The 288,358-nt window shown below is 41.2% G+C and overlaps 8 protein-coding genes and 1 non-coding gene across 19 annotated transcripts; 5 read left to right on the top strand and 4 right to left on the bottom strand.

Moving 5' to 3' along the window:
* Nucleotides 1–5,913: 5,913 nt before the first annotated feature.
* On the bottom strand, nucleotides 5,914–26,070 carry NTAQ1 (N-terminal glutamine amidase 1). The gene is made up of 6 exons (XM_089517913.1): nucleotides 25,828–26,070; nucleotides 23,213–23,312; nucleotides 22,329–22,379; nucleotides 11,728–11,876; nucleotides 8,155–8,279; nucleotides 5,914–6,173 (listed from the first exon to the last, which is right to left on the bottom strand). Exons 1-6 carry the CDS (start codon nucleotides 25,944–25,946, stop codon nucleotides 6,040–6,042), a joined length of 678 nt encoding a protein of 225 aa, XP_089374039.1. The 5' UTR covers nucleotides 25,947–26,070; the 3' UTR covers nucleotides 5,914–6,039.
* Nucleotides 26,071–30,872: 4,802 nt separating this feature from the next.
* Nucleotides 30,873–62,905, top strand: ATAD2 (ATPase family AAA domain containing 2). The gene is made up of 28 exons (XM_089517911.1): nucleotides 30,873–31,260; nucleotides 32,317–32,465; nucleotides 35,294–35,343; nucleotides 35,522–35,681; nucleotides 36,567–36,669; nucleotides 36,903–36,993; nucleotides 40,478–40,588; nucleotides 41,108–41,225; nucleotides 43,726–43,833; nucleotides 44,062–44,170; nucleotides 44,389–44,504; nucleotides 45,126–45,300; nucleotides 45,383–45,471; nucleotides 46,285–46,444; nucleotides 47,503–47,593; nucleotides 48,835–49,149; nucleotides 52,120–52,246; nucleotides 53,181–53,367; nucleotides 54,349–54,534; nucleotides 55,022–55,157; nucleotides 55,270–55,466; nucleotides 57,928–58,087; nucleotides 58,280–58,402; nucleotides 58,762–58,914; nucleotides 59,882–60,277; nucleotides 60,717–60,850; nucleotides 61,137–61,265; nucleotides 62,322–62,905. Exons 1-28 carry the CDS (start codon nucleotides 30,961–30,963, stop codon nucleotides 62,352–62,354), a joined length of 4,206 nt encoding a protein of 1,401 aa, XP_089374037.1. The 5' UTR covers nucleotides 30,873–30,960; the 3' UTR covers nucleotides 62,355–62,905.
* Nucleotides 62,906–77,893: 14,988 nt separating this feature from the next.
* On the top strand, nucleotides 77,894–112,850 carry ZHX1 (zinc fingers and homeoboxes 1). 3 transcript variants are annotated; one of them, XM_089517909.1, is made up of 4 exons: nucleotides 77,894–77,993; nucleotides 80,498–80,656; nucleotides 101,053–103,862; nucleotides 111,798–112,850. In XM_089517909.1, exon 3 carries the CDS (start codon nucleotides 101,268–101,270, stop codon nucleotides 103,857–103,859), a length of 2,592 nt encoding a protein of 863 aa, XP_089374035.1. In that variant the 5' UTR covers nucleotides 77,894–77,993; nucleotides 80,498–80,656; nucleotides 101,053–101,267; the 3' UTR covers nucleotides 103,860–103,862; nucleotides 111,798–112,850. The 3 variants fall into 3 exon arrangements, with proteins under 3 accessions (XP_089374035.1, XP_089374034.1, XP_089374036.1); XM_089517908.1 differs by having other exon boundaries at nucleotides 101,053–112,850; XM_089517910.1 differs by lacking the exons at nucleotides 77,894–77,993; nucleotides 80,498–80,656 and adding an exon at nucleotides 93,010–93,039 and having other exon boundaries at nucleotides 101,053–112,850.
* Nucleotides 112,851–116,734: 3,884 nt separating this feature from the next.
* CUNH8orf76 (chromosome unknown C8orf76 homolog) lies at nucleotides 116,735–127,254 on the top strand. Of its 3 annotated transcripts, none has more exons than XM_089517905.1 (6): nucleotides 116,735–116,871; nucleotides 118,281–118,376; nucleotides 119,998–120,138; nucleotides 121,705–122,216; nucleotides 124,233–124,365; nucleotides 124,943–127,254. In XM_089517905.1, the coding sequence occupies exons 1-6, from the start codon at nucleotides 116,740–116,742 to the stop codon at nucleotides 125,114–125,116; spliced, it is 1,188 nt and encodes a 395-aa protein (XP_089374031.1). In that variant the 5' UTR covers nucleotides 116,735–116,739; the 3' UTR covers nucleotides 125,117–127,254. The 3 variants fall into 3 exon arrangements, with proteins under 3 accessions (XP_089374031.1, XP_089374030.1, XP_089374033.1); XM_089517904.1 differs by having other exon boundaries at nucleotides 119,995–120,138; XM_089517907.1 differs by lacking the exon at nucleotides 119,998–120,138.
* Nucleotides 127,255–128,467: 1,213 nt separating this feature from the next.
* On the bottom strand, nucleotides 128,468–136,166 carry LOC149317615 (scaffolding CK1 anchoring protein A-like). Its single transcript, XM_089518945.1, has 4 exons — nucleotides 135,684–136,166; nucleotides 133,353–133,520; nucleotides 132,199–132,323; nucleotides 128,468–129,179 (listed from the first exon to the last, which is right to left on the bottom strand). Exons 1-4 carry the CDS (start codon nucleotides 136,164–136,166, stop codon nucleotides 128,627–128,629), a joined length of 1,329 nt encoding a protein of 442 aa, XP_089375071.1. The 3' UTR covers nucleotides 128,468–128,626.
* Nucleotides 136,167–137,494: 1,328 nt separating this feature from the next.
* On the top strand, nucleotides 137,495–137,567 carry TRNAM-CAU (transfer RNA methionine (anticodon CAU)). Its single transcript has one exon. It is a non-coding gene; the product is annotated as a tRNA-Met (tRNA).
* A 2,019-nt stretch (nucleotides 137,568–139,586) lies between these two features.
* TBC1D31 (TBC1 domain family member 31) lies at nucleotides 139,587–175,613 on the bottom strand. Of its 3 annotated transcripts, none has more exons than XM_089517901.1 (22): nucleotides 175,502–175,613; nucleotides 173,319–173,465; nucleotides 171,852–171,967; nucleotides 171,384–171,562; nucleotides 168,427–168,578; nucleotides 165,999–166,158; nucleotides 162,608–162,805; nucleotides 161,523–161,696; nucleotides 159,836–159,915; nucleotides 159,597–159,743; nucleotides 158,284–158,417; nucleotides 157,409–157,542; nucleotides 155,511–155,690; nucleotides 153,439–153,671; nucleotides 152,127–152,279; nucleotides 151,653–151,788; nucleotides 149,586–149,678; nucleotides 147,938–148,078; nucleotides 146,506–146,700; nucleotides 144,604–144,754; nucleotides 143,043–143,216; nucleotides 139,587–141,176 (listed from the first exon to the last, which is right to left on the bottom strand). In XM_089517901.1, exons 1-22 carry the CDS (start codon nucleotides 175,579–175,581, stop codon nucleotides 141,037–141,039), a joined length of 3,297 nt encoding a protein of 1,098 aa, XP_089374027.1. In that variant the 5' UTR covers nucleotides 175,582–175,613; the 3' UTR covers nucleotides 139,587–141,036. The 3 variants fall into 3 exon arrangements, with proteins under 3 accessions (XP_089374027.1, XP_089374028.1, XP_089374029.1); XM_089517902.1 differs by having other exon boundaries at nucleotides 143,043–143,174; XM_089517903.1 differs by lacking the exon at nucleotides 171,384–171,562 and having other exon boundaries at nucleotides 175,502–175,582.
* A 2,135-nt stretch (nucleotides 175,614–177,748) lies between these two features.
* DERL1 (derlin 1) lies at nucleotides 177,749–197,702 on the top strand. Its single transcript, XM_089517900.1, has 8 exons — nucleotides 177,749–178,029; nucleotides 184,176–184,287; nucleotides 185,520–185,584; nucleotides 186,594–186,620; nucleotides 190,045–190,140; nucleotides 190,387–190,439; nucleotides 191,396–191,506; nucleotides 193,626–197,702. The coding sequence occupies exons 1-8, from the start codon at nucleotides 177,877–177,879 to the stop codon at nucleotides 193,762–193,764; spliced, it is 756 nt and encodes a 251-aa protein (XP_089374026.1). The 5' UTR covers nucleotides 177,749–177,876; the 3' UTR covers nucleotides 193,765–197,702.
* A 4,192-nt stretch (nucleotides 197,703–201,894) lies between these two features.
* LOC149317611 (zinc fingers and homeoboxes protein 2-like) lies at nucleotides 201,895–239,999 on the bottom strand. 5 transcript variants are annotated; one of them, XR_016280651.1, is made up of 4 exons: nucleotides 239,773–239,999; nucleotides 210,003–212,546; nucleotides 208,577–208,723; nucleotides 201,895–202,955 (listed from the first exon to the last, which is right to left on the bottom strand). XR_016280651.1 is itself a non-coding variant. In XM_089517895.1 (3 exons), exon 2 carries the CDS (start codon nucleotides 212,376–212,378, stop codon nucleotides 210,006–210,008), a length of 2,373 nt encoding a protein of 790 aa, XP_089374021.1. In that variant the 5' UTR covers nucleotides 212,379–212,546; nucleotides 239,773–239,999; the 3' UTR covers nucleotides 201,895–202,955; nucleotides 210,003–210,005. The 5 variants fall into 5 exon arrangements, 4 of the variants coding, with proteins under 4 accessions (XP_089374021.1, XP_089374024.1, XP_089374022.1 ...); XM_089517895.1 differs by lacking the exon at nucleotides 208,577–208,723; XM_089517898.1 differs by lacking the exons at nucleotides 208,577–208,723; nucleotides 239,773–239,999 and adding an exon at nucleotides 223,144–223,203.
* Between the last annotated feature and the right edge of the window lie 48,359 nt (nucleotides 240,000–288,358).

The raw sequence follows: 288,358 nt of genomic DNA, 5'->3' as shown, positions 1-288,358 counted from the left end.
GAGGATGCCACAGTAACGCATGTTGACTTCAGTGGCATTCCTTGGAGCATCAGGTACCTGCAGCCCCTGTAAAGCAAAGGCTGGCAATAGCTTTCAGTCACTGGTTTACAGGAATAAAAACCACTGTGAGTTGTGCAGTTGTTCAGGAACTGTGTTGGAAAGGAGAGCTATTTATTTGGCTCAACAGCCAGTGCTGCCCTTTCTCCATCACATACAAGTCTTTTCCTATATGTAATGCCAGCCAGCCAGCCTCAAAAGGATTATTTCTTTTCAAAGTCACAAATGCTTTTCAGAATTAGTTAGTATTCACATTATGTATAACTGCCTGTATATATGTGTGTATAAAGAAGAAGTGTATTTGTTTTAAGAGGTTTTTACTTCAAGTTTCTATAGCTCAGTGGGGTGGCTCCGAGGTGGAAAGCTGTATTGTTCTGTATTGAAAATATACTTGTGCTTAATGTTATTGTGTGATTGAAAATCCTTCCATATAATTTTTGCACATTTTTCTTGCATGTTCAGCCCTTTGAATTTGACAACTGTTTACTACAAGCAGTGATGTAATTATTATTATTTTTTTGTAAACTGTTTTTGACACTGAATTATAAATAAAATGGTTTGGAAATTTATGAACACCGGTACTCGCGTTGCTTCAGTTGTCTCAAACTTCTCATTGACTTAATAGAGTCCCAAGGTTGGTTTCTATTACCTTGTCTCCCTAGAAGAGGAAGATAATTTATTCTCTTCTCTTCTTCATACAGTAGGGTTATGGATGGCCAATTTGTTCCTCACAGCATCTTCCCTGGAAAATGAGCTACCAAGGTCTTTGGCCTAAGAGCCAGACTCTATACCAAACCCTCAAGGGCTATTTTTGACCCTACAGCTACACAGCCAATATTACAGTAATGATCTACTACAATGACGTGTACATCTACACATCCTCACAAGTCAACAGCATTCTTTTATGTTTTACATGGACAAAGGGGCCAGTCTCTGTAAGAATAAGGATGCTCAAATAACACCCAATGTGACCATGTTTGCCCACAATATCCATACGGCCTGCTCAGCAATGACCACTCATTCAGCATGAATTCTGAAAGAGGAGTCTGTCTATGGATCGAGGTATGTAGACACCCCAGCAACTGAATGCTTATCCCTCAACTGCCCCAGTTTGGCAAGGATGATCCTGATTAATCTCATCTTTCCATTTTTTGAGCTGCTTTTAAACTGTCCCAGTTTCTCGCTCCTCGTCCCATTTTCCTTCTTTGCCCTCAACTTAATTCAACTACTGCAAACTTGAATTCAAAATGCAAAAATAGTTTGCATTCAGTTAACTCAGCAGGAGGGAGAGGAGGAGACAGAATATTGCCTTTCCCAGTAGGTTCAGGCAAAAGGAAACTGCTACAGCCTCTCCTAGCTTGTGTGTTCTTCCTCGTTTATAGTTTTTGCCATCTTGACTATTCTATGATGCTTGGTCACACACATCCCAGTTCTCATCTGTGAAACGTTGGCAAGTATGTAAATGGAGTAGTTGTGAGTACACAGCTGTATGTACATGGTCATCATTTTTTGGATGTTTGCTGAATATCAGTGTGTATATCTGGAGGGAAGAACATAGCCATTTTTGATGTTCTATAGCACTCCTTAAAAAGATAATCGTATATCTGGAGGGAGCAGGGGTTCATGTCTTATATAAAATAAGACATCCCCACAGAAACAATTAATTGGACAGCCCTGGTGCTGCAGTGGATAAATGCCAGTACTCCAGCCACAACGTTGTGAGTTCGATCCCAGGACTCCAACATTAACTCAACCTTCCATCCTTTCATAGGTTGGTAAAATGAATACCCACATGTTGGGGGCAATTGGCTTACAGATTGTAAACTGCTTACAGAGTCGTGAGTTCCCTATTAAGCGGTATAGACATGTAAATGCTATTGCTATTGGTCATTTCCTATTTTGCCAGAAGGGGCTGGTGCAGCCAACAGTGAGTCCAAGGGAAGATAGGAAATGGCCCCTGTGCCTTCCATGGTTGCCCATTCCTCTCTATGTTCCTGAATGGAGGTTGATGCTATCTTGTTCTTTGCCTCCAGCAGCAAAATATCTTCAACTGTCACTTGTTTATGCATTAATCTCTCTGCTTACCAAGGAAGATGTATTTCTGTGAGGGAATGAATCCTTAACATAGCTTTGACTAATTTAATAGATTGCCAGACTATCATTCATACTATCTTGAGGGTAAGCCAGCACAGTTTAATTTGTGTGTAAATTATGGAAGTTCGTAGCACTGTATAGTTACATTTGAACAAAAATTGGTGGACATATGACTCTCCAGGTGCTGTTGGGACTCCACTTTCCATCAACCCAGCCAGCATGGCCAGGGATAAAATTGTAGTCCATCGATTTCTGGAAGGCCACACGTTTCTCACCCCTGATTTAAGCATCTTCTGCTTAAAAACCTCCCTTTACAACTTTAACATATCAAAGAGGCACATTTTGTTACAGTGCTACAGTATACAGAAACAACTCTTTTCTTTGCAAATTAAATGTTTCTTCCCCCCCCCCCCCAAAAAAAAATAGCTGGCTTGCGTAAAGCGCTGAATTACAACCTACAATCTTTCTTCCAGCACAAGTCTTGTGTTTATAAGCTCTCTATTTTTAACTCCATGAATTCAGGGTTAATACTAGTTTGGAGAGGTGTCTAGACAACTGAGGAAAGGAAGGGAGTTGAATGTAGGGAAGAACAGGAAATATCCTAGATTGCAGAAGCAGTTGATGACCTTCTCTTGTGCCTGGGAAAAAGAATTTACTTCTGAGTTTTATTTGGAGATGGTCAAAAATACCAAAGGAGAAAAAAAGAAAGGAAAACCAAAGGAATGCAAGCTAGAACCTTTTTCCTAAAGAGAGAAATGGCTTAAAACAGATAGAGCTACTCCTGACTAAGTTGCTTGTTGTGGCAAAATTATCAAATTTCCACAGTGCAGAGGTGTTTTATATACATACGCATACGCACGCTCTTGTTTTTGTTTTACACCCACCAGCTAATTCCCTTACGTTCATCTCAAGGGAAATGTTCTATTTTTAATCTTGTTCTGGTAACTGAAAATCATCCAACCATATTAAATGGTATTTTCACATGGCCGCAGCAAGCCCTAGACAATGCCTCCCAGTGTTGGCTTGTCTCATGAAGATTCCAGTAAAGAAGTGAAGTATGATGATGATAAAGAGATTTTAGTTGATCATAAGCTCAACATGAGTCAGCAGGGTGTTGCAGCTACAAAAAATCTTGCTGCAATTTCAGTCTTTATTAATAGAAAAATCATTTCCACGTTGTGAGAGAGACAGGATAGCTCTGAGTTATTCTGCCCTTGTCAAAAGTCATGTGGGATAAATAGTGTGCCCTGTTCTGGCTAGCTCCAGGATGAAAATGCTGAACATGGTGCACACAGATGCTGGCGAAACGTCAGAAAGAAACTCTTCTAGAACATGGCCACATAGCCCGAAAAACCCACAAAAAACTATGGTGCACACAACTGAGCATCTGCAAGGAAAAACAAGGGCAGAGTAACATTATGAGAACATTTTCAGCAAAAAGACCACTCAAAGCTGTAAAAGACAGTTTGACTAATGGGTTTTTTAAAAAAATTAGTTTCCACAGAGAAAAAAAACAGGAATCATGTGCCTTAGATTGTACAAAATGAACATAAAAATCTAGTAATGTCAACCTGTAAGAAACATGCCTGCTCAGAGCAGGAATCTACCTTAATCAGGGTGAGCCAGCTATAGCTACAACTGAAATCTGAAGCTGTCTATATATTATCGGTTCAGATTTCCTATCAGAGGAATTTGTTCCTATTCAGGCAACCTGTCAGGAAGAGAAGGCCAATGGGAGGAAGAAAGGAGGTACAGAAAAAGAAGCAGGCTACCCTGGTTCATTTTGGGCTCTGGTCCACCAACTTTTCTGTTATGTGGCCCCTGAGAGATTACTTTTGGAAAGATTACCTTGAACACGAGTAAGTTTCCATCATTGATTTAGGACACTGACATCTTTCTAGCAGGTGGACATTCAGATGTTTCTAGGAAGCCCTAGCTACATATGAACTTGGAACCTTCCTAATATTTAATGTTCAGGGGTGATTTACCTCTAAACATAAAGGTTCCACCCCAGACAGCCAATATCAGTCATTGCAGACCTGTGTTAAATTGACCAACAGCATAACTTGATATAAGACAGCAGCAGCTTCCTATGCTCCTAAAAATGCTAATAGTGCTGTCTACTGGTTAACGTTAAAACTACATCAGACAAAATTCTTGAGTCGTGTGTAAAAAACATTAACTGCGTATTTCATGAAAATATGTTCTTATCTGTTAGCCATCTAGTTCACAGTCCAAGCTGAACATATTGCCTCTGTCCTATCCCACAGGAATGGAAATACTACAAATACATCTCCAGGAACTTGCTATCAGTCCATCTGAGAACACTGAGCTTTAAATAAATTCATTTTAAAAATATTCAGTCTTCCTCTGCCTGTGCTGGCTGTGATCGGTTAGGATGTGCTAAGATGCCAGGTTGTCCATTTGATGACGGCAAAGGTGGGCAGCTGTGGCTTTCCAGTTGTTTCTGGACTGTAGATTTCATTATGATTTGTCTTTGGCTTATGCTAGTGAGAACTAATGGGAACTGAAGTCAAAAACATCTGAGCTACATGATCATCTCAGATATCCAACAAAGCTGAGCATCTGCTCAGAACTTGCTGCAACTAGAAATAACATTGTGGTTTTATAAAGGATATTTGTAGTATTAAGACATCTCTCAAAGGATGCCAGTCTACAACAGGTGAGGGTATAGAAAAAGAAGATAAATCAAGGTGAGAATTTGTGAGGATGACAGAATTGATATTGTTTGAACTTCTCTACTACATAAGTAGCCTTATGGTAACAATCCTGATGGAGGCTGCAATCTAATAACTTAATGCTCAGCCCTGGGTTAGGCAAGTAGATTTTGGAAATTGATTCTAAGTGTAGCCACTTGTGTGTGCACCTAAAAAAAGAAATACCCCCCAAGACCAAAAATGAGGCAAATTTATTCAAATAAATGTGTATGCATAGATTAAGATTTAGAAGGAAACTTCTATAACTTAAATAGAAACATAATACACCTGCTCTGTCTTATCCTTAAACCAGACTTGAACTTGATAGTTCTTCAAATGAAAGACACACTTGGCAGACATGTTCCCTGCTCACAGTTAGATGTATTTCTAGTTAGACTACAAGCATCTATATGTATAAATTAACACATTCAAATTTATGCAAATACTTGTTCCCTTTTTTCTCTCTCTTATGGTAATGTCTAAGTAGCCAGCCTGCAAAACCACCTAGAAGCTTGAGTTAGGTAATCTCCCTTTACAAGTTTTGCAAGTATAAATCCTTCAATAAAACCCATGAAACATGAAGAGCTTTTTATTTCATCTGATGCCTGTAGAAACTCCTGACAGCTCTTCTTGCAGACCTGTTTTCTGAAGCATCAAGGATTTAACAAGAAAGCTTTGGTCTAATTCTTGTTATATATTACTCCTTGAAATTTGTTGTTATTGTTGTTTCCCAACAGGTTGGTTTCAGCTTATGCTGAACTTTTGAATGAAAGACCTCCAAGAGCTCTGGCCACTAACAGGCCTGCTAAGATATTGCAGACTGGGGACTATGGCTTCCTTTATTGAGTTAATCCACCTGTAATGGAGTCTTCTTCTTGACCTATCATCTCCCAATTTGCCAAGCATTATTGACTTTTCCAGTGAGTCACGTTTCTCATGATGTGTCCAAAGTATCATAGGCTCAGCTTAATCATTTTGATTTATAGTTAAGTTCAGACTACATTTGTAATTTTTTTAAAAAAAAAGATTTTATTTCATTATTTATTTCTTTTCATTACATACATTATTTTATTTCCCCAAATGCAACCAAGAATATTATTCCAACTTTAAAACATATTACTAAACAAAAGAATGGCAGATCTCAGCATCAAAATGAATGCTTCAGCTTCAATTATTCCCTACCTGGGATACTAAAATTAGTTCTTTGACTGCCAAATGCCTGCACAAAGTCAGGAAGTGAAAAGACAGATCCCCATCCAACATCTGGATTCATACTGATGAAGTTGTCCAGGTTCATCTTGAAGTCTTTAAAAAATGAAAAGCAAAAGAAAGACATTCAGGTTAATAATCCAGGACCCTTTCAGCAATCTAGTTGCTATCTTGTCCGATCATATGATTTTACTGATAAAATTGCTTCTGTCTGCTGAACTGGGGGGGGGGGGAGATGATTCCTCTCCCCCTTACTGCCACCCCCTCCTCCCTGATGCACCTTAAAAATCCACTCTGGAGGGCAGGGAAACTCCAACCAGATTTCTGGACAGCACAGAGAGCTACAGCGGGGAGAGTGAGGAGAGAAAAAAGCTGATCATGCTAGGGCCATCTGCTGGTACTGTGTAATGTTGGATCTGTGATGGTTTCTTTTTCGGAGGCTCATATAGAATCACAGAGTTGGAAGAGACCACAAGGGCCATCCAAATCCAACACCATTCTGACATGCAGGAAAACACAATCAAAGTACTCCTGAGATATAGCCATCCAGCTTCTGTTTAAAAACTTCCAAAGAAGGAGACTCCAGCACAGACCAAGGAAGTATATTCCATTGTCAAACAGCACTTATTGTTAAGAAATTCTTCCTAATGTTTAGGTGAAACCTCTTTTCCTGCAGTTTGAACCCACTGCTCTGTGTCCTAGTCTCTGGAGCAGGAAAAAAAAACATACTCCATCCTCAATATGACATCCCTTCAAATATTTGAACATGGCTATCATGTCAAATCTTAAGCTTCTCATCTCCAGACTAAAGATACCCAGCAACCTAAGCCACATTTCTTTGGGCATGATCTCCAGACGAGAGATAATGGCAAGAGATTCACACAGAACATAGTCAAATCAGCCTAACACATCTGAGGGCAAGAAAAGATGTGGAGACAACCAGCTGGGCTGATGAAAGGAAAAACAAATCAAAGAGGAGAATTGGGCTGAGAAAGCTGCAGGCATGCTCCCCACAGGCCCAGTGGTGGCAGCATGTAAACAGCTGGGGACCTAGATATTTGAGGGAAAACCTTGCCTGATACATAACTGACTGATCATTAAGATCTGATAGGTTACATCACTGAAGTTCACTCACCATGAGAAACATCAGGAGAAGACTGTCTTGATGGTAGTCTGCCAGTACTGGACTGTCCTCCCTTTGGAGGCCCAGCTGGCACCAACACTGCCCTCATTTTGGCATTAAATTATAACCCAGCTGTTCTATCAAACTGTCTGTTGGCTACTGAGACCATAGCTTTATTTCTAATCCCTCCACTTACGAGTTTGGTTTTCTTAAACTGATTTCAAATGTTTTAAATGTCTTGAACTACTTCAAGGTGCCTTTTATTGGTCCAACTACTAGTCCCAGCTGGAGCAGGCCTACTGAATAAGTGGGATTTAAGTTAAATGTTAATTTACTGTTCAGCAGATTGATTCAGTGGGCCTACTTCAGTTTGAATTTGCAATTGTGTTTAGGTAAGGGGTAGGAACTGTGTAGCATTCCAGCATTTTTTTTTCATTGGCTATGCTGCAGCAAGTTGAAGTTCAGTAACACTTGGAAAGCCACATAGTACTTACCCCTGTTTTAGGCCATTTATTGTACCTCACCTTGTGATCTGCTGATACAGGTCTGCCTACAAATAACTAAATAAGTATGATAAACACAAGTAATTTGGGTGCACACAAAGCAAAGTTAGGGCTAAATCCAACATTAGGAAAATGTAGAGTAGATACATTAAAACCAATACTTAACTTAGGTGTGCCCCATTCATTTCAGTGGGCCTACTCTAGGGAGAGCTAACAATGGGTTTAACCTTTAATAATTACAAATGGCAGCTAGATATGCCCCGATGTATAAAAAAACCCACAAAAACAAATGAAAAACAAACTATTCTACTCAATTCTAGCTGGGATTAATAATGGATTAAACTCATTCTTCAAAAAACATAATGTGAAATCTTTGAATCTGTCAAATAAATGTTGAACAGAAAGTGTGATGAGATCTCATTTGGGTGGGATGCTAAATACAACCACTTACCTGCGGTTTCAATGCACGGGTATATAGGTGGAGGCTTCAGCCAGTTACCACTGGCATCTTTCATATGGGATCGGTCAGAAGCGAACGTCCTCAGATACACATCAGCTCGAACCAATCTGACTTTTCTAAATAAGTCAAACACTTAAGTGATGGGAGTTGTATAGTCCATGGCAGAAACATCAGGAAGCAGTGGGATGACTCTGCTCCTAGTATTTTCAACTACATCTGAACCAAATATTAAATTGTTGTTTAGCATCGAACTCCTCATACGTAATTCACAATGAATCCACATTTTACAAATGCCATGGCTGCAAATGCCTAAAAGTTGCATTGAAACTAATAGTGCAACCCTGTGGATATCTGCTCAGAAAGAAGTCCTACTAGGTTTGCTGGGATTTATTCCCAGATGCTTGGGCAAAAGTCTGTATCCAATGGGAATTATGTTCAAATGAACATGAGTGGATTTACTTCTGATATTCATAGGATGGCACCAAAATTTAGTATTTCTGAAGCCAAAGCCACTTGAAGGTGTCTTTGTGGCACCTTCAAGTTTAATGCAGCATCATTTTTTGTGGGAAAGAACCCTCTTTGCCAGATGCATCTATGGCCTGCTACAGATAGGCACCCAAGTACATACTCCGTATGTACTAGGATTGCCTGGGGTTATCTCTTTTAGACGCCCGCAACCCTAGTACATACAGAGTACGTACAAAATGGCAGTGCCCTGTTCACACGAGTGCCACCATTTTGATGTAACGGACATCTAGCATTCGCACGTCATGGTGCCCAGGTGACATTGCGAGTGCGCCAATGGCACACTGCAGCGTCACTGGTGTGCTACAAAAAGAAGCCGCTTTTTGCGGCATCTTTTTCTTGCTGCCACCAAGCTGCGCGGTATATCGGCTGCAGCTTGCTGGCGGCACAAACGGCACCGCCAACAGACCGTCCCTTAAGGATGGTCTGTAGCGCGCCTATATTTCTTAAAATGCACATTCAATTTATCACAGCTCTTAAACCCCTTTATTATTTGCACTGCAGTAGACTAACAGAGCTATTATTTAGGATTTATACCTATAGAGCATTTCACATTGTTTCACTGTGCCTCTTTTGCATCCAGACATTGTAAAATCAATGATGAAGACATTAAATGTAAAGATGATAATGAATCTGCTTATCTGTATTTTATTGGAACCACTATGAATATTCCCTTGTGGACCTACCAATTTTTCAAGGTCCTTTTTGAAAGACTGAGACTAAGTCATTGGAGCTCTGCAACTCCTTCTAAGAGGAAGCGTATTTTGCTCATTTGCCTATTACATTCTGACAGCAAGCGAAGACTGTATTATTAAAGAAGGAAACTAGGGCCCTCTAAACTATAGTTTGCTGCTCTTGGCTTTGCTGCAGTTTTTGCTCATGCTCACTGAATCCTATTAGTCAGGAAAAAATACTTTTTGGACTATAACTCCCAGAATCCCCTATGCAACATGGTCACTGGCTATGCTAGCTGGATAGTTCTGAGTTTTTCCTAGCTCTGCAAAACAGCTAAATATTTTGAGCTCTGCTGCATTCAGATCAGCATGCCTTTGCTTAATAAATCAAGATACAAACAAAACTTTTTGTCTGAGCATGTAGTCCCCTCTTTTCTTTGCAACATGAATAAATGAGAAAGTCTCCAGCTAATCACAATTTTCCATCTCACCTGAACCCAGAAAGTAGGTTACTTTTTGAACAAGACAGGATATTAAACCATGGTTTGAAGTTAGTTTAATATCCTGCTAACTGTGACACTACTAACCATTTTCCAGGTTCAAATGAACCAGGAATAATTAATTAGAGGCTTTATAGTTTAACTCTGGCTTTTACAGATGGACTGTGAGCATAGAGAAAAGGCTTGTTCATATTTGCCTTTATTAAGTAGAATATTGAGACATGAGCCTGTGAACAGGGCCATTGTACTGACTTTGTATTTTAAAACTTTTTAAAATGATATAATCCTCCTTCAGCACACAAGGTATACTAGTAAATTAACTAATGTGTATTAATTTGCTCTGGAAGAATTGGGGGTTGTTTCAGATGCATAAATTGTTGTCCCATTAATATAAAGGTGAGGAATATTTGGTCTGCCAGATACTTTGGACTGCAATTTTTATTGGCTTCACCCAGGATCACTATTAGTAAGCAATTATATGAGTGGTACTTCAGCTCCTCAGAAGGGCAAAAACTGGATCTACCTTGGTTCTGTTCTTAACACTAACTGGATATGCTGCAGTGAATCCTGAGTTTAGCTTCCCAGGAAAGCTGTCTTCATAGTGGGGAAAATAAACTCATATCTGAACATGGGAATTTAATTTTTGGAGTTGCCATGCCCTCCAGCCACTAAGCAAGTTTACCATTTGCTACCTGTTATTTCTTCATTTATTGTACCAGTTGAAGTACATTTTCAGCTTTATTAGTATGTCTCTTTTCTGTTCTTTGCCTTTCAAGAGGCAAAGTTTCACTTACCCAACCATGTAAGTACTTGTGAGGGGAGGAACTGGACAAGCCTGGTTCAAGCCGGCCAATTACAGCTCAGAGAATACAGTGACTGGGAAGGGGGGAATATGTGGGGGGAAAGGATAAAAACCTGAAGCTTGTCTCCAAGAGAAGACAAATAGGAGAAAGATGACCTAGAGATAGGGAAAGGACTGCAGAGAGAAATGGGGGAAAGGTGGTACAGAGATAGGGAAAGGATGGCAGAAAGAGACAGGGAAAAGCTGTAGTAAAGATAGGACAATAACATCCAAAATCCACAAAGCAGTGATACCTTTATTGGCCAACCAAAATGCACAAAACACATGATGCATTTTGGTTGGGCAATAAAGGTATCACTTTTTTGTGAATTTTAAATGTTATTGTATTTCGCTGTATGCCCAACACGGCCACTCTGATATATTTTAAAGAAAGGACAGTCAGCCAGTTCGGGAAACTGAATAGGGTTTTGTGGAGCTGTGAATGATTAAATAGTTCCAGGGTTATCTAAATGTCTATTATCTAAATGTGTCTTAATAAACTATTTGTTGATTCTATTTTTTCAGCTGTGCCTGGCTGTTCCTATTAACTCCGATAGTCTGCCCATGCTTACCCCAGTGAACCCACAGAACAAAAAAATCAGCAGGTCCATATGGGGATTGCCTTGAGGCCCAAGAACCCATTCTAGAGATGGATCTTCAAGGAGCAAGAGGCAAGGTGAGTGACAGGAACATAACGGTTGGAACTGCACTGCCAGCCTAGAGGGGGAATCTGTCACATTACTGTTGTACACCGCTTTGATCTAATTTGGAAAAGCGGTATATAAATAAACATTATTATTATTATTATTATTATTATTATTATTTTATACAGCACTATCAGTATACATGGATTAGATTTTATATCTTTGATAAACTGGTGGGAGGGTTTCCTTGTTGCCAGAGCCCTTGATGCAATCTGATTATTTTTTTAACTGAGTTGACAGTGTGTGATTCACAACTCTTGTGCCAGACCCAATACAAGGATAGAATTATGCTACAGCAGAAGCTTTGCAGTCATCCTTACCTTCGATAACTAGGACTAATAATGCTGTCTGATTTAAAAGCCTCTTCAGTATAGGTGTCAAAGGGGCAGGGGAAAGGAAGCACAGTGTCTAGATCATAAATGAAGTTCTGGTCTCCACTTGCCACGTGAAGCAAAATAACATGGTAATCCTGGAAGTGAGAGACATTATGAAGTTTTTAGGTATTTGCATTTGTAACATTGCTATAATAATCAATGACCTAGCCATAGAATCATAGAATAACAGAGTTGGAAGAGACCACAAGGTCCATCCAATCCAACCCCCTGCCATGCAAGAAATCTAAATCAAAGCATCCCTGAAAGATGGCCATACAGTCTCTGTTTAAAGACCTCTAAGGAAGGAGACTCCACTACACTCCAAGGGAGTGTGTTCCACTGTTGAACATTCCTTACTGTCAGGAAGTTCCTCCTAATGTTGAGGTGGAATCTCTTTTCCTGTAGCTTGCATCCATTACTCCAAGTCCTACTCTCTGGAGCATCAGAAAACAAGCTTGCTCCCTCCTCAATGTGACATCCCTACAAGTATTTAAACAGGGCTATCATATCACCCCTTAACCTTCTCTTCTCCAAGCTAAACATCCCCAGCTCCCTAAATCGTTCCTCATAGGGCATGGTTTCCAGACCCTTCACCATTTTGGTCGCTCTCCTTTGGACACGGTCCAATTTCTCAATGTCCTTTTTAAATTGTGGCACCCAGAACTGGACACAATATTCCAGGTGGGGCCTGACCAGAGCAGAATAGAGTGGCACTATTACTTTCCTTGATCTAGACACTATACTTTTAAAGATGCAGCCTAAAATCGCATTGGCCTTGTTAACTGCTGCATCGCACTGTTGACTTATGTTCAATTTGTGGTCTACTTGGACTCCCAGATCCCTTTCACAAGTAGTCTTGTTGAGCCAGGTGTCACCCATCCTATATCTGTTCAGTTCATAGCCATATGTGTTTTATTTTATTTGTATTCTAATTTTGGTATTTTAAAACGGGTTGGACCTGATTTTTTAAATGTAGTAACAAATTTACCGTTAACAAATTACTCCCATACAAATTATGTCAACATGATTTAGGTGCAACTTTCTTTAAGACTGACTCCACCAGTGGGGTCCCACAGGGTTCTGTCCTGGGGCCAGTGTTAGTCAACATCTTTATCAATGGCTTGGATGACAGAATTGGGGGTATACTCATCAAATTTGCAGATGACTCCAAATTAGGAGGAATAGCTAATACTCCAGAGGACAGGATCAAAATTCAAAATGACCTGAATAGACTAGAAAGCTGGGCCACAGCTAACAAAATGAACTTCTACAGGGAGAAATGTAAGGTACTGCACTTAGTGCAAAAAAATGAAATGCACAGATATAGGATGGGCAACACCTGGCTGAATGAAGCTACATGTGAAAGGGATCTGGGAGTCCAAGTCGACCACAAGTTGAACATGAGTCAACAGTGTGATGCAGCAGCTGAAAAGGCCAATGCGATTTTAGGCTGCATCAATAAAAGTATAGTGTCTAGATCAAGAGAAGTAATAGTGCCAATATATTCTGTTTTGTTCAGGCCTCACCTGGAATATTGTGACCAGTTCTGGGCACCACAATTCAAAAAGGACATAGAGAATCTGGAGCGTGTCCAAAGGAGGGTAACTAAAATGGTGAAGGGTCTAGAAACTATGTCCTATGAGGAACAACTTAGGGAGCTGGGGATGTTTAGCTTGGAGAAAAGAAAGTTAAGAGGTGATATGATAGCCCTGTTTAAATATGTGAAGGGATGTCATATTGAGGAGGGAGCAAGCTTGTTTTCTGCTGCTCCAGAGACTAGGACCCAGAACAATGGATGTAACCTACAGCAAAAGAGATCCCACCTCAACATTAGGAGGAACTTCTTCACAGTAAGGGCTGTTCAATAGTGGAATAAACTTCCTCGGAGTGTAGTGGAGTCTCCTTCCTTGGAGGTCTTGAAATAGAGGCTGGATGTCCATCTGTCAGGGATTCTTTGATTTAGATTTCTTGCATGGCAGGGGGTTGGATTGGATGGCCCTTGTGGTCTCTTCCAACTCTACGATTCTATGATTCTATATAAGTAATTGGTATTTCTAGAACAATTTTTATACATATGAGGAAGAAAGCTAAATATATATAGCTCAGGCTGAGCTGGCTGGGTTTGTTCTTTACAGCACAGATGAGGAATCTCTGACCCTTCAGATGTTTAGGATTATAGACCCAGTATTCACTTTACTATTGCTTATGCTGAATAGAGTTTCTGAAGGTGAGGTCCAAGCATCCAGACTGCCAAAAGTTCTCCTCCCCTAGTATATAGGTTCATAATAGGAATTTGTACATGGGTCACAGATATCAGTGATTCCCCTCCTGCTTCCGCCTGAGGTGAATGAGATCTCTCAGAAATCATCTATTTTAGCTGCCACTACTAGTGGATTGAATCCCATTGGCACAGAAACACAATGGGGCATTGCCGGGGTTCCACTTGCACCATCTGTCTCTGACTCTGCAGAGACTTACTCCCTTCTCACCCCATGGGAAAACTGTGAAACAAGCAAAAGGTTTGTGAAAAGAGTGTAGAAGAGGAGAAGTACTTTTAAAGGAAGACTTTACACTAAGCAAAAAATCTACATTAGCAGAAGGTATCTCTCTTCATTATGGGAGCACTTTTCCCCTCTCAGCCACACTTTGAAAAGTTACAAATTCAGACTTCCGGTCCAAGATGGCGAGGTGAATAGCTGCAAGCCATAGCTGCGCGTGGCAAGCAGTGCCTTCCGAGGTGGTTTTGGCAAAATTAAAGCCAGAGAATTCTCCCTGAGAAGGGGGCTTCGGATGGGCTCACGGGGTTTTTCTCCAGAGCTCTGATCAGCACCCTGGAAGGGCAGCTTTTACTGCCCTTTGAGAGGCAACGATCAGAGGAACGGATAAGGACGCGAGCAACCCGCAGTCTCGGAAAGGGAGCCCAAGACCGGCTCTAATCTCGCCGTACCGGTAGTTTTTTTATGATTAGAAGACAAACCTCCAAAAGGAGAAAAGAAGAGCTGATATTTTGTTACAACCTCGGCAAAAATAGCAACACCGAATGCAAGGGAAAACGGAGGTGAAACAAACTAAATTTGAGGAAGCCCTATATGTTTAAAACCTAACGGAGGGAGAAAAGAGCTGGAGAGAGAAAGGCGGAGAGGTGAAGGAGGGAGAAGGAAGAAGGTGTTGGAGAAAGCCGGGGCAAAGAGGAGAAAAAATAATAATAACAAAGTCCTGAGAGGTGGTTAAGCAGACGGAGAGCGGCGGACTTGGTGGTGAAGCGGACGGGGAAGCGGAGGACTGGGAGGAGAAGCGGACGGAGAGGTGGTAGACCCGGAGGAGAGGTGGAGGGGAAAGTGGAGGATCGGGAGGAGAAGCGGACAGAGAGGCGGCGGACCTGGAGGAGAAACAGACGGGGAAGCGGAGGATCGGGAGGAGCAGCGGATAGAGAGGCGGCGGACCTGGAGGAGAAGCAGACGGGAAAGCGGAGGACTTGGAGGAGAAGCGGACAGAGAGACCGCGGACCTGGAGGAGAAGTAGACGCGGAAGCGGATGACCGAGAGGAGAGGCGGTTAGAGAGGCGGCGGGCCTGGAGGAGAAGCGGCAAAATCGGAGGAGAGGAGTCTTGGAGGAGAAGCAGACGGGAAAGAGGGAACCGCGATAAGGACTGATTTGTTAAAAGAAGGGAAACCAAAGTGAGGAGAAGTTTATCTTCTTCTTGTGGGTTATAGATTAGTAGTGAAGAGTGGAAGGTGGAAAGTTAAAGGATTGATAAAGGAAAATACAGGCCGAAAGGGAGTTTTTCTTTGTTTCCCTCTCTAGCTCCCCCTTCTTATTAATAATAAGCTGAAGGCTACTGGACTATCGGATTTAAAGTAAAGGAGATAAAAGACTATAAAGAGAAATACCTGTTGGGGGGGAGAGAGGCTTTGGCGTTTTCAAGGTCGCGCTCCACGTGGAATTCCGGAAAAGGAGAGGGGGAGAAGTGAACAAACAGAAGGAAGTGAGTTCCCTGCTTAACAAAGAGAATTGGCCAGTAAAGAGGGAAGTGCAGTAGATAATAAGTTACCCTTTTGCGCCACCTGCTGGAAATAGTGTAAATTGCATAACCTAGTGAAGTGTATGGTTAAGCCTGTGTTAAAAGCAATTTTGAGGGGGTCTTTTGTAGAAGGTTGGCTTGAAGCGAAATTAGAACAATTTAATAATAGTATAATGGAAAAAATAGGGGTTAGAACAAGAGAAATGGAAAGAAAGTATCACCAACAGGAACTTAAACAGATACAAATACAGGGGCGGAGAACTTCATTGGAGCCGAAAAGTGTAGAAAGTAAAATTTTGGAGGCAATGCAACAAATGGAAAAAAATATAAGACAAGAAATAAAAGATTCGAGGGAAGAATTAAGGAGGGACCTTAAAGCCGACATTGATGATTTGAAAGACACCTTAAAAGGAGTGACAAGAGATATGAAGCTTCTGGAAAATAAAGTAAAACAGCTAGAAACCAAAACGGGAAAGATTGACAATGTAACCAGAACCCTTACACAAACAGTAGAGCAGGAAAGGAACTTTGTTAGAATGAAAGAAATTAAAGATAGACGGAAATGCATCAAGATAAGAGGGGTGAAGGAGAGACAAAATGAAAATTTATATGAAGAGATTGTACCAGCTTTAGCCAAATTAATAGATTGTTCTAAAGAATATCTGGATATGGACGTGGACAAGATGTTCCGCGTCAGCTCAGTAGCCGCCAGAACCAGAAATGTACCGCGTGACATAGTGGCTTACTTCACTAGGGAGAGGATTAGAGACCAAATAATTCAAGCCAGTTACGAAAAGAAATTAATAATTGATGGGGCAGAAATCATGTTGTTTAAAGATGTCCCAGGAGAGGTGCTGCGTAGAAGAAAGGAATATACTGCACTTGCAAGGATGCTACAAAAGAAAAATATCCGCTACCGCTGGGAACCAATAGAAGGACTTTCCTTTACTTGGAAACAAAAACAAGTAAAAATCGATACGATTGAAAAAGCAAGATCTTTTTTCCATAGATGGTTCAGAGAAGAAGAAAGAGGAAAAGATGATGAGGGAGAAAGCTCTCAGAATAAAGACACAAAAAAGCAAGAAGAAGAAGAAAGAAGAGGCAAGCGAAGAGAGGAAGCTGAAGCAAGACAGAATCCAGAAGATGAGAAGGAGAAACAGAATGAAAGGGAAGGAGATACAAGGGAGGAAGCTCTGTTTGGAGCAGTGGGAGGTCTTCTTCTAGAAGAGGAAAACATTGAAGATCTGATAGGGGAAGTAGAAGGAAGATTACGGGAAGAAAAGGAAACTGAAGAGACGAGTCAAAGAGAAGGGGAGGAAGTAGAGGAAGAGAGAAGAAGCGGAGCCACACTTTTATAAAGAGAAATAAAGTTTGGGGAGAAAATATAACGTATAATGAAACTACTTTCCTGGAACGTAAAAGGAATGAACTCCCCTTATAAAAGAAAGAAGGTCTTCCACACACTAGAAAAAGGGAAATACGATATCTCTTGTATCCAAGAGACAAGAATTAGGAAAAAGGAAGAAAAATATTTGAGAAACCCCAAATTAGGACAATCTTTCATTGCAGCAGGAAGTAGGAAAAATAATGGAGTAGCCATTTTTGTTAAAAAAGAAATTAAAGCTAAAGAAATCTGGAGTGATGAAGAAGGGCGATTTATAATAATTGAGATACAGTGGGAGGGGAAGCAAATCTTAATTGTGGGGATTTACGGACCAATTGGAAACAAATCTAAGTTTTTTAAAAGTGTGACAAAGAAGCTAAATAATCTAAAATATGATCAACATATACTCATGGGAGACTGGAATGGGGTGGTGGATCCCTTATTGGACAGAATATCTCATAAGAAAATCGATGTCAAACAAGGGAAACTCCCTCAGAGTGTATTTGACTTGCTGGAAACCCTGACGCTAATTGATCCCTGGAGGAAATTACACGGTACAAGTAAAGAATTTACTTTTTACTCCCACCCTCATAACTCTGCCTCCAGAATTGACTACTTTTTTATTTCCAAAGAATTATGGACGAATGTCAAAAAAGCTGAAATCAAAATAAATAAAATCTCTGACCACAACCCAATTTATTTAGAACTGGATCTTGTAAGAAGGGAATTCTCTTGGAGGATGAATGAATATCTAATCAAAGACGAAAAAATTATGCAACAAATGAAAGAACAGCTTAAGTTTTTCTTTAAGGAAAACATAACAGAAGATGTGAGTTTAAACGTTGTATGGGATGCCTCAAAAGCAGTGGTTAGGGGTTTCTTACTGAAAAAAAGTAGTGAAAGAAAGAAAAAACAAACCAACTTAATTAAGGAGATATCTGAGAAAATTCAAAAGAAAGAGTTGGCCAGGATTAAAGAACCGCAAAAGGGGAAAATTCAAAAAGAAATACTTCTCTTAAAGAAACAATTAGATCAGATAACTACAGATGAAGTAGTTAAAAAATTAAAATACACGAAACAGAAATATTTTGAGTTTGGGAATAAAGCTGGGAAACTTCTAGCATATAAAGTTAAGAAGATGAGAGAGGGGGAAACAATTATGGAATTACATGATGAGTCTGGTGCGCACACAGAACAAGCTAAACTTAAGCAAATTGTTCAAAATTTCTATAAGGGTTTATATCAAGGGAAGAAGGGGAGTGAGGAACAGAGGGAAAAAATGGGAAAATTTTGGAATAAAACCAACTGGATTAAAATAGGAAACGAGGACAAGGATATACTCAATAGAGAAATTACCAAACAAGAAATAAGAGAGGCAATTAAAAGAGGAAAAAATGGAAAATCACCCGGTCCAGATGGATTCATAATGTTATATTATAAATTATTTGTGGAAGAAATTATCGACCCCCTACACAAATTGTTAAACGAAATTAAAGATAAAGGGATACCGAACTCTTGGAAAGAAGCAGACATTGTATTGATACCCAAAGAAAACAAAAATTTGGCCGATCCCCAAAACTATCGACCTATCTCACTTTTAAATGTAGACTATAAGATATTTGCTAGCATTTTAGCGGAAAGACTAAAAACAGTTCTAAAAAACTGGATTAATGAAGATCAGAACGGTTTCCTCCCAGGTAGGCATGCCAAACACAATATTAGGAAAGTAATTGACATTATTGAGCGTTATGATAAAAATCCGGGCGTAGACTTGGCACTGTTGTTCCTGGATGCAGAAAAAGCTTTTGATAACGTAAATTGGCAATATATGATTGAATTGATGTACAAATTAGATTTAGGCAACAATTGGATCAATTGGATAGAGAAAATTTATACAGAACAGAAGGCAAAAGTCATAGTTAATGGAGGTAAAACGGAATATTTCAAAATAGAAAAAGGAACCAGGCAGGGTTGTCCCCTATCACCACTATTGTTTGTAATGTGCATTGAAATTTTGTGTAATCTTATAAGAGAAGAAAAAGAAATACATGGAGTTCGAGTTAAAGGTAAAGAATTTAAGATAATGGCGTATGCAGACGATTTGGTGATAGTAGTGGAAGACCCTTTGCACAGTGCGGAAAAAATATTACAAATTATAGAGGAATTTGGAGAATGTGCCGGCTTCAGGATCAACAGGGCCAAGTCTGCGCTAATTACCTGCAATATGAGGAAGGGAAATCAAATACAACTACAAGAAAAATTGGGAATACAAATACAAAAAAAAGTTAAATATTTAGGAATTTACATTACTAAGAAAAACAGCGACTTATTTGACAATAATTATAAAAAAATTTGGCAAGAAATCAAAAAGGAATTGGAAAAATGGTCCTTATTGCAAATATCTTTATTAGGTAAGATCGCTGTTATTAAAATGAGTGTACTCCCGAAAATTTTATTTCTTTTTCAGAATTTGCCAATTGTAACTAACGATAAAATTTTTAGTAATTGGAAAAAGGATATAACTAAATTTATTTGGGCGGGTAAAAAGCCAAGAATCAATTGGAAGTCATTAACAGATGTTAAAGAGAGAGGAGGATTTGGCCTCCCAGACTTTAAATTATATTATCACGCTTCTAATTTGGACTGGCTTATCGATTGGATAACTTTGGAAAAAGAAAGCTTACTAAATCTAGAAGGTTTCAATAAGGTCTTTGGTTGGCATGCTTACCTGTGGTACAATAAATTAGAATGTAATAAATTATTTGAAGATCATATCGTGAGAAGGTCACTTTTTAGAATCTGGAAAATCTATAAAGGAAAAATGTATAGAATGATCCCAGATTGGGTGTCACCTCAGGAGGCCTTTTTGAGAAATACAAGATCAGAGGGTAAAGGATGGATTAGATATAAGGAAATTTTAAAGTCAGAGGAAAATGAAAAGACTATGAAATCTAAAGAAGAATTAGAAAGAGAAGGGATTAAATTGCAGTGGTTCCCCTATCGCCAACTTTGGGCTAGATTCAAGACAGACAGCAGACAATCTCAGATAGGACCAGATGAAACGGAATTAGGAGAGATCATTAAAAATAAAGATAAGAAAGGGAGAATATCCAAACTCTACAAAATGTGCCTGAAACTGGAACTTGAAACTAATCAAATTAAGCATTGTATGATAAAATGGGCAGGAGATATAGGGCACCCGATCAATTTAGAACAATGGGAAAAAGCTTGGAGTAAAGATATTAAATTCTCAGCCTGTGCAGACATAAGAGAGAACTTGATGAAAATGATACATCGTTGGTATCTAACCCCCTCGAGAATGAGCAAAATATATAAAAATAAAAAAGCAGATTGTTGGAAATGTAGGGCGGGAAGGTCGGGTAATTTCTTCCACATGTGGTGGCTTTGCCCCAAAATAAAAAAATTCTGGAATTTGGTAAGGAAGACTATCCAAAACATCTACAAAATTAAAATCAATCTGGAACCCGAGCTTTTCCTGCTAAATATGGCTGCTAACCAAGATCTCAGGAAACACCTCAAACAAATTTTATATCTGATTACTACTGCCAGGATGTCGATAGCGCAATGTTGGCGGTCAGAAGAAGTTCCGACAATTGATAGCTGGTTACAAAAATCCCTCAACATCATAGAAATGGATAAAATAACAATGGAATTAAAGGAAGAAGTCCAAGAAGCAAAACAAACCTGGGACTCCTTTTTGGATTATTGTAAAAGTAGATGGCACCTCTCAAAGGAATAAAGAATCCCCTATAGAGTTGGTAAGGAGGATGGTCGTAAAGACTCTTTTTCTGCCTTTATCTATTATAGTTTAGTTCATTTCTTTTATTTATACATATATTTATAAAAAATCATGAGATGTTCTAGTTACAAAACAGGGGCTTTCAAAACACGACATAAAAATTTGTGGATACGCGGGTTGGCTGCAATGTGAATACACTTATTAATAGAGGTTCGTAAAGAAGTAGAGCTATAAAAATGGATATATATCAGTCAATAAGTGAAATCTGAGGAACTTGGGTGGGGGTGGGGGGTATTTCGAAAGGTGTTATAAGTGGGGTCAAGAAGAATGATGTAAAGATGTGTTGTGGTTTTCATTGTTTGTATGTTTATATGTGCTTTACTTGTTTTTGTTTTCTTTTTTTGTCTTTTCTCATATTTGTTGTGTGGTTTTTCAATAAAAAATTTAAAAAATTTAAAAAAAAAAAAAAAAAGAAAAGTTACAAATTCAGCTAAGGTCAAATAAAAATAAGCCCTGATGTAATTAGCTAAATATTCCCTATCTACTCAGTTCATTGGAGATTCTGGGATAGGATGTTCCTGCAGCAACCAGCTGCAGGTATAGGCCATATGCTCTAGGGGCTGCCCATCTAGGTGCAGGAAGCACCTTCGTTCTCCCCACATTTCATGTTCCCCCTTGAAGTTTTATAACTTTCCATGGGAAGTCTGGAAACCTCTACCAGGATGGCCACCTAAATGGTCTGATTACTCTCATGACCTGTGAATCCTTGTGATGTTGACCCCCAATAAACACAACTGTAACACTATCTCCTTATTAACCTTTTATTACATGGAGGGTGTCTATTCCCCCAGCTGTGTTGCATAGATAATGGGAAGAGCCTGTCATCCCAACAAATTTATCTCTCTTTTGTAACAGCCACTTCTTGTACATTTCAAGTGGACTTTTTAAGCCAGAATGAGCCTACTGTGGAACTTATAGGGCTGCACCAATCCTTTGTAGCCATTATTTTGCATGATTAGAAGGGATGGTACATCTCTCACAGTCTTTTTTTGGATATTACTTTTGCTGCCTAGGCAGGAGAGGACCCTGAAACAGGATTATTTAGTGATTTCCAGACAATATAAGTAAGCTTGGTGTTGAAAAACAGGGTCATTTTACTGAAAAATGGAGGGAGGGAGGTTTGCAGAATTGCTGGGATTTTCAAGACCTAACTGGAAACCACCACCACCATCTCCTGAAGGGTCTGTAGCCTGCAGGCTGCACAATTACCAACCAGATTTAGGCAATAGATATATTAGTAATGGATACGTACAAATAAAAACTACAGGAACAGTGAAAGGAGTAATATTAAATATAAGAAAAGAAAATGGGGATTTCCTCACCCAAATCACAGGTTGTTCTCCACATCCAGCTTGTTGCTTCCAAAGTGGCACCTGTGAGTTATAAGGAATGAGTGACTACATTTAAAGATAAATCAGTATGCAAGCATTTGGATGACTATAGACTAGGTTACCCACTCACTCCTACAATTATGTGACAAAACTAAGCCTTTTCAAAGGAACTGATGCTGAGACTCAAAGGAGAATTTGAAAGTCCGACATACATTTGGTCTTGTATGGCTCTTTAGAACCTGAGCACAGCATTTCCCATGGGACCTAATTAAACTACCCAAGCAAGCAAAATTAATTATGGATCTAGATTGTGACTTTTGTTTGTTCATTATTACTTTCTTCCAATGATCTCAAGGCAACATATATGACTTTATCTATGCTTACAACAACCTACTGAGGGAGGACAGACTGAGAATGAGTGGTTGAACCAAGGCAAAGCACTCAGTTTCATGGCTCATTAAGGACTTGAATTTGGTCTCCCAAGTCCCAGTCCACCACTCCAATCACTACACTATACTGGTTTTCCATATATTAACCGTTTTTGTATATTTAAGTACCCTGCTTCTTCAACAGGAACATGTTACACAGATATTTAACCCATAGAACTTCCCTTGGCACAGTGATAAAGTGATGGAAAAAGTTTCGCTAGCTTAAGGCTTGTGATCTTACACCCAGTTATCTGGGAGTAAGCCACAGATAGTCAAGGAATAGTGGCCATGATGGTTTGAAAATTCTAGGAACCATAGTACAAAAAAGCAAAATTTCCAAGTAACATTTCCAGGCTCAGTATCGCTTATATACCAAGACCCAGATGTTGATTTTGAGACTGCAAATTTCACATTGCATTTTAGATTCAGTTTTGTATTACAACTCACCATCCTTCTATCATTGGAGATGAAAACAGCATAAAATTCTTCTAAAGGGTACTGATTCTGCCTCTGGATATATTCGCAAAGTTTCCAAACATTTTCCTCACTGTAAAACAAAACAATTCAAAAAATCACATACACATTTTTTTTCCTGGTAATAACAGTATGTTCACTGATATTAATTTGGAGGACTTAAAAGCCACGCAAGGGTTATTTCAGGGGTAGGCAACCTGCGGCCCGCGGGCCGAATGCGGCCCGGTGAGGCCTTGGGACCGGCCCCAGCCTGGTCCTGCCGCCAATTGCCGCCGGGGCCTTTGGCGTCTCGCGCAAGGGGCCTGGTGAGGCAATTGTCTATAGAAGCCTCAGAAACATGCATTTATCTTAACATTTTTTAAAAAATCAGCAAATTTTTTTGCGTGTCCTCCATTTTTTATTTAAAAAGTGCCCTCCATTTGAAAATTTTGTCCTACATTTGTCCCGGTTTATTTATTTATTTAATTTTTTAAAAATTATTTAATTATTTATTTTTTGGCTTCGGCCACCCAGTTGTCTGAGGGACAGCAACCCGGCCCCCGGCTCAAAAGAGTTGCCTACCCCTGGGTTATTTCTTAATTCCATTTCCATCTTTAACAGTTTGGTCCAATCTCATTTTAAAAGATCTGTGGGTATGTATGTGCACATGCACATACTTGTATGTGCTAAAACAAAGGTTTAATTTTAAGATTTATACCTGCCATGTACACTGCTGATAACAAGTACAATGGGGGGGGGGGAACAGTGCGATGGATCCAAATTTAATCATGCTTTGAGGAAACCCACTGAAATCAATGGGACAAATTCAATTATGCCTAATTTTAAATTCCACTGATTTCAGCCCATCTACTCTGAGCATGACTAAACCCATACCCAATCCATTATCCCCATAACAATCTCCTCATGAGTTAAAATGATCAAGTTCTTTTCAAGAGATTAAAATATGCCTGAGCATAAGGGGAAAATGAAAGTAAATGGAGACTTCTGAAGGAGTTGCAGTGTTCAAAACCATTCTCAGGAATGCTTCTTACTTTTAAGAGTGTACAGAAGTACCACCTTGCCAAGTTTGGTGTCCCACCTGCGTTGTCTGCATGGGAATTGGAATTTGTTCCCAGTAGGCATACTTCAGATCACACTCCTTAAGAGACTGTCTAGCTCTAAGGCTACTCCACACAGATTTTAACTCCTTAGGCCTAGATTGTCCTGGAAGGCAATGGCAAACCTCCTCTAATGACAAATCAGAGTCACCATAAGTCAGGAATGACCTGAAGGCACACATCAACAACAACAATAGCTTGTGAATCACTCTTTAATCTGTGAGTTATGCAAAAATGGTTCTGTAAAACTCTCTCGAGCATTGAAATGCATCTCCAATGCTCTCCCACTGTGCAAATGTATACACAAATAGTCTATGAGAGAATTATGTATTGATGCAAAATTAGATAAAGGTGATAGGTGGGCCTATTTAGTTAATTCTTCCGAATGCATCTGAGGAAGTAGACTGAGGTCTATGAAAGTTCATGCTGCCAACTTTTCTTTCAGCCAGTCTCAAAGGTGCTACAAGATGTAATAATGATAAGTGAATTTATTCTATGTCTTTTTTGAAAGTAGATTGATTTGTCAACAGTAGACCTGACAAAGTAAAGATCTCCCGGCTCTCCCCTTCAGTAAAGTAACTCAGTATTTTTGTTTACAAGATAATGTAATAATCTAAAATAATAACTCCTTACCATCTGAACTATGACCAGAAACAGCAACATGCAGGCCTATGACTAACATCTTCATTTTCTTCTCCTGTTTAACACCTTGCCTGATGAAGAAGCCAGTGTGACTTTGAAAGCTTGCAACATGTAACTGTGCATTTTGATTGGCCCAATAAAGGTATCAGTTTGGATCTTATTGGATTTGCTATATGACCCACACAGCTATCCCTGGATGTTGTTGGGATTTCAAGATACCACATTTTAGTCATCACAGGGGAATCCTATGGAATGAGCCAGTGCACTGGGATCTTGCCATCTGAAGTGTGTGCCTCCAACAAAGGTAAAGCAATTTCCCCCTAATATTGGGAGTGATTGGCATGCTTTACCTCTAGACTACCTAAAGTTTTCCTGATGCAAAACATGAAGACCTGTTGGGAAATCCAGTGTCCTCTATCTACATAGGAGCTTGTGGCTTCACAAAGGAAGGAGACGTGCTGAATTCAAAGGAAACATCTTCTTTGAATTGCAAATGGACACTACATTTCCTTGACTTCCTTGAAAATCTACCAGTGACCACATTGCCCAAAAAAAGGGGGGCGGGGTGCCAGCCTGCAAGAGATAGCGCTCCCTACCACTTGAACTAAGACCAGGAGCAGCAAAATGCAGGCCTATGACTAACACCTTCAATATTTTCCTTCTGTTTGCCTGATGAAGAAGCCAGTTGCTTGCAACATGTAATTGTGTATTTTGCTTGGCCCAATAAAAGTATCATGGTTTGGATGTTATAGGATTTGCTATATGGCCAACAGGGCTACCCTATCCCTAAATATAATCATCATCATCCTCAGCAGCAGCAGGAGTCACAGTGCCAGAAGGCTTTCTTACCAGTAGCAGCTGGTATAGCTGCAGCCAGAGGGAAGAGGCAGAGCTGGCTGGTAGGCAGCCAAGGGAGATGCTGAGGCCCCAGCCAAGGCCCTCCCCAGCCCTAGAGCCTGCTGCTCCATTGGGGACCCCACACTCCTGGCAATGGGGAAGCCTTCTGGGGCTCATTTCCCAGGGAAAGAAAGCAGCCCTGAAGGAGCAGGAGACTCAGCAGCTGCAGGAACAGAGGAGCGGACCAGAGAGAGGACAGGGGTGCGCAGAGAACACCTTCCCCGGGAAACATGGCTGCAGACAGGAAGGTTCCGGGGGGACTCCAGCTCCCAGAATCCCAGGCTATTGGCCAACATGGCTGAGGCTTCTGGGAGCTGAAGTCCAAAACCTCTTAAAGGGCACCGTTTGGGGAACCGCTGTAATAGCAAGGAATGGCAAATAGCATGAAAGCATTTCTTAAGACAATAGGATTCATTAAGTCCAAAACACCTAGAGGGCCAAAGTTGGGAACCTGCAGGAGTGGTTCCCCGAACTGTGCCCTTTAAGAGGTTTTGGACTTCAGCTCCCAGAAGCCTCAGCCATGTTGGCCAACAGTCTGGGATTCTGGGAGCTGAAGTCCAAAATCCCCTTTAAAAGAGCCATCCAGTCCAACCTCCATCACCATTTCAGTCGCCCTCTCCTGGACATGCTCCAGCTTGTCCACATCCTTTTGGTTTTCCAGAAGCCTCGGCCATCTCAGTCAATACTCTGGTGTCCAAAACACACTGCAGAAAGAATCCAATTTAAGACCGCTTTAACTGCCCTGGCTCAATGCTAGGGAATTCTGGGAACTGTAGTTCTGTGAGACACTTAGCCTTCACTGTCAGAAAGCTCTGGTGCCACAATAAACTACAATTCCTGGGATTCACTGAGCCAGGGCAGTTAAACTGGATTATTTCTGCAGTGTGTTTTGGACCTGGGATCTCAAGTCCAAATTGCCTGGCTGGAAGGCCAGAGTCTGGGAATCACTGAAGTCCCAGAGGCTGCCAAGTTTGGTCTGCCACGCTTTTTTGGACTTCATTTGCCAGAAGCCCTAGCAGTCTTGGCCAACAGGCAGAAATTCTGGGAGATAAAGTCCAAAACATCTGGAGTACTAAGGTTTGGGAACCACTGAGAGAGAGGTTGAAGAAGGGCTTTCAGTGTTGTTGTTGCTTTGGTGCCTTCAAGTTGTTTCAGAGTTATGGAGAACCTAAGGCGAACCTATCGGGGTGTTTTCCTGCCAAGAGTTGTTCAGAGGAGGTTTGCCCTTGCCTTCCCCTGAGGCTGAGAGTGTGTAATTTGCCCAACGAAACTCAGTGAGTTTCATGGCTGAGATGGGAATTCAAACCCTGGTCTCCACACTGTGACACTGATGCCACACTGTCTCTCAGTCTGCATCTGAGATGTCACTGCCATCTCTGAGCATACTTGCTCAGAGAAACAGACCTGCCCAGGAAAGATACTTTTTTTCTTCTTTTACTGAAATTCCCCAAATCCCCCCCCCCCCCATCAGTGTGGTCACTTCTTTGACTCAGATTTCTAAGTAGAAGAATTTTAAGTTCAAAGATGTAGACCGCATAGTCGCCCTATCCTCAACCGCCCTGCTCAGCTCTTGCAAATTCATGGGCCTGGCTTCTCTGATTGAATCAATCCATCTGGAATGCTTTCTTCCTCTTTTCCTATTGCCTTCCACTTTACCAAGCATTGTCTCCTTTTCTAGTGAGTGATCCCATGTCATGATATGGCCAAAATACAATAACCTCAGTTTAGTCATCTTTGCTTCTAGGGTCAATTCAGGCCTGATTTGCTCTAGGACTCATCCATTGGTCTTTTAGGAGTCCAAGGTATTCTGCAAGTCTTGGAATTCCATAGGTTGGAGCCATGAAAGTTAAAGTAGTGTCAAATTACTTTAACTCTACTGTGTGGCAGTCCCTTGCAGCATAAAAAGGAGGAAGGGAAAGGGAGATGGGAATAAAGAATTTAAAAAAGGAATGTAGTGGCATAGAGACATAAGAGTTAGAAGAGACCTCAAAAGCCATCCAGTCCACCCTCCCCCTGCCATGCAGGAATTCACAAGAGATGACCATCCAGCCTCTGTTTAAGGCTAACTAGTTTTTTTATTTTAACATGTGCTTTAGTGAGATATATAGATTCATATCTTCAGGTGCAGTATAGAGTGATATTAAAGACGCAGGTTATAACACCTCATCCAACCCTTGGAAAATTTAGGGCATAGGGCATGATTTCCATCTTTCTGGATTCTATTACATCCTTTTCCACTCCCACAATTGTATAGATATGTATTATTTCAAGGATTCACCAAGATGTAAATGCAAATGTTCCCTTTATGAATTGCAGCATTTTCTTCTATGGTTCCTGTTTCTACATCTTTAAAAGTTTAACAGCAACCTGAAAGAAGGAAGTTGACACTAAACAAGGAAAAGGTGGCAAGACACAACCTTCCAGTCTTGTGTCTGCTCCCTGTTGCACTTTGGGGTTTGTAGTTCAGTGAGGCCTAAGAGCTCTCTGGCTGAATGGCCTAAATGTCCATTTCTAAACTGCAAATCCCAGAACACAACAGGAGCCAGCCAGAGCTGTTAAAGTGGAATAGCAACGCTTTAAGAATGTAGTGCGATAATAATCTCCTTGGACACGACTCATTAGAAAACACTGTCATGCTAGCAAAGAGAGGAGGATCACACACTAGATCAGCGGTCCCCGAACTGTGCTCTTTAAGAGATTTTGGACTCAGCCTTGTTGGCCAATAGTTTGGGATTCTGGGAGCTGAAGTCCAAGGGCATAGTTTGGGTATGAATCTGCAAGAACTAAGGAAAGTAGTATAGGACAGGGAGTCTTGGAAATGTCTCATCCACAGGGCAGCCATGAGTCAAGATCAACTCAAGGGTGGTTAACAACAACAACAACAAAGCAATAGTGCTAGGAAAGGTGGAGGGAAGTAGAAAGAGAGGAAGGCCGCATGTTGGATGGATGGACTCAGTGAAGGAGGTCATGGTATGAGTTTACAGGCACTGAGCAGGGCAGTGGAGGATAGGGAGTCTTGAAGATGTCTCATCTACAGGGTTGCTATGGGTCAAAATTAATCCAAGGGCGGTTAACAACAAAACCAAAGCAGAGCAGTGGAGGATAGGGTTTCTTGGAGGGTCGCCATGAGTCAGGGGTCGACTTGAGGGCAGTTAACAACAAATGAAGACCTATCATGGAGTTTTCTTGGCATGAAGAGGAGGTTTTCCATTGCCTTCCCCTGAGGCTGGGAGAGTGTGACTTGCCCTAGGTCACCCAGAGGGTTTCATGGCCAAGCAGGGAACTGAACCCTGGTCACCAGAGTCCTAGATCCAAAACACACTGCAGAAATAATTAATCAGTGATACCTTTGAAACTGAGTTAAAGACAACACTATACAGGGAAGCATTCCCAGACGTTACCCAATGTTATTTTAATTTGTTGTCTGCGATATTTTATTGTTTGAATGGTAAGGTGTATTCATATGTATTATGTTTAATTATTTTTGTAGAATGTACGCCATAGGCAGGTTTATTTTATCTGTTTTAATTGATCATGTGAACAGCAATGTGTAAATTTATAGTGCTTTATAAACAAAGCTTAATAATAATAATAATAAGTGTATTGTGCATTTCATTTGGCCAATAAAGGTATCACTGGTGGATTTTCGTTTGGGTTTGTTAAATGGTCAAAATAGCTACCTCTGAATGTTTGCAGAAATTTGAGATTGCTTTAACTGCCCTGGCTCAGTGCTGGGGAATTCTGGGAGCTGTAGTTTTGTCAGACATTTATTTTGTTGTGGTTTTAATGTTTGTAATTTTATATTGTTTTTAGCTGATTTTTTTTAAAAATTGCAATATGTTTTTAAAATTGTTATCGTGAGCCGCCTTGGGTCCCTCCAGGGAGATTGTAAGCCTGAGGGCAGGGAACTGGCTGATTAAAAATGATAATAATTGTAAGCTGCTCTGAAGAGCGGGGTATAAATACCATAAATAAATAAATAAAGGCGGGATAGTAAGTAAATAAATCAATAAATTTAGCCTTCTCTGTGGGAAAGCTCTGGTGCCACAATAAAAAACTACAATTCCCAGGATTCCCTAGCACTGAGCCAGGGCATTTAAAGCGGTCTCAAACTGGATTATTTCTAGTTTTAGACCCTATGGCTTTTTTGTTTCCTACTGAAGTAATAATAAGAATAATAATAACATTTGGGTATTGATAGTTTAAATTTAAATGGGTTTAAAAATTCTACTAAAATTGTTCTCATGAGGGGTTATGTTGTATATGTATTTAGAATATAATCGCTCATTAAATATATGTTGTATTTTATATTGTATTATTGTTATTGTGAGCCGCCTCGATCCTGCGGGAGAGGCAACATATAAATAAAAATTATTATTATTTGTTGGATATTATGTTATTATAATATGTTGGATATAATAATATTTTATGAATAATAATGTTTTATTTTTAATATATTCGAAAAAATAATTAAAAATTAAAACAAAATTATTCGTGTTAGTTTTTGAAAACAGTTGCTGAGTGACTTTTGAGATTAACTACTTCGATCGGTTCACTGATCGATTTTGGGCTTATTTCCCCCTCAGAGAAAGCAACGGAGGAGGGGCGCATCCTGTGTTTTTGGGGAAACGTTTTTTTTGGCGCGCCTCCTCGTCGCTTTTCAGGCGCTTCTTATTCCAAAGGGGCGGGGCCTCGGCCGAAGCTGCGCGCGCCGGAGCCAATCAGAGCTCAGCAAAACAAACTCTTTGGGCGCCAAAAAAAGTTCGTTTTCGAGCGGTGACGGAGAAATGTGGTGTCCTTCCGCGAACGAGGGAAAAATAGTCCCCAGGCCAAACCAACAAGGCAGGAGGAGAAGATTTGGGGAACAGGAAGGAAACAGGGGAGGGGTTTAAGCCGTTTAATTTAATGGTTGGACGCCGCGTCTCGTTTCTGTGTATGAGGAAAAATTGAGCTGAGGCGCGGAGGGATCCGAGAGGCGGTTGGTGAGGCGGCGGGGCCAGCTGAGTGGCGCCAGAATTCGGAGGCGACTCTGCGGAGAAGGAGCCTCGCGGCGGTTCTTCGCTGCTTCCGCCGCCGTTTCCCGCCATGGTGATGCTCCGCAGTGGCTCCGCAGGCGCCAGCCGAGCTGAGACTCACGATGCCGCCGCCGCCGCCGCGGCTCCGGTCCCCGCCGCCTCCGGGCGCCGGCGCCGGCGCAGCGCCTCGTCCAGGTCCCTCTACGACGACGAGATGGAGTCCAGCTCGGAGTTCCTCTCCCTGGAGGTCTCCCCGCCCTCCGCCCCCGGCGCCAGGCGAAGGGCAGCAGCAGCAGCAGCAGCCGGCGGAGCCGAGGAGGAGGAGGAGGAGGAAGGCCAGGGCCCCGGGGCCGGAGGAGGGGGAGCGGCGGTGAGTCCGCGTCCAGGTCCCGAAGACGGGTCACTAGGAGGCAGCAGTCATGGGAGAGTGATCGGGGAATCAGTCCTTGGCCAGAGAGGAGCGTTTTCTTAGGCAAGGGACCCTGGGAGGTGGCTTTGCAGCTCCTTCCTCAGAGAGACAGCCACAGCGCCTGGCTTTCCTGATGCAGAGGGATCTTGTAGCCCCTCTGAGACTCACTGGCACGAAGAGGCTGGCGGCAGGAGCTACTTCCTCAGATGCATTTAGTGGAGTGGAAGCCAGGGACAGACGCCTCGGCCGTTGCTGTCTGAGGATGTCCATTCAAGGTCAAAATCCTTTCTGTGTCTCAAATGCTACAAGGTCTCTCTGCAGACTAACAGGGCTGTGTCTGGTATTCATTGGCAGCCTCTTCCCAAGCGCTGACCAGAACTGACCTCGCTTAGCTCCCAAGATTGATGCCTTGAGGGCATTGAGGCCCCTCTCTGTCTGTTCAAAACGAATGTCTCTCAGGCGCTACTCTCTTTGGCTTCAACTTGTTCCCTCCAGGGATAATCCTCAGCCCTTAAGGAAGATCAGCAGCCTTTGTCAAGGCACTCCGGACACTCAGAGCGACCAAGGCATCTCCAGGAGGCAGCTGCTTTCTTTCTGGGAAACCCAGTTTGCTAATTGACTGGGAAACCTCTTTATTTGTGTGCTGTAGATAGGACAGCAACACACGCTTCCCTTGCATTGTACAGCATAACTCCAAAGAGACCTGAAGCAGCTCCGTTTTGGCCTGTCTGCATGGGCCCTATGTTAGTGTACTCTCATTGCAAGGGGGGCATTTTGCTCCATTTTGATGAGAGGGAGTGAAGGAAGGTTTATTCCTGTCACCTGCTCTTAATGGTAAGCTCTCTGTCCCCACAAAAAACTACCCAGATTCACACTCATCCCCAAAATAGAGGCCTGCTCTTATTTGGCCTCTTTGCCTTCTCTTTTTGGCCTCCCTTCCCTCCAGAGAACTAGAAGGAATCATGAACAGCATAGCTCCTAAATTGTTCCTAATGGTCTTTACTTGTATTTTCTCAGGCGTTTTCTTCTGACAAAGAATGTGAACATTTCCCAAGACACTTAAGATCTGTGAGGAAGACAGTACTCAAACAGTACTCAAACTCTGATTTCGACAAAGGTGTAACAATGCTCAGTGAGAATGGCATTAACAGGAAGCATTTTACAAGGTAATCGGTGTGATTTCCCTCCTCTTCCTGCAAAACATTTAAAACATTCCTACCTGAATCTTTTAGGCCACTTGAAGACACCCAACAGCAATAAATGTAATAGGACTTTCTATTAATCCCCCCCATTCATGTGGTATGGTAAATGCATGTTAAAACCTGGGTGAAGTAACACTAGATGTAGAGGAACATCTCTAAATATTTGAAGGGCTGTTATGTAGAAGATGGAGCAAGCTTGTTTTCTGCTGCTCCAGAGAGTAGTACATGAAGCAATGGATTCAAATTACAAGGAAATAAATTCCATCTAAACATTCGAAAGAACTTCCTGACAGTAATGAGCTGTTTAACAGTAGAATGGACTGCCTTGGGAGATGGAAGACCTTCTTCTATTGCAGGCCTTTAAATAGAGGTTGGTTGGGATTCTCACAGAATTGCTTTAGTTGTATGTTCCCGCATGATGAGTAAGACTCTTGACAACATTTTTGTATTCCCACACAGAAGTAACAGATGCACTTTGGTCACCATGGTCTCAAGGGCTCCTTCTTCTGTTTCAGCCTCTCCCTCTTCAACCTGTACTCCCTCACAGTACAGGTGCCATATGTATCACACAAGGGATCCATTCTGGGACCCTTCATGTAATATGATTTTTGCACAAAATCTGGAACCCGGTTTCTTTTATCTGAAGTTAATGACCAAGTGTTCTCTCTGGGCATTTTCTAGGTCCTCCAGCACAATTTTGTGGTATGCTTCTGCCAGAGTTTGACCATAGAGTTATGACCTTAAAATGCCCAAAGAAATGTTCTCTCTAGGCCCTCCACCACAAATCTATGGTTACCTTCTGATGGAAGCACACCATAAAATTGCACTGGAGGACCTAGAAATGGTTTAGAAAAAAACATACTTTTTTCTGAAGCATGAAATTGAGCCCATGTTGTACAAACCTGTGTAATTTTATTTATTTATTTATTTATGGTATTTATTTATTTATGGTATTTATACCCCGCACTAGATCAGGGGCTAGGGAAGCTCAAGTGGCACTGATGGGCTCTCTCTCACTAGCCTTGAAAGCTGTCCAAATAAGCACTTTAAAAGTCCCACTTTTAACAATACCAGATCTTGTGTTGCAAGACCTGGTCTGCCATCTAGACCAAGTCTGGCTCTATATAATCCCCTTAAAATTGAGTGTCAAAATTTAGTGGATTTACACTACTCAGATAAAATCACTGAAGTTTGTCTGTCATATAGGTGTTGTTCACACATGATCAGTAAGGGCTTCTGCTGTTTACCTTGCCTGTTACAAGGAAATCAAACACAGCTACAGTAGGATCTCCTAGAGCAGATTTTTTTCTTAGCTAAAGCTTTATTGCATTGTCTACTGAAGACATCTGTGGCAAACTGACACCATAAATCTATGTTTGTCCAGCCCTCCTTTACTGTCCTCCCAATGTTAATGCTACTAAGAAAAGCTCTCTAGTTACATAAGAGGACAAGAAGAAAAGGAAATAATATGGTCTTAAAAAGACTAAAAAGGAACTTTGTCAGATACTTTGTTGACTGGTCCAATAACATCCAAAATCCACCAAACAGTGATACCTTTATGGGGCCAACTAAAATGTACATTATACATATTGCATGCTTTTGAAACTCCACTGGCTTCTTCATCAGGCAGGGTTTTAAAACAATGCAGAAAATAAAAATTGAATATGTTAGTCATAGGCTTGCATTTTGCTGTTTTTGTTCTCAGTTCAGATGGTATGGAGGGGTATTTCTTGCAGGCTGGCACCTCTTCTTCCTGGCCATGTGGCTATTGAGAGTCTCAAAGTCCAGGAAATTTAACATCCATTTGCAACACAAAAAGATACTTCTTTTGCAATCCAGTATGTCTCCATCTTTTGTGAGGCCACAGGCCCCTTTGTTAGGCAGAGGACACAGGTATATTCTACATTGGTGGAGAGGAGGGATCTGTGCCCTCCCCTTGTGGTTGCTGGTCTGGGGGAGTAGATGGGTTGGCCTCTGTTTCTATTCTGTATGTTCTCTGTGAGCTGTTTCACCTTGGCAAGGAGGTGAAGTGACTGAAAGAATACTGTTCTGGAGGACTAATTAATTTAAATAGCTACTGTTTTCCTGCTTCTCTTGGGGGGTATGCTGGGTGTAATCCATATTCTGTGAATTCCTTCCCTGTTCCCCAAAAATGGACCTTCACAGTAAGTACCCAGTTTCTCAATCTCCTTTTCTCTCTTGAAGTCTGTATATGGGGTAAGCTTGTTGTCCTTCAGACAGTGGATATTTAACAAGAGATACCTGTAGGCACAGGAAATGCCAAGCAAATGGTATGTGAGTAATAGGAATTGCACCTTGTGATAGTTTTAAACAAAAGAGTAAAATATGTGTGTTAAAGAACATGTAAAATGGCACAAGATAGGATAAAGCAGCTGAATAAAAACAGCTGCTTAAAAGTACCAAAAACATCAGACATGATACTTAAAAGTCTAAAAAAAATAACAGCAGCGTAGGCTCCAGGAAGTTTTCCTTGGTGGAAGAGTTCCATAGGCAGGAAACTACCATGAAAAGGCTTGCTTCTTGGCTATCATCCGCCTTACTTCCAAATGTAGAGGCACCTGGAGCTCCTCAGATCTAAAGTTGAATGCAAAAACAGATGGGTACGAGTTGCAGTGGTCCAACAGATACTGAACTGGGAACTAAGTTGGATTTTAAAAATAAACGCTAGCACTTTGAATTGAACCTGGGAGTGAACAGAGAGCTAATAAAGTTTTAAAACAGATGTGATTATAAATCATATTAGATCTTACAATGTATTTGCTTCTGTGCAGGCAACTGGCTAGGCTGCAGGCTGATGCAAAGAATGAAGATCATGAAGAAGGTAAATTTAGTAAAACAGATGCTCTGAACTGCCAAAATAATAAGGTTGTAGAAGGACAACCTTTAGTGTAGAGGGATAACAATTAGTGGTTCACTAATTTTGTTCAGCATTCTGGTGTGGGGGGTGGGTATCTTAACATTCAGCACCCTGACTTGATTTTTTTTATAAAAAACCCTAGGGAATGTAGTTCCTGTCACCAGATCTGTGAAAAGTGTGAAGCTTCCTGAGCGTGTTGCAGAAGAAAATGGTGATGTTGAAGTCCGACGCAGTTGCAGAATTAGGCGAAGTCGCTATAGTACTATGAACCAATCAGTTCTGTTTGACAAGCTTATTACAAAGTAAGATTTTTTCTATGTAGTATAAAAAATCCCTGAAAATCATAAGAGCATTTAGATAAACCAGCTGAAACCTCAAAAGTCACCATTGCATGCCTGAAACCATAGGATCATTGATGACCTATTGTTTCTGATTTCAGCCCTCTTGGGAATATTAAAAATTGTCTTATTCAGACCAGTTTAGACACCTTAGTCCAGTTACATCAGTAGCTGGGTGTCAGCAGCTGGCTATCAACTGTCAACTCTGGCTGTCGCCTTTTAGGAAGATTCTTTCTTACTTTACTTGGAGATCCCTGGTATATTTTCTGGTTATCCTAATAATAATAACAATAATAATAAAATTTTATTTCTATACCGCTATTCCAGCGATATAATCCATATAGTATCCAGGCCTGACCCTAGTGAGCTTTTGAAATTGACAAGATAGGATGTGTTCAGGGTGGAATGGTGGCTCATGTGCTGTGTAGAAAAGATACACATCAAGAGGAGTAGTTTTTCATATGGTAAAGGGGTTTGCAATGGGGGGAAAGACTATAATGTGGTCTTCTGCTTTTCCTACTACCTTCAACTTTATATGTATACAACAGTAAGTTCCAGTTGTATTGTTCCAGGTTCCTGCTACATGTGCACAAGGCAAAATAGATTTGTATTTATAGCACATGGTAAGCCACATACAAATGAGGATCTGGATAAACACGGCTGATTAAAAATGTCTAATATTTCACCATTAGACACGACTTCTGTAAACATTTATGTTAATATGTGGCATTCTAAACCCTACTGCATTTTCATACTTTTACACACTTTTAACACACTACTATAGCAGGCTAGATTTAACTTCTTTGTTTGTAAAAATATATATATTGTATTTTATCTTCTACACTACAGCACTGCTGAAGCTGTGCTACAAAAAATGGATGACATGAAGAAGATGCGCCGGCGACGAATGATGGATTTGGATGACCTTGGAGTATTCAATGATAGAGAAGAGGTATATATTTCTTCATCTTCTTCTTGCTTTCTTAAATGTGTAGTTTGCATATTAATTTTTCCAAAACCCTTTGAGCTATATGGTTATTCGAAGCTTAAATCTTCATTACATTGTTTGCTTTTAGTACTGGGGCTGGCCTTGAAGCTTCATTTATCAAGAACTTATGTTAATAGTTTTTTATATGTGAGCCTATGATATGTGGTCAGCTGAATGATGTTTTCTTTCATTTCTAGGAAAGTCTTGATGTATACTCAAGAGGAAAAGCGAAAAGAGCAATCCAAAGGACTGATGAAGAAACCACTGATAACCAGGATGGAAGTGCAGGTTGTTATGCTTTTCCCTTTTTAAAACAACAACAACAATTTCCTGTTATTTTAATACAATTTATTACAATTTTATTTCATCTTGTCCCTGTGCTCCATTTAACTTTTGACCAGATGAACTTATTCATATTTTTCTGTCAGACATATAAGGGCAGGATGTAGTTTTTGGTCACTGTTATTGTACCCGGAAGGCCACATCTATTCTTTCCAGCAGCTCACCTGTTCAGGCATCATCTGGGCTGAGGAAAGCTGTGTTATTGAGGATCAGTGTGGAATGGGAAATAGTTTCACCTTGGTGAGGACAGCTGGATAAGGTTTAGTAGAGGGGAAAGCTTTCCCATCACCCTGCTGATCCCATTCAGTGACAAGGAAGGAAAGTTTACACCTCCCCATTGCTTCATCTAAGACCTAGGACAAGAGCGTGCAAGTGTGTGGAATCCCTGACATGATATTACATGTTGCACTCAGGGCCAAAGAGGCACTCCAACTCCATTGTATGATTACTTCTCTCTCTGAATCTTTTTGTTTATATAGGTAAACATGATTAGAAATCCAGCTCAACCCAATACACAGACACCAGTCTGAGTTCCCCTTTTAAAAAAAGAGGTTGAAACCTGTGTTTGACTGAAAATGCATCTGGGAGCACTTTTGATTCTAAATACAGTGGTCCCTCCACATTAGCTAGGGTTAGGGGTGAAGAACCCCTGTGAATGTGGAAAAACTGCAAATTAAAAAAAAAATACTGTTCTCTTTACCTAAGAGAACACCTATGTAGGAATCTCCAAGTCCTCCAGTGCAACTCTGTGGTCAGCATCTGCCAGAGGTTGATCATAGAATCATGTTGGAGGACCTACAAATGCCTAGAGAAGTATTTTCTCTAGGAACTTGTAGGTTCTCCAGCATAACTCTATGATCAACTTCCAGCAGAGTTGTGCTGAAGCACCTAGAGATTTCTAGAGAGGACATATTAATCAAAACTGCAAATAATCAAAGCCACAAATGTGAAGGACCGTCTGTACTGTTGTAGGGGATCTTCATTCCTAAATAGCTAAAGATCTATCTAATATGTAATCAAAAATTCCTTCCTGGAACTAGGATTGCAAATGATTCAAGAGAAGACAATTCCATACATATGCTAGACACCAGATAGATTATACCACTTTAGCATACTGGGCCATAATAATGCTGGAAATGTTCTGAATATGGAGGAAGCTTAAATATACATGTTTTGATCCTGCCCAGTCATCATCCCCTCCAAACAGGATGTAGACTGGAGTACTGAGAACACACTTCATGGATTTTTGCAAGTGGCTATAATGGCCAAGCACAATATCTTGCAGAAGTGGGAATCCAAGATAACAACACACATAGAAGATTGGAGAGAGCAACTGATAGAATTTGCCATGACAGAGAAATTGCATTCTGTAGAAAAGGCAAATTAAAAAAAAAACATAATTACTAGGAGCCCTGGTGGCGCAGTGGCTAAATGCTGTTCCTGCAGCCTCTCACAGGCTCAAGGTTATGAGCTCAATCCTGCAGGACTCTAGGGTTGAATCAGCCTTGCATCCTTCCATAGGTTGCTAAAATGAGTACCTAGCTTGTTGGGGGCAATTACCTTACACATTGTAAACTGCTTAGGGAGTGCTTTAGTGCACTGATAAGCGTATAAAGTGCCCAGCTTACTAGCGTTAATTTCTGATTTGATCCTTTAATTTCTGAGGTGCCTACTGGGATCTCCCTAAAGTGTATTTTTATATATGCCACATATTCTCAAGTCAGAGCTTCCCAAATACACTCTCCAAACTTGGTTAAGATCCATCTAAGGAAATTAGTGAGTGTCCCACTGGGGTCCCCTAGAAATGTTTCTGGTTTATGGCCTATAGAACCTAGGTTTTAGTCTAGACCTTTGCAAACACTGTGGATTGATTGATCATGACTTTAATATTCTGTGTGTGCTTTATTCACTAACATCATCCTTATGCCTTGTATCCCCGCCCCATTGTTCCGTTGTGCGATCCCTCTGTGTGTACCTGTTTTGTCACTGTGTTTGCCTTACATTGTGTGGGGGGGAGTGAATAATTTGCATCATTATCCACAGTTAGGTATTTGTATGTGGGATCATCAGGAAGGGAAGGGCAATATCTGAGACGAACAGGCCGGTTGGGATGCAATCAACTTGTTTTTGCGGTATAAAAAAAACTTAAGAATTTTTTTTATAAAAAAAAGGAAAGGAAATGAGACATTGTTATTTTTTGTCTAGTTTGACCCTGACAATGAAATAATGAAATTTTTTACTATATTCAATTCAGTTTTATTAATGCTTAAGCCAAAGGCTATTCGCATGATTAATATGTAAAACGGATAACAGAAATTCGATATTATAAAATGCTCCATCAAGTGACTAACATCCGAATGTTATACATTGAACATAATAAAATTGCAGACAATTAACTAAAACAACATTAAAAACAACTTCAAAAATTAGATAAGATCATCCCCATAGCAATCAACTGCAATATCCGCTATAACTCTTGCCCGAATTTTGACTGCTGCTGAGGCAAACAATGAAACCTTATAAGTTACCTTAGAATCGATATCAGACAACTTTTCACAGGTAGTATTAGACTGTAAATTGGACAGAATAGATCCCATAAATTTAGTTCTTTGCTCAGTATATAGTGAGCAAAAAAGCAGATAATGAGGCAAATCCTCGATTTCTGGTGCTTCACAAATACATAAACGGGAATCCTTAGGTATGTGTGAATATCTGCCATCAATCATAGCTGAGGGCATTATTTGAAAACGGAGAGCTGTAAAAGCCTGCCTAAGCTTTGGGAATGTAAGCTTCCCTAGGTAAGCAGCCATCTGGTGGTCCAGTTTATATAATCTAAACCATTTGGAAAATTTCGAATTATTAATAGCCTGTCGATCCAATCTAATTTTTTTACTGAGTAATAGAATGAATGAATTGGGAAGAGGACGCATTCGTAATTGCTGCCTATCAGTGGTGGCAGTTCCCCCTTTTCTCTGCTTCCCAAGCACTTCCCTATATTCCCCCAAGTTCTCCCAGTGTGCCTCCTTGCTCTTGTAAAGCAGAATTTGTTGTAGCTTACATTTTGGCAGAATGCTGCTGTAATTTAGCAGTGAATCCTGCCACTAGTTTTCTGATTTTAAATATTTTTTTCCATGGAAGTCTGGGTAGCTGCAAAAAAGGAACATGGGAGCTGAGTGCAGCCTGCACTTCGCCCACCACTCTCTAGGGGGATAATTCCCATTTAATGTAGTGGGATTTACTTCAGAGCATGCAGATACAGGATTGTATTATGAAGCAACAGGGAAAATGTATTGTAATTTTCACTTTCATGAGTTCTTTTTTGCTTGTCTCAAAGACTGGCAATATCTAACCATAGAATTAAAACTTGCAGCCCAGGAATATGTGATAAGTAAGGTTCTTTTTTAAACTAAAAGTATATATTCTATGATAGAGTCTTCAGAAGAGGGGGAAGACCAAGAAGATGAAGATGCAGAAGATAATCAAAAACGCTATGACCTTAGACAACGAAAAACTATTGTGCGCTATCAAGCCTCACCAGAAAGTAGGTTTGCTCTGCCTTTTTTTTCCCTTCTTGAAAGCTCTTTATCTGTGAATGTTATACTTGGAAAACGTAAATCCTGTCATAGGTCCAAAACACTGCAGGAATAATCCAATGTGAGACAGCCTTAACTGCTCTAGCTCAGTGCAAGGGAATCCTGAGAATTGTAGTTTATTGTGGCAGCAGAGTTCTCTGACAGAAAAGATTAAGTATCTCACAAAACTACAATTCCCAGAATTCCATAGCATTGAGCCAGGGCAATTAAAGTGTTCTCAAACTGGGTTGTTTCTGCAGTGTGTTTTAAACCATAAATAACCTCCATGATTATTTTCTGTCTTAAACTTCCAAGAGATTATGCAAATAATAAATCAACAAATAAATAAACTTGTTCAAATTAGCACTAATTGGATCTGGTTGATATTCTTAAATTTTGACTCGCATTAACAATGTGGATGTATTGTCACATGTATTCTTGTTCATTGCTGTGCACCTGAAAAAGTTTAATCCTGTTTCTGTTAACAGAGCCCAGACACCAAAGGAAGCCCAAACTATTTTACCCTGAAGCAACATCTCCAGTAAGGCGAAGATTTTCATTTAGCCCTTCGGGACCAAGGAGCCCTTACTGTAAAAAGATCACCAGGTTTGTGCTGGTATTCTAGTATGACCTGTGTTTGTGCTGTCATCTCTACTCCTGAGTTTTTCAACCAATAGGCTTTGCTGTAGCAAATCACATACATTAAGGCTGGGGACCTTTAGTCCTTGTTTCGGGTAGATAGTGGACTATCTGGTTTTCAGTACAGAATCTTCTTGAAAGCCTTGACAATAGCCATCATTTAGAGCATGTTTATGTGGAATACACTTGCATCCTTACACCAGTGACTTCTGACCATCAATTCCCCCAATGCTCTCCCATCCTTTAGGGGCTGTTGGGGAAGGATCAGTATACCCACCTGGATATTGTGAGAGTCCATCCACCATTTGAGGGACTGCTGTACACTTTAATGCATAGTCATCTTCCTGAGCTAAGACTGGGAGAGGGGATCAAAACAACAGAAACCATTCTTGTGTAGAAGTTTTGTCTATAGTCTTGCAGCTTGAGAGTACAATGTATATCGAGTTGGTAGCAAGTATGAGTGACAAGAAGCGAGCCATTGATTTTATAGGGGAATAGGACAATGGTAGTCTAGCAGTACGCTTCTTACTGTGGTAGTGTAAGCATGGTCTGTGGTCATTGTAAGAAAATTGGGAATACATGCTGTGCTATCAACTGCTCTGCTGACTTGTTTCAGCCATCCATAGTGTTGGTTTTGACTTAGAGTGTTAAATAGCTCAATCGCTTAGGGTTAAACCCATCCTATAGAGAAAAGATGAGTGAGTTGATCTCTCTTGTGAAAATCAAAAATCCTCTGAGGGGCTTTAGTGTCATTTGCTCTAATTGTGGGATTTCATATACTTCATTATACTTTTTTGCTCTTAACCAATATAGAAATAACTAGGTCATGGAGTATTTCTGAAAAAGAATGGTATTTCTGGGAGGAATATTCATTCAGTTTCCTGGATGGGGTTTTAGGATTATAGACCTTAGCAAAGGAGAGTAATGAGACAGTGAGACAGTCAAACAAGCGATTTCAGTTCAAGCATGATAGTAGAAGTAGCATTTTCCCTCTTAAATAGCTTGGGCAGATGTTCAGAAATAATGTTCCTAAAATAATCTTTAGCCTATTACTGTTGTAATTCCATTTGGTATTCCACATACTATTCATGATTAGAGTGAATTATGCTATGAACTATTCATTTTCTTAAAATAGTTGAGTAAGAGACTCAGTTCCAAATGTGATTCTACCCTCAATCTTTTGTACTGACAAAAGTACAATCCTTTATACTGGCTTTAGGTTTTGAAAACCTTTTAATAAATAAAGCTGTTGTGTATAGACTTAGGCAGCTGGTTCTTCTAGTTTGGTACAAGCTAACCAGACAATGATCCATCAAGATAACAGGTAGCATTGACTTCTAGAGTGTTGCCTTAGGTAGCTACTTTTACTTTTTTGATGGGAGATTCTTGTTGTATGCAATGCCTATGCTCTCTAGGAAAGCTATACCCCCTCTGTATCTAGATTACTCAGCTAACTATGTAGATTATATTGTCTGCAGGCAGCATCAAGTTTCTCATCATGAGGGTTCTTCTTCCAGAGAACAGAGTCTATTTCTTGCATGTTTATATTTGCCTTTATGTTATTTGTTTCTTTGGCCCGGTACATATGGGCCCTTTGCGACGCCCTCGACACCTGCTAGGGTTGCCTGGGGGCAGAGCGCCCACATGCCCCACAATCTTAGCACGGGACACGGGCGTAATGATGGCAGCGCCCTGTATACATGGGCACCGCCATTGTTAACGTAAGTGCTGCACGGCGCTTACATAACCAGTGCACCAGTGGTGCACTGGTTACTCCACCGGCAGGAAGCCACACAGTTTGGCGATTGCGGCTTCCTACTGGCGGAAAAACAGGCGCCAGGAGTCCGCCCTTTTGGGGTGGTCTGTCCCATACCTTTGACAGATAATGTTTCCATTGTTTCCCCTCCCTATGTTACTGTTGGTTTCCTCAGATAGTTTCCCCATCTAGGAAACAGAATGAATCTTCCTCCCAGAAATACCATTCTTTTTCTGAAATGCTCCATGATTTGTATAGAGAATTATCTAAGCTTTGCCTAAATTTTCCTGACATCATCATTTCTGCATCCTTCTTAATATTTCCCTCTTTAGAAATGTAGTTAGTGACCCTACCATGTCATTCCTTTCATTGTCCTTCGGGATTCTGGAATAACAAATGCAAAGCCCATCCTTTTTTCTCTACAAAACATTGGGTCTGGGTTTATTAATGCGTAGAATATGCCCATTGAACTCAGTCAAACAACTTGTCATATGAGTTCTAGATCCATTTCAAAGGCAAAATATGCACAAGAAAACTATTTTTTGCTCAGGCTATCTTCCTGTCTTTGATCTTTTTCAACCCAGCACATCCACCTGCAGCATACTTTCTTTGCTGATACATGGAATGAGTTATGAATACATTAACTAGCTGAGTATTCATTGTATGTTATTTCCCAGTACAGATGCATGTCTGTGTTTATTTTTAAAACAGACGAAAGCATGCAATGCATAATAGTGATTCCACATCGTCGTCGTCATCTGATGATGAGCAGCGTTTTGAGAGGCGTAGGAAACGAAGTCGGAACAAAGCATTAAGCAGGTATTTTGTCACTATTGCACTGAAGTGTCATATTCATTATTTGGCAACTAGCTTTCATTTATTTAATGGGGAATCTGTAGTACTTTAAAGTTAATATGGAAAAGATTTCTGACCTGATGTTGTGTCCTCTGGTACTTTCTATATTTAACTATTTGCCAAATTGAAACAAATTTTATTGCCCAGTTATTAATCATCTTCACTTCCAACAATTCTTAATTTTTGGCTTAGGTGTCTTCCACTCAACTTTAGAAAAGATGAGTTGAAAGGAATCCACAAGGATCGAATGAAAATTGGAGCAAGCCTAGCTGATGTTGACCCAATGCAAATAGACTCTTCTGTAAGTGTTTTAATATTTGAGAAGCGTGAGATTTTTTAAAAAATCATTACTGTCCTCACTTCTTAAGTTAAACCCAGCTTTCCCCTAGAGTTCTGAAAATTAGTTTGTGTAGATGCAATGGGCCTGCTTGGTTCTTGGGTACTGGAGTGAACAATTTTGAGGCTGCTGCCATTTTGGTTGATTTTTCTTAAAATTTCCAAACTCTCTTCCTTTTCTAGGTACGATTTGATTGTGTGGGTGGACTCTCTAGCCATATTTCATCTCTAAAGGAGATGGTGGTTTTTCCACTGCTTTATCCAGAAGTGTTTGAAAGATTCAAAATCCAGCCTCCAAGGTAGTATTTAAATATATGCTTTGTTTCCAGGATACCAGTGAACCCTTAAGCAAATCTGAAACTTGTATCTTTTCAGGATTTCTAGTTGCTTTCGGACCTTTTGCACAATAGTGCTTTCATATAGTTAAATACCTGTGTGTAGATGTACCATGTCTTACAAATACCTGTGTGTAGATGTACCATGTCTTACATTGAACTGTGCAGCAAATGAGCATGTGACTGTTCTTTGTGAAAGTAGCAGGAAATCACAGTTGTCTACAAAATGGACATTTGTCTACTCAGTACATACATGTCTAAATACGTGAAAGTGATACTGGAATGGGGGAGAAAGCAAAGCATAGTTGAACCCAATGAAACAAAATAGTGGGTTAGATAGATATTTGGTTTGATCCATCGGGAATCTTTCGTTACTATAGTATGATCCCATGGAATTAACTGAATAAGATAGAGAAGTGGAGATAGAGTTTTCTGCCTGGCTAACAGATTTTGAGAGTTTTTTTGCAATTACAAAAATTACAAGTTCACTTAAAAATGTGAAATGGTTAGTTGCAACGTGTTGTGTTTTAGAGATGCTGATGCAATTCTGTTAACTAAAGCATTTTAATTTCCCAATTCTTTCAGGGGGTGCCTGTTCTATGGCCCACCAGGTACTGGAAAAACTCTTGTTGCCAGGGCACTTGCTAATGAGTGCAGTCACGGTGACAGAAGAATAGCATTTTTCATGAGAAAAGGTGCTGATTGCCTTAGTAAATGGGTGGGAGAATCAGAGCGGCAACTTCGTTTGTTATTTGATCAGGTAAATCTGCTTTTTTAATGTCTGGGTTGTGTTCTGGGGGGGAGGTTTCCCCAGTATTTACACATTTGAGCTTTTCTTGTAGGCTTTTCAGATGCGCCCTTCAATTATATTCTTTGATGAGATTGATGGTCTTGCTCCTGTACGATCCAGTAGGCAAGATCAAATTCACAGGTATGAGCTTCATGTTTAAAAGCACTCTCTCACTCTCACTCTCTCTCGTTTGTAGGTTGAAAGCAACTGAATTGGTTCAAGGCTGCCTTGTGTTTAGCCATTTGATGAATTACAATATCAGAAAAGTAATATATGAATAAAAATATATAAATGTATAACTCCCCAAACCTAGGATGTCCTGAAATATTCAGATATTGGCAGGAGTGCTTGGCAGCCTTTTCAACTGCAGCATTTGTGTAATACCACCCAATGAGTTTAAATTAGAGCATGCATTTGTGGATCATTCCAAATACCCTTTGGTTATTCCAGTTTTATAGGAATGCCTTCTTTGTTACCTTTGTGGTACAGTGCCTGAATTCCTCATGATAGCAAGTCATTCATTGACAGTTTTAAAACAATTTCAAACTACTAGCCTTTGGGGAAGTGTTTTTCTGATATAAAATTCTAATACGATTCTTTGGTTTAGGGATTAGTCTTGCACTACAGACATGAGCCAGTTTCTACACTGCTTCCCTTATCTATTACTACAAATCTTTTTTTCTTGTGTAGCTATGATATACACTTGGCTTGGAAATTCTGTTGAATGAGCTGAAATGCCTTCCACCTGTGCCCCTTTGGATTTGGGGAAGTGATTTCTCTCTACCCCTTTTTACTGGCCCATGAAAAAAATAGCCCTCAGCCCTGTAGAGTCAATTGTTTGTGATACCTGAGCAACACATGATAGTAGGAGTAAAGATGCACTGGAATATGCATCAGGCCGAGTGGGATCTAAACCATAAAAAGATTAAAGTCTGCCTTTGTTTGTTCTTTAAGTTCAATTGTATCCACATTGCTTGCACTGATGGATGGTTTAGACAGCAGAGGTGAAATTGTGGTGATTGGAGCTACCAATAGATTGGATTCCATAGATCCTGCTTTGAGAAGGCCTGGACGTTTTGACAGAGAATTCCTTTTCACCTTGCCAGATAAAGACGTAAGAAACACAGTTTTGCTTATGAATAAATGTATCTAGAATCAATGAGGTGTAGTAACTTTACTGGTAGAGCAATAAGCACCTTAGAAAAGTTGAATTGCAGTTTAACATGGCGTGGCTTGAAATTCAGTGGCTTAGAAAACTAGCATGGTGTGGTGGTTTGAATGCTGGAGTACAACTCTGGAGACCAGAGTTCAAATCCCCACTTGGCCATGGAAACCCACTGGGTGACGTGGGGCAGGTCACACTCTCAGCCTCATAGGAGGGGAAAGGTAAACCCTCTCCACACAAATCTTGGGAAGAAAACTGACATAAGTCAGAAATGACTTTAAGGCACACAACAGCAACATTCAGTGGTTTGCCAGGTGTGTCATTTGCTTGAACAAGAATATAGATTTGAGGTTATTATTTGACAAATGGAATGTAATTTATATTTTAGAGAGGGGAGAAGAAATTGTTCTTTCCAGTTGAAGTATGTTTTGATATTTTAATGCAATGGAAGAAAACTCTGGGTCATACTAAGAAGATGGTGCTACAGCGTTTGCTTTCTAATATTTCCTGATCCCAAATGTATCCAGTTGAATGAAGTTCCACTGGTAGTCAGTGGGATAGTTTTTTTAACTTGCTAATTTTAAGAGTGAACAAGTGCAGTCTCTTTCCTGGATAGTCTCAAAGTTCAACAGCATGTATATGAAGTTAGGATTGTTTTGCTCAGCAAGTATTGCTTTGCACTTTGAATGTCATTACCTGTTTGTGGCCCAACTGCAGTTTCATGTTCTGCACAAACTACTAGGATTATAATCTTCTAGCTCTTTCTAAAATGTTGTCATTTATTGAGTTTATTTATGAAGTGTACCGTGGGTTTCATGTATTTAGAAGGTAGAACTAGTAATTGTTTGTAAATATTATTAATATTAAGAATGATCTGTTGGCCTAACTAGAAGTGCATTGAATAACTTGACGTTAAATACATTGAAACGAAGATATATAGGTACTGTTTTAAAGCCTCTTGGATTTTATTTGTTGTTGTTATAAAGCATTGATTCATTTACTTCTAGGCAAGAAAAGAGATCCTTAAGATTCACACACGAGAATGGTCCCCTAAGCCATCGGAGAGGTTCCTTGAGGAGTTAGCTGAAAAATGTGTTGGTAAGGGACAAAATAAACTTAGGAGCAAAACAGACCACCCCAAAAATTGTAGCTGCCCTGGAGCTGTGGCAAGCACATGTCGCGGCCCCAATCCACCCCACCACCAGCCTAGATAGGAGCAGAAAGGAACTGCTCCTTTTTAAGCTGTTTTTTTTTTAATTGCTTTAGGTGGCCCTAGGGCAGCTTCTGGGTGCTCTGGGAGCATGTGTCATTAAAACATCATGCTCCTGGAGTGGCTGGAAGCCGCCTCCATGTGATCATCTACACAACTTCCGGGCATCTTGGGGATGTGCGCTATCAAAACACCATTCCCCCAAGCCGCCCAGAAGCTGGCTTTCCCTGGCCGTCTGTTTGGTTCCTGAGTCTGAAAATAGACTTCTGTTACAATATTTTTTATCCATTTGTTTGTAAACTTGGCTTGATATACTTTGGAACAAAATTTTGCTGTTTCTGTTTTTTAAAGAAAAGCTGAATTTTGTAGCCTGCATCATACGTAGAGCAATAGCAAGCTGGCACCATCCATGGACAAGAAAGAAATAATAGTTGGCTTTGGAGAACTGCATGGTTTCTATCAGTGCAGGAAAAAAGGTATAGAGAAAAAACAAAAGAGAATATTCGTGAACCAGAAAGCAGTCCAAGTGGGACTAGGCATGCTCAGTGACCAAGGGATAAAGGTGGAATTTTGCATTTTAATTGAACTGCATTGTAGAGTACTGCATGCTTAGAAAATACAAATCAAGTTTAGTCTTGATCTTGAAGAAGTATTTGGAATGGATTTCCTGAATTATTTGAGGGGAGAAAGAACTATCAGAAAGTTTTCAGTGACATTTTTCACAGTTGAAACATGGATGGTATTTTTAAGAGGTGAAAAGCATGCTCTGCCAATAGAAACTATATGCATGTTCAGTTATGGATCTTTGGTAGCTGCTGTTTTAGATGGAGAGAAATCCTGGGTGGATATGCAGAAATAAAGCAGTTTGACACCACTTTAAGTGCTGTAGCTCCATTGTATGGAATCCTGGGGTTTGTAGTTTTACAAAGTCTTTAGCCTTTTCTGCCAAAGAGCGCTGGTAGTGCCTCACAAAACTACAGATCCCAGGATTTTCTAGGATGGAGCCATATCAGTTAAAGTGATGTCAACCTGCATTATTTCTATGGTGTTGATGTACTCTTTTTAATTTTTTACATATTACAATTGTATGGATTTCTTATTTCCAGGCCCTTTGCTTTATTTCTTTTAGGGTACTGTGGTGCTGACGTTAAGTCTATATGTGCTGAAGCAGCCTTGTGTGCCTTGCGTCGGCGTTATCCTCAGATATACACTAGCAGCGCCAAGTTGCAACTGGATATATCTTCTATTAACATAACAGCTAAGGATTTTGTGGTGGCTATGCAGAAGACCATACCTGCTTCTCAGAGAGCAGTGACCTCACCTGGCCAAGCACTCTCCACCATTTCAAAACCATTGCTTGAAAACATACTTCAGAGAATCTTGGAAGTTGTACAGAATGTGTTTCCACATGCAGAACTGGCACAGAAAGGAGGGGGCAAGTCAGGTATTTGCATATGTATTTCTGTTGATTTGGGGAAGAAATTATTTTAAGATTAGCACTGATATATATATGAGTTTAATTATAATAAAATATGTGATAGGCAACACTGAAACTGCATAGCCTCTCTCTCCCATTAGATATTCACCTATTTTGCTTCTCTAATTCTACAAGTAGATAAACCTACAAATTGTAGAACTTCTTGTGCTCCATATTGATTTTTCTAGTCCTATAAATAAGAACACACATCTGATTAGACTGCTCACCCACACATACATTGTTTATCTGAGGCCTAACTCTGAGGAACTTACATATCTGTTTGTCTGGAGGTGTTTGTTTTTTCCCTTGTTACTGTGAAATGAGAGTAGCTATCTATAAGTCTGTTACTTGGAAATGGTTTTTGTAGTGACTACAGAAGATAGAGAGCCCTCCCTCCATAACTGTCATCTTTCAGCCTGTGAGGGAGAGACTAGGCTGGCCCAGCTCCATCAGGGCTAGCCTAAAGATAGAGCGCCCTCCCTCCGGTCCATCTGCATTGGTCCAGGCCTCAGAGGGAGAGAAGAATGCTGGACCTGATTCCCGGCCTCACCATTCCCTTCTCCTTTTGTGTCGTGTCTTTTAGATTGTAAGCCTGAGGGCAGGGAACCGTCTATTATCCCTTCTGTTGTAAGCCGCCCGGATTCCCAGTGATTGGGCAGTATATAAATAAATCCTATTATTTATTTTTATTATTATTATTATTATTATTATTATTATTATTACAGTGCCCCAGAGCCTTTGTGCTAGTAATTGATATAACAATACTGATGATTTGCAGAATCCAGCTGCCAGGTGTGCCTGCTAACAAATACAACTAAATCATAGGAGCCCTGGTGGCGCAGTGGTTAAATGCCTGTACTGCAGCCATTCACTCAAAACCACAAGGTTGCGAGTTCAAGACCAGCAAAAGGGCCCAAGCTCAACTCAGGCTTGCATCCTTCCGAGGTCGCTAAAATGAGTACCCAGACTGTTGGGGGCAAATTAGCTTACTTGCTAATTAGCTTACCTGCTGTTCACCGCTATGATCTTTGGAATAGTGGTATATAAATAAAACAATTATTATTATTATTATTATTATTATTATTCTCTACTTGGTTTTAGGAGGGAACACAACTCAGATATGCTCCAGAAACTGTTGACTGTATGGGTCCTATGATGGCTATTACAGAGCAGTAGAATACAGGATCAGACATCTTGATCTCTTTTGAATGCCCCTAGGAACTTAAAAATCATGCAGCGTATTATCAGTTTTAGCTAGCTGAACTCAACTGAATATTTTGATTATTTTTTTTCTGGTACATGTGATTTCATTTAATTGCACCAAATGTTCAGTTTCCTTAAGAAACTTCATCTTATTGGAAAGAGATGGGGTAGTAGATATTTTCTGGCCCTCACAAATACTTTGCCTAATCTTGGCTTCCTGTGCCAAATCTTTTGCCCCTTTCATAGGTCCTACGGTATATTTTTTTCATGCTCAGATGGAGGAGTAGAACTAGATATTGGCACAAGATTGAGGATTAGAACCTGGATTGTCATCAAACAGCTGCAAAAGAATAGTGTAGGTGTGTGCTATAATGAAGAAACAAGATGTGTTAGCTGTTGTCATTCAGTCTACTTCCCCTGAAAACTTCAGCTTCTCTTACCCTAACAAATAAATACTCTCAACCATGGAGACGATGAAGTAATGGTGAAGAAAACAGTTTCTGTTTTTTCAACTGTCAATTTTGCTCTCTAATTCTTATGGAAGTGGAAGGCAATAGGAAAAGAGGAAGACTGCATTATAGATGGAATGATATAATTAAGGAAGCCAGAGTTTGCAAGAACTAGGCAGGGCTGTTGATGACAGGGTATCTTGGAGGTCTCTCATTCATAAGGTTGCCACAAGTTAAGGTTGACTTGACAGCACATTAATAAGAACAACAAGAATGATCTAGACCAGTGATGGCGAAACTTTTAAGGGTCGATTGCCTAAACTAAAAGGCTTTCCAGCACTGGGTGTTACCTGGAGCTGAGGGCAGGATTTCCAGGGAGGGAACAGGAATTCCCCCCCCCCCCCGGCCTTCAGCTGCGCATACCTGTTCCTCCTCCTTCTCCTCCCCCTGCACCCTCTTGGAGGCAGCTGAAGGCTGAGGACAGCCAGGAACAGGAGGAGCACCTTTTCCCCACCCTCTGTGTGCCCTGAAACATGGTTTTGCATTCAATCTCTGGCACACATGCCATACGTTCACCACTACGGATCTAAACTTTGGGATGCTATTGCTGATCATGTGTAAGATGGCTTTTGCAGAAAGGGAGGTCCTGGGTTGATCCTAGGATTACTGTATACCTCTCAGGGGCATTTTTTCCCCTTTGCTCATGGGAATGGAAGAAGCAAAGCATGATCAAAACTTGCATGTAATTAGGCCTTCCACACAGTCATTAATAAGAAGGATTTGGATCCAGCTGAGCTGATCAAATGTTTCTGGACCATACTGACTGTTACCCCGTGACTTACAGCTATATATTCTCTACAGAATTCTTGTAAACTAAAGAAAGGGTGTTTTTAAAATATTTAGCTGCTAGGTTAGTTTACTGTTTAAAATTAACCAGAATTAGTTTACAAATCATTGGGGTAAAGATTTTGGTTTGGAATGGCACATACGCTTTATGTTCTTTCATCAGACCTTCCTATGTTTATATTACACCTAGCCAATATTACCAGGCTACTTGACAGTTAATTAGTTCATGTAGCTCCATATAATATATACATGCTTCATTTAAATTATTTCATTTATACCAGCTCAGAATAGTGAACTGTATCACTGGACCAAACTGCAGATAAAGTGTTACCAGTTTCCTAGTGATGGTGAGGAAAACAGACATTAGGGTTTTCCCCCCCATGCTTTAGAAGTAAATCAGTATTGAAATGATAATGGTGTTTTGTTTTGTTTTTTAAAGATTTTCCTCATCACGTGCTAGACACTGATTTGCTATACAGTGATGAAGAGGGACCATCAGTATTTGAAACAGGACATTCACAGAAAAGTTTTGATAAACATAAACATACTTTCCTCAATTTTAACAGGTACGTGATATATTAAAGTGGCAACAAATACAAAAAAAAACCTTAGTTTTCATGCATGGGGTAATCAGTTCACTTGGCACTTTTCTACTGAAAACAGTCTTTCCTCTTGTGACATTTCCTTGGCAATTTCAGAAGATACAAGTACTACCTTCTGGTATTGCATCTTAACTATAATGAACAACAGTCAAAACATTGAGGATTATTCCTTAACTTGGATATATTTGGCTTATAAAACATGCAAATCAGAAAGAGTACAAGTTGGTTAGACTGTCAATTGCATTTGTGAATTCTTAAGAAAGCAAGAGTTGTGGATGTTTTGCTCAATATTTTTTGTTCAAAGATTGGAAGAATCTCTTGTCCCAAATTACTTGATCTGTATTTCTATGGCTATGTTCTTCCATAGCCATAGCAAACTATGTTAAAAATCATGCATTTGCTTACTAGACAGAGCAATGTATATATCACATGAAACAATGTACTTGTTAGTACAGATTGAGTATCTCTTATCCAAAATGGTTGGGACCAGGAGTACTTCAGAGCTGGGATTTATTTATTTATTTGAATTTCAGAATGGAAGTAGTGTACTACATACCTGTACATTTTTGAGGCTGGAGAGAGACTCTCAGATCCTCATCTGTCCCAAGCTTCACAAATACAGTACTGATAGGTACTATGCTACTTGTACAGTGTGTTATAAAATCAAAAATACTTTAAAATCAAAGTGTCATCAATACTCAGATTTTCAGATTTTGGAGCTTTTTTATTTTGAGATAAGGGATACTTAACCTATATTATGTTTGGGATGAGACAGTATACTAAAAATTTGCTGAGCATGATGTGAAGGAGGCTGAAAGTCTGGGGGGTAACCTTTGATCAGACGTGATTGAAAAGCTAGTTGAGGGTTGTGCGTAACAGGGATACTAATTTCTTGCAGACGTGCATATAATCAACCAACATCCTACCGACCAAGACTCTTAATAGCAGGAGAACCAGGATTTGGACAAGCCTCTCATTTGGCTCCAGCAGTTATACATGCTTTGGAAAAGTTCACTGTGTACACACTGGACCTTTCCATCCTCTTTGGAATGAGTGCCAAAACACCCGAAGAAACATGTGCACAGGTGTTGTAATTTGTTCTTTTATTTTATTTTTTCTAAACTATACTTATTTTAATTCTATAACACACTGCAGCCTAGGGGTTGTAGTGGTCTTCCATCCAGAAAGTCCTGTAACCGCTTAGTTTAGCAAGGGTTTTGCATTATATGCCTTCAGAAATGTTCTAGTATCATTATTTGTACCTGTGATTATAAGCTAAATAACTGCTTGTCTCAGATGACAAACATATTTCAATGGAATTGGCTGTCAGGAGATAATAAAATGTTGTCAGGGTTTTCCTGACAAGATTTTTTCAGAAGTGATTTGCCTTTGCCTTCCTCTGAGGGTGAGAGTGTGACCTGCTTGTGGTCACCCAAAGGGTTTCCTTGGCTGATCCCTGATCTCCAGAATTGTAGTCCAACACACTCAAGCCACCATACCATCTCTCAGTGAAGTATTAGATGTTCAGTAATTTGGATTCAGTTCAGTTTTATGCTTAAAATGAGGAAAGCAAGAAAGGTATAGAGAGATGACTTGTGTAGTCCTTTTTAAAAGTACTGAGGAAATTGTTATTTGGCATCTGTTAAAATATTGCCATGAGCTAATTTTGTCTTTTTGCTTTGATTGAGAGGTTGACAGTTTTAGTTCAGTACCTTTTGTTGTTTTATTTATTTCCATCTGGCCATTTTTATATTGTATTTTATTATGTTGTATGTTTTATTAGTTGTTTTAGGGACCTTGTGTACAAAACAAAGAATATATCAAAACTGGGACAGTAATTTGGGACACATGACTAGTGACCAGTGTCCCATGGTTACAGGCACATAAAACATCTATATTTTGTATATACAGCATGTTCCTTGGTAAATTCCAACCTGAAACCAGAGCTGTTGTCTACTTCACAAAATGGCTAGCAAGCCTGAAATGCATATGAATAAAAGAAAAAAACAACTAAAATGATTGACAGATATTCCTTTCATTGTAGCTAAATTCTCTTCTTTTTCTAGTTGATCTGTGAAGCCAAGAGAACAGCACCAAGTATAATATACATTCCAAATGTTCATATATGGTGGGAGACAATTGGACACACGTTGCAAGCAACATTTACTACATTGTTACAGAACATTCCATCTTTTGCACCAGTTTTGCTCCTTGCAACATCAGATGTACATCATGCAACATTGCCAGATGAGGTACTTGCTGTCAGTGATTTCACAGAGTATCTTTTTAATCCATGATGTCTCATCCTAAATTGCTGAATTGTTTAGCCTGATAATCAAGACTAGTGAGGAAGAGATGCATTTTTGAAAAACAGTCATAGTTTACTCTTCCCAGTATACACTTCTGTGTATATTGAGTTGGATTTTTGCATCCATATATTTCTGTTTGTTGAACCTGTAGTATTTCCTGCTTATTAAAAGAATGACATTGTTCCATTGTCACTTAAAGCACTGAGGCATACCTGTACAAGTCCATAATGTGATGAAACTGCCAAGCTGAAAATAGAATGATTCATATCATAACTTCTATACTGTATACTGTTTTCCCTTTGTCAGATCCATCATAGTGAGCATAATCTTGGAATTTTGATCTTATTTGTCATGTGATAATCACTCTTCTTTTGTTAAACATTTCATTATTTTGCTGATTTTTACTTCTCAATGACTTTTCCTTTTTTAGGTACAAGATCTATTTGCCAAAGATTATGGAGAGGTTTTTGATGTCTATTCGCCGAATGTTGAAGAGAGAAGAAAATTCTTTAAGGATTTACTTCTTCACCAGGCTGTTAAACCACCTGCATCAAAAAAGAAAGCAGGTTAGGATAAGCAGTAAATTGCCTGTAGAGGAGCAGGGGGTTGTAAATATTGTAGCATTACAGGGGAGCTACAAATGGGAGACCACCCTAAACTTCTAATTTTTATTTTAAGTTTTGCAGAGTTTAGAAATTTTACCAGTAGCACTGCCTCCTGAACCAAGGCAGTTAACAGAAGAGGAGATCAAACAACTTGAGGAACAAGAAGAAGATACATTACGTGAACTCAGGATTTTCTTAAGAAGTGTTACTCACAGGCTTGCCATTGACAAGCGTTTCAGGGCTTTTACAAAACCAGTTGACTTGCATGAGGTAACAGTTAAAATTTTATTTCACAAAAACAAAGTAATAAATTTTGCACTTCACTTGTCTTCTGATAAAATAGTTGACTGATTTAATTACCTTTGATATGAATTTAAGTATAATTTTCCCTGACATGGATGCAGTAGGCAGGAAAAGTAATGAAATGCAACCCAAAGTGAATGCTTCATTTCACAGGAATTAAATATCTATAGAAAGGAAAACGTGATTTAAAACTTTCAAAGTTGGAAATCAACATTGCCACTTCAGCATCTTGCCATTAGTTTAGTGATATGCACATAATGATCTAACCTGTGAAATGTACCCCTCTCCCAAAATTAGACCCTTGTAGTAGGTATAGGTAAATTGAATATTAGATGTTTACCCAGTTCCTGGTTACCTGCTTTACAAGAATGCTTGCTCTATTGCTTCAACTTTCTTCCTCTGTCATTTTCATGCCCATGCTTCATTCCCGCCACCTATGTGAAGCGGAAAGACATAGTACTTTGTCTAGTATGCATGTCTGCCTTTTCTCTTACTGACCTTCCCTTAAAGGATTTCTGGCTTACTGTTCACTTCTTTAAGACTGGGAGGGAGGAGAAAATAGTGTCATCTGCACAGATTATCTTGTATGTGACTCCATTCGAATCTTGCTCTTCATACATGTAATAAGAGACATAATAAAGTTGAGTGCTTGCATTGTGCCCTAATGGTAAACTTCTTGAGGGTTCATGAACACTTGAAGGTGTCTTGTATGAGTCAGACCATTGGTCTATCTTTGTCCAGTGTTGGTTGCCATGACTAGCAGCAGCTCTACAGTCTCTAGCAGAGGTTTTCCCCCTGAAATCTGCTAATTTAGTTCTTCTAACTTGGAGACAGCGGAAACTGAACTTGGGACTTTCTTACATGCAAAATAAAAATTTACCACTAGTGAGAGAAGGAATCCACACATCCTGGTTTTCTCCTCTCATTGCCTAGAGACAGACAGGAAGTAACATAAAATCTTGTGATATCTGAATGAAAAGTTGAACTGATTTTCCAGCTCAACCTTCAGTTCTTTTTACTACCTAGGTACATTCTGGGTGATTGAGAGGAATGATGTTGGGGAACTGGAGCATGTCCAAAGGAGGGCAGCTAAAATGTTGAAAGGTCTGGAAACCATGCCCTATGAGGAACGACTTAGGAAACTGGGGATGTTTAGCCTGGAGAAGAGAAGGTTAAGAGGTGATATCACAGCCTTATTTAAATACTTGAAGGGGTGTCATATTGAGGAGGGAGCTAGCTTGTTTTCTGCTGCTCCAGAGACTAGGACCCAGAGCAATGGATACAAGCTACAGGAAAAGAGATTCCACCTCAACATTAGGAGGAACTTCCTGACAGGGCTGTTCGACAGTGGAACACACTCCCTCAGAGTGTAGTGGAGTCTCCTTCCTTAGAGGTCTTTAAACAGAGGCTTGATGGCCACCTGTCGAGGATGCTTTGATTGAGATTTCCTGCATGGCAGGGGATTGGACTGGATGGTCCTTGCAGTCTCTTCCAACTCTGATTCTGTGAATCCACCTTCTCCCATTTCTTCAGCCTGTGATGGTCTGTGTAACTACTTCATGGTCTCTAAATCTGACAAGTGGGTGTTCCTGCACCTGCATAGAGCCATTCGGGAACCTTTTGGCTAAGATGGCAAAACTGAGAGGAGTCGATTCAACTTTTCATTTGGATAACATGAGACTTTGTGTTGCCAGCTGTCGGGGCAGTGGTATGAGAAATCCAGGGTGTGTATTCTTCTCAACAATCTAGAATGCACCTTCATAGTAAATAGTGAATATGGTAATCTGGCTCATCATTCAAAAATTAGAAGGACTCTAATCACAATGGGGCTTTGTTGATTGACGAAAGACATTACGGCCTGTAAAGACTGCCAAAATAAAGCTGTTTCGGGTCTCTTTGGAGGTATGCTGTTTAAATGATGCATGCATCCTAAGAATCCGGAAGCTGCACCAAAGCTGCACTCCAGTGCTTAGGAATGGAGTGTGGCTTTGGCGCGACCTCCGGACTCTAAGGACACATGCATCATTTAAATAGCATACCTCCAATGAGACCCGAAGCAGATTTATTTTGGCAGTCTGTAACAGGCCAACCTTTTGCTTTTCCTGCCTTTATCTTGATTTTTCACAAAATGCCTGCCCAAAACTTAACAAGTAATTTTTCAGGTTGAGATGAATTTTTCTTAAATTTTCTTCATTCTTAAAACACCTCCTAAAACAATGTACATCCGTAACCTTGAATATCAGCAAAGGGGCAACCTCTCTTATTTTTAATGACGTGCGTACCCTGGCCGCACGCATGGGGGGTGCCCCATTCAAGCCTATGGGGCTTGAATATGTGGGGTGGCGTATCCTGCAAAAACGGAGGGCCAACTGGTTTACTTTAGTTAAGTGTGACACTTTTAAGCTTGCTTCTTTCATTATATTCTTAGGTACCAGACTATGTCTCAGTTATCAAGCAACCAATGGATCTTTCAACTGTTATTTCAAAAATAGATCTTCACCAATATCTATCTGCCAAAGAATATCTGAAAGATATTGATCTTATCTGTAGCAATGCATTAGAATACAATCCAGACAGAGACCCTGGTGGTAAGTGCCTAATACACAGTTCTAACACAAATGCTTCGGTAGAAGATAAGCTATTTTGTACAAAAGTCTTCATTTTTAAATAAATGACCACTGCAGCAAGGAGGTTGAAATACTGTCTGAAAGTCAGTGTACATTTCTTTTTTGAGCTGTTGATGTAACTTATGAAATCTGTCTTCTGTATATCAATTTTAGATCGCCTCATTAGACACAGAGCATGTTCACTCAGAGATACAGCTTATGCAATAATTAAAGAGGAGATGGATGAAGACTTTGAACAACTTTGTGAAGAAATTAAGGAGTCTCGTAAAAAAAGAGGTGTGTGCACTTTCTCATAATTTAATACATTTTTAAAAAGTGCAATATTCTTTTTGCAGAGATAATATGTTGAACATCTAAAGAATATGCCTAACAGACTCTCACATAAAGTATAGCCCAATTTCAAGCTACAGCCTCTTGACTGCAAAGGAGAATTGGGAAGTGGGGCTAGAAAGACATAATTCACATGCAGCCCTTTGGATCCTAGACACATAAACATGCATTCATATTTGTTGTTGTGTACCTGCATGTCATTTCTGAATTATGGGGACCCTAAGACCCTGTCATAGGGCTTTCTTGTCAAGAATACCAGTATAAGATCAGTAAAAGATGCCAACAGCTGTTTATTTCTTTCAAAGGTTGCAGCTCTTCAAAGTATGCTCCATCTTACTATTATGTAATGCCGAAGCAAAACACCACCTTGGAACGCAAGAAACTGGATCCTGAAAGTAGCGAGAAACTGAAAAACCCTCCAATACCTCTAGATTCTAGTTCTCCCTCCATTTCTAATGGTAAGTGCTACTTTATCAGTATTTCTTGATAGGTTTTTACAGATTTATAACCTTCCAATCTCTTGGAAATCGCAATCTCAACCACTCCCCTCCCCAACAGCACAATATTTTGCCCTAAAGCAGTGCCAAACTGCCCACAAATACAGTAGTTTGCCTTTCCCCACTAGCTAGAACCCTTAAGACCTAACCCTTCTAGCCCGGACATGCCAACATGTGACCTTCAAGGAAGAATTGCAAGAGCCAAATGGATTGCTTCCCTCCATGCCCCACATCTGGTTTTTAGTTTTTGAGGAAAATAACAAATCAGGATGTCAAGAGTAAGAATTCTTCATGGTCGTTTTGTAGTATTCCTGAGTTCTGCAGCTGTACTGAGCTTAATTTGGGATGCTAATTAGTTCAGAAAGCTAGACAAGCATTTTGACAGATGCCTCCACCCACCCACCCTGATTGCATGCTCAACAAGGTGGGGTCATATTATTTCAACGGATCATTAGGAAGTGCTCTTGTCTACAGCAAGAAAGCCCAGTTAACTTTCTTGTTTCTTTGTCTTTCTGTTTTCTACTTGATTCTTTCTAATTTGTAATTTGGCTTTCTGAATCATTTCTGTTTGTCTAAGACCGTTGATAGTTGTACCTGGAAAGCATCTTCCCAGGTCTTTAGAGCCCAGAATATCACATTTTTCCACAACTGCTCCTCTTAAAATAGCTAATTACCTCCATCTCTCACACATTTGCCTTTTCTGTTCATTGAGATTTATTAGTACTGCTATTATGCCTCAAAGAGACTGGCCTTTGGACTTTAAGGTCTCATTTGGAAAAGGCTTTTGGGATGGTGGGTTCCAGGTCCTTTAAACAGGTACACAAATTATGGACTGAATGTGACCACAAGCATGTTGCGCTCACCACTTGTTCTGATCTTTCTTGTTTTGGGGAAAGATGAAACTAAAATGAGTTTGATCTGTATTTAGCCTTATCCAAGAGAAAACTGCGAAGAAAGAGCCGATGGTGCCTGGGTAACCTAACAAAAAAAAGGAAGACTTCTCACTTCAATAAAGAGAATAAAGCTCCAGGAGAAGAACAAGATGAAGCAGAAACTGATGGAGAAGAATGTATGGAAAATCATGACTCCAGCATCGAGCAAGCTGAAGCTGAAATAACAGAAACTTCAGTAGTAGAATCTCAAACTGTGTTTCCAGTACAGTACAACAATGTGAAACCTAATACAGAGAATGATAAAGAGCAAACTGTTGATGGTAATGCTAAGTGTAGATCTGAGAAGGGCAACAAAGATACTGACTGCTCAGAACAAAGCAAAGGATGTAATGGAGATGCACTGGATCATCCATCAGATAAGAATGCTCAAGGTATGTGGAAAGTCATTTGCTAGCTTGTCTGGATACATAGTTCTCCTTGGTTCCTCTTCCCCTTGGCATTCTGGTACTCATTTCTTGGTAAGTGGGTTTAGGATGGATTGCAGCCTGGAAGACAAAATAATTGTGAAATGGGACCTTAAAACAAATGTCATTATCTACCTATCTTGCTTTCCAATTTTCCTACACATACTATTCTTCCCCTACCAATGCAGACAAATGCAGTTAAAAACACTGTAAGCTACCATTGTTCTGGTTCCACAACAAACTACAGTTCCCAGAATTCCATAACATTGAGTTAGATTGGTGTCAAACTGAATTATTTTTGCAGCATGGATGCAGCCTATAACACACATACTTACTACTGTAGATCATTATGTTCCCCATATATCATGTATTTATAGTCATTCCAGCATTGTTGTTGTTATTTTAGATGTATGTATACTTCGCATGACCCGTGCTAGGCGCTCCCAGATGGAACAGCAGCATCTCATCAGTGTTGAAAGAGCTATGGCAATTCTCTCAGAGCAAACACCTCCCCTGATTGTGGATTATGAAAAGCTTAACGTATGTACATACTCTCTTCTTTCTCAATGCTGAAGTAATAATAAACAAAGAAATAAAATATTTTTTAAAAGCATCTTTAGACTGGAATAACTGGAACTGATACCTGAGTATTTAATCTTTTTTAAACAATATAATGAATTGAGTCAATCTCAGGTTTCATCATAGCCAGAACGGATAAATTCTAGTGCATATGTACACGCATTCTTCCTGTGGGCCTAAACATTGTAATTTCATTGTGTTCTGTCTATATTCTAAAAAGAGTTGTTTTTTATTTCTCTTTTTCCAGGAATTATTGGAAATTGTTACTGAGAAAAGCAGAAATTACAATATACTTCAGTTGGAAAAACTTTACGCCTTGCTCAGTCAATGTATTTATCGACATCGAAAAGACTATGACAAAACCAAATTGATCCAGGTATGGCATTTTGCATCCCACTGTATTATTAGAGTTCCTGTAGTCTATTTTAACTGAAATGTCATTTTGAATGTAATGCTGAGGTTAAGCTGTACAGATCACATGGAACATTTGAAGTCCTAATGTATTCTAAAGAAGAAATAGTACAGATATGGAACTAAGCTACTAAAATCCTGTATTTGCTAATGAAAGATTTCCAGAGCATTGTTTTTCCTGTTTACCAGATAGGGAGGTTGCTAAATCTGTGACAGTGAGTGTTGGGTGTGATTTTTCCCCCCCTTGTCATTCCAAAACAAAATTGAAGGAACCATGACTGAATCCCTTCATGAATGTCTTTTGGCTTCCTGACATCATTAAAATTGGGGAAAGTATAGGAATTTGTAGTTCCTCAGCACAATTCTATGGTCCATATCTTCCAGAAGTTGACCATAGAGTTGTGCTGGAGGGTCTACAGATGCCTAGAGAAGTGTTCTCTAGGAATCTCTAGCTCCTCCAGTGTGACTCTGGGCCTGAACAGAAGGCCAAAATAAAGCTGCTTCGGGTCACTTTGGAGGTATGCTGTTTGAATGATGCATGCGTCCTAAGAGGCCAGAAGCTGCTCCAAAGCTGTGCTCCAGTCCTTAGGACTGGAGCGTGGTTTTGGCGTGGTTTCTGGCCTCTTAGGACGCCTGCATCATTCAAACAGCATACCTCCAAAGTGACCCGAAGCAGCTTTATTTTGGCTTGTCTGTTCAGGCCCTCTATGATCAACCTCCAGCAGAGTTACATATTAATCAAATCTGAATAAGGAAATCCACAAAAGTCAAAGCCGCAAATGTGGAAGGTTGATTGTGCATAACAGTGGTGAGCAGTGAATGGAAGTGTAAAAGAGAGATCAGATTATTCTTCCCACTGGATCTGAAAACTGTCTGTGGGATGACTTTGTCCAACCTCTTTGAAAATCTGTGAATGTCAAAACATGAGAAGATAATTTAGTAATAAGGTATTTAGCAGAAAAACCTGATTATCGCTGTGTCACTATTTTTGTCAGTGATGTTTTTTTCCCCCTTTTTTCAGGACATTTCAAGAGAAATTGCAGCTTTCAATTAGTTCTGTTTATAAAATCTGATTGTTAACATTGCTGATAATTAATTTGAAGCCACATGTCTGTATATAATAGATTGAAATGATTTAATGTTCTCAGTTGTACCCAGTGTGGGTGAAGAAGCCATAGCTTTGGAAGCTAGAACTAAAGAGAGCAAATGGCCTCACCATTGTGTCTGACTGTCTTCATAATGTGTGTTTGGATTTTCCTTTTTAAAAAAATTATCTCTATCTAGTGCTAATATGTTTTTAAAATAGAATATCCCCCAAATACTTTTGTTTGGGGTATTGAGGTTCTGAAAATATGTGTACATAGCACCATTTCTTTCCTGTAAATTTAATTAAAAATAATAATTTATCCAAAACAAATCATGTACATATGTTGAGCCTGTATTAAAAAAAATAAATTTGATATCTTAACAATCCATATGGTTTTGGACAAATCACTACACTAATTCTTGTAGTGTTGGTGTAAGATCTCTTTGCTTCTCCAAATGTTATGTAATATAAAATTGTGTTACATTTTAAGGGATAAAATAAATTTATGTACTCTTTAAGACTGGCTGAGTGACAATTCATTTCGTTATTACTGTTGAGAACAATAGCTATCTGATGAATAAGGAATTTAAGAAGTGCCACAAATGCCCATGATTGCAGTTGTCTTTTAAAGGAGAAATTTCAAAGGGGGCTTGATAAAAAGAAGCTGAAAGGGAAAGTCAAGAGGGCCAGATCTCCAAAACACTTAAGAGATAATTCAAAACCACAATAGTAGATGTTCAGCTAAGCTGTACTACTCCCTTAATGGTACTCAGTGGACTGGTGGGCTATTGGATGCCAGATTACTTCATTTCTCCAAGGAGGAAAGGCTGATCTTCTTTGTCCTTGTGCTTGGTGAGATCTAAACTTTTAAACTTGGGCTGCTGCTGTGGGAGGAGCTAGAAGCCTAATTGCAAAGCAGGTTGGGAGGGGTGCTTTTTTCCTTAAGGGGCTTGTGGGAACTTTGCTCAGAGGAAGTGCATCAGAGACTTGCCTCTGAACTAGCTAGCAGCCAGGAGTGCTGTACCTAACTAGAGTCCCAGTTGACAGCTCTTTAACGGGGGCCCACAGGGGTTCTTTACACCGGTGTTTAGCAGGGGAAGCCCACAGTCTTGTTCAGTGCCTCCTTAAGACTTTTCAGTATGGACACTGAAGGCCCTGCTGCAGTCACCTGCAACACTTGTGGGATGTTTGTATTCTTGCCTGGAGATATGGGGAACTTCACCTGCTCTAAGTGCAAGTTGGTGTCCCTCTTAGAAGTGAAAGTACAGCAGCTGGAGGCCCAGGTAGCTACACTTCAGCATCATAGGGAGCAAGAGGTTTTCCTGACCAGAACGGACGAGATGGTCGTGAACAGGAAACACAGAGGAGGTTGATGGGGAGGAGGAGGTCACTTCACATACTACAGAAGTAGATAGTTGGAGGAAAGTCGCACACAGAACTAGGAAAACCAGGGAACGTTCTGGGAGATTGCAGCTACAGAATCAATTTGAATCCGTTATCAGAGATGATGAAGAAGAGCAGCAGGGACAGACCTCAGGGACAGAGCAGGAGACCCTGGGAGTACCACCAAAGGGAATAGCTGCTGCTAAGCCTCAGAGGAGGTGTGTGGTGGTCGTGGGGGACTCCTTGCTGAGAGGCACTGAACCAGTGGTTTGCAGGCCTGACAAGATGTCTCGGGAGGTGTGCTGTCTCCCTGGGGCAAAGATCCATGATGTGACAGAGAGGCTGACAAGACTTGTCAAGCCCACTGACCATTATCCCTTTCTTTTGGTTCATGTGGGAACCAATGAAACTGCAAGGCACAGCTTTCAGAATATAAGAGATTATGAGGCTTTGGGTAGGAAGTTGAAAGAGGTGGATGCACAGGTTGTCATCTCATCTCTTCTCCCAGTCGAAGGGCATGGTCCAGGAAGGGAGAAGAAAATAGCGGATGTAAACAACTGCCTCTGTAGATGGTGCTGCCAAGAACAGTTTGGATTCTTGTATCATGGACTGAGGTTCCATGAGGAAGGACTTCTGGCAAGAGATGGGTTGCATCTCACACCAGTTAATAATAATAATAATAATAATAATATTTATATACCGCTTTTCCAAATTAGATCAAAGCGGTGTACAACAGGAAGTACAATACAAAGTCAAAATAAAACATAACAGGCCTCTCTCCCCCTCAAGATGGTGGTCGGAAGGAGGGCTTTTTCTTCTTTCAGGCAGGCAGTTGGAGCTAGCCTGCCTCTCTCCCCCCAAGATGGTGGCTGAAGGGAGGGCTTTACTTCTTCAGGCAGGCAGTTGGAGCTAGCCTGCCTCTCCCCCCAAGATGGTGGCTGAAGGGAGGGCTTTACTTCTTTACTACTTGCCAATAGTCAAGAATTTGATCAGGAGGGCTTTAAACTGAATTATGTGGGGGAGGGAGACAGCAGGGATGGAGAAAATAGCCAAACTGTCATAGAGGGAACAAGACAAACAGTGCAAGGACCCAACAGTGGGAGAAAAAAATGTTTGCACAGGCAGCAAATAAAGGGAACACGGTCTTAAATGTATCTACACTAATGCACAGAGTATGGGAAATAAGCAAGCTGAACTTGAACTCCTAGTACAACAAAGCAAATATGATATAATAGGTATCACTGAAACCTGGTGGGATGAGTCTCATGATTGGAAGGTGGAAATAGAGGGGTATAACCTTTTCAAGAGAAATAGGCCAAACAGGAAAGGAGGAGGAATAGCCTTATACATCAGGGACATTTACACCGGTGAAGAGATCCAGGACATCGATCCTGGAAGCCTGAAGGAGAGTGTCTGGATAAAAATTAAAGTGGAGGGAAACAACAAGGATGTTATTGTGGGAGTCTACTACAGACCCCCAAGTCAAACGGAGGAATTGGATGATGCCTTTCTAGAACAAATGACCACACATTCAGAAAGGAGAGATGTAGTAGTAATGGGTGACTTCAGCTATCCTGATATTTGCTGGAATTCAAACTCGGCCAAATCCTCAAGGTCTAGCAAATTCCTCACTTGCCTTGGAGACAGTTTCATTGTCCAAAAGGTGGAAGAGGCAACAAGGGGGCCAGCTATTTTGGATCTGATCCTAACCAACAGGGATGACCTATTTAATGGAGTGCAAGAGGTGGGATCCTTAGGTGGAAGTGACCATGTTCTCTTGGAGTTTGTTATACAATGGAAAGGAGAAGCCAGGCAGAGTCAGACACGCCTTCTATATTTTAGGAGAGCAGATTTTAGTAAACTTAGAGAAATACTGGGAGTGAACCCATGGTCAGGAATACTAAAAGATAAGGGAGTTCAGGACGGATGGGACTTTCTCAAAAGGGAGATACTGAAGGCACAATTCCAAACCGTTCTAATGAGGAAGAAAAATGGGAGGTATCTCAAGAAACCAGGATGGAAGACTAAGGAACTTTCAACTGAGCTAAGTTTTAAACAGAACATGTATAAGAAATGGAAAAATGGAGAAATCACCAAAGAGTTCAAACAAATAGCAAGCACATGTAGGGGTGAAGTCAGAAAAGCTAAGGCGCAGAATGAACTCAGGCTTGCTAGAGAGGTGAAAAACAATAAAAAGGGCTTTTATGGATATGTCTGCAGCAAAAGGAAGAAGAAGGAAACGGTAGGGCCACTGTGTGAAAAAGATGGCAAAATGCTAACAGAAGACAGAAAAGGCAGAATTACTCAACACCTTCTTTGGCTCAGTGTTTTCAGAAAAGAAAAAGAGTGCTCACCCTGAGGATAATGGAGCAGAGGACAGAACAGGGGAATTTCAGGACAGAATAAGTAAAGAGATAGTAGAGGAATACCTTGTTAATCTAAATGAATATAAGTCTCCGAGACCAGATGAACTACATCCAAGGGTATTAAAAGAGATGGCTAATGTAATATCGGAGCCATTGGCAATAATCTTTGAGAACTCCTGGAGAACAGGAGAAATCCCAGAAGACTGGAGGAGGGCAAACGTTGTCCCCATTTTCAAAAAGGGGAAGAAAGAGGATCCCAACAATTATCGTCCAGTTAGTCTGACATCAATGCCAGTTCTTTTAATACCCTTGGATGTAGCTCATCTGGTCCTGGAGACTTAAATTCATTTAGGTTAAACAGGTATCCCTCTACTATCTCTTTACTTATTCTGTACTGAAATTCCCCTATTCTGTCCTCTGCTCCATTATCCTCAGGTTGAGCACCCTTTGCCTTTTCTGAGAAGACTGAGGCAAAGAAAGTGTTGAGTAATTCTGCCTTTTCTCTGTCTTCTGTTAGCATTTTGCCATCTTCTCCACGCAGTGGCCCTACCGTTTCCTTCTTGGAAGGAAGGTTGGAGAAGAGAAGGTTAAGGGGTGATATGATAGCCCTGTTTAAATATTTGAAGGGATGTCATATTGAGGAGGGAGCAAGCTTGTTTTCTGCTGCTCCAGAGACTAGGACCCGGAACAATGGATGCAAGCTGCAGCAAAAGAGATTCCACCTCAGGTCCACCTCAATATAAGGAGGAACTTCCTGACAGTAAGGGCTGTTCGACAGTGGAACAAACTCCCTCGAAGTGTAGTGGAGTCTCCTTCCTTAGAGGTCTTCAAACAGAGGCTGGATGGCCATCTGTCGGGGATGCTTTGATTTGGATTTCCTGCATGGCAGGGGGTTGGACTGGATGGCCCTTGCAGTCTCTTCCAACTCTATTATTCTATGATTCTATGAGATATCAGTACATTTCCAGAAAAACAGATTGGGAAATAAACCTTGCCAGTTCCTGACATGACATCACATAGTGATGTGCACTGAAGCACTGAGGTATATAGTACGCATGGGGAAAGGTTCAGTAAAAGAGGATGCAAGTTCATTTAGCTAGCTAGTAGGGTTAAAGCAATAATGGTGAGAAGGCATTCTAAAAATTATTTAGACCAATGCAGAGAAATATTTAGATAGGCTGGACGCAAGAGATAGTTTAGAAGTGTGGTTGGATATAGTACAAAGGAGATAAAAGGTGTTTTAAACAAGAAAGGGCAGATTACAAAGAATTAATTGCCTATCTTTGTCTTCACCAAGTAGGTGAAGAGATCATTCAAAATAACCTGAACATAGGGCCTGAACATTTTTAGGAGAGGAATCTGAAGAAGTGAGACACAGAGCCTATATAGACCGGCACTTTGTGCCAGCCTGTGGGCAGATCCAGGGCACAGCATCTGCACACTGGATGCCCTAGCCCTGCCTCCAGGGTGCCATTTTGGCATGTGCTGGTCTACACTGTGTGCGCCATGATAACTGGCGCTGCATCTACACAATGGAGCGCCAAAGGGGGTGTCATAAAGCCATGCTGTCGCGGCTATGACACTCCTTGGAGAGCACAAAAAGGAGCTGATTTTTGTGCTCTGGAGGCCGGATTGGGACTGCAGTGTGTGGTTGCTGCAGCCCCATTACAGCCAGTAAAGGGGCGGTTGCATGCCACCCATCTGTATAGCCCCATAGTGCTGATGTTATAAAGTCAAATGTCAGATTTCTCATCAATAAAAATGTCCCTAAGATGAGCCTTTATTCAAACCTCAGGACTGGAAAGGGGCCAATTTAACTCCAGTGTTGCAAATAAGTAGTAAACGAGATTACAGGCTGGCTTATAATTGGTGGAAAGTTGTTAAAGATCATAATCAAGTATAAAATTACATTAATAAAGGTCCAAAACACACTGCAGAAACAATCCAATTTGAGACTACTTTAACTGCCCTGGTTCAGTGCTACAAAATTCTGGGAACTGAGTCATTGCAGTTAAAACAGTCTCAAACCGGAGTATTTCTGCAGTGTGTTTTGGACCAAAATTAATTCTTGAAAAAAGATAAGTATTAAGTTTTGCTGAAGAAAAATCAACATTTCTGCATAGGTAAGTCATGTCTAGAGTATTCTGGGGATGTCAGTAAACATGTAGATAAGACATTTTGACAGAGTGAAGTCGAAGGCTTTCATGGCCAGCATCCATATTTTTTGTGGGTTTTTGGGGCTATGTGGCCATGTTCTAGAAGAGTTTCTTCCTGACGTTTCGCCACAGATGCTGGCAAAATGTCTAATAAACAAACTGTAAGCTGCTCTAATAGCCTTTTGGCTGAAGAGTGGGGTATACATTATTATTATTATTATTATTATTATTATTATTATTATTAAAACGTCAGGAAGAAACTCTTCTAGAACATGGCCACATAGCCCGAAAAACCCACAAAACCTTTTGACAGAGTCCTTCAGTAATACGTGAGCAACATATTTCTGGGATAAGGGGTCAAATCTTGGTTAAAAGACCAAGGAGCAGGAATAAATAGTTGGTTCTCATAATGGAATGATCCTCTGAGCTGAGCATCTCTGGGAGATCAATGATGTTTAAATAAATTGTTCATAATTGAGTTAAGCGAGTCGGGAGTTGATCTGTAAATGGTATCAGATATTTCAGGATAGTAAAAACAAGCAAAACCATTTCTCCAAACTGAATGGGAATTGCAATGGAAAATGCTGTTCAATGTAGAATGATGTTTGTTGCAGTCAATTCCAAACTTACAGAGTCATTAAGAAAGCGATCTGGACAGCATGGTAGCTATTGCCCTCATTTCCGACTTTTGGGTTTTCTTGGGGCTTGGGTTGCTTTGAGAGAAGAAATATTGACTTAGACTGGCCTCTGGCTTGTTTCATTATTGGATTCAGAAACAGAACAAGTTGAAAAATGCCATGCTAGGTTCAGGACAAAGGAACAATTTCAAGATAACATTGGATCAGTCTCTGTAAATCCTGTGACACATCATTACAGTCATGGGGTATCAGTCTTAACAATGGATCAGGTTTGGCTTATGCTGTCAGGATCAGCTTTAATTGCTCCTAAAAATGGTCCCAGGTTTCAAAACCTGTATCTTTTACTGGGCATCACAGGGCAATAGACTTTCTCAGACCTTGTAAAGAGACTTACCATTTGTTTGTATTCCAATTTTGCCTTCAAAAGAAGCAAAAGTGGTCCATGACAAGTTCCCTGTTACGTTCTATATGGTCAAAATAACAGAGACCGACAGAGGCCTCCAGTCAGTAAGTAACTAAGACCTTCTGTGGCTGCACTTGCATTGCAGAAATAGTGCAGTTTGACACCACCTTAACTGCCATGGCTCAATGCTATGGAGTCCTGGGATTTTTAGTTAGTTGTAGCATGAGAGATCCGACGAAGAAGGCTAAATATCTCATAAAACTCTAAATCAGAATTCCATAGCACTGAAGCCATGACAGTTAAAGCAGTGTCAAACTGCATTACTGTTGGCCCTCCATATCAACAGATTCAACCATCCATGGCTTTAAAGTATTTTTTTAAAATATATACATTCAAAAAGGCAAACTTTTGTTTTCACCATTTTATATAAGGGACACTATGCCATTGTATTTAATGGGACTTGGGCATCCACAGATTTTGGTATAAATGGAACCAAGCCCCAGCAGATAGCAAGGGTCCACTGTATTTCTGCAGTGCAGATGCAGCCTGTGTGACATTTCTAACTATGTAAGATGAGTATACTGTGGATATGTCACAGGCTCTCAGCCTCAGGGGAAGGTAATGGGAAGCCTGAACAAATCTCACCAAGAAAACACTGTGAGAGCTTCGCCATAAGTCAGAAATAACTTGAAGACACAACAACAACAACAACAACAACAACAACAACAACAACAACAACAAAGATGAGGTATGTTAGACTTCAGACCTTGCCAGCATATCCAGTGTTAATGCTGGGACTTGCTATCCAATATATGGAGAGCCTCCTTTTTGACGGCCCACGTTCAATGCCTGGTACTTTAAAGTAAAGCTAGGAAAGAGTAAGGGTCAGTGTGTTGTAGTGGTTTGAGCAATGGACTATGGCTCCAGAGACCAGGGTTTGATTCCTTGCCTGGCCGTGGAAGCCCACTGTTTGATCTTGAGCAAGTCACTCTCAGCTTCGAAGAAAGGCAAATGCAAACTCCTGAACAAATCTTGCTGAGAAAATAGGTCTGCCTTTTGTTGTTGTGTGCCTTCCAAGTTGTTTCCGACTTATGGCAACCCTATTGCAGGGTTTTCTTGGCAAGATTTCTTCAGAGGTGGTTTGTCATTGCCATCCCTCTGAGGCTGAAAGTGTAACTTAGCCAAGGTCACCCAGTGGGTTTTATGGCTTAGGGCCGCCATAAGTCAGAAATGGCTTGAAAAGCACACAACAACAACAACAACAACAACAACAACAACAACAACAAAGGGAAGAGTGGGCTAGGTGGACCAATGGTCGGACTGAATAAGGCACTTTGCTGTCTAGTGAGGTGAAGCCACATTTCCCCGGATGCCTTGGTTGATGTGAGTACAGTATATGCAACTATTCCTCTTTACTTAATATGACTGCAGAATTAAGTGCTCATTTGCTTGTGTGAATGAACCGTTACATATTTTAGAACATTTATATTGCCTGAGGGAACATGCTTTCAGTTAATGTACTAAAATGTGAAAGCTTAATCTAACAAGGAATGAAGGGTTATACATGTAATGTGAAAGTGTAGGAGGGGAGGAGATCTTTAAAGGAAAACTTTATTCTAAACAAGCGATTTACATAGAGACTGCTTAGGCGCTATGAAGCGGTATATACATGAAGCTGCTATTGCTATTGCCACCTCACAAGTTGATTGAACGATTATTAATATGTATCTGTGTTTGTCGTCTTTTATGATGTTTTAATGTTGTTATTTTTGTTTTCTTAGATTGTACGCCTTGGGCAGGTTTGTAATTTGTGTTTTATTTTTGTATACTCAGTATGTAGATCACTGTGCAAATTTACAGCGCTTTATAAATAAAGTTTAATAATAATAATAATAATAATAATAAGGATATCTCATCATGAAGGCACCTTACTTTAGGAGTTACTTTAGGTTACGAAGTTACAGGAGATTAAGTCATAGCCAGCAGAGGTTAAAAAATAAACCTTATTTCCCTAACGCCTCTACCTTTTGTTGTTTGTTAACTGCCTTTGAGTCAACCTCATCTCATAAGTGAGACTGTTCCAAGACCTGTCCTCAGCTCCTCCGCTCACATCTTGTAAATTAATACCTTCCGGCATGCAGTCTTCCTCTCTTTCTACTGCCTTTTACATTTCCTGGCATTGTTGTCTTTTCTAATGAATTGTGCTTTCTCATAATGTGTTCAAAGTATGATAGCCTCAGTTTGATCATCTTGGCTTCCAGGGAGAATTCAAGCTTGATCTAGTGAAGGACCCATTTGTTTGTCTTTTTGGCTGTCCATGGTATCCTCAGCACTCTTCTCCAGAACCACATCTCAAATAAACTGATTTTCTATCTATCCACTTTCTTCACTGTCCAACCCTCATATGACAAGGCAATAGGGAATACAATGTGAAGTCGAAGGCTTTCATGGCCAGTATTCCTAGTTTTTTGTGGGTTTTTTGGGCTATGAGTCCATGTTCTGGTGCCCCTCCAGGAATAAGTTCTTCCAGATCATGGCCACAAAGCCTGAAAAACCCACCCAAAAAAACCCCTTATAGAATACAATGGCTTGGACAATTTGAACTTTAGTGTTCAGGTGTATATCCTTACATTTTAGGATCTTGTCTAGTTCTTTGATGGTTCCTTGTCTACCTACACATTTCCTATTTCACTCACGATTTCCTGTTTTATGCACTTGTTAAAAAATAAATCAATATATAAATTTAAGAGAGACTGGGAGCCATTAATCAATTATTTAAAAAGGGAGGGGTGCACATATGACTTGGTTTGGAGTAAGCGAAAGGACAGATATAAGCAGACAAATTGAATTTTGATTGAATTAAGAAATAAAGAGGAAAAGTATATATAACATGGAGACAAACTGATAAGAAACTGAAGTTCGATAAACTAGAACAAGTATCAAGAATTCAAAGAGAATCAAGAAGGAAACTGAGTGTTATGTTTTTATGTTATGTTATACCATGTAATCAGTTATATTATGTTGTATATTATGTTATATTGTGTAAGTGTGTTATGTTTTGTATAATGCTTTGAGTTTTTTTTATACAAATGAAAAATTTAATTAAAATGGTTTAAAAATAAAATAAACTTCCACCTAGATAGGGGGCAAAGAGGGAAGGAGGGGGAGCTGGGGTGTAAAATGACTGTGTAAAAAGAAGATTCTTAGACAGAGGCTTTGCTAACTGAGCTATGCCTGTATTTTTAGTTTAATTACAGTTTTTTGTATGATATGAACTTTTAGTTTCATCCAAATGTTTTAAATAAATAATCATGTGAGACCTCAGCCACAAGGCATGTTTTGTGATGTTTGGAACTCCTTGACTGCCCAAGTGAAATCAGTATATCCATGCCCATCCTCCTTCACATCCACATGGTGACCATAACATTTTGTGGATTCAGAAGCTATGGCACTGCACAGAGTCTTTTCTTGTGCTGAGTGGTGATTCTCTCTTCTTTACATAAATGCAAAGGACTGTTCCCACTGTTCTTAGCCTTTTTTATCATTTCCCCCCACTACATAAGCATTTTGTGGCTTTCTCAACCTAACAGATAATGTACAGTAATACATTTACTATTTTTTACTAAAGCAGAATAAAATTATTTGAAAACCTAGGAGAGGGGGAACCTCAAGGGTGTAGTTATAAGGGGTGGGTGGGGGTTAAATGAGGGCATTGTCCCTTCGATAAGAATCTCCCTCCATCCGCAAATAAATTTTTCTTCAGACTCCAAATTTCTAACACTCCAGAAAGAGACACTGAAAACTGTTCACACTCAGAACTTTTCTGTTTGTTGTGTTCACTTTTCCCTCTGACTTTGCCTTCAGGTTGCCTGTCTACTTATGGCGACCCCATGAATTTCATATGGTTTTCTTAGGCCAGGAATATTCAAGAGGTGGCTTAGTCACTGTCGTCTTCTATAATATAGCCTAGAAACATCTGATGTTCATGATAGTCTCTCCCATGTGCTAGCCAGGGCTGACCCTGCTTAGCTTCCATGATCAGACAGGATCTGGTACCTTCAAAGCATTTGGATTCCTGGGCCCTATTTCCAAAGGATGAACTGTAATTCAAGAAATCTGCCTGATGAAGAGGCCAGTGGACCTTTGAAAGCTTGCAACAGGTACAGAGGGCCTTTGGTATGTGCTGGGATTAGATTCAAGGACCCCCATGGATACCAAAATCCTTGGATGCTCAAGTCCTATTAAATACAATGACATAGAAAATGGTGTCCCTTATATAAAATGGCAAAATCAAGATTTGCTTTTGGAAATTTATATATAAAAATAGTATTTATATTTTTATTTCACTTCATATTGAACAAAGTAGTCTCTAAGCGATTTACAAAGTCTAAGTCAATTGACTCAACAAGCTGAGTCCATTCAACTCGTAACCATGTGGCTGCAATACTAGCATTTAATCACTAAGCCATCAGGTCCCTCTCTCTCTGTCTCTCTCTGTCTCTCCATACACACACATAATGTTTTGAAGCTGTGGATGGTTGAATCCATGGGTAAATAACCCATGGATATGGAGAGACAATTGTATTTTGTGCATTTTGGTTGGCCTAATAAAGGTCTTGCTGTTTTGTGGATTTTTCAGGTGTTATTGCACTTTGCTGTATGGCCAGCACAGCTCCCCCTGGACATGTTTTCCGAAATTTCAAGTTACTGCAAGGCTAGAAATTTGGGGAGTGAAGGAAAATCATGTGCTGTTTCTCCATATTTTGGCCTAACAATAGCCTCTTGTCCTGAGTACAGATTATGCATCAGGAGATGTATCTGTAGGGAGAGGCGGGAAATATAAATACATCATCACTCATCAGGGGTGAGTGCGAATTGAGTGATCCGAATTGACGTTATAACGTGGCTGTTTTATCACACCTGGTTGCTGTTCCATTGCCCTTCCGAACTGAAGGGGAATCGAATCCAAGGCAAGTCATGTGATGTGGATTCAGGCAAAGCGGAGTGAGTGCAAATTGTATTTCCACACCTTTGCATACCATGGGGATTCAACGATTCAAATTAGGACCCTTGCACATGCTCAGTGGGGCCCTGAAGGCATCCTGTGTCAAGGATGATGGGAGTTGTAGCTCTTCACCTCTGGCTCGAACTCACCACCTTGTTACGCACCAGCGCTGACCAGTTTTGGCCAGTGGTTAAAGCTTTGCTCTAAAGCAGCAGAGTTACAGAGAATAGGCTGAAGACCCTGACAAACTCTCCAAGCCTTCTCACTCTTGCTTCCACAGAAGTCTTCCCACTTCTTCAGGATCCAGCTGGTTCTTGTATCTTCACTCAAGACACCAGACAACTCAGTAGTCTTATATAAAAGATCTACTTTATTCTACTATCCAACAATACTCCTCACTACTACCCACACAATACATTGGGATTCACAGCAATTATTATAGCCCTTGGAAAACACCACCCACTCTTGTCAGTATCCACCCAGTGGGCGTGTACATCCATTTTCATTGGTCCTCTTGGTTCATCCCATAATTAATGATTTCATCATCTCACCTTGTCCACTTAACAATTTTCAGGTGTGTTCAATTATCCACTTTGCATTTCTGTCCTTGGCATTTAGGACTTGTTAATTACATTACCTTTTACACCTGTGTGGCTTCTAATTGCTTCTGCTGAGTCAACCTGACTCTCACATACATGTTTTATTTCTTACACTGTATATCCCATGTTGCTTTTTCCTTAACATCCTGAACCTTTGCACTTCCGGGGTGAAGAAGGGAACCAGGCTCCACTTTCACGGGACTGACAGCTTCCCTTTTCTTCCTCCCTTCTATTTTCCCATCCCTGGCAGCCAAATTCAAAGGGTCCTCCGTGTCAGAGCCCCCTTCCATTTAATCCACATCTATATCTATCCTCTTGTCATTCCCCTCATCTATTTCAGCAACATATATCTACAGTGGAACCTCGCCATAGGCGGGCGTGCCATACGTGGCCTTGAGCCGCGGCGCGCGTGCGGGGCGGCACCTCCCATTCAGTTGAATGGGCGTGCCCGTTGCGCCGCGCGCACCTCCGCGCCGCCATGCATGAACCCCATTGTTTACAATGGGGCTCGAGCATAGGCGGAAATCGCCATACGCGGTGGGATCCGGAACAGATCCCCCGCATATGGCGAGGTTCCACTGTATATCCATCCTCTTGTCACATCATCCCCTGCATCCTCCTAGACCCCAATCTGCTCCCTTCCTTCACCCAGACACCTAACCCATCATCCCCTGACTGCTCCGGCATCCCCATCTCACCCCCTCTGCCACCTAACCCATCACCCCCTGGCCCCAGCAACCTATGCCATCACCCCCTGACTGCTCTGCCTCCCGATCCTGGCCCCAGCAACCTATGCCATCACCCCCTGACTGCTCTGCCTCCCGATCCTGGCCCCAGCAACCTATGCCATCACCCCCTGACTGCTCTGCCTCCCGATCCTGGCCCCAGCAACCTATGCCATCACCCCCTGACTGCTCTGCCTCCTGATCCTGGCCCCAGCGACCTATCCCATCATCCCCTGACTGCTCTGCCTCCCGATCTTGGCCCCAGCGACCTATCCCATCACCCCCTGACTGCCTCTGCCTCCCGATCCTGGCCCCAGCGACCTATCCCATCATCCCCTGACTGCTCTGCCTCCCGATCCTGGCCCCAGCGACCTATCCCATCATCCCCTGACTGCTCTGCCTCCCGATCCTGGCCCCAGCGACCTATCCCATCATCCCCTGACTGCCTCTGCCTCCCGATCCTGGCCCCAGCGACCTATCCCATCATCCCCTGACTGCCTCTGCCTCCCGATCCTGGCTCCAGTGACCTATCCCATCATCCCCTGACTGCCTCTGCCTCCCAATCCTGGCCCCAGCCACCTATCCCATCACCCCCTGACTGCCTCTGCCTCCTGATCCTGGGTCTAGTGACCTATCCCATCACCCCCTGACTGCCTCTGCCTCCAGATCCTGGCCCCAACGACCTATCCCATCATCCCCTGACTGCCTCTGCCTCCCGATCCTGGCCCCAGCGACCTATCCCATCATCCCCTGACTGATGTGTATGTATATATATGTGTGTGTGTGAGAGAGAGAGAGAGAGAGAGGCAGGGAGAGAGCGCTGGCTGGCCAGGCTGCTCTGCAGAAGGTGCAGTGAGGAAGGAGAGGGAGAGCTCTAATGGAGCCCCGGTTGCCCTGAAAGCAGAAAGGGCCACCAGAAGCAAATGGGGCAAAATGCCAGCAGGGCATCATGGGAGATTTGCAACCCAGGGGTCTTGCGATGGTGTTCAAGAGCATCAGCAGATTGGAATTCCACACCAGACCAATCCGCAGTGAGCTCGAACCCAGCCTCGATGCGAATCCCGTCAATACGCTTATTTAGCACACTCTCAAAATGAGGAGCCAGGAAGGATTCAGTTCGGAAGCCCCATGGAAGCCCCACGGAAGGGGCTCCCATTGAAAGCAACCAGGTGTGAAAATACATGAACATTCTAACGTGAATCCGCATCACTCAATTTGCACTCACCCTGGTTCTGAGCTCAAACAACCCAGTGTGATAAGGTCCTATGAGTGCAGATGGATTTGAGAGCAGCTAACAACCCCAAGGACAGGCGGATCTTCCTTTGAAACTCCTTTGCTCATTCCTCCCGGCCAGTGTTAAGGATGGCCAGATGTCACCACAAAGTGTAGGACATTTTGGAATACGCGGCCTTGGAGAGCGGAGGAGTCTCCTTCTTTGGAGGCTTTTCAACAGGGGCTGGATGGCAGTCTGTCCCAGGGAGTGCTTTGACTGGTGTTCCTGCATGGCAGAGGGTTGGAATGGATGACCCTTGGAGTCTCTTATCATTCGATGATTCCATGACATTCAAGAAAAATGTTGGTCATGACCAAATAAAAGCTGAAAACACTCCAAAGAGATGTGGGACACTACAGAATACAGAGATGCAGGGAACTGCTAGATGACCCTTGTGGTCTCTTCCAAATCTGTGATTCTGTGATTGTGGAACTCCTCCTGGGCAGAGGGCTGAAATGGAGGAGCTGAGTCCTGAAAAAGGAGGACCCCTGGTCTGACCCTGAGCTAGATCCCCTTGCTTTTTTCCTGGCAGACACTGGAGCTGTGTCTCAGCCTCTGCCTAGGAGTTCCTGCTGCCACTCTGGGAAAGGGAAGGGAAGGGAAAGGGAGAGGGAGGCAGCCTTTCTCTTTTGGAGAGCCTGCCTTGGCTCCTCCTCTCCCTTGTTGTGCCTAGTTCCTGCTTCTTTCTCTGCTGGCTGCTGCCTCTGGGAGCCATGCAATTGCACACATTGGCAATTTGTTGCTGAGCTCTCTTCCTCCTCCTCCTCTTCTTCCTCCCCACCCTCATCTCTTTTCCAAAAGCCTCTGGAGTCAGGAGAGAGAGGGGGCCTTGAAATCTCCCCTTTCCAAACTGTTTAGAGAGAAAGGAGGATCAGACCTCTTCCTCCTCCAGACCTCTTTGCAAAAGAAAGAAAGAAAGTGCTGGCTTCTGGTTCAAAGTTCACAAAGCATCCCTCCTCCTCCTTCCCACCCCAAAAGTGCAGTAGATTTTTTTAATGCAAGATGGCGGATTTGTACTGAACAAGGAGAAGCAGAGAGAGCTTGCTCCTCATTGCAAGGTAGGGGAACTTTTAAATCTATCTATATATGTTTGCAATAACCTTTTTGGTTAGGTTGCAATGCATGCAAAGGATGGGGGAGCCCTTGCAGGTCTGAAATGCCTTGAAACAAGGGGCGGGGGGGACTGGCAGAGGAAAATGCACAAGATTTCTTTTTTTGCTTTGTACACAACATTCACGTTTCAAGCTATTTCTTTCTGGGAAGCTGAATACATGGGAGGTCTTGGTTATCCATGGCTCCAATGTTAAAGGGCTTTTATTTCTTTTGCAACAGCAGGGAAAGAAACAGATTTCCAAAGTAGAGGAGAAAACACCCCAATTTGGTACTCTGGGTGTCCCCATCCCTTATTTTTGTTGCTCTTTTGGAGCAAGAAAAATGAAAGGGTTTCCTTGTTTTAAAAGACACACTCAAGCAATTTGTCATTGCAAGGAAACACTGGTCATGATGGGGAAGAAAAGCAATTTTCGCTATTATTGTTGTGCTTTCTGATCAGTGCTTTTTAGCCTCTATTGTTTGCTCTCCTTAATGATGATTCAGAGCGAATTAGGGAATTGTGTAGCTGTGGGATGAGGTTTAGCCAAAATGTAGGCCATGTGATGGAATATTATGATCAAGTTTCAAGTTTATTTATTGACATTAGCCAACCAGGCTTTTGCAAACAACCATCAAACAATCCAATACCATGTTAAACCTAAAATAGGACAATTACATTGGTAGTACAATATACAAATTACATTATTATTGTTGTTGTTGTTAATATTATTATGTAATGCTCCTTATTGTCCCATTTTTGTCTGAGCATGTCCTATGCAAAATTTTGCATGTTTACTGCAAAATTATTTCGTCCTCCACTAACTGTTTAAATGCACTGCTTGGAAAATAACTTACTTGTTGGGAAGAATGAATCTTTTTCCCCCCTCCTTATTTTGGTATGCATCCAAAAAAATGTATGCGAGGGAGTGGCCCATGGGGGATGGGGGTTTGTGTGTGTTTTGTGGCTGGAGGGAAACTAAGTGACCTGGATTAAATCTGGCACATTTGTGTCTAAGGGTGACGCACATGGGGCTAGCTTAGTTTTGCTGATAACAACCTTCTGGGGGTAGGTAAACCAGAAGGAGAGTAATGTGCCCAAGCCTATGTAGTGTTATGGCTAAGCAAAGATTTAAAGCCATGTTCTGCAATAATTACAGAATACCACTTTAGCTGATATACAAAAGTTAATTGAAATCATGAATGTACAGTGGGACCTTGTTATCCGCTGGGGTTTGGTTCCAGGATCCCCCATGGATAATAAAATACGTGGATGCTCAAGTCCCATTAAATATGATGGCATAGCAAAATGGTGTCCCTTATATCACATGGAAAAATCAAGGTTTGTTTTTTGGAATTTATATTTTTTTGGAATATTTCCAAGCCGTGGATGGCTGAATCCATGGATAAATAAGGAGGGCCTACAGTATTACAGATTCCAGGGACTCAGTATACTTGAACTGTGCCAATGTGTTCTCTTTGGGTCACTATATGGTGGTTGCAGAATTGTGTATTGATCTGTAATTATGTGGTGGTTGCAGAATTGTGTGCAAACCTGCAACTAGGCTGCAGAACCTGTGGTCCTCAGTTTAATGTGCTGAGAGAACGAGTGTGTGCTGTGCAAAGTGACTAAAATGGTGAAAGATCTGGAAACCATGCCCTATGAGGAGTGGCTTAGGGAGCTGGATGTGTTTTGCCCTGGAGAAAAGAAGGTTAAGGGGTGACATGATAGCTCTGTTTAAATGTTTGAAGGGTTGTCATGTTGAGGATGAAGCAAGCTTGTTTTCTGCTGCTCCAAAGACTAGGTTGCAAACCAGAGTAATGGCTGCAAACCACAGGAAAAGAGATTCCATCTCAACATTAGGAGGAACTTCCTGACATTAAGAGCTGTTAGACAGTGGAAGATACTGCCTCAGAGTATAGTGGAGTCCCCTTCTTTGGAGGTCTTTAAACAGAGGCTGGATGGCCATATGTTGGAGGTGGTTTGATTGTGAGTTTCTGGATGGCAGGAGTTGGACTGGATGGCCCTTGGGGTCTCTTCCAACTCTATGATTCTCTGATTCTAACTCTGCCATGACCACTGTCATGCTTGGCTGTGACCACTACTGACTTTGTTTTCTCTCCTATCAAATTTCCCCATGAGAGAAGCAGCCCTTTGTTGGAGAAAGGATTCCCAACTCTGACCTACAGAGATGGCTGTCTTTAACCTGATGGAATCTTTAACAAAGAGCCACATGATTTGAACGTTGGACTAGGAATCTGGAAGTCCAGGATTTGATTCCCTGCTCAGCCCTGGAAACCCGCTGGGTGAATCTGGGGAAGTCAATAGCAAACCCCTTCTGAGTAAATTTTGCCAAGAAAACCTTGTGCTAAGTTCACTTTAAGGACACTGTAAGTTGAAATGAATTGAAGGCACATAACAACAATGTCTACAACATTTCTAACCACATGCATTTGTAATTTTATTTTTCAGAGTAATACTCTCCTGGTGGAAATGCAGTAGAAGATGAGCCTCCTTCTGCCCCCAGAAAGAGATGGAAATAAAGAACTGGAGTCTTTAAGGAGACTTAAAACGAGTGTATAATTGCGTGAGGTTGCATGCCTCTGAAGAAACATCTGGACACAGTGATAGGTACTTTTTGTGCTACACCTGGTTTACTTTCTGGGGCTGGTTTTGTTTTTTCAGGTAGCTAAAACTATTGCCATGTCTCAAACTGAGTGCAGCATTTTCTCACACCAACCTGTACTCATCTCTTCCTTTCAGAATTACGCTGGCCAGATATCTTTCCTCTCCCATTGTGAGTTTTTCTTCCTCCAGTTATTACACAGCTTTCCTTTCCTACTCCTTTCTCCAATCAATACATCCCCCTTCTCTTTAAATAATTGATATTGTAACGCCCTGAACATATCAACTGTCATCTGGCTTCTGAAGCTGGGCAGGTTGGGCTTGGCTAATATTTTGATGGGAAACCCCCAGGCTCTCCAGATAGGGTAGGGAAGAAATATTGGGAAGTCACTCAGATACAGTATTCCTGGGCTAGATGCTCTAATGGTCTGATTCAGTATAAGACAGCTACCTATGTTTCTGTGACAAGCACAAGAAGGATATAAGAGAAGAGACAGAATGGGATATGGAGATACTGAGCTTTAAAGCTTTCTAGGTCAGACTCAGCTTCTTGCCTTATTTTTCTCTTCTTGTGATTTCTCCTGTACTTTGCAATTCACTCTTCTGTATTTTAAGTTTTCTGCTTTCTCAAGTAGTTCTGCTCTTTCTTGTTAGTTTTCCTTTGTGTTTCTCCTCCTCCTCCTCCTCCTCCTCCTCCTCCTTCATAGAACACATAGATATTGGGCTCTCTTTTTCATCATATCCTTCCCATGTTTTCCATAAAACCTGTGCTGATTTTCTAACTGCTGAAATACTAATGATTTGTATAATATGCCCATTTCTTAGGACTTGCATCTTTCCCTTCTCTCAGTTATCTCCAGTCTACCAAGCCTGAGACTAGAAGTGTCTTGGAACAGGATTTTTACTATTTTGTTTATGCTGTAAAGGACTATATACTTACTTGGCACTACAGGTTGAGTCTCGCTTACCTAAATTCCAAAATATTCCAAAAACCAAAGCTTTTTTCATGGGTGGCTGAGATTGTGACACCTTTGCTTTCTAACTGTTAAGTGTTCAGTTAAGGGACACTCAACCTATGTATATATTTCAACAAGTATTGGGCAATGGAGGTTTTGGATCAGTGCATTTTATGCATGCAAGAGATTGGACTGTTAAATTACCTCTCTGAACATAAACCTTAAACTATAGAGTGATACGATGTAGAGCTCATTTGGAGAATTTTCTTCACATGGCATAAGTCTATAATATTGGATATGCTTTTGAAAGCATCTATAAGGAAAGTGATGAAGATCAGATATTATCAGTCTTTGGTCCTCCAGCTGTTATAGACATCAGCTCCTAGAAATCTCTGCCAGCATACCCAGTGGTGAAGGGATTCTGGAAACCTAACTCCAAAACATATGAAAGAAAAAAGACTGAGAACTACTGGTATAAATATAAGTGGTATCCTTTCATCATATCCAGATCACAGCAGAAAGAACCTGTGGCCCTCTATGATGGACTGATATTCACATTGACCAGAGTTGGCCTAGTTATTGGTGAAAGTACTAGTTCAGCAGCATCTGAGGTCCCACATATTCAAAGCTGTGATCAGCAGTAGGGATGACTTGGAGTGAGATGTGGTGGGCTACTACCTGCTTTAAAAATGACTCTGGTGAGGTTCTGTTGCTACAAATACAATTTCATCCTCCTCCTTCTGGTTAGGAAGCAGGGTCCAGGTTCACTGGTTTTAACTCTAGGAATTCTGGTCATCAACTTTTATGCTAAAGTCCAAAAAACACTTTTTTGATAAAGAGATAATTGAACGTCTGGTAGATCAAACTGATGCTTGGGGTGCTTAGTATCCTGAACCCACGAATTCCTCTTTCCACCATTTGGACTAGTGGAACATAGGTCTCCATGAAGGTTATGGGTATTGAGTGTAGTTATTTGAATCACCTAACACCTGAAGTTCTTTGTATAGAAATATCCGTAATCTTGTATTTATGTTTCTGTTTTTCATTGATATAAACAGGTATCTCTCTAGAGACTAGTACACAGCTAGAATGCTAGGCTTCAGCTGACATATGGGCAGAGTTTGGGAAAAGTTACTTTTCTGAACTACAACTCTCTGAATCTCCTAGCCAGCAATGATTGTTAGTATTTGGAAGAGCTTGTCATGTATATTTTAGCTGTTTGATTATCCCTCTTGGCTGTCACCAGTGAAATAGGCAGTTTGGAAAGTTAATTTTTAGAAAGTAACTAATTGCAGTCACAGTTCCAAGTAGTTTACATTACACTTGCAGTTAGTAACATCTTACTTTCTTTCCCATGACTCAAAATAGATACTAAAATAGATTTTTAAGTTACTATTTAAAAATCAAACGCTACCTCCCATGGGCCTGTAGTACAAAGGAAAATAGTTTTCTCTTGCCCAGCTCATCATTGTTTTCAGTGCCCACATAAAAGCAAAGGACAGCAATATGAACTGCCACTGGAGTCATGTTTTAGTCGGTCTCCAGTAATCCCACTTGTAAATGTGAGCAAAACGTTAGTTTCATTTACAGAGGGATGAGCTTAACCTATCACTGAGTTATTGTTTTTGTTCTTGTGTGTTTTCAAGTCCTTTCTGACTTAGGGTAACCTATCACTAGGTTTTCTCAGCAAGATTTGTTCAGAGGGCATTTACCGTGGCTTTTCTCTGAGGCTGAAAGATTGCAGCTTGTCCAAGATCACCAAGTGAGGATTCAGACCCTGGTTTTTCAGAGTTCACATCCAGTTCTCAAACCACAATACCACACTGGCACTCCTTCATCATTACATTACAGTCTTATAATAACATTTGATTATAAATTTCATTATTGGGGAAAGGAATTAATTAGGGTAACTCGTTATTGGAAATGAAGCAGGGATAAGGGGGTGGAGACTGATCCCATGTCCAGCTGTAAAATGGAATTACTAATGATTTACCTGGTAGGACCTGAGAAGACAGCTTCATGATCTCTGTAACTTATCACATATATCTATACAAATAATCTTTGGACACTTCTAGAGCTAGATCTCTCTGGCTGAAGGCCTGCTCTCTTCCATACAACACATGCTCAGTATGGTTCCCACTCAAATGCCCTTTCGTCCACCGTTGTGGCCGCATCATAGGGAACTTTGCTGCACCAGCTACTTCCTTGGAATTTTTCTCAATTTTTCTCCTCGTTTATGGCATCTACATCATTCCTCAAGAGTTGTGTCTCCTGCAGTAAGAAGACCTTCTATGTGCCTTCTTTGCTTGAGAGAGGCCCTCGTTGTGGATAAGTACTCCCATAGTAGAGTTTTTCCCCACCAGTCCCAATGGAACAGGACTTCACTTCTCAAAGTCCTTCTTTGGGAATTGGTTGTCAATACTGCTGGTATCACTGCCCAAAACAGGCCTCTTTTTATGTCCTCACATGGTTTGGTATCATCAGTTCTGTCTTCCAACAGATCAATGGATCATGCTGATACTAATAAGAGTTCATTCTCTCATCAAGGAGCTTCTACAAACTTTGGATTCCATCAGACCCTGTATGAGGCCTTTCATACTACACAAATCCAAATAGGCACCACCTGAAATCCTAGGAGAAGAAGAATTCTTCAGATGATTCTTTGTCCTGTAAGAAAAAGTCTAAATCTACTGATGTTTCTTCTGAGGATCCTTCATCTTGTCAGAAGAAATTCAAGCTAGTTGAAGCTAGTTGAAGTACTTTCTACTCATCCAAAGAATTTGGATGCCCTAATGGTGCTGTCAGATGCACTAATTGTGCAAGCAAATTGACAGTACCATGTGTTCCAGTCCTTCAGGTTACAGTCAGGTTACAATGTGTGCTTGGCCTCACTGATGCCTGGATTACCTGCTCCCATTCTGGAATGTTTGGAAGAGGAGGTCCTTCTAACAGAATCGAACCTGATGGATGTCTAGTGTCATACTCTGAGGGCAAGGTGTTCAGTCGATCTTCCATCTGCACCTTAGCAAGATGCTAATCCACCACTCCAAGCCAATTTTCCATTGCTTCTCACAGATTCAGATCTCCAGTTCATTAGGCCTCTCCTTGCAGACTGCATGAGCATTATTGTCTCCAAGAGCCACCTTGATATCATGCACCCCACCAGTGGACACTACTATGACAGTTATTGGGCGCAACTTCCACTGAGCTGGGAAAAATATCACCTATATGATAACAGTGACTGGTACAGACCCTACTATCCATATCCTCTTTTACCAAGGTCTTACCATAGTTACAAATCTGAAATAAGAAGTTCACCAATCCTGAGGACCCCACATCAGCATCTCTCTTGCTCCCACCTCCATCTCCTTCATCGACTGGTTCTTCCAGGTCAACCAGGATCAGCCATGTCTAAGGATACAACCCCTCTGTCTCCTTCTCTTAACCTCTCACACTCAGAAACAAGTTCAGCAGTGTGAACTTTGCAGAAGTCTTTCCCTTCTGGAACTCTTCCTCCCTCTGATACCTTGTCTGGCAGACATTCCTCCTCCACTCAGTCTCTGACCTCTGTTTCCAGCTCTGATTCTGCCTCATCCTCCACCAAACCAGTCTCTGGAGATGAACATAGTCGACCAGGATCTGGCATCTCCACCAGATAATGTATATTTGTATACTGTTCAAGCACTGAAGATGGCCAAAGTGTTGGAACTGAATATCTAATAGCTGCCTACCACAACTCCTGACTCTGTCTTTCACCCTATTGACTTTAAAGCTCATTCTCTGGTGGCTATTCAGTTCCTACCCACAAAAGGTTCCTAGAGGTCACCATCTTTGATTCAGCCACTGTTTCTCTGCATCAGTTACCAGTATTGGGTGCAGGATTTCACCTTTGCTATACTTTTCAAACATCCATTGTCTAACTTGGTCATTGTGGAAGCAGCTACTGCAAAACCATCAGGGAAGCCACATTCTACACCTGGGGATAAAGAGGGGCCCAAGCTTGACTGTATGGATCATAAGGCCCATTCCAGCATGGCACTTTCTCTTCAAACTTCCATTTGTTAGGCCTGTACGGTAGTGTACAAACCTGCTTTTTTGACAGACTTCCAGAGTGGGATAGGAAGGCTGCCTCTGCTTTTCGTCTTGAGACTTACACCTTAGCTGCTCAGCAAATTATTTCTCAGCATTCTGCTGATTGTAAAGCAAAGTTGCTTGCTGCAGCTGTTGCCTTGAGATGTCACTCCTGGCTTTGTTAGTCCAGTCTCTCCACCAAGGCCATCGTTGACGACCTTCCTTTCAATGAAATGGGCTTCTTTCATGCGAACCTCTGATGAGCAGACTCACACGATGTAAAATGCTGTCAAGAAGTATGGCCTCCAGCAGTCTTATCAGCAGAACAAACAGAAGGCTTTGTGGGCTCGTTGTTTCATCCCATCTTCTTCTCAGTGTAGGGTTGCCATAAGTGAGGACCTCCAAACCGGGACAAATGTAGGACAAATGCAGGACAACATTTTCAAATGTAGGACACATTTTTTAAAAATGGAGGACACGCAAAAAAATTGAGGCTTTTTTAGAAATGTTAATATAAATAATGGCCACCCCCCTCTCCCCATTCCAAACAGCACATCTGAGCATTGAACATGGCTTTATTTTAACATTGCCTCTTGCATATTTCAGAGGCTTATTCCACAACCAAACCCTTTGGTCAAGGGACTTTGGTTTTTCTTCATTTTTACTTGTTTTGTCTGTATTCCTCCCCACTAAATAAAGAAGACATGAAATGGAGTTAATGGGTACAAGTTGTTAAACAAAAAAGTCTTGTGAGACTCTGAAGGCAAGAGGTGCACCATGTTAAGATCTGCATTAAGCACACTTAGGCTGCTGCCACACTGCTTTCACTCTCATCACTCCATCCTATGGAATCCTGGGATTTGTAGTGTGTTGTGGTGCCAGGGCTGGGCTTTGAAATCTCAGGCATAAGAGAGGCAAAAGGCTTGGGCTGCATCTACACTGGAGAAATAATCTGGTTTGAGACCACATTAACTGTCTTGGCTGAATGCTATGGAATTCTGGGAATGGTGGTCTGTTCCAGCACCACAGCAGAATGGCAGTTAACCCCTGGAAAGCTCTCTGACCAAGGTGACCAATGCCCTCACCCCAAAATGTAGGGCACCCAAGCAAAAAAATGTAGGACATGGCCAAAAATAAAAGCTAAAAACACCCATGTACTTATAAATCCATGCTTCTTAGCCATGATCCAAATGGAGGACATTTTGAAATTTGACAGAAGAGGACATGTCCTGGAAAAGGAGGAGGACATCTGGTCACCTTGTCTCTGGTCCAAAATACACTGCTGAAATAAAACAATGCTGGACTGAAATGCCCAGAGTTCCTCACCAAAGCTGCATCCACACTGAGGAAATAATCCAGTTTGAGAGTGACTTAACTGTCCTGGGTTAGTGCTGGGGAATGCTGGGAACTGTAGTACATTGTGGCCCCAGAGCTATCTCTGACAGGGAGTCCCATAACCCTCCAAACGTAGTTGAACTGCAGTGCCCAGAATTCCTCCCCGGGTGCATCCACAGTTTGAGACTGCTCAGTGCTGTGGAATCCTGGGAATTGTAGTCTATTGTGGCCTCAGAGCCATCACTGACAGAGAAGTCTCAATGTCTCCCAAACACTAGCATTCCCAGGATTCCCCAGCATTGAGTTAAAGCAGTCTCAAAGTGGGTTATTATTCCTGCAGTGTGTGTGAGAGATATAAAAGCTAGGGACTGGATTCATTTGGAGGATCTCTGTGTCCAAAACACACTGCTTGGACTGCCAGGGCTCAGTGCTATGGAATCCTGGGAATTGTAGTTTATTGTGGCACCAGAGCTCTCTGACAGAGAAGGCCAAATGCCTCACAGACCCCAGAATTCCAGAGCATTGAGCTTTGGCAGTTAAAGGGGTCTCAAAGTGTGTGTGTGGGGGGGGGGGGAGAGAAAAGCCAGGGAGTGTGAATGAGCTCTGAGAGGAGGAGGAGGAGGAGGAGGAGGAGGGAGGGAGCCAAGGGAAGTGGCCAGGACCACCAGAGGAGCCCCTGCTTTTCCTCATCATCGCAGCCTTCTCACTGCTGGCAAGAGGCTCTGCCCCCAGCCAGGCAACGCCTCCATTCAGTCTCCTTTTGTCAAAAGAGCTCTGGTGCCACAAGAAACTACAATTCCCAGAATCCCATAGCACTGAGCCATGGATGTTTAAGGGGGGGGTCAAACTATTTCTGCAGCCTTTGCTACCCCAAAGCCTTCTATTATTTACCAGCAACTTGCAAGGCAAAATCTCTTCCTTCCAAGCCCTTGAAAACCAACCCAAGGGGAGGGGGGCTGATTGCTTCTTTCCCATTGGTCAGCTTTGGGAGAAATTTGCATATTCCAAGTCAAGGTGTTTAGGGCCTCAAAAACGACCCTGTGATAAAGAATTACAACAATACTGAGTGCTAGACATTTAAAAGATGAGGAGGCATTTAGACTCCCAGGGAAACAGGAACGATTGATGGCCTTTTTTTCTTTGCTCACTGTAACCTGAAAGTAATGCCTCTTGCAGGGTATATATACCAAGTGGGCTGGCAATAGCTCTGAGTGGCAGCTGTCTTGAAGACCTGCTCTCTAGGCTTAAGTCAGGCAGGGAGGTGGGGAGGGTGGCACACAGCCATGGGGAGGGCTGGAGCTGCCTCCAGGGCCTTGCTGGGGGGGGGAGGTCCCGGGGGAGGGGCCAAACTGGGACGGGACCATGTGGCCCCGCCCCAAACTGAGAAAGTCCCGCCCCCAGGCGGGATATGGCAAGCCTATCTCAGTGCTCCTTTCTGCCTTTGAAGCAGCCATCTCAAGATCTTCTAGACATGTCCAATTCTCAAGCAAGTACCGTTCTTCTTACAAAAAATGAAAGCAGTCAGACTTGTTGTCTGACTTACACCTCACTCCTTCTTTCGCTGTGCATTTGTCTTGGTCCCTTCCAGCTTGGCATTTGATAACCTCAGATTCATGGGTCCTAGACATTGTTGTCCATGGCTATGCCATTAAGTTCCATATTCTCCTACCTTCTGGTGTTTATCACACTGCAGCCCTATCCCAAGCTTCATCCCAAAAGATCCACACCCTTTCCCACAAGGATCTTATCAGGCCTTGGAGGTAGAGAGGAACTGCTGGACCTCATCCCCTTCCCCACCACTCCTCCCTTTTCCTTTAGTGTGGTGTCTTTTTAGATTGTAAGCATGAGGGCAGGGAACCGTCTAATTAAAAAGACTGTATGTACAGCGCTGTGTAAATTTACAGCGCTTTATAAATAAAGGTTAATAATAATAATAAGAAGAATGTACATCCATCCCACCATCTATGTTTCCTCTTAAGGTACTTTATGGTCCTGAAGAGTCCTCTGTCCCATCCTAGACCTCAGGGATGTCAACTCCTGTATCATTACCAAGAGGTTCAAGATAATACTACAGTGGTACCCCGGGATACGAATTCACCGCGTTACGAAATGTCCGGGGTACGAAAAAGTTAGATTTAAAAAAACTGTTCCGGGTTACGAAGGATTTTTCGGGTTACGAAAATCTTTTCGGCGCGAAATTCAAAGCGCGGCTAGCGGCTAGCGGCTTTCCAGCGGCTTTTCGGGTTGCGAAATGTATCGGGTTACGAACGGCGCCGCGGAACGAATTAAATTCGTAACCCGAGGTAGCACTGTACTGTCTCTCATTCTCCTTCGGTTGCCTGCTTATTCTGGGCAATACTGGGTACAAAAGGTTGAGGTAGCAGATGATGTGATACACCTCTCACCTTGAGGTATGGAAGAGTTTCTTCTTCTAGTTTATCCATTTCTCAACAAGACTGGGCTAGCTGTATAAAAAGGTTGACCTTTCGTAAGGCTATTTCTCCATTTCGTATAAATGAGCCCAAAGCTGCTTCGCTTGTCATGGCAAAAAAGAAAACGGAGCATAGAAAAGTTCCTGTTTTAGACAATGGTGTCCAGAACATCCCAGCTAGCACAACTGATGTCATGCTGTCTGAGGAATTCTGCAAGCTATAGTCCAAAAAAGGAACTTTTCCAGCCTCTAGTCAAAACAGGTATGTGAATGCTGTTCCTTACCAAGCTTGGTAGTATGGCAAGATTTTTTAAAAAATTATTTCACTCATCTGTAGGTTCACACCGTCACAATCAAATACAATACACTACTGAAATAAAAATTGTATCAAGACATTGTAAAATAACATATCAAACTAAAAAGCAAGTTGGGTTTTATCTACACCTGTAAAAATATCTGTTGTTTATAGTTTCTGGGGGTAACTTAATCATGCAGCATGCTTCATAATTAGAGCTTGCAAAAGTTCAGAATCACCCAGGCATCATGACCACTGGCTGTGAGTTTTTATCCAAAAAAGGGAACTTTTCCAAGCTGTTTATAATACCTTATATTAAGAAAGAATATTTTATTAATGAGATTAGGAAAGCTGCATCATTTGTACAAGTTAGTTTCATTTAAGGAAAATCTGTTGCCTGTGGAATTGATGACAACCTATTTGCCATGCATTTTGGCCCAAAGATGAAAAATTGCACCAGTTCACACAAGAAGCAGAGAACGGTTGACTTCACAGGAAAGAAGTTGCAAAAGTGACATGCAAGAGGTTCAAATCACATTGGATAACTTTTTAAAAGGTTTTGTACAACACACATGGATATGGTGCACTGGAGACTTTATAGATCTGCTTTTGCTGTTTGTCTGGGACTGAAACAAGTGTGTTTGTCAGTCTGCTGACACCAATCACAACCTCCTCATTCAGCTTCTTCTAAAATGCTTTAGGTTGTCCTCTTCCGGGAATGCTGGCTGGGGATGATGTAAGTTGTAGTCCAATGCTTTTTTGGATCCAGGACAGCCACTTTGAGGAAACACAAATACAGACAGAAAAGTAGCTTTAAGAGAGATGCCAGATGACACATCTCATTTCTCACTTGGCATCCCACTGCTGACTGCAGTGTCTGGTTTTATGGCTCATGGGTCTTACATTAAAAAATTGGAGGAGAGGACTGATAAAAATGACTAATTTGTCAGAATTCATAGTGTGTCATCGAGTATTCAAACTGCATTAGAGAATATATTTTCAAGTAAGGTAGAAGGAAGGGTCCATGACTCAATATATTTTTAAACATCTTCCAAACAAATTTGGCAAATCTGTCAAATTCAGGAAATGTTTTTTTAACAGATTTATTTCAGATTTTAGATATTAGTAATAAAGGGATGAGGCGAGCATAAAGTAAGGTTTCCTAAAAGATTAGCACTTCTAGGTTAACCAAGTGGTATACAGATTTGTTGGTTTATAATACCTGCATTTTATCTTAATGTGATAAAATTTCATGAGTGGAACAAGAGGTTGAAGCAAAGCAGGTGCTGGCCCATCATTACGATCAGCACTAAATCATGGGCTGCTTGATATTGACTTGGTGTTCTTGTTTTTACATATATTTCTTTTGAACAAATTAATAAGCTTGTTTCTCATACTAAATAAACGCTCTTCATTAACTTGTGACAGAAATAGCTCTCTGCTTTTGACTTGTTACCATATCTTTATACAATATCTTAATAATGATCTCATGGTTCAGTATGATTTTGTTGTTGTTACATTGGGCCTTGCACATTTGCTGGGATTAAGGGTGCAGGACCCTTGTGAAAGTGGAAAAGCACGAATAAAAACATTATTTTTTTCATCTGAGAGAACACCTCTCTAGGAATCTCTAGGTCCTCTAGCACATCTCTATGGTCAACATCTGCCAGAAGTTGGCCATAGGATTGTGCTGGAGGACCTACAGATGCCTAGAGAAATGTTCTCTCAGATAAAAAAATAGTGTTTTTTATTTGTGGTTTTTCTACTTTCACAGGGGTCCTGCACCCTTAAGGAGGAATCAGTAGGTCATCCAGTGCAACATCTGGTAGATGTTGACCACAGAGGTGTGCTGGAAGACCTAGAGATTCCTAGAGAGGTGTTCATGCTGTAGGGCCTAGAGATTCCTAGAAAGAACATATTAATCAAATTGGTGAATAATCAAATCCGCAAAAGTCAAATGTGGAGGGCCGACTATATTTTCTATCAAGTCGACTTTGGCTTATGGTGACTATGAATGAAGAACTTCTGAGAGCCCCAGTCATTGACTGCCCTGCTCAGGTCTTGCAAATTCAGAGCCATGGCTTCCTTGATTGAATCTTTCCACTTGTAGAGCAGTCTCCCTCTTTCCCTATTGCCTTCCACTTTACCAAGCATTATTGTCTTTTCAGTGAGTCATCATATATCCAAAGGATGACAGCCTCCGTTTAATCACCTTCACTACTGAGAGTTCAGACTTGATTTGCTCTAAGACACATTCATCTTTTCAGCAGTCCATGGTATCCATAGAACTCTCCTCCAGCATCACGTTTCAAATAAGTTGATTTTCTTCCTATCACCTTTCTTCACGGTCCAGCTTTCACATCCATACATATAGAGTCCCTATATTGGGAGAAAGGCAGGATAAAATAAAATAAAAAGAATAAGAATAGAAATCAGAAATACTGTGACCTGGATGATTCTCACGTTAGTATTTAAATATCTATCTTTACATCTGAAGATCTTATCTGGTTTTTTCATAGCTGCTCTTCCAAGTCCCAGGCTTCTTCTGATTTCTTGACTATTGTCTCTGTATTGATTAATGGCTGATCCAAGGTACAGAAACTTTTAACTACAGCCAGCCCTCCATATCCACGGATTTTTTTTGGTCTGTGGATTCAAGCACCCATGGCTTGTAAATATTTTAAAAATATATAAATTCCAACAAGCAAACCTTGATTTTGCCATTTTTATATAAGGGGCACTCTTTTACTGTGCCACTGTGTATAAGGAGGCTGGAGCATCCATGGATTTTGTTTTCTACAGGGAGTCCTGGAACCCCAACAGATACCAAGGACCCACTATATTTCATGGTGTTCTTTGCCCACTTTAAAGTTATGTAAATCATAATAATTACTCAGTCTTCTACCTTGTCACCATTGGGTTGACATATTCATGTCCATCACATTCAAGACCTATAGATTTTGGTTGTAGAGGTGGCAGATAGTTCTTCTGTGGCAATTGCAGAGCTAGTAAGCTATCAGATTTATTGAAGTTTGCTGTCATATATGAGATTTTTTATATCCAGTTTTTCATACTAACTGCTCTTTTTCTGACTCTCTCATGGCTTAAAACTGTTTATTAATAATGCAGGCACACCTCAGTTAACAAAGCCTCTGTCAAAGAAGCTCCATTTTACAGTCTTTTTATGCCTGCCTACCTCCCACCTTTCCTCCTTGTCCTCTGTCTACCTGGAAATTTATTTTGCAGAATCAGCATTGGGAGGATGGAGAAAAAGACTTTCAATATCAGATTGCAGCAGCAGGTCTGTAATAAACAAAGCAATAGAGCTTGAGCTGGGAAATAGTGGGATACTGTTCTAGTTGATCCTACTGCAACTGTGTGTGCCTTGCTACAACAGACAAGGGCTGTGTCCACACTGCAGAAATAATCCAGGTTGACACCACTTTAACTGACATGGCTCAATGCTATAGAATTCTGGAAACCGTAATTTGTTTTTGCACCAGAGCTCTCCGAAAGAGAAAACTAAACATCTCACAAAACTGTCTAAGAATTCCATAGCACTGAGCCGTAACAGTTAAAGTGGTGTTAAACTGGATTATTTCTGAAGTGCAGATGCATCCATGGTAAATAGCCGTTGTCTCTAAAATCCCTTACTGAGCGTTCATCAACATAAAACAGGGAGAAAAGGGGGAAAGCAGATATGCTTGCTTTGCTAGCAAGTCCACAAATGTGAAAAAACATACTGTATTTTCCGGTGTATTAGATGACTTTTTAACCCCTAAAATCTTTTTGAAAGTTGGGGGGTCGTCTAATACGCCAGGAAGGCTCTGCTGCCGGCGCGAGGGCCGCCGGCCTTCTCCTGCTCCCAGGCCCCGCGGAGCCCGGGAAGGAGCGCCGCGGCCTGGCGCGAGGGCCGCTGGCCTTCTCCTCCTCCCAGGCCCCGCGGAGCCCGGGAAGGAGCGCCGCGGCCTGGCGCGAGGGCCGCTGGCCTTCTCCTCCTCCCAGGCCCCGCGGAGCCCGGGAAGGAGCGCCTCGGCCTGGCGCGAGGGCCACCGGCCTTCTCCTCCTCCCAGGCCCCGCGGAGCCCGGGAAGGAGCGCCTCGGCCTGGCGCGAGGGCCACTGGCCTTCTCCTCCTCCCAGGCCCCGCGGAGCCCGGGAAGGAGCGCCTCGGCCTGGCGCGAGGGCCACCGGCCTTCTCCTCCTCCCAGGCCCCGCGGAGCCCAGGAAGGAGTGCTGCGGCCTGGCGCGAGGGCCGCCAGCCTTCTCCCTCCTTGGATTTTAAGGAGGGGGTCTTACACGGCGAGTATATCCCAAACTCTATATTTTTACTGGAAAAGTTGGGGGTCGTCTTATACGCCGGAAAATACGGTAGATCTTTTAAGTTTGGCCACCAAAATGGAAATCATAAGAAAAGTGGAGGGTGCTGAAAGAAAATTTTTTTCCCCTGGAAGAATCTTTTCAGTAGATTATAAAAGGATCAATATGTTTCTTTTTCTTTTTTTTACTTATTTTAGGCTTATCTGACCTTGTTGTTTCATTTTACATGTGCAAATTGTTAGTTTTGGATAAAGCGTTTGCTGAAAATTGTTGAAGCATTCTTTTGTTTTGTAGTGTAGGAATGCACTCCTATTCTTTCCTTGTGATTTCTACCTCTGGTACCAGATTCCCTATTAAAGAAGTAATGCTCAGGAACACATCTACTTTGGCTGTATGAATTAATGCAGTTTGACCCCACTTTAACTGCCATGACTCAATGACATTGAATTCTGGGGTTTGTAGTTTTGTGAGATAGCCCTTTCTGTTCATGAATTCTGGTGCCAGAACAAACTACAAATTCCCAGAATTCCATAGCACTGAGCCATTGGCAGTGTCAAACTGCATCAGTTCTGCAGTATGTCAGCAATCTTTGTTAAGAGATGTATTGTAGTAGTTATGTGCTTTCAAGTCATTCCCAATTTATGGCAACCCTAAGGCGATCCAATCATGGGATTTTCTTGGCAGGATTTGTTTAAAGGAGGTTTGCCATTACTTTCCCCTGAGGCTGAGAGCATGTGACTTGCCCATGGTCACCCAGTTGGCTTCATGGCCAAGCTGGGAATCGAACCTTGGTCTCCAGAGTCATAGTTCAATACTCAAACCGCTATGCCACATGAAAATAAAAAGAATCACAGTAATATAATAAGAGCATAAGGTTAAATATCCTGACACTGGCTTTTATGTGTCTTTTGACAAATTTTTGGTGATGTCATGGGATGTTCACAGGCATCTCAGTGCTAAGGTGGAAAGAGCGAGTCATTAAGGTGACAGCAGGAGACGAGACTACAAAGTAAGTAAATGTCAGTTTAGTTGCATGGGGAAACTTCATACGGTGTCTAGGGTTTGCACTGCTTTTTGGCAGAAAGCAAGTGCAGAGGGAACTGCAGAATCAAAGGTGGGATGCCAAGAAGAAAGAAGGTCTAGGACAGGGGTAGGCAACCTGCGGCCCGCGGGCCGGATGCGGCCCGGCGAGGCCTTGGGACCGGCCCCAGCCCAATCCTGCTGCCGATTGCCGCCAGGGCCTTTGGCCTGTCACGCGTAGGGGCAAGGGGGGCAATTGTCTATAGATGCCTCAGAAACATGTATTTATATTAACATTTTTTTAAAAATCAGCAATTTTTTTTGCATGTCCTCCACTTTTTTTAAAAAAAAAGTGTCCACCATTTGAAAATGTTGTCCTACATTTGTCCCGGTTTGTTTATTTATTTAAATTTTTAAAAAATTGTTTAATTATTTATTTTTTGGCTTCGGCCCCCCAGTTGTCTGAGGGACAGCAACCCGGCCCCCGGCTCAAAATGGTTGCCTACCCCTGGTCTAGGAGGAGAGGGACTGGAAGCGGAATTACTGAGAACCAGGAACTGATAATATATTCATGTACAAGTCTAGAAATTTTAGTGAAAAAATTGAACCAAAAAAACCCAACCCTGAGTTGACTTATCCACAATGTAAGTATTATACTTTAACTCTTATTTAAAAAGGAACTCTCCCCTGATAAATGGCAAGAGTTTAATCTGTCATGGATGCCCTGATCCTCCTCAAACACTCATCCATCCAACCTTTAGTTTGAGCACAGGTTGTTTTGTCTGCTAGAATTTTGTACGTTCTTTGGCATTGATTTCCTTTGCTTCATCCTTTAGATCCTTTACAACATACCCCTAGGTTTTACTCTCGACTTATCCGTGGGTCATATCAAAATCCATAATTTTGGGCCCCCAAACTTGCCCTTGACTTATCCTTGAAGTTGGCCTATGGTCAAGTATATATAGTAGATAGATAGAGCATGCCCAGAATGGACAGAAGGAGACATCAGGACACACTGCAACATTTCCAATGCTATTTTTGCAATTTTCAGTGCTTCCAGACTCCTACCTCCATTATTATTCCTCTCTGTTTTTTTGTCTGTGTGTCTATGCCATATTTATTTAATTTATATCTCATTTTTCTTGTATAAAGGATTGAAAGCAGCTCATTTGTTCTTGTTAACTGCCCTTGAATAATTTTGATCCATGGCAACCCTGTGGATAAGACATGCCTAGGGTTGCCATAACCCGCCCCCCCCCCCCCGTGACCAGCACGCTTTTGGGGGCCCCTCCCGGTCACGGTCCGGTTTGGGCCCCCACCCGTGCCTGGTCCCCTGTTTGGGGGCCCGCTCCGGCCATTGCCGCTGCCGCTAATGCGACTGCTGCGGCGCCAACCCACCTCCTCCTCCAGCCCCGCCTTCCTCCTCTTCCTCGCCTCCAGGGCGAGGGCTTGAATGCCGCCCAGGCCTCAGTAGGGGCCAGCAGCAGCGCACGCGCCTGCCCCACTTCTCTCGGCACGCGCGCGCGGGGAAGGAAGTGGGGCAGGCGCACGCGCTGCCGCTGGCCCCTACTGAGGCCTGGGCGGCATTCAAGCCCTCGCCCTGGAGGCGCGCCTGCAGGTTTCAGAGCAGGGAGAGAAGGGTCTCTCCTCCAAGGGACACCCTTCTCTCCCTGCCTTGGAGCTTCCCCCGCCGGCCAGGCAGGCTCCAAGGCAGGGAGGAAGGGTCTCTCCTCGAAGGGAGACCCTTCTCTCCCTGCCTTGGAGCTTCCCCCGCCAGCCAGGCAGGCTTCAGGGCAGGGAGAGAAGGGTCTCTCCTCCAAGGGAGACCCTTCTCTCCCTGCCTTGGAGATTCCCCCGCCGGCCAGGCAGGCTTCAGGGCAGGGAGAGAAGGGTCTCTCCTCCAAGGGAGACCCTTCTCTCCCTGCCTTGGAGATTCCCCCGCCGGCCAGGCAGGCTCCAAGGCAGGGAGGAAGGGTCTCTCCTCGAAGGGAGACCCTTTTTTCCCCGCCTTGCAGCTTGCTCCTCTTCTTTCTCCTCCTCCTCTTCTTCTGTCTCCTCTCCTCCTCCTCTTCTTCCTCCTCTGCTCCTCCTCCTCTTCCCCTTCTTCTTCTTCCTCCTCCTCTTCTTTTCCACCTCATCCTTCCCCTCTTCCTCCCCTTTTTCTTCCTCTCTACTTCCTTTTCTTCCTCCTCCTCCTTTTCCCCTCTTCCTCCTCCTCTTCTTCCTCCTTTTCTTCTTCTCCTCTTCCTCCTCCTCTGCTTCTTCCACTCTTCCTCCTCTTCTGGTTTTGACCAGAAAGGGAAGCACATTTCTGCCATCTGTCTAGGAATAATGCCAAATGTCCTCCATTTTTATCATGCCTAAGAATCATGCATTTATATCAATTTTTTTTAAAAAAACCATCATTTTTTGCGTGTCCTCCATTTTTTTAAAAAAAATGTGTCCTCCATTTTAAAATTTTGTCCTACGTTTGTCCTACATTTGTCCCAGTTCGGAGGTCCTGACTTATGGCAACCCTAGACATGCCCAAGACTCCCTGTCCTCCACTACTCTGCCTAGCTCCAAATGAGCTGCTTTGGGTCCTTTATACAAGAAAAGTAAGATATAAATTAAATAAATAAGGCATAGACGCACAAACAAAAACACAGAGAGGGAAAATAATGGAATTAGGAGTCCAGAAGCACTGAAAATTGGAAAAAAACTGCATTGGAAATGTTGCCCAGCCCAATGTTAAGTAGAGATGCCAAAGAATGAACCTGGGACCATCTGCATGAAAAGTATGGGCTTTATCAATAAACCACAGCCTCTTAAAGGAACAGAAAGGTCTTCCCTCATCCAAGTACTAACCAGGTATGACCATGCTTGGCTTCCAATTTCAGATATGACTTGGTGCCTACAGATATTTAGGTTGTGTGTGTGTGTGTGTTGTGTGCCTTTCTGAATTATAGTGACCCTAAGGCGACCCTACCATGGGGTTTTCTTGGCAAGATTGGTTCAGAGGAGGTTTGTCCTTGCCTTCCCCTGAGGCTGAGAGAGTGTAACTTGCCCAAGGTCACCCAGTTGGTTTCATGACCGAGCCAGGAATTGAACCCTGATCTCCAGAGTCATAGTCCAATGTTCAAAGCACTACATCACCCTGGCTCTCTGATATTTAGGCTGCTTCTCCCCAAAAGAGTCAGTTGCCTCTCCTGGAAGGTGCCAGGAACAGCAGTTTACTTTTTTAAATAAGAGGCACCCCCATGCTATTTAACATTTTTAAAATTGCCAGTCTTCTGGCCACTTCTGGGATTTGTTTTGTTTTTCAAAGTTTGGCCATCCATGTGGGTTTCAGAGGGTCCAATGGCAGAAAATTGGACACTTGCCCCTGGACTTGCCACATTCATTCACTTCATCACTTAAAATTTCCCCAGGTAACTGAATGTGGAGAAAGACATCTGCATGGGACTCTGGAGTCAGCTAGTTAGAGTAGGTGGTACTGCACTAGATGGAAAAATAGGCAATGTAGTGTAGGGCAGTTTCAGACTGTATCTTGGAAAAGTTCCTTTATTGGACTACAACTCCCAGAATCCAGGAACCACACTGGCTAGGAAATCAGTTTAGTCTGAAAAAGTTATGTTTCTGAGCCTTGCTTTTGTTCTTCCCCAAAAGATGTTGCCTTGTAGAGGCATGAGACTTTTAAATTAATTTATAATCTATTAAAGTAGTCATGTGTGGCTCTCAATTTGGCCCAAGCTCCAGAGCCGCAGCCAAAATTTTTGTAAGGCTGGAGTACTTTACATGGGCCACTTCAGTTGGAGAGATTGAGTAATAACCACAAATTCAAGCAAGCAAGCTGAAAGGCGTCTTCCTCCTTTGGACCCAAATCTTAAAAATGAAAAGCTTGAGTTCAGGCAAGCTGCCTTTCAAAAAGCATCTGCTGGTGAAACTGATACCAGTAAATGGTGTCATGTTGACACAGACTCCTGCAGAATAAAAATATTTGGCATCACCTGCAAACTAAGTAGAAATGATGACAACCTGGAGTTTGACTATGCTGTCTGTTTGTTATCCATTTTGTGATGTACATTTGTTTTTTTTAAATGGGGATGAGCACTGGCTTATTAAGTTAGCAATTCAGGTTCGCTAACAAGTCTGCCAAAAATTTTAAGCTAACAATTTTAATTTTATTGCCCTCTTCTTTTCGTATATACTTGCCATGGTCTATACCAATGGTTCCAAAACTTCAGTCCCCCAGTACTGTTGGACTGCAGCCCCCAGGTGCCCTGGCTATCAGCAATGCAGGGTAGAATTTCTGGAAATTATACCTTTGCAGCACCTTGGAACTCAGGTTTGGGAACTGCTGGTATAGACCCAGCTGGTCTATTAAAAAAGAAAAGGCGGAGTAACAGAATGGACTGTACCAAAGGCATTTTCTCAGTGCCATCATACTTCAGATATCAATTGTCAACCCAAAACCAATGCAATTGGTAAAAATATCAGGGCTAGAACCTTTGTGATTGCTCTGCTAGTTATATGCCGTCCAGTTTTCAATTTTGTTTTATAGAGGTAAGCATTCTAGAGTGGCATAGTACTCAGAGCTTGATGAAGTTCCCTTTTGGAATGATCTGTAATTTTCAGAATTCCTTAACCAGTATGGCCTCTGACTGGAGAAACTGTTTTAATTCAATATTAATTTTTCCAAGCGTTGTTGTGGTGTACTGTCATGTCGTTTCTGACTTAGGTTAACTCTAGGGTCGCCATCTCACGAGGCTTTCTTGGCAAGATATGTTCAGAGGAGGTTGCCTTTGCCTTCCTCTGAGGTTGAGAGAGTGTTAATTGCCCAGGGTCACCCAGTGGGTTTCTTTGACTTAGTAAGAAATTGAACCCTGGTCTCTAGAGTCCTAGTCCAACACTCAACTGCTGCAACACACTGGTTCCAAGCTCCGTTGTACCTTTACTCTCCTGTAGACAAGCCTACCTAAAGCTAATATTCTCCAGCTTTGTTGAACTAATACTCAGAGAACATGTCCTAAGACCTTCTAGATAGACAGGATGGGGTTGGGACTTTTGTGGGTAGCCAATTGGCCTTTCCGATTTAACCTTACAGCTAACTTCTTAAATAGGGTTGATGATATGAGCAAGCATAAAGCTTTACTCTTTTATAATAAACCACATTTGAAATGTGGTGCTGGAGGAGAATTCTACAGACACTGTGGACTGCCAAAAAGACAAATATGTTCAAGAACAAATCAAGCCTGAACTCTTTCTAGAAGCCAAAATGACTAGACTGAGACTATTGTATTTTGGGCATGCCATGAGAAGACATGATTCACTAGAAATGTTTGGAAGGGGAAGAGGTAGTGAGAAAAGAGGACGACTGCATTATAAACGGATAGACTCTGTCAAGTAATCCATAGCCCTAAAACCCATAAAAAACCACAGCCCTAAGTTTTCAAGACCTTAGAAGGGCTGTTGGTAACTGGATTACTTGGGGATCTCATTCTTAAAGCTTCCATAAGTTGGAGGGACCTTTTCAAAGACTCATTTTATAATTATTAGCTATACAGTTAATGAATAATTAAAGTGGGTTATATCCCCTGAGGAGGGAGGCAGAATATTTACAAGCTGAAGTGCACTGGCTATTTTAATAATAAAACATCACTGCATAGCATTGTGAGATGCCTCGTTCAGATACATGAGTTTTATTGGATGTACAATGGTTTTTGCATTTTCTAGCTGCCCTGTCATTTTTGGCAGAAAACAAGGATATAAATTTAGTAAATAATTTCATAATTGGTGGTGCCACAGCACATGACCGATACGCTGAATTTTAAATTTGTGGCACTTGCCAGTATATACAAGGCTGAAATGCATCTTTCAGTTGAAATGACTGGGAGTAAAATATACCACATTTCCCATACTGAAGCATTTTACTTTATACAACAGAAACAATTCCTTGAAACATCTTTTTTTTTCTCTTTCTTTTTTAAAATACAGGTGTCGGGTGTACATGTTAAGAAGTTGCTGCTCATTCTTTAATCCCTTGGACTGCAAGTTACTGTTTTACTTAGTTGCACTATAAAAATGCTGCTAAGGGACTAATTGCTGAGAAGCTGCCATGCACTGACATTGTACCAAACGTCAAGCCCCAGGAAAGCCTGAAAGGACCAGAAAGACATCCATTTTGTTAGTTGTGTTTTCACTGGAGTAGAATGGCAAGTAAGCGAAAATCCACTACACCCTGCATGGTCCTGGCAAGTGAGCCAGATCCAGAGATAGAAGCAGCATCTGATGTTGAAGAAGGGCTGTCTGTGATGACACCAGCAGGTAGCATGTCAAGTGATGAGGACGCCCATGAATATGTGGACTCAGACAATCAGCAAAATAAAAAAGTTGAAGGCGGCTATGAATGCAAATACTGCACATTTCAGACTGCAGATCTCAATATGTTTACTTTTCATGTGGATTCTGAGCACCCCAATGTGGTATTGAGTTCCTCTTATGTGTGTCTTGAATGCAGGTTTGTTACTAAAAGGTATGATGCTCTTTCAGAACATAATGTAAAGTATCACCCTGGAGAGGACAATTTTAAACTGACTATGGTGAAACGCAACAACCAGACAATCTTTGAGCAAACGGTAAATGACCTTACTTTTGATGGGAGTTTTGTGCAAGAGGAGAACAGCGAAGAATTGGAGGGTTCTGAGGGTCAATTGTCCAGCATCTCAATTAGCAAAACCCCAATTATGAAAATGATAAAAAATAAGAATGAAACAAAACGAATTGCTGTTTTTCATAACACAGAGGATGGTATGGTGGAGGAAAAAGATGCTGAAACTGACCCAGAGTGTGAGGAGGTCATAGAAAAACCAGCCACTGAAGTTTCAGAAACCAATGCCAATAGTACATTGGCTGCAGAAACAATTAGCACAGTTGTGAACCCTACAGCTGTGATCCAGCCTGCACAAGTGATAACTACTATAGCATCTCCACAGAACTCTGGCTTAATATCTAAAGTATTGATCCCGATAAATAGCATTCCAGCCTACAACACTGCATTGGATAACAACCCTCTCTTGCTTAACACCTACAACAAATTTCCTTACCCAACGCTGTCAGAAATTGCACTTCTAGCAACTCAAGCTAAATATACTGAAGAACAAATTAAAATCTGGTTCTCTGCCCAGCGCTTGAAACATGGGGTCAGCTGGACCCCAGAGGAAGTGGAAGAGGCAAGAAGAAAACAGTTCAACGGCACTGTGCATACTGTCCCTCAGACTATTACAGTTATTCCAGCACATATTTCAGCTAGTAGTAATGGTCTGCCTTCCATTCTACAGACATGCCAAATTGTTGGCCAACCAGGCCTTGTTCTTACCCAAGTTGCAGGTGCCGGGACCCTTCCAGTGACAGCCCCAATAGCATTGACGGTGGCAGGAATCCCAAACCAATCCCAGTTGCAAAAAGCACAAGTCCAAGCCACCCAGCCTGTTACTGAAACCAAGCAAGTCGCTGCTGTTCCAGCCCCTCACCTTACCAAATCAGAAGTGGTGGCAGCTGCAGCTGGTATTGACACAGTTGGGGGCCGTGCTAAGAAGACCAAGGAACAGCTGACAGAGTTGAAGATCAGCTACCTAAAAAGTCATTTTCCTCTTGATTCAGAGATAATTAGGCTCATGAAAATCACAGGGCTGACAAAAGGAGAGATCAAAAAGTGGTTCAGTGATACTAGGTACAACCAGCGGAACTCAAAGCACAACCATTATAATCATCTCAACAATGATTCTTGCACTATCGTCATTGACTCAAGTGATGAAACAAATGAGTCTCCAGGAGCAGGCCAAGCCCAGCAGAAACAGTCATGGAATGCCTCTGATTTTAACTGTCAGAGGTTCAAAGAGAAGACAGCTGAACAACTTAAAACCCTCCGGGAGAGTTTCGAAAACAATCCCTTTCTGACTGACGATGAACTGAACAGGATACGGTCCGAAACAAAGTTGACTCGACGAGAGATCAATGCTTGGTTTGCTGAACAGAAGAAATCCAATGCTCAAGGTGACGAAAGTGAGGAACTAAATGAAAGCAATACAGGGAACTTGAAAGAAGCATCCATTGCAGAGGCATCTGGAGGGGAAGGTGCTGGAGTACAGAAGTCGGGAAAGGTAACGAAAAAGTCTCCAGAACAGTTACACATGCTCAAAATGTCATTTATCCGGACTCAGTGGCCATCTGCGGTGGAATATGACAAGTTGGCAGAAGAAACGGGGCTTCCTCGGCCAGAGATTGTTAGTTGGTTTGGAGATACCCGATATGCCTGGAAAAATGGTGGCTTGAAATGGTATTACTACTATCAAGGGGCCAATGCAAAAAGTATGAACGGTCAAGGCTATTCTAGGAGGAGAGGGAGAGGAAGACCAAAAGGAAGAGGACGGGGAAGACCTCGCGGGCGACCGAGGTCCAACAAGAGGATCAAACACTGGGACAGGACGCCACTCATTAAATTTAAAACTGGAAAAGCAATCCTGAAGGATTATTACCTGAAACACAAATTTCTTAACGAACAGGACCTCGATGAGTTGGTTGCCAAATCACACATGGGATATGAGCAGGTAAGGGAGTGGTTTGGGGACAGACAGAGAAGAGCTGAACTAGGCCTTGAGTTGTTTGATGAGGAGGAGGAAGAGGAGGAACTTCTGGATGAGCAGGAAGATGAAGATGAGGATGAGGATGATGAAGATACAGATGAAAGTGACAATTGGGAACCTCCGCGGCATGTTAGGCGTAAGCTCTCAAAATCAGACTGACGTGTAAGTTTCTGGGTTGTGGGAATGTCCTGTTGCTCTGTGATGCCAAATGATTGGTACTGACTATCCAGTCCTAGCAACCACTTCTTTAGAATTCACTTCACCTAGAAGGAGGGAAAGGATTGCTGGCTTGTGTAGCAAATACACACCTGCTCCTTGGTTAGCAGAGGTGGAAAAGCAAGGTTGGAATTTGGAATTACAAAAGCCACCATCAGTTTGGCTCTCCCCCACGTCTCTGCTGAAAGAGATATGTTGCTTAAGGGACTGTGTGTTTAATAATTGCCTTATGTTTTGATTCCAAAAAACTCTCTTAAGGATGGAGAAGCATATTTTTTAAAAAAATGTTTTTTCCCAAATGCAAAAGGAAAATAACTGCAAAATGAAAAGAAAAAAGTGCTGACATGGTTCCTCTTACAAAACTGTGTGTCAGTTTTCCTCCCTCCAAGCATTAGAAAAAGTTTCAGAGGAAAGCAAGATAGGTTGGGATAAAGAATACCAAAGGAGAGAATCCATAGAGGGTGACAATTGCTTGAGGTGTGTGTGTGTGTATGAGGGTGTGTGCTTTAGAGCAATAGAGGAAAGAAAAGTCTCTGTTACATATAGAGCCTGTGTGCTAAGTTTACAGAAGTCCTATTGAATGTGTCTCTCTAGCTGTGTTCAGGGAGTTTGAGTTTAAAGTATGCTTTTATATTAAACTTAATGAGTGTGTATCACATTTAAACACTAGACACCATTAATGAAGCCAATACCAAAATTTGTCTTTGATTGTGCAGTTATTTTTGAAACAGCTAAGATAAAATGGTTGGTTCCATACAAGAGGGCTTCCCAAATTCCACAGAGCCTGTTTCTTTCATTAATACAGAAGAACTGAAAAACACACCAACACAAATGCACACACACACACACAGCTGTTTTGAAATAGTGATGGCCAAATTCTTTTCTCTAGAGGATCCAGATAATTCCTTGACTTTGGCATTATATGCTGTGCCCTTTCTAGCCAGGGAAAGACCAACTTTACAGGCTACAGGACCTGACTGGTGCTTCTCCAGTTCTAGGGTTGGGATGATATGAAAGGACCAGAGCTAGTATTTATATCTCATTGATCGCAGTAGTGCTGTCCCAAGCCAAAAGCAGCTTGTGGATAACAGCTTCTTCTAGAGGATTTCCTGTTTCAAACAAGCTTCATTTATATACCTTATGGAGAAGTGTCTGGGTTCTAGGAAGTAGTGCCTTTTGCTTTCTGCCTGGCATGAGAAAGAATGGAAGGGGATAATGGGATCAAGGGAGGAACTGAAGGCTATGATTTGGCCATCCCTGGCGTAGAAGAACAGGGGTTCTCAAATATCATCAGGGCTCTTTACCAAGGAACTCATGGTGTAGCGCTTCCCCCAAAATTATTTTCCAACAGGGTGGCTCTCCTCATCATTCCCTGTTGGTTAGAACTGATGGGAGTTGCAGTCAACAATATCTGACAGGCAGACCATACTTTTCCTGCCCTGGATTAAGGCCAGATGAGCAGATCCTCTGGCTGTATGTGCACCTGACTGTGTAACCTTGCAAACAGTGAAAGAGAGCAGGGGCCCTTTCACACTACACCTGACACTGGACAGCCCATCCTGTGAAATTCTGGGGTTTGTAATTTGGTGAGGCACTAGAGCTCTCCGGTTGAGAATTTAAATTCTTTCTCTGTAAACAGCAAATCCCAGGACTTCAATAGGATGGGACAACAGCATTAAAGTGGAAGCATAGTAATTGTATCTTGTGAAAGGGTTCCATGTGAGGGTGAGTGGAAACGAGTATTTTGCCCTTCGGATTTTAAGTAGCCAAGGTGAAAAAAGACCATGGTAGAGTAAGTGATGATTTGTGTCACTGAGCATGGCTGTGGTTGTACACTGCATTGCAGATTTTTTCTGGTCCTCCCATCCCATCCTGGCCATTAGCAGAGTCCATATGCAGAGAGCAATGCTGGTGGACCAATCCAGGATCTTTAAGACTGAAATATGGAAGAATTAGCAGGGAGATCACAATGCCCTAACAAATATTGATCTCACAGTTTAGGAATTCTAGACTTGAAATAGATTTATGAACCAGACATGGAGTGAAACTACACGTTCATATAAGTATATTTCCCTTTGGGGATGGGGAGGGGAAGCATTTTTGCCAGTGAACCAGAGCTTGAATTTATAAAAGATCTGAAAGGGTAACATTTCCTGCTTTTCCAGCTTTGAGTGTTGCTAAATAATTCTGTGCAGTTCACAACTGCCTATTTTGCCTTCCTTTGCAGTAGGTAGCACAAAGCAAGTAAATTTAAGCAGCTAGTTTACCTGTTCTTTGGGGTAATATTCAGGTTATTGATTACTTCTGCAACACAGCCAAGCGTTCTTCTCTTCATTTCAACTCTTGACCTTGTCTGAACTTAAATTCCCCAAGTGCTGGAATATGTTAAAGAGAAGTTCCTTTTTTGTTTGTTTTTTAAAAAATTATTATGCCTGCCCAGAAAGCCACATTTCTGTTTAATGCATTAAAAATTAAAATAGCCAGATTGGCTTTTGTACATCATGCTCCATGGTCTGTTACCAATATAATGTTAGTTCCCTGAAAATTATGACCTAAAACTATTTGCTACTGGTCCATTTCTGGGCAGAATTCATAGTATTGGTTTTAAAGCCCTACACAGCTTGTATCCAGATTATTTGAAAGACCATATCTCCTTATACAATCCAGCATGTGCCCAAAGATCTGTAGAGGAAGGCTTTTTGTCCATCACACAACATTTGCAGGTTTGGTTGGAGAAGACTTGGGACAGAGACTTCTCTATGACTGTTCCTAGGCTATAGAACTCCCTTCCCCAAGAGATCCACTTGGCCCACTCCCTGCTCTCTTTCTGTTGGCATATGAAGTCATTTTTATTCAAGTAGGCATTTGGTGACGACAGATAAAGCTTTTTAAAGTTATTATTTCATCATGTTTCAAATGCCTTTTAATGCTCTTTTAACTTGTATTTCTAACATGTGTTTTTGAATCAGTTGGTTTAGTTGTGTTTTGACTTTTGCATTGGGAGTTTTTTGGTTGTGTTGTGTTTTGGGGTGTTGTGCGCTGCTTTGGGTCCTGCATGGGAGAAAGGTGAAGTATACATTAAATAAATAGATAGATAGATAGATAGATAGAAAGAAAGAAAGAAAGAAAGAAAGAAGTTGCTGGTAGGGTTGACAGAGTGAAAACTGGAGAGGCTTTCAGTACCTTTCACGGTTACTTGGTTGTGTGACAAGCATCACCTGCTGAAATTTCATCTTCTACACAACTATTAAAGGTGGTCCTTTGTTTTATGGGGAAATTTTATCTTTTCTTTTTTAAAAAATAGTTGTAGTGCTATAGGCTGATTCACTGATAAATTACAGCTCTTAAAACAGTTTTAAAAAAGAAAGCAGAGAACAAGTGGATACTGTTTTGTTAGAAAGAAACCCACTAGAAAGTGGGAATAAAACATTGCAGCTGGTGCTGGAAATTGCCAGAAAATATTCCGGGACAACAGAAACAGTGTTTGGATCTTTTAAAACCTTAGAACTACGTACAGCAACAAATATCCAAACATGATTTGCAACACTGTGTAGATATTTGTTGCTGTATGTAGTTCTAAGGGGTTTTAAAAATACATCCAAACATTGTTTGGATGTTTTAAAACCTCTTAGAACTGCAGCAACAGATATCACAACCTCCAAATGCAAATGCTTCATTTGGAGACACCCAAAAGTGAAGCAAGGGATTTTACATGAGTGTTGACTTTACCATTCATTGGTTGATTTCATGAATGTGTTCTAGCTGAGATTAGCAAATGGTTTTAGATCCAAGAAACCTCTGCATAGTAAATTCCTTCTTCCCTCCCTTTGTTATGTTAACCATGGGTCAAACATTGCACGCACAGCAACCAAAGCTTGGAAAAGTTACTGTTTTGGACTGCATCTCCTAGGAAGCCCCATCCATGCTGGCTGAGAGTTTCTAGGATTGTGGTGCAAAAAAAAGTACCTTATTCATGCTTTGGCAGCAACCATGTAAAACACTAACCAGGTAATGTTTTATCACTGCACCCTGCAGACCACACTCCATGCTGTGTTTTCAAGTTATAGTTTCTGGAAGATCCATCTTACTTGAAATGCCAGTTAAACTATGGCTGATGTCGGTAAAGGATGGGAGAATGTATTAACCAGGTTGGCTCCTGATTTCTAAGCCATAGTCCCTTATCACATGAGCAAAATTTGAAGTTATCCCAGGGTCAAAGTGAAGGCAGTGCAGGGGCAATCATGAGGTTTCAAGTTTGTTTATCACACAACGCCAAATGCAATCAGGAGCCATCTTAAACACAATCGGGGGTCATTCCAGGGTTAGGTAAAGTTTCATGTTTGTTTATCACATGATGCCAGACACTATCGGGAGCCATCCTAAACACAACCGGGGGTCATTCCAGGGTTAGGAAAATTTGGGGGGAAAGAGGATTTACCTAACCCTGGAATGACCCCCGATTGTGTTTAAGATGGCTCCTGATTGAAACCCCATGATTACCCTTGCATTGCCTTCACATTGACCCTGGGATAACTTCAAATTTCGCTCATGTGATAAAGGGCCATAGTCTCAAGGGATCCAGCATTGTACAGGTTGAATCTCTCTTATCCAAAATGCTTGGGACCAGCATTTCTCATTTCTCATTTTTTCAGATTTTGGAACATTTGCATATACTGTACATAATTAGATATCTTAGAGATGGGGCCCATTGTCTTGGAAATGGGGCCCATGTTCATGTCTAAACATGAAATTCATTTATGTTTCATATACACATAGGCTGAAGGTAATTTTATATGTAATATTTTTAATAACTGAGTGCATGAAACAAAGTTGTTGTACACTGAACCCTCAGAAAGCAAAGGTGTCACTGCCTCAGGCACCCACATAGAGAATTTTGGGAGTATTTTGGATTTCAGCATTCTGGATCTGTACCTGCATTTCTGTCAATACTCAGAACATATTGGCCAGTGATAATGAAGTGGTGCAAGTTGCAGTTCCACTCAAAAACGCTCCCCTTTAGCCCATCAGGCATTGTAGGTTGTTGTCTCAAGCATTGTTTGTGGGTTGGAAAAACCTAGTCCTGACTGCTTTGTTTTGCATCTAATGTGAGAAAGTCAAAGCCATTTCCCCCTCATCTTTCATGGAATATTTCATAGAAACAGGCTCCTCCTCATCGGTGGAAACAACTGATTTTATCTTGGGCTTTTCATCCAGCGTGGTAAATCTTTGTTATCTCTGGCTCATAGCACATCCATAGTGAGCATTGGGTCATGGAAATGACATTGTAAAATGCAGAGCTTGGAACTGTGTTTAAACAAACTGATGCATTAGCCTCAGTGGATACTTAGAAAAATATGTACCATGCTAAAATTACTTGTTGCTAGTCTTGCATTACTAACTTTTTACAAATTACTTATTTTTAAAGACGGAAAATTAGAAAAATGTCCTCTACAAAGGCACCCCAAAACAACATTTTAAAAATGTTGAGTCAGCATTACGCATTATACTCAGAAAGCAGGGAGCCATGGTTAGTGTTAAAACTTGAAGAAACAAAAACATGTTGTTTAGGGGAGTAATGTTATTTTTAATGTATTATTTCCAAGCTCTGGTAAAATCATGTTGCCATGATGCTTTTACCATATCAAAAGTCAACATAGTCACTAGAATGGAAGACAATATGTTTCTTGGGGAATGCAAGTATGATAGTTTGAGCTCTTTTTAGAAATCTGGGGATGCTTATTATTTTGTATATATTTTCTTTGTGAGTTTTGTTTTAAGGAATGCCTTTTTCCATCCTTGTGGTTTTAAAGGAAAACCTGCAAGTATGTAGAAATTTTTATGTAGACTGCTCAAAAACTGAAGTTGGTTAAAAAGAATCTTTAAAATTCATATTGAAAACTGGTTCTATGCCTGTTTAATTGTTACGAGGGCTTTCTCTATGTGATTTCACCCTCTGATTTAATCTGCTCTTTGGGTCATTTTGCGGCCAATTTTCATGTCATGGATATGAGAGCTAGAGTGATATATAGTAGGCCCTAGGAAGCCACTCAGGTTTGGTTCCAGGACCCCCTGTGGATATCAAAATCCATGGATGCTCATGTCCCATTATATATAGTGGGATAGTAAAAGTGGTGTCCCTTATATAAAATTGCAAAATCAAAGTTTGCCTTTTGCAATGTACACACACACACACACACACAGAGCAAAAGGGAAACCTATATATATATAGAGAGAATATTTTAAATCTGAGGATTGTTCAAGCTGTGGATGGTTAAATTCCTGGATATAGAGGGGTAACAGTAGCAGTTATTTTGGACTGGGATTTGGTAAATTGAGGTTCAGGTCCACCCTCAACCATGAATCTCACAGGATTGGACTAGTCACTCACTCAGTTTGACATACTTTACAGGGTTTCACGAGAGGAAATTGAGGAGATGAGCTATTTACACAACCTTTTGGTTGCTAGAGGAAAGACAGAATATAAATGTAACTTATAATAATACAATAAATAAATATAATTACAGTAATAAGGTCCTGTAACACAGACACTACTCCAGATCTCTCCATAAAGCCTCCATCTTTGTTTGAGATGGGAATATGGGAATATTCTGTAGGTTTTAAAATTGCATTTGGTAGTTACTGTGCCTGTATGGCCAGCCATGCTAAGGACACCCCAATATATTTTGAATAGTTCTTTGCCAGAGATATAAACTATATATCAGATTCTTAAAAGTAATCAAAATTATTTGGATGGTGGAGGAATTTTTGGTAACAAAAGCTTTGTTTATTGCATTTTTACTGCAAACGCACTGCTGTCCATGCCACCAGAGGTATGTTTTTCTCCAGCCATCCTTCATCATCCTTTCAGTGCTGATGCAGCTTTTAAAAATCCAGCTAGACAGATAATGAGAAGGAAGAGGTCTGGGTAGGTGTGAAAAAGCTTTTGTAAAGAAGTTTCACCATCAGAGGCTTTATTAACTTTACTGCTCTTTATTGAAATGTTGGCAATATGACAATGTACTCTATGTGAAATGTGGTTGATCAGTTAAAAGGGTCAAATTGTTGATTCAAAATGTCTTAATTGAAAGATGGTTTGGAGCAACGATAGGCAAAATGCAGCCATTGGACAACCTTGCCCTCTGCCTCCCCTCTGCCTCCTTTTTGCTGACAAACTGTCTCCCAGGCAGTATCCACACTGTTGAAATAATCCAGTTTGACATCACTTTAACTGCCTTGGCTCAATGTTACGGAATTCTGGGAATTAGAGTTTGTTGTGGCACCAGAGCTCTCTGACTAGAGAAGGCTAAATGTCTTGCAAAACTACAGTTCCCAGAATTCCATAGCATTGAGTCACGGCAGTTAATGTGGTGTCAAACTGTATTATTTCTACAGTGCAGATAAAACCCGGGAAGTCTTTAAGAGTAGCCCTTTGCTTTGAAAAGAGATTGTAGTGGCTCCATGCACTGTTTAACCTTTTAAAAAAATCCTGTTTTTCAAAATGAAAAATTTGAACTATTTTTTTCCAGGTTGTGTTTGTTTGGTGTTTTTGTTTTGTTTTGTTTTGTTTTGTCATTTTTAGCAATCTGTGTGGCCCCAGGATGAAAATGGTTGGCAGAAAACCGGTTCTTGGGTCCACTCACACAGAGACTTTCGAGTCGACCATATTTGAATGCAGCGGCTGGAGAGTCCCTTTTAGGTTTCTTTGATTCTTTTTCAGATGTCTTGTGGATCCCAAACTGTTTCCCTTTCCAGAGGTGAAAGCTGTTAGCTCTGATTAAATAAACCCTCCCTCATAATAATACTCTTTCTGTTCATTGCAAAGCCTTACTTTGTCAGACCATGACTACAGGAAATAGTTTCAACTTGTATTTGTGTTTACAGCCCACATTTCCTAACTCTGTGAAAACAGATAGCGTTGCAAGCCCAACGTTTCGGAGGCTACAACCAAGCACTGTGACAAGTCAAGCCACAAGATATCCTGTTGAATGATGCCTTTCAAAGTGGCTTCCTTCCCAAATTCTGGAGAAAACACAAACCTCTTAATAGCTGGGAAAGATTTGGAAGTAGTAATACAGGGTAAAATAATTGCACTGAGTATCACAAGGGAGACAGACACACACAGAAGAGAAACAAGATGTGCTTCAATTTAAAGCTCTCGCAGCTTTTTCAACCCATACCAATAAATACCTTATTTGTCCAAATCTGCATTTGCAATGACTGCATTGTGATGTCTTTCAATCATGAGAATGGTAATTATGTTAATTGCTAATAATGATTTGAGATGAGCATGTAGCAAAGTTCCTAAACCTGTTTACCTGGTGTGTTATAATTTCAGGTGACAAATGCCATGGTGAGACAAATGTGTAAATTTGTGTGGCTTCACTGGTGCGCCGTGACTTAACCGTGGTCTTCCTTTATAGCTGTTCAAAGTGAAACCAAGTTTGGGGGAAACTGGCGGTGGGAGAGGCATGAATCCAGAAGCTCTTGTTTACTGTGAATGGGGAAAAGGGGGACGTGGTCTTTTGTGAAAACAAGAAAAGTATTGGACATGTATAACCCCTGGATTTGGGACATGCCACAAGGATTGGATGGTCCATGTTGTGCCAAAAAACAACCCAGCCACTGTGCTTGGCAGATAAAGACTGATAAAATAAATGACAAGTTGTAAAAAAAAAAAAAGATTGGAGGGTATAGGTTTTATTACAGAACATTTCTATTCTGCTACACAATGGGAGCGTCATGTTTTTAAGAACATTTATTCAAAAGGAGGATTGACGACCACTAGATTTCCCCCCCCCCCCCCCCCAATCTGGCTTGTATCAATACTGTATGTTCTTAGTCTAAAGATGGGCTTCACTGCCTATGTTCTTTGATATGTGATTTAAGCTTATAGCTTTGAGTGACCAAACATTTTACAGAGTAAAAGTTCTTAGAAAATGAGTAAACATCATGGCTAGTTCTGTGTCTTTATTTATCAGGATGTGTACAAAGATCGGACGTACCTGTATTTGTACAGCTGTTCAAAATGCACATGGAAGGTGGGCTGTACTTTCTAAGCATCATGCAGAATTCTGTTGCACTAAGGATTCTGTGGGTACAGATTATTTTGAGAGCGGCTGTGACTCCTTTAGAACTTATTCCTTATTTCAGACTGAATTTCCTTGGTGATTATACAGCTGGGAAAAATGGTACTGAAAGGAGTTTTGGAGCCAGTTGCGAGCATAAATACTACAAAAACATTAGGAATTAATATACAAAAACCAGTTGCAGAACATTTCGGTCTTCCTTGGTATTCCATCTCAGATTTCAGAACAGCAATCCTTCAACAACAAACTATAAAAGGAAGATTGGGCAGAGAAACAAGAGGACTGGAATATAGTTGGCCCTCCATATCCACAGATTGAAGCATCTGCAGATTGAAAATATTCAAAGAAATATAAATTCCAAAAAGTGAACCTTGATTTTGCCATTTTTGTATAAGGGGCATCAATTTACTACCCCGTTGTAAATAATGGGGCTTGAGCATCCATGGATTTGGTATCCACAGGGGGTCCTGGAACCAAACCCTAGTGGATACCAAGGGCCTTACTGTATATCCACAAACTCCATTCCATGAACAGAAATAATGGTTTCCTGGGAAGCTATATTATAACACTAAATCCAATAACATGCAAACAGTGATACCTTTATTGGGTCAACCAAAATGCACAGTTGCATATTGCAAGCTTTCGAAGTCACACTGGATTATTCATCAGGCAAGATGTTAAACAGGAGGGAAAAAATGAAGATGTCAGTCATAGGCCTGCATTTTGCTGTTCCTGGCCTTAGTTCAGAGGGTAGGGAGGACTGTTTGCAGGCTGGCACCTTCTCCTTTGGCCATGCTGTCACTGGGAGATTCTCCAAGTCCAGGAAATTTAATGTCCATTTGCAATTCAAAGAAGATGCTTCCTTTGGAATCCATCGTGTCTCCTTTCTTTGTGAAGCCTCAGGCTCCTTTGTAGGTAGGGACACTGAATTTCTCCAGAAGCTTTCATGTTTTGCATCAGGAAAACGTGAGGTGCTGTTGAGGTAAAGCATGTGAATCCAGTCCCAATATTAGAAAAAAACACTTTACCTTTGTTGGAGACAGAAGCCTCAAGTAGCAAGGTCCTAGTGCACTGGCTCTCTCTAGGATTCTCTTGCAGTGGCTAAAATGTATCTTGAAATAAACATCCATGGGTAGCTGTGTTGGCCATATAGCACATCCAATAACATCCAAGAAATGATACCTTTCTTGGACTAGTTAACACCCCAAGGTCATAGGGGCTCTGTTGACTATCACATCTCACAGGGAATTACGGTCTGTCAAAGTAATTTTTCCAGACTGCATACTGGAGCTGGAGTTGGTGGTCCTTTCAAAGATTGATGGACTGTAAGGCAGCTGTTCCATGTTGCCTGCATGCCAACATTGGCCAGGAGGTCACAGCAGCTGATGAATCCTTGTTGTGGCTTGAAATAACAGTTGTAGCTGCTCATAAGTTCACAAGTGGGTCTTAGTGAGTGAGTGACAACCACCACGCTTGGAAGTCAGCAAGAGGAGATCCACAGCCTTCTTCCACAAAATAACCCATAACAATCAGTATGATTAAATTTCCCTTTTCATTATTTCATTCAAGCTCACATTTGTCTTACTCTGAAAAGTTGAGAGCGTGTGACAAAGCTTATTCATTAAAATATACCTTGTTATTGTTCAGATGGCACCTGGGCTTGGGAGAAGCATGGCATTTATAACATTTAACCCTACTTGGAAACAGTAGGAATTTGCTGTGACAGACAAATATTCTGTCTGTGTTAAAAAGTATTAGTGCATCAAATTGGTGGGAAGGGGGAAGAGTAAAAGGGGAAAAATGGATCACAATGACTGAATCCATGGAGATATGTTATGAAAGAATCAGGTTTCTCTCTGTACGTTTCAGTATGTGTATTATGTATGTATGTATTCATGCTGCATCCTGCTATGGTTGTACACAAAATATTTTTCCAGTTAACAGCAGGGACTCTTGATGGTTCCCCCCCCAAAAAAAAAAAACCTTCCCAAATTAATTACTTGATACAGACTGATTCATGAATGAATTTGGGTTTCTGTTCTTCTGACCCACATGTTCAAGTTAGACCATAATATTAATTTGGACAGGATTTGATTTCTGAAACCAAGCAGCTTTAGGAATCGCAGCCTCAGCCTGCTTTCCTCTGGGGCCATAGCACTGAGCAGGAGAAGGCATTAAATCTGGCATCTGACAAAGGCACATGCCCATGCCAGTTTCATGGTGTTTTTCCATGGGCCGCTTGCCAGGAGTACGGCTTAATAGGATGCAACCTGATTTTCAGTGACATTGGTACCTAAAGCATTTGGAGACAAAACAAGGATCCAATCCTAGACATGTTTGTTAGCAATAAGCTCCATTGAATAGAGTGGAACTTGTAAGGAAACGTGTTTGGATGAAAGCGACCTTTGAACAGATGTGGGTAAAAAGAGCCTACTAGATAGGAACCCCATTATGCTGTCGCCATAAGCTGGGAACGATTAGAAGGCACACGACAATAACAAAGATTCGCCTCTGTCGATATTCTAATAGTATTCTATAATAACATGCTAATAATATCCTGGACAACCAAGTGCCTGTCAGCAAGCTTTCTAAGCAACCCTTGATGGCAGTACTCCTGATCCTGTAGTTCCCTGCATCTTGGCAGGGATGTAGTTATAATGGAGGAATCATAGAGTTGGAAGAGGCCGCAAGGGCCATCCAGTCCAACCCCATTCTGCCATGCAGGAACTCTCAGTCAAAGCATCCCCATTGACAGATGGCCATCCAGCCTCTGCTTAAAGGCCTCTAAAGCAGAAGACTCCACCACTCTCCGAGGAAGGAGCGTGTTTCACTATCATACATCCCTTACTGTCAGGAAGTCCCTCCTAATGTTGAAGTGAAATCTCTTTTCCTGGAGCTTGCATCCATTGTTCGGGTCCTGTTCTCTGGAGCAGCAGAAAACAAGTTTGCTGCATCCTCAATATGAAATACTATTAATGTTCATTTCTATCCTGCCTCTCCCTGCAGATCAAGGTGGGTTACAATGACAGACAAATGTCAGTAAAATACATAGTACATATAAAAGCCAAAAATTAAATAATCCTCAAACCCTCCCCCTCCCTCCCTCCCTAAACAAAACAAAACAAATCAACAACAATGTAACAAACGTATTAAAATTAATTATTGGGGTGAGACAGGGCTAATGATTTCAATGGAGTGAGAGGTCAGTCTGGAAAGGGTTGCAGCTGGCGTATTGTAATAATAATAATAATAATAATAATAATAACAACAACTAGATCTTTTGTGGTGTCGATCTGCCTTTCTCGTGTTAATTTCTGGTTTGTTTGTTTTTTAAAAATCTAATAAAATTATTATTTAATCTAATATATTAATATTGTATAATAATAATAATAATATATTACATTATTAACTAATTTTTTAAAAACCCAGAAGTTAAAATGAGAAAGGTAGATCAACAGCACAAAAGATCTTCTTGCAGCACCTTTGAGACTGACTGAAAGAAAGAAGTTGGCAGCAAGAAGAAGAAGAGGAGGAGGAGGAGGAGACCAGAGAGCGCTTTCAAACTCGGAAGTTTGGAGCCACGTGTGAGTCTTCACTATCCAAGCCCTGTAAGTCTCTGGGCAACCGTCTTTTGCTTTGGACGCTCTAGCCCTGTGACGGCGCTGTCCTCTATGACCCGGAAGGGTCCGCTCTAGGCGCAGGTCCTCCGCGCACTCTATGCCCCGAGGCTGAGGAGGATGGAGGAGCTCCCTTTGGGCGCCCATTTTGAGGACTCCGTCTTCGAGGGAGGCGGCGGCGGCGGCGGACGGGAGCCGAGGGGCCTCTCCTCTCTGCCTACCGACTACTCCGCTCGGTGCTGCGAGCCTGAGGTGAGCGGGGCTGGGGAGGGGGCTCCTTCCCATACTTTCATCCGCACTGCAGGGTAAAAGCGGGTTGATAACGGGTTAATACCGGGTTGATAACGAGTTGATACCACTTTCTTTCAGACCCCGTTTCTGTCCCAAATGTCCTCCACTGAGACTAAGAAGCGTGGATTTAATATTTATAGGCGTGTTGTCGGTTTTTTCAGAGCGTTTATAGGTGGCCATGCCCTCCGTTTTGTCCTCCGCCGTCCTCCGTTTTGTCCTCCTTTGTGTTCTTGAGATCTGGTCACCCAGAATGCCAGGGAGGCATCTGACAGGATCCTGGGGTTTGTAGTTCTGTGAGGCACCAGCAGCAGGTGCTCTTTGGCAGGGAATGATGTGCCTTGCAAAAACTACAAATCCCGGGGGTCGCGTCGAAGGGAGCAGCAGCGCTTACAAAGCGGCGTGTCGGACTCCATGATGCAGTTGCTTTAACTGCCCTGGCTCCATCTGACAGGATCCTGGGATTTGTAGTTTGAGGAGGCAGCAAAGGCTTTCTCAGAGAAGGGCTAAAGGCTTTGTAAAACTACAAATCCCAGGACTCCATAGGATGGGACCGCCAGCACTTTAAAAGGGTGTCAGACTGCATTGTTTCTGCAGTGGCAGGCTTGACACCGCTTTCCACTGCCCTGGCTCCCATCTGACAGGATCCTGGGATTCAAACACGGCATAGAAGGCCATGTAAAACTGCAGGTCCTGGGATTATGTCAAATGGGGCTGAAGGAGACATATTCTAAGGTCTGTTGCACTCTACACAGTTGTTATTAGTATGTTGATTTATATCCCACCTTCCTCCCAGTACAGGGACTCAAGGCGGCTTACAAAACGTTAGCAGCACTTGCATCCCAATTTGCCATTGCTGCGTCCAACGGAACCCTGGGATTTGCCGTCTTGTGGACCCTTCAGTCCTCATTTGGCTCCCCATCGTCTGAGAAGAGGCAGAAGGGCACTAACAACAAAGGCTGGGACTCAGGGTGGCTCACAACATTAGAAAACCACAATACAGTTTAAAACATACTAAAACAATACCTTAAAATAGGATTAAACTACTACAATCATGACAGTTAAAGTGGTGTCAAACTGGATTATTTCTGCCTTGCGGATGCAGCCACTATGTCGTTTTACTCCGTTTTCATTTCCCAGTGGCTTGTCTGTGATTCCAGATGCAGCTTTTATTGTACAGGGAAAAAAGTTTATTATAGTGATAATCTTCCAGAAGACATTGTGCAGCTATTCCATGAGGATGGAGAGAAAACCTCTGCTGGCCAAGTTAGGCCTGGAAGGCAAAGGTTTGACTTGTGTACTTGTTTCATTAAAAACAACAAAAGCAAAAGCAAACTAACAAAAACACCTTTTCTTCTCCCTTTTCTCTGCAGTGGTTTTGTGAAGAAACAAACAGTGAGGATGATGCAGAAAGTGTCAATATAAAAAAATTCAGAGGAGATTTGGCATACAAGCGACAGGAATTTCAGGTATGGTACTAGCTCCCCTGAATGGCAATAGTTTCCTCTAAGCACAATTGTTACTATTGGAAGGTGTAGTTACTTTTGATTTTCGTGCACCTTTTGAAAACAGTCCTAAATCAAAGGACAGTTATCTCAGTTTTTCCATTTAAAGTTGCAATGGCTTTCCCCCCTTTTCTTTCTTTTTCTTCTTCTTGCTCTTTCTCAAAGCCTTAGGATAAATTTTTATAGAATTCAGTGTATAAAATTTAAAATGTTGATAATGTCAGTTGCTGAGCAGGTGATTTGTGGCACAGTCTGGTTTGAGCGTTGGACTATGACTCTGGAGACCAGGGTTCGAATCTCTGCTTGGCCATGGAAACCCACTGGGTGACCTTGGGCAAGTCACACTCTCTCAGCCTCAGAGGATGGCAATGGCAAACTGATGAAACTTACCAAGGAACCTCCATGACAGCTTCGCCTTAGGGTCACCATAAGTCAAAAACAATTTCAAGGCACACAGCAACAACAACAACATGTTCAATGAGAGCTACACCTAGAATAGATCAAGGGTGGGCAAAGTGCAGCCCATGAGCTACAAGCCTAGATCTCCTGAAGGTAAAAAAAATGGCAAAAGAAAAAAATGCCCCCCAAATCTCCTCTAGGGAGCATGGGAAGCCTTTCTGCCACATATTTCCAGCAGGCTTATCCAGATGATTTTTAAATGATGGATTTTAAATGGGGATTGTTTTAAGATGTGCACATCTTATTTGTCCTTTTAAACTGATGTGTGTTTAATTGTTTTCATGCCCCACCTCAATCCATGGGGAGAGTCAGGTAAGAAATAATAATAATAGGGGCAGCCTTCCAAAGCTGCTTAGCAAAACATACCAGCTTCTCCTGCACTTTCCTGAAGTCTGCCTCCATAACACCCTCCACTCCACATACCTCTAAAGAGAGATACAGAGTAAGAGAGCAAGTGAGCAGCTCATTCACTTCTCTTATAGGGGGCATTCTGAAAGAGGAGCACTGAGCCAATACTTTGAGAGCAGTCAGAGCCCTACCTTAGGACTTAACCCAACTCACAAAATGTTGGCAGAGTGCACTTTCTTTCCCTTCCTTGTGCAAGCAGAATGAGGGAGCATTCAAGCTGTGTCGATGACCAAAGGTGAACTGGAAAAGGATATGCTGGTGCTTGCTTAGCACCCTGTTTTTTGATGTTGTCTGTCCCTTCTTATCCTCATAATATTCTGCCTCCTGGTCCACTGCAGCCTTGAACTTGTCCTTTACCTTTGCACAGTGTACTTGTTGCCCATCATAGAGTTTGAGTTTGATCCTGCTTTACACTTAATGACCTAACCAGACCATAGTTTGGTAAAGCTTTTCACAGGTAGAGTGACCTTGGTGTCATGGTTTGAGCATTGGACTGGAGACCAAGGTTTGAATCGCAGCTTAGCCATGTAAACCCACTTGGTGACCTTGGCAAATCACATTCTCTTAGCCTCAGAGGATAGCATTGGCAAACCCCCTCTGAAGAAAGTAAACCCCATGATAGGTTAGCCTTAGGGTTGCCATAAGTCAGAAACAACTTGAAGGCACACAGCAACAAACAACAAACCCTAAAGTACATTATGCAAATTGATTTCAGAAGGCGCTGTGTGAGTATTCTGGCTGCCTCAAGCTGTTGCCTCCCAGCAATCTTGCCATGAGAAGAGACATATTGGAGAGCCAGGCTCGCTGCTTAGCTTATCTGGGAAGACACAAGGAAGCCTTGGAGATTACAGAAACTCTGGTTGGTAGCTTTTTTTAATAAGATTGCTGGAAAGTCCATTTTGCTAATTAATTTATTTAAAAATGTCATCATTTCTCCCCATCACCACTAATCTTTTACCTTTACATTATTTTCAGGAAAAAAATATTTTCATTCACTATGTCAGTCAGTCAACCTTTATTAGGCATACAACAACAACATACATTTACAATAAATCTTCAGGATCGTTATTAAAATTTAAGCCATAATCTTGTTGCCTCCACCAGAAAATTGTCCATTAGCCTGGTGATATGTGGGTTCTGATCTTCCAATAAGTATTCCCCTGATAACCCATCCAAACAGATATTCATTTCCAATAACCTTCTTAACAATCTATGTCAGGGGTAGGCAACCTGTGGCCCGCGGGCCGGATGCGGCCCAGCAAGGCCTTGGGACCGGCCCCTGCCCGGTCCTGCAGCCGATTGCCGTCAGAGCCTTTGGCCTCTCGTGTGAGGGTGTGGGGCCTTTGGCCTATCAGGAGGAGGCAGGCAAGGGGGGCAAGCGGCAGGCAAGGGGGGCAAGCGGCGGGCAAGAGGGGCAATTGTCTATAGAAGCCTCCGAAACTTGCATTTATATTAACATTTTTTTAAAAAATCAGCCAATTTTTTGTGTGCCCTCCATTTTTATAAAAAGTGTCCTCCATTTGACATTTGTGTCCTACATTTGTCCCGGTTTATTTATTTAATTTTTTAAAAAATTATTATTTGTTTTTTGGCTTCGGCCCCCCCAGTTGTCTGAGGGACAGCAACCCGGCCCCCGGCTCAAAAAGGTTGCCTACCCCTGATCTATGTCCAATATAACAAGGGAGAAGAGAATTTATAGGAAAGTGGGGAACAATCAGATGAATTGGGAATAACTCACCATATGGCTACATGTGTCATCTTCAGTATTTGAAACTGACTTCATTGTGTTAGATGTGTTGTTTGCTCTTGTCCTGTTAATTTTCATAATTTATTAAGATGCTTGTGAGTGGAGTTAAGAAGAGACTTTGCCCTTGGCTTTCTGGAGGATTTTTTTAATGTTAGTGTGTTGCAGCAAAAACAGCCAAGTGCCTTGTGGCATCTTATAGTCTAAAATTTATTATGGAATACATTTTTGTGGACACAATCCAGTTCATTGGATGGCTTATGGCAGAATAGATTTGTTTGTGCAGAGGTGTCCCCAAGGCTGTTTTTGTGGCCATCAAAGTGCTCCTTTATATTGACAATCCTTCACACACACACACTCAAGGGAGAATTGTAACTCCAGAAGCCTCCAAGAAGCAGGATTCCTTTCCAAAATAAATTGTGGACCCCATGCTTTACTTTGCTTTTGAACCAAGAATTGTTTTTGAGAATGGTGAGAATGGAGCCCTGGAAATGATTTTTTTAGGTTTTGATAGAAGAGGCTGGTGCAGCCCAGAAGATGGTGATAGAAATTGGTTCTTGATGACCATCCCTGTATCGGTCTATAAATGCTGTAAGGCTTTCTGTTCTTGCTGTTTTTGCCAGACTATAAGACTTCTATACAGCATTATTTTTATTCTTTCTTGATTTTTCTTCTTTCTAGAGAAATGGAGCAACAAATACTGACCACATAGCAGCCATCCTTTGCCTGCAGCTTGCCATTTACTGCACTCTAAAGCAGACTGAGAGAATAATTGTGTGCCTACAGCAACTCATTACATTACACCCCTTTCACCCAAGGCACTGGAAGTCACTTGCCGAAGCTTACATGAGCCTTTTGCAATTTCCAGCATCATCATCCATGACAGAAGCCGATGTCTTGCAACATGGCAGCTCAGCTGTAGATAAGCACTGTCTCCAGGTTTTACCAAATGAAGCCAACTTCCTACTTTGCAAAAATTACAGCAAGAGAAAGGATGCATCTTTGCATTTTTCTCCCGAAACAGATGGCAGCTGTGGATCTTGTGAAAAATGTCAAACAGTACAAGGACCTACAAGGACCCTTGGAAAATCAGAGGCACAGCAAGCATTGAAGAGAGCAGTGTGTTATTCTGTGGGACAGGAAGGCTCACAAGACATTTGGATATATGCATGTGCTGCTTTCATTAGAGCAAGGTAGTAAACAACAGTATCAGTTTTCTGTACAAATAGTCTATGTTTATCATCTTAAGACAAACAGATGTAAAACTGATTCATGACCACCTCTCCCCACACTTTGTTTTATTAAATTAAAACAAACAGTGGGAGAAAAACTCCTTTCTTTTATTTATTAGCCACACTTATACCTTTCCTCTAATGATTTCAAAGTAGCAAACTTGGTTCCACTCTTCCCCACTTTATCTTCACAACATTCCTGTATAATGTGCTCCATCTTAGAGGGAGTGGCTGGCTCAAACTCTATCGAGCTACATCTGCACTGCAAAATTAATGCAGCTAGAACCCACTTTAACTGCCATGGCTCCATCCTGTGGAACCCTGAGATTTGTAGTTAATTGTGGCACCAGAGCTCTCTGACAGAGAAGACCAAATGTACCCTCACAAAACTAGAAATTCCAGAATTCCATAGCTTTGAGCCATGGCAGCTAAAGTGGTGTCAAACTGCACTATTGCGGCAGTGCATATACAGCCACAATGAATTTCATGATTCAGTGGGAACTTGAACCTTCAGCTCCCAGGTCATAGGCCAGTGGACACTATACAGTCCTCCAGAAGTTGTTGAACTATAGTTCTCAGTATGATTTGCTGGCGAGGATTGCTGAGAGCTCCACTGAAACAACAATTGGAGAGCTGTATAATTTCCATACTAGTCCTGGTCTAGTACTCTAATCACCAAAGCTCATCAGCTTCCATTTTGATCAACCTTTTTGGTTGGTTGATTGTTTTGGCACCTCTGCTCTGATCAAATCCAGGGAGCCCTTTCCCTGATTATTATGGAGTTTTAAAAAAGGAAATTCAGTATACCTGCTTGTGGTCCTGTTGTGTCATGTAAAAGTCAGTGCCATTGATGTTTAGTTGCACAGCTTTGTCAGAGGTTGGCAGTAACATTAAAGCCAATGTCACTCCTCAGTGCTCCTTTAAATTCCATAAAATTAATAATTCTTAAAAGCAATAACAAGGACAACATTATTACTTTAAAAAAAATTAACCTGAGCAAAATGTATGATTTGGATTTAAATTGTAGTCCCAAATAAAGTAGACCATTCAACAATTGATTCAGTGGGTCTGCTCTAGTTTGGCCTGGTAGTCCTGTTCCCACATGAGTAATATTTATTTGTTACTCTGAAATGTTACATTTTGGTTGTGTGTTAGTTTGGTGAATTGGGAGAGTATGTTAACTTATCACACTATTCAGTACTTTTGTGTTAGCCAGCAAACCCCTTTTTAGAAAAAAGTAATATTAACACCACTATGTTAGATTTTCCAGTACATTTTTCAAAGAACTGAGCTTTATCTGCATTGTCATGTAAATTGAAAAGAAGAGCTTTCTCTTGAGAGACTAATGGAGACACCTTGTAGAAAAGTTACCAATGACCAAAAGGTTTAACTAGCCCATCTATTCCTAAATAACTATGTTAATAATCTGAAATTTGTGAGCCAGTTTCAAACCACAGTTTTAAGAAGTGGCTGTGTTTGCATGTCAGTTTTAACTATAGTTTAATGCAACACTTTGAGTTGGAACAAGCTTCAGTAAACCCATGGTTTTAGGTTGCTTTGTTTCAAATCCAACCAGTTAGTGATACACCATGATCCTGACTTCAGATGCAGTGACAAGCTGAGTTTAAGGGAAATTAAAAGTAAGTGCTTCAAAGGTCATCTTCCCAATTATGTGGGGGAAAGAGAGGGGAACTTATTCCAGACCATTTATGTCAGTGTATATCTCATTGTTCATCTCTGTAATATAAAATTAGGCACTGGCTTGGCTGCCTCTTGCAAACCGTATGTATGTATGTATGTCTGAGTATCAAAACCATTTATAGCCTGGGAAGTGATTCTGCAAAAACTGCTTTGAAATTCCCTGCCCTGATCAAAGCCAAACTGACTTTTTAAAAAGTTATGTTGGCTTTGACAGATGGAGCTCTCCTGACTGTGCTATGTATATTCAGTTTTTCCTTTGTTTTATTGTATCCTTAGGCTCTTGTTTCAGCTCATACAGTTGAACCAATCTTCCTTTGCTCTGGAGAGAAACTTAAAGGCACAGCAGGAAATTGAAGACCAAGTGGCATCATTTGAGTTAAAGGAAGATGTCTTGTTCTTGATAACCGAGGTGAGTGAAGCGATGATGTTTGTTTTCTAGAAAAAGTAGAACTTGACATCTCTCTAGTGCATCCAGCTACAGGAAATTAGCTGGATGCATCTTTGCTGATCCTCTGCTCTGCAACAATATGCATGTGGCCATTTTGTGAAGACTGCATTACTTAAAAGGTGCATTTTGGGGGATAGCATAATTTCCCAAGTGCAGGATTCCAGCCTATATGTTTAACAAAATCTGCTTCCCTGTGATTTCCACCCACTGGTTTCAGTCCTGTAGAGCCACATGGAATTAGTTTGTGCTATTCTTTGTGCACCACGGATAGTATTTCCATAATCTCTAGGAAGAAGATAGGAAACTGCCTTTTACCAGGTCAGAGTATTTGCTCTTCTGACACGGTTTTCCCTGCTGTGACTGGTGGCAGCTCTTCAAGATCTCAGGCAAAGAGAAGTTTTTCCCACCACCTACTGTCTGATTCTTAGTACTGAAGTTGTCAGAGATGAACTTTCAGTTATTCCTGTTTTTAAAACAAGAAATGTGAAATCTAAAATTTGGCTTAGTGGTTAACTTCTTTCACCTCTGTTCCTTATAGATGATGGGAGAGGATCTTATTCCAGAAAAGCTGAAGGAGGATGCCCAGGGAGAGGTGAAATGCTTGGGTGCTTCAGCCTTGATGGCCATGTTGAATACCTCTACTGTGGAATTTGAAAAAAAGTGGTTCCAAAAACTCAGAGAACACTTCTCTCACTTGGAGTGCCAGATGTGACATAATGTGGCTGTATTAAGACATGTTCTGTTTTTCTTTTCACCCTGGCTTTCCAAACAGCTCCTGTGGAAGTGGTTAACAGGGCAAATGTAGCCAGGCTGTGAGTGTTTCAAGCCTGAAGCAACTTCCATCAGATCTAAGCCTGAGCTTGTGTTTTCCAATGTTGCCTGTTCTATTCACCTCGGAGTGCCTTGAGGAGGATGGAGGAACTTTTTTTGACTAGAAGCCTTGGCAAAAGACCAACATTTCTCTCATTAGGACTTGTGCCCATTTCTTTTTGTTGTGTTTGGCACAATGGGTCTTTTATAAATGGCAAGATGCCCAGGGTTAAGGGGTGATGAACTTCCATTCTTGCATTCTTTTGGCTGGGCTTTTGATCTCCCAGCCAAACCCATTGTCCCTTGAGAAAGATGATGAAATGATTTCTGTTTCTAGTAAAGTAAATGCGTCTTTTCATTTAAATTACAGTAACCCTCACCCAGGAAGTGTTTATTACAGAAAACTGATTATCATGGTCATATGATTATGCTAAAATAATTCAGTCAGTCACTTTGGTACATGTGTGGTTGTGATCTTTTATTAAAATAAATTTATTTATTTAAATTATTTTTAAGAATCCTTTCAAGCAAGAATGACAGTCTACCTTCCATTTTTTATTGTGTCTCTTGAATAGTATAGTTTGCTGAAAGTATACCTTATTGTACTTAGCTTGAAGTTTGTTCCATATTAGGGGAAAACATATTGATATATTTCTTCTGTTTCCATGTCAGAACAGTCCAGATACCAGAAAATTAGGGAGAATAAGTGGATGTTTTTATTGGTTCTGTTTCTTCTAGCAGTTCTCATGGATGGACTGGTTTGCTTGTTTGTTCAAAGTCATTTTTAATTATTTAAATTTTAAAACAACAACAGTTTTTCTATTATTACTATTCAAGAGGCAGGGGAAAACTAGATTTTGGCTTCCCTTCCATCCTAATATACCAAATATTGCTGTGTTTTCTAAAGAACATTTCACTGAATCCTAATTCCCACATCCACATTTATATCTGTAAAATCTTTTAATTAAAAAGGTATTTCGATGCAATGAGAGACTGAAACACAGTCGCTTTTATTTACCTTGGTCAACATCCAAGGTAAGTAATGCCAGCAGAATCATGATTTTCTTCCCTTCCTCCCCACCCCAGCAGCCCTCCAAGATGCCAAAAAACTGCTCCACAGTGTTTCATAGCCTTGTAGAGTGTGTCTTTAGGGTGCACGAGAGAGAGCTGATTTGAGGAAAAAGGAACAGAATCCAGGGGACATCATTGTATCCTCTAATTTTTACCAGAATTTTATAATTACAGCTCTTCCCCACCTATAGTTCTCTTAATATCCCTTTGCCCCAACAGAGTTTTGAGTGATTAAGATTTTCATTCATGTATATTTGCCTAAGTGCATCCAGTTAGTGAGGGCATGTCTGCCTATGAAATCTCATTGCCCTGGAAGGATTCCCCTTCAAAACATAGGGCAACTTTGGGGGTACATCCCTTTTTATATGACTGCCCATGACCTCCAGGCCAGGCCTTCTGCATAGTCATGGGGTGATAAGTAATCCACATTAGCCAAAAAAGGTTTTTGCAAAGTTTTATTTTTCCAAATTCTGAAATAATGGGAATATATGAACAGCAATTTTATATATATATGTAAGTAATACTTGCAAAAGATCCTTCCCTCCCCCACACTCTTCATTTTAGTCCACATTCTAGACAAAAAGATAAAGCAAAAGTCTTCAGGTTAAGTAACATGTGAATCGTTTTAGAGTGTAATCTCCTTCTTGATAGCTGGTCTGTATATTAGGGATTTATTTATTTTTCATATTGATGAACATTCATTTGATTCCTCATCAAAGTGGTAAAATCTTGGTATATTTTGAGGTAGAGATGCGAAGGATTGGGGGGGGGGCAGGAAAAAATAGAAAAAGATGCATTTTCCCCTGAAGCCTTCTTTCTGGAAAAAATGGGGGAAATTGAGAAAAAATGAATCTGAGAAGATTTTCTTTTAGAATAATGAATAAAATGTTTAAGACAAGCTATTCATTACATTTACTCCTCCAAAATAATTTCTAAAACCTATGTAACGGGCGGTGTACAGACCACCCCTTTCCCCAACAGATCGGGGCCTAAGCTGCCACAGTGGCAGCCCCAGAAGCCCCAATCCACTGCTTTTCCTGGCGTCGGGGAAGCGGCAAAAGGCCACTTCCCCGCAGCCTGGAAAGGGGTGTCCTTGGGGCTTCATGCCCCAAGGACACCCCAACAGCGGCGGAGAGAGAGAGAGGTTGCTCGGGCCCTTTCTCTCTGGATCACTAGCGCGGCTGTTTAAAGGCCGCACCAGCGATACGCACGGCAGAAAGAGCTGCAAAACGGAGATCCTTCTGGCGCCGCTGAAAGGGTGGCACAAGTGCCCTTCAGTGATGTCAAGACGTAACAGCCGCGCCGTGCCGTTTGGATGTAACGCGGCCGTTACGTCAAAATGGCGGCGCCCATGTGAACAGGGCGCCACCATTTTATATGTACTCCGTACGTATAAGGGTTCCAGGTGTCTAAAAGAGACGCCCCCAGGCAACCCTAGTAAGTACGGAGTATGTACAAAATGGCCCATCTGGACAGGGACAGGGAGACTTTTGTGTAAACCAGTGTACAATTATTATTATTATTCCTGGTCTTGCTACCCTTTTCTTTAGCTTTTTTAAAAATGGGAATGAATGCTTTATGCCTGCTTGACACTATGGAAAAGCAGGAGACAAAATAAATTTCTGTTTTTTTATTAATGTTTATAGTTTCTTGTTTTTTTTTTTTTTTTTTTTTTTTTTTTTTGCCTGCTTCTAAAAAAGTGTCAAAACCAAAGATGTTCCTTACAGTTAGGGACTTTGTCACTCCATTTGCAACAAAAAATTATTAAAATTTTAAAAAAGAAATTCAAGCTAAATTTTCTGAATTTTTATATCTATAATTAGAGGATTTCATTTGTCCTGTTACATGCCTGTGTCAATTAGATCTTTAAAATGATTTTGATGCAGTTTTAAGGCCTAGTTCATTGCCTTTTTTCTAGTTTATGAAACAGAATAGTCTGTTTTGCATCAAACCAGATGGAAAACCCCATGATACGTTTTCCTTATGGTAGCCATAAGTCAGAAATTACTTGAAGGTTTGAAAACAACAGCAAAAAAGATGGACAAAACTTTGATATCATGAATTCCTCAATATCATGAATCACATGTTCTTCCTTATTGATTATATAACATAACCTGCTTAACATTGTTTCTTTTTTTTTAGTTTTCCTGTTCTAGACTGTAAAATACTCACTTGTGTGATGTTTCTCAAGCTTTTTAGTGGCCATGAGGTCTAAAAACATTTCTTTAATGTTTTTAAGACTCACTAGCTCTCTGTTTTGTATTGTTATGTTGTCTAGTTCTCTCATACCAAACTATTCATGTTCGGGCAACAAAAGATAAAACTAGCTGACCAGCTGTAGTCATCTTAACAAATTGGCTTTGTGAAGACACCTCCAGACAGGGTTCATCTGTGCTCTGTTGATATCCTCTTGTCTCATTCTTATCGGCCTGTAAATGTTAATGTTGTTGTAAAGGACTGCTGGTGAATCGGCAACATACTGGCGTTGGTAGTAGTTGACCTGAATGCCGTGGGGTGGTGGGGTGGTCATAAATGTGGTGTAGCCATGGAAAGAGTGGACCCTGTTGAGAGGTGATGGTGACATAGGATGGATGTTGTAAACCGGAGTCCTCACAGGTTGTCTACTTGCAGAACCACTGTTGTTTGAAAGACAACTGAACGGGTCAGAGGGCGTATGGATGCTTCCTAGGTTGCTGCTGTTAGTGAGGCTGCCTTGGGTGGCAGCAGTGCTCTTGTTGAGCAAGAAAAGAGAGGTATGTGAAGGAGGTCTCAGCTCCGCCACGGGTTTGGACAAAGCGTAGAGATGCCGGAACTCTTCATCAAAGAGCTCCACCACTTGCCCCGTAAACTTGGAGAGGAAGTTTCGGTGGACCTGGCCGCACAACCACGTGAAGCTGGGTAGGTGTGAATGAAAAACAACAAAAGGTGGGTCAGTCTTTATCTTCACAACTTCACAGGGGAAAACATTTCCAGGCACAATTTGAAGTACCGATGTTGACCTTGAGAGCCAGCACAGTGTAGTGGTTTGAGCATTGGGTTGGACCATGACTGGATATCGGGGTTCAGTTCCCCACTTGGCCATGGAAACCCACTGGGTGACCTTGGATGAGTCACACATTTTCAACCCCCAAAAACCCCATGATAGCTTCACCTCTGGGTTGCCAAAAGTGGGAAATGACTTGAAGGCACACAACAACCAAGTATTGACCTTTTTAAAGCCTTTGAAGTGCTGGGCTTTGCTGTTGTTGTTGTGTGTCTTCATGTCATTTCAAGTCATATGGTGACCCTAAGGCAAAATCTGTCATGGGATTTTCTTGGCAAGATTTATTCAAAGGGAGTTTTCCTTGGCCTTCCTCTAAGGCTGAGAGAGTGTGATTTGCCCAGTGCCAGCCACTGGGTTTTCATAGCTGAGCAGAGATTCGAACCCTGGTCTCCAAGGTTGTAGTCCAACACTCAAGTTAAATGGACCTACCTTCATATCACCCTACCCATACAACAGAGGGTGGACAAGCTACAGCCATCTGGATGGTGTTGAACTTCAAGTCCCATCAGGCCTAGGCAACATAGTCAATGGTGAATGCTGAGAGTTGCAGTCCAACAGTATCTGCAGGGCTGCATTTGGCCTGCTCATGTGATACAATAACATTATCATTTGAGATTGGTGCCTAGCTTATACAATGTTCCCCTGTGATAAGATCACTTGACATCTGTACTGCTTTTTCTCATTAGATAAGTACTTAAAACATGTACAGGGGCTCCTCCACATTCCCTGGGATTAGGGACACAGGACCCCAATGAAAGTGGAAAAATGGCAAATAATAGGAAACTATTTTTTAGTTTTATAGTTTCACCTGAAAGAACACCGCTCTCGGTATCTCTCGATCCTCCAGTGCAACCTTATGGTCACCATTCACCAGAAACTGACCACAGAATTGTGCTGGAGGACTTATAAATGCATAGAAAAGTGTTCTCTCGCCCTCCAATGCAACTTCTGGCAGAACTTGGCCATAGAGTTGCACTGGAAGACCTAGAGATTCCTAGGGAGAACATATTAATCAAATCCATGAATAATCAAATCCACAAAAGTCAAAGCCACAAATGTAGAGGGTCAACTGCACATACAACCTGGGCTTTAAAATAATATTTTAGCTCTGAATTAGAACTGGTATTCTGCAGGAAGCACCTACTGTCTTAGTCTGACCTTTTGTAATATTTTCATTGCATTTGCTCCTCTGCTACATTTTTATTGAACAAACAGTATATAAATATACTAAAAATAATATTAAAATCCTATCACAATAAATTCATGTTCTCTGCACAGGGAAATCCAGACACCAGGATCATTGACACAACTGTCTTTACAGAGAGAAGCTCTGTTAGAAGATGCTTTCTCAATATTAATGTAGTCAAGTGGTCTTGTGGATGACCCACAAATGATAAAAAATGATGATGGAAATGGGAAACAGCAAAATAACCCCACAAAAATCCTAAATACAGACAGTCTTATCATGTTTAAAAATATGTTTAACATAATTCATAAACACAATTTTAATAAGCATTAGGAAATGCCAAGTTTCCATCAACTTGAAGCAGGATTTATTGAGCAACTGAATAGAAAACTGCAACCATTTTCCCTCTCTTTATATCGCTGCAAGTAAAAGAAGCTTGACAGCTGGACTCTCCCAAGGGGCCTTGACATTTTTTCTGTGTCCCTTTCCCACAGAAAGCTTTTTTGTTCTTGTTTAACCAGAAGAGGAAAATTTCTGATCATCATATTTTCTCACTGTCATTTCCCCTTTTCAACATTCCTAGGCTTGAGGGAAGATTTCAGCTCAAGTTTCTGCAAAACGTAACCTTGAATAGCTAAAACACAGGAAGCTGCTGCCAAATATTGCTGAATTCCATCAACATTTTCAAGATGAAACGTGTATTCAGTATATTTTAAAAATAGGTGTGGTGATCTCTCCAGCCCAAAGCTAACCCAGTTTCATTAAAGCCACTTTCTTGGGGGAAACCTATTTGGACTATGGCCAAGATTTTGTTTCAGAGAATACACCCCATTTTCAGTCACGTTCCCCTGCAAGCTTGCCAATGTTCAGTTCATGCAAGAAATTTGCAAAACAACTTCCATCAAATCTAAGTCTGAGATTATTCAAACCATAGCACTGGCTGAATCCACACTGCAGAAATAAAGCAGTTTAACACTACTTTATCTGTCCTGGCTCAATGCTCGAGGATTTTGAGAATTGTAGTTTGGTGAGACATTTAGCCTTTTCTATCAGAGAGCTCTGGTGCCACAACACACTACAATTCCCAGGATTCCTAAGCACTGAGCCATGGCAGTTGAAGAGACATCAAACTGGATTATTTCTGCAGTGTGGATGCAGCCTTAATGTTGTTGTATGCCTTCAATTCAGTTTTGACTTATCCTAACGCTAAATCCATGAGGTTTCCTTGGTAAGATTTGTTCAGAGGGGTTTTTACCTTTGCTATCCTCTGAGTTTGAGAAAGTGTGACTTGCCTGTGGCCTGTTGGTGAGCTTCCCAGAGGGAACAAAATGTTGGACTAGACTGGCTTTGGGTCTGATGTAGCAGGGCTCTTGTCATGTTTCCCATAGTACTCTAATTCTCAGCCTGAATATGTCGTAAGAATTGCATTGGCAGATATCACGCACACTCCACCCTGAGTGGGATGGTGAATCACCTCTGGTTTTTCTGCTAAATGAAATATCCTGGATTTTGAACTTATTTCAGAAATAAGGGGATCAGTCCCTTGGCTGGCTCCTTTCAAATCTGGATTCAAACCCAGAGTAGATTCACTGCTCCAATGACATGGAAGCCAGTGGAGTTAGAAGAATTAAACCAAAGAGCAGGTGTGAACACAACCGCTTTAGAAAGCAAAACATTACATTACCTGTAGGATCCAGACAGAACATATCTCCAGTCTGAGATGATGAATTTCTCTTGAATTTGTCCTGAGAATTTTCGACCTGATTTGGCACAGTAAACCTCACCTGTAACGCTTCTCACGGAAATGTTCTGGTGAGTTATGAAAGAATTGCGACATGTCAGTCACTGTCTTTAATCCTAGCTTACCTCAAATAGGTGTTATCAAGGTAAACATATATGTTGTTAGGAGCCCATTGGAGGACTGACAGTGGGATATAAATCATCATCATCATCATCATTATTGGCAACATGCTATGCCTTTTCTCTTGTACAGTTTCTCTTGTGCAATTTGCATCCTGATAATTATCATCCTGACTTTCATTAGACATCCTCTGTCTCCTGGTCTGGGAATTCTGGAAATCCCACAGATATGCAACCTTTCCTGGCTCCCACTCCTGGCTGCCATTGCAACCTCTGCTCATCATCACCAAGTGAAGTTGTTTCAAATATATGGAGGAGAAGTCTCAACAGCCCCATTATTCGCCCCATTTCCGATGTTCAGAAGTGAGTGGTGTTGCATGCATGGCCAAACTGGCACCCATCTCACACACAAATTGGACTACCCACAGGCTTATAAGAAATCCAAGTTTTTCAAAAGTACAACAAATCTTTTTCTTTAATCCTTCTCCCAACTCACCTCTTTGTTGAATCCTAAAACACCCCCAGTTCAAGTCTTTTAGTCAAGTCTCAAGTCTCAAGTCTCTACCTTTAAGTCTCAAGTGGACTCTCAACTAGCCACATAGCCCAAAAAAACCACAAAAACATGACTTTCAAGTCCTTGCAAGATACTTTCAAGTCAAGTCTTAAGTCTGGGAGCCAATTTTAAGAGGAAAAAAGGAGGCAGTGCATGTTTCTGAGAGGAGAACAGGAAATGTGTTAGGCAATGGGCTTGAAGTGAAGGTTGAGGTCTGCTTGATAGCCTGCACCCGCTGCACAATTGAAGAGCCTCTAAAGCTTTAGAAGGATCCTTCTGCCTCAAGCTGCTTGTTTAACACATTTGCCCCAATCACATTGCCAATTTGAAGGTTCAACATTTTTTGTTCTTAAAAAGGCAAACTTAATACTGCCCATTACATTGCAATCAAAAAGCTGTAAGATGTTAACAGGGGTTCCCCATACCTTAAAATGTCCCTCTGCAACATGCAGCTTGTCACACATCTCAGTGAAAAGCTTTAGGTTGCTGTGGTCAAGCAGGAGATAAACAAACACCTGTCGCTTGTTGGCGGCTTCTAAGATATCACAGAATATCTCAGCATCAGTGAACACATCCATCAGTATGGCTAGTACCTGGAAAGGTAGAGATGAAGGGGAAGAGAACAAGCAGCAATAAATTGCCAGGATGTGAAAACATCATCCCTCCTGAATAGTTGGCCAGTGGGACTGGCTATTCAGAGTCATTTGAAGAACCTCACATTTCTTAACCCAGTCATCTTTGCCTGCAAAGGTTTTGTTGTTGCTGTTATGTGCTTTCAGATAATTTCCATCTAACAGTGACTCTAAGATGGACCTGTCACAGGGTTTTCTGGGGCTGAAAGGCTGTGACTCACCCAAGGTCACCCAGTGGGTTTCCATGGCTGAGCTGGATTTGAATCCTGGTCCTCCAGAGTCCTAGCTCAATGCCCAAACCACAACACCATGCTGCTTGAAAGGTAGTTTAATATTATAGTTCTGAGTGCTTCCACAGGGATGGCAGCACTTGGCTTAACCACAGAGATGGAGGCAGGAATGGCCCAAGACATTTTGCTGCCTGAGGCAAAGGACCATACTGTGTCAGTCCTCTAGTTCCAGGTACAAAAGCAAACTGGACTGGGAGCTGAACAGGGTTTCCAGGTGTCCCTTATTATAAGGGATGTTCCCTGTTTGATGGTTGGAAATCTTTTCCTTTTATGTGGACTGAAGAAGATTTTTTTTAAAAATCCTGTATTTTGGGGTGTGGACCCTTCATAAAAAAAATAAATATGTGCAATTGTGTAATCTATGAATGTGGACAATATGTTAATTTAGTTTAATTGTGAATGTGTACACATTTACCTGACAGTCAGCATAGTGTAGTGGCTTGAATGTTGGATTCTGGAGGCCAGGGTTTGAATGCCCACTCAGCTATGGAAACCCACTAGGTGACCCTGGCCTGAGCACATCACACTCTCTCAGACCCAGAGAAAGGCAAAGGCCCTCTGAACAAATCTTGCCAAGAAAACCCTTAATAGGGTCATCATAAGTCAGAAATGACTTGGAGGCACACAACAACAGCACTTTTACCAAAAATGAAATTTTGCGTCTACCCATTTTAACCTGAGGAGGAGGAATAAACCATACATCAGGAGTCACCAACTTTGACAGATCTGGGAGCAATTTTTTTTTGTACCCAGAACACTTTGGGTACTACACAGACTGCCAAAAATGCCAAGAGGACATCCCACAACAAAAGCAAACCAGAACTAGTAGGAAGTCCACTTCTAGTTTTAAAAAATTAAACATTACAGTGGGGAAGAGTGGCTGAAACCTATTTAAAAAGTGAACTCCAGTTCCTTAAGGTTCTCAGAGAAAGGCTGTTTCCTGAAAGACAATTTCCCCAGTTTTTTAATGGCCAAATAAAGCACCAGATCCCATCTGATCTTGGAAGATAAGTAGGGTCAGTCCTTCAAGAAAGCCATCAAGACAGATCTCTTCCGACAGGCCTTTCCAGAATAGTTCAGCCACCCATTGAGTAGACTATTATGTAGCCTATTGATTTTCTCGCACACCATCCTCCGGTTTATTTGTTTTTATTTGTTTTAATTAATATTTTTAGTATGAATTTTTAATATAATTGTGATTTAATTGTTCTTTTAAAGGGGGGAGGGTAGGACTTGCGACTATCGTATATTGTTATTTTATTATGTTTTGACTGTTTTACTGTAAGCTGTCTCAGTCCTAATCGGAGTAGGCGGGATATAAATAAAAGTGTATTATTATTATTATTATTATTATTAGTAGTAGTAGTAGTAGTAGTAGTATTTTGATAGATGACTGCTAATGAACACCAGGCACTGTAGGTTGTATTTCAGAGGAATCACCTCTGAGTATTCCTTGCCTAAGAAAACCCTATGACATTCATGGGTAACCATAAATCAACAGGTGACTTGAAGGTACACATATACACACAGAATGGACCACGAAATTTGGAGGCTGCAAAACCAGCCTTCTGGGAGTGCATGCATCCTCAGGATTGTACTTTGCCCATAGCTGCTATACATCTACAAGCAAAATAATCTGAAGCAAATTTCCACAGAAAACTACCTTTAGTGCCCTCGGCAACATGGGATAAAGATATCCTTTATCCCTACCCTCCGTCCTATTGGACTAGGTAACTGTGGAGGCTGTTATTCTCCACCTGCATGTTGAATATCCATGTCCAAAACCCAATGTCAGCTCTGCTACCTGTTGCTCACCAAATGCCCATCCTTATACCTGGTAGGTCTTGTTGATGCAGCGCCGTATCAGGTCCCTAATGTTGCTGTTCTTATCTGTTTGGAAATACACAGTGGCGCTTGACTTCTCTTTCAGGTAGGGCTTTTCAGACGTGCTCCAGGTGTGAAGAAGGGCTGGTTCGCTATTCTCCGAGACGAGAGGAAAATACGTTCCCGACTGGAGGGACCTGGCGTCATTATTTGGTCTGGGCCCAGCTTCTCCATCCGCATGCATCTCACTCGAATAGTAGGGTTCCCTTGTGTTCTTCTTGATGTACTGAGCTTCCACTGTGGAGAGGAAGTCCACTTCTCCCTCATCCTCCAAGGCCTTGAGGTAGGCTGGGATGCCACCGTCTAAGAGGGCATCGGTGGCTAGCCGGACACTTTCATTGTGATTGAAATCCAGTTTGGCCAGTCGGAATGACAAGTTCTTGACCTCTTCCAGTCGCTTTCGGATCTTGCCCACGTGTCTCGATCTGCTCATGGTTCTTCAACAGGGAGTAGAAGGAGCAGCAGAAGGAAGGATCTGCTGTACCTCTTGTTTAGCAGGGAAAGATCCCAGTTTCAAGCTGAATGGAGGTTGGGCATCACATCAAGGACCTGGTTGAACAATGTTGAGAAGTCTCGATGGTCAAGAACACAATTAGTTAATGAAGACACAGTTAATCCAATTTGAGACGTCCTCCATGCAAAATGCTAACTGCCCGCTCTAGATTTTGCTACGAGGGTGTATTGTGGTAGGAAAAAATAGGAGAAAAAAGAATAAACAAGCTTAGCAGACACACTTCATTCACAATTAGGCTCCAGGTGGTAGTCAGGATTGAAGCTGATTTGTTTGCTTGACTGAAAAAGTTACACCTTCTCCCCAGGGCCCAAGAAAGGGGAGGAAACGATATTCAGAGGCTTTCGGCATCATCCAATTTGGATTTCATCATACAATTTCCTTTTCACTCTCTGACAGGTGAAAACTTAAGAGGGTACTCTTCCCTGCCGTTTTGTTCAATGCACCCGATTTGACGACCCATTTGGTTATTTGACATTAAGAGACAGCCGTTTTGTGCTCAACATCTGCTTGCGGCTGGTTCAGGATCAGATAAGCAAGCAATTAATCTGTTCAATTACCCAGGGAAGGCTCATGTGGAAATATTAACTAGACAGGTAAATAACTACCTGACAGCTTGAATCAGATCAGCTCCCATCTGACAGGTTTTTAGATGAATCTCCCTGCTTTACTTTATTCGACAAAAACAAAGGAAGACACTCCGTATTGTCGCAGCTCCCATCATCCCCTACCATTGGCTGAGTTGGCCCAGGCTGATGGGAGTTGGAGTCAGAAGCCATGGTTGATGTCTTGAAATTCCAAATTGAAGCCCTTTTTGTTTTCTAAAACTTTTGGAACTTTGGGTTCATACTTTATTCATGTTTAGTATATTTGATGATCTGTAGTGCCTATTTTATTTTGCGTTGTGTCGCCTGCAAATTTGATAAGCATGCCCTATACGCCTTCCTCCAAGTCATTGATAAAGGTGTTGAATAGCACTGGGCCCAGGACAGTGTTGATAATAATAATAATAATAATAGATAAAGATGTAGTGTCTCTGTAGTGAAGTCCATCTTGTTCCCTTGATCTGTCCTTTGCTTTGCATTTAGAGCCAAGCTGTAATTGGGTCCCACTAAATGCAATGCAATGCAATGCAATGCAGAGCAGATGAATGGAATGAGCCTTCTCTAGACTGTGCAAAGAAATGAACTCACTTCCTTGCAAAGCCTTGCAAGTTCGCTAGGAAGCCCAGTGAGCCTTTTTTTCCAGGGGCCTCGTTAGCGCAGTAGGCAGCGCGTCAGTCTCATAATCTGAAGGTCGTGAGTTCGAGCCTCACACGGGGCAGCAGCCATTTTTCCTGCAATTAAAAAATTAAATTAAATTAATAACAAAAATGCAACACCTTTCCGTTTCCAAAGCTGTAAGGTTTTATTATTGCAACCAACCCAAGCACCCACTTCACCTCTGTTTTTAGGAAAGCTCTTGCAACTGTGAAAGTTGCAATGCATGCAAAGGGAAATGCAAATGGAGAATTTCTTTTTTGGAGAGATCAGACAATCTGGGCACACCTGGATGCAGGGCTAAAACGCAGTTAATCCAGTTTGAGACGTGCTTTAATTGATAGGGGGATCCTTCCTAGGGATTGTAGTTTATTTTGGCACCAGAGCTTTCCAAGAGAGAAGGCTGAATGTCTCACTAAACTACAGTTCCCAGAATTCCGTAGTATTGATAATTTGCAAAAAGTAAAAATAAAATAAATATTTGATTAGAAAGAATTAATGCAGTCTGATGATCTGAGCAATTTATACTGAGGATGTAAGGTTTGGGAAGTTAAGTGTCTTTAAGGCTGGCTATCTAAAGGCTGTTTTTTTAAAATGCAGATTTACCTGGGAGCAAGTCATTCTCCTTCACAAAGAAGAATTAATAGGATTAATAGCTATAAAATTGCATAACATTATATAACATTATATATGCATTGGTAAGGTGATTTAGTTTGAAATGCATGCTCCCTGCAAGGGATATGATTAACAAATACAAATATATATCATATCCATATATATATATACACACACACACACACACACATATATATATAATTTTTGAATACATAACAAATGTTTTTATTTGTGAGCCGTCTTGGGTCCCTTTCTATGAGAAAGGCTGCATAAAAATGAAATAAATGAATTTTATTTCCTTTCAACCCATCAAATGCAGGCTGACCAGAGGTCCTCCTTTTCCAGGACATGTCCTACACTTCAACCTTCTGTCCAGGAGGAATGCCAAAATATCCTCCATCTTGAGGACGACTAAGAAGCATAAATTGAGAGTTATATTAGTGTTTTAGCTTTTATTTGGTATTGTCCTACATGTTCTGGAATGTCCTACATGTTGCAGTGCTGTCCTCCTTTGTAGTTATGACATATGGTTACCCTGATCCGACGTATTCCAAATGACACAAAGCTGTCCTTGTATTCTTTCATTTAGGAGACCTCCATCTTTTCACAACCTGGATTCACCTTGAAGTATCCACTGGAGTTTGGTTCCGGGACCTCTGTGAAAACCTGCAGCTGGATCACATATGGATTCCCTACCTCACTCTGCCAGCCACTTTTTGGCCATCAGATGGGATTACAGAAATACACAGGCTGTGATAGCATCAGGATGGAAAGGAAGTAAAAACTGGAACTTATCTACCAAGGTAGATAAGTATTTGGCAGATAACCTGTTGTTTGATATTGTTAGAGACAGAAGATTAAAATATACTGGAGAAAGGAAAGGAGAAGCTTGGAATTTGGGTTGGGAAATCCTGCTTGAAAAGGTTAAAGGGAGTACAATGAAGTCAATAATGTAATTAAATCCCACATATTGAAAGTTAGGTATTAATTGTAAACAGTGTATTGATCCTAAACTCTTTCAAGCCGTGCGGGAAGGGGAGAGTAGGGAATGGGGCATATGCAACGTTGTATATATGTTAAAATAATTTAATAAAGACTTATTTTTTTAAAAAAAATTACAGAAATAAGTATTGTACAAGAAGGTGCAAGATATCTCCTTGTGTAACAACCTTAAAAGTACAGTAGGCCCTTGATATCTGCTGGGGTTTGGTTCCAGGACCCCCTGTGGATACCAAAATCCATGGATGCTCAAGTCCCATTAAATAAAGTGGCATAGTCAAATGGTGTCCCTTATATAAAATGGCAAAATCAAGCTTTGCTTTTTAGAATTTATATATTTTTAAAATAAGGTATTACACAATCTACATGGAAATAATGCATCGGAGTAATGAGGGATGTATATATAGCATGTAAATACTTGTGTTTTGCACTCAATAATGCAAAAACCAAAGGAAAAAATGTACAAGGACAAAATCAAAGTTTGCTTTTTTGATTATTTTCAAGTCATGGATGGTTGAACTCGTAGAATCTGGATACAGAATAATTTTAAGAGGTTCTAAGTCTTGCTTTATGCAGGAATCTGCAACTAGAGCATCCTGACATTTCTAAGTGAAAAGAAATAAATGGGGTGTTGGTTTTCCAGGTGTTTTGAATATCTAGAAGCCTCAGACCTCTCAAAGACTGAGAACTATTTATTTAGACTGTCCAGAAGTAGGCACAGGAGATAAGAAAGTGGCATCATCAAATTTTCAGGTAGCTATCCACAATTGTTGTTGTGTGTTTTTGAGGCATTTCTGACTTATGGCAAATCTAAGGCAAACCTATGACAGATTTTCTTGGCAGATTTTTTCAGAGGAGGGTTTGCCATTGTCATCCTCTGAGGTTGAGAAAATGTGACTTGCCGAATGTTACCCAGTGGGTTTCCATGACCAAGCCGGGATTTGGCCCCTGGTCTCTAGAGTCGTAGTCCAATGCCCAAACCATTACACCATGCTGGCTCTCCTACTAATACCTGGAGCAATGGATGCAAGCTACAGGAAAAGAGATTACACCTCAACATTAGGAGGAACTTCTTGACAGTAAGGGCTGTTCGACAGTAGAACACACTCCTTCCTCGGAGGGTAGTCGAGTCTCCTTCCTTGGAGGTCTTTAAACAGAGGCTGGATGGCCACCTGTTGGGGATGCTTTGATTGAGATTTCCTGCATGGTAGTGGGTTGGACTGGATGGCCCTTGCGGTCTCTTCCAACTCTATGATTCTATGACAATATGCTTACACATTGGAAGAGAGACGCCAATAGCTTGCATTAAAGGCTGCAATGTGGAGTTATATTGCTAACATGATAATGGAACTATGTTAGAAGCTGCAACAATGCACAAAGGGCCACCGCACAAGATGCCCCCCCGTGCAACAGTGGGGTGTCACTGTACAATGCCCCACGGAAGATGAAGACATTTTTCCAGCTGGGTGCAGGGTATTCATGACTTTCCACTGCTGTTTTGGATTATTATTACTGTTTCTCTGTTGGAGGCCATCGTGCTGCTTTTCCTTGTGTTGTCCTACAAAGTGCCATACCCTTGCACATTGTGACTTTTGCAACAGCCACATTACTTGCTCTGTTTGTGCAATGGTCCCAGTGACACAGCTTTGACAATACTCCTCTCCTGGGAGTAGTCCAATGCTCACCCACTATGCCATGCTGGTTCACTATACTACATACACCAGTGTTTTATTTAAAAACGTATCATTTACTTAATATATTTCTTTTAAAAAGTCAATTGAAGCATATGTTTTTATATATAAAAATATGTGTAAAGACACTACAAACGGTGTAAAATCACTTCCTATGATCCTTTTTGTGTAGCTACTTGGAATCCCAGCATAAATGTCCATTTGCATCTGATTCATGAGCACCCTCCTTTAGCTGCTCCACTGTGCATCCACGGTTGGTGTTTGCTTCGCTCGAGCTTGTGACATGAGCTTTTGCCTAAGCTGTCGAACTTCTGCCATCATCTCCCGCTCTCGAGTTTCCAGTTCTTGCCGTCCTCGATCTAAAGAAACTTTTTTAAAAAATGGAATTAAAATTTAAGTATTAGGAAGACAAAACATGAAAATGCATATTTCAGGATCCAAGAAGCATCATATCATATTTCCATGGTAAATACAATCAGAGATATTTACTGTACTAACTCTTGGAACTTCTGAAAGATGTTAGGGCATATATTGTCAAGTGGCTACTCTCTCTCACTAATCCCCTGCCCCTTCAGGCCTGGCTAATGGGTTTTAAGTCATCACCACCACTGTCATCTTTATTTATACCTTGACTCCCGAAGATTGGAACTCTACAATGTAGTTAAAAATGAACAAAAAGTTGACATTAAAATAAAATTAAACTATTACTAATATTAAAACAATTTAAAACATAACACTTAAAAAGGATAAACAAGTTAAAACAGTACAACTTAAAACAGCATAGAATGATAGAGTTGGAAGACATCTCAAGGGCCAGCCAGCTCAAACCTGAGCCATGGAGGAAGACACATTCAAAGCACTCCCAACAGATGGCCATCCAGCCTCTGTTTAAAAACCTCCAAAGAAAGAGACTTCATCACACTCCGAGGAAGCATATTCAACCGTCAAACAGCTCTTACTGTCAGGAAGTTCTTCCTAATGTTGAGGTGGAATCTCTTTTTCTGTAATTTGAATCCATTGCTCTGGATCCTATTCTCTGGAGCAGCAGAAAAGCTTGCTCCATCCTCAATATGACATCCTCACAAATATTTAAACACTGCTATCATATCATCTCTTAACCTTCACTTCTCCAGGCTAAACATATCGTCGTCATCATCATCATCATCATCATCATCATCATCATCATCATCATCTATTCCCCTTTCTCCCAATATAGGGGCTCAAACACACATGCATTTCTTCCCCACTTTTGACTTGGTAGCTGAAGGGTGAGATGACCACCAGACAATGGATGAGCTCAAGGCATGGTGCCCACTGTAGAACTGTGCAATCCAGTGCAACTATTCTACCATATATGTACTCTCTACTAAAAGTATGTAGGGTCTTAGGCAATATAGCTTTATAGTGCCACAAACCCATATTATATTATATCCCTTCCTAGGCCACATCGTGGATGCCAATAAGCAAGCAGAGGGGGAAAACATCCTACGAAGACTTCCCAGGTTTTTAAGGTGTCTTTTCTTGAAGACTGCTAAGGAAAGCTAGCATTCTTCCAATGGGAAAGACTGCTGCTTAAGATGTTTATTGAGAGGGCTTATGTGAAATAGTTAAACTGGACTTGAATGTCAGATCAGCCTTTAAACCATTTCATTCTGCTGCAGACAAAGGAGCAAGAGTTTGCATAAGGAGTACTGGATACTTCCTTATATATGTAAGTTGTACAACCATTGGCACAACCTGGAGTTATGCTGGTGTTAATATCCCAGAGATGTCTCCCATCTCTGGTCACTCTGCATAAAGACAAGAAAGGAGTAATGCAATATTCATGTTATGAATTTGGCTAGCTCAAGCAAACCACACTGGAACAACACATTTGATAGATAAGAAAAAAAAATGGTTAACAGAGAATCACATCTCTAGGCAGGAGAAGAGATGTGAACCTGAGCAAAGGAAATTTCAAGTGCCAAACTAGATACTTTGTATATGCATAGCTAATTTCTATCAACACTTTCCATTATTTTCCCCCTTCAAATTGCTGGTTTGGAGGTACAAACAAGATTGCGACGGTACTGGAACTTGAAAAATATACCACATGCTCTTGATGGAAGGAAAGCTCTTTCTTCCATGATGGCTATTTGTTAATAAAATAAAATAAAATAAAAATAATCTTGGTAAATTGTGACAAACATGTTGCCTGGTTTGGTTCTGAGACTCTCTCTATATTACCTACTTACAATGTGCTGAAGAATCTACTCCTGATGAATCATTCAAGCAGGTGTTGCCAGGCTGTGGCTGAGCCTTGCTGGATGCTTGCTGCAATTCCAAACCCTGCCTAGGCTGGGAGGCTCTCAGATCACGCAGTCTCTCTGTAGAAAGTAGACAGGGTTCTTGCTGGGTTACAGATACCACTAGGCATGATTCATGAAAGAAGATATTTAGCATGCTTTCATGCAAGAAAATAAACTATATACTGTACTCTGTGATTCAGAGTATACTACTGAAGTGGACTTGTTTTAAAATAGATCAAGCATTTTCATTTCAAGTCTGAATGTGAGGAGGACAAGTAGAGATGTCTGAACAGATTTCAGGATCAGTTTCTAGTAGGATAGATTGTATCGGTCTAGCAGCTCTTCCACACTGCAGAAATAAAGCAGTTTAACACCACTTTAACTGTCATGGCTCCATCTTGGTATTTGGAATTTGGTGAGGCGTTTCTCCTGGTCTGTCAGGGAGGTCTGGTGCTTCACCAAACTATAAATCCCAGGATTCTGTAGGATAGAGTCATAGCAGTTAGTGGCATCCAGCTGCTTTATTTCTACAATGTGGATACACCCAAAATTGCCTATTGGTACTGTTTTATTTCTTTGACATGAGGCAAGATGTGAGATATAGATTTATTTAGCCCACAAGCCCTATAGAAGAAGGGCAGATAAATGAGTTGGGCTATAGGTCCCATCACTGGGGTTGATTGGAGCTGGCATGCAACAAATGGAAGGCCACTGTTTCCCCACCTCTGCTGTGGACCAAAATAAGGAATTATGGAAAAATAGATAAACTTAGCACATGAAGTATTATGCATGATTATCCTGATCCTTTTATACTATTATCTTTACATCTTGATATATCTATATCCTTCCTTTCCTATGACGAAATTACTGCAATGGGAAGGGTGCGATCCTATTTTATTATCACAACAATCCTGTGGCAGGGAGGATCTCATATTGGAATAAAGGCAGGACACAAATTAAAAAGTAAAATATAAATAGGTTAGATTCCATCTGGCTGAAGGCTGCCCAGTGGTTTCATAACTGAATGGTCATTGAACCTGTGACCAAGATCAGTGGCAGAATTACTATATCATACTGGCTCTAACTATGTCACAGATGTTACATGTGCTTTAATGTGATGCCATGTATTTGGCCTAATCTTTTCAGTGTATTTAGGCTTTTAGGCTATTTTTATTTATAAACACATTCACACATACCGGCAGTTGTATAAATTTGTATTTTGGTTTGGCAGAACATTTTCCACATGTTCTTGGCTCTTCCAATTTTTAATGAAAAGTTGTGGACATTCTGGAGCAGATTTTTTTGCGGTAGGACAAGCAGAGGCAGTGACTTCATGGAAACATGGTAAAAATGCCAGTCTGATTATTATTATTTTGTTTATTTTAATTCCTGGGGACCAAGAAACAGCCGGGGAGGGGAGCACATACAGCTCACAAGGTGCAGTTTGCTGATCCCTGCCTTAAATAACCAAAGAGGTCAATTATCTACAAAAGGCCCAGAGGCTTACCAAAATAGCCATCTTTGTCCTGGAGCTTCACAGCCAGCTCTAGCGCATCATTCATCTCACGTTCTAGAAACCGCTTCCTGTTGGCATCCAAAGCTGCAGTAACTGCTTCTTCTGCTGCCAACTGCTCTCTCTTCTCTAGAACTTCTTCCCACTAAAACAAGACAAACATGAAGAAGGACACTTCCATTTAAAAAAGCCATTAAAAGGAGGGAAGGGGGAGAAAAACTCCATGGTTGAAGCCATTCAAAAACAATGCAACAACATAGCATCATCCAAAATTTAAAAAAAAAATGAAGGCACCTACAGCTTTTTCTTTTTCATAAATCTCTTAGGCATTTTAAGATCATCTTAAGCAAACTTCTAGATGCTTACAAATAGCTGCAGTTCTGGAATCTCACAGATAAATCGAGTAGCCTTATCTGAGAAGTGTCCACAACCCAGCTTATTTGAAGGGAGAGCTGTGAGACTTCTGGACTTCCAGATGTTGGGGAACTACTACTCCCATTATCCTTTACCATTGGCTAGGCTGACTTGGGCTGATGGGAAATGGAGACTAGCATCTGGAAGGCCACAAGCGTCCTGCTTCCTTTCAGGTGACCAACAGAGTCTTTCTGACATTGGCTACTCTGGCTACAGAGTAATTGTGTGTAATACTGTAAGCAAAATTGGGCAAAGGTAGAAGCCACTAAAGCGTGGATACTAACTGAATACCAATTTCTTATCTACTTTTTCCAGCTGATATGTATCCCAAGAGGCCTCTGTTATAGTTTGGAAAGACCTCTAATGAACCTGAAGAGAGAGGAGAGAGAGTGTCATAGCAGAAAGAGAAGGTGGGTGTATTTGTGAAGAAAGAAAGAAACAATTTATTTTATAATGTGTGATAAATAATGTAGAATTTACACCCACAGTTGGGAGGGAGGGAAGACTATGTGAGGAAGCATTAAGTGAGAATATACTGTTAAACAAACAAACAAACAAAATCCTACAGAATAATCCTCTTTTGAACTTTATAGAGAACTCTTTCTTTTAAGCAGTAGACTAGTAAAGATGAAAAGAACAAATATGAAAATCATGGCTTCTCTACCTATAGCCAAACCAAAGGCCAAACAGAGATGCCACCTTCACAGAAATTTGTCAGAGAAGCTTTTTTTCACTGTGTTCTGCTTACTAACATAAACATAAGAATAGAATTTAGCCATAATCTTACTCTTAGTACTAAATGTATATAATATAAATAATAAATAATAATAAATATAAATACCTAAATAAATAAATAAATAAATGTCTCTACTTGTGCTTTCCCAATATGTTATCAAGAATGTTTTGAGAACATGAGGCAGCAATTCTGACATGTGCAGTTTGGTTTTCTGTGTCTAAATGTTTGCACCAAACCTATATAAAGTCTGGTATCTCTAAAAATCTTTTAGTCTTTCATTTTCTGAATTTGGCTCAGGCGAAGGAGAGAGGATGATGAAGGCCCACAGTGAGAATTGTTCATGGTATGACAGTTCCCAGGATCTTTGGGAAGGAAAGGCTGGACAGCCAATATTGCACACTCATTGTATATTTTTGTAGGACAAATTTTGGGTTTGCCTTTGCCATTTCAGGCAGAAGCATTTCATATTTTATAAAAATCTTTGTAAAAACTTAAACTGCATGCATGATTGACAGCTGTCACTATTTTCTGGCTGTCACTAATAGCTGTCACTATTATTCTAAATCAGCACATCATCACAGCCTACATATAGGATTATTCTATAGGCTTATTTACAGGCTTCATATAAGATTTACAGGTTCTTTAAATGCTTCTGAAGCCCATACCCCTTTATTCAATCATAACAGCAATTCAGTTCACATAACAGCACTATGATGCCTAATTTTAGGTGGTCTTTAAGCAGTCACCTTTTTGGCTTCCTCTGCTTTCACTGCATCCAGCAACTCTGCTTCTGTTGCTCTGTTGTTACGGAGGAGTTTTGCTACTTCCTGATAACGCCTGTCTCGATCCATGTCGTCATTCCTTTGCTTTTGCAGCACCTGAGCTCGCCAGTCTGTGTCAAGGTGCTCTTGGTTGACTTTGGCCAAGCATTCTTCAACCAGCTACAACAATACAACTTTCATCAGGGAAACAATGATTTTGAGGACTTGGTACATATTTCTTTGCTTGGAGCCACAGGATTGTAAACAGTCTGTTGCACCGTTGCTTGTGATAAAGAAAATCCAGAGTTCACAAATGTTACTTAATGGGGCCAACCTCCAAGAGATGGAATGAACAGTGTAAATCTACACTAGTTTAGCTATATTGTGAGTGTGAATGCCATCCATATACTAGATTGCACTGTTGCACAGCTCACTGTGTAACTCACACTATGTCCATGTGCATTCCTGTTGTGCAAGCCTATATATGATGCTCTCAGGGCAGATCACTTCAGAAACCTTCTACAGAGAAAGAACATGATCTACCATCAAGCTGCTCTCCTCCCCTTACAGAAAAACTGGTGAGCCTACAGTACAGCTTACCCACCTTTTATAAACTTCAGAGAGTCATCTTGAACAAAAGGTACCTTACTACTCAAGGGCCTGGATACTTAAACATTCCTTGAAAAGCAGAATTGCTAACACATCAAAACCAACAATGATGTGCAATGTTTGAGTCTAAGGCTGAAATATTGTGCTCATCTGGGATGACACCATAAAGACCCCAATATGTCTTACTTATACATAGACTCTGAATTTGGCTGTGCAAATCATTGGGGAGTTGGGGTCTGACAAATTATCTTTCGCAGGTTGTGATAGACATAGATTATGATTTTGCTGGAAGTAACTGTACAGAGCCTGTTTCAGAGTAAAAAGCAGAACAGGTTGAATCTCCGTTCTTCAGGATTCTGAAATCCAAAATACTCCACAATCCAAAATTGTCCACATGGTGGCTGAAATAGTGACACCTTTGCTTTCTGATGGTTGTATACAAACTTTGTTTGATGCACAAAATTATTAAAATATTATGTATAAAATTACCTTCAGGCAACGTGTATAAGGTATATATGAAATAGAAATGAATGTCATGTTTAGACCTGGGTCCCAACTCTAAGATATCTCATTATGTATTTGCAAATATTCCAAAATCTGAAAACATCTGCAATCCAAACCATTTCTGGTCCCAAGTATTTTGGATAAAGGAGATTCAACCAACACTTCCTCTCAAAAAACTTCTCTTTAAACTTCTCTTTCCAAAATAACAGCTATAGAAGGAACTCAATGCACAAGATTAAAAATAAGTAGCTCAGAAGATAGATGCTAGACTTTTGCAAGGGGCCAAGCCTTTGTAGGTCCTTACTTGCCGTGATGTCTGTTCCCCGTCCTGCTCAGTTTCAATCAAACGCTGAAGCAAGTGTTCTTCGAGGTCAGCTTTCCTTCGACTGGTGTCCAGCTCCCCTCTGACTTCCTGTGTCACGGTTTCCTTCTCTTTGAGAAGTTTCTGTCAAGACAAGATGAAAATAACTGTGGTGGTGTTCTGGAAAGAGACAGCCATGAGGTACCTATAGGTTTCCCATCCCAAATAAAAGTCACAGAGAAGGGATTCCCTCCTGTCTAAAATGCCACAACCAATTAGGAGTGCCTGGCTTCCATTTCATGTAATACTGGGTTATTATAAGCTTTGTGACTCCATTTCTGAGTTATCTGGTTGTCTGCTCCTCAGTGTGATCCTGCTGAAATATTATATGCATCAAGTTGTAAGGTTATTGTGGGCTTTCCACAGCTTCATGTACCGATATCTCCTTCTCATGCTTTTTATTCTATCTGTCTTTTAGTAAATTTGTTAGTCAACAACAGCATTGGGCATCTCTTGGGGGTCAGAGGACTATACCTCTAATCCCATGCAGCTGAAATCCCCCCTCCCACAACCATCCTGCATTAAACAACCTTTAAAACAACGCACAGGGGAAGCACATATCTTGCGAATGACACCCAATTCTATTGCTCCTTTCCACTCCAATCCAAGGAGGCTGTCCTGTTCCCAAACCAATGTCTGTCATCAGTAATGGACTAGATGAGAGAAAACAAACTGAAGCTTAATCCAGACAAGACAGAGGTGGTTTTGGACAGTTGGAAGGCATAAAGGAAATGTGGATTCAGACTAGGTTAGATGTGGTTACAGGTTTGCAGTTTGGCTGTACTCCTGGATTCAGCTTTGATCCTGGAGGCACAGGTTGTTGTGGTGGCTAGGAGCACTTTTGCACACTTAATGCTTGTGCGCCAACTGCGTCCATTCCTTGAGATGTCGAATATGGCCATGGTGGTAAATAAAGTTACATACCATTTGGACTATTGTAGCACACTCTACTTGGGGGCTGTTCAGAGTGTTCAGAAACAAATCTCACCTTCTGACTAGTAGTAATCAATCCCAGCTCTCATAGTATTTTGTTCTTACTGATGATATTGATAGGGTCACATGAATAAAATGTACAGTCAGCCCTCGATATCCACAGATTCTGCATTTATGGATTCAATCATCCATAGCTTGAAAAGGTTCAAAATGCCCAAACAAACACAACAACAAAACCCCAAACCAAAACCAAAACAACCAAAAAAGCATTTGGAAGAAGAAATGGAGGGCTGAGTGTACTTTATATAAGGGATACTATTTTATTACACCATTATATTAATGAGACTTGAGCATCCACAGATTTTGGTACCCATGGGGGGGTGTCCTAGAATCAAAACCCAGTGGATACTAAGGGACCATTGTACAATGCAGAATAACAACCAAACACAAACCTCCTTTGCTGAATGAGTTGGCTAGTATTCTACAGGTTATAACTGGATTTTCAGCTCTTTGATACTTTGCTGACTGAGGTATATCTGATCTCGACAGCCCACTTTTCAATACAGTCAACACTCCACTTCCACTCCACGCATTCTTCTTTGGCAGTGGAGAGAATGACCAACTACTGTACATCCTACACATTGTGTTGAGTGAATACCTGTTGAAAAAGCCGCCTCTGTGATTCAAGCTCCATCTGCCGTACTTCTACATCTTGAACAGTAGCAGCTGTTTCTTGATCTCTCATTGATGCCTAGAATAGACATATGCCATCATGCCAAAAGAGCAAGAGTTCTTTGTTTTCAGTGTTTTTATTAGCATGCAACATTGGGGGAGGGGGAGGAATGCTGTGTAGAGGCATCCAGTCCAGCCTTTTATAGGATGACAGGATTGTCAGTATATAAACTTCTGCTTGGCTTGCTGGTACAATCTAGACCTGGAGTGGGCTGTTTACCCCATACAGCAATCATACACTAGATCAAAATTTTCATTGAACTACTAAAACCACAACCTCTTTTCCAGTCTAGTTCAACCTCCATCAGTGTACATGTTGTTTCATATTTTTGCCCTAGGGGGTCTTTGGATTTTCAAGGTTTAATAATGAGGTGAATAACTTCTAAAGACTTTTAATAAATTGCATTATTATTAAACAAATAGAGAGCTCTTGTAGCACCTTTGAGACTAACTGAAAGAAAGAAGTTGGCAGCATGAGCTTTCGTACACTACAGTCTACTTCCTCGGATAAGTTCATGCTGTCAACTTCTTTCTTTCAGTTAGTCTCAAAGGTGCTAGAAGATCTTTCTACATTCTATTCTACATAGCAACACAGCTATATCTTTGAATTTTATTATTAAACAAGTTTTTCATTATTAAACATTTTCATTATTAAAACTGTCAGCCTTATTATAATGCAGGCTCTATAAATCATTCATTCTGCAGAGGCAATCTGCAGCCATGGCAATAATAACAATAACAACAACAACAATAATAATTTATTTATAGCCTGCCCAATCACAAGGAATCCAGGCGGGTTACAACAGTAAAAATAAAGATAATAAAATAAAATACAATAAATAAATAAAATACAATAAAATTAAAGAGAGCGAAGTGAGTACATTCACAGTTAGGCCTGATGGAAGTTGGGCCTCTCTTTTTAATTTCCTCCCAGGTCTGATGGTGATGTCATGGAGGGAGGGCTCTTCTTCTTGAGGCAAGGATTTTATTTTAATTAATTTTAATTTAATTCTTCTCATTAAATTTAAGAGAAGAATTGGTGGACAGAGTGACATAAGTCACAGTAAATGGGGAGTAGAACTAGGTAGGGAAGGCCTGCCGGAAGAGATCCGTTTTAAGAGCCTTCTTAAAGGCTGTAAGAGTAGAAATGTCACGGATCTCCTTCGGCAGGTCATTCCATAGCTTCGGAGCTGCAATGGAAAAGGCCCTCTGGGTGACTGAAGTTAGCCTAGATTTTATTGGCTGAAGTAGATTCTTCCCCGAGGACCTTAGAGTGCGGGACGGACAGTATGGAAGTAGGCGATCTCTTAAGTATTCTGGACCCAAGCCATGTAGGGCTTTGAAGGTAATCACCAACACCTTGTACCTTGCCCAGAAACTAATTGGCAGCCAGTGAAGGGATTTCAAAACTGGTGTTATGTGATCGGTACAACGAGTACCTGTAATTAACCTGGCTGCCATATTTTGTACAAGTTGAAGTTTCTGAACTTGGCACAAGGGTAGCCCCATGTACAGCGCATTACAGAAGTCCAATCGAGAGGTGACCAGTGCATGTACAACTGTTTCAACGTCTCCCTGCTCCAGGAAGGGGCGCAGCTGGCGTATCAGCTGAAGCTGATAACAAGTGCTCCTGACTGTCGCATCTACCTGAGCTGTCAGGTGAAGCGACGAGTCAAGGAGCACCCCTAAGCTGCGGACAGAGTCTTTCAGGGGAAGTGTGACCCCATCTAGAACTGGCTGACATAATTCCATACCTGGGCTTGGGTTTCCTATAACAAGTACCTCCATCTTACCTGGATTCAGCTTGAGTCGGTTTTCCCTCATCCAGTCCAACACTACAACACTATGGCAACACTACAGTCACACTAATGCCAAAACTACTCTGATGGAAAATACTTTTTGCTTATTTCAGGAAATTCATAAAAGCACAGCACTGGTTCATGTCAACACAGAGAGAAATGCTGAGCTTGTTTTTCAAATGCTAACATGTTACCTTTCTTGCAATTTCATCATCAAGCCGTCTGAGCTCCATTTCCCGTTGATCTTGCTGATATTTCAGGAAACGCCTTCTTGCAGCTTCCAATAACTGTAACTCCTTCACCTTTAACTCTCGCTTCACAGCAGCTAGCCTTCAAAGCCCCCAAAAAGAAACAAATTTTTCAAATTTTGTTGCATTGTAAGCCGAAACTGAAATAGATTTAATTTACCTTGTTACTGCTTGTTGTACACAGGATACTCAATATTGTGAAGGTGCATGATATACTTATTGTGGAACAAAAATTAAGTAAACAAAAGCATACTGGCAGGGGATGAATACTTCAGCAAGTCACTATAGACAGTATTTGAATAAGTGAAGTCCATGTTGCTAAAGTATACTCAATTTATATCCAGTTTGAAACAGGGCTCTTTCTAGTGAATGTTTTAAAGATGGCTGCAGTCTGGACTAAAGATGCTAAAATGAAAATACCTCCGCCTTTGTTCTGCCAGTTTCTCTTCTTCCTTAAGCAGAATCTTCCTCCTTTGCTCCTCAGCCTCACGAAGCAGCTCCTGCTTCCGATACCAAGTTTCATCCTCCACTCTGCGCTCAATTGCTTTCGCTTCTACCTCATGAACCAACTGTCTGCAAAAAACAATTTTGCAGTTCACTGTTTAAAGGAAAAAACTGAACAAGTCTACTATGTTCATGGTTCAAAGCAGAAAATAGTGTATCTAAACTTGATTTTGTCAAACATTAGGCCTTGGCTCCCAAGACAAATCTGAATGAATAAACTAACCAAATTGATCAAAGTAGCCTTCCTAAACTCAGTGGCTGAAGCCGATGGGAGCTGTAGATGTGGAGGATATCTGGCTGGGGGGACATGGCTGACAATGCTGAGTACCCTTAGGCATAAATAGAAAAGAGTATGGTCTCTGGTTTAACATACTACAAAGGCATTAATAGTAAAGAAATGTGAGCTGATCAGTAAATGGATCACTGTAGCATTTTCAATCATTTTACTGTATTAATTATTCCATCTACTTGTAAGGCTTTTCCTTCATACTCTGGCCTGGTTTGCACTTACAGCATAAACTGGGCTGGAAGTATGAAGCAAGACAGCTTTCTTGTTTCTTTCTGGTCTAATCCATATATTTTATTTATTTACAGTGTTTATGTACAATCAAACTTCGAGTGCTGCATCTGTACTGCAGACATAATACCATTCTGGGATTTGTAGTTTTGTGAGATATTTGACCTTCTGTCAGGGAGCTTTAGTACAACTCCTAGGATTCAGTCACAATGAGCTATGGCAGTTACAGTGGTGTCAAACTGCATTAATTCTGCACTGCAGATGCAGCCTGACACAACAATGTCAAACAGTGCAATACACATCTAACATTAAAAAGAACTGTATAAAAATAACATTAAAAGACAAATACTTAAGACAAATACATGACATGATCTGTGAAGTGCATAGGCAAGATACTCCTTTACAAGATGAAATCATTGTTGGATCCAATCTACCCTGGAATTTTGATTTCTTAAGCCCCATCCTAGCATCTAACGTGAGGTATACTCTTTTTTCAAGAAGACCCAAGACCACAGATTGTCCTCCCAGGGACGTAGACAAGGGGAAGTCTCGTGGGGTTCAGACCCCCCCTTCCGTTAGATACAATGAATGGTGCACGCCACCGCACCCAAGCCCCATTATAATGGTGGCACTTAGTCTGGACCCCCTCTTCCCAAAATCCTGGCTATATCCCTGGTCCTTCCTGCCCATAGCGCTTGTTGCCTTCAGTACCTCTCTCTCAGATACTCAATTTCATCTTGTCGGATTCGCTCTCGCTCCTGAGACTGGTAATCCACAATGAACTTGGGATACTTATTGAATATTGGGTATTGCCCTTTGGTCAGTGGCACAAAGTCATCCAACATCCGCTGTGGATGGATGTCTGTTGGGGTGCACTCCATGAGGTGGTAGGCCTCTTTAATCACGACATTTATGTCCAGGTTATTCCGATGATGGAAGAAATACTGCAACAAAAGATGAACTCTGATAAAGAAAGAAGGGTGGGGGGAAAGAAAGGAAGAAACGACAAGGAGAACTTGCTTCTGAGTTGTTAAAAGTATTTTGTGTTTCATGCTGCCAATTAACCCAGCATGAAATGAGCTCAGGATACTATTGTGGGATCAGTACCAACTGCTTCAAAAGATTTCTAAATCACCCAAGGCAAGAGTGAGCAAAATGCAGCTCATGAATTGCATGTGATCACCCTAGTTGTTCCCCCTTGCTTGCCAACATTACTGCTGTTGCTGAACTGGTCCAGCGGATAACTTTGCATGGCAGTAAAAAAAGTACCACTTTCCCTTTAAACTTGCTGCTGGACAGTTTTTCACTCCTCCAGGAGACTCTGAGGAAACCACAAAAATAACCCTGGGGGAGCCCCACTTTAAAGCTTAAAAAAAAAAAAAGCTATCCAACTATCAAACCCCAGCAGTATTGCACTCAATGGAAGTTGCAGCCCCCAGTGAGTTGGGGCCCAGGGGCCCAGACTCCTGGAAACTGCCTAAAAGATTGCACAGCTTTCCTCACAAGGACTTAATCCCAATTTAAGTGCTGAATGAAGGAGAAATTTAACAGCTGAAACCATGATGAGGCATATTTTCCTTCCAGGCACCACATTACGCCTGTTCCTTGTCCTCCAAAAAAACAATTATTTCCAAATTCTGATATACAGCAGCAGCTGTACTGAGTACTGAGAGTCTAACAAGCTGCTTACACACTGGCAACAACCCTGTGTGGACTGTGAGTCTGCGCTAGCTACACACTTACTTAAAACACTATTTCATTCCAGTGAAAAGAAGGCACTTCAGAAAAAGGTATACCTGCCATTCACTCCTAAAGAAGATTAGAAGTCTGTAGTGTATTTGCAAGCTATGCTCCCTGTTTCCTCTACATGTTCCATTCCTTACACAGTAAAGCTTTCATTCAAATAAGGGATTAGCTAGAAACATATGGGACAGATCCAACTTAAAAAACATCAAGTGATAAATTTTATTCAGTACCCAAAAAGCACTGCCAAATGTTCTGTAGGGCATGAAAATCATGTTCTCAATGCTTCACTCACAAGTTATGAGAGTAAGAGGAAGAGAAAGACACACAGAGAGAAATGCAAACATTCAAGGTTACAGGTCTGTCTATTTCTTGTTTGCAAGCTCCTGATTTCACAGAAGCATTTATGCTTCACTGTCAAGATATCATATATGCATTAAAATGAGGAACTTTGGGAACTGCTCTGGCCAATTTATTACCCAGATCTGCCATGAACCCCAAACCCTCAAAAACAGCAGCCTGCATTTCATTTCCATTTTTTGAAGGGAAAAAGTGAAAGCCTTGCTCCCCTATAAAAACAAAGCCTTGCCCCTTGTTCTACTGGAAAATGGCTGTTTAGGAGGTTTTATACAATTCCCAAGGTCTTCCAAAGCAACAAACCAGTTTTTTAAACCAAAACAATATTGATGGTGTGCATGTTTGGGGCATCGGTTGATGCTGGTTCTAACATATTGGTTAGAAACTGTTAGTTTTAATATACCAGAAAGTTTTGTTGTTGTTGTGGGCCTTCAAGTCGTTTACAGTTTATGGTGACAGTAAGGCAAACCTATCACAGGGTTTTCTGGGACTGAGAGTGTGCGACTCACTCAAGGTCACCCAGTGGATTTTCGTGGCTGAGCGGGGAACTGAACCCTGATCTCCATTCGTAGTCCAATGCTCAAACTACTACACCACACTGGCTCTATGAGAATAATGGGTTTTCTTAGAGCACCTGCACATTAATTGGAGTAGGCCATGCAAATATGAAGCAAGGGATGTACCTCAAAGTCTTCTTTCTGGTTACAGTGAAGCAATGGAGCCCTGGAACAGATAATGTAAGCAGCAACCACCATCAAAAAGTAGGAAGGGTGGTTGGAGAAGATATTATCAAACATCTTCAGCCATTCCTCCCTTGTCAGAACCTCAGAGAACATTGTTTCCAGGAGAGGCCAGGCATAGACCTAGAGTAAGAAGAGAAAATTTACAGCGCTTTATAAATAAAGGTTAATAATAATAATAATAATAATAATAATAATAATATCAATCAGAAGTTGTTGTAACCTGACCACAGCAACATTAGATGAGCTTGAGCACAAGAAGATGGTTTTCAAATGCTTTAGTTTGTCTCACAAAAATGATGGCCTCCCTGGGAATCCCAGTCCTCCCTACTTTAACTGATGGCAGCAATTTCTCAGTCTTTGAAAGAACAAGGAAAAACTCTGCAGCAGAGGGTGATGATGAGGATGCCCATTCCATTAGGTTAGACCAGCATCATTGGGCTTTTCATTTAATTGACACAAGTGAATTGTCATTCCATCAGGCTATGGTAAAGGCATGTCCGAAGGACAACTGCATCAGCTCTGCAGAAATACCAGCCTCTGTCCCTGAAGTGTTTCCAGTTGTTCATTATGGACTGCTATTTAACCCTGGTGGATGAATGTGCTTCTTTCTGCTTCCTTCTCCCTTTCAAGTCCTTTTTGTGTTTATTTTAGTTTGTGAGCCTGTATGGCAAGGACTGTCTTGTTTCAAACTGGTAGGGCATTTTTGGCTGAAGAGCAAGATAAAACTATTTTAATTAAATAATTTATTCCAAGCTGCATTTTGAGGAGCTGTATTAAATTAATCTGCAACAGCAGTATACAAGAATAATTTATTTTGAAGAAATAGTGGGCTATTCTCCAGTGTAATCTCACCAAAGGAATGGATGCAAACCTAAAGATCTCTCCCCAAAAGTAAACCTCATTGTATTCAGTTGCTCCAAGGTAAGTGTGCGTAGGATGGCAATCTAAAAAGGTAGTTTCAGGACTGCCACCTAGGTTACAGAATAACATTCAACCTCTCAGTAGGTAAATTTAATTAGACCATCTACCTAAAAGGATTTGATAAGCTACAAAAAGTTTAAGCAACCCAGTAGCCAAGAATGAACAGTTGCTCACTAGGAGATGGCTGGGTACTGAAAGTACTAGAATGAATTATGATTCCAGTATAGGAAACATGACATATTTATGCCGAGAAAATTAGACCCACAACAGCAGAAGTGAACATGTCTTCTTTATAGAATAACTCCTAGCCTATGGATAGCAACTGTCTCATGTTCTGGACCAGGATGAGAAAAAAAAATCATGTTAGGAACATGTTAAAAGTCTATCGATCATGACTGAATGTCAGGCAACGACATGGCTCTAGACCTATTCCTCTGGGCAATTTGTCAATTGAATAATATTTTCCTTTTATGGATCTACACACCTATAGTTAATAAATAATAATAAATAAACTTTTTATTTCTATCCCGCTTTCTGCCAGGCAATCAAAGCGGCGTACAACAAGCTAAAATACATCCATGTATACATAGTACCCCCCCTTAAAGCAAGATTAAACAATATAAGATTAAAACTAACATGCTAAAATCCAATTAATCCAAATAATAACCATGGACAGAATTCAATAGATGGGAAGTCTTATTTTTGGCCAAGTATTTTATTCCGGGAAGGCCTACGGAAGAGATCCGTCTTAATGGCTTTTCTGAAGCTCTCTAGATTGGTAATTTGACGGATCTCATCCGGCAGGCCATTCCATAAATTGGGAGCAGCTGCAGAAAATGTCCTCTGGGAGGTCGTTGTCAATCTGGTCTTTAAGGGCAGTTCTATTATGCTCAAAGCTAGGATGAATTTATTTCTACCTGTGACGTTATATTGTAATTCATTAAATGCTGAAGCAACTCTTTGTCGTGATGTGCCAAGATGTTTTCCACCATACTAAGTACATTGACTGGAGGATTGGGGAAAAACTCAAACCAGTGCTGACACCAATTAACTGGAAAAAAGATGGAAAGCAGAAAACAATTTTACTATTTAAAAATAGCATAAGAATGAACTGTCATCTTGCATTCTACTCCACCACTTGTGAATGCCCTCATTTAGAGTACTCCATTCCATTTCCTCCACCTTCACTTCCAAATACTCTAGTTCACAGTTAATCAAAACTTTGAAACATTTTTGTAGTACAAGAATTTATGATCTTGTACCAACATCCACACTCAATACGGAAGTGCCAAATATGCCACTATATATTATAATGTGTTGTGGATCATGCTGGATCAGACTAAAGGTCTATCCTTTAGTACATCATCCTGAAGGTAAACGTTCAGATGTCTAAGATGTTAAATCCTCCAGAACAATCTGTGCAATAGGTAGTCTGAAATCCCATTCTTTTTTGTCAGTATTGTAAACTATGTTTTTAGGAAGCAATCCTGCTTGGAGGCCCCCTCCCAGTTTGTCTCTTATGTTGAGCAGGATTCTAATGTAACTCTATTCACTTCTTGCAACCTTTGGTCCTGCCCATTCCTGCTGATACCTTCCTCTTGGACATGTATATCAATCAACTGACTACAGCTAGAATATCAGCAGTGTGTGTCAGATTTTAGTCAGATTCTACTCCTGACAACAAAAAGAGACAGAGCTACTAGAAAAGAGTTATATTATCTGTGGACCAAGGAGGATAATTTCTCACTATGACACAAATCTGGTAGTTGTTTCCTTGAAATGTTCTGCTTACCTATTACAGTAGCAACTACTTCAAAGCAGATTAGCTGATTGTTTTGGAAGAGTTTGACAAAAGGGAAGGCCAGCAGTGGGACATAAGGCAGCTCACCAAAGATGGTGGACCAGTGTGCTAGAGCAGACAAAGTCCTTTTAACAGAGAGAGAAACATCTGCTTAGACAATAAAGGTCAAAGAGAATCTCATATAACCAAGAATTGACCTGCAAATTATGCTCTGAAGTCCAAGAACTGTTTAAGAAAATGGTAATGAAGAACATACTGCTTTGGAAATGACTGAAATAGTATTTGACAACTCTTATACACTCAGTCTTCCATCTCACCATCTCCATCTCTCCCTGAGAGAAGTTAGTTCGTGTGTAACAAATTAAGACTGACTAGTCAGTCAGTTTCACACTTTCACCATAGCAGAATAACAGAGACTCACTTCATGGTAAACATCTCTTGTTCCAAGCGCATGTACAAATCCATTCACAGCAATGTCTAGCACAGGCTGAGATAGTAAATTTCTTGGGCTGTAACCGCATTGATTTATGGGTCACATTTAGGATGCTGGTTTACTATGAAAGCCTTTCACAGTCTGAGAAAAAACAAGGTATACAGCCCTGCCCTCTGTATCAGTGGCTTGCCATCCACAGATTTAACCATTCGCAGATGGTTCCGGAGTCCCCCATTTTTCTTACTGGTAATGCATGCATGCAGTCATATGCATGCTGCGTCGCCATTTAGAAAAACAGGACTTGAGCATATGCAAATTTTGGTATCTGTGGGGGACTCCGGAATGGATCTGACTGTATATCAAATGGGGTTTCCCCCATCAATGAAAACGGTTGAGTCAGGGACAGTACAGCTATGAGTCAGAAGTGTTGTCATGCAGTGACTACAGCCAATGCTGCTTCTTTCCTGGTGTAATCACAGTTTAAGTCACGTAGAGTAATGTTCTTAGTCTCAAAGGTGCTACAAGATCCCTTTGTATATTGTATTAGGCAGGGGTTCCCAAGCTTTTGTCCTCCAGATGATTTGGACTTCAGTTCCCATAATACCTGATAGTTGGCCAAGTTGGCTAGGGCTTCATGGAGCTGAAGTACAAAACAAATGGAGAACCAAATGTTGGGAACTACTCATCCTAAGACAACATCCTAAATAAAGGTAATTGGCTAATAAAAATTAAGTTAAATTCAACCAGAGGTTGGAAAAATTACTTTGTCAGATTATGATTCCCAGTAGCTCTGGGGTTCTTGTCCCATTGCTGGTATGGTAAGCATCCCACTCCACTAAGTTGCATAACAGCTGGTGGCATTCTGATTTACCTCTGTAAAACACGCAAGAGTTTCCTGCTTTTTATAGGATATTCATTCTGAAGGTGCACAAATGCTGAATGGGTCCCTTTATCCAACAGGCTGCTGAAGGCCAAGTGATTTTCTGGAAGATGAAGTAAAGAGCGCCACACAAACATCCTGTAAAAATGACAGCAGTTTCGTAGATACAGACCAATATGACTTAAAAGGGAGAAATGGAAAAATTAATTTTGACACATGCCTCTACACACCTATATTTTGCTGGATATTCTCCAAATCCTTTCAGCAAAGCCTGGAGCCGTTTTTTGTTCAATCCGTCTGGCAGCTCATTCTAGAACAGGGCCAACAAGGTTACATCTCATGGTGACTACTGCAATACTCTTTTGCTCACCTGTTCTATCTCTTCCCTCTATTTTGACTTTTGCAACTTGCATAATTCATTTCCATGCCTCATTACAATTGTTACTCCTTTTCATATACTCTTGTATTTTTTATTCCTTTATTATAGTTCAGTGTCTACTGGTTTTCAGCTATTGATTTAAAACACATTTTCCCTTGTCCTTTAGATAAAATAAAAAAATAAAAATAAAACAACACCCTCCCAAAGCCTCACAGAGCAGGGATGGGGAGGGGAAAAAAGGAAACTCTCTTTTATTTTCCTTCCTTCCTTTTTTCATTGTCTGTCATGGTTTCTATATTGCTAGCATGCGGGCAAGGCAGCCTGAGGCTGCTGCCACACTACAGAATTAAAAGATGCTTGACGTCACTTTAACTACAATAATAATAATAACAACAACAATAATTTTATTTCTTGCCCACCTCTCCTTATGGCTCGAGGCAGGTTACAACATAGTTAAAACACAATCATTACATAAAACACACATATTAAGTTGCATCTCTACGCAATAGTTATATTACAATACACAGGACAGTAATTAAATATAAAATTCATTTTTTAAAAAATCATCATTAAAAAACTGCCTGGATAGGCCTACTTCAAATGTGTTTTATTTTCCAACAGCTGGCTTACCTGTCAGATCTCTTCTTGCATAACTCCATCCTATGGAATCCTGAAATCTGTAGTTTGCTGTGCCACCAGAACTCTTTGACAGAGAAAGCTAAGTATTTCACAAAACTACAAATCCCATAATTCCATAGCATTGAGCCATGGCAATTAAAGCAGTGTCAAATTGCATTCATTCTGCAGTGTAGTATCCATAGTCCTTGTTTTCCTACATCTAGATGAATAGATTCGAGACTGTCCTACACTGCAGGCAAATTGAGCCAGTCACTTCAAGATTCAAATGTTGACACAATTCAGTGCAACCATGTGGGAGACAAAAATTTAAATGTGGCTCTGAAGAGCTTTTGCTATTTTTATTTGATTTATACTCCACCTTTTTGTGTAATAGCTCAGACCTTAATTTATTGGTTCTTGGTAAATACAAGTGGTGCTTTCGTGATGAATAGCCTCTAAATTGCCCCAATGTCAGTTTCATTTCTTGAGGGAAGGAAATGTGATTTCTGTTCACATTTTTCTTTATTATCCAGTGAATTAATAATTCTTTACTATTTGTTTTTAAAGAAGGAGGGAAAGAAATAAATAGATTAAATGTAATCAGTAATTAAACCATCTCCCCGCAGCCAGTAGAAACAGCAACGAACAATGGAGAAATTCAGAAAAGATGTCTAAGGAGCAATGAATGAAGCTTTTAATCACTAAACCCCCAGCCATGCTCATCAGGAAGCAATAAACCAGGTTAAACCTACCAAGAGAAAACTTATGAATGAACACTAAGAGCGTCTGGTCATGGAAAAATACTGTAGTACTGTGCTAACTGTTTGTATGGCACCTCTGTTTTAATTCTTCTCTAGTGTGGATGAAGTTTGGTATACTTTCAGTTTATTTTTGAGCCTGGAATTGGCACGAGTTCCTACCTCTTTATCCTCATGTGATAAGTCTGGCTGTGGTCTCAACACCTTTGTTTGGATTTTACCCGCTTTTGATTTCCACGGCTTCTCTGAGATTCCAGAGGCCACTCGCACTGTAAGTTTGTCTGTGTCAAACTTGGATTTGGATTCTTCAATCACTCTGAACAGAGGTGGAGGAGGCTGAAAAGCACAAGAGTCAAGGAATTCATTAAAACCACTCCAATTACACATTAAGTCCTTCTCTAGTGTGGATGCAATTAGATATCCTTTCAGTTTCTTTTTGAGCCCAGAACTGTCATATGTTCTTCACCACCGTCTACACTTCTATCAGACAGGCTGGATTATAACATCCAACAACCCTAGCCAGCATCATAAAACAAACCCAAAAACCAGGTTCTCTAGCTGAGTATATAATATGGATAGCCCTACAGACTGGCCTTCTCCAATTTGGGTCATTAATCATGTGGGTTGGGGATGAAGGGGGTTGCAGTCTAACACATCTGAAAGGCATCATGTTGGAGAAGGTCTGTCCAAATCAGAGATGGGCAACTTTGGTAGGTCCTGGGTTCTTTTTCACCTTCCTCAGCAAGCCATTTTTCAGAACCCTGACTCTCCTGCAATACCCTGCCATTTTTAGCACAAAACTGTCCAACTAGAGTATGTGATTAGCTATTTAAAGACTATTCCTGGAGTTTGACCTAGGCCTTAAGTTTTTTTAAACAACACATTTCTAGTTATTATAAACTTGGAATACAATGTTAGAGACCAATAACCAACTAAAGGCTGATCTTAACTTCTGACTTTCTCCCTTGCACGTGTGGAATGCATGAGAACTTGACAGTAATACAGTACGAATTATGAGTTCTCAGTAGCCTGAATGGTCAAGGCATGGAACATGTGGCCCTCCAGATATTGCTGAAATGCAATGCCCATCAGCCAAAGTCTGCACAGCCAATGGTGCTGATTCATGGGAGTTGTAGTCTAAAAGCAACTGGAGGGCTGCCCTGTCACCCCACCTCCATTTGAGAAAAATTCTCAGACACATTACATTAAAGCAGGCTTGTGCTTCTCATTTAACTGTAAAACTTTACCTTATTTATTTCTTGGGTCAGAGCTTGGATGCTGTATATATTAAGGCTGCCATTGTCCATGACTGCTGCAACATATCTTCCATTAGGGCTCAGAGCAACTACACTAATCCCTTCTTGACTGCCAACTTCAAAGAGAAGCTTACATGTCCGGATGTTGATAAATCTCAGGATATTATCCTGGCTCAGCACACCAAGAACCTAGAGAGCAAAGAAAAGAGTATATTATTTGCGTACATACTTAGTTCACCTCATGTACTCCCCACCTTTCCTGATGAATTAAAGGCATGCATTTTTTTCATTGCATGCTGAAGTGATCCAAAACATTTTTATTTTATATTCTTATAACTTCTTCTTAACAACAACTTTGCCAAAAGAGCTTTAAATAATAATGGGAAGGATCAGAACGATATCTCCAAAATAATTTAACTATTACTACTGCTAACAAAAACATCTCCAGTTTGTTTTTAATTTAATTTAATTTAATTGAGCAAGGATTCTTCTTTTCTTTTTATTACAATTCATTCCCCACCTTTTCTTGAAGAATCTTGAGGTGGTATAGGAGGTTCTTTTTAACTTCATCTTAGGACAGGTGAAGTTGAGGATAACAGCTAGTATAAATGTGTAAATTTACAGCGCTTTATAAATAATGGTTAATAATAATAATAATAATAAAGCCACCCAAGTGAGATTCACGGCTGACTGGAAATCTGAGCTTGGCTCTCCCAATCTCCATCCAACAGTCTTAACCACTATACGGCACTGGCTGTAGCACAGCTTGACAGTGCAAGACCAAATGCATTATGAAAAATGAGTCCAGCTCCTTAAAAAATTCCTGAACCTGGTCAGGTTCATGAGTAACCATATGCAGAATCAGAGTAAGAGGAGGTCTTGTGCAGAGTCAAGTTGAACCTTGAAATGAAGATGGATTAGAGTTCTGCAAGGTTATTATTCATTTTTTAAAAAACTGCAACTCCAAGAATGTTCCAGTCAGCATGGCCATGTAAGCTGGAGCATTTTGGGAGTTGTAGTCCCACAGAGAAACTTTTTGAAGCTTTGAGCTACTCTTCTAATCATTGTCTGCTGGGGAAAGTAACCACACAGGCAACCAACAACGACAGTGGTTAGATCATTCAAGCAACATCAACACAGAGTCATAACAGAAAAACCCAGTCTCAAAGGATGTTGCCGACAGTATCTCTGTCGTCCTAGCTCTAGGCATGCTTCCTTCCAAGTTAGGAACCACAGGTAGGCTATTCTGTACTATAGGTCCCACAATCCCTTACTACTACTTATGTTCTGCTCTTAATCTTCTATTGCCCTCGCTTAAAAAATTTTCTGTGTTTCCTCCTGCTTCTTTGGATGAACTATCTACACTTCTGAACTCTTGCAAACCTGCAATCTGTCCTCTTGATCCACTTCCTACTCGTCTTTTAATTTCTGTAGCTCCCTCTTTTCTGCCCTCGCTTCTCCATATCTTCAATCTCTCTCTCTCTACAGGCTCCTTCCCTTCAGACTTCAAACATGCTCTCATTTCCCCAATTCTGAAAAAACCTTCTCTTGACCCCTCCTCTTTGTCTAGCTATCGTTCGATTTCTCTTCTTCCCTTTCTAAGGTTTTGGAACGCGTTGTTTATTCTCGCTGTTTTGAGTTTCTCGAAGCCAACTCCATTCTTGATCCCTTTCAGTCTGGTTTCCGCCCAAAGCATTCCACAGAGACAGCTCTCACTAAGATCTCAAATGAGTTTTTACGGGCCAAGGCAAATGGCCTTTACTCTGTTCTCATTCTTCTTGATTTGTCTGCAGCCTTTGACACCGTTGATCACTGTCTCCTAGTTGACATACTCTCCGACCTTGGGTTCTCAGACTCTGTTCTTGACTGGTTTAGATCTTATTTGTCTGGCAGATCTTTTGCAGTGGTTGCAGGTGGACAGACTTCATCCTCTGTTCCCTTATCTGTGGGTGTTTCTCAGGGCTCTGTTCTGGGTCTCCTTCTGTTTTTTCTCTACACACTGTTCTTAGGTAAACTCATTAGCTCTTTTGGTTTTTCCTACCATCTGTATGCCGATGACACCCAGTTGTATCTTTCCACCCCTGACCTTTCTCCAAGGCTTGAACAGCAAGTTTTGTCTTGCCTCACAGCTGTCTCGTAGTGGATGCGCCATCGACGTTTGAAGCTCAACATGTCCAAGACGGAGCTTCTTGTCTTTCCTCCTAAGCCCACCCTTCAACACTCCTTTTCTGTCTCTGTGGACAACATTTCTATTCAACCAGTCCAGCAAGCCCGCAGTCTTGGTTTTATCTTTAATTCTTCTCTGTCGTGTACCCCTCAGATCCAGACCACAGCCAAGGCTTGTAGATTCTTTTTATACAACATTGCCAAAATCTGACCATATCTCTCCGCCTCTACTGCCAAGATCCTGGTCCATGCCTTAGTGGTCTCACGACTTGATTACTGTAACGTCCTCCTGGCTGGGCTTCCTCTTTCTCACCTCCGTTCTTTAATTTCTGTCCAGCATTCAGCTGCACGCATTATCACATCTGCCCACCACTGTGACCATATCTCTCCTGTGTTGGCATCCCTTCACTGGCTCCCCCTCCCTTTTCGTATTCAGTATAAGCTCCTGCTGTCCACGTTTAAAGCCCTCCATGGGCTGGCCCCTCCTTACTTATCAGACCTTATTTCTTCTCACCTTCCCACTAGGACCCTCTGTTCTGGTAGTCAAGGTCTGCTGTCCCAGCCCAGGATTTCCTCTGCCCCATCTCGGATTTGCCCCTTTTCACTCGCTGCCCCTCACTCCTGGAACCTTCTTCCCTTGCAAACAAGAGCCATCTCTTCTTTAACCAACTTCAAAACGGAGCTGAAGACCATCCTGTTCAGAGAAGCGTTCCCAGGCATTGCGTAATTGTCATTTGCTTTTTGTTGTTCTTTTGTTGTCTGTTTTCTTGAATCATTTCCTGTATTGCTATGTATTTTATATGTATTATCCTACTAGAGAGGCCCCTTCCCCACCACCTTTCCCTTCTCCTTTTGTGTCGTGTCTTTTTAGATTGTAAGCCTGAGGGCAGGGAACCGTCTAATTAAAAAGACTGTATGTACAGCGCTGTGTAAATTTACAGCGCTTTATAAATAAAGGTTAATAATAATAATAATAATAAATGTTGGCTGGAGCTTGTGAGTTATTGTTCAAAACATGTGGAGGGTCCAAGTTTCCATATTGCTACTGCTTAAGAGGAGGACATTTAATTTTTCCACTCCTAAGAAGTAAATATTTTTGGACGTAACAGAGAAGCTGTCACTTTTTATTTAAGGAAGAAATAAAAAAAGCAGGAAGCATCTGCTTCCAACAGGTAAGTGAACACACCTGTTTCTTTTTTCAAATGGTCTTACCAACCTGATTCGAACCAGCATCAAAGCTATCAGGAAGAAATTCTAGGTAGCGAACAGCTCGCACTTTGGTTGGCATCTGGATTATTCTTAGTAGCTGTTTCGACTCCAAACACCACAAATGTAGATAGTTTGATTTCCCGCCGGCTGCAAGAACACGACCATCTCTGGATCACCAGGAAAAAAATAAAAATAAAAGACACAGTTGATATTAAACCAACCACCTGTAATATCTCCTTTCTGATGAGCCTCCATATTGATAGTTTTCAAATTCATCATCATATTTGCTGAATCAGGAAATTTAATCATTTTATTTATTTAATCAAACTTAGCTCAGACTGGGCACTCAAAGCAATGCAGAATACAATAAACCCTTCATGCCCAAATTAAAATACAGCAAATGACAGTAAAAATCATAATTCATACAATCTTATGCATATCTTTTCAGAAGTCCCACTGGCAAGTTGCAAACACAGGTGCGGTCTGTTTTTGGCTCATTCTGATGTAGAAGATTACAGCCAAGAGAAATTCAAAATCTACCCCATGAAACAAAACATTAACTCAGCCCTGAGGTGGCTGAGAATACACTTAGCATACTAAAAATCCCAGCTCAACCCCAAACATCTTTAGCTAGGGACAGAAAAGCTTCTAATTAGTCATTACTAAAATAAAACCTCACAACAACATTTGGCCCTCTGATAAGGAACTGGATGTAAACACAAACATTGCAAAAGTTTTATAGCTTCAATATATGCCTCAGCAAGCAAAGACTCTCTCACACTTTATGCTTTATGTGACAGGAATATCCTCCCTTGACTGAGCTGGGGCAAAATGGAAAGAAACTGACTTAAGTCTGCTGCCGCACTGCAGAATTAATGCAATTTGTCATGGCTCCATCCTGTGGAATCCTAGGGTTTGTAGTTTGTTGTGGCACCAAAGCTCTCTGACAGAGAAGGCTAAATATTAACAAAACTCCAAATCCCAGAATTGCATAGCATTGAACCTTGGCAGTTAAAGCAGTGTCAAAGCTCAATAATTATGCAGTGTAGATACAGCTAGGATTGCCATTAGTCAGGGCCTCCAAACCGGGACAAATGTAGGACAAAATTTTCAAATGTAGGACCTATTTTTTTGGGTCCTACATTTGAAAAAGAGCCTCGCTGAGCGGAGGATTCCTTCTCCGCTTGGGCTCCGTTCACGGAGCCCAAGCGGAGAAGGAATCTTCCCCCAGGGAGGCATTCTTTTCCCCTTGGACTCCGTTTTTGCCAACGGAGCCCAAGGGGAAAAGAATCCCTCCGCTCAGCGAGGGTTCCTTCTCCACTTGGGCTCCGTTCACGGAGCCCAAGTGGAGAAGGAATCCGCTCCCTTTCCCGGCCTCTGTGGAGGCTTGGCCTTCACAGAGGCCGGGAAAGAGGGAGGAGAGCACCCGCGACGATCGCGGGCGGCCCCCTCCCTTTCCCGGCCTCTATGGAGGCTTGGCCTTCACAGAGGCCGGGAAAGAAGGAGGAGAGCGCCCGCGATCGCCGCGATCGCGGGCGGCCCCCTCCCTTTCCCGGCCTCTGTGGAGGCTTGGCCTTCACAGAGGCCTGGAAAGAGGGAGGAGAGCCAGGCCACCTCCCTCGGCTGCGGAGGCCAAGCAGGGAAGGGGCCTCACTCATGCGAGGCTTCTTTCCCTGCCTGGCGTCCGTCGCAGGGGGGGTGTCCCGGGGGCGGGGCCAAACCGGGGCGGGACCGTGCGGACCCACCCCAAACCGGGAAAGTCCCGCCCCCAGGCGGGATATGGCATCCCTAGATACAGCCCTAGTGTTTCTCTTTATGTGCAAGGGCAACATGAGACCAGAACTTGGAAAAGGTATCTTTGGGGGACTACAGTGCTAATCCTATCTGGGGAATTCAGAGTCATTGGTCCAAAACACATTGCAGAAATAATCCAGTTTGAGCCTGCGTTATATGCAGGCGTAGCTTACACGACTTCCAGCATATGCTGGAAGCCTGCGGCAGAAGCCTTGGCATGCCAGGAAGAAGTAATGGGGCATGTTCTTTGTGGTATGCTGAGGGTGTGAGCCCCATTACTTCTAATGGGGCTCGAGTATACACGTTTTTTCCCTTTATGGGGGGGGGGGGGGCGAACGGATCTCCGCGTAAGGGAAGGGTGCACTGCATTAGATACACTTCCATTTCTGCAATTGTCAGATGTGAGCATGGCAATGAGTCTAGTTTGGACCTTAATTTCAAAATATTCTAAAAAGAACTCAGAGGAAACAAGACATCTATAAAAAATATAGTAGTAATAAAAATAAAAGTTATTAAAAATAATTCACACTCTGGATTTTTATTTATTTACTTTATAACCTACCTTTCCCCAACATTGGACCCTGCAGCATAGATTAAGGTAAACTGAAACAAGAGCTGTATCCCTGAAGATCATAACGTACCGTGTAACAGCAAAAACTTTATAACGCAAGGCAGAACCTTCTATTGGAGAAGGCAGCTGGTACTTGCAGCAAAGGGTATCAAACTCCCAGGCGAACACAGAGTTATCTTTAAAGCAGCTTATAATAGTGTTACTCAGTGGAAGAAAGAATACCTGAAAGCACAGGGAAGAAAAACCGAAGTTACTTTTAAAGCTAGCAGATTTCTACACTATAATTAAGATTATATTTGAACTTCTAAAAAGTTAAAATGTTCTAATCTGAACTAAATGTAGTCTCATTTCAACAACCTGATAAATTTAGATGAGTTGCAATAAATACAAATACTAGAAATCCAATAAACGGGTCCTGAATTTGAGAAACAAGGGATCAGTGCTTGAAAAAGTAACTATTTTGGATTATAAATGCCAGAATCCCCAGGCAACAGAGATATCATTTAAAACATGTGCACCAGCTGCGCCCATTCCTTGAGAAACCAGATCTGCCCATGGTGGTACATGCCTTGATTACATTCTGTTTGGATTACTGTAATTGGCTCTATATGGGGCTGCCTTTGAAAAGTGTTTGGAAAATTCAGCTGGTTCAAAGAGCTGCTGGCAGGCTGTGAACAGGGGCAGATTACAGAAACCATACAACCCTGTTGAAACAGCTTCATTGGCTGCCAGTTTGTTTCCAGGCACAATTCAAGGTGCTGGTTATTACCTACAAAGCCCTAGATGGCTCAGGTCTACATTATGTGGCAGACCGTTTCTCCTGGTATGAACCGGTCCGGACTCTGAGATCCTTTGGAGAAGTCCTTCTCTCCGTCCCAACACCATCAGAAACATGGTTGCTGGGGATGGGAGAGAGGGCCTTCTACGGTGGCTGCCCCTTGACTCTGGAACTCACTGCCCAGGAGATCAAAATGGCTCCTTCCTTGATAGCCTTCCGCCGGCAGGTGAAGGCCTACCTGTTCACACAGGCGTTTAAGGAATTGCTGTAAGGACAGGCTGGGATGTTGGACCAGTTTAAAAATTCTTTTTAATGTACCTTTTTTAAAAAAAAATGTTTTAAATTGTACTGTTTTTTTAATGCTGTGAAGCTGGTCTGAGTCCCATTCCTGGGAAAAGAGCAGGAAAAAAATTAAGTAAGTAAGTAGGTAAGTAAGTGAGGTATACCAGGCAGGGCTTGAGTGTGTATCTCATAGCCATGCCCTGTCTGAAAATAATTACTTCAGAAAATCAGACAGGCCTAATGTTGTCTTTCTTACATTCTTGTAAGGGGATTAGCTAAATTCCTGGATGTTAAGGGGGTGTCAGTGGATACTAGTCAGGCTAGATAGAAATCACCTCCCATATGATCAGCAGTGTACCTCTATATATCAGTTGCTGAACAATGTGAAATGGAGGGTGCTACTACATTCATGTATTTCTTGCAAGTCCTCAGAAAGCAACCAGTTGGCTATTATGAGAACTGAATGTTGGCCCAGACAGGTCTTTGATCTGATCCAACAAGACTCTTATATTCTTAAGCAAGCTCTATACAATAATAACTTGAGTAAGCCATTAATTACTGCCTCCCTTTTTGTAAATGCTTAGTCTGGTTTGCATAGTAGATAATTGAGGAAATTGTTTTAGCTAGTGAACAGGGTTCCCTAAGGGTCACCTTACAATGGTGGATATCAACAGTGGATGGAATTAAAGCCACATCCAGCACTGCCCTCTCCTATGAAGTCAAGGGGCTAGAAAAATGCCTCCACAATGTATTCAAGCCTAGTTGCACTACAAGGAGGTGATTTTGGCACAGAGGGCAGAGCACAGTGAAAGATGTTTTTTCCCCTCTTTGTATTTTCTGCCTCCTCCAGCCAGCATCTGGCCCCTCTTTGTATTATTATTATTATTATTAACCTTTATTTATGAAGCGCTGTAAATTTACACAGCGCTGTACATGCAATCTTTTTAGTTAGACGGTTCCCTGCCCTCGGGCTTACAATCTAAAAAGACATGACACAGAAGGAGAAGGGAGTGGTGGAGGGAGAGGGTAAGAGGTCCAGCAGTTCCTCTCTACCTCCGAGGCCTGGACCAAGGCAGATGGACTGGAGGGAGGGGTTGGCTTCAAAATGGAAGGTTAATCTTCATCCAGGGAAAATATATACTCTCAAGTAGGATAATACAAATACAATACATAGCAATACAGGAAATGGTTTGATAAACAGGCACTAAAAGAACATCAGATGGTAAGCGACAATTATGCAATGCCTGGGAAGGCTTCTTTGTACTGCATTTAGGATTCCACCAACCTACCTGCTGCTATAGAGGTTTTTTTTTTTTAAAGCAGACTGAGTAAAGAATATAACTGAAGCAGCCTCTGCAGAGAGCAAGGTCCCCGATTTAGGTCACAGGTCCTCAGCTGATGGATGTGGAACACTAGTAGCCTGCAGAAAAATGCCACATCTCTACCACCATACAAATATATGGCAAGGAACTGAAGAAGTGAGTCCCCAAGTATAAGTTCAGGCTAAAGGTGGGACAGAGGTTTGAAAGGATGAAGACTACTAACGTAAATAGTAAGGCAGCAGTGAGAAATGGTTCTTGGATAATGCCTCCCATCAGCATTGATCAACCCAAGCAAAGCTACAAGTGATGGGAGTTGTAGTTCAACAATGTCTGCATGACCACATGTTCTTCATTCTTGTAATGAAGCATGGGTAGGCAAAGTGTATTCCCCAACAACATTTTTCAAGTCCCTCCTGATGTCTGCTTATTGGAAAAAAATATGTATGTTGGAAAAAAAGCCATTTTTTTGCTCCCATGCCTTATTTTTTTTCACACACACTCTGCCCCCATAATAAAATCAGAAGTGGTCAGCCAGCAACATTTACACACTATCTATCTATCTATCTATCTATCTATCTATCTATCTATCTAATTTTTCTACATTTGTGAGCCTGGATGTTAAAACAGTAGTTTCTTAGAACTCACCTTCTGGATACCCACAGACTGACGGATATTCAACTTTCTTTTTCGCTGAAATGTGTCAAGATCCCACAGCTGGGCTGTATCTGCAGATGATGTGATGGCATATCTACCAGAACCATGAACTGAGATTGAAGACACTGAAGAATCATGTCCTCTCATCCAACTAACAAGTTCTCTGGAATCTACATTGACACAAAGAATATCCAGAAGGTCTAGTTTTATCATCAGAATGAAAAAATGCTTGTCTGCCTAGCAAGTGTAGGATGTTTTATACCAAGAGTGAGAAACTTCTGGCCTTCCTAATGTTTTAAACTTCAACTCCCAGAAGCCAAAGCCAGTAAATCCACTGATAGAAGATTGTGGGAGTTGTAGTTCAGTGCTAGAGTCAAACATTCCCAAGTTCTGTTTTACAGCAAAGTGAATCAGTGAAATGAAGGACTGCAGCAGCATTTTCAAAAAAGTGTTTATTACCTGTATCAAAGCATTTAATGGAATAATCGGCCAAAGCCACAAGGAATTCTGTCTTCCTTCGGAGGTTAAATGCCAAAGCAGTACAAGCTTGTGCTGTTCGTTGAACCAGCTTGAACCTATATGTACAAATGAGAATTATTTCTGTAAAGCACAATAAAATCATGGCAGAGTGATTCTCAAAAAGGTAAGACTCTCTAGTCTAAGGGCTTGCCTACATTACCTATGATCCCCAAATTCCCTGAAGGCTCAATGTGCACTTTTTACATTACACAGACCTCAAACCCTGAATTAGGTCTGGTCTGTTTGTTTTGACAGTGTCCAAACCCAATTTGGGGTTTCCATCCCTTGTCCTGCATTTACCTTTTGCTCTTGGTTTGTCAGAAAACCCAGAGCAAACCGCAGTGATGATGGTTGGCTCCTTTCCCACATGGTCCCCGCAAGTGTCTCTGCCAGGTCGCTTTGTGGGCACACGTCAGGTTAGAGGAAGGTGTCCATCATTGGTCCAAAACACATTGCAGAAATAATCCAGTGTGAGACTGCTTTAACTGCCCTGTCTCAGTGGCAAGGAGTCCTGGGAATTGTAGTTTATTGTGGCACCAGAGCTCTCTATCAGAGAAGGCTAAATGTCTCACAAAACTACTGTTCTCAGAATTTCCTAGCATTGAACCTGGACAGTTAAAGCGGTATCAAAGTGGTTTACTTCTGCAGTGTGTTTTGATAACATGGCAGGAACATGGTTGGAATTCATAAAGTGGCTGGAAACATTGTTCTGAGCTCAGAGCAATTCGCACTCATAGCAGTAGTCAGCTCACAAGGATTGTGTACGAAGTCATCTACCCATTGTTTGCTGAAAATCTGCAGAAAGTAAAGGGGAAATTTGAGGCCAGAATACTTGGAGTATTTTGGCAAATGTAGATGAGCCCTAGGTATGATCACCATGAATTTTGTTTAGACCAGTGATTCCCACACTTTCATCCTCCATGTGTTTTGGACTTCAGCTCCCAGAAGCTCCAGTTAATTTGGCCAACAGGCAGGAATCCTGGGAGATGGTCCAAAACACCTGAGACATTCAAGATATAATACATCTCTAGACAGTGTTGTGCATATGCAAAAAATTGAACAGGAACTTATGAGGGAGAGTTCAAAGATATAGCAGTGTTAGTCTATAGAATCAGCATGTACAGAGATCTTGTAGCACCTCTGAAACTAAGTGAAAGAAAGAAATTGGCAGCATGAGTTTTCGGACTTCAATCTAATTCTTCAGATGCATCTGAAGAAGGAGACTGAAGTCTATGAAAGCTCATGCTGTCAATTTCTTTCTTTTACTTAGTCTCAAAGGTGCTACAAGAGCTCTCTAGGTTATGAGGGAGAGTTTAGCCTTTCACTTGCTGTTTAAAACAGGCATATACAGGTTCAATCTTCCAAAGCAAGAGTTAGGTAAAAGATGAACGAGATAAAATTTCCTACCTGTTGCCCAGCAGTTCAAAAACATAAATATTCCCTTGATGGTCTCCAGCAAGGAGGGAGTCTCCCGAACTGTCGAAAGCCACATTCAGAAAACGTATTGTTTTGGAATGGTAGCCTGTGGTGCTGTGGATAATATTGATGATGACTCTGTGGGGGGGGGAAAGAAGTAAGCAGAATACTATTATGCAGTTATATCTACTGCATAATAGACCACAGAAATGAATAGACAGCTGGCTCCAGCTCTTCACAGAATCAGGCTGCCTGCAAAATTTAATGTACTGTATATAGGAAACCAAGAACCTAGGACATATTCAACCTCCATATGGAATTGTTAAACTATTAATAAGTCCTTAGACTGCTTATTACATTGATGGGTTCCCATATCTATGAATGGCAAGGGAAATGTGGTTTTCTTGCTAATTCCTGCCCATTGGGTAAGACTGATGGGAAATGTAGTCCAATAACTTATGGACAGTCACATATTCCACACCCAGCCTGGAAAAATGGTCTGCTCATGGGCTTAACTATGCCAGCACATATATAAAAACAAGAGAGCCAGTGTGGTGTAGTGGTTTGAACGTCGGACTATAACTCTGGACAACAGGGTTCGAGTCCTCACTCAGCCATGAAACCCTTTGGGCAAGTCACACTCTCTCAGCCTCAGGGGAAGGCCATGGCAAACCTCCTCTGAAGAAACTTGCCAGGAAGACCCTGTGATAGATTTGCTTTAGGGTCGCCATAAGACTTGAAGGCAAACAACACACACACACACAATAAGTCTCCTTAGCTGAGAAGTGTGCAAAAATGCTATACATACTATTGCCTTGACGGTACACAGAGGCTTCATTCAGGTACCATGACTACAGTATATATATGCTGTTGACAGGACTACATTCAACAAAACTGCCTAATGCCTACAAAGTAGGAAACTTCGATCCAAAACAAACAGCAGAAATAATCTAGTTTGAGACCCCTTTAACTGCCCTGGCCCAATGCTAGGGAATTCTGGGAAATTGAGTTTTGTGAGATATGTCTTCTCTGTCAGAGAGCTCTGGTGCCACAATAAACTACATTTCCCACAGCTCCCTAGCACTGAGCCAGGACAGTTAAAGCTGTCTCAAACTGGATTGTTTCCGCAGTGTGTTTTGGAGCTATTTTATCCTCATGACGACCCTGGAAGGCGGTTTAGGCTTTGACAGGGGACTTTTCAAGATGATCTATCTACCTTAAGAGCTTCATATGGCTGAACTGGGATTTGAACCAAGGGGTGCATCTTCACTGTAAGTTGCTGCATCTCCATCCTATGGAATCCTGGGATTTGCAGTTTTAGAAGGTCTTCAGCCTTTTCTGCCCAAGAGATGGTGCCTCACAAAACTACAAATCCCAGGATTCTGTAGGAGAGAAGCATGGCAGTTTAAAGTAGTGTCAAAGTGGATTATTTGTGCAGTGCAGGTGCAACCTTAAGTATCGTACCTGGGCTCTGAGCAGTTGCTTTTTTTTGGGGGGGGGGGGATGACAACTCCCAGAATCCTCTAGCAAGGCCTATGGGATACTGGGAGTTGTCAAACCACTAAAGGCAACTTCTCAGTCATACTGGAGGATTCTAGGATACTGGGACTTGTCATCCCTCCAAAAAAACAAGTCCTCAACCCTGGTGGGGGGATTCTGGGAGTTGTCATCCCTCCAAAAAGCAACTTCTCAGCCATATTGGAGGATTCTAGGATACTGGGAACTGTCAACTCTCCAAAAAGCAACTTCTGAACCATGCTGGGGGGTTCTGGGAGATATCATCCCTGCAAAAAGCAATTTCTCAGCGACACTGGAGGATTCTGGGAGTTATAATCCCCCCAAAAGCAACTTCTTAGCCATTGTGGGGGATTCTGGGAGTTATAATCCCCCCAAAAGCAATTTCTCAGCGACACTGGAGGATTCTGGGAGTTATAATCCCCCCAAAAGCAACTTCTTAGCCATGGTGGGGGATTCTGGAAGTGGTTATCCCTTCAAAAAGCAGCTTCTCAACCCTGGCGGGGGGATTCTGGGAGTTATCATCCCTCCCCCAAAAGCAACCTCTCAGGGTTTTGCAAGGCACCCCAATACAAAGTAGGCTGCTGCTGCTGCTGCTGCCGCCCAGCCTCCCAAGGCAAGGAAGGCAGCCAACGCTTATAGAAACCTGGCTGTTTTACCCCTGGAGCGTTGTCGGGGAGGGCTTTCGGTGCCAGAGCTTGCCCTCCTCCCGGCTGCCCAGGTCCAGGCTCTGCACCATCCTGACTCTGAGCCGCCTTTGCTTAATCCAATGGCTTCAAAAAGAAGAGCCTCTTCTTCTTCTTCTTCTTCAACCGACGCTTCCCAGCCTCCGCCGCCTCCTCCTCCTTTGGAAGGCACCAAAATGGCGGCGGGAGGGGGAATGAAACACCCTCCTCTGCTTTGCCTGGGAACTCAAGGGAGGAGGCTCCCCCGTTTCTCAGAGTGGAACAGTCCAGCCCCAGATCGCCTTCCTTCCTGCTGTGTTTCACTTTGGAGCAAACCATCAAACAGGTCCATCAAGGTTGAGCAAGACAACGCACTGCAGAAATAATCCACTTTGAGGCCGCTTTAACTGCCCTGCCTCAGTGTTAGGGAATCCTGGGAACTGTGGGGCATTGAGCCTTCTCTCTGGTGCCACAATAAACTACAATTCCCAGGATTCCCTAGCACTGATCCTGGGCAGTTAAAGCGATATCAAACTGGATTATTGCTGCAGTGTGTTTTGGGCCTTAATCTCTCTCTCTACTCTTTAGGATATTTCTGGTTCCTTCATGGCTGCCCTTCCCATTCCTAGACTTATTCTGATTTCTTGACTGCAGTCCCTATTCTGATCAGTGTTTGATCCAAGATCGGAGAAATCCTTCTTTCTAACTTATCCGAAATGCTTGGGAGCAGAAGTATTTGCATTTCCCCCTCCAGGTTCTGGAGTATAGGCAATGAGATCATCTCCCCGTCTTCTGCTCCTCTGTTCAGGTCCTGCCAGGTCAGTGCCTGTGACCTCCCTGATTGAATCCATCCATCTGGCATGGGCTCTTCCTCTCTTTCTGTTACCTTCTACCTTTCCTAGCATTATTGCCTTCTCCAATGAGTCTTCTCATGATGGGGCCAAAGTACGACAGCTTTAGTTTGATCGTCTTGGCTTCCAGGGAGATTTCTCTAGGTCCTCCAGTGCAACTCTGTGGTCAACATCTGCCAGATATTGACCATAGAATTGTGCTGGAGGACCTAGATATTCCTAGAGAACACCTATTAATAAAATCCGTGGATAATACCCAAAGCCGCAAAAGTGGAGGGATGAGTGCATTTCCCACGTTCTCAAATATATTAGAGAGGGCCCAAAACACACTGCAGAAGTAATCCAGTTTGAGACTGCTTTGATTGCTCTGGCTCAGTGCTAGGGGATTCTGGGAACTGCAGTTTCATGAGACATTTAGCCTTCTCTGGCAGAGAGCTCTGGTGCCACAATAAACTACAATTCCCAGGATTCCCTAGCACTAGGCCAGGGCAATTAAAGCCGTCACAAACTAGATTATTTCTGCGGTGTGTTTTGGAGCAGAGAAGGAGGAACATTAAAACAGTTCTATTAGAAACAGAACAATGATTACAAAAGGAAGCTTTTAAAAAAAAACCATTTAAAATAGTTATTTAATTTATTTATTTGATGAAAAAGGAACAAAACACTTCTTCTGTTAGAACACTGGAGTGAAAACAACAATAAAATTCAAGTCATTGCTTCATTTTACTTCATTTTATTCATTTATTCGGTTTTATTCAGGAACCTTTACATGCTGCGTGTGTTGTGTATTGTATGTCATTATACAAATTTAAATCTAACTTGCTTGTTTTAATTTTATTTATTTTATACGTTTAATTAATTTAAATTGTAATTTGAGGATTGTTTTTAGTTAAGGGATAAGGGGTGGAATTTCAGTTTGTACGTGTTGGGTATTGGTTCGCGCATTTTATGCGCTTGCTTATGTGAATTGTTTACGTGTCCAACACGTTTGTTTATCTAATATGTAAACCGCCTCGACCCTTTGGAAAGGTGCTATATAGATAAAAATAATTATTATAATTATTAATATTTTATACATTTTTTTACATTTCTTCTTTGAAATGTAAAAGAAGTATTTTTTTAAACGTTCTTATTTGAGAGCCTCCCCGTGGGTCTCTTTCTGGGAGAAAGGGAGGCATAAACATGTAAACAAAATAAAAATAAAACAAATAAACAAAACCACCACAATATATATGTTGGCACAAAAGACATCTGCGCATGCGCAAGGACTGATCCTACTCTGCCTCAAGCGGCTCGGTCCCTTTAAAGAATGGGCCACGCTCGGCGTCACTTCCGTTCCACTTCCGGTCTCTGTGGGTTGCTCGGCAACGGCAAGGCGGAAACCGGAAGTGGCCGCAATCGGCCGAATCGGGTGCGGCCACGTCGGAGGAAGGAGTAAAGAGCGAGGTCCGGCGGCAGAAGAGAAGCGGAAGGCTCGGCTTCTAGGCCTCGGCCGGACGCCTCGGTCGCGTAGGCGAGATGTCGGAGCTCGGGGACTGGTTCCGGAGCATCCCGCTGATCACCCGCTACTGGTTCGCGGGCTCCATCGCGGTGCCCCTGTTCGGCAAGCTAGGCCTCGTCAGCCCCATCTCCCTCTTCCTGTGGCCCGACGCCTTCCTCAACCGCTTCCAGGTAGGCAGGGCGGACTACCGCTCCCGGCATGCATTGCGCGCACTGGCCTATAGAACCGCACGCCAACGCCGCGCGCTGCCTTTTGGGTAATGCAGTCTTTGGAGCTGGTCCTAGTGTGGCAGCTGGGGATTCGCAGTTGGGCAGCTCCTCACTTGTATTACACCGTTAAAAAACACATAGAAACCCCCAAAATACGAAACAGTTCATTATATTATTATTATTGTTGTTATTATTATTCCCTTCTAAAATGCTATACAATGTAAAGCCACTTCCTTCCCTTTCGCCTGCGTGCTTTTTGTGTTTATTCCCCGTTTCTTACCCAGAGTTTAATAGTTTAATAATATTCTTACAATTTATGGTTCTCCTTGTTACTTCATGATAGTCATAGTTCTTTCCATATATATATATATATATATATACATTCCTCTTATAGCTTCTCTCCATTTAAACACAATGCGATTTAAAAACTTTGCCACTTCTTTTACTCATTCCTTACTATATCGCACAATGCCAATATTGATCTATAGGCGAATATAGGTACTTCTTCTATCTTTCTTTGGCTGCTCTGACGGCTTTGAAGGGTCAGCATGGCCTCACAGCCCCAAAACACACTGCGGAAATAACCCACTTTGAGACCGCTTCAGCTGCCTGGCTCAGTGCTAAGGGACCAGACCAGAGCTCTCTCTCTTTCTCTCTGACGAAGAAGGCTAAATGCCTCAACAAACTGCAGTCCCCAGAAGTCCCCAGCGTTGAGCCAGGGCAGTTAAAGCGGACTCAAACTGGATTATTTCTGCAGTGTGTTTTTCTCTTGTTGAGAGAGAATACATGGCAACCGCCTTCATGCTTTACACACGGAGGAGAAGGCAGCAAATGAATGTTTCAAGTAAACTGAAATTTAAAATGAATTCATTCTCTGAAGATGCCGGTGAAACGTCAGGAACAGGTTCTTCCAGAACGTGGCCACATCTCCCGAAAAACCCATGAAAACCTATGGAAGCCGGCCATGAACGCCTGCGACTTCGCTTTAAAATTAATTTTTACTCCTCTTTTAGTGAGAGATCTGAGGCTCTGGTTGGGAAGCTTAGGCTTATGATAAACAAATGCTGCTTTCCTGCCTCTGCTCAAGGCGGGGTGCAATGTTAAAATACAGGAAGGGGATCAAATGCTGCAAAACCCATTAAAATACACTCATAAAGCGCCCTTATACACATTAAAAAGTCATGATTTAAAACTGCCGGAAGATATATATCTTCCGGCAGTTTTAAATCATGACTTTTTAATGTGTATAAGTGCATTTTATGAGTGTATTTTAATGAGTTTTGCAGCATTTGTTGATGTTATTTGTCTGTTAATTGCCACTGTATTGTTACAGTTATAATAAAATATATCTTATTAGATTACATATACTGCTGCATTACTATGCATGTAATAAATATAAATATAATACTCATAATGTCCTATACACATATCTATATATTATGCATAGATTATTTAAAAACAATGTTTTTAAATAATCTGTATATAATACATAGATATACGTATGTATAGTATATTATTATTACTACATACATAGTAATGCAGCAGTATATGTAATCTAATAAGATATATTTTATTATAACCATAACAATACAGTGGCAATTAACAGACAAATAACATCAGTTAAAAACACTCATCAGTTTAGAAGGACAAATAGAATGTATAAAATAGTCCACTTTTAAAATTAACAATTGAACACTCATCTGGACACACCTGTTGTATTATGTGCTCGGGGTGTGTGTTGTGTTGTGTGACGTCAACTTGTTTCAGACTAATGGCAACCTAAAGGTGAACCTATCATGGGGATTTCTTGGCAAGATTTGTCCAGAGGAGGTTTGCCATTGGCTTCCTCTGAGGTTGAGAGAGTGTGACTTGCTCAAGGACACCCATTGGGTTCACTAGCCAAGAGGATGGATTAGGGAGATAAGACTTCAAACCCATGCTTGATCATTTACTTACTGTATATACTCATGTATAAGTAGAAATTCTAGTCAAATAATTGACCCAAGAAACCATCCCCTGGTGAAAGGCAAGAGTGTAATCTGTCCTGGAAGCACTGACCCTCCTCTGCTCTCTTATCTATCCATCCTTTAGTGTGAGCAGAAACAGTTATGCCTGCCGGACTTTCATAAATTATTTGACATTGTTTTATTTGCTTCATCGTTTAGCTCCTTTGTTACATGCACCTAAGTTTTACCCTCAACTTATCCATGGGTCATATCAAAATTCTTAATTTTGACCCCAGAACCTACCCTTGATTTATACATGAGGTCGACTTATAGTAGAATATATACAGTAGTTTATCTCCTGCCTTTCTCTCAGTGACACTTCAATTGGCATCTTTTAGGAGGTCTTCTAGGTCAGTGGTGGGGAACCTATGGCACGAGTGCCAGAAGTGGCACTCAGAGCTCTCTCTGTGGGCACAGACGCCATCACCTCAGCACAGAGTTTGCCAGAGTTTGTTACTAGAAAGTCAGAGGGACATGGCACTTTGCGATAAATAAGTGGGTTTTGGGTTGCGGTTTGGGCCATCAGTCTCTAAAATGTTTGCCATCACTGTTCTAGGCACTGGCTTGATCCAGACCTGCATAGCTAAGGCAAGGTGGTTGCATCATATGCCCTCCAGCCATAGCAGAATCATGACTTCAGCCTGAGAGTCTCAATGTGATTTCCCATACAGTTTGAGATTGAGACTGTGGGAAAGAGAGGAAGACCGAATGCCAGATGGGAGGCTTAGTCAAGGAGGTCACAGGCCTGAATTTATAAGACTTAAGCAGAGCAGGGGAGGGAGTCTTGGAGATGTCTCACCCACAGCCATGAGTATTCATAAATGAAATGAACAAACAGGAAATCTGAGGGGTTGTTGTTGTGGTGTGCCTTCAAGCCAATTTATATCAACCTTAATACAAACCTATCACAGTGTTTTCTTGGCAAGATTTCTTTAGAGGGGGTTTACTTTTGCCTCCCTCTAAGGCTGAGAGAGTGTGACTGGCCCAAGGTCACAGTCTCTCAGGGTAGAATGGGTTTACATGGCTGAGCTGGGAATTGAACCTGGTCTCTAGAGTCATAGTCCAACACTCAGACCACTACACCTTGCTAGCACAGATTGCAGTTTGTCCAAAGAAGTAGTAATAATAATAATAATAATAATAATAATAATAATTTGTTTTATTTATATACCGCTATTCCAAAGATCATAGCGGTGAACAGCAAGTAAGCTAATTAGCAAGTAAGCTAATTTGCCCCCAACAGTCTGGGTACTCATTTTAGCGACCTCGGAAGGATGCAAGCCTGAGTCGAGCTTGGGCCCTTTTGCTGGTCTTGAACTCGCAACCTTGTGGTTTCGAGTGAATGGCTGCAGTACAGGCATTTAACCACTGCGCCGCAATCTTGTCTACAATCTAGAGTCACTAGTTCTGCTGTGGTTATTTGCCATCAGTTCAACTTATAGTGAATGAGAGACCTCCAAGATCCCTGGACATCGTTTGCCCTTGCACACTCATGTCTAACTTGATTTTATCAGTCCACCTGTAGTGCAGTCTTCCTCTTCTCCTACTGCCTTCAACTTTACCAAGCATCATCATCTTTTCCAGTCAGTCATGATGCTTCGTTTTATGTCCAAATCTTGATCATTCTAAAAAATCATGTGGAGTTGCTTAAAGAGTCACCTCAGTCTATCCGCTGACAGTTGGTGTTCACTGACTTAGTTAAACAGTGCTATTTACAACTGTCTTTCATGGACTACCTTGGAGTAGAACAAAACTTTAAGTGGAATTGTTGGTGTTTGCCAGTTACATTTCATGAAGTTCTGCAAAGTCATGATTTCGTGTGTGCCTTCAAGTCCTTTCTGATTTATGGAGACCCTAAGGTTAACCTATCATGGGGTTCCTTGGCAAGATTTGTTCAGAGGAAATTTGCCATTGCTTTCCTCTGAGGCTGAGAGCATGTGACTTGCCCAAGGTCAGCCAGTGGGTTTCATGGCTGAGCTGGGTATCAAACCCTGATCTCCAGAGTCCTAATCCAACACTCAGACCACTATGCCATGTCATGCCATGATAGCAGTGGTGGATTCAAAATAGACTACAGCGCGCCCGCGCCATACGTGGCCGCGCCATACGCGGCCATGAGCATACGCGCTCAAGCCGCGGGGCGCGCGCGTGGGGCGGAAGGGGCGGCGCGTCCCATTCAATTGAATGGGCGCCTGCGCCTGTTGCGCCCCGTGCGTGCCCGCGCCGCCACGCATGAGCCCCATTGTTTCCAACGGGGCTCGAGCATAGGCGGAATTCGCCTTACGCGGAGGGATCCGGAACGGATCCCCCGCGTAAGGTGAGGGCGGACTGTACATTGCTCTCCTGAATTTGCAGTTTTGTTCCATTTCCTGTTGGGTTGGTAGTGAGAAAACCAAAGGTTGGAGGTCAGGATTTAGACTTCAACATAGCTGTGCATTATAGATGTGGTTTTTTTTAATTATTTTAGTTTGGAGAGCTAGAAAGGCAAGTGTTTATACTTCTCTTTAGCTTTATAAATTCCATCTTGGCATTGCCATTCCACAACTGTGGGATTGCATGTTCGTATGAGGTAAGAGGCTATGCTGACAGTGGCATTGCTGTTGGAAAGGTGTTCCAAGTGAGATGAGTTTTTGCTAAGTTGCCATGCTAAATGTGCCAAACAGCTACTTTGATAACAAAGTTTTTTTCTCAGTTTGGAATAAAAAGCATGCTGCCCCAGAGCTCTTACCTTTTTCACAGAAAAATTGTTTTGTGAGATGCAAAAATGTAACATTTCATGGGCGTCAGAGTAAAGGGAAATATATACTTCCATCTGTTCTACATGTTGTGTTGGGAGGAACAGCATACAAAGCTGAAAACTGGAAGAAATGAAACATTTTGAAGTGGCACAGAAAGTGTCTGAAATCTGGAGCTGAATCCAGTCTGATTTGGAAAACTATACATGAGTGAAATGTGTGTGGAAGTTGTCCCTCTGTGTTGGGCAGGCTTATACGGATGATGTGTCAACACATAGACACACTGCTATTTCTGTGGCTGCTGCTGTTTGTTCACCAAATAGGGATAGCCTTGAAATGTGATAGACGGGAACATCCATGAAACAGGTGGACATATACTAAAGTTCATGAGTGAGGCAGGCTGTTGGTGCAACTCATGGCAATACACTGTTGTTTGTAATTTCTGTAGCATGAGGAAAATTGAATCCTCAAAGGAAAGTGTGTTAATTATACAAGTAGCCTGTTTGTTTTTCACCATGGCGAGGCTGAAAGCAGCTGGCAACTGCAAACTTACTTAGCCCAATTGGGTATAGACTAAATATGGGTTGGAAAGAATTTAATTTTATTCAAAATAAGTAGTTTAAAAGACTTTCCTTCAGTTTTTGTTTACTCTATGGTTTGTTTAAAACAAACCAGCTTCACAGCCCACACTTTATCATTGTATTATTTCAACCAAATCATAGTTAACCATAGTTTTGTCGAGAACATGATAAACTGCAATGGATTAAGACATAGAAGTGAAATCTTCAGATCTCTTTATGGCTGCATTGGAGATGATGAGGCCAGTTCTGTGCACGCTGTGCTCCACCAGAAAAATCCATTGCACAGGCTCGAAGGATACATCCAACGTCATCAATGCGCTTCTAGAAAGCATGGATGGGTCCTTCCTGAATCTTCATTCACGAAGTAAAGCCAGAGAGAGGGAGATGATGTCAGAAACATAACAGCCCAGGTCTCTCATTCCCATTACGATACACCGTGCCTTTATCATAATGTCTGAACTAGCCTAGTGGGTACTTCTCCTGACTACTAGATACCCTACTTGAGTCCCTCTGGATTCTGAACTATCACTGCTCTGATGTTCTTATATACTTGGGTCGAGAAACTTATCTTTTAAACAAAACTTAAAGATTCCCCATTAACCAGAAACACTCTTCCAAATTTGGGAATGCACAGTTGCTCAGTGCAGACATTGCCTTCTTTTAGTGTACTGTATTGTGATAGTGTCTTGCCTGGTATTATCTGATATAAATAAATTAAACTTTGGTACCATTTCGTCTTGGAGAGATTTACTAATCTGAACTCAATGCCATTCTTTTTTTACTAGATCTGGAGGCCAATAACTGCAACGTTCTATTTTCCTGTTGGACCAGGAACAGGATTTCTTTACTTGGTCAACTTATATTTTTTGTATCAGTATTCATCCCGGCTGGAAACAGGTAACTTATTGTTAACCATGTAGTTCTCTGTACATTCTGTTTAAATTGTCTTATGGGATACAAGTTCCTTTCTGCTTACTTTTAGAAGTCTCTGTATATATTTTGTGCCACTAATTTTGCTGGTTTCATGGTGAAATGGTGCCAGTGTTGGTTGATGGCTTATGAATTCTTGCCTGTTAGAGAACAGGATACCTGTTCTCAAGCTAATTTCAGAAGTTTGGATTGCTCTGTCCTCTTGTGCAGAGCGGAGGCAGAAGCCAATACACACTATATGCACAAGCAGCTTGCTTGCTCACAATAAACCAGGACAAGTCAGGAATTTGGGTTATTGTTATTTATTAACTTGAAAGTATTGTATATAGTCTTTTAGCCAGAAGGCCCACAAGACAGCAAAAAGAGCTGGGTGTAGTTTAAAAGGCCTACAAGGAGCTGCACAAAAAGGCTTTGTGGGAAGGGGGAACTGCTAATGTTGTAGTCTGGACCTCCTGCTTGGGAATAATAATAATAGGATTTATTTATATGCCGCCCAATCACTGGGAATCCGGGCAGCTTACAACAGAGGGGATGATAGACGGTTTCGTGCCCTTAGGCTTACAATCTAAAAAGACACGACACAAAAGGGGAAGGGAATGATGAGGGGGGGAGGGGATCGGGTCCAGCATTCTTCTCTCCCTCTGAGGCCAGGACCAAGGCAGATGGACTGGAGGGAGGGCTCTTTTTCTTAATCAAGGCTGGGCCTGATGGCGTTGGGCCTGTCCTTTCGCTCCCTCCCAGGCCAGAAGATGACAGTTGGAAGGAGGGAGGGGAGGGCTTTTCCTCTTCAGGCCCAATGGCATCGGGCCTGTCCTTTCACTCCCTCCCAGGAGTAAAGCCAATTGAACTCAGTCACTTCTAAATAGACGTTATAGGACTGAACAGTTTGCAAAGTTGTGTTTCCATTGTGCTTGTGGAAAAGAACCCCATCACATCAAAAGCGCCTTCCTTCTGAAATAAAGGTAGAGAATGGGACACTATATTCAAGGATCTGTTAGAAAGACACTTTTCAAGCACTTGCTTGAATAAAGTTTTGCTATTTTTTAATGCAGGAGTTTTTTCTTTCTTCTGAACAGATGTTGCTGTTGTATCCTGCAATATAATCATAGCCCTGAAGAGTCAACCAGTGCCTCTTCGGGAATGAGAGCAAAACAATTGCCTAGGTTTCATTTCATGGAAATCCCTTTCTTTGTTCACAGGTGCTTTTGATGGAAGGCCTGCAGACTATATGTTTATGCTTCTCTTCAACTGGATCTGCATAGTTGTATCCTATATTTGCCACCAACATCTTAAACCTATTTGAGCAGGGGGAAGGCAGCCACAGAGATGGATCAGTTTTTGCCTGTGAGACACAAAGTGTCCTGTTCAAACCTTAGTTCAGTCATTAATCCATTGAGTCACTGTAGGAAGCTGTTGCCAGCTTCTCCCATTCTTTTCCCACTTGATGTAGCAACAGTAGCCTTTCTTGCTTGATGAGCTTGGGAGAGGGTAGCTGTAAAGATTACAAGTGAGAAAAAATGGCAACCTGTGCAACCCCCAAGGCCATGTTTGTGACTCTCAGGGTCAAGATTTTTGACCCCAAATGTCCTTTAGGGGGTATGAAGGGCATTTTTGCTATATCATACCCGTGGGGCTGGGGAGGACCATAATTTAGTACTATGTGCGCAAACAGAATGAATCTGTAGTTGGGTTTATGGGCTTTCCCCTCTTTTTCCAGTATGGGTGTGAAGAAGAATTGTCCTATACTAGTACAGATTACTGTCCTGTCGTTATGTGTAAAGCAGGAATTTGGGTTTAAAGAAAACCTATTTTCATGGTTTGTTTAGTGCACTAATGAACAGTTTGAACTTTGTTTAGCAACTGGCTATAGTGTATTTTAATAACAAGAGGAATCTGCTGAAATGGAGCTAAACTCTGGTTTATTCATCCTCCCAGCCGTAGGAGAGAAAGGTAGAGGTGCTGAAGCTGTTCATTTTGCAAAGAGACATTCTTGTTTGTGTTCATAATTTTGAATGTTGGTTTCCTGATATTTGTTTAAGTCATCTTACTGAGCATCCTGACTTGAGAACTGCATTGTCTTTGGCTTTCAAAATCTTCCTTTCTGCATTGTAATGGAGGTAGATATTGATCTGAGTTAAAAAGAGATGTAACACAGAATTCAAGACAGCAGGTTGTGTCAAAGCTGTTTCAGGTTCTTCCCAGCTCAACAGATCTTAAATGTTAAATCTGCTTTACAGCACTGCTGATTGTTGGTTTCCTTAAAACAATGAAAGATTACTGCTTTGGCAATGAATATTCAGGTAAGTGTAAATTCTTTTCTGAAAACAATCAGGTTTGTGAGGGTTCTCTTGTTTGCATTTCTACTTTACTTTGTAGGAAACAGCTTGGGAAAGTTGGTCTTTGAACAACACCATCCCAAATCCTTCAGTGATCACATTGGCTGGGAAATTTGGAGGTTTGTAGTCTCCAAAGGTAACTTTTCCAAGCTCTGGCTCAGAAATTCTAATGCAACCAGGTACAAAGTAGTGTGAGAAACGGCCCTAAGAATGTGGCTTACCTGCAGCCATAACAAAAGTATAGATTATTGTTGTCTTAAACTTGTGGGCACTTGACCTCTCCCTTTTTCTTTGTTCCATGTTTTGCCTCTCTTTTACATGAATCATAATATAATATTATGTTCTACACAGCACACTATGGTTAGATTTAACTATAGTTTTCAAGTGAATATCATACATTGGCTCACGAAGTTGGCCTGTTTGGAGTAAACTATATAGTTAATTTTATTCACAACCTATGGGGTGAATATAACGGTAAACTGCAGTAAGTTGGAAACAGAAGCAAAAACTCCTGGCCTCCTTGTGGTTGGGTATACAAGTGGAAGTCCACAAGCCAGAGGCTTGTTTCTTTAAGAACAAAACTTGTTTACCATTATCTTGTCTGGTTATTGATCACTAGAAGATTAACTTTGCCATAGGAGTATTTCTTTTAAGGCAGATTTTAGATATCTGCCCTGAAATTGTTGCTACACATAGCAGCGTGTATCTGTGGGACATCCTTAGAGACTCAAACCAGCAGCAAGAGGCCTTCCTGCTGTCCCATTTTATTCCTCATCCTCAAAGCTGTACTTGAATTTCATGACCTGTAGGACTTTTACCTAATGTTTCTTTCCCCCTGCTTTCTTCTGCAGTGGCTGGCATCCAGAGACAGATAGACATATGTCCTCCTCATTAGCTACCATATTGAGACACCTGCAGGAAACATCTTTCCTGGGTCTTTTATAAGAGTATCAACAGGGACCAGTGTGTTGTTCCCATAGGGATGAGGTACATCTGGCCTCCTGCCTTCTACGAGCTATGAGAATTCAACATACTCATATCACCAAGCTTCTCTTAGCCCCTGAAGTCTGTCCCAGGCCATGCCCTCTTTTCCCTGTCTGAATCTCCACAGAGATAGAGAACATACCCCCACCCCCAAATCTGCAATGGGTTGGAGATGAGCTTTTTTTCTGTCACTATGCTGAGGGATAGAGTGTCTTTGAGTGCTGGGTCAGTGGAGTGGGTTTATCTCCAATCTCCAGAATCTGCCAGCTGCACTTGGCTTATCCTCATTCCACTCCTTAAGAGGCCTGCTTCTCTTCCACCTCAAGCCCTTATGTATCTTTTTTGTAAGTCTTTCATCATAACCATTTTTCCTAAATGTAGAAAAGTTGATTTCATAGTAGCAGAGCACGGTGTCATCATGGTGTGCTGGTTTCAGTGTTGGACTAGGACACGATGATCAAGGTTTGATTCCCTGCCTCACAGGTGAATTGAGGACTTACACACATACACACACACACCCAAGCCATAGAAATCCACTGGGTATCTTTGGGCAAATCGCGCACACTCAGCGTTAGAGAAGAGCAATGACAAACCTACTGTAGTTTGAATAACTCTTGCTATGAAACCCTATAATGGAGTGCCATAAGCTGAAGGCACCTAACAAGAAGAAAAGAGAACACGAGGAACATCTGTTCATTTTTTTCACTAAAACTTTATGTGAGCCTCTTTAGTCCAAGGCATGACAAGCAGAAATGTGTTGTATAGCTTAGTCTTTTAATTAAAAGGCCTTACGTTGACACCTTTGTGGAGAAAAACCACCATATCCTTTCACAGAATCATGTCTACATGTCACATTCACTTCTTTTTAAAGATGGTGTTGAAAGTAAATCGACACTTCTGTCTGGCAGAGGATCTACTTAGCGAGCACCAAAATGATAGTTCTGAATAAGGAAGCTTAAAACTGCATGGTCCATTTCTACTGTGAATTTCAGTTCTACCAGTGCCAGCATCAGGCCAAAATAGACTCCTTGTTTTTCATACCATACATTCAGCAGACTGCTGTAATTCTGCAAGCTGCAATTGTAAGCATGCATCCCTAGGTGTTCATTTGGAGAAATCAGTAGCATTTCTTGAACAAATGAGAGTAAGAAAGGAGTGTCTCTTTATGCATTGACGTACTAAGCTGAGGTAGGCAGGTCTGGAGACAATATTCACTGGGACCCACCCTGAGCTGCACCACATGCTGAAAACAAAACTGAAAAAAGCTAGCAGATAAGTTTTTGGTGGGTTTTTCAGGCTATGTGGCCATGTTATAGAAGATTTTCTTCCTGATGTTTCGCCAGCATCTGTGGCTGGCATCTTCAGAGAATACTTGCTTGGAAAAAGTGGGTCTATATATACTGTGTGAGCCTGGGAATGCAGAAGTGATTTGCGTGTGTATTGTTCTTTGCTGATGGCAGGCTTCAGGCTGGGAGGCTAATGCAAAAGAGGATTAATGTCTGTTAATTGGTGATCATTATCTGCTGGGAAAGCCCCTGACTCTGAGTGGTTTCCCCTTTGCATTTGCTGAGTTCTTATTTTGCTATTCCTCAGGACTGGTAGCCAAATTTTCTTCACTTTAAGGGTTTCTTCTTTCTGGTGTGAAGATGCCAGCCACAGATGCTGGCGAAACGTCAGGAAGAAAATCTTTTAGAACATGGCCACATAGCCCGAAAAACCCACAAAAAACCATGGGTGCCGGCCATGAAAGCCTTCAACTTCACAGCTAGCAGATTGTTTCTAGTTTCATAAAAACTTATTTTTCAAGCAAAACAAGATGCAGGACTGGATGCTTCAGAAGATTGACCCAGGGCTTCCAGGAATGTAATTCTTCTTTGTTCAGAGAAAAAACCTTTTTGTTGGTAGTGGTGGGGCTTTAGGAGTCTCTAGAGCCACAAAATCAAGTGGATGAACAAATGTTACCCAACCTTGCACTCACTGAAAGCTGTCCACTAGTTGTGCACTGAATTACAAACAATTATGTTCACTGATGGGTGGTTATCAAGTTCTGTTCTGTTGCTACTGGTCTAGGTTTGGCTTAGTAGGCCTGGTGCAAGCAGAGAAATGTTATGAAATATGTTTATTACAGGATTCATTCTCCTTGAGTTTACACTGGCAGATATGGAAAGACCACTCTGTGTGTTACTTACAGCAGCCTTCCCTGGCCTTCAAAAGTATTGGACTAAGCATAGGCCATGCTGATTAGGATAGCTGGGTCATACAATCCAACTCATCTGGAAGATACCTATTTGGAAAGGGCTACCTCTAGAGACAGAAGTGAAAATTTGCATCCCTTTTTATTGCCAGATTCTCCTAGGTTTTCTGTAGTCATTGTCAACCTTTCTGTTTCTTCATTCTTCTGCAGTTGCTGATGATCCCACTGATCATGTCTGTGCTTTATGTTTGGGCCCAGCTGAATAGAGATATGATGGTGTCATTTTGGTTTGGGACACGGTTTAAGGTAAGGCCTAAGTTTTAGTAAGCAGAGTCTTTTTAAATATTTTCTTCTGAATCCCTTTAAAGCTTTAAAGCTGTGCCATGAATTTTTCTGACTGTATATTTAAAAGTCTTGCAAGTGTGTTACATAATGTTTCATCACTTAAGTGATTACATTTGGAGCATTCTAAAGCAGATGAAGATCAGATTGTGAACTTCTTTCATCCTTTTTTTATTCCTAACACATTTATGTATACCGTTATGTTCATAGGCATGCTACTTACCGTGGGTTATTCTGGGATTCAACTACATCATTGGAGGCTCGTAAGTATTTCCAAATAGCCTTAAGGAATATACCTGTGTCTGTGCACATAACATTGCAGTACATTGTAACTTACACATATCCTGAAATGCATTAATAACATTTGGATATGTGAGGAAGGGATGAATTATGATAGCACAAAGAAGCATTTTTTCCCTTCCCTTTGCCTGCCTCATACATTGCCTCAACTTTCAGATTGCCCCTGTGAGTTCTTCTGTGAGTAACCTAGAGGGTGAAAAGGTTCCACAGAAAACCTATGATAGGAGGATCACTGCTGTTCAAGTTGTTACAACCCCTGGTTTCTGTGAGATTTTTCTGGAACAAACATACACTAGTATGTCTTCCTTTCAAGGCATAGGAATGAAGGAAACTTCTAAAATTGTCTTACCTGCTCATTCCTCAGTTTCCCCTAGTTTTAACATGTGTGGCTTTGCTATTTCTGGAAGCTGCTTTGGGTCCCACTCTGGGAGAAAAGCAGCATATCAATGATTTAAACAAACAAACAAAAATTGTGAATCAGCTAATAAAAAAGGTATATGCTTAGCCCCCCTACAATTTTCTCTGCCTCCTGAGTGTAAAGTGGTGAGAATTAGGAACTATTGACTAATATCTGAGGGACATTCCCATTTTTGAAATTTGGCAGCAGAACTCCAAAAGCTCTTTAAAACAATCAGGAGGACTTTGATGCTGGCACTTGCCCCTTCTTGGTACTTAAATGTAGTTTTATGGCACACAGATCTCAGCTTCATGTGAAACCCAAGGGTTAGGATCTTTTCCCCTACAAATTTTATAAATATGCCAGGATATATGTTCTTCTTTGGTCAAGATAGAATGCTTCACAGGAAGGTCTTCTGAAAATGCATAGATTCCTATGCGTACGTAAAGATGGGCAGCAGAAATGGTTTTGCTTCTTAATAGTCGGTGCTGTTAAAATGTTGGGTTTTTTTGTCCCCTGCAGTATCATCAATGAATTAATTGGCAACCTGGTTGGTCATCTGTACTTCTTCTTAATGTTTAAATATCCAATGGACTTGGGAGGAAGAAATTTACTATCAACGCCTCAATTCCTGTAAGTTAACTTTCTCGCTTAAAAAAATATTCAGGCCTTCTCACTTGGAAATATTGATGATTACCTCATTTAGTCAGTTGAAAAATAATTTGCAGTGGCAGTCATGAGAGATTTTAGGTGACACAGCAAGAGTTTCCAGGTAGTGGAAACATGCTTGAATTAATTGCTACATTTGAGCAGAATGTGTCTCTCTGTCACTGGAAACAAAAAAAGGAAGATGTTTTGAACTGAAACATTAGAAGACATTGTGAAAATGAGAAAGGACAAAGTGATAATAGAATTGTCAGATAAAACTGAAAACAGCACATTTGAGGAAAAAATAACTTGCTGTCAAGTCAGAACCTAAGTGTGCTTATTCACAAACACAGTATTTAATCATCTCCTCCTTTCCATTGCTGACTTACATGTCACTTTTATTATATTTGCTCCATTTCCATCCTCCTTGTGTCCCTTCTTACAGCTTCCATCTATCAGTTTTCTTTTTTGCCCTCACCCCTTCCTAACAACAGGCCCCATAAAGACAGGCCAAAATAAAGCTGCTTCAGGTCACTTTGGAGGTATGCTGTTTAAATGATGCATGTGTCCTAAGAGTCCAGAAGCCACACCAAAGCCACACTCAAGTCCTAAGGACTGGAGCACAGCTTTAGTGCAGCTTCCAGACTCTTAGGATGCATGCATCATTTAAACAGCATACCTCCAAAGTGACCCGAAGCAGCTTTATTTTGGCCTGTCTGTTTGGGGCCAACAGATAACTTGGTACTACTTAGTAGTAGTAGTAGTAGTAGTAGTAACTACTAGCAAATAACATGTGGTCAAGCCTAAATGAAATCTTGTAGAGAAAACAGAGGATATGTGTGCAGCTAGGTGGCCACTGTCTACAGCTGTGCATCCTGAACTTTTCCAGAGAAACGGGATGTAATGCTGAAATGAGGTGATAGGAGTTACTGCCCCTGCATTTATCGCAGAGGTGGTGCTGGCTGACTGTCTGTTAGAACTCTACTTTCTTTCTCTGTGGTCTGTCTAAGCAGCAGATCTATCAGAGCATGGACATTTTGGCAGGTACTACTGGTGGTATTGCTGGCTAGTGGATCTTGGTAGGTCCAAAGCTCTGCATATTGTCCTATTGTGACCTTCCATGAGGTCAAATGCAAGAAGAGAAAGAACATAGAAGAGATATAATAGGCGTTAATAGGCCAGGACACTGAAAACAGCAGCAAATGCAGGGAGAAAAAAGAAAATGGGTACATGGTCAGAGTGAGAGAATGAACAGATGGAGAGAGAGAGAGCAAGAAAAGACATGCATATAAAGCCACAACTCAACAAAAGGAATACAAGGAGAGAGCAGAGAAGCACAAGTTCATGTGCCTGTTCTCAAATAATGTGCTAGTTTTATCTGTTCTGAACCAAAGGATGAAATCTGATTTAATATTTACAGAAAACTGCTGGCAACTGTACTTGCTTTAGCATTTGTCAGATGATGTGTGTTTTTGCAATGCTTGCCAAAATATTTACCATTGATGGAGAAGTTAATAGTTTAACACTGGTTAATTTATTAAAATGCAGTGAGTTTTCACTAAAGCAAGAAAGTGTAACATCTCTGCAATTTGCTTAAACTCTTGATGGAGCCCTGGTGGCGCAGTGGTTAAATGCCTGTACTGCAGCCATTCACTCAAAACCACAAGGTTGCGAGTTCAAGACCAGCAAAAGGGCCCAAGCTCGACTCAGGCTTGCATCCTTCCAAGGTGGCTAAAATGAGTACCCAGACTATTGGGGGCAAATTAGCTTACTTGCTAATTAGCTTGCTTGCTGTTCACCGTTATGATCTTTGGAATAGCGGTATATAAATAAAACAAATTATTATTATTATTGATAGAGTCTAAATTGGCAGAAGAATATATTGAGCTTTAAAAAAATGCTTCTCTGAATCAAAATGTTGGTTGTTTTGGAAAGTATGTGATTAGAATGCATGAAAGTCTAGTGAATACTGAATTTGTTACGTCTTTAGCTTCATTTCCTGGTTGGTTGCCTCTTAACCATTAAAATTTAATAGGTATATAAGTCAGATGATCGTGCACAGGCATATGTGTGAATGGTTCTTTTGTATGTTTCCATCCCCCAGGTACCACTGGCTGCCTAATAGGAGAGGAGGAGTGTCGGGATTTGGTGTACCACCTGCCAGCATGCGCAGACCCGCAGACAATCGCCAGGGTGAAGGAAGACACAACTGGGGGCAGGGTTTTCGACTGGGTGATCAATGAAAAAACTTTCTGCTTCTCCCCCCCCCATTTTTTTTTTTTTTTTTGGTGGTGTGTGCGAGGAACATCTTCAATCCTACATGGGAATGATTCCTACTGTGGAGTGTATTCAAGGTCAGGGTTGCTCTAGTACTTTTTGGTCAAATCCATTAAGCATTCTTGTTTGTCCTTGGTGGAAGACACTACAGCTGAAGACACAAGATTTGATTTTACTTCAGGCTCTTGAATATTGCTCATCAATGCTGCCATTAAAAAGAAAACACATTTTAATACTGTCTAGCATGTGTACTTTCTCTTACCAACCTCCTCAAGTGATTTAATGTTGCTCCATCTGTCTTGTAAGCCTCTTTTCATGTCAGAAGCCTAGAGACTACGGTTTTGTTCACAGCCATGTTTAAGACCACTCTCCTTATAATGTTAATTCACAGACGGCTTAAAGCTCACCCTCTAATAATATTAATGAAAGCACTGCAGGTATCTGTTACTAACTTCACCTTTATTTAGTAGTGACAGGCTGGGCGGTGGCAACAATTACTGCTTCTCCAATCGTTTCAGTGAGGAGAGATGGTAACTTGAACCAGTGAAGCAGGAAAGAAAGGAATGACTGTTAATTTTCATTTGGAAAATATACAGATATATTTGCAGTTTGCATTTGCAACTTCAGCAAAGCAAACTAATGTACAGGTGTCACAATCCTTTGTACACTGACTTGGGAAGAAGTCCTGTTGAGCTTAGTAAGGCTTACATCTGAGTTAATAATAATAATGATGATAATAATCTTTATTTTTACCCTGCCTCTCCATCAGGATCGAGGCGGCTTACAATATGATTCTGATAAAATGCACATGGTTTGCTTGATGACTAAGTTTCTAAACATTCATATGGAATTGAAGAAGATAATGCATCTTTTCTGTAGATGTGAAAAAGGTAGAGTGACTGCAGATGTGTCGGGTAGTTAACACAAAGTTCCATTTTTCTTAAGAATAAAGTACACTCCCTCACCCTATTTTATGCTGGCACCTAAACAATGTCCAAGAATTAGTTTTGTTGAAAGTTAGATTTCTTAATTTAATTGCAAGAAAGAAGTGTGATATCACTACACATGTGGAGTCATTGATGACTGTTATAGGGGGAGTTATTAGTGGACTTTGGTCAGTCTACTCAGATGGTGGGAAGGAACTAACCTAATGCTATTGGTCTCTCCTCTCAGCTGTCTTGGGTAGTATGGCCTTCTGTGTTGATGTCAGTAAAATGTATCTCATTTCTGTATTCTGATCTGATCTTGTAGCTATACAAGAATGGGAGGTCCAGTTGAAGTAATTTTGAGTGCTTTGGGCCTCATGATTGATGCTTTCAGATTCAGTAGACTTTTAAAAATGTAATAGTTGCTAGTTGTGCTGAATTTGGAAGGAGAGGCATCTGCACTTGTTTCAGTTTCTCTGTAACAAAAGTAGAAACCTGGGCGCGTTCCGGATGGGCCCTATGGGGCGCCGTTGTTATGCGCGAGGGGCGGCGCTTCTTGATGCGCCTTGCCCCTCGCGCATAACGACTACATCAAAATGGCGGCACCGCATACAGATGGGCGCCGCCATTTTGACGTCACGGATGCACAGCGTCCGGATGTCGCGCACCAGAAGTGGCGCCACGAGTGTGCGCCTCATGCCTTGCGGTGCCTCTTCTGGGGCACAGGAAGAAGCACCATTTGGGGGCTTCTTTTTGCTCCGCAAGGGAGCCGCGCAGCTTGGCTGCTGCGGCTCCCTTGCGGAGCAACCAGCAGCGGTGCGAGACTGCCCATTTTGGGTGGTCTGTAACGCGCCTAAGTGATTAATGTTTCCAACTGAAAGTGATAAAAAATCATTCAAATCATACTCATAATTTTTTTTACAATAGCTCATTCCTCAATTTTTACTTCAGTTTTTTAAAGCAAAAGTGTACAAGTCCCCAAGGCCCAGAATATGTATTATCTTATTAATTCTGGTTTCTTAAATATAAGAATTCCTCTTTCTCATACTGGTGCCCTCCCGATATGTTGGAATAAACTCCCACTATCCCTAGCTAGCCTGACTGTGTTGGCTGGATAGGATGGAAAGGTAAACCGAACACATCTGGAGGGCACCAATTTGAAAGAGGCTGCCATAGTGCTTTATCTGTACTTTCATACATACAACAGTAGTTACCTGATTGGCATCCAAAAGGAGAATATCTATACAGAGCAGTTCATATATACTTACAAGTTTGGTTGCTGTCTTCTTCATAGCACTTCTCCAGTGTCATAGACTCAAACAGATTCTCAAAAACAACTTGGCTCTTAGTACTTGGAACTGCTGTACCAAAACTGGTAAGAAAACCTTATCATTCTTTCTTGTGGGTGGATATTCTTTCTCTGGATCCAGTCCCAAGCAAGTGAATATTATTTTGCCCAAGCCAAGTTTTTTTTTAAAAGCAGGAACTCATTGTGAAGTGAAGGAATGCTTTTAAGATCTGGATTCACCTTGTTGTGTACTCCAGGATAAATTAATCACTGCAATACTGGTTGCTCTGTTCAAGTCCTAAATGTGTTAGGAAAGCCATGGCTATAGAGCTGTCCTGTACATTCAGAAAAAAGCATATAATACAGGTATGTGAACAAATATTGGCAGGAATGATAAGGCTGAACATATTTCCATGTTTTTTTTAAAGAGCCAGGATAGGCTAGATTAGAACCATTTCTTCCTAGCATACTAGCTTTTTTCAAATGGGAAATCTGATCTTCTGTCTTGGAATACTGGTTCTTCTGAAATATAGCAATACTCCTAAATGGTGAAGTTTTGGCCTTAATTTAAGGAATGTGATACTTTGTTTTAGCCTATCTAAGCGTTAGAACTGAATAGCATGTGAATAAGAGGCCTCTCAATTTTACACCACAAAAAAAGATCACAGGGTGACTCTTAAGCTTATATGAATGGTTCCTCATTTGAGAATGGTGGCAAAAAGGCAAAAAAATAAAAAATAAATAAATACTCCTTTTCCTTGTAGCAGTGCCAAGCAGCCAAGTTGAGTATTGTTTTAAGGAACTGTAATTTCAAAAACCACTGCTGTAGTGGTTTGAATGTTGTACTATGATTCTGGAGATCAAGGTTTGATTCCATGCTTGAGCATAAAAACCCACTGGGTTGACTTTGGGCAAGATGCACCCTCTCAGCTTCAGACAATCCCAGACCCTCTCAGAAAAAACATCAAGAAGATCCCATGATGACGCTTTAGGGTCACCATAAGTTGGAAATGACTTGAAGGCATACAAAAACAACAATGTGGTTCTGTAGCAATGAGAACTGCTATAGCAACCCATACTCCTTATTCTGCAGGAAGGTGATATAATACATGTGTAAAAGGAATAGATTCTGTCCGAAAATACATTGAGAAGGAAAAGAACGAACGTTGGTTCTATCTCACTCAACTGTTAACATTAAATCATCTTCAAATGTTCAGGAAGGGCATATAATAGTGCTCATGAGACTTACATGATACAGCATGTATTGAAAATGGTATTTTTTTGCAGTAGTTCATTTCTGCGGAATACCATGCTCTGTAATTTTCAAATCTGGATATGGCTCTTGGAATGCCTTTGCACATGAAACTAATGTCTTATGGGAAGTCTCCTTTTTTCATAACGTGCAGTTGGTGCATTCAGAACAGTGATTTGCATCATTCTGATGATGATGGTGTTGCCATGTGCCTTTCCTGGATGTTAAAAATTCACTGTTGGTTTCTGAATCTTCACTCTGGCTTTTCTTGGCTCACCTGGAGCACCCTTTCCATTCTCAGCCTGACAGACAATGGCAGATTTTATTGTGAAATGGGTACTTCTGTTCTTTTGTATAGAGAACCCTTCTTTTTTGTAACCAAATTCTTTTTTTTTTTTTTTGGCAAAAGTTTTAAATTAAAGTTGTTAAAACAGTAAATTGGATTGGTATTTGTTTTTGGACTTATAAAGCCTTTCGTTTAATGTGCTTCAGCTTGCAAAGAAAGTCTGACCAAAGAACTCTGGGCTACAAAATGAGTGGGTGTTTTCTGATGACTGGTAGAACTATTGGTTTGTATTAGTAAACAGATTATTTGTGAATATTTTTATAGCCTTTTAGATATGATCTGTGGAAGTTCCTTGAATCCAGTCTTGGGAAAACTAAGATGGTGATGATGTTACTAAACCATTATAGCAGTGCAGTGAGGTACTACAGTATTACTGGGCTAATAAATACTGGATTCTGTAAGGCAAAATTTCCCAAAGTGCCCTGTTGTTGTTCTTGTTAGCTGCCCTCAAACCATGGTGACCCTATGGCTGAGACATCTGCAAGACCCCCTATCCTCACTGTTCTGCTCAGGTCTTTCAGACTCAGGGCTGTGACCTCCCTAACTGAATCTAGCCTTCCTCTCCTAGTTATTTTTTACCTTTCCTAGCATTACTTTTTTCCCCCTAATGAGTCATGCCTTCTCATGATGTGGCTAAAGTATGACAGTCTCAGATTGATCATCTTGGCTTCCAGGGAGAGTTGAGGCTTGGATCTGTTCAAGGAACTGTAGAGGTTTTGAACCACAGTTGCCATAATCCCTCATCCTGTATTAGAGTTGGCTGGGGCTGATGGGAATTGTAGCCTCAAAATCTGGGGGACTGTACGTTTCTCATCTAACATTCATTAGACATTATTGGAGTAGGGAAAACCCCTCCTGATGCTGCAGAAGTAGCAGCATTTAAAAGTTCAAAATGCAATCCCCATGCAGATAGATTGCACAGGAGGATGTTAGGTGCTTCATAGGTGGAAGTTGCATGTGTACAAAGGGCCTTTAAACACTGTGATACTCCTGTGTGTGCCACACATAAGAGTCATCCCATAGCTTGCAGTAGAAGTAACACCTAACCTGACGCACTGGGAGTCTATAATTGAGAGGAGATTTAAATTGGGTACTTGCTATAGCATGGTGCAATGGTTTGAGTGTTTGACTCTGACTGGAGACCAGCGCTTGATACGCAGCTTGGCTGGGTATCAAGACAAGTCACACTCAGCCTCATAGGATGGCAATGGCCAACCCCCTCTGAAGAAACTTTGCTAAGAAAACCCCATGGTAGAGCTTATTAGGGTTGCTATAAGTCAGAAATGACTTGAACAAACAACAAAAATCCTTTTAATGCTATACCAACTGTCAGTCACAGAACTGAGGTGGGGAAAACAAACCCAGCCCAATAAACCTTAGTGCTATAATGTTCCATTTCTTACATTAAATCTTGTATGTTAAAATTTTCCTTGCATGCATTCTTAGTGAATGACAAATTTCCTACTTGCTTTATCAGAAACATTCTGTTCCAAGGCACAGGAAGCTTACCTTGTATTAGCTTAGACAACTTGTGGATCCAGGCGATTGCTGTCTCTCCAGGGACTTGGACTGCTATCATGATCCATCACTGGCTTCCTGAACCTTTTAACCGGCAGTGCCAGCAAATAAGTCTTGTGCATGCCCTCTTCCTAGGAGCTGTGGTTCCTGAGGTGGCAATTTACCTCCTGACTGGCACAGGGTCAAAATAAAATGCTTCATTGTATGGCTAGACACAGCATAGAAAGACAAAGCGTTTTCATTTTGAAAAAGGATTGTTGTTTATCATGCTCTGCTTATAGGTTTCCCAGAAGCATCAGGTCATATTCCATTTACCAAAAGCTTTCAAACAAACAGAAAAGGTTTACAGGGTTTTGTGAGGTTTACTGTCGACAGCAGAAAACAACCATTAAAACAAATGTTTCCTGATTGTTTTAAAGAGCTTTTGGAATTCTGCTGCCAAATTTCAAAAATGGGAATTAATGGGCGTTTGTGGTGAAATTAGACCTTGGACCTCCTAAAGCTGCCCACTTTACCTGAGATGGACCTTTGAACAGATTCACCAGGGCTGCTTGAAATCAAGGAAAAGTAATATTTGGTGTGTGCCATGAATGAGGAAACAAAGGCTAGCATTAGCATTAAAAATATGGATTAAAATCAGTGCACTTGTGAGTGATCAAATAAAGGCTCTTAAAGACTAGCCAATTTATTATAGCCATGAGGTTTCAAGGGTTCATGACAAAATAAATTTGCTAGCTTTTAAGCTGCCACAGGCATGATTACCTCTTTGAAAACTACAGATGTGATGAAAAACTTTTAAGTCCTCTAATGAAGTAAGTCCCCTATAACTAGGCAATAGACTTCCTGACTGGGGAAGTCTTTTGTCAGTCATGGACTGGGAACAGACCCAGGAACCGACTAGCAGAAATGCTTATTCCCATTCAATGGTTTCTCCATTGAATAAAGAGACAATAGGGATTATTGTAAACACATAAAGTAGGTAGCGTGAATAATAATAATAATAATAATAATAATAATAATAATAATTTATACCCCGCTTTTCAGCCAAAAACTACATTGGTCTGGTAGGATTTGATGAGGAATGGCTTGCCTGGCACTGCAGAAGGTATCTGATGATGATATTTATTTATATCCCACTTCCCCACCCAAAAACTGGGACACAAAGCAGCTTACAAATTAAAAATACATAGCACCAGGGTAGCAGTGGGTAAAGTTCGGCTTCCCATGTTGTTGGTGAGTCCTACTCAGCATAGTCAGTGGTGAAGAATGCTAGGAACTGCAGTCCAACAACATCTGGAAAGCTGCATTTGCCTACCCCTGGACTACAGCAATGATGATAACTGGCTATCCATTTCCTTGCTGTTTCTGAGCTCCATATAGGATGAGGAACTGTGTATCATTAAGTTCCCAAGAGGTATGAATTCTTACATGAAGTTGATAGAACAAAATACTACTGGAGGTTTTTCGGATCCCTAAAACTTCCACTGTTTTTGCAGCCCTATTAAAACAGCTGTGGGGAACCTGTAATCCTCCAGACATGATTGGACTCCAGTTCTCCTCATTTGGACCATTGTCCATGCGTGTTCAGGCTGTTGGGAGTTAGAATCCAATGGCTCTGGGAAGGGAACAGAGTTTTCAGTTCTGTACTAAAGTAATTTTAACATACAGATCCGGATAGTGGAAGCGGAAGGATTTCTGTTTCCTTGAAACAGAGTGGCAAATAAATACTGTGAGCAAAGAGCAGAGTTTGCCTCTGTAGGGAAGAGAGGCTGAAATTCACTTGGAGATTTATGTCTTAAGTAGACTTATGTCTGTGGGAAACAGAATTGAGTAGTTTTCCAATGTCTGTATTCAGCAAGGAGCTCCTGTTACGTTACTACATAGGGGAGCCTGCAAAGGGACTGATGCACATCAGGACTCTGGCTAGAAATGCTCATGAGCATCAGTAGAACCCAAAGTACATTGGGACACTCTTACCATTGCCCTAATATCCATCTTCACAACTCACCAAGAGAGTTCCTTAGTGCCTCTATTAGTTAGCCAAGTATGCATAAGTTTAGGCCATAGTATAGAATATACTGTACGTCAGATTTCTTAATGTGGTCAATGTTACTTTGTGAGCATTGCTAACACCAAAGCTTTAGTAACTTGACAATTAAAATCATTCATCATACTGCACAATTTGTTTGACCTCCTCTATTTTGTATGCATGGCATCTGTTAAATAATACATGTTAGCTGGTACGCTGGTGATATGTAAATTAATAATGGTAAATGATGATGATGATGTTCAATAGTTACGGTATCATAAGACAGGCTTAGTGATATTGTAGCTCCAGCCTGCTAGTACACTGGCTGAAGAGTTTCCAAGGCACTGGAGACTGAGGTCCTCCTGGTTTCACAGTGCTTTGGAACAAGCAGTTGTGGCAGGACCCCAAGGGGTCTGTTTAGCTGCCTGTTCTCAAGGTACCCCATGAGTAGGAGTGTGCCGTGGATGCCATCTTTTAGCACCCTTATCTCCAGCACTGACACTGTGATGATACTACCAGGCTGTGAAGGTAGGTTGTGGGGAGCACTGTCAGTCATAACTACAATGACAGAATTCTTTCATCATAGTGATGATGATGAGATGATGCAGGATCTTGGTCGCTGATTTGTTAATATACAAGTGTAAGTTTTGTGGCCCCTACTGTCTAACAGTGAGGTGTTTCTAGTGTACCATGCAAGATACAACTTCCCCCCCAAAGAGTGACACAAGGAACAAAGCTTACAAAAAAACATTACGTCTATGTTTTACCGAGTTACAACAAAGAAGCAAAAACGTATAAAACTTTTCTTTAATTCAAACTCCCTAACATTGTTTGTGCAGCTCACGTGGGGTGAAAATGGACCACAGTGAAGTTGCCTTTGAAAACATTTCTCCAACACAAGATTTCATCCCTTAGTTTTTATCCCTCTCCTTTCAGCAGTTAGTTGAAGAGCAAGAGTGCAATTGGAGGGACCTAGAAAAAAAAAGCTAAAAATCTATTGGCAAAGGTTTAAGAAACTGTCTTGTGCACTACAGCATCTATGCTGACAAAAATAAGTGTTTCTCTGTCTCTGCACCAACGAAGAAATACAAATGAGTTCACTTATAAAGAAGCTTGAGTCCGCCATTGGAAAGTCTTGTTTTTAGATGGTACATTAGAAATAGAAAAAGAAAGTTGCTTGGAACAAGTATAGGCAGTGTCTTATTAACATTTCCCGAGTTCCACATTCCAGATGTTTTGGCATATGGCGAGTTATAGGAAGTGTTAACCAATATGCTGTCCCAGTGCCTCAGAGGCTTTTCTGCATGCAGAAGAACAAAACCTATCCAGGTACTAAGAAAACGGCTCTTAAGAACACCAGAGGAGCAATCAACCCAACCCAAGATGGATTCAGTATAATGTTGAGATGGACAAACTCTGCTTGAGGACAGTAGTTTATCATTACACATCGATGAAGCAAGCCAAGGTGTTTCTACATGAAGTAGTTACTAATTCTTCAGAAAACATATAAACCAAACTGTGATCTTGAGGATGCAGTGACACTAAGCACCAGCTAGAAAGGGTACTCAGAAAACATATATACAAGGGCCCTTTTTAAAACATCCCTTAATAGGACTTTGGCACCATAAAACTTGTTGTGACACTCCACAGGGTTGTCTTTTCTCCACCATGACTTCTGATTCTGGAGTCAATACTTTGATATCCTTTTTCCAAAAGCCTTGCTTGATTCCACTGTTGGTGATGGTGTACTCCCAAGATCACAGGGGTTGACTGATGTCTAGAAAGCTGAATGATATGTCTGTGAAACAGAAAATTGCATGGAATATGTTTATTTCAGAAAAAACGTAAGTATCAAAAAAGCAGTACCTTTAACCAGAACTTTTAAAGAAGTAGTTTTCTTAAAAAAAGAATAACTCAATATTCTAAATGTTTAGACATGCACTGCTTATTAAATGAATAAAATTATGTAAATAAATAGCAGGGCTTTCATGGTGATGGCACCTATATTTACTAGGAAACAATAGGAAAAGAGGGAGACAAGATAGCACATGGATTGACTCAATGAAGGAAGCCAAGGCGAGGAATGTTGGAAGCTGCAGTCCTACAACATCTGGTGAGTTGGATTATTTTGACCCTACAGAGACAAAGAAGCTTGTGTGTGTGTGTGTGTGTTGTGTGCCTTCAAGTAATTTCCAATTTATGGTGACCCTAAGATGAACCTATCATGAGTTTTTCTTCACCAGATTTGTTCAGAGGAGGTTGCCACAGCCTTTTCCTGAGGCTGAGAGCACATGACATGCCCAATACCACCCAGTGGGTTTCATGGTTGAGCAGGAACTCAAACCCTGGCACCCAGATTCATAATCCAACACACAAACCACTATGCTGGATCATGTCCTACAAGCATGACTGGATACTATTACACATGCTGGAGACCTGCTTGATTCCACTGTTTTGTGCTTTCCCACTAGATTGCATGAATTTGTTTTTGGCATTAAGAAGAGTTGAAATATGAATGGAAACATCAAGGATCTCCAGAAAAACAGAAAAGAAGAGCTTGGAAAAGCTAGCTCCCAGAACCTGCCAATCAGCAGAAGCAAAATAGTCCTCTTCTTGTGTTCCTCACTCCTGCATGATAAGCACAACAATGAATGTACTCAACAATTCACAACAATGAATGTTTTGGGCGCCTGGAAGAGAGTGAGAAGGCCTGAAAATCCAATGGCTGTGCTTTCAAAATTGTTAAAAGAGGTCCTGGGCCTAGATGATGCAGCTTGCAGCTTCCTGGCGATTGTATTTGGAGGGTTCTTATTATTGGCAGCTTATATTCACTGGCTAATTGCGAGATACAACCGGTCTATCCAGCAGGTCTCTGCCATGGCCATGGCTCCAGCTCCTGATCTGACTTCAGCTTTGCTCCCTACTTCGGTCCTGGTGCCTGCCTCCGAGGCCTCGACCTCTGGTTCGTGCAGTGGAGGTCACCGGGTTCCTGTGGATCCTGAGCCCAAAAGTTGTTCCAAGAATTCCAGAAATGAAGAGGAGAAAGCAGTGGCTGTATACATCATAAAGCATGTCATGGTGTGGCCAGAGGACCAGGAGGAGGGAGCGGAATCGTCTAAAACTATAATTCGCCAACCAGGACGCAAAGGGGACAAATAATTGCCAGTTTCCTGTTGTACTGTTGACATTTTTCTGTTCATACAGTTCCTCAACTTCACTTTTCTCTTTGTCCTTTGATTCTGGGAGTTGGATTCTAGGAAAGTTAAATCTGGTCTGAAAACACCAAAACAAAATATTTTACTTCACTGGACAGTTCTTTCTGCCTGGAGCTAAACAAGTAATTGGTAATGAAATCCTGTGCATTTTCTGCTCTTTTCTGGCACCAATAAGGCTAGTGGATTTTTATCTTAAAGGGTAATGAGATTACAAAAGATATACCCAACTTTAGATCTGACACCACCACCCATTGTTTTTGACTCCCTTGCTTTTAACAGAACCCGCACATGAATAGGTTCTATGAATCAGAGATCAGAGTAGCTAAATGTTTCAGAGTGTGCATTTTTTTCCACACAACTAACATGAACCCAAATGTGGAATTGAGTTCTTAGCAGTTGTTCCGATATTCTTTACTTTGTTAAGAGGAGGTTTCTACAATTGTGAGTCAGGGAAAACCTGAAGATTCACAGTACAGCTCATGCATTTGGACACCATTCCAAGTGTTCTTACTGATTCCTCTTCACATCATTAAAGTTTACAAATTGAGTGAATCCAAAGCGTCTTGGTTTACATAATGTTGTTCTTTTGCAAATTTAGAACGGAAAGGGTGGAGGTAGGCAATTGTTTTTCCCAAACATTCCTTGCCTATTTCGTCCTCACATCTTTACAAACATAATTCTACTTACCCTTTCAAACCTTAACTAGTTTTCAATTATTCCGTAAAATCCTTTATATGTTTCTATTACTTATTGAAATAATATAGCATAGTATTTTAATTGTTTTTCCTTTGCCTTGTAACCCACCTTGATTCCTTCAAGGAAAAGGCGGGCTATAAATAAATAAATAAATAAATAAATAAATAAATAAATAATTATTATTACTACTCTCCAACCTATCAGAGAGGAAAATCGGTACCTATGCACAGATTAAAGAATATGGTTCAGGAAGAGATAATAGTGTAAGTGAACAATTGGCTATATGTGTTAATGTATTGAAGGTGAAAATGTTCAGATGTGGCAGTGGTTGCAGAAGCCTAAATTGAGCAGCCGGATGCTCAAGGTCAACTGAGCTGGACTAAATGTAAATATGCTATGTCTTCAGTCTGAAGAGGGATTGGTGTCTATGGTGCATAGCAACTTGTATAGGAAGAGGCTGGGCTTAGTGGTTGCCTCATGGCAATTCTGTATATAAGCAAAAACGCTGTGCTGTGGGATTGTGGGAGTTTGAGATAGTGTGGTGTGTTGGTTGGTAAGAGTTTTTTGTATAGTGGTGATTAGCTTGTGTTATTTGAAACAAAGTAATAAAGCCTTCTTAGGAGTGAACTGCTGGAGAGGGATTCTTTGATCTAGCAGCTGTTTCTCCAGACATTCTTCCAAGCAAACCGAAAGCTTGTGTTTGGAGCTTCGCTCTGTTCCTGTGTTGGAGAGATAGCTGACGTCTTCATCCATTTGCCACCGGACCAAAATCACTGGCAAGATTCATCACCCAAATATCAACAATATGGATGGGGCCACTGGGAATGATTTGGCTTCTTGCTCCATGGTCTGCTGTTTTTGGAGAGGAACGTTTGGCAAGTGATAGGTTGCACCTCACAATACTTGGCAGGAATATTTTTGCTAAGAGGCTCACAAATCTGATCAGGAGGGCTTAGAGTGAGATGTGTGAAGGAGGAAGACAATATTCTTGTGGGAAGAAGTTCATCAATTGCTGGAAGTAATAGCACAAATGTTATATACAGAGAACAAGGCAAATAGCACAAGAACCCAACAGTGGGAGGAAAGACACCTTTAGCAAAGAGGCTGAATGGCCCATGGTCCTAGATGTCTCTACACTAATGCATGGAGAATAGGAAATTAACAGGATGAAACTGAACTCTTAGCACATCAAAGCAAATATGATATAATAGGCATCACTGAAACCTGGTGGGATGAGTCATGATCGGGATGTAGTAATAGGGTATAACCTATTTCAGAGAAACAGACCAAACAGCAAAGGAGTAGCAGCATTATGTGTCTACATATGTGAAGAGTTTCATGACTAAAATCCTGGAAACCAGATTGAGAACATCTGGGTAAAAATTAAGAGAGAAACAACAGTGATGTCAGCGTGTATATCTACAAACCCCCAGGCCAAACAGAAGGCTTGGATGATGGCTTCTTGGATGATGATCACACATGCAGAAAGGAAAGATCTAGCAGTAATGGGAGATTTCCCTGATATTAGAAATCAAACTTTGCCAAGAATATAATGCCTAACCGATTCCTTACTTGCCTTGCAGACTATTTCATTGTCACAAGGTGGTGGAGGCAACAAGTGGATCAGCTATTTTTAATCTGATTCTAACCATCAGGAATGATCTGGTTAATGGGATGGAAGTGGCAGGATTCTTATGTGGGAATGACCATGTTCTGGAGTGTGTTATACAGCAGAAAGGGGAAGTCAAGCATAGTCAGACTTTAAGAAAGATGATTTCAATAAACTTAGGGAAATGCTGGGTGTGATCCTGTGGTCAGGAATGCTAAAAGAGATGAAAGTTCATAATGGATGGGAGTTTCTTAAAAATGAGATAGTGAAGGCTCAATTTCAAACAGTTCCAATGGGGATAATAACAGGCATTGGAAGAACTGGCAGAAGTAATCTCAGAACCTTATAATCTTTTAGAATTCCTGGAAAGAAGTCCCAGTAGACTGGAGGAGGGCAAATGTTGTCCCCATTTGCAAAAAGGGGGAAAAAGAGGACCCAAATAATTACAGCCAGTCAGCCTGACATCAATACCAGGAAAGTTTCTAGAGCAGGTCATTAAACAAACAGTCAGTAAGCACTTCGAAAGGAATACCATGATCACTAAAAGTCAACATGGGTTTCTCAAAAATAAGTCATGCCAGACTAGTCTTTATCTCTTATTTTGACAGAGTACAAGTTGACAGATGAAGGGAATGCTGTGGATATAGCTTATCTTGATTTTAGTAAAGCCTTTGACAGTCTCCCATGATATTCTTGCAAACAAGCTAGTAAAATGTGGGCTAGACAGTGTGACTGTCAGGTGAATTAGTAACAATATCTCAATGACTGAACACAAAGGATGCTCACCAGGGCTCCTCTTCATCTTGGAGAGAAGGGACTAGTGGGGTGCCCCAGGGTTTGGTTCTGGGCCCAGTGATATGAAACATTTTGTAAATGACTTGGATGATTGAATAGAAGGCATGCTTATCAAATTTTCAGATGACACCAAATTGGGAGGGGTAGCTAATACCCTAGAAGACATGATCACAATTCAAAATGACCTTAACAGATTAGAGAGATGGGCCAAAATTAACAAAATGAATTTCAACAGGGAGAAATGTAAGGTACTGCACTTGGGCATTAAAAAGGAAATGCCCAGATATAGGATGGGTGCACTTGGCTTGACAACAGTATATATGAAAGGGATCTGATACTAGACCACAAGCTGAACTTCAGCCAACAGTATGAAGTGGCAGGTAAAAAAAGCCAATGCGATTCTAGGCTGCATCAACAGGAATATAATATCTGACTGTATCAGAATTCTGTATAATGTCTAAATAATTATTGTATCTAAGTATAGTGCCATTTCAATGGAATTTTCTTTCTGTTTCCAACTGTTTAGCATTTAGAAACACTATCTAGGCATCCAATGGAAAGGGGCAAGAAGAATTGCTAGGGGAATGGGGACATTCCAAATACAGTTCGCATCCCACATCCCTGGATTCTGCACCCAAAGATTCAACCATCCATGGCTTGAAACCCTCCCCCCCCCCCCCCCAAAATCCCAAGAAACAAGACTTGATTTTGCCATTTTATATAAGAGATGCCATTTTAGTACACCATTGTATATAATAGGACTTGAGCTTCCACCCATTTTGGTATCCACAGGGGGTCCTCGAACCAAACCCTGCTGGATACCAAGGATCCACTGTATGAGTTCGCAGTGTGAATGATTTTCATTGCCTGACTCTGAGGTGCTAGAAATTTGAGGGCTTCAGGAAAATTTCATTAAGAGAGGGAAGAATTCATATTTGGGGGAGTATACAAAAGTCTTAGTAGACCATAAGATGAACATGAATCAACAGTGTGATGTGGCAGCTAAAAAAACCATTAGAATTCTAGGCTGCATCAATAGGAATGTAGTGTCTAGACTGAGTGAAGTAATAGCACCATTCTTATTCTGTTTTGGTCAGACCTCACCTGGAATACTGTGTCCAGTTCTGGGCACCACAATTCAAGAAGGATATTGACAAGCTGGAATGTGTCCAGAGGATGATGACCAAAATGGTGAAAGGTCTGGAAACCATGCCCTGTGAGAAGCGGCTTAGGGAGCTGGGTATGCTTAGCCTAGAGAAGAGAAGGTTAAGAGATGACATGATAGCCATGTTCAAATATCTGAAAGGATGTCTTATTTAAGATGGAACAAGCTTGTTTTCTGGTGCTCCAGAGAACAGAACATGGAGCAATGGATTCAAGCTACAGGAAAAGAGAATCCACCTAAACTATGGGAAGAGATTCCTGATGGTAAGAACTGTTTGACAGTGGAATGCTGCCACAGTGTGGTGGAGTCTTCTTCTTTGGAGATTTTTAAACAGAGGCTGTAGGGCCATCTATCAGAAGTGTTTTAATTATGCATTCTGGCATGGCAGAGGGTTGAACTAAATGGCCCTTATGGTCTCTTCCAACTGTTATGATTTTATGAGAGTGTGGTAAATATGGTGAAAGTTATTAATGAGGAAGAACACACAAGCTAGGAGATGCTGCAGTAGTTTGCTTTTGCCTAAGCCTACATGGAAAAGCAAGAACCTGCTCCCTCTCCTCTTTTCCTCCCTGCTGAGTTAATGAGTACAAAATACTTTTGCACTTTGAACTTGGTTTGCAGCAGGTGAAGTAGGGGGAAATGGGGCATTTTAAAAGATGGTGACAAAGTGGGATAATAGATGATTAGCTGAGACCGGTCCTATCAAATTGGGACAGTTGGAGGGTATGAAAGAGTCCTTGCTAATCACCTCACATATCTGCTCTGTGACGTAACTAGCCTGTTTCATGGCGTATAGTTCTATTGTACACCAAGAGATATTACACAACATCCTTGCATGCAGTTGTGTCAACAGTAGCCCTTTCCATCTCTCAGTTTCATAGACTCACCAGGTACATTGTCTGGAAAGGCCATTACAACATTCAGGAATCCTACAGTTTTTGTAAGTCTCCTTTTCTCTTATCCCTTTAGGAAAAGTCTCCTATCATTAGTCCAAAATCCCCAAAGAAGTTATTTGTCCATGACACTGAGACACCCCCCACAATCATCCTCTCGCCACTCAATCTCAAAAGCTAAGTCCAAAGTTATGACCTCTTTGTATAACAGCCCCATGGTTGTCATGATATCTACAAAGTCTTGCTCTAGTAAAGCAGACTACCACCCAGAAAAAAGTATAGAGTTAAAAACTAGAGCAAAGACAAATAGATCTCTTCCCAGGAAATTGTATGGGATACTTCTTCTAAAGAAGATCTTTTCCTTCAAAATGTTTTGGTAATTAAAAACAGAATGATGAATAAGGTAAAACACAGAAAAGAAAGACCAAGTTCTAAATTAGGTTAAAAGCAAACAAATTATCAGCATTATTACCTGTTAGGTGTGTGAGTTATCACTGGACATATTTTCTGAATCAATATCAGCCTTGCTTTCAGGCGCAGGTTGATTCCAACTGTCCACACAGTCTGAAGCATCCTCATCCTCATAATCCTCATCGTCTATGGTCACTTCGACCCAATCATCCTTGTTGTCATTGTTGCCTTGACTATCTTTATCACTGCATTCTGATTTCTCCATGTCTTCTATATTATGTTTTCCTAGCTTTTGATGTTCTTTCTTAGGCTGTTGAAGTGCATCAGTACTTTTCATCATACTGTCACTGGGTGCTGGTTCCTTTGTCTTGTCGTATCCATCAATTACACATTGCTGCTGGTACTGATCCAACCATTTTAATTTCCCAGTTCGTAGAAAGCTCCTATTCTCCTTGAACCAGCGAACGATTTCAGTCCTAGTGAGTCCTGTCTGAGCTGCCAACTCATCGTACTCCTGTGGAGACGGCCATTGAGTTCTTGCAAACATACTCTTCAGTAAGTGGACCTGTTCCTGGCTACTTGTGCCAAATTCAGCAGGACACCTGGACAAAGATGTTGGTGATTGGGAAATGTTAAACCTTTCTGTTTGACTTAATGTATCCTTGGAAGTACTTTGATCTTTATTCTTTTTGTTTGATCCCATTGAGTCCAAGACAGCTTGTTCCATATTATCCCTGAGCTTTCTTCGCTCATTGAACCAGGTTTCAACCTCTCTTCTACTCATCTTGGCTTCACTCCTGAGTCTTTCTATCTCATTGGGTGTTGGAAAAGAGCTTTTAAGGAAACTTTCTTCCAAAATCTTAAATTGTTCTTGAGTTTTTCCTTTGAACTTCTGGAAAGTGAAGTCTGAGTAAGTACTGTAGTTACGCCCCTGTCTCGCAGCAGCGATTACTGTCTGGTCCTTGGGTATGGATTCATTTGTGATGTTGACAATCCCTCTTTGACATCGATATCGGTGATCACTGAACCACTTCTTGATCTCACTTCTAGAGAGACCTGTGATTTCTATCAGCCTATAAATTTCAGCATTGTCAGGAAACTGGCTAATGATAAAACTGGCCTTTAGGGCTGCTATCTGTCCCTTAGTCTTTTTGCGGTCATTTGATGCTGTTGATGATGATATTGTAGTTGTGCTTGTAGGAGCAGCAGGGGCGTTCTGTTTGGAGGAGACTTCTGCAGAGACAACATGTGGACGCTTGGCTTCTGGAACAGCCAGCTGGTTCTGTGTGCTCCGTTTCTGACCTTGATTGGCAGCAGCAGCCAGAGTAACTGGTGAAACATTTGATCCATTGGATACCTGTGTCAAAACCAAGCCAGTCTGACTGAGTATCTGACAAGGCACTGCTGTTTGTATGAGCGGTTGTGGCATTTTGGCAGCAGTGACATGAGCTGGCACAACAGTGATGGTCTGAGGTGCTGCCTGAATGGTTCCATTGAACATCTTCTTCCTTGCCTCTTCAACCTCTTCTGGAGACCAGCTGATGCCATGCTTCAAGCGCTGGATAGCAAACCAAATTCGGATCTGTTCCTCTGGGTGTTTGGAAGCTGCTGTTAGCCATGACAACTCGGCCTGTGTCGGGTAGGGAAATTTGTTGAAGGAGTTGATCATAGTTGTGTTAGTGTCCAGTGCAGAATTGTATTTGGTAATATTCAGTGGTACAGGGACTTTGGGAACAAGATTGATATTTGGTGGGAGCTGTACAGAGGGCATCACATGAGCCAGTATATCCTGGAAAAGCTCTGCCCCATTAATACAAGTGATTGGCTCAGTAGTTTTTGTAATAAGATGGGAAAGCCTATCCAAATGGTTGTCTATAGAAATTTTCTTTGCCTCAGCTTTCAGCTTTCCAGCTGGTGTTGTTTTGTTTGTACCACTCATGCTGGTGGGTTCAGGTGCAAATGAGGTGTTTGTTACCTCAATGGACTGCTCTAGGACAGTCTGATTGTCCAGCTTGAGTAGCTTCAACTTGAAGTTGTTTTCTCCTGGATGGAGCTTTGTGTTGTGCTCAGATAAGAGATCATATTTTTTGGTTGTAAAGTTACATTCGGCACATACGTAGAGGGGGTTGAGGATCACATTGGGGTGTTGTGTATCTATGTGCTCTGTGAAGTCAGTCAGATTCTGAGTGGAGTAGGGGCAGTACTTACATTCATAACCACCAAGGGGTTTCCTTGATGGATTGGCTGGGGAAGACTTTCCTTCAATCACCTCACAGTCATTTTCAGAGGTCTCTTTACCAGCAGCCAAATCATCTCCCGAGCCTTTCTCTGAAGTAAGAGCTGACTCTGCTGCATCACTCTCCTTAGAATCTTCTTGCTCCATGGTTTCAGATGCTCGTACCATACATGGAGTTGTTGACTTTCTTTTGCTAGCCATGGTAGCTGTGAAGCTTTCCTAAGTAGCAGCACCTTCTTCTCTTGGACAAGTCCCAACAATATTCTCTTTGATGGCCTCAGCTTTTCCAGGAGGAAAACATCCTAAAGAATTCACATGTCAACCATGGCCTTCACAGCTGGCCACCACACAGACTGGGCTGAAATACACCTATAAACAAGACACACAATATTAAAGTATGTCCAAGACCTTCCTAAAATATTACCATCCCCAAACACCCCTTTAGCTTTATCGATAGACATTTATCTGCTCCCTTTATCTGAGAATTAAATCTGTTGGAGTCAGTTACTTGTTGCTTCATCCCTGTGCTTTCTATTGTATAGAATAAGGGAATTTGGAAGGAACAGTAATTGAAAAGGCCTTTTCTGTTCTGGAGGACCAAAATAGTTATTTTGAATCCAGATTTTATCTGAACTGTCCCACGCCCACAACTTTTTGGTTGGCCTGGAACAACTGCAACTACAGCTGGATACGAGCCTGCTCAAGTTTTAAGATGTGTGAAGAAGTGCTTTCTGTGCACCCTGCCACCGTCAAAGGTGCATTTGGTTAGGACATAAGAGAGAACCTTCTTGGTGGCTGCTCCCAAGTTGTGAAACTCCCTTCCATGCGAAGTTCAGTTGCCCGCCCCACCCAGGCTGTCTTTCCACCAGCAGGTAAACACCTTTTTACTTAGACAGGTCTTTGGTTTTTAACTTGTTGCAGCAGATGGAGCTTTTAATAGAGTGTGCTGTGTCTGTATTTTGTTATGATCTACACGTGTTCTTTAAACTGTTTTGAACTTGTATTTGTTAAACAGAATTGTGGTTTGGAACCTTTGTTTTAATGTTTTTTGTTTTTTTAAAAAAGTTGTACTTTGTTTTAAGAGGCTGTTAGCTGCCTTGACTCTTACATTGGGAGAAAGGTGATATATGCATTAAATCAATCAGCCTTCCAAAGTACCACATGTGTACATTAGTGGAATAACATTTCCAAATTGCAATTATTGTAATTCTCCTATTTAATTTAGGAATATCCTTCTACTTTTGTTAGAAATTCACTTTGGAAAGTAACTTTGAAAAGTAACATTTGAATATATTTTCCTGTTACTCTTTTCCTTCTAGAAACTCCATCTTTACAAAAGCACAGACCTGTTACTTTAACAGTATAAGGGAGATGTCCAGTTCTTTCTTAATTATATAGCTAGAAAAATGCAGCTGTATATAATAGTGCTTCTATTCTATTGGTTTTCTTTATTTGGTATGAATTTGTCTAGAAAACGTCATTTCAATAAACATTTCAATGTTGGTATTTTATGGCAAGCCCCCTACCAATATTTTAATCCAGGGGTCAGCAACGTACGGCCCGCGGGCCGGATCTGGCCTGCGGAGACCGTGGGACTGGCCCCAGCCCGGCCCTGCTGTGGATTGCCATCCCCTGGGGGCCGCCAGCGATTGCGCCAATCGGAGCAATCACCGGCGGCCTCCTCCTCCTTCCCGCCCTGTGGGGAGGCCTCGGCCTTACCACAGGGCGGGGAGAGGCTCTGGGGCCGCCGACAAACGGCACCCTCCCAGGCCTCCCCCACCTCCTCTGCCCTGCCCCCAGGCCAACGCGGGGAACAGGAGGAGGAGGTGGTGGTGAGTGGCCAGAGGCCTCTGGCTACAAGGGTTTTTTTAATTTTTATTTTTGGTGCTTTTAATGCTAACAAGTCTCCCTTGTTTTGACAATGATAGTGTGGTGAAGATGATGATGATATGAGTCAGCTTCAGAGGCATGCAGGCACTGTTTCAGAAGCCAAGAGAGTGTGACTTTCCAAAGTGCCTTTTCTGTGTGTCTTTGGTTCTTTAATGGTGATATTGATATCAGCAAGCCTCTGAGGCAAGGCCAATGTAAATTGCTGTGATTTTTACAAACTCATGCGCAGTGAAGAAAAACCAAAGTCCCTTGACCAAGTACACACTTCTGAGAAGTACAGTTGGTGCAAGAAACCTGAAACAGCAAATCCACTTCTTGTGATACCACCTGGACATGTTCAATATATGCATAGCCATGTTAAACCATGTTCAGTGTGAAACCCAAAGAGTTTGGTTCTGCAATAAGCCTCTGATTAAATATGCAAGAGATTGCCATGTTAAGTAAAGCCATGTGAAATACCCAAATGTGCTTAGTGTGTGTTTTGGAATTGTGTGTGTGTGTATGGGGTGGTGGTGTTTGGCCAGAAAAGGAAGTCCATTTCTGCCATCTGTGCCCTTTTGCCTTCAAGATACAAGGGCTGGGAGGTGTGGTTGTTGTTGTGTGCCTTCAAGTCGTTTTCCTGACTTATTATGAAATGATCCTTTGCAAAGTTTTTCCAGAGGTGGTGGTGGTTTGCCATTGCCTTCCCTTGAGGCTGAGAGAGTGTGACTTGCCTTCCAAGTTGTTATGGCTTCTGTGGGATTTTTCTGGGCAGTTTTCTTCAGAGGGGGTGGGGATGCCATTGCCATCCTGAGGCTGAGAGAGTGTGACATGCCCAAGGCAAAAAAAAAAAAAAAAAAAAAAAAAAAGAGGGAAAGAAGTCGTAGTTAATTTTTCAAACCCTTTCCTTCCTAATAAAGTCTTGTGTGCAGAAGAGGCGGGAGGGGGTTTGCTTTTGCAGAACTGCAAGGCTGCAGAAAAGAGAAAAGAAAAAAGAGAGAGGTTGTATAACGACTGGTTTGGTTTTTACTTCAAAATATGATGTGTGCAGTGTATGTAGGAATTGTTTTTTATATTTTATTTATTTATTTAAAATTTTTTTTTTTTAAAAAAAATATTTAATTATTTATTTTTTGGCTTCGGCCCCCCAGTTGTCTGAGGGACAGCAACCTGGCCCCCGGCTCAAAAAGGTTGCCTACCCCTGTTTTAATCTAATGCTATTATGCTTTTCTCAGGATCTCGCAGAAATTCTTCTCCTGCAATGTTTTACATTTCATTTAGGAGAAAGATTCCAAATGTTCTTATCATAGGACACCATCAAATATTTTATGCTCTATCTCTAATGATAATCCATTAGTTAATATACAGTTGTTGTTTTCATTCATTCACTGCAAGAAGTATTTTAAGAATTGTTTTACCTACCCCAAGCACAGCCAACTATTGCTCTGAAGTATGTTAACACCCCACCAAATCAAAATAAAGGTGATCATTAGAAGAAGTTTTAAATTGTTTCTGTCCATGTGTCATTAGTGAGTTGAAAACTGTTGCATGAAAGAGAAAAGCCCTTTAAGAAAGAAGATTGTCTGGAGACAGTCTGGTAGCTTGTTTGTAAAGAAACCAGGGGAATTTAATTGACCAAAATGATTTGCAGGAAAGCAGTTTTGGAGTAATAAACACTACATATTAAAATGCCAAGACATTATTACCAAGTCCCGGAAGAAAGCTGGAAATTGTGCTACCTACATAATTGTTTCAGGCTAAAGGCTCATGCTGCCCATTCCTAAAGGTTACTACCATACACTGGTGGGTAAATCAGGCAAAGCTACATTCTATCACCCTACCTATTCAAGTTGTACACAGAAAATATCATACAAAGAGCAGGTTTGGACTCAGAAGGAGGAGGAGTGAAGACAGGAGGAAGGAACATCAGCAATCTAAGATATGCAGAGGACACATACTATTAGCAGAAAACATCATAGACTTGGAACAATTACTAAGGAAGGTCAAGGAAGAAAATGCAAAGGTAGGCTTACTACTGAACATAAAAAACAAACAAAAATAATGACCATGGAGGATTTATATAAATTCATATGAGATAATGAGGAAACTGAAATAGTTAAAAGATTTCGTGTACCTTGAATCAAACACTGATCAAAACAGAGATTGCAGTGAAGAAATTAGATTAAGACTAGGAATGGGAAGGATAGCCCTGAAAGAACTATGGTAGATAAAATACTAAAGTGTAGATATACAACTGAGCACCTAAGTTAGAATTGTCAAGCTATTTGGGGCGGGTTACAGACCGCTGAAAAGCGGTGGCCTGTACCCGCCCCTTTCCCCGGTGTATCGGGACCTCAGTGGCCAGAGCGGCAGCCGCTGAGGCCCCAATCCGCCGCTTTCCGGGCTGCGGGGAAGTGGCAAAAGGCCCCTTCCCCGCAGCCTGGAAAGGGGTGTCCTTGGGGCTTCAAGCCCCAAGGACACCCCATGGTGGTTCTCCTCCGTGTCATTGGCGCAGCCGTCTGAAGGCTGCGCCCAGCGACACAAAGCCAAGAAGGAGCTCCAAAATGGAGCTCCTTCTAGTGCTGCGTAAAGGGCACTCTAAGCGCCCTTGCACGGCGCGATGGCGTCACATCCGCGCAGCCTCATTTGGAGGCGGCGCATTCGTGAAGCCATCATGGCGGCCCCCATGTAGATGGGGCGCCGCCATCTTGTATGTCCTCAGGACGTATTAGGCTTGGGGGCGTCAAGAAGTGATGTCCCTTTTTAAAACTAGGATGTCCTAAGGATGTCCCTTATGGCCGTTTGTAACGCGCCATAGTCTCCATCATCATGTACAGGTGTGAGAGCTGGACAGTGGAGAAAGTCAAACAGAAAGAAAACTCATTGGTGATGTAATGCTTGAGAAAAATGCTGAGGATACCATGGATAACCAAAAAGACAAATAAATGGGTCCTTAAACAGATTAAGTCTCAACTATCCCTGGAAGCCAAAATGACGAAACTGAGGTCGTTGTACTTTGGCCACATCATGAGAAAGGATGACTCACTAGAAAAGATGATAATGCTACAGAAGGTAGAGAAAATATTAGAAAGAGAGGAAGACTGCCCACCAGGTGGATGGACTCAACCAGGGATGCCATGGGTATGAATGTACAGGACCCAAGCAGAGCAGTGGCAGACAGGGGGTCTTGGAGATGTCTCATCTATAGGGTCTCCATGAGTCAGGGCCAACTTGAGAACAGCTAACAACACAACAAAAGAGATTCTTGTTCAAATGAATCATAAAGCTGTAGATTACAAATGTTTCAAAACCCTCTTACGAGGCCGCTTATAATTGGAAAGCCCATTCTATGTTTCACAGATAACCAACAGCTATATCAGAACTGGCTATAATTCTACAATAGTGCAAAAGCTATTGGGAACTCCAAAACTCTTTATCAGGCCAGACAATGATAGCATTGGTAGGTGTGCATGCACCACATGGTATCTAGAAGTCCCTTTTGGGATGAAGACAAAATGGTAGATTCTCATTTCTGGAATTACTGGTAGCAGGTCAGATTATTGCCTCTTGCTTTCGGCAAAAAACACAGGTACCTGAGGCAGGACAGAGTAGAAGTACAAAGAAAGAACACAGCTCTCAAATCAGCAAAGCTAGAGAATAACTTTTAGCTGGCAAACAACGTTAAAGCATCAACTGAGCTGAAACAAAAAGTATTAATTGTGGGTTCAGACCTTTTCTAAATGCTTTGGAAAACTTTCAGCGACTTTACGTTGCCTTACATATATAGGTTACTTCTTCGCTGTAGCTGCCTTTTATGACCACATGGAACACCTGTGCACGGCAGGAGAGTGAGCACAAACAGTTACACCTCCTGGAATGTTTAAAGTTCTTTGCCATGGTTATCCTTTGCTTCATCCTTTAGATCCCAGGTTTTACTCTCAACTTATCCATGGTTTATTTCAAAATCCATAAATTTGGCCCTAAACCCGCCCTCCACTTTTACATGAGGTTGACTTATAGCCGAGTACATATGGTATTTTTTTGTGTGTTTATGGGCCCGTACAGACAGGCCAAAATAAAGCTGCTTCGGGTCACTTTCGAGGTATGCTGTTCAAATGATGCATGCACCCTAAGAGGCCAGAAGCTGTGCCAAAGCTGTGGAGCGTGGCTTTGGCGTGGCTACTGACCTCTTAGGACGCACGCATCATTTAAACAGCACACCTCCAAAGTGTCCCAAAGCAGTTTTATTTTGGCCTGTCTCCATTTTCTCCCCATACTAGGAATCAAAGATTTAAAAAAAAAACAAGTTAGTTAAGAAAACAAGGCAAGAATGGTCTGTTCTGGAGCCATTGACACATGTCTTTGTAGCCTTTAAAAACAAAGAAAGGGTCACACTTTCTCCCTCTTCTTCACCATGACTTTCATCCTGGATGACCTCCAGTTAATAAAAGAAGATAATAGAGAGGTTCTTGATGGCCTCTGGAGATGCTCTGTGCCTCTGTCTGTCTGTCTGATAATTAACTGCTGCTGCTGTCAGTGGTGGTAAAGCTACTCTTGTGCTTTGACCTTCTTACACTTGGCTTTCTTGTGGCAAACACACACCGATACTCAGTGTCAAAATGTCATGTCTGGGGAGACCCCCGCTCACATCTCATCAGGGCCCAGGGCACATCAAGACGGGAAAAAGGTGCCCCGAGCAAGCTGCCTTCAAGGTGCCTGTCTGTTCTCATAGCCCTGATGCCATATCTGGAGCAGTTATAGCTTATGGCTTGGGAGTGGCTGCCACAACTCATTCCAGTGCGCTTTTTCTGGTGTTCATCAGCGAAGATCAGAGCTGCCTGTCTCTATCTCTTTTGCAGCTTTCAAATGGCAAAACATCAAACCCTGTGAATGGCAGCAGCAGCTTTAAAGCTTCAAGGTGTCTTTCCACAAAGCTGTTAGCAGATGTGGCCAGAGGACGGAACTTCCTTCGCCTATTGCCCGTTTCAAAGTGAGGGTGCACATCAGCCATTGCTAACTCATTAGCATCAGCTACCACACACACCAAACCTGCTGTTTGCTTTAATACTTTCATGAAAACTAGGACTGGGGGAAAACAGGTTTAAAACACACACACACACACACATTTTTGTTACTTAAACCAAGCTCCCCCCCCCACCCTTAATGTGCAGGACCAGTGGTGTCATTAGGATTGGCATCACCTCATGCAGTAACACACTCCTCCCCAATCGACCTCCTCCCATATCACACCATACAAAATCCTTAGTAATGTTTTTTGTACTAATGTTACTCATAACTCGTAATTCCCATATATGGCTGAATGTAAAGGCAGTAGTTGTGACACAAACATCTAGCAAAATTAAAACTATACCTTTAAATTTCAATACCATAAGCACAGTGTACATGTATTTACATGTACATAGTTTCATGTGGTTAAAGTGAATGCTTAAGATGTCATGTTTCTAAAGAACATTTCAAAAGAATTTCAAAAATTATTTTTTTTTATAAAACTGGCTGTCCAAGCACTCTTCTCCAGTTGTTAATTTGACAGTTTGACGCCCCCAGGTTATCTTAAAAAAACCAAAAACTGCCATTGCCATGGCCTCAGATCTAAAAAAGACATGACAGAAAAAGAGAAGGTAATGGAGTGGGGAAGGCCATATGTGTCCTGGTTTTCATCTGTGAGGTGTTGGAAAGTGTATGTCCACAGCAGCCAGCAGCTCTCCAGGATTTCAGAAGAGATCCTTTCCCAGCCCTACCTGAAAACACCAAGGAATGATGTTGGGTCATTTGCACGCAATGCACATGACACTACGGCTGAGCTTCTACCCATCTCCATCATTCCTGAGGGAGATGGTTAGGTTAGATAGGCAGAATTAGGCCTGCAATTAAAATCTCATCAAGTTCAGGTTTTTAGCTTTGGGGAAATAAAATTAGGCTTGAATAGAAAGGAGTATTTTAATGACATTCTGAAGGCCTGATGAAATTTATATAGTATGCACTTTGCAGCACCAACAAGCAGCTCCAGTGGCAAAGATCATTAAAAGGCACAAGCAGGTGTGAAACACAGTGTCTTCAACAATGCAAGCAGTTTCATTACTGTACATTTAAAGCTGAACAAGGCAAGCCAGTGTGGTGTAGAGGGTTGAGTGCTGGACTACGACTCTGGAGATCAGGGTTCGATTCCCAGTTTGGCCATGAAACCCACTGGGTGACCTTAGGCAAGTCACACTCTCTCAGCCTCAGAAGAAGGCAATGGCAAAACTCCTCTGAAGAAATCTTGCCAAGAAAACCTCATGGGTCACCATAAGTTGGAAATGACTTGAAGGCACACAACCACAACAGTCGTTTGCTTTGTCTATTTAGTAGTCTCTTTTCTTTTATATCAGCTCACTTTAGGTTAAATCCAATGTTAGTTCCAACTAGTATGTTCTGTGTGCACGCGCACCTACTTTCAAGTAACCTGTTGACCCCATGAATTTCATAGGGTTTTCTTAAGCAAACTCAGAGATGGTTTTCCCAGTTCCTTCCTCTGAAATATAGCTTACAGTATCTGGTATTCAATGGCAGTCCCAGCCAAGTACTAACCTGGGCTGATCTTGTTGTGCTTTCAAGTCAAATGATTTGAAAACACAACAACAACATATTGCACAAACAAGGTTTTTTATGGCAAAGGTGATTTTCGGGGGTGGGGGGAAATAGCCTTATTGCTGCTAGTTGTTGCTATTATTTGCTGTCAAGTGACTTCAATTTATGGAGATCCTTTGAATGAAAGGCCTCCAGGTCACCCTGTTATTAACCACTCTGCTCAGGTCTTGCAAACTCAGGGCTGCAGCTTCCTTGATTAGAATCTATCCACCTGAATGGGATCATCTTCTTTTTTTCCTATTGCATTTCACTTTATCAAGTATTACCATCTTTTCCAGTGAGTCACATAATCTCACAATATATCCCAACTCCTGGTATAAAACCTATGAATTACTGGTTTGGTCCGGTGGGTGGGAAACCTTAATGAACAAGCCATATCTATTAGTTTAGTTCAGAAATAGAGTAAGAGCCAGAAGGAAGGAATGAAGGAGATAACTGCCAAAGATAAGAACTAGGCTCCCATCACCTTGAATAAGATAGAATTAGAAAGGGATAAATTTGGATCCACCCTTACAGTGGAATTTCTATTATTATTATTATTATTAATATTAATTATTATTATTATTATTATTATTTAGGGCTTTAAAGCAGGACTGGGGGGGAAAAGGAAGACACAACAACTCCAAAACCTTGTTTTTTTGGTTTAAACTTTTTTTTTTAAGCCAGTAACGTTTTGCAGCAATATCCTGGACTACATCAATATAGGACTGGTGACAGGGAAGGATACATCTGGGGCCAAGGGAAAAATAAAAATGGTTTTTAATAAAGGAATAATATTAATAAACTGGCTCTTCTGTTAAAAAGAAATGTTATGTGAAGCTTTCTAACAACAGTGGTTATAATGAACATTTCCAAGAGATGCAGCCCTGGCACAAGAAAAGTTGAGGTGGCTGGCATGGAGGGGGAAGCTGAACATATCTTTTGACCTTGTCTTTTGGCTACTGACCCAACGCAGTTCCATAGGATTCCTCTCTGAAGTTATGCAGCAGCAGGCCAGTCTTTCTCAGTGGGCAAGGCAGTTGGAAATCAATGGCTTGTATAATTGAGGCCTGCTAGGAAGAACGGAAAGGAGGACAGTGCAGAGATGAAAGTCTCTTTAAGATCTGTCTTAAAGAAAAACAAAATAAACGAGGAACAAAGGAATGCCTTTTTGAAAAAAAATATGAAAGAAAAATTTGTGGCCCTTTGTCTCTCGTGCAGTTCCTTTAAGAAAAAGAGATGAAGTCAATTGCAACAGCTTATGTTTATCTTTCATCATTGCTGATCAGGTGATGCTTTGCAGTGTTTATAATCAGTTCTAAAGACGATCCCGGACTAGCTCCATCATATGAGAAGATCATATCATTCTCTCCCTGTGAGCCCTTCCTATCAATTCTTGAATTTTGAAACAGTTCAAGAGAGAAGCAGGAGGAGAAGGACACATTTTGGTTCGTTTAGCAGAAATAAAGCAGTTTGACACCACTTTAACTGACATAGCTCAGTGCTATGGAATTTGGGGATTTGTAGGTTTGTGAGGTATTTAACATTACCTGAAAAGAGCTCTGGTGCCCCATAGCCCAGGATTCCATACCAATGAGCCACAGAAGTTAAAGTGGTGTCAAACCGCTTTAATTCTTTAGTGTGGCAGCAAGACATGGATGCTAGGTGGAGAGCCAGTGTGGCATAGCGGTTTGAGTGTTGGACTATGACTCTGGAGACCAGGATTCAATTCCCAGCTTGGCCATTAAACCCACTGGGTGACACTGGGCAAGTCACATGTTCTCAACCTCAAGGAAAAGCAATGGCAAACCACCTCTGATCAAATCTGGAAGGCACATAACACACACACACACACACGGCAGTCGGATAAGAGGAAGACTGGATTAGAGATGGATAGACTCAATCAAGAAAGCCACAGCCCTGATTCTGCAAAACCTGAACAGGGCTGCTGAGGACAGTGTGTCTTGGAGATGAAATATTCAGAAGATTGCCATAAATCAAGGCTAAGTTGAAAGCAGTTAATAACAACACCAAAAAAGATGCATAGCACCATTGGAACATGACTGGTTTGTAAACCGTTACAGAACAATCCTCTCCTCGGAGGTAATGACCATTTGAATTCAATGGGGCATGTAATTCTCATGTAATTGCATACAGAATTTCAGCCTTGAATTTAATGCAGGTTGCAAACTTGCTTGAAGCTACAATAACCAAATATTATTTGTAATAACTACTTGTACAAGTAATAACTACTTATGCAACATGCTGTAATGTTGGCATTCCCATCTAGTTATTGTTATTTTTTCTCCATGCCTTACAGCTTAATGGAAAACAAATCATCACCACAAATGTGTAAATGCACTTGTGATACGTTTCTGGATGGTTTCACTGAGACAGAGAAGTTCTAAATATTCTAGAGGTCTACGTATGGAGAAGTAATCATCCTGGTAAACCTAGGAAACAATACAACCTTTCAGCCACAGCTATGGAGGGAGAATTCCAAGAAGATCAATTCATCCAACTACAGTCGCACTGGGTAATGAGGCAGAACAAAATCACCAAACTAGGCCACAGTCTGAACTTGTGGACTTGAAGAGCGGCTGATCAAGACAGACAGAATGCAAAGTTCATCACTGCCTCTGGTCCATTCTTCACAAAATACCCTCCAACTGCTCCTGGGAGATTGGCAGTGTGATGTTCAGTCGCCTCTAAATCTTCCAGGACAACCTTTGCCAAAATTATTCTAGTGGAAATGGAGGAAGAAGACCGGATCAACTAGGTGCCAAGCTTGTCACACCAAAAGCCAGCACAAGTGCCACAAAAGTACTGGATGTTACATTCATAGGGCCAGACCAAAATGCTTTAAAATCACACAACAGCAAAACATATAATATGGATCAATATAATTATATGGATCGATATACAGTAATATAAACATAAATACAGAAAGACATTGGTGATCTAAATACAAGACCACTAAACATCAAATTGTGTACAAACATGGAGAGATACAAAGGTGCAGACATCAAATTATATACCAACAATGTGAGGAGTCACCAGTGTATTACAAAAAAACTAGTGGAACAGTGAACCAAATAAAGCATAAGTAGTGAATGTCAAAATCTGCAAAACAAGGATAAAAAAAAAATAACTGGGTGCAAAGGCAACAAAATATCAAAAGTCAACAATAAAATATAATATAGATCTTTTAAATAACTTAGATTCACACTAGGGTTGCCACAATGAAAAATGCACAGGGCTCCAGTACCTTTAATGATTTTGTAGAAGAGGGAATTTGCTTGTTATGTAACCAGGAAACAATATATTTTTTAAAAAATTAAACATTAAATTTTAATTTAAAAAAACCTAAGACCTTTCCCCTCCCACGGAGCCCTGGTTAATACTTGATGGGAGACTACCAACAAATACTAGGTGCTGTAGGTTATGCTTCAGAAGAAGGAATTGGGAAACCATCTCTGAGTATTGTTTGCCTAAGAAAACCCTATGAAATTCATGGGATCACCATAAGTTGACAGGCAACTTGAAAGTACATAAACACACTGGTTCTCTGGAATTTTACCTAGCACCAACTTTTTGGTTGTTTTGGCATCAGACAAACACCAACAGTTCTGTTAGATCTTTTAAATAACTTAAATAAATCTGTGTTTTAACTCTGAGATTGTAGTGGGTTTTGTTTTCTGTCTCTGTATTTAAGCTGTTTCTAATGCTACAGTCTTAGGTCCTATTTTGCATTTCAACCATTGATTATGTATTTATTATAAGCCACTCAGGAAACGTTTTCTCATGCAGGTTGCATACAAATGCCCTTAATAAATAAAACAGCGCTCCTAGATTCTACATAAGCAGCTATGTCTCATGTTGCCTGGCAAAGCTGTGGAATCTCAATATCATTATTAATCAATGCTCCTTTGTGATTATATAACGAAGCAATTAAAATCACAGCTACTAAATGATAGGAGCTTTTTCAACATACTGTTCCATGTACTGATGTTAACAATGCAGCAAGACTGCTTTCTCTTTCTCCAAATTCTCTTGCAAGGCTATGCTATTCCTTGTTCAGTCTTTTTACTAACACAGGGCACTTAAGATGTTCTCGAAGGGTATGTGTGTCTATGCACATCCCCTTGTGTCACCTAAATCCTTTACCTGTCTGAGGACCAGGGTATATCTCAGAATCTATTCTGTGTCCCAGAATGACAATATCCACTAAACTGATCTGCCATGCCAGTCAGATGTCACTTTGCTAGAAGCAGCTGTCCCTGACCAATGAAACATGTGGAGTTACTGGGTAGTCTCTTGATTTAAAACAACTGCAAAAAAACTTGGAAATTCTGTTAAACCCTAAATTACAGAGTGGTAATCTTAGACTATACATAGCTCCAACCAAACACGCAGAGAGAAATTCCAGCGGTGCAGGCAGGATTCAAGAAAGGAAGAAGCACCAGGGACCACATTGCAAACATAAGATGGCTAATGAAGCGCTCCAAGGAATTTCAGAAAAAAATAAGCATGTGCTTTATAGACTGTAGCAAAGCATTTGACTATACAGTGGTACCCCGGGTTACGAAATTAATCCGTTCCGCGGAGCCCTTCGTAACCCGAAAGATTTCGCAACCCGAAAAAGCCATAGGCGCTAGCGCTAAAAGCCGCGATTTCGTGCGAAATAGCGCCGAAAAGCACCAAAATTTTTTTTCGTAAGCCGAAAAAAAACCCGTAACCCGGAACAGTTTTTTCCTATGGGATTTTTTCGTATCCCGGGAATTTCGTAAGGCGGTGCTTTCGTATCCCGGGGTACCACTGTATAGATAATGAGAACACACTCAAGGACATGGGGGTACCAACACATCTGATAGTCCTGATGAGAAATCTGTACCAAGGACAAGAGGCCACTGCAAGAACTGAATTCGAAGAAACAAAATGGTTCTCAATAGGTTTAAGGGGGCTGGCAAGGCTGTTCCTATCACTCTGTTTGTTCAACTTATATGCTGAAAACATTACAAGAAAAACAGAGTTAGAATCAGAAGAAGGAAGAGTGAAGACAGGGGGAAGAAACATCAACAACATAAGATATGCAGATGACACCATAATATCTGTGGAAAACAGCACAGACTTAGGATAGTTAATAAGGAAGGTTAAAGAGGAAAGTGCAAAGACAGGGTTAATGCCGGACTTAAAGAAAACAAAAATAATGACCACAGAAGAAATATATAAATTCAATCTAAACAATGAGGAAATTGTATCTATATCTGTCTATCTCCTGTTAATTATATTGGGAATCTCTACTCCAAAAACTAAGATTGTTTTCCTGAACATATGGATACCTGGAACTTAGGCTGCCATCCTGTCCAAGACTGGAAAATAAAAATAAAAAGAGAATTACAGATATTTGATGTTGTTGTTGTGTGCTTTGAAGCTTGATGACCCTATCATAGGGTTTTCTTGGCAAGATTTGTTCAGAGGAGGTTTGCCATTGCCTTCCCATGAAGCTGAGAGCATAAGACCTGCTCACGGTCAATCAGTGGGTTTCATGGCCAAGTGGGGAATCGAACCCTGGACTACCTTAGTTGAATTGATTCTGACTTGATTCAACATGAAGAAAATGAGGAGTAAAGATGAGAAGATTTCAGCCGGGTTTCATAAAACTCTCATCTTAAATCTCCACCCTTGAGTATTAATATATCAAAGAAGCAACAACTTTCAACTTTGAGAGTTGTTGTTTTTAAGATGTGAATTTGTGCTGCATTTGCCTTCTGGCTTTGGAAAGGAGATCCATTTCACCCATCTGATGAATTACAGTGATTCATCAGGGAGATTGACAGTTCAATGCCAAAAACCTTGGCTCTGAAACATTTCTTTGCCACTCTGCTCTTTGTAGACGCCAAACAGCGCTAACACACAACCTTGCCAGACACAGGATTTCCATTAAATATTAAAAAGGGTATTTGTTAAAATAACATTGCCATAGTAACTGGGGATGCCAGGTGCTGCTTCTGGGGCAGCTGTGGTGACTGATGACTCTCAGCATATTCAAACTGCCACCAAAGACCATCCAATTTCTCTTTCCACACCACCCTGGCCAAAATTTGCATCATCAGGACACGAAACATGCCAGCTGCTGAGTCAACAACAGGGAGCAGTAAGTAAAGATATTTTCTTATGTTTGCTGTTGATGCCTTCAAGTGTGCTACCCTATAGGGAAACTATCATGGAGTTTTCTTGGTAAGATTTGTTCAGAGGAGATTTGCCATTTCCTTCCCATGAGGCTGAGAGAGTGTGACTTGCCCTAGGTCACCCAGTGTGTTTCACGGCCAAGCTGGGAATCGAACTCTGATCTCCAGAGTTGTAGTCCAACACTTGAACCACTACACCACGTTGGCTCTCATTTTCTTATATAAGGAGAGCATTTATAGTTACCTGCAGGGTAGGATTAAGATATAATGAAATCCTATTCTATGCCAAATTGAAGTATTATTATTATTTTTTAAAGAAAAGGTTCAATTGACCAACCTACTATTTTGGAAAATACATCCAAAATATATTTTGTGGATTTAGGATGTTATTGTACTTTGGTGTATGGCCAACATGTCTACGGATACATGGATATGATTTCCGGATTTGAGGATAATGCATTTTAGCTGCAACAGGGGAATCCTAAAGAGGGAGCCAATGGACTGGGATTTACTTACACAGTTCCTAGATGTTTTCCAATTGCAACAGCACACAGGCTTCTTGAGAAATTAAACATTCGCTGCCTATTAAGAGTGCAGGAAATCAGGTGAATTTTTTCCAAGCACTGCGACTATGGTGAAATGTGGCAGAGACTGATATGATAAAGGAATCCTGCCTCTCACATCCTTAAATACTAAACACCGCTTCTTACATCCTTAATGAGAATATAGCTATCTATTGTGATAGCTACATCCTCTTTAATGGTAGTTAAACATTGAAAGTATCATAATTATGCACTCCTTATTGAAATTCACATCAGCGCCACAAAATCAAAGATAACATAAGCCTTTTGAAAAATCAACGATACACACGAGTGAGTCTGCTAACCAGTTAAGCAATGAAGGATAAAATTCACAGTATTCCATTATCAAATGTAATTTCTTGCCACCTTGTTTGGTTGTTTCAAATGGTGTGACTATGACAACTATGCCTGCGCTAATGGAATGCAATGACGTCTTGCTCAGTGAACAAAACATTTTGTAAAGTTGGATTTTTCTTTTATTTTTAAAGCACTTTTTAGAAATAAAAAAGCAGAAAGAAGAAAATGGCCTTTCATTTTCAAAAGCTGACCTAATCTCAGGAAATTATCATTATAGCAGGTATGAGAAATAGTCTCCTGGCCTTGATGGGTTTCCAACTGAATAGTGAAAAACTTTTCCATCTGTTAGCACCAAGACTGCTCCAATTTTACAAACAGATCTTAAAATCTAGCTCCCTCTCTTCATCATTAAATAATGCTTATATTATTCAGATAGAAACTACTTAAGATGACTTGTAGCTGTATTTACTGCCAAAGATACTTCTGCCAAGCATTATCTCAGCGGAGTGGACATTTATGCAACCAGCAAGTGCTAGTTTAGTGTTTTTGTTTACTTTTGTGCCCCAATAAAATTATTTGGTAACTTTCCAGTCTTGACTACCTGGTATATACCAAGTGGTAACAATGCCAATTAAATTAATTTCAAGTCCAGGTTATAATACTGTACAACAAAATGTGAAGTCAAAGAAGGTATTTGTGTGAATACAGTACAGTACTTGTGTGAGACACTGTAGATTGATGCAAGATTCTTTCCCAGGCTTAATGGCATTTAAAAAACAAAAAAACAAAAACCTTGAGATCCATCAGGTTTGAACCTGGGATTCCTTGTAGGGGGAACAAAACATATTTCTGAGTGAGCTGCCTCTTACTCAAAGCTCCTGCTCAACATATCATGTATATCACTGCATTCTCCAGTTAGTTATCAATGCATACAGAAAATGTATGCATATGGATAAAAAGTTATAAACAGGTCACAAAACAGATTAAGGCTGCAATCTTTATGCACTTAGCCTAGGAATAAACCCGCTGAATGCTATGCAGCTTACTTCTTGCATACCTTCCTTGTTGCAACAGCATCCCTGGTTTCCCCGCTGTTTCTTGTCACAATTCAAAGTGATGGTTATGGCCTGCAAAGCCCTATATAGCGCAGGTCCAAGTTATCTGAAAGATCTTTTGAGGAAGCTCTTCTTTCTGACGCAACACCTTCACAAGTATATAGGAGACGGTCTTCTTGGTGGTTGCTCCCAGGCTCTTGAACTCCCATCCTAGCCTGCATCCACACCACAGAAACAAGCCAGTTTGACACCACTTTAACTGCCATGGCTTAATGCTATGGAATTCTGGGATTTATAGTTTGTTATTGCACTAGAGCTTTCTGACAGAGAAGGCTAAAATGTCTCAGAAAGCTACAATTCCCAGAATTCTATAGCACTGAGCCATTGCAATTAAAGTGGTGCCAAACTGCTTGTTGTCCCCATTAGTTGGAAGGCGGAGCAGCCCTTCAGCCGGTGCCCCCCTCCCCGGAGCCCCTTTGGAAGGCTTTGGCCCTGACTGGACACTTTCCTTCCCTGCCACCAAGGAGGAGGAGCAGGAACCGGCAGGGATTGCCAGGCAGGATGGCAGGGCTCAGGCTCCTCCCGAGACCCCCATGGGGCACCGTGGGGCACAGACGAAGGGAGAGAGACCCCCGAGGAAACCATCCCCTGTGTCTTCCCCCCTCCTGGTGTAGCTCGCCGACTGGATTGTCACGATCAGGAAAACCCAGGGATTTTACGTTTGCCCCGCTTTATTTCAACTTTAATTGATCCAATGAGGATCTGAAACGGTTTCTAGTGGGAACGAGGGTCATATACCCTGCATCACGATTCGATGCAAATTGTAGTGGGAACGACCTCCCTAGTCTTATTTCTTGACTGCAGTCTCCTTCCTGATCAAAGTTTGATCCAAGGTACAGGAAATCTTTTAACTATTTTGATTTCCTCATTGTCTGGGTTGAATGTATGTAGTTCCTCCATCGTCATTATTTTTGTTTCCGTTATGTTCAACAACAAGCCTGTCTTTGCACTTTCTTCCTTGACCTTCCTTAGTAACTGTTTCACGTCTATGATGTTTTCTGCTAGTAGTATGGTGTCATCCACATATCTTAGATTGTTGATGTTCATGTTGATGATTTTGATGTATAGGCAGATAGGAGATAGCATTGTAAAATATGCAAGAGAGCACTATGTAAACCCTTTGGATTGCCTGATATTTCTTGTATTCTGCTTTATTTTCTCTCTGTTCTGGAGCCTCAGCTGAACCTACTGTTTCAATGAAATGAACAACACTTGATAGACACCACTTACATAAGACCTAGTGATTTCAAAGGTTCTACTCTAATTGATGGCCTAAATACTCTACAGGTACCAGATCCCATTTGATCTTGGAAGCTAAGCAAGAGCAGCCCAGGTTAGTATTTGGGTGGGAGAATGCCAATGAATACCAAGTATGCTATACTTCAGAGGAAGGAACTGGGAAAACTATTGCTGAGTATTCCTTACTTAAGAAAACTTTATGAAATTAATGGGGTCAACAGGTTACTTGAAAGTAGGCGCGCATGCACACAGAACACATTAATTGGGACTAACATTGGATTTAACCTAGAGTGAGCTGAAATAAAAGAAAAAGAAAAGAGACTACCAAAACAAAAAACAAAAAAGCAACTGTTGCAGTTGTGTGCCTTCAAGTCATTTCGAACTTATGGTGATACTAAGGGCGTCATGGGGTTTTCTTGGCAAGATTTGTTCACAGGAGGTTTGCTATTGTCTTCCCCTGAGGCTGAGAGTATGTGACTTGCTCAAGGTCACCTAGTGGGTTTCATGGCTGAGCTGGAAATCCAACCCTGTTCTCCAGAGTCATAGTCCACCACTCCAACCGCTATGCCACCAACATAGCCATCCCAAATTTTGTTTAGTGAGTTGCACAACTTTTTCTGGGCTCTGTCTAAATTATAGGCATGAAGAGAATTGCAGCTTTATCACTAAACAAACAGCAGGAGCTAATGTAACAGCAAAAGGGCAAACACTAGGAACAGGGAACACTGACTTTAAAATGAGAAATCACTTCACTTTTGTTGCCTCACAAAATTAAGCGTGTGCCTTTTTTTACTCACTGGAGTCACTGATGCGATGCATCCACATTACTCTCACGTTTGCAAGGAAATGGTGATGTCTATTCACATGTGCAAAGTCAAATGAGGTGCAGACAAAGAGAGCAACTTGTAAGATTTTGGCTTGGTGACATGATCTGTTTATTCCAGGAGTATTTTTTCCTTCTCTAAAAGTATGGGAAAGATCTGCTAGCAGCTGGTGAGACCCACCCAGGCCCTTTACACTACACAGTTATAGTGCTGTGATTCCATTTTAACTGCCATGGCTGCATCTGCCTATGAATTTAGGTAAGAGCATCCATCCTGATTTTTCCATCTTAAATGAAAACACTATTTATTCCAGGGACCTAAAGGAACCCCACAGTACAGCTGTTCAATGAATCGGGAGTCTAAGAAACCAGAAAGTGACAAGTTGGACCTCCAAAAAGATAATGATTAGCTGACAAATCATAAAAAAAACCCTCCGTTTAAAGAACTAGGGATGGAGAAACCATTCCTGTCTCATTTCACAAAGAATAAATCACTTCCACACATATCTTATCAAAACAAATCAGTTTAATAATCTTGCAAGTAAGGGAGTTTATCACATGGCTTAAAAACCCAACTTACCCCTGTCGCGTTGAAATCTCTGTTAGGATAAAGTCTGGTATTATCAGTCGCAAAACGCCATTAATGCCACCACCTGGGTGAATCATGGCTAACTTCCAGCTAAAAGCCACACTTAGCCAGCCTCTTTTCAAAACCGGGAAGCTCCTGGCTTTGCAAATCGGCCGGCTGAGCGTGGCTTCTAGCCGGATGTTAGCTGGGATTCTGCCAGGCAGTGGCATTCTGCGTCTGATAATACTTGAGTTTATCCCGAAAGAGAATTCAATACAGCAGGGGTAAGTTGGGGTTTTTAAGCCATGCGATAAACTCCTAAGTCTATGAAATTTACTAGTCCACTGCCTATTCATAGATTTTAGTGGTTTGCAATTTAAATAAGAAAAAAATCTGCACAATAGATTTTAAAGGGGCCTTGGACAAATTCATGGAAGATGATTCAGTGATTCCTGCCATGTGATTCATTGTTTCCTATCTGTGAGTCCTATTCAGTGATTCTTATCATGATAGACATAATTTCCTCCAGTAAATAATAAATATAACAACATAGTGAAGCCATCCATAATTCAGCAGTGGTCTGGTGATGCTTCAATACTACAGAATATCTTTCCTCCAAGGCAGAATCAATGAAAACAAAAGTACTGGGCTAGAAACACCAATGTGTTTTGGAAGAGTAAAGTTTTTGGTCCATATAGCTTCCAAAATCTATATAGGAATTCCAAGATCTGTAGTCTAAAAAGTAACTTTTCAAAGCTCTGATTAAAAGGTAACTTCCATATGTCTCTGAAGCACTCTCATCTTCCACGAGACTGTGCCTGACCTAAACTGCATTTTGTCTCTACCTGCGGCTCTGTGTTGTTAATAAATTTTTTGGAGTTTTCTGGTTGTGGAAGGCAGAAAAGATTGGATAACATCAACATGGAATAGAAGAGAGAGGCAACAAATTGTGAAGCAGACAGTAATTAAGACCAAAACAGCAACCTAACTAGGCCAGCGCTTGTGTTTACCTGGTCTTCAAGTATCAAACCAAGTAAGAGGACACCTTAGCCGTGAAAATATGCGACACTGTTAACAATGTTATGCGCTTACAAATTTACGATGCCACTGCAGGCATCTGACAAAGTAGACTGGACCAAGAAAACAGATGTTGTAATAAATGTGGTCATCTTAAGCTGCCAAAAGCCTCTACCCTGGTTTTACAGCAACCATTTCCACTCAGCTATACTCTCCAACTGTCCCAATTTGGCAGGGACAATTAATCCCGTCACCCAACTTTGTCAGTTCCTTTTAAAACGTCCCAGTTTCGCTCTCCTCCTCGCATTCCCTGCTCACATCTCAGATTACATGAACTGTTTCCATAAGCTTTACTGCAAATTAAGTGTCCTGTGCCCTGTCACTTGAGAGCAACCCCCATTGAATTTAGTGCGATTCCACTGCCAAAAATGGGGTAGGTGGTTATCTGCTCGTATTTGGTTCCAGGACCCTGGTGGACACCCAAATCCACAGATGCTCAAATTCCATTACATAAAATAGCACAGTAAAATGGTGTCCCTTACACAAAATGGCAAAATCAAGTTTTGCTTTTTGGAATGTATCTAGTGTTTGGAATATTTTCGGGTCATGGATGCTTGAATCTGTGGATAAAGAATACAGGGGGTTGACTGTATTACTTTCACAGCAATAGGGTAAACCTTCTTTAATAGAGGAGTTACAACAGAGGAGGCCAACTGCAACCATCCAGATGTTTTTGAGCCACAACTCCCATAATCCTTCATCACTGTCAGTGCTGGCTATGGCTGATGGGCTTTGTAGGCAAAAAAAAAAAAAAAAGAAAGAAAATCTGCAAGGCCACAATTCCCTCCCCTTGTTTATCCAAAAAGTGGACAGCTTTGCTCTCTATCTCAAACTGACATAATTCAGGACTATCTAATGATTCTGAGTTCAACTTTAGGACAGAGAGAAGACAATATGGGTTTCTTAGGAACTCCTGCTAGATCTTTCAATTGACTGTAGGAAAAGACACGCTTCAACACATTAAAATGGCACTACCTCATTTTTTGATTTGATTCGTGGTGCTTTTACCAAAAAGTTAGCATACGCTGTTCTAAATCCTGTTTTCCTTAGGCTCTCTCTTTCCTTACCCTTCCTCTGTTCCTTTCACCACTACTTATATACGTGTACAAAAGATATCACATTTCCTTTTGACACTGTGGCTGGAATCCTATGTCATAAATACATGTAAGTTCATTTAGGAGCCAGTGCAGTGTAGTGGTTTGAGCACTGGACTATTCTCCCAGCCTCAGAGGAAAGCAAAGTCAAATTCCCTCTGAAAAAATGCCAACAAAATCCTGTGATTTTTTGGTGGGTTTTTCGGGCTATGTGGCCATGTTCTAGTAGAGTTTCTCTCTGATGTTTTGCCAACATCTGTGGCTGGCATCTGCATTTTTTGAAGATGCCAGCCACAGATGCTGGCAAAACGTCAAGGAAGAAACTCTTCTAGGACATGGCCACATGGCTTGAAACCCCCACAAAAAAACTATGGATGCTGGCCATGAAAGCCTTCGACTCCAAAACCCTGTGATATGGTGATCCTAAGGACATTATCACACCAGGGCCAATTCCACCACAACTGCACAGTGCTATAGCAATCCACAGTTTCGCACCATCACGCAATAGCGCTATAATAACAAAATAAAAATGAAACAAACACGCAATCACGCTCCACATACAAAACCAGTTCTGTTACTGTATCATTAACAGATCGTGATTAGATGTATTACACATGCGTCCTTATTATGCTACTGTGCATGCTTGAAAAATGTGGTTCCATCCCAAACACAACAAAATAAAATATCCACATATAAGAACATAATATCTATCCAGTTCAAATAAAATAGTGCACTATACCTGAAAATAAGAGAGAAATCTACTCCATGATCGTAGTAATGAGAACGAATTGCCTGTATTGAAGTGCACTCTGGAAAAAGGTCCCCGATAGCGAACCCTGATAGCATAAACGTACTGTTATTACTTTCCGCACTTTTGCAGTACTGCTTCATTTGTGCTACTGGCAAACCATTGACAGGGTTTTCCTGCGAATGAGTAGTTAAAAGCGATCACAGGTTATTCACAGGACAACTTTAGGATGAGCGCGACATTGTGTGAAAATCTTATCGCAACTGTGCTATAATGATGGGAACATTACATTTTTCTCCCATTTTTTCTCCCATGTGATAATCTCCTAAACCATAAATAACTTGAAGGCACACAACAAGCATATCATGGTATCTCAGGGCAGTAGGCAAGTCAAATCATTGTAAAGAGCTGAAAACAATTTAGACTTCAAAGCAATCAAAGATCATCTAAGCAGACTGAAAGCATGTTGAACAGTTTAACAAGTTAAAATGGGTTTAAAATGTTAAAAAATTAAAGTTATGTACATATCCATTTTGGAATAAATCTGGACTCAAAAGATTTTAATAAAGATGTTTTCTTTTCCCCTACACTCTTTGAACTAAGAACTGACCTTGGAGTTGCAAAGCATGTACTCTAGCCTGGAAAAATGACTTTTGCATGCTAAGCTGGAGGATTCTGGAAGCTGTGATCCAAAAATGTCCCTTTTTCAAGCCTTGGTTCTACAGCAGGCCTACAGATCCCTCCTAAAAGCATCAAAAACTCTTACTGTAGGTCTACACAACTTTTGAACGTCTCACAAGCCTGAAAAACACAGGCAGTCAACGAAGCATTAACCAATAAATTATAAATAAATGCTCAAATGTTCCCACTTACGCTAACTGTCCAGACTAATTAATTAATTAATTAATTCTGTCCCTTTCTCCTGGGATGAGACCCATGGAAGTTCATATCAAGATAAGAAAAGTACATTAAAAACCTATTCGATACAAAAGTTAGCAAAGCATTAAATAATCAGTTCCATTAAAAACAACAACACTAAATTGCAACCATTAAAAAACCTTAAAACATAGTAAGAAGATAAGAACATGCTATATACTCCATTAAAAAGCTCCTACTAGCCAATGTGGCGCTGTGGTTTGAGTGTTGGACTTTGACACTGGAGACCAGGGTTCAATTCCCACCTCAGCCATAAAACCCACTGGGTGACCTTGGGCAAGTCACACTCTCTCAGCCTGAGAGGATGGCAATGACAAACCCCTTCTGAAGAAATCTTGCCAAGAAAACCCCTTCACTTTGAAGTTTCTATAAGTCAGAAATGGCTTGAAGGCACACCACACACCCCAAGGCTATATGGGAAGGCCTAGATGCTCTCACATTCTCCGATGTAATTGTGTGGTAAGCCAGAAGTGAGTTAGAAACACACAACAAGAAAAAACTCCTTCTGCCAACAATAACTTAAATGCCACAGGGCTGGCTAAATAAAAATATATTTGTCTGCCAGCAAAAAGAAAATAGATCCCGCAAGTTGGACCGGCCAGTGAGAAAACTCTCTCTCTTATACCTGTGATAGTGGCAGGACATAGAAAAAGCCTTCCCCAGATGATCTTAAAAGTCAGGAAGGCTTATAGACATGCCCTAATGCAACATTACTCAAAATGCTGGTCCCTGGACTGGTGCTGGTCCACAAGCTATTGGCTGCTGGCCTAAAGCAAGCTTTCAAGAAAGAAATATACAGTTGGACACAAATATGGTGCCAGTCTCTGGCACAATGGGAAAGAAACACTGGCAGTTTGCAATAGCCCTTACATATCTCCAGCAGGGTATTCCAAACTGCCAGGGTTTATTTCCCATTGCCCTATCCCCAGCAGGACAGCCAGCAAGGCATAGTGGTTTGAACGCTGGACTACAACTCTGGAGACCAGGGTTCGATTCCTTGCTTGGCCATGAAACCTACTGGGTGACCTTGGGCAAGTTGCATGCTCTCAGCCTCAGGATGGCAATGGGAAGCCTCCTCTGAACAAATTTTTCCAAAAAAACTTCATTACTTTAGGGTCGCCATAAGTCAGAAATGACTTGAAGGCACGCAGCAACAACAATGGCATCTAATGAACTGGAGGCTAACCTGCAAAACACTGGCTGGAATTGGGTTGTGACTTTATACTGATGAAACTGCCTTTTTTTTTTACACAGGTGGACTTCCTTGGATGTTGTACAAGGTTTGCATTCCAGTCAGGTTGGTGCAAGCCTGTGATGCTAGAGTAAATCACCTTACAAGCCAAGCAGCATTGTCTAGGCGACTTCATAAGTGGTGTGTGGAGAACTGAACAATTATCGTGCAGTTGTGGCTCCTGCAGACTGAAAGGTTGTACACTGGTGCAACAAGCGTACTACAGTTAACAAAGCTTCTGACAGTAAAGCTCCTTTCTATGCCTGCCCAGTCTCATATTGTCTTCTGCCTCCTCTGGCTGACTGGAAGTTTGTTCAGCAGCATCAGCATTATGAGGATCGTGAAGAAGAGCTGGAGAAACAGACTTTCAGTGTCAGGTTGCAGCAACATGTCTGCAATAAACAGTGCAATCAATAAAGCTTTGACTGGGAAAAACTAGGATTCTCGCCTACTTTATCCTACTCTAGACATATGGGCCTGCAGGCAACAGACAAGGTAAACAGCAAATGAAGAGAAAAACAAGAACAAGGAAGAGCATATAAACCTGCCTGCCTGGCAACCCCATGCATTTCTGAAAGACAGAAATATAGGTCTGGCTGCCAAAATATAAATCATAAAAAGCGGATGCCGGTAAAAGAAAATAATAATAATAATAATAATAATAATAATAATAATAATAATAATTTATTTTTTATTTATATGCTGCCTCTCCTGCAGGATTGGATGCATTTTAGAAGAAACCTTCATGTTGTAACTAGTAGTTTTAAAACATTTTTGGTTTACTTGTGTAAGGTTTACCTAACCTGGTTGTTTCATTTCACACACGCATAGCTTTAGGGGGGAAAGTTTGCTGAAACATGTTGAACTCATCTTATGGTATAGGAGCTTATCGCTATTTTCCCATGTAATTTCTGTTGCTGGTATGAAATTACATCAAAAGCAACAATTACTTTGTTCCCTGGGGCATTTTGTTGTCCTGTGCTTTCAAGTAGTTTCTGATTTATGCTGACCCTAAGGAGTAAAGACAAGAGGAACATACGAAGGAATATGAACAATCTACAATATGTGGATGACACCATACTACTAGCAGAAAACATCAAGAACTTGGAACAACTATTAAGGGAGGTTAAAGAAGAAAGGACAAAGGCAGGCTTAATGCTGAACATAAAGAAAACAAAAATAATGACCACGGAGGAATTACCTCAATTCAACCCAAACAATGAGGAAATCGAAATTGTAAAAGAGTTCCTGTACCTTGGATCAAACATTGATCAGGAAGGAGACTGCAGTCAAGAAGTTTATCAGACAAGGGAAATTGGAAGTATAATCCAATGGCCATCTGAACGCAATCATGGGGCTTAACGTTATTGCGTGATTGACTACCACAAGCAATTTCGGGCAATGGCAAGCTATTTTCGGGCAATGGGAAGCCAGTTCAAACGCAATTCGAATTCACATAAATTCGGTGAACTAAGAGAAGACTAAGAATGGGAAGGGCAGCTATGAAGGAACTAGACAAGATCATAATGAGTAAAGATATACAACAGCACTAAAATCAGAATCCTCCAAGCCACTGTCAAAAGTCAAACAGGAAATAATGCAGGGATGCCAGACCTCACATGGCTTTGATGCCAACAGTCAGGTGGAATTCCTCCTCAGCAAAGGAACACCTCTCCTTTCCCCATCCTTCCTTTCTCTCTTTCCCTGGAGAGACAGGCCAGGCTCTGATCCACAGGGCAATAAAACGTGATAGTGGAGGAAAAAGAAGAAATGCAAATGAATAGAGGGAAAGGAAAGGTGGGAAGCTCTTAACCTGGAAGCCTTTCCAAAAAAGGATGGATGGAGGGGAGGACCAGAAAGCATCCCATCTGACTTTTTCTTCTTCCCCCCCCCAAGAGAAGCAAACCAGAAGTGGAAACCAACCACGGTTAGGAGTGAATTCTTCTTTGGATTTGGAGACTTACAATATGTTGGTTTGGCGAATGAGTGCCCCTTGGTGCAATGGGCCACCGACTCTTAGGAAAGCCCATTTTCCCCATCAGATGCATTTAAAATAAAATTAAAAACCTTGCATTTCCAAATATTGTAAGGTGGGGGTGGAAAAAACATGGAGGTCATGTGTGTGTGATAGGCAAAACCATTATTAAAACCCTATATTAATGAGGAGAGGAAGGAAGCAACATTGCCTGAGTGCTTCTTCTTCTTCTTCTTCTCCCATTGCAGTAGGGTGCATTTGTGTGCATAGGAATTTGCAACCCAACACAGCATGCAACCACACTGAAGAGAAACCCTCAAATATGGGGTGTTGGTTGCTTCTTTTTCCAATCCATGCCAGTTTGGATACCCCCCTCCTATCCCCCCCCCTCTTTTTTGGAAGCTATGGCCTTTGCAAGGTGTGCATAGAGAAAGGGAGGCTTTGGAAAGGGAGGTCTGTTTTCCCTCCCCTCCCAAGCCTTTTACGTTTTTGCGAGATCGCCTTCCTCCTCTGTCTCTCTACGTAACGCCTTCTCCACAACCGACGCCATATTTTTGTGTGGCTGATGATGATGTTGTCGGCAGCAGCAGAGAAACGTAGGAGCCACTGGGAGGTGGGGGTTTATTTTGCAAAAATCAAACAAAATAAAAATCCCAACCCAAACAAAGCTCTTCCAAACAAACCAGGATCCCTCTCCTCTCTCCTTCAACCACCCCTTTGCAAAAATAAAAATGCATCACTCTAGAAAAACATCAACCCTTTGCTCACTCCATACATACATATATATATCTATATGTATTTCTGGAAATATTCTAATTATTTTTGTGGGGTTTTTTATTTGCTATTTTCCTCCTCTGCAAAGAGTGGGAAGGAGGAAAAAGTTTGGAGTTGGCAGTCTCAAAAGCAAGACCTCAAAGTCTTATAATGTGGAGCTTCTTCCAAAAAGCTGGTATTTATTTATTTGTCAATAAAGTAATTATAATAATATTTATACTTCCTTTTTTTTTTTTTTAGAAAAAGTCTTTTTAAAATAAATAGGGAAAAAGGGATCGTGTGTGTGGCTTTGGAATGAAGAAAAGGAAAAGCCAGGAGGGAGTAAACAGAGAGAGAGAGAGAGAGAGAGGAAGCGGAAGAGGGGAGGGCGAAGTTTGTTTGGGCTCCTCTTCTTCTGCTGCTTCTTCTGCCGCTGCTGCCTGCTTCCCTTGTGGTTCCCTTTCATCTTACCTGGGATCAAAGGCTTTGGAACTTTCCCCGGGAACCCCCCCGGCGTTCTAGAACGTTGGCGACCCCCGCGTTCCATCCCCTGCTGCTGCTGCTGCTGCTGCTCCACGTGGCTCTTTGGAAAGGCGGCTCTCTCCTTATCGCTGGAAGAAGATAACATAAAATAATAACAACAACAATAATAATAATAATAGCCCCTCTCCGTCTTTCTCCGATTCGGGGGAGGCGATCGACGCCAAAGCCCACGTGATCTCTGACGTCAGCTTGCGTATTTGCATACGGTACAAACCCCAGCCTTCTTGCTTTCCTTTCTTTCTTTCTTTCTTTCTTTCTTTCTTTCTTTCTTTCTTTCTTTCTTTCTCCTGGTTTTTCGGTACAAAGTTTTATTATTATTATTATTATTATTATTATTATTATTCTTACTTAATCTTCCTTCTCTGACCGGAGGGGAGAGTCCCACCCTGAGGGGGGTCCACACTTGAGAGGCCCTTCAAAGGCAGCCCACTTTAATGGGGAAACATTAAGTCAGATCCTTCCTTAGACTTTCCACCTGTAATTTATTTTCATTTTCATTTCATTTATATTTTATTTTATCATTTTATTCTACTTTTATTTTATTTTATTCATTTTATTTTTTATTTTCATTTTCATTTTCAATTCATCTTATTTATATTTATATTTTATTTTATTTATTTTTATTTTCAATTCATTTTATTTATATTTTATTTTATTCAAGTTATTTTCATTTTAATTTCATTTATATTTTATTTTATTTTATTCATTTATTTTATTTTATTTTTATTTTATTTTATTCACCTTTATTTTATTTTATTTCATTTATATTTTATTTTACTTTATTCATTTTATTTTATTTTTATTTTTATTTTATTCATTTTCATTTCATTTATATTTTATTTTATTCATTTTATCCAATTTTCATTGTATTCATTTTCATTTTATTTATATTATATTATATTAGATTATATTAATTCTATTTAACTTCCATTTCCATTTCATTTTCCCTCCTGGATGGGAAAGTTCAACCTTCCTTTCCTCCAGACCTGAGATGCCCTTCAAAGGATGATTAGATCATCTCCTTCCTTAGTCTTTCCACTCAGGATTTATTTTCATTTGCATTTTCTTTTAGGGTTGCTACAAGTCAACATATGGCATGAAGGCACAGACAGACAGACAGCAGTGTGGCATAGTGGTTTGAGTATTGAACTGTGGTGACTCTGGAGACCAGGGTTCGAATCTCCACTGGAGCATGCAAACCCACTTGCGCAAGTCGCACTCTCTCAGCCTCAGAGGATGGCAAGGGCAACCCCGCTCTGAACAAACCTTGCCAAGAAAACTCATCCATAGGTCCACCTTGCTGTTGTTGTTGTTGCTGTTATTGTGTGCTTTCAAGTCATTTCTGATTTCTGGCAACCCTCAGGCAGAGTGACCAGGCGTCCTCCTTTTCCTGAACACGTCCTCCATTTCAACCTTCCGGGAGGAATTCCAAAACATCCTCCATTTTGAGCAGGACTAAGTAGCATGGATTTACATTTCGATGAGTGTTTTTAGCTTTTTCTGTGGTCACGTCCTCCGTGTTTTCCTCAAAGGTCCTACATTTTTCAGGGCTTTGTCCTCCTTTGTGGTGAGGACACCCTGCCCTAGGATGACCCTATCACAGGGTTTTCTTGGCCAGTTTTTTCCAGAGGGGGTTTGCCCTGGCCATCCTTTGGGGCTGAGAGAGTGTGACTTGCCCAAGTGGGTTTCATGAGTGAGCCAGGATTCGAACCCAGAGCCACTGCCCAGTGCTCAAACCACTACAACATTAGAGTTGCCATAAGTCGGAAATGACTTGAAGGTATGCAACAACAAGACGACTGTGATGTTTGCTCCTTGATTTCCTTTCTATGGTGATTTTACATAGCTGTCACATTATATAAATATTTCTTTTCTTGCAATACATAAAAATCCTCCACAATCGCTGCAATTTCAGTTTTGTGTGTCTGTCATAGTTCGACTTCCTCCTGGTGTTTCCTTAACTTTCTGAAAGCATAATCTATTGTTATTTTCTTGTCACTCCATTACATCTGATTTTTATTAACGTCTTACCTGTCTGTTATACTTCTAACAGTTGGATTTCATCACAACTCAGTAAGCAATTAGTAAATAAGAATAAGATGTAATATCATAGATTGAAAAGTCCCAGTAACCTTACACATTATAATGTCCTTGTTACAACTAATTGGTATTTCCATTTATATAGCCATAAGTTCTATAAAGTCAGTATTTGAGTATTTCAGATAAGGGTTTTGGTTTATTGTTTATTTATTGTTTTGTTGTCTCTAGTTAATTTAATGGGATAAATTGTTAATTTACTATTTTTGTATTTTGAGATTTTAGACAGTACTACGCCTTTGGCCAATTTTATGTTGTTATGATAGCTCTGTAAAGCGCCGTGGAAAACTTACAGCACTATATAAATAAACACTAATAATAATAATAATAATAATAATAATAATATTTTTTCCATTTTTCCTTCCAGTATTTTACTATAGGAAGCCAGTCTTCCTCAACTCTTTTAAGAGATCTGTTATTTAACAAACAGGTAAGTTTATTGAGCTCTGACATATCAATAAGCTTTATCATTCATTCCTCTATTGTTGGTGCTTCTTTTTCTTTCCACTTTTGGAAAAAGGAATACGAGCAGCTGGTCTCTCAAGAAAGAATTAGAAATGTATTTAATTTGTTTTTAGAAATGAAATTTTAATTAAAAAAACAAAACCCAGTGCCCTCTCCTTTGTCCTCCCATTGAGCCTCACCCACTCACCCCATCTCTTCAGCATTTTAAAGAGACACAGGAGTTTATCACACGGGAGGAATTTATCTTAATTTCGAGTGAAAAGAAAGTGGGGCCAGAATGCATTCACGTGAATTCGCTAGTTCAGGAATTTATGTGAATTCGAATTGCGTTTGAACTGGCTTCCCATTGCCCGAAAATAGCATGCCATTGCCCGAAATTGTGTGTGATCGCCTCTCACGCAATAACGTGAAACCCCATGATTGCATTTGGATTGACTTCCCATTGCCCGGACTTGCGTGTAGTAGTCTATCATGCAATAATGTGAAACCCTGTGATTGCGTTCAGATTGCCGTTGGATTGTACTTCCAATTTCCCTCGTCTGATAATGTCCACAGGCAAATGCCACAGCCTGTTTCTGCCAAAAGGTAGATGTTTGAGGAACAGTGGTGTCACCCCCTTTTGATGTCACCTGGTGTTGTTTGCACCCCTTGAACCCCCCTGGTGACGAGGAGGGGGGAGCAAGCTTGTTTTCTGCTGCTCCAGAGAACAGGACCCAGAACAATGGATGCAAGCTCCAGGAAAAGAGGTTCCACCTGAACATTAGGAGGAACTACCTGAGTGTAAGAGCTGTTTGACAGTGGAACGCACTCCCTTGGAGTGTAGTGGAGTCTCCTTCCTTGGAGGTCTTTAAGCAGAGGCTGGATGGACATCTGTCACAGGTGCTTTGATTGTGATTTCCTGCATGGCAGGGGGTTGGACTGGGTGGCCCTTGAGGTCTCTTCCAACTCTATGATTCTATGCTGCCATGGCAATTGGGGCAGAGTGTCTCCAGCATGCCTAAAGCAACGTGGGGTTGTTGTTCTTCCATGTGCTTTTCTTCTGTGGAAAGTTGAGCAAATTTGTTGCGTCTGTCTGCATGGGAATTGCCAGGATCCCCAGCAGCAAAGAAAAAAAAAACGCATCTCCTCCTTCTCCCTTTTTACTTGAGAAAGAAGACAACATTGGCTTGGGGAATAGGGAAATTTGGATTCCTTGGAAACAGCGAAATCATCTTGGGACTGGCACGATATGTGGTCATTTTATTTATTTATTTATTTATTTATTTATTTATTTATTTATATCCCGCCCTTCAGCCCTAATGGCTTTCAGGGCGGCTTACAATATTATTTTTAATCAGACAGTTCCCTGCCCTCAGGCTTACAATCTAAAAGACACGAAACAAAAGGAGAAGGGAATGATGGAGGGAAAGGGGATGAAGTCCAGTGGTTCTTCTCTCCCTCTAAGGCCTGGACCAAGGCAGATGGATTGGAGGGAGGGCTCTTCCTTCTTCCAGGCTAGTCCTGATGGAGCTGGACTTGCCTGGCCAACTCCCTCTCAGGCCAGCAGATGGCAGTTGTGGAGGGCAGAGGCATATCATCATCATAATCATCATCCTGGAAAAGGAGGATGTCTGTTCACTCTGCTCAAGAGAAGGCCCCATACAGACAGGCCAAAATAAAGCTGCTTCTGGTCACTATGGAGGTATGCTGTTTAAATGACACACGTGTCCAAAGGGGCCGGAAGCCACGCCAAAGCCACATTCCGGTCCTAAGCACTGGAGCATGGCTTTGGCGGATCTTCTGGACTCTTAGGTCGCTTGCATCATTTAAACAGCATAACTCCAAAGCGACCCGAAGCAGCTTCATTTTGGCAGTCTGTATGGGGCCTAAAAGAACTTAATTATTTTTTCCTGAAGTACCCACATGGCCAGAAGGAGAGGTTGGGCTTCATGAATTCCTCCAACAACACCTGAAATGAGAACAGAAACATCTTCAAAATGCTGGCTCGTGACTAATATTGTCATATTTCCCCCCGTATGATTTTTAACCTCTTTGCCTATTGAAGAAGCCAGTGGATCTCCGAAAGTTTACAAGATATACTTTGTGCATTTTGGTTGGTCCAATAAAGGTATCACTGTTTTGTGGATTTTGGATGTTGTTGTCCTTTGTTAACTGAGGCAAGCCTGCATTAAGATCAGCAGAACAGCATGGAGCAGGAGAAATGTTATTACTGAGTACAGTTGGGATTCTGATGCAAAGCAGCCACATTTTAAATCTGTGATGAATGAATTTGGTAATTATCGTGTTTAATTTTAAATAGCACTTGCCCAATAATGCATTAATTGTATTTCAATTGCACTTCAATTTGTGTTTCAATTGAGAGCAGTGCTTTCACCTTTTCTAAATATTGCTCGGGGTAAATGCCCTTTTGATTTTAACCTGTAAGAGCACAGTTCAGTGGAGGTTATTTCACACTTGCTTATGTTTACTGAAGTTTAAAATTAGCCTACTTACTGTTTTGCATTTGATTCTTCTAAATACCAGATTACATATTTTAATGGCCTGTGGGAAACACAGCACTAGTTTTAACATTGGGTGAAAAGTAATTACAGTCGGCCCTTCTTATACACTGATTTTTTATACACGGATTTAAGCATACACGGTTTGAAAATGTTCCAAAAAAGTATGCATTTACCTTGATTTTCCATTTTTTATAAGGGACACCATTTTGCTATGTCATTATATTTAATGGGACTTAAGCATACACGGATTTTGTTATACACGGGGGATCTTGGAACCAAACCCCAGCGTATAACAAGGGTCCACTGTACAAGGCACCCATTGGTAGAAGATAATTAAATGTGAAGTTGCAGTCTACTTCGAATCCATGCAAGGCCTTGATGTGCAGATTTCAAATTTAACAGAACTCTCCAGACTTTTCACATCAGTTTTTAAAACGCATTTGTAGGCTTCTGTTTTGTCATCTTCTTTTCTTCCTAGCCATCTTGATGATTTGCAGAATTTTACTTTGTCTAGACTGAATTCGCAGCACATAACACCTAGGAAAATTAAATTAGTGAGCTATTTATAAAAGCAATTGTGATTCCATTGCATGCAGAGTTTTCATGTCTAGGGAAATCACTGAGTATTTGACAATTTTGTCATGCAATATACTTAGCCCTTTCCTTCTCAATGGAATATAATGGGAACCCCTAGAACATTTTGTTTTTGAGTGCCTTCAAGTCATTTCTGACTTACAGTGACCCTATCATGGGTTTTCTTGGCAAGATTTGTTTTGAGAGGGTTTGCCTTTGCCTTCCTCTGAGGCAGAGAGAGTGTGGCTTGTGCAAGGTCATCCAGTGGGTTTCCATGGCTGATCAGGATTTGAATCCTGGTCTCCAGAGTCCTAGTTCAACATGCAAACCACTACCCCACACTGGCTATCCCCAAACCCTATAGCCCAGAATTTAGTTTAAAATGAGGGTGCAATCCAGTTTAGCAATTATGCTTTTTGGACTACAAAGTAGTCCCACAAAGTAACATCTGCAAGTTATACATCTGTCTCTCTGTCCTGCATCTGGGCTTGATTGGTGTTTCCAAATCAAAATATATTGAAGGACAGAGTTGACAGATCTCAGGGTCTAGCCCTTAGTCATCTCCAGGTGAGAGATGAAGGTGCAAATTCTCCGGTCTGGGTGAGCTTAGCTTCAGGAAAAAACAGTACGAAAATCTCCAGCTTGGTTAGGAGAGCAGCAACTTACAATAATATCCAACACTTAATTGATTTGTTGCTGCAATAGATTCTCCAAGAGGTCTATACATTTGGTTAGTTAGCTTCCATCTTCCTTCCAATTTGTTGTAGTGCCAGGGTTTGTCCTGTGTTCTGATGGCTAGATGCAAATAGGCTAGGTTAAATGTTCTTTAACCTGTCTCCATAAATAAGTGAGAAGGAATAATTTTTCTTTAAGATTTCAATCTTCATTTTCAAACAGGAACATCCCTCTCTCTGAGCATATGGATGACAAACTAAGCAATTGTGGTTGTTAATTAATGCACATTGTTTAATGACATCACCTGAGACCTTCCCTAAGTCTCAGGTTTTGGCCTGGAAACCTCAGGGTCTGGCATAATCCTGAACTGGCAACTCTATTGGGAATGCAAAAACATTAGTATAAAACAGATGATTAGAAAACCATCCGATTTTCAGCTGCTAAAGAGTTTCATTTTGGGTGACTGGAAGTGACTTTGCATCTCTCCTAGTTGCCTTTGGGGATAGAGGGCTGCTGGGGGTGGTTTATTGACAAAATAATGGAAAGAAATTGGCCATTTCTCTTCGTGTGTGTTTAAATAATAATAATAATAATAAATAAAATCTTTATTTCTATACTGCTTTTCCTGGGATCAAAGCGGTTTACAAATTCAAAGCAACTATACAGCACAGGATAAATACCTCAAGGGCTATCACAGAGAGGAGGGAATACATCTGTTCTTTGCTGCCCCAGAGGGTATGACCAGGTCTAATGGTTTGAAGTTACAGGAGAACGGATTTCCATTAGGAAACATTAGGAGGAACATCTTGACAGTAAGAGGTTTGGCAATGGAACCAATTGCTTAGTGAAGTGGTGTGGTATTCTTCTTTAGACATCTTCAGAAAGAGGCTGGACATCTACCTGCTGTTGATGCTTTAATTGGAGATCCTTCATCCCTCAAGGCGCAATTCTGTCCCCGTGCCATTCAACATTTACATGAAGCCACTGGGTGAGATCATCCGGAGACATGGGGCAGTATATTTCTCTATGTCTCAGAATGATGCGGTGACTAAGAATGGCATCTCTCCTCTGAATGCCTGTCTTAATTTGGTAATGGACTGGATGAGGGAAAACAAACTCAAGTTGAATCCAGGTAAGACGGAGGTACTTGCAATAGGGACCCCTAATCTGGGAATGGAGTTATGCCAGCCAGTTCTGGATGGGGTCACAGTTCCCCTGATGGACTCTGTCCGCAGCTTGGGGGTGCTCCTGGATTCATCACTTCATCTGATGGCTCAGGTGGGTGTGACGGTCAAGAGCACTTGCTATCAGCTTTGGCTGATATGCCAACTGCACCCCTTCCTGGAGCCGGAAGACCTTGAAAGAGTAGTACATGTGCTGGTAACCTCTCAACTTGACTTCTGAAACACACTCTACATGGGGCTACCCTTGTGCCAAGTTTGGAAACTTCAGTTGGTACAAAACATGGCAGCCAGACTGGTCACGGGCACATCCAGAACAGCCCATATTACACCGGTTCTAAAATCTCTCCGCTGGCTGCCAATCAGCTTCCGGGCAAGGTACAAGGCGTTGGTTCTAACCTTTAAAGCCCTATATGGCTTGGGTCCTGACTACTTGCGGAAGCGCCTACTTCCATACAATCCTCCCCGCACACTTTGGTCCTCTGGAAAGAATCTGCTACAACCAAAGAAGACCAGACTTTCAGCGGTGACCCTGAGGACCTTCTTATCAGCCGCTCCCAGGCTCTGGAACCACCTGCTGGACGAGATCCGCCATATTACCACCTTGGAAGCCTTTAAAAGGGTTATTAAGATGGATTTCTTCCGGCAGGCCTTCCCAGACTAGGTTAGATCCTTTAGAAACATCAGACTTGCCTCCCCCCTCTATTGATACAGACACTAAATTGATTGATACCATCACCCCTGTCCTCCCCTTTGCGCTAATCTGCCCGAAATTTTAATGTATTCCTACTGGATAGTTTTAAATTTCTTGATGTTTAATTTTTTTTATAGGTTGATCACTGTTTTTATAGGTTGATCACTGTTTTTATCACTGGAGGGAGGGGTGGGGTTTGGGTTTTTTTTTAAATGTAATTTTTAATTGTTTGATGTTTTATTTATACTGTTGGAATCTGATTTGATTCCTTTGTGAAAAAGCAGAATACAAATTATTATTATTATTATTATTATTATTATTATTATTATTATTTAGCAGTGGGCTGGACTCTTTGGCCCATGAGGCCACTTCCAACACTATGATTCTATACAGTATATTGTATGAATTATGTGTGTATGTGCCTACAAACTCCTATTGACTTAATGATGAACCCATTAATTTCATGGGGTTTTCTTAGGTAAGGAATACTCAGTTCTCTGAAATACAGCCTACAGCACCTGGTATTCTCTGGTAGTCTCCTTTCCAAGTACTAACTAGGTCTGACCTTGGTTGCCTTTCAAGAGCAGAAGGGATATGCATGGAAAAATAACAATCCAGTGTGACATCTTTAACAAGAACCAGATTCACCAAATAATACTATAGCAACTCAATGATTCAACACATCAAATAACGAATTAACAATTACAGAAATGCAGCTCTAAAAGGAATCCCATCTGCTTGTAACATAGATTGCAGACACACAACATTGTAGATGGAATTCCATTTAGGCCTGTGTAGATGGTATTTGGTTAAGGTTGTTGTTGTTAAAGATTAATTAGTAAGTATGATGATGGCCATCTACTCCAGAAACTATATGCCTGGTGGCAGTGGTACGCATGGTATAATAATAAATAATAATAATAATAATAATAATAATAATAATAAAATTATTTATATTTTCCCTCCCCTCCCAGGTGGATCGAGACAGGATTGCAACCCAACAATAACAATAAGATACAAGAATAAAACATAATTTTCAAGCATTATAACAGTTAAAAACAGTACAGTCAAACAATTATAAGATATAATATTCTGATCCTGAATAAAAGAATGAATGATGCCTTTACAGAAGATTGGGTGGATAGGCTTGCCGGATGAGATCCGTCTTAACTGCCCTTTTGAAACCCTCCAAGGAGGTAATAAGACGGATCTCTTCTGGGAGGTTGTTCCATAGTTTAGGAGCCACTGAAGTAAAGGTTCTTTGAGAAGTTGAAACCAGTCTGGTTGGATGTACTTCCAACAGATTTTTCCCAGATTATGAGAGTGCGGGCGGATTATACAGGGAGAGGCGTTCCTTTAATTAACTCGGGCCCAAGCCATGTAGGGCTTTATAGGTGATAACCAACACCTTGTACTGCACCCGGAAGCTAATAGGTAGCCAATGAAGATCTTTCAAAATAGGCGTTATATGGTCAAATTTCGAAGAACCAGTGGCCAATCTGGCTGCTGCGTTTTGTACTAATTGAAGCTTCCGAACTTGGTACAAGGGTAGCCCCATGTAGAGCGCATTACAGAAATCAAGGCGAGAGATTAAAAGTGCATTTACCACTGCTTCAAGGTCCTTTCAGTCCAGGTAGGGATGCAGTTGGCTTATCAACCGAAGTTGGTACCAAGCACTCCTGGCTGTTGCATCTACTTAAGATGACAATTGTAGTGATGAGTCCAGGAGTACTCCCAAATTGCGAACTTCGTCCTTTAGGGGACGTGTGACCTCGTTCAGGACAAGTTGACTAATTTCCTTCCCAGGACCTAGGGACCTATCGCTAGTACAGTAGGCCTTTCTTATACATGGATTTTTTATACACGGATTCAAGAATACACAGTTTGTAAATGTTCAAAAAAAGTATAAATTTCAAATATCAAACCTTGATTTTCCATTTTTTATAAGGGAGACCATTTTGCTATGTCATTATATTTAATGCAGATTTTGCTATACATGGCGTATAACAAGGGTCCACTGTACCTCCGTTTTCTCTGGATTCAACCTGAGTTTGTTTTCCCTCATCCAGTTTATTACTGACCCTAGACAGGCGTCCATAGCAGAAATGCCATCCTTAATCACTGCAGCAGTCGGAGACATACAGAAATAAATCTGGGTGTCATCAGCATACTGATAACACAATTCCCCATGTCTCTGGATGATCTCTCCCAGTGACTTCATATAAATGTTAAATAGCAAAGGGGATAGAGTGGCGCCCTGAGGGATGCCAGATGCCTGCTCTCTCTTAGAGGAGCAACTATCTCCCAGCCTCACCATCTGGAATCTGCCTGAGAGGTAGGAACGTGTCATGCCCAGCCTGGAGGACGGCTTGGAGGACTCAGAGAATGAGCTAGAGCCCCTGGGACCTGAACCTGTAATGGAGAAGCCAGAGCCCCTGGGGCTTGAACCTGTAATGGAGGAGCCAGAGGCTGGCCCTAGTTCTGCTGGAGCAAAGTCTGTGGCCCCTCCAGAGGTTCAGCAGTCAAGTTTGCCTGGTGCCGAGGCTGTGGACATGGAGGAGGATCTGGGCAGTGTGCCTACCTTCAAGGAGCGTCGAGCAGAAAGAGAGGGCCTTCGAAGATCTCGGAGGCTTTATCAGAAGTGTGTTCGTAATCAGACACAGCTGAAGGCCGGCTCCTTGCCTTCTTAAGCACCTGGAGCATGTGTGGTTCTTTGCCAGTGGATATCTGACTCTTTTAGAGGAAAGACTCTGTCTCTGGCTCCTTTGGCTTCTTGTCTTGACTACCCAGAAACCTTGACCTTGGACTGCTTTATTGACCTGCCTCTCTGATACCCTGATCCTCGGACCGTCTGACAATTCTCTTGGTAATCCCTTTTGGTAGAGCTACTGTGAATCTTCAGGACCTTGTAGCTTACACTGACTTTGCTGTTCTAGGGGGGGTTTGTTTGTTTGAGAACTAGCTGTCTTATCAGCCCTTTGGCTGCTTTCCCAGACAGAATGGAACCACTGAAACACAGTGCCCCCGATACCTAACTCCCTCAGGCATTCCAGAAGGATACCATGGTCGATGGTATCAAAGGCCGCTGAGATGTCCAAGAGCACCAACAGGGTCACCCTTCCCCCTGTTGATGCCCAGATCATTGACCATCTCAACTCGGTATCCTGCTCTAAAGCCAGTTTGAAATGGCTCCAGATAATCAGCTTTATCCAAGACAGCCTGGAGCTGGAAGGTGACTACCCTCTCGATCACTTTGCCCAAGAATGGTAAAAGAGAGACCAGTCTATAGTTATTTCTCATCAGGGGATCTAGGGAGGGTTTCTTCAAAAGCAGTTTTACTATTGCTTGTTTTAATTTAGATGGAAATATTCCCTCCTGGAAGGATGCATTTATTATAAGTTGTAATGATGTTTTTATTGCATCCCCCCCACCCCGGGTGGTCAACCATGATGGGCAAGGATTGAGGGGGCACATCGTCCTCCTTACACTTCCAAGGAGCTTGTCCACTTCATCGGTATTTACAAACTCAAAATGATCCAGTTTAAATCAGTCCACAGAGTCACTGGATACCTCTCTTCTTGTTTCTGTTATAATGCCAGCATCGAGATCAGCCCTTATCCGAGAGATTTTATCTGCGAAGAATTTCTTAAAAGCATCACAGCAGGCTTTAATTGGTGTCAATAAAGGTGTCAGGGTGGGAGGCAGCTGGGTTAACTCTAACCACCCTGAACAGCTCTGCTGGATGACACTCTGCAGACGCAATACATGTAGCATAGAAATAATTCTTTGCTGCATCTATTGCCACTCCCTAAGAATCGAATGAGTTCTTATGGAGTGTCTTGTCAGATGAACGCTGATGTTTCCCCCAGTGGTGTTCTAGTCATGCAGCCAGCTTCATATACGATCTATCTGTAACAAAGAGCAAAACAGATTCATTATTTATTTAATATGTATAGTAATCTGAAGCAAAGGATGTCAGAGTTCTTGCAGAATTGGAGAAGATGGAACTGTGTTGGGCACAGTCTTAGCCCCTGCAAGACAAATTATTCCCCCAAGAAATCTGGCCTGTGCAACTCCCTGCTTCTTTACAAAGGATATAGTCATGGTTCCATTACCTTGGTGGCCATCATATACCAAGTAGACAATGAAGAATTGTATTTCAAGGTCCTGGATTATGTAATTGTACTAAAAGGTGCAGTGCAGGAGAAATTGCATAGCTCTATGCAGTGACTGAGTTTGGACCATCATTTGACTTAATAAATGGAGATATGCATGAGCTTTTTTCACTGTAAGCTATGAAAGCTCCAGTCAACCATAATGTCCATTTCATCTAGCTAGGGTAAAATTATTACCAGGTTCAGAACAAATCTGGATTTTATATCACTGTCACTGGAGTCAGGCAAGGTTGCATTTGATCATCCACTCTTCTTAACTTGTATGCTAAACATCATTTATAAAGCAGGATTAGCCATAAGAGGAAGAAGGTGTGAAAACTGGAGGAAGGACCATTACTAATTTAAGACATGCAGAGGACACCATACTGTTAGGAGAAAATAGCTAAGACTTGGAGCAATTACTGATGAAAGTCAAGGAGCAAAATGTTAAGGGAGGTTTACACTTGAACATAAGAAAGAAAAGTAAATGACCACAGATGATTTACATAACTTGAAGGTAGTTAACACAAACAAAATACATTTAAGATCTAAGTATTCAATAGAATGGAAAAGGTGAAAGGATGGGGCCAAATGACAAAAACAAAATGAATACTATTTTTCCTTGGCTTATTAGAATAGTTTCTTAGACTTGGCTGAATTATTTGTCCACCTCTCTTAGCATTTCCCACTATAAGTGGCTGCAGCCCTCCACTGTCTTAGAGAATGGTGTTTTCTGTTAGCTGTTGCCTGATCCTTTTCATCTACAGGTGCCAAGGATGCAGCCTGGGGGCCTTTTTGTCAGGTTTTTGACACATATGAGTCAGTTCGATGCATGTTAGAACCTCATGGCCAAAATTCAGATCTTGGAAAAGCTATTCTTTTGAACTACATCTAATCCTATAGCCAGCATGGCCTGTGGAGGGGAAGATTTTGCCCTCAATATTTTCAACATTGATCTCCAAGTAAACTGCATGCATCAGCCAATTTTTCTGCACATCCCCGTGATTCATTCCATCAGAGCAGAACTTGAGACGATTGATTGAAAGCAAATGATCTGATTGCAATCAACCGACAGATAATTGATAGGAAAGAGAGAGAAATGCTAAAGTACTAGTTTACTAGTTTTCTTCCTCACTGAATATGCAATCTCTATCTTACAAATCAGTCTGTCAACAAAGGAAATTGTAGTTCAATTTCACTCCCAATCTCTGATTTTATGTAAGCAATCATGTCCCTGTCCCAAAGAGCCTAAAACAGCAGCCAGGCAATTTTTTAAAATGTGCCTCTTTTGCAATCCAAAAGTCAGTTCCTGGAACTCATGACTAATCCCAGATTTTTGAATGAGGCTGTGATGTTTGCTGACTTCAGTGTGTGGTGTGAGTATGAATACATCCACCAATGCACCTTGATGAAAGAGTTGTGAAACACAGGCCTGGATGAAGTAAAAATGACAGGTAACATAAGTGATATTGCTACTGTTTTTAATACACCTTTTTTCAATTATCGAGCCTTGTTTTTGGCTAGGCTTTTTGCTTCTCACCTTTCCACTGCTTCTGCTGTGAAATCGCACGTCATATATGGAGCATTTCCATAACAACATACTGTGATGTGATAAACAAAGAATAATGATCTCACTCCAGCCCTGGACAGCCAAAACATGTGGTGAAGAGTACAAGAAATGTTTAGCTCTTGTTCTCTCACTTTTCTGTTTGCTGCTGAATGGCAAACAGAGCAGTGCAGTGCAAACACCTAGGACAATAGGCTGCAATATGGGCTATACAAATGAAGTTTAAAGTGAGGGAGGGAAAATTCTGATGTTTTGTCCTACAGTTCGCTGCATCCCTACCCAGCACAGCCAATAGAAAGGGTTTTTGAGAGTTACGGCCCACAACATCTAGAAAGCCAAAAGTTCCCCACCCCTGGCAGAACACTAAATAGATGCTTGATGCTGATCTTCTGTCAACGCCTACTGTAAGGATGGGCAACTTGTGATCCTCCAGATGTTGTTGGACTGCAACTCTCCTCAGTTCTAGCCAGAATAACTAATGACAGGGACTGCAGTCCCATATGAATTTGAAGGTCAATGAAGAAAGTGCAAAGGTAGGCTTACTACTGAACATAAAGAAATACTGATTACAGAGGATCTACCCAAATTCAACCTAGACAATGAAGAAACAGAAATAGTAAAAGAGTTCTCATACCTGGGATCAAACATTGACCAGAACATGGACTTCACTCAGGAAATCAGAAGAAAGCTAAGAATGGGGAGGGCAGCCATGAAAGAACTAGAAAAGATCCTAAAAAGCAAAGAAAGTTAGAATACTGCAAGCCATTTATTCCCTATTACCATGTATGGATGTAAAATCTAGACAGTTAAGAAAGTGGACAGGAAGAAGATCAATTCATCTGAGGTGTGGTGCTGGAGGAGAGTACTGAGGATACCGTGAATGCTAGGAAAGGTGGAGGGAAGTACAAAGAAGGGATGGCCACATGCTAGATGAATGGATTCTATTAAGGATGTCATGGGTATGAGTTTACAGGACCTAAGCAGAGCAGTGAAGGACAGGGAGTTTAATTAATTGCTTTTGTAGTTTCACCTTCACCATAAGTAAAACATGACTTGAAAGTGCAAACAACAACAACAACCATTGTTAAATAACTCAAGAGATGCAATTTTTTGTCAGTCAAATCAGGCAGAGGTTTACTAGCAGATCCCCTTCTATATTCTTTACACTGATGGTTTGTATTACCAACACAAACCCTGTGGCTTTTCAGCTTTATGAAAATATAGATACCAACAGCTATGCACTGTAGAGAGCTAAACTATATTAAGTTAGTGTTTACATCCAGAGGAACAGTCAAGTGGGATTTGTTCACTCTGGGTTGTTAACACAGTCTTTGGCAGAAATGGTCTGGAATTTTACAGACCATTAAGCATTTTGCAAGCATCAAATAATTAAAATGACAAAAATTGTAAGACAGTGCTAAACTGTATTTCTTACTGTGAAACCACTTCATGCTGAGACCCCCGCTAAGATTCAATTTCACTCTGATGGCAAAAAAAATAACAGCATGTTTTGCAGTCTTCCTTTCTCCAAGTGTTACAGGAATATCCTTTACAGTGTCTGTTTTCTTTTGAAAATAACCTAGCTTACTTTCCTTGGTAATATCTTTAAAAGAAATAAAAACATCAAGCAACTTCTTTTTACAGTCACTGAACCATAGTTAGAAAAGATCCTGAAAAGTAATTTGGTCCAGCTTCAGTTCTATAACTATATTTTGAACTCAGTTTCTCCAATCCTTATTTTTATATTTTCATTTAATATTGTAGCAAAGGCAAAGAGTTCACAGATTAGAGGATCCATTATGGTTACATTATTTGATCACAAAGATGAGATCCCGCATGGTGTAGTGGTACTGAATTGTGAAGTTGTGAAATTTCCAATATTGTGAAATCATAAATAAACCTCCCTCAGCTCAGTGTTGAGAGTCAGTGTGAAGTAGTGATTTGGGTATTGGACTATGACTCTGGAGACCAGAGTCTGAATCCCCACTTGGCCAAGGAAACCCACTGGGTATCCTTGACCAGCTCACAGTCTCTCAGCCTCAGAGGAAGACAAAGGCAAACCCACCCTGAACAAATTCTGCCAAGAAAACTCTGTGATGAGTTTCCCTTTGGATCACTATTCCAAACTGGAGATGACTTAAAGGCACAACAACAATGGCAACAATCACAGAGATGCTCAGAGACATTTAGTAATCTCATAACTTGGGAGCATTACTTTTTGAAGTGCAACTCCCAGTATAATAATAATAACAATAATAATATAGTTTATTTGTATCCCGCTTTTCCAAAACCTGATCAAAGCGGTATCCCCCAGCCAATATGGCTTAGGTTTTCTGGGAACTGTATTCCAAAAAAAGTATTTTCCCAAGCTCTATGTATTCTTCTAAACACATGTTTGTTTAAGTACAAGTCAGGTAGGCTGCTGCTAGACTGCAGAAATAATGCAGCTTTACACCACTTTAACTATCATGGCTCCTTCTTATGGAACACTGGGATCTGTAGTTTGTTAAGAACCAGAACTCTCTGACAGAGAAGGCTAAATTTCTCACAAAATCACAAATCCCAGAATTCCATAGCATTGAGCCATGGCACTTAAAGTGTTGTCAGACTGTAGTGCAGATGCAGTTACAGCCTTTGATAAATGTCTATATACTGATGTAGCTCAATAGTGCCTCCTAAAGTCAACTAGACTGGATTTTATCTTTTATTCTCTATTCCCCCCCCCTTTTTTTTGGCGTTTGTTGCTGTTGTGTGCCTTCAAGTCGTTTCGACTTATGGTGACCATAAGGTGAACCAATCATGAGGTTTTCTTGGCACGTTTTTTCAGGGAGGGTTTGCCATTGCCATCATTTGAGGCTGAGAGAGTATGACTTGCCCAAGGTCTCTCAGTGAGTTTCCATGGCCGAGCTGGGAATCCAACCCTATTCTCCAGAGTTGCACTCCAATGCTAAAACCACATACCAGCTAAATTCTTATTTGAGGGCATAGCAGTTTGAGTGTTGAACTACAACTCTGGAGATCAAGGTCTGAATCCCTGTTGAGCCATGAAACTCACTGGGTTACCTTGGGCAGGTCACACTATCTCAGCCTCAGGATGGCAATAGCGAACTCCCTCTGAAGAAATTTGTCAAGAAATCCCTATGATAGGTTTGCTTTAGGGTTGTCAAATCCGAAACAACTTGAATGCACACAACAAAAACAACAACATATAAAGTAGGATGGGAGACTGCCAATGAATACTAGGCATTGTAGGCTATGTGTCAGAGAAAAGAACTGGCAAAACTACCTCTGAATATTCCTTGCCTATGAAACTCATGGGGGCACCATAAGTTTGTTTTATTCAATCATTTCCTGTATTGCTATGTATTTTATATGTATTATCTTACTAGACAGGTCCCTTCCCCACCACCACTCCCTTCTCCTTCTGTGTCGTGTCTTTTTAGATTGTAAGCCTGAGGGCAGGGAACCGTCCAATTAAAAAGATTGTATGTACAGCGCTGTGTAAATTTACAGTGCTTTATAAATAAAGGTTAATAATAATAATAATAATAATAATAATAATAATAACTTACAGGTGGCTTGAAGGCACACACACATACAGACTTTTATTTAAATAATAGCCTGCCTGGTTGCTGATTAAATTATTTGCCATTCATCTCTCTGCTTGGAGAATTTTGCTGTGCTGTTGCTAGAGTGAATCAGCTTGGAGCTGACAGGTCAGAGCTTCTGGCTGCCAGATGATTAGATGAAGCTAGCCATAGCCATACACATGATGACTGAGAATGGGTCTTAAAGTAGATGTTGAAATGTAAAGCTTGGCTCCATGGCCAAGCTGGATCTATTCCCATAATTTAAGCATGTGAACAGAGGAAGTTTTCTGAACCTCACTAGTGACTTGGTGAGCAGATACAGCTGCCTTATTTAATCCACTGAAAAAAGGCCAGCCCCCCAAACACACTGGAGAATATAAGATGCATTGTTTTTCTGTGCAACTTCCTTGACTCCCAGTAGATCTATAACCGCTGTAATTTGAATCCATTGGTTCATGTTCTAGACTGTATCTGCATTGCAGAAATAATCCAGGTTGGCACCACTTTAACTGCCATGGCTCAATGCAATTGAATTCTAAGAATTGTAGTTTGTGGCACCAAAACTTTCTGACAGAGAAGAGAAGGCAAAATATCTCACAAAACGACAAATCCCAGAATTCCATAGCATTGAGCCATAACAGTTAAAGTAGTGTCAACCTGGATTAATTCTGCAGTGCAGCCCTAGTCTCTGGAACAGCAGGAAACAAGCTTGCTCCATTTTCTGGATGATTTTCCTTCCAAAATTTAAAGATAGCTAAAACAGGGCTATCAAACAAGCATGATTCATTTACAATAGCGGGCGGGTGGGTGGGTGAGAAGGCAAGCAAAGCCCAACTATGGGAGGTATCACAAAGCAGCCTAATATATATCCCAGACCTCAGTGAAACTCATACTTCCCAGGTTAAGCAGAGTGAAGTCCCATCCATGCTGGCTGCTGATCGGCTACTCCTTCCCAAAGTTGGTGGAAATTTCATGGGCTTCTGGAATGGTGCCAAACAATCTGTCAGTCCTGAGCAAATTCAGAACCAGTGTGCATCAACCAGTCCAGGATTTTTGAAACAGCAAAGAACTTTATTGAATGCACATAGTCAATAATTCACCAGCCAGTATTTAATCTGAAACTATCCACCCCCCCCCCCCTCCACTCAATAGCCAAGCACTATATTAAAACCCTAAAACTCCAAACTCCACCCCAACCCATTTGGTGCCAAAACTAGGACCCATTCTCCAATTCCCATAGCTTAGTCCATTATACTTTCTCACCAATTCTGTCTTTTTGAGACTTGGGCATTTCCACCATCCCTTCCTTCCTACAGTACCAGACACCAATGCAGCCCGCTCCACACACACATTCCAATCACATTGTTTCCATAACTATCCTGGCCAGCTGCACACATCCCATCCCCTCTATGCCAACTAGCTATTCACTTACCCATAAGCCAAGCAACTACCAGTTTAGCCATCAGCCACCCAGCAATCATGCATATAAGATACAGTGCGCCCGCCACGCACCACGGGTCCCCTAGATGGCACCAAATTCATTACTAAAGTAAAAGAAACAAAATCTGCTTTTCAAAGCTCAATTTTCAGACACTCCCAGTTTGTTTCCAGGCACTGATAGCTCTGTGATCGGTCTCAGAACAACCATAATATCTGGCATGCAACTGTCCATGTCTTTGTGAATTTTGTAGGCATAAGGCAGCTTTCAGTAAATACTCTGTTGTTGTTGATCTGTTTTGAGGGCATCTGACTTATTGCAACCCTATCATAGAGTTTTCTAGGCAAGATTTCTTTTTTTAAAAAACATCTTTATACAACCAAAAAATGAAAAGAAAAGAAACAGTGACAATGACACACAAAACAGAAAGAAAACCATTTATAATGAAACCTATGCCAAACAAATAGAACATTAAATACATTAAAAAAAAAGATTTCCAACATATATGTACTAAAAGTACATATCTCTTTATATAATTATGACTCCTGCTAACTTAAGCAATCATATCCTTTTCACCAGATGATTTCTAAATTCTAAAATCACTATAAATACCACCTAAATAGCAATCAAATTATACTTATACCTATTTGCAAACAAAATATAGTTACTATATATCTACTCTATCCTTAATTCTGTCTTAATTCTTACTCCTTGAGCCCCATGCACATTAAATCCTCTTCTGTTTTTTCCACATGTAAGTTCCAAACTCTCAGAAAAGGCAAGATTTCTTGATTGGAGGTTTGCCATTGCCTTCCTATAAGACTCAGAAAGTGTGACTTGCCCAAAGTAATCCACACTACACACATCATAACAGTTGCCCCCAGCTACTGGGGGCTCTCTTAGCCAGTTCATCAAATCTTTTTTTAGCCCCCCCCCCCAAGCTTATTCATATGATTATCTACCAACCTTGACAACATCCTTCCTCTTCCTTGTTCCCTGACAAACATCATTTAATCTGAATGTGTCATCTCATCTCTACATCCACAGTTTTGCATTTTTATAGACATTCTCACACACAGAGTGCTACATAGCTCTGTCCCTGGACTTTCCATTCTACTCCATGCACTTGAGAAAGTAGGCTCAAGTCTACAAGAGCTATGCTACCAACTTCTCTCTTTCAGTTAGTCTTAAAGGTGCTGCAAGATCCCTTTGCATACTGATTTTCCAGACTAACATGGCTATGACTTTAAGTTAAATCCATGTTTACTTTTACATAATCAATCTTTGGAGAATAAACATAGCATATGGAATCTAAGATGCATAGATGTGGAAAATCTGGTGCTATGACCAACAGATTTTTCATTACATGGAGGAGCACCTCTGTAGAAAATGTGAAAAGAATGTAATCTAGTTTAACCCATAGTCTAAAACCTCTGGAGGGTACCAAATTGTTTCTTTCTGTATTAGATGGGAAGCTTCAGCAAGTTACTCCTTTGACTACAGTGTCAGCGGCCATACTATTTGGAGGATTCTGCGAGTTGCAGTCCAAAAAAGTAATTTTTCCAAGTATTCATTAAATGTTACAGAGAGATGAAACAGACATTAGCAGCTGTATTGGTTTGCAACTACTTGTTGTTATGTGCCTTCCAGTAATTTCTTACTTATGGTGACCGTAAGGTGAACCTATCATGGGATTTTCTCTATTTTTACATCAAATTCAGCATAAAATGATTGTGGAAGTGGGATACCATCATGCTGATTTATTTTGAGCAGTCCCCTTTCCAATAGATTTCCATTGCTTGCCAACTGGAAATGTTATTAAGAAAGAAAACTGGTATCATGAATCTTCCTTAAATGCCTCACCACATTAGAAATGGAAAAATACACGATTAGGCTGAATCCAGAGAGAATTTAAGAGAAGGTGCAATTGAGTTTTGAGGATGTGCTGACATGCTCTCCTAGACATCATGTACTGGGACTATTTCTGAAAGCCATTTGCCTCTTCCGCTGCAGGAACTGATAAAGGATGTTGTGAAGTGGGTAGGTTAAGGACTTCTTCCTGCCTGACCCCAGGAATTACCACTTATTATCAGTTGATGATGGAAGAAAGTCAATTTAAAGACCAGTGTTTGTACCATGTGAAAAAGAACTTTGTGCCAGGGAGAAAATCTCTGGCTGCCAGGTTAGGTCTATTCCCAGAGTTTGCCCTTTAAGAAGCTTGTCTCTGCATTCATTCATGAATTTGTCCCAGGCTGAGGGTACCTGAGATCTAGGCTTCTATCTCTATTCAGCTTTGGATTCATTAATCAGGAAGTTACAATTAACAACTTGCTTATCATTTGGGCCTCCTCCCAAAAACCATGGTATAACTAACGTTGCATTAGTTTTGTACCTTAACGAAAAGTATGGTACAACTTTAACTAGTTTAGTAAGAGTTTTAGAATTACAGAAATGCAGTTTCACTAAATAGTGGAGGAATATCACATGGTTTAAGTGTTGGCTCATATTGTGCCTTGTGCTACCCCACTCAATTACTGGGAGTCCCTAGTTATATTTGAAAAATGGGAGTTAGCTTTTAACAGTGACTTAAAGGAGCCCTGGTGGTACAGTGGTTAAATGCCAATACTGCAGCCACAAGGTTGTGAGTTTGATCCCTGGCAGGGCTCCAAGGTCCACTCAGTCTTCCATCCTTTTGTAGGTCAGTAAAATGAGTACCCCACTTGTTGGGGGCAATTGGCTAACACATTGTAAACTACTTAGGGAGTGCTAGTTCACTGATCAGTGGTATAGAAATGTTCTTGTTTTTGCTATCAGATAATATAGACAACTGCGTATTCCTTCAACTCAGCTTGGATCTCCATGGTAGAATACATGCTGTTGTGTGCCTTCAAGCTGTTTTTGACCTATGGAGGCCCAAAAGTGACCCTATCATGGGATTTTCTGGACTTGAGACTCATTCAGGGTCATCCAGTGGGCTTCCATGACTGAGAAGGGACTCAAACCCTGGTCTCCAGAGTCATAGTCCAACACTCAAACCACTACACCATGCTGGCTGTCAGTAGGATACATACTTAGTAGGATACATAGAACCTTACTGCACAGGGGCTCCACGGAATGGAAGGAGAATGGAACGAAAGGGGCCGGGAACTGTTCAGAACAGTTCTCAAAAATCGCTTCTCTGGGACGGATTGGGAACGGAAGGGAAGGGAATGGAACGAGTGAGGGACTTCCTGTATGCAGTAAAATGCATCCCCCACTTGTTCTGTTCCTTTCCCGGCTCCTTTTGGACTGTTCTCATCCCGTGCCTGGAGCCTTGTGCGGTAAGGTCCATACTCTCAGTAGGATACATAGCGGCTATACAGACTGCCCCTTTGCGGCAGTCTGCAACCACCCCTTTCCTGGCCTGATTGGTGCTGCGGCAACCACATGCTGCGTCTCTGATCTGGGCTCCATAGAGGACAAATAGGAGCCGGAAGAACCGGCTTTTTTGTGCCCTCAAAGGGGTGTCATAGCTGTCGCCATGTGGCATGATGACATCCCTTTGGCTCTGTGCCGTTTGGATCACATCTTTTATTGCACCTGAGAGCAGCAGCTGGCTATCCTAGCCAGTATATGGCAAGTGGCATGGCACGCATAGCTGTGTTACCTTCAGTATCTGCCACTTGCAGCAGCTGCTTCAATTTGCTTAATTTTAGAACTGCCTCCAAAACATCCCCCAAGAAAGTCTGCTGCTCTCAGGTGTGCCATTGCAGATATAGCAGATACATTGCAAATGAATCTGAAGTAAGATCAAGCCACCTGTCTTGTCAGCTTCTGCAGATGGAATTAATGTGAGGTTCTGTTTTGTCCTATGCCTCAGGTTGCAAAGTATATTGGCAAAGCCCTGACTACATGCTTTTTGCCCAGGCAGAAAGTCTCACAGAAGTTTAATGCAAGCCAGTTTTGATCACAATATCTCTGTTAGCAACCTGAACAGTTTAACAGAAATATATGTAAGGGACTGGGAAATATGATTGTGGTCGCATGCAGGAAGCAATACTGCCAAAAGACCACAAATGAGGAAATAACCATGCTGAAGGAAGGAATTGAAAATTCAGGAAAAACAAGTCCTCTTATCACACTGCTAACTTCTTCATCAGGCTTCCCACAATCTAAGTAAAACTGATGTTTCTCCTTCTGTCTTCTTTCATGGAGTAAGGGAGAGAAAACAGAATGAGGCCTAGCATAGATCCTGCTTATCTGATTATTTTCTGCCTAGTCTCTCATTCACAGGAGAAGAAAAGAGAGTAGTCGGGGGTAGACTGAGAGGGTTGAGTTGCCCTCCTACTTGACAGCATCTATCTGATGTGAATATTTGTGCAACCATACTTCTTTGTTGTTTTGTGTGCCACCAAGTCATTTTTTACTTATGGCAACCCTCAGGTGAACCTATTGTAGGGTTTTCTTGGCGAGTTTATACAGAGAAGGTTTGCCATTGCCAACCACTGAGGACTTGCACAAGGTTACCCAGTGGGTTTTTATCCTTGAATGGGGGGAAACAAACCCAGATCTCCAGAGCTGTAGGCTAACACTGGAACCACTACACCATGTCGCATAGGATCAAACTAGATATTAAAAGGAATCCATATTACTTCCAATTAAACTTCAGCAGCTGCCTGCCTGATATGGTCTAATGTTTTAAAAGGGAAGTGCTGAACTCTTTTAATATTTTATTTATTTATTTTTATTTGTTGGGTGTGTTTTAATATGTATAATTTATTGTGGTTTTTATTGCAGATTTTCTAGTTATGTTGCAATCTACTTTGTATCCCAACTCTGGGATAAATCAAATGAATAAATAATGATTTTTAAAAACTTGTTTTTCTTCCAGAAAAGGTTTTCCTCAGAGGTAGATCTTTAGCAATCAGACTTGCAAATTAAGCCCGTATTTACCTTGTAATCACAAATCAGAAAACAAATCATGTTAAAAACATTTGTTGAGATACTATATTTTACACCACTTGGGGGGTACTTCTTCCAAATACACCCTAAATATATGGCCTAGTGTTTCACTTTTTCTGAAATTCTGTAATTCTTGATTACAGCCTCCAAGAGGATTAGGTCTACACACTAGCCACACAATACTTGCATATTTTATATTTTGTTTCACAAACTTCTCAGAACAATAATTGCCAAGATCTGGAGTTTGATACTTTGGTGCATTTAACTGTCAAAGGAAGAAACTGACTTTGTATATCATACCTCTTGATTGTGCCATTTCCCTCGTGGTGTGAAATGTTAGCCATTTGTAACCTACTGCCAGAAAAGGCAGGCATCCAATAAAGGCTTAGTTTTCTCAGTCTGTTGCTGGTCTGAAGAGCTCCGCTAAAACCATTTGCATGTGTAATAAGGTTATGGAGGCCTTGAGAAAAATGAGCTATGGCTCTCGACAAAATATTTGAAATTAATCAGAAAATCGTTTTGGCACAAGGGGGAATTGGCTAACAGGGGATTTCATGACAGTTGTGTACATAAGTGTGAGAAAAAGCAAACACTTTAATGGTACAACATCTGAGGAGATTTACTGAATTACTCCAATGACTCATATTGTCCAGCATCTTTTCCCTAATGGTTAAGGTGCGTGATTCTTGATCTTTAAAAATCCAGGCTCACATTGAAGCCCAAGAAAGTACAGGTGAGAATACAGTTCCTGCTGCCATGTAACTTATTCTATCTCCTTCAGCTCAAGAGAGCCCCCCCTCTCTTTCTCTCTGTTGCAGAATAGGCCACATGCATGCCATATGTAGTTTCACATGTGGCAACTTGTAGAATGATATATTCAATAATATGGCACACCAGTGCAGTCATGGCCTCCCCAGTGGAACAAAATAGAGTACCTGAAGATAGAGTCTAAAGCAAAGACCAGATTTAGGCTCTCTAAATATTTTTGGTGATAGCTCCCATAATCCCATACCATTGCCCATTCTATCTGTGGCTTTTGGGAGCTGAAGTCCAAAATATATGGGAGGGTAATTTTAACTTGCTTCTCCCAGCTGCAGATCTGCTGCCAGACACTTGCCAGGTACCTCCTGCGGTCTTCGAGTCAATAAACGGTTATAGTAGTATGCTCTGACAGCCAGCGTAGTATGTATACTGGTTTGAATGTTGGACTATAATCCTGAAGACCAGGATTTGAATACCCACTTGGCCATGGAAACCCACTGTGCCTTTGGGCAAGTCAAACTGTCTCAGCCTCAGAGGATGGAGACAGCAAACTCCCTCTGAAGAAATATGTAAAGAAAACCCTGTGGTAGGTTCACCTTAGGGTTGCCATTAAATTTGAATTGACTTGAAGGTGCACAACAAGCAGTGTACTCTGGCATCTTCCAGAGTGTTATGTTTTCCCTAAACAATGTAGGATCCCACCCACAGAATTACTGGTCATTGGTCGTAGATGGTGGCTGAGACTTGTGAAATTTGAATTCCAACAATGCATATATGTAATTCAATTCAAACTGTCTATTTTTTAAAAGAGACATGTACAGTGCAAACCTATGCCTATTTATTCAGAAATAAGGTCTACTGAGTTTGGTGGTACCTAATCCTGTTAAGTATGAATATTTATTTATTTACTACATTTATATCCTGCATTTCTTCTAATGATCTAAAGGCAATGTACATGGTTCTCCACTGCTTCCACTTTCTGCTCACAACAATCCAATGAGGTAGGACAGGTTGAGAGAGAGTGCAGGCTCACAGAGGGGTGCAGGTACAGGGGAGAGAACAAAACAAGGGGTTGTGTTGTTGCTGCTGTATGTCTTCAGGTCATTTCTTGATTCTTATGGTGACCCAAATATGATCCTATCACAGGGTTTTCTGTGGCTGAGAGTGTGTGACACACATAAGATCACCCCATGGTTTCCATGGCTGAGGAGGGAATTGAATGCTGGTCTCCAGAGTCTTAGTCCAAAGCTCAAACCACTACACTACTCTGGATCCAAAAATACCTGAGGGTCCTGCTCTCCATATAACGAGTTCTGGTTGCCCAATGAAATTTTGCTTAAGTCCTCACATTTCTAGCATGAGATGTGAATGACTTTCAGTGTTTCATTCTCTGTAGTACTAGAAGTCTGAGGACTAAATAAAATTTCATTTGAAGGGGGCAGAGTCCTCATGGGGAGTCAATGCCTTATTCCCTCCCCTTCTTTATCTACACCTCTGCCCTCACACAGTGAAATTAATGGATTAGTGGGGACTTGAATCTAGGGAAATTATCGCATGCTTCTTTTTGCCTGATCTGCGCATGGGCTTAAATGGGTGAAAACGGATCTTATTGTATGCCTCCATGCCCAACTTGGCCACATTGTGTACTCCTGGCATACTTTTTGAAGAATGATACTTTCCCATTCTTTGCAAGGTATGCCAGGAGTCCGGATCAGGTACACGATGCAGCCAACTTGGGCATGGAGATGTGCAATAAGATCCGTTTAAGCCTGTGCCCAGCCTATTCCTGAATCAGGCAAAAAGAGGTGTGCAATAATCTCCTAGAAAACCCAAGTCCCAAGCCAACACTTTAACTCAGTGATCTGTGAAATTTTTCAAGCTACAACTTCCTTTCTTCTTGGGCAACAACACTAGTGCTCTCCAACACCTATTTCTTGATATTAGGTCTACTGCTCTACTGCAAATTCAGAACAACCAACTTTAGTTGCTGCTGCCTTTGCGACTGAGCAGCTGGCTGAGCAATGACCAAGAAGACTTGCCTCTGCACTGGCTTTTGTGATCAATGGAGATTATCAGATGGGGAAGAGGACATCCTTGTCCCATCCTTGTTCTATGCTTGTCCATGGTCATGGGAGGGAATTTCACATGATGTTGCACAGATCTGGAATTTTCCTGTCCGTGAAGCGCTAGTGACCATGATGGCACGAAATACTTTTATACAACATTGTGCTGATCCTGTCATTGTCCTGTCAGTGAGATGAAATTGTCCCATCATTACCCTTCATTTTGTAATAACAGAAGAACCCGTTAATACAATTCCACTTCGCTGACAGAATAATGACAGGATTAGTGCAACATGTATGCATTTCTTTTGTGCGATTGCTGTCACGGACAGGATAAGGAAAGGAGAGTGATCCTCTTTGCTCCCATCCCCATCTGATGATCTCTAATGAGGATGGGCAGTGGTTTTAAGAGATCCTGAAAAGAAAAATTTCATGCAACCCCCATCCTCACCATGGTGTTAAAGGCCACTGCTTCTCCTTGTCTTTCTTGCATGCCAATACTTAGACTGAAGACCCTTTTGCTGCCTCCTTTTCCTTCACTTCCCTCCTGGATCTTTTCACCCCTCCGGGGGAAAATACCACCAGCTTTGGAAAGCACTATTCTAACCACTACACTGCATGCTTATCTTTAGAACTGCTTCTTTATCTGTATGTGCATCAACTCTTGAAAGTAAGCATGCCTTCCAATTTGATTTTGTAAGAACACAGACAAGGGTGGGAAATATCTGGCTAACCTTGAAGTCAGGTTGTTATGACTACTCTCCATGAAACTATAATCTAAGGCCAAATTGAGCCAAGAAATTGAATGATGTTCAGTTCAAACCAATAAAGCCATTGAATTGTCTCTTTGTGTGTGTGTGTGTGTGTGTTGAATGAATGAAGTTTAACCAGTAAAAAATAATGCTAATGGGAAACACATCCACAGAACACTCGCTTTGACTACAAACGTTGGGCTGAATGCCAAGCAAAATACTATTTGGGATTTTCTCAGCTTTCTCAGGGTGTTTTCATTTCCCCCCCTAGAATGCTAGTTTCAGGGCATAATTCTGCTGCTCAGTGGGAGGAGGAAGAGTTTAAATGAAATATTATATTTGGTTCTCCTTTAAATGACAGCCAAGTTAAGTGCATGGGCTACAGCAGTGGTTTTCCAACTGTGTTTTGGGGAACCCTTGGAGTCCTCAATGGGAAGATCAATCAACACAACTAAGCTTCCCTGAAAGATAGATTGCCTTCCCTGGAAAACTGCTGCCACAAAGGGAGGTTGATTCTGTCTACTGTGTTCAGTGCTTCAAACAACTACCTTTTTGAATCACAACTTCCAGAATCCCTCAGCCATCTTCCAAAAAAGTAACTTATTGGAGCTCTGACTGGTGTTCAGTGGGACCTAGTGGGTCTAACCAGTAAGGAACATGAACTGGATATCTGTTTCAGAACCCTCTACATGAGTTATTTCATCACTTCTCTGTGTTGCAGATCCTGGCCTAAGGAGTGGGAGAAAAATACTGAGAGTGAACAATTGGCTCGGCAGATGTCTTGCCAGAAGTCCTTCTTCAATGAAAGACACATCATGGTCAAAGAAGCCAAATCTGTGATGTGTCTTTCATTGAAGAAGGACTTCTGGCAAGATGTGAGTTACACTTCATAGTGACTGGAAAGAACATGTTTGTTAGGAGTCTACCAAACTATATCAGGAAAATAAAGGTGCTCAGCAATGGCTCCTCTTCATCTTGGAAAGATGTGATTAGTGGGGTGCCACAGGATTCTGTCCTGGGCCCAGTGCTATTCAACATCTTCATCAGTGACTTGGGTGATGGAGTAGCAGGCATGATTATCAAAGATGACACCAAATCAGGAGGAGTAGCCAATAAAATACCCCAGAGGACAGGATAAAAATTTAAAATGACCTTGACAGATTGGAGAGCTGGGCCAAAACTAATAAAATGAATTTCAAAATGGAGAAGTATAAGGCATTACACTTAGGCAGAAAAGAAAATGAAAGGATCAGATATAGCCTTTCAGATAAAAAAAAGGCTCATATATAGGATAGGGGACCACTGGCTTGACAACAGTACATGTGGAAGGAATCTAGGAGTCTTAGTAGATCACAAGCTGAACATGAGTCAATATAGCAGATAAAAAAGCCAATATGATTCTAGGCTGTATCAATGGGAGTGTAGTGTCTAGATTGAGGGAAGTAATAGCGCTACTATTGTCTGCTTTGGTCAGATCTCACCTTGAATACTGTGTGCATTTCTGGGCACAACAATTCAAAGAGAATGTTGACAAACTGGAGCATGTCCAGAGGAGGGTGAGCAAAGGTGAAAGATATGAAAACCATGCCCTATGAGAGCAACTTAGCCTGGAGAAGAGAGGTGACATAACAGCCATGTTTAAATATTTGAAAGGATGTCAAATGGAAAAAGGAGTTTTCTGCTGTTATACTAGGATATGGAGCAATGGGTTCAAACTACGGGAAAAGAGATTACACCTTAACATTAGGAAGAACTTCCTGATGGTAAGAATTGTTAGACAGTGGAACATACTGCCTGAAAGATTACTCGTACCTTGTATAAAACATTGATCAGAATGGAGACTGCAGTCAAGAAATGAGAAGAAAACTAAGAATAGGGAGGGCAGCTATGAAAGATCTAGAATAGCTCCTAGAGAGCAAACATATACAACTAAGCATTAAAGTCAGAATCATCCAAGCCATTATGTTCCTCATTATCATGTACAGATGTGAGAGCTGGATAGTGAAGAAAGTGGACAGAAAGTAAATCAACTCATTTGAGATGTGGTGCTGGAGAAGAGTTGAAGAGTCACATTCAACAATGGTCCAAAACACAATGCAGAAATAATCCAGTTTGAGACCACTTTAACTGCCCTGGCTCAGTGCTAGGGAATTCTGGGAACTGTAGTTTTGTGAGATATTTAGCCTTCTCTGTCAGAGAGCTCTGATACCACAATAAAATACAATTCCCAGGATTCCATAGCATCAAACTAAGGCAGTTAAAGTGGTCTCAAACTGGATTATTCTGCAGAGTGTTTTGGACCAATAAACCCAAGCCCCTTCCCACATGTAGTACTGTTGAGCCAAGTATCCCCAATCCTATACCTGTGCATTTGATTTTTGGATTCTGGACGCAGGAAAAAGGACTACTGCATGGTATGTATGTGTTGGGGAGGGAGAAGGGCTCCAGTTGTTGACTAATGTCATTCTTGAAGGAAGCAATGAATAATTTTAGCAATGGTCTTCCTGCTGTGACAAAGTATTAAAAAACCTGACCTTTTCCAGATTTTTTGCAGTTCAGAACTTACTCTAAACAAAATTCTGCCATGGTTTGTGTGTGTGCAGAAAACAGTATTTTCTGTGCAGAGATATTTTCAGTGTAGAAAATATTGCCTTGTGGGCAGAAAATACTGTAGCTGGGGACTTTTCTATGCAAATTCATGCAGAAAATCATATTTATGTGCAGAAAATACATTTTCCTGTGCAGAAAAATGATGTTTTCCACACAAAATGCCTTGCAAGAAGTTTGTGCAGAATATATCACAAAATGGAAAGATTCTTGACAGTTCAGGTTCTTTTTTCATGTTTTCTGGCACACTAGGAACACATTTTGAATCATTTCTTAAAAATGTAGTCAAATATTCTTTTTATCCCTAGTGTGTCTGTGTGTATAAGGAGAAGAAACAAGGTGGTGATTGTGTGAAATTATGTTATTTCTTGCAAACTGTATTGAGATAGTTGTTATTGAAAAGAGGAATATAAATCCTTAAAACAAAAGGAACCCTGAAAGCCTGCAGTTTTTGTAAGCCTTTGGATGAGTTGCAGGAAGTGTTATGCAGATTCAAACTAAGCTGCTGTGAAACAGATTTTAGGTTGATTTTTTTCATATGATCAATTCACATCCTACCCTTATGCATCCCTTATGGCAGTAAAGAACTGCTAAAACAGAACTTTAAAGACAATACAGTTCAACAAAAACAACATAATAGAAACAAAAGATGGTATGCGGCAGGAAAAAAAGCACGCAAATAGAAATTGTTTAAAATGTAGAGAAATTGCTCACATTTTTCTAACACACTGTGTTGGTTCTGTTCTGCGCATTCAGGTTAACTCCAGTTTATGTGACTGGTTGTGTCCTCAAAACAATTCAAGGCCAGTTATTCAGTGAATTTAGTTACTCAGCAGGGATGTACACCTGAAATTTCCAGATTTAAATGTTAACATTTTGTTATCATGGGCTTTCAAATCCACTGCAACTTATGGCAACCCTATCCTAGGTTTTTCTTGACAAAATTTGTTCAGAATGTGTTTGCCCTTCCGTTCCTCTGAGGCTGAGAGAGAGTATGACTTACCCAAAGTCAACCAGTGCATTTCCATGGCTGAGCAGGATTCAAACCCTGGTCTCTCATACACTCAAACCTCTGTGCCAGGGTGGCCAAAATGTAGCTTTTGGGCCATCTGTGGCTTGCAGGGCTTTTTTTGTGGCTCCCAGGGATCAAATTCCATTTGTTCCATAATACTTCAAAATGCTTTATGTGGAGGGCATTTTCACCATGTGTGGAACCTCCCTGGACTCCAAAGGGGTCAAAAACAATTTTTGCAAAAAAATTCAACTTTTTTAAAATTTGCCCCAAAATGTCCTCTAGTGCATGTGTGTGTTTGTGTGTGTGTGTGTGTGTGTGGGGGGGGTTTTTTCCACATTTTGCATCTACATGGACAATTTAGGTCCAGGTGATGCCTTTAAAACAGGAAGTGAAGATGAATACTACTTTATTTAGCAATAGCAATACCAAAAACAAGTACATTTGTATACCACACTTAAGCACTCCCTAAGTGGTTTACAATGTGTAAGCCAGTTGCCCCCAACAAGCTAGGTACTCATTTTAGTGATCTTGGAAGGATGCAAGGCTGAGTTGACCCTGAGCCCCTGGCTGGTACTGAACTCACAACCTTGTGGTTTGTGAGTGAGTGGCTGCAGTACAGGCATTTAACCACTGCACCACCGGAATTCCTGTGCCTGTTGTTAATAAAAGGCCCTCCCTGGGCCTAAAAGGACCCAGGAATGCCCCCAAACATAGTGAAAATGGATGATGCCCCCCAATGTGAGTGGGTGTCACAAAAAGGTGCAGGTCTCCAAGGCGGGCTAATGTGGCTCCCATAGCCTTCCATATGTACCCACTCCTGATCTACACTATGTTGTTGTTGTTAGCTGCTCTCACATCACCCCGAACTCATGGTGACCTTGTGGATGAGACATCTCCAAGCCCCCTGTCCTCCACTGCTCTGCTTAGTTCCTGCAAATTCAGATCTCTGACATCCCTGACTGAGGCTATACATCTGGCATGAGGTCTTCCTCTCTTTCTTCTGCCTTATACCTTTCTTAGCATTATTGTCTTTTCCAATTATTCATGCCTTTTCATGATGTAGCCAAAGTACAACAGCCTCAATTTATAATCTTCACTTCCAAGGAGAGTTCAGGCTTGATCTGTTCAAGGACCCATTAGTTTTTCTTTTTGGCCATCCATGGTATTCTCAGCACTCTTCTTCAGCACTACATCTTAACTGTGTTGATTTTCTTCTTGTTTGCTTTCTTTACTGTCCATCTGTCATATCCATACCTGGTGATGAGGAGTATAATGGACTGGGCGATTCTAACTTTAGTGCTCTGTTGTATATCTTTACACGTTAGGATCTTGTCTGGTTCCTTTATAGCTGCCGTTCCCAATCCTAGTGTTGTTCTGATTTCATGACTGCATTCTCCTTCCTGATTAATGTTTGACCCAAGGTATGGGAAAATCTTTTAACTATTTTGATTTCCTCGTGTACCCTACGCTGACTCTTTTTCATGCTTTCTTTGGTTCGAATGAAGGAATTTCCGTACTGTGACTTTTGGATGTCCTCCTTCTTTGGGGTGGCTGTGAAGGCACCCTTTGCCAATGGGAAGTCATACACATGTCAATGGGAAGGGAAGGAACATGTTTTGAAGAGTATCCCCACTTGGGGCTTATCAGGAAATCTTTCCCTCCTTCTGTTCCTTTACTGATGCTGGGAGAAAAATGAACTGGAGCAGTAGAGGGAGCTCTCAACTCATAAACCAGGGATGCACTGATATAAATTCTAAAGCAGAGGAGGGCATTTTCCACAGCAAGGATCCAAGTCAGTTACAGTCCTATGCACATGAGAATAAAAATGGCTGGTCAGAGTAAAACTTCTGACTAAGCATGCATAGGATTGGGCTGTCTTTGTAGAAACGTGAGCTGGGCAGAGATCACCTGTTCAGAGTTATAGGCCGATTGTGCTACCTTGTTTTGAATACCAGCTCTGTGCAACTGAATGCACAGCTGAAGGGAGAATAGCAGGTACCCATTGGCCACTGATACATATCTGCATGCACAATGGCACCACATGTACAATTCCCTAGCTTGAACTGAATGTAGATGTTGCACATCAGATATAATTGTCCAATTGCTTCCAGAGGGGGCCTTATGCATGTGTAAGTCACTGAAAGATTTCTGGCCAAGGTCCTTGGTTCAAATCTTGGCACTCAGCCAGATCTCAAAACCCAGTCTCTGTGGACTTTGCTTATCATTCACCTTCTCCCAGGGGGAAGACCTCTTCTTTCCATGTCCCTCTTGTCCCTTCTCTCTCCTGAGGGGCTGGAGCTATGAAATGGAGTGGGATGACCCAAAGCCTTTGCAAACTGGATTATGCACCCAGGTAATAATAATAATAATAATAATAATAATAATAATAATACTTTTATTTCTATCCCGCTTTTTGTCGAGACAATCAGGTAGGTTGGAATAAACACCTCCCCTATACTGGGTGTAAAGTTGTGGCAGTGTAATGTGTGAAAGAGCCTTCTTAGTAGCTGTCCTAAGCTATGGAATTCTTTCCCAAGGGAGGATTGGTTGCTCTCCTTACTGCTGGCCTTTTTGCCAGCATCCAAAGACGCCACTGGTTGGGTGTAGCCCAAATAACTTCTGGGTAGAATCTGGGCTCAGCTGGCCGATTTGCAAAACCAAAGGCCACATGCTACATGGATGGACTCTATTAAGGAGGTCATGGGTATGGGGTTGCAGGAATCAAGCAGAGCAGTGGAGGACAGGAGTGCTGGGGCGTAGAGAGATGGGCTGTGTCCACTACGACCACGTGCAGAGTTGATCCACACAGGGAGGATGTCACGAAAGGCTCTTGGAGAGACGTCTGCAAAGGCTTCGGGCTGCAAGGAAAAATTCCTCCCACGCAGGCTTCAGGCTTGAGCTCCCGGCTTGAAGAAATAACACTGCTGGTCAGCAAGGCTTTCTCAAACACGAGGGCTTTCATAATTTGTTGCAAGCTATATAGAAGATCACATAGAGTACCAGACAGCCGTCTTGGATACTCACAGCTCTATATACAAACAAAATGCTTCGCCAGTCTCCGACCACAACAACCCAACAATCTATCAATGGAGATAGTCACCTTCTCCCTTTTATAGGTGGTCTTCTGTGAAGTCATGTGACAGCCATGCCACCAATTAAACCTGGCTGGTTTCATCCCCAGTGCATGTTGCATCATACTGTATCCCATGATGCACCCCTTCACTGTCTTCACCTACTGTACATGTTGCACCAGATGTCCCATGATGCACAGCTTCCAAATGCTGACTCATACACACCTGCCACTTGAACTGTAGTTACCTCTGCTCCAGTTCCACCTAGTGGCCACATCCATGTCATTTCCAGACCAAGTGTGCCACATGGTCCTAACAAGGTGGTCTTGGAGATGTCTCATCCATAGAATTGCCATGAGTTGGGATTGACTTGAGGGCAGTTAACAACAACAACAACAACAACAACAACAACAACGACTTTCCTATGGAGCAAAAAGAAGCTCCAATACTCCACCTTAACATGGAAAATGTGCATTATCACACACACCAGCATGACAGTTGGGCTCATATTTAGTACCTTTCTGGATCTGGTTCTAAGATAGATGACATTTTTGCATTCACTTTACAGTCAGACTTCTGTATCCATGGGTTCTTTATCCATGGATTGAAGTATCCACAGCTTCAAAATATTCAACACACACACACACACACACACACACACACACACTCCAAATAGCAAACTTTGTTTTTGCCATTTTATATAAGGGGCACCATTTTACTATCCATTATATTTAACAGGACTTGAACATCCATGGATTTTGGTATCCACAGGGGGCCTGGAACAAAACAAAACAAAACTGAGGGCCCACTGCACATACAATTTTATCAATAATTGAAATGATTGGAGAAAACATGTTGTATAAATATAACAAATAAATAATGGCTTTTAGTTATTTAGCTTTTTGAAGTAGTGGCTTCTAGTTATTTTGCAAAGTTGCTATTGAGGGCATTTTGAGGAATTGCTAGAGGCATTTTGGCATATATTTTTATTGACTCCTTTGTTAAAATAAATTAATAATATTTTACAAATTGATTTTGTAGTCTACAAATGTACAAATGAGTTCCATTAACTACTTCCCAACTTTGGAGAATTGGTGCTAACTACAGCAGCCTGGGGAGTTTAGCACACAGCTAAAAAAACTGACATACTGCTGCCAAATTCAATTCTACTTTGGGTTGCATCCTGGTATTATCAGATGCATTTTGCCACTGACGCCAATGGTCGGGTGCAGCCCAAATAACTTCTGGGTAGAATCCAGGCTCAGCTGGCTGATTTGCAAAGGCGGTAGCTTCCTGGTTTTCAAAAGACGCCGATTGAACCCGGATTCTAGCTGGAAGTTATCCAGGCTGCACCCGGCTTGAGTAGTTGATGGCAAAATGTGTTTGATATTACCAGGATGCAGCCCGAATTAGAACTGAATTTATAAGCGATGTCGCTTTTTTTTTTAGCTGTGCACTAAACTGACTTTCATTTCCATTATCTATTCAGGTCCAGTACTTATATACAGAATCTTGGATCTGCTATATTATATTATAATTATATATCATATATTATATTATAATTATAATTATATATTATAATTAGTGACTTCATCAGTAATTCTACATTGATTAAATAAACAAAGTTTATTTTAACTAGCTATTCAATACTTATTGCCAGTTTTACAATACCTTAATTCTAAACACTTTGGAATCTTAAAGTATATAATAAAGTATGTAGTAAATATAAAGTAACATCTTTGATTTAAATACTCTGTTAAGGGTTCCCAATCTTTAATAAAGCTTGAAGTTGTTCCTTGTCTCTACTGGCAGGTAGCTTTCCCATTTTGGCTAAATCATATATCTCACATATGGGGTGTTAGAGTCTTTCCGTTTCTCTGCAAATGTGAGCCTTGCTGCAGTCACCATATACAGCACCATTCTTTCATATTTTTTTTCAGTATAGTCATCAATTGCTAGAGGCATTTTATAGAAATTTTTCAATTTTATGTCATTCTTTCAATTCTAAGATTTTTTTTAAAAAAACTGCAAGGTGATGCAAATATGACTCACAACATTGTGAATTATGTAATGAGCTGCCTTTGTCACACCTTGGTGAGTTATTTTTAAAACAGTACACCCAACAAAAGAAATGAATGGCTTTTAAAAGGAACAATTCCAAGTTCTTGGGGTTTTCAGCAAGTGCAGAGACATCATAACCCAAAGCAGTGTGGTGGGACTACCTCATGTGGAATGTAGAAACCCTTTTTAGCATTTAGCAATAGCATTTACATTTCTATGCCACTTCATAGTGAACTCAGGACTCTCTAAGGAATTTACAATCTGTAAGCCAATTGCCCCCAACAAACTGCTCCCCCTCCATTATTGTGTTTTGCAAAAGCAATAGCATGTACATTTCTGTACTGCTTCATAGTGAACTCAGCACTCTCTAAGCTTTTTACAGTGTGTAAGCCAATTGCCCGCAATAAGATGGGTACTCATTTTACTGACCTATGAAAAGATGGAAGGCTGAGTCAAACTTGGAGCCCTGGGATTGAACTCACAACCTTGTGGCTAAAGTACAGTCAGCCCTTCTTAAACGCGGATTTGCCATCCGTGGATTTGAGCATCCGCGGATGGCAAACCTGGAAGTTGTCCCCAAGGACGGTCGGCGTACATGCGCACCTCCATTGGGGACAACTTCCCTCTTCTCCCTCCCTCCCTCCCTCCCTCCTTACCTTGTCGTTTGTCATTGGCGCCACCGCAGGAAAGGCCGGGGCTGGTGTTGGAGGCCAAGAGGCCTCCAGCCCGCCACCTGGCCCTTCCACGGTAGTGGCGGCGGTGGCAGTGGCAGTGGTGGAGAGGGGGCTGAAGCTTGCCCTCCAGCATGGCCTCTCCGCAGCCACGGCTTCCGTACCACCGCCACTGCCACCATGGAAGGGCCGGGTTGTGGGATGGAGGCTTCTTGGCCTCCAGCCCACCCGGCCTTTTTGCGGCAGCAGTGGTGGTGAGGAGGCCAAGGGTACGAGGAGGCCCAGAGGTCGTGCTCCGGCTCTACCTCCTCGTCGCCACCTCTGCAAAAAGGCTGAGTGGGTTGGAGACCAAGAAGCCTCCAGCCCACCATCCGGCCCTTCCGCCGTGGTGGCGGCGGCGAGGAGGAAGCTTAGAGTCATCCTCCGCTGCCTCGTCCTCCTCACCGCTGCCGCTGCAGAAGGTCCAGGTGGCAGCCTGGAGGCCTCTTGGCCACCAACTCCACTACCTGGCCTTTCCCATGGCGGTGGCAGAAGCTGAGGCCACGAGGAGGCCGGAAGGCAATGCTGGAGGCCTTGAAGACCTCTGGAGCTGCTGCTCTGCTTCATGGAAGGGCTGGGTGGCGAGGCGAAGCAGCAGTTCTAGAGGCCTTCAAGGCCTCCAGCACTACCTCCTGGCCTCCTCGTGGCCTCGGCCTCCTCGCCACTGCCGCTGCCGTGAAAAGGCCGGGTGGTGGAGTTGGATTCTCTGCAGCGGCAGCAGCAGTGGTGGCGAGGAGGACAAAGCAGAGGAGGACGAGGCCAATCCTCACCACCACTGCTGCTGCCACCGCGGAAGGGCCGGGTGGCGGGCTGGAGGCCTCTTGGCCTCCAACACTACCCCTGGCCTTTTCCGCAGCGGTGGTGATGAGGAGGACGCAGTGGTGGCAACCAACAAGGTAAGTAGGGAAGGAAAGAGGGAGGGAGGGAGGCAGGGTGGGAAGGTAGGAAGGAGAGAGGGAGGGAGGGAGGACAATGGGACTTGAGCATACACGGATTTTGGTATTTGTGGGGGGGGGGATCCGGAATGGATGCCCCGCGTATACCAAGGGCCCACTGTACCAGCATTTAATCATTGTGCCACCCGGGCATTTTTTTTATTATTAATTATTATTTTTTAAAAATTATTTACATTGTACATATTACAAATTATATGATCCATAATTCCCAATAAACTTTTTATTTTTGCTCCGTTTCCCTCAAACAGACACACAGAGAGTATATATTCAATAATGTAGAAATAAGTAGAAACCCTTGCAGGTTCTTTCAAACATAGTGGGCCTATTGATCTTCCATGAACATAGACCAGGATGAAGCAACTTTTTTCACCTTTCCCTATGATTCATAGTAATTTGAAACAAAGAACGTTATCGTAACCATCTCCTCCACCTTCCTAGTCTTAATTTAAAGAAAACCCTGACAGGTCCTTAAAAAGTCATGTGTTCTTCTGACTTCCCTCCACAGGGAAGATGGCTGTGGATACTCACTGGCGGGATTGTGATAAAACTTTTGGAACATCTGTTCCTGTTTTGGAACGCTTGAACACAGCTGAGCAGCTTGCCAGAAAATATTAACTATAATCCAAAACACTAGATCAACCTGAAAAGAAACGTTTTCTTCACTTTTCTTCATTATAAATCTGTATCACAGGAAACCCGGGAGAAGGGCTGGTTTTGCCAGTAGGGGGTTGTGTCAGCCTTCTGCGTTTGGTGTTTATTAGGAGAACAGCTTGTTGGAGGATGCTTCTGGGAATCTTGCTCGTATTTTATAGGGCAAGATTCAGCTTTGTGGAAAGGCAAAGGAGAAGCCACTTCACTCTGCCTTCCATATTAATTTGGAGCAAAATCGGGAAAGGGAAGAAGTTTATGGGATTCCTGGTGCTCTTATTGTTGGTGTGTGCTTTTAAGTTGGTTCCAATTTATAGGGACCCTAAGGTCCCTATAATGCACTAAGTCCCTATCATGCACTTTTCTTGGCAAGATTTGTTCAGAAGGCTTTGCCTTTGCCTTTCTCTGAGGCTGAGAGAGTGTGACTTGCCCAGGGTTACCCAGTGGGTTTCTGTGGCTGAGTGCAGAGTCAGATCCTGGTCTTGACAGTTGTAGTCAAAGCTCAAACCACTATTACAGCTCTGGAGGCCAGGGTTCAAATTCCTGGCCCAGCTCTCTAATCTGTTCAGATTGTTTTGAATTCTGACCCTGTCTTCTAGGCTATTAGTTACTCCGCCTAATTTGGTGTCATCTGCAAATTTGATAAGCATGTCCTCTATTCCACCATTCGAGTCATTTACAAAGATGTTGAATAGCACTGGGTCCAGGACTGAACCCTGTCACACCCCATTAGTCACGTTTCTCCAGATGAAGAGGAACAATTGATAAACACCCTTTGGATTTGGTTGATTAACCAATTACAAAACCACCTAACAGTAGCCTTTTTCAGCCCCTATTTTAGTAGCTTGTTTGCAAGATTATCATGGAAATCTTTTCAAAGGCATTACTGAAATCAAGATATAGTACATCCACAGCAATCCTTTCATCTACCAAGCTTATAACTTTATCAAAAAAGAGATAACATTAGTCTGGCGTAGAACCATAGAATCACATAGCTGAAAGAGACCACAAGGGCCATCCAGTCCAACCCCCTGCCATGCAGGAAATCACAATCAAAGTACCCCTGGCAGATGGCCATCCATCCTCTCTTTTAAAACTTTCAAAGAAGGACACTCCAGTACACTCCAAGGGGAGTGTGTTTCACTTTCGAATAACTCTTACTGTCAAGAAGTTCTTCCTAATGTTGAAATGGATTTTGCTTTCCTGTAATTTGAATCCATTGTTCCGGGTCCTATTGTCTGGAGCAGAAGAAAACAAATTTGCCCAATCCTCAATATGACATCTTTTTCAAATATTTATATATGGCTATCCTGTCATCTTTTAACCTCATATCATTCTCTTTCCCAGGCTAAACATATCCAGCTCCCTAAGTTGCTCCTTACAGGGCTTTATGGTTTCTAGACACTTCACCATTTTGATTGCCCTCCTCTGGATACACTCCAGTTTGTCAACATCTTTCTTGTACTGAAATGCCCAGAACTGGACACAGTATTCCTGTTAAGGTCTGACCAAAGCCGAATAGAAGTGGTACATTTACTTCCCTCAGTCTAGACACTACACTCCTATTGATGCAGCCTAGGATCATATTGTCTTTTTTAGCTGTCACATCACACTGCTGACTCATGTTCAGCTTGTGGTCTACTAAGACTCCTAAACCCCTTTTACATGTACTGTTGTCAAGCCAGGTGTCACCCATCCCATATCTGCATTCATTTTTTTGGTTTGACTTATATTAGTCTGGCATGACTTGTTAGTTACAATTCCCTAAGTTAGGACATTGTGACTGCTTTGTGATCTCATTTGCAACCATGTCATTATTATCATGACTGCAAATGACCGACTTTAAACGCCAGTCAGCTGTTTAGAGCAATTGAGTTTTGTGCTTCTTCTGAGTGAGGGTCTCACAATGACATGATTATTCTCTCCCACCAGCTAGCAACACTATGATGAAGACTTGCAATCCCTTCCTCTTCTCCTTGAAGCATTGCTCACTGGTGGAAGGGCCATGCCATCCTGCAAGCAGCACAAACCTCACTTGGCAGCAGCACAAACAGCCATAGCTCTGGATTGTTGACTGGCTTTTAAGTTGGGTTTCAGAAGTTGGATGGGGAATTAAAGGATAGCTACAACATTGAAGCTACATGTTTGATGTAGGATCTTGGACATCTTTTAAATCACAGCACAGTTGAAAGCCCTTTTTGCAACAGTTGGATTGCTCAAACTCTTCTGGAATAAAATGGGTTTTTCCTGTTGATAAAAGGACAATAGGGAGGGGGTCAGTTTAACTTCTGATGGAAAGGAATTCCAGAGCCTGGGAGCAACCACCGAGAAGGCCAACAGCCTCAAGGTCTTTTTCTTAGAGCCTTATCCTATTATGAAAGTAATAGGAGTGGCAGAGAAGTGGATTTCTGTTTACCTCTCCAAATGCCTTTGAAGGAATTCTGTTCTCATCCAGAGGGAGCTGTAAAACTGTGTCTTTTGTCATGCTGAGAAAATCCATTTGGCAAAAGTCATGCTTTTACAACCATCTGGAAGGAGAACAGAAGTGCTTCGAGGGCATGTGGAAAGATAAGCAGAAAGTCGCTTCTCTTCCATTCCATCTCAGCTTACTTTTGTAATGTGATAAGGTTCTTGGTCAGTTCCTGCCTGATACAGTTTCCATCAATGTACCTGTGAAGTTGGGATTTTCTTTTCTCAGTACACATCAGTTTATATTTGCTTCCAGTGAATCTCTTCTGCCATGTTAATGCTAGTTTCCACAGCTTGGAGAGATCCATTTCAAGTTTTTCACAATCCTTTTTTATGCTTATCACTCAAATTAATATTGTGCCATCAGTGAACTTGGCCACATCATTATACAGTCACCCCTCCATTTTCACGGACTTGAAGTCCATGGTCTTGATTATTCATTGAGGGGCAAGCCCCATTGGCTAAAATGGTGAGTGCGCAGGAGCGCATGGCCATTCAAGTCAATGGGGCTGGAATATATGTGAGTTTCCATTTTCACAGGGGTGGTGGTGATGGTGGTCCAGAACAGATCCCTTGTGAAAATGGAAGACAAACTGTACTGTATATGCCTAACTCCAGTTGTTTATGAACCAGTTACAAAGCACTGGTTCCATAACAGAACCCTGAAGGACTTCATTGCTCATATCCTTCTTTTGCAAGATCACCCTGCTAGTCACTCCTTATATATGGGGTTTTTACTGCATGATTGTTCCTTCTATTCTGCAAAGTCTTTATTATCTTTTGAAGAGAATAACATATAAGTCATTCTACCTAAGGATTTCCTAAACACATTGATTCTCACTTCAGATGCTTTTCAGTTTTTTTCCAGTAGTTTTCCTGGCTGCCTCCTTGTCCTGGAGAAAGATTTACATGCTATGCAGTCATGTCCAAACACATTGGTCTTTCTGTAAAACATACCCTTAATTATGATGTACAACCTTGTGAAAAATGATCCGCCATGTAATTTTATCCTTATAATTTGCATACTGTTTTTATTCTCTGATCCTAAATATGTTTGAATTCCTTCCAGTGTCGGGAGAAAGATGGAATATAAAGTAAATGAATGAACAAGTACAGTGAAACATCAATTGATCCACATAGAAACTTCTTTCAGATCAGTGTTGCAATATCCAAATTCAGCAAGGGATTGCCATAATGTTACTATGCAGGGGAGCCAGTGAAGTAACCATTATGCATTTGGATCAATGTACACTGGGCACTCTCAATGTGCATTTGGACACTGGCTAGGGAGTGCCGATACATATCCCTAGAGCCCAATGTGCATTGAAACATTAATGCTGGTACCCAGATGCACATTGCCAGATTCACTAGAAAGGTTCCATAATGCCTCTGCTATGTAATGTGTAAAGTTATGCAATATAGGTGGCATCTGCACTGCAAAAATAATGCAGTTTGACATTGCTTTAACTTCTATGGCTCAGTGTTATGAAATTTTGGGATTTGTAGCTTTGTGAGATATTTAGCTTTCTCTCTCAGACAGCTCTGGTGCCACAACAAACTACAAATCCCAGGATTGCATAGCATTGAGATATGGAAGTTAAAGCAGTTTCAAACTGCAGTGCCAATACTGTTGTAGGCTATGGTAAAGAATTACAACCTTAGTTTTTACAAGTAGTTTATTCCTGTTTGAAAATAAATTTGTTGTCATTACTTTCTGTATTGAATGGACTTCCTTCAGCAGGCCCTGGAGTCTTTTCACACTGCACATTTACAGAGCTATGGTTCCACTTTAACTGTCATGGTCCCATCCCATGGAATCCTAGGATTTGCAGTTTAGGCAGGGTTGCTTAAAATTCCGAATCAGGGAGCTCTAATACCTCACCAAACTACAAATCCCAGGATTCTATAGAATGCAAGCCATGGCTTTTAAAGTGAAAACATAAAGCTCTAACTGTGTTGTATGAAAGAGCCCCACATTGATGGGAAAAACTCACAACACCAGTTACCTTGTGGTAAGTGAGCTTTGGGCTTCTAGATGAACCATAGAAACCTAAAGGACCATATATCAAAATTTTACCTCATCTCTTTTTACCTTTCTCCAGACTGTGGTCTTCTGGATGTGTGTGGGAATGAAAATCGGCACCATCCTGGTTCATTAACCTGTTTCTGAACCAGTGGGATCTCTTGGGTTGGCATCACCCACTGCGGTAACTCCTGGTGCCACCCTTCTCATTGATCTCCTCCCATACAACACTATACAGAATCCTTGGTAATTTTTGTGTGTGCTAATGTTACTCACAAATTATAATTTCTGTATATCATTGAATGTAATGGTAACAGATGTGACATAAACAACAAGTAAAATTAAAATTATAGCTATAAATTACAGTATCATATGCATAGCCTAAATGTATGTACACGTACATAATTTCATGTGGTTAAAGTGAAAATTTGGTAAGATGTGATGTTTTAAAAAAAGATTAAAAAGAATAAAAAAATAAAATGTTAAAATATAAAATTAATTTTTTTAAAAAAATCTGGGGGCCTCTTTTGTCTCCTCCCACTGAGCCTCATCCCATTCCCACCATCTCTTCGGTGTTTTAAAGGGACACAGATGAACACCAAAACACAGATATTAGTGGAGCAGTGGTGTCACTTGGTGCAGCCTGCATGCCCCGCAACACCTGTTCTGAATTTGCATAACAGAAAGAGGAGACTCAGGGTTCTGAAATGGCTTTGTTGGACTCACATTGCTGAAGGATCTTAAGAAAAAAAAGATTACTGTTGAACACTATGGAATCAGCTGGCTTTAATGGTTTTTACACACTAATCCTGGTGCTGATTATGATGAACTTGTCATGACTACTCCAAAGTGATGTTTTGATGATATAACCAAGAAAATTTAGAAAGCTAATGTGCAATTAAAGTTGTAAAATTATTCTGGGCAGAGCAGGAAGATGGGTTTTTAGTTTTCCAAAACTTGGAAAGGAGGGGAAAGAAAGCAGTGTAATTAGCTCCCTAGAAACAGTCTGTTTACTTTGGTCCCAAGAAGCAAAGCATACAGTTCTCAGGTTTCAGGCTGATCCTTTTACCTTCACCGACTTCAGAAGGGCACTCCTGCCACAAATAAGACCAACCAAATCAGAAACACATTTATGTACATTTTAAAAGCTGCTCAAGCTGGGAGTTCACCCACCAGGTTCCCAGGGAGAATAGGGCAGGTCTTTTCAGTCATATGGATGGTTTCCACTTATACGTATACAACTGAAAGCTTTCTGTTTTACAGAAATGTAGCATGTGTTCTTCCAACATATAAACACTCACTGCCAGATGCCAGACCAATTTACAGCTCCCTTCCACACCCCAGGTGCCACCAAAACTCTATAGCATGAGCCAGTAACTCATATGTTTTTTTCAAAGGAGAGGAGAAATTTTGGAGAGGCCTCATAGTGAGAGAACACATCACAACCAACAGTCACAACTTATGGAGAAGAGAGTAAAGCAGATCAGAATCACACAGAGAATTAAAGTCAAGATGCATTTCAGCACTGATAATTCATCTATTTAATGCCAGAAAACAGAGAGGTTTGGGGAGAAAGGAGAGGCTTGACATTCACCTTGACATTTGCCTTTATTGGAATTAACCTGTGCCACAGTTTGGCAAAGTGGTTCAGCAGGGGTGGCCAACCTCTTGTCTTCTGGAGTCTGATAAACATATACATCATACCTCACCATTGTTCAGGCTGTCTGAGAATGAGGAAACATGGAGTTCAACATCTGCAGGGCAAAATCATCCCTAACCTTGCAACAGATCCAAACAAAAATCCATCAGTGATACCTTTATTGGTCAACCAAAATGCACAATTTACTTGTTGCAAGCTTTTGAAGCTCCATGGGCTCTAGGTAAGATGTTACAAACCAAACGGGAATAAAAAACAACTGGAGATGTTAGTCAGGTGCCGTTCATCATCTGGAGGGTTCCACTTTGCCCACCCGTGCTGTAGACTCTTATTCCATAAAGTGCTCCATATGCTTATCTTACACTGCCCAGATGCTTGGATCATACCATTCAATAGGCTCCAGGCACACTCCCAGTGGTTCACTATTCACCCCATCCTTTTTAGATTGAGAACAATGAATCTGTCCTTTACTACTGCTAACCTGTTTCATCCCAGTCTGTTTTCCTGGATACAGGATTTCAATTTCCTGCAAGTAGAACAACAACAGGTGTAAAACCAGACTTCTTTGCACACTTCCATATGGACATCTGGTGAGCAAGTAAAAGACCAAATGTTTAATAACTGTTCACTGCTGCTATGTTGTGAAGTTAGGTGTAATGTATGAACATTGTAACATGGGCCCTGCTTTCATAGGTAACAGACACTGGGCGCATGCCAACTTTCCTTGGCAGCTGATGGCTTTCTAGCAGTGACTGAGCCCTTACCATCTGTACTCTGCATTCTATGAGCTTGTTCAATGTCTATACTTGGGAAACTATGGCAGGTGAAGGATATCCCAAACATTGTTAGATTTCTTGTGTAAATGACCTCAACAAACTCTTGAGCTTGGAAAAATGAACTTTTGCAAGCTTCTGCCTATTCTCTGTTATTTTTATTTTTGTTTGATACTTTTCTTCAAGACTTGGCATTCCCACTATCAAGGTGAGAGGACAAAATCAGAGGCAGGACTGGAGAACAGCTGGACAAACACCTGTATTATGATGTAGCTCAGCACTGCCCCCTAGAGTGTTTAGGAAGTTGATACAATGCTACTGTATTAAACCTGAATAGACCCAATCTCACATTTTGTTCCCTAATATGCATCCAAAGCTTAAGAACTTTAGTCAGATGAACTGGTTAGCTATTTTTTCATTCAAATATAGGATTGTTAATTTGATGGAAATCTCTTCCAGGCCACCTCTTTCCTATTAAACAAATGTCACCCACCTTTGTCTTCTAAATTTTTACTTGAGGTTCACAATAGTGACCCTTAGGTAGCTCCAAACTTCGACAAAGGTGTGTGTTTTTCAAGGCTTGTGATGGTGCATTTCGACAGAGTCCTGAATGAAACAACCCAGGCAGAAGATGAAGAGTTCTGGCCCCTCTGGCTCTAATGTCTATCACAATTATGAAGGTGGATCTACCTTCTAAATAGTTTTCCAATTTTCTGATTAGACTCCTGCCATCAGAAATGCAGGGTATCACACCATGGGACAAAACAAAAGTCAATGTCTGCTAAGAAAAGTCATACCCTTTCTACTGAATTCAAATTTTCATTAAAGTAAGAGTTGCTGTTTCTGCCACTCTTCTAAGAATTCTTATAATCAAGAAGCTAAAGATACTATCTCCTGCAGCATTCTTTGTACAATAAACTCTGTGTATGATTTGAAATCCAAAACTCTACTCTGACAAATAAAAAAACAAACACATCCAGAAACAGGTAAAATGTACCTTTATTGATTGATTGACCTTTTATTGATTTTATTTGAAACTTTGAGCATCCAATTGCAGCCTTCCTTTGTCCCACTCTGGGCAATAAACTTTTAAAATACACTCAGACGTTTGGCTGTGTTGCTTAAAAAGGAAATTTCTCAGTAAAATTTCTGGCATGTGAAAGACTGCAAGCCTGAAAATCACTTGAAATCTCTCGATTTTCACCAAGTTTTTGTTAGATTTTCCACATGTCTTGCTGTGGCCAGGAAAATCCAAAGTGCCTGTTGTGGCAAATGAGAGTACCTCCATTTATCAGAGCCTTCTTCCCAGATAACAAAGGGCTAAATGTGAGAGGAAGTACAGTTACATGTTAATGAGGCAGCATCACAGAGGTAATGAGATAGTAACTGTCCAATGAGATGGGCAGTTGGGGAGAAGAGCGAACCTTCAAGATGTTTCGGAACAGAGGTTATAAAAGGCTGGTGGAAGCCAGACAATGGAATCTTTGCTTCCAGCTATCCCATGAACATCAAAGACTCCAAATCCCTCCTAAGGCATTAGGAGTAAGTAGCCCAATTATAGTATGTCAGGAGGTTGAACCTGACTGGTGATACATTCCAACTTGTCAATATCTTTCTTGAACTGTGATGCACAGAACTGGACACAGCTCACCTAGAATACTGTGTCCAGTTCTGAGCACCAACGTGTCAGGGATGATGGGAGTTGTTGCTCTTCACCTCTGGCTTGAACTCACCACCTTGTTACGCACCGCGCTGACCAGTTTTGGCCAGTGGTTAAAGCTTTGCTCTAAAGCAGCAGAGTTACAGAGAATAGGCTGAAGACCCTGACAAACTCTCCAAGCCTTCTCACTCTTGCTTCCACAGAAGTCTTCACACTTCTTCAGGATCCAGCTGGCTCTTGTATCTTCACTCAAGACACCAGACAACTCAGTAGTCTTATATAAAAGATCTACTTTATTCTACTATATACAGCTCCAAAACTATCCAATACAACAATACTCCCCACTGCTACTACCCACAAAATACATTGGGATTCATAGCCATTATTATAGTCCTTGGATAATACCACCCACTCTTGTCAGTTTCCACCCAGTGGGCGTGTACATCCACTCTCATTGGTTCTCTTGTTTCAACCCACAATTAATGATTTCATCATTTCACCTTGTCCACTTAACAATTCTCAGGTGTGTTCAATTATCCACTTTGCATTTCTGTCCTTGGCATTTAGGACTTGTTAATTCCATTACCTTTTACACCTGTGTGGCTTCTAATTGCTTCTGCTGAGTCACCCTGACTCTCACATACATGTTTTATTTCATTCACTGTATATCCCATGTTGCATTTTCCTTAACAATCCCCTCCGAAATAAAATATTGTATGTGGCTTACAATGTCATTCCAACCATTTGTGTCAACCTTTCATGTTTTTCCACCGTTAGTGCTTTAGTAAACAAATCTGCTATGTTATTTTGTGTTTCTATGTACCTCAACTCTATTTCTCCTTTTTGAACCATGTCTCTTACATTTTGGTATCTTACACCTACATATTTGGTTCTGTTTTTCAGACTTTCTGTTTCAGCCATCGCTATGCATGATTGCGAATCTTCTTGAATTTCTACAGGTACTCTGAAATTTTCGTTCAAGTCATTTAACAATTGTTCAAGCCATTGTACCTCGTTCACAATTTCGTTCAAAGCTGCAAATTCTGCTTCAGATGTGCTTAACGCTACGTTTGTTTGTTTTCTGCTTCTCCATACTATTGGACTTTCACTATACTTGATTATCATTCCTGTGACTGACTTCTTGTATCCTAATTCTGACGCAAATGAACTGTCTACAAAACAATCTAAATCTGCATTACTGCTTCTGATGATTAACTTTTTGTCTAGAGTCCCTTTCAAATATCTTAACAAGTGTTTTACAGCTGTCCAATCCTCAACTTTAGGATCACAAAGTCTTCTAGATAAAACGTTCACAGCATACAAAATGTCTGGTCTAGTGTGGCAAGAAATGAATTGTAGAGATCCTATTATGCTCCTGAAAAACGTCTTGTCCTCAAAATCTCTGGTTGTT

This window comes from Sceloporus occidentalis, unplaced genomic scaffold (genome assembly GCF_023333645.1).
Source record: "Sceloporus occidentalis isolate IW3139 unplaced genomic scaffold, rSceOcc1.0.p SCAF_3, whole genome shotgun sequence".
In the NCBI taxonomy this organism is placed as follows: Eukaryota; Metazoa; Chordata; class Lepidosauria; order Squamata; family Phrynosomatidae; genus Sceloporus; species Sceloporus occidentalis.
The sequence above is the reverse complement of the archived record's forward strand: the minus strand, read 5'-3'. Positions and strand labels throughout refer to the sequence as shown.

Bases quoted from the DNA above. Each gene is read 5' to 3' on its own strand.
- NTAQ1 (XM_089517913.1), bottom strand. From the start codon at position 25,946: ATGGAGCAGCAGGCTCTAGGGCTGGGGAGGGCCTTGGCTGGGGCCTCA. The intron at 23,313-25,827 runs GTAAGAAAGCCT...TTTGTTTTACAG, and splicing joins AGCTATACCAGCTGCTACTG to TGAGGAAAATGTTTGGAAAC. The intron at 6,174-8,154 runs GTAAGTGGTTGT...CATTTTTTAAAG, and splicing joins CCCGTGCATTGAAACCGCAG to ACTTCAAGATGAACCTGGAC.
- ATAD2 (XM_089517911.1), top strand. From the start codon at position 30,961: ATGGTGATGCTCCGCAGTGGCTCCGCAGGCGCCAGCCGAGCTGAGACT. The intron at 40,589-41,107 runs GTAGGTTTGCTC...TTCTGTTAACAG, and splicing joins CTATCAAGCCTCACCAGAAA to AGCCCAGACACCAAAGGAAG. The intron at 45,472-46,284 runs GTATGAGCTTCA...TTGTTCTTTAAG, and splicing joins AGGCAAGATCAAATTCACAG to TTCAATTGTATCCACATTGC.
- ZHX1 (XM_089517909.1), top strand. From the start codon at position 101,268: ATGGCAAGTAAGCGAAAATCCACTACACCCTGCATGGTCCTGGCAAGT.
- CUNH8orf76 (XM_089517904.1), top strand. From the start codon at position 116,740: ATGGAGGAGCTCCCTTTGGGCGCCCATTTTGAGGACTCCGTCTTCGAG. The intron at 116,872-118,280 runs GTGAGCGGGGCT...TTTTCTCTGCAG, and splicing joins CTCGGTGCTGCGAGCCTGAG to TGGTTTTGTGAAGAAACAAA. The intron at 122,217-124,232 runs GTAGTAAACAAC...TTGTATCCTTAG, and splicing joins GCTGCTTTCATTAGAGCAAG to GCTCTTGTTTCAGCTCATAC.
- LOC149317615 (XM_089518945.1), bottom strand. From the start codon at position 136,166: ATGAGCAGATCGAGACACGTGGGCAAGATCCGAAAGCGACTGGAAGAG. The intron at 133,521-135,683 runs GTATAAGGATGG...CTACCTTTCCAG, and splicing joins GCATCAACAAGACCTACCAG to GTACTAGCCATACTGATGGA. The intron at 129,180-132,198 runs GTAATGTAATGT...ACACCTACCCAG, and splicing joins GTTCTGTCTGGATCCTACAG to CTTCACGTGGTTGTGCGGCC.
- TBC1D31 (XM_089517901.1), bottom strand. From the start codon at position 175,581: ATGGTGCAGAGCCTGGACCTGGGCAGCCGGGAGGAGGGCAAGCTCTGG. The intron at 158,418-159,596 runs GTAAATCAGAAT...CTCTGTTAAAAG, and splicing joins CTCTTGCGTGTTTTACAGAG to GACTTTGTCTGCTCTAGCAC. The intron at 157,543-158,283 runs GTAAGCAGAACA...TCTTTTTTCCAG, and splicing joins AGTAGTTGCTACTGTAATAG to TTAATTGGTGTCAGCACTGG.
- DERL1 (XM_089517900.1), top strand. From the start codon at position 177,877: ATGTCGGAGCTCGGGGACTGGTTCCGGAGCATCCCGCTGATCACCCGC. The intron at 186,621-190,044 runs GTAAGTGTAAAT...ATTCTTCTGCAG, and splicing joins CTTTGGCAATGAATATTCAG to TTGCTGATGATCCCACTGAT. The intron at 191,507-193,625 runs GTAAGTTAACTT...TCCATCCCCCAG, and splicing joins CTATCAACGCCTCAATTCCT to GTACCACTGGCTGCCTAATA.
- LOC149317611 (XM_089517895.1), bottom strand. From the start codon at position 212,378: ATGGCTAGCAAAAGAAAGTCAACAACTCCATGTATGGTACGAGCATCT.